The sequence below is a fragment of the Narcine bancroftii genome, chromosome 12, assembly GCF_036971445.1.
Source record: "Narcine bancroftii isolate sNarBan1 chromosome 12, sNarBan1.hap1, whole genome shotgun sequence".
In the NCBI taxonomy this organism is placed as follows: domain Eukaryota; kingdom Metazoa; phylum Chordata; class Chondrichthyes; order Torpediniformes; family Narcinidae; genus Narcine; species Narcine bancroftii.
Genome location: NC_091480.1, coordinates 4645596 through 4889388, shown reverse-complemented (window position 1 = coordinate 4889388; position 243793 = coordinate 4645596). Strand labels below are relative to the sequence as shown.

At 44.1% G+C, this 243793-nt stretch overlaps 6 protein-coding genes across 11 annotated transcripts in view; 3 read left to right on the top strand and 3 right to left on the bottom strand.

Moving 5' to 3' along the window:
- Nucleotides 1-210: 210 nt before the first annotated feature.
- Nucleotides 211-45870, bottom strand: tbc1d24 (TBC1 domain family, member 24). Its single transcript, XM_069906260.1, has 8 exons — nucleotides 45559-45870; nucleotides 27000-27210; nucleotides 23595-24639; nucleotides 15821-15979; nucleotides 14372-14435; nucleotides 11988-12083; nucleotides 3257-3509; nucleotides 211-2387 (listed from the first exon to the last, which is right to left on the bottom strand). Exons 3-8 carry the CDS (start codon nucleotides 24581-24583, stop codon nucleotides 2233-2235), a joined length of 1716 nt encoding a protein of 571 aa, XP_069762361.1. The 5' UTR covers nucleotides 24584-24639; nucleotides 27000-27210; nucleotides 45559-45870; the 3' UTR covers nucleotides 211-2232.
- On the top strand, nucleotides 45622-142759 carry LOC138747225 (vasorin-like). 4 transcript variants are annotated; one of them, XR_011347379.1, is made up of 6 exons: nucleotides 97062-98630; nucleotides 126342-126499; nucleotides 130403-130715; nucleotides 134695-135008; nucleotides 140658-140930; nucleotides 141020-142759. XR_011347379.1 is itself a non-coding variant. In XM_069906258.1 (3 exons), exon 3 carries the CDS (start codon nucleotides 106389-106391, stop codon nucleotides 108291-108293), a length of 1905 nt encoding a protein of 634 aa, XP_069762359.1. In that variant the 5' UTR covers nucleotides 45622-47928; nucleotides 81034-81128; nucleotides 106331-106388; the 3' UTR covers nucleotides 108294-109361. The 4 variants fall into 4 exon arrangements, 3 of the variants coding, with proteins under 3 accessions (XP_069762359.1, XP_069762358.1, XP_069762360.1); XM_069906258.1 differs by lacking the exons at nucleotides 97062-98630; nucleotides 126342-126499; nucleotides 130403-130715; ... (1 more) ...; nucleotides 140658-140930; nucleotides 141020-142759 and adding exons at nucleotides 45622-47928; nucleotides 81034-81128; nucleotides 106331-109361; XM_069906257.1 differs by lacking the exons at nucleotides 126342-126499; nucleotides 130403-130715; nucleotides 134695-135008; nucleotides 140658-140930; nucleotides 141020-142759 and adding an exon at nucleotides 106331-109361 and having other exon boundaries at nucleotides 97085-98630.
- On the bottom strand, nucleotides 56305-153923 carry LOC138747224 (coronin-7-like). The gene is made up of 28 exons (XM_069906256.1): nucleotides 153782-153923; nucleotides 137900-137996; nucleotides 136759-136839; nucleotides 135121-135191; nucleotides 134779-134962; nucleotides 130581-130657; nucleotides 125784-125834; nucleotides 121450-121536; nucleotides 119332-119414; nucleotides 84318-84372; nucleotides 82948-83005; nucleotides 81503-81648; nucleotides 80023-80118; nucleotides 79604-79759; nucleotides 77620-77761; nucleotides 76396-76571; nucleotides 75143-75251; nucleotides 71898-71984; nucleotides 69751-69893; nucleotides 66044-66148; nucleotides 65835-65920; nucleotides 64823-64964; nucleotides 64128-64217; nucleotides 62449-62565; nucleotides 61943-62078; nucleotides 60740-60831; nucleotides 58596-58682; nucleotides 56305-57708 (listed from the first exon to the last, which is right to left on the bottom strand). The coding sequence occupies exons 1-28, from the start codon at nucleotides 153839-153841 to the stop codon at nucleotides 57700-57702; spliced, it is 2823 nt and encodes a 940-aa protein (XP_069762357.1). The 5' UTR covers nucleotides 153842-153923; the 3' UTR covers nucleotides 56305-57699.
- Nucleotides 153924-156516: 2593 nt separating this feature from the next.
- LOC138747351 (dnaJ homolog subfamily A member 3, mitochondrial-like) lies at nucleotides 156517-182842 on the top strand. 2 transcript variants are annotated; one of them, XM_069906466.1, is made up of 12 exons: nucleotides 156517-156769; nucleotides 157526-157656; nucleotides 160099-160182; nucleotides 160970-161167; nucleotides 163449-163601; nucleotides 164799-164946; nucleotides 167470-167534; nucleotides 170102-170230; nucleotides 174925-175040; nucleotides 180459-180556; nucleotides 181475-181602; nucleotides 182556-182842. In XM_069906466.1, exons 1-11 carry the CDS (start codon nucleotides 156586-156588, stop codon nucleotides 181588-181590), a joined length of 1422 nt encoding a protein of 473 aa, XP_069762567.1. In that variant the 5' UTR covers nucleotides 156517-156585; the 3' UTR covers nucleotides 181591-181602; nucleotides 182556-182842. The 2 variants fall into 2 exon arrangements, with proteins under 2 accessions (XP_069762567.1, XP_069762568.1); XM_069906467.1 differs by lacking the exon at nucleotides 181475-181602.
- Nucleotides 182843-183577: 735 nt separating this feature from the next.
- LOC138747352 (heme oxygenase 2-like) lies at nucleotides 183578-191130 on the bottom strand. Of its 2 annotated transcripts, none has more exons than XM_069906468.1 (6): nucleotides 191044-191130; nucleotides 188541-188674; nucleotides 187401-187518; nucleotides 186129-186620; nucleotides 185362-185476; nucleotides 183578-184241 (listed from the first exon to the last, which is right to left on the bottom strand). In XM_069906468.1, the coding sequence occupies exons 2-6, from the start codon at nucleotides 188588-188590 to the stop codon at nucleotides 184129-184131; spliced, it is 888 nt and encodes a 295-aa protein (XP_069762569.1). In that variant the 5' UTR covers nucleotides 188591-188674; nucleotides 191044-191130; the 3' UTR covers nucleotides 183578-184128. The 2 variants fall into 2 exon arrangements, with proteins under 2 accessions (XP_069762569.1, XP_069762570.1); XM_069906469.1 differs by having other exon boundaries at nucleotides 188541-188608; nucleotides 191044-191125.
- A 52223-nt stretch (nucleotides 191131-243353) lies between these two features.
- LOC138747378 (SEC14-like protein 5) overlaps nucleotides 243354-243793 on the top strand; it is a 74021-nt gene continuing 73581 nt past the window's right edge. Inside the window, exon 1 of the mRNA XM_069906530.1 lies at nucleotides 243354-243454. The gene's annotated coding sequence lies outside the window, so the exon portion shown is untranslated. The remainder of the gene's footprint in view (nucleotides 243455-243793) is intronic.

The window sequence follows — 243793 nt, the reverse complement described above, 5'->3', positions numbered from 1 at the left end:
GGGTTTCTGTTCATCGTGAGAAGGACAACACTCTCAAATTGTGGTTATGACCATTTTCCAGTAATGGCCAGTTGTTTTGGGCTTTAGGGTGTTTAAGCCAAGTTGATATGACATTTCAATCCATTTTCCAGTTGGTGGGGCTCTTGGAAAACTTAAATTGATAATGGAAATAAACAATGGTACACTTTCTTACAACCATCTCCTTGATTTAAGTTGATCAAAAGGATACTTCTATATTCTGAAGATTTGTGTGAAAGGAATCTTACCTGCAGCTTACACTTTACTGCTGGGGAGCAGCAAGTTTCTGAACATGATAAGAAAGGACAGACAACACACAGGAGATATTATGTCCATTTCATGTAAACAAACAAGCAGCTCCTTCCAAGAGGTTAGAAATAACACTGAGGATTGCTATTCAAAATTAAAAAGATTATGTTGAATCCTGTGGAAAAAAAAGTTGTGCACATTTCTACAATTCCACTGGATGGTTAACATTTCAAATAATATTTATGATATGCAATGTTAGGTTCCCTGAGTCAGCCACACCAGAGAGCTAGAAGAGCCAGTACTGATGAATTGCTCCCCAGCATGTCAGCAGCTGTAGCTAAAATTGGGCTTCAATGTGCTCCCTCTGTTGATTTATTGAAAGAATGAATCCCCACATCTAAATGGGTGAGCTGAGGGCAGTAACTAATGCAGAGGATGAATGGAATTAGCTTGCAGCATGCAAAGACATCAGGCAGTCTGGCCTCAAGAGTCAACATAAAGTAAAATAGTGCACTAAATGATAAAGATTGTTATCCCAACTGCATTTAAAATGAAAAGTGCAATTTAAAACAATACTGAAATGATAGAGAAAAAAAAACCTTTTGGAGCTATTCATAATGTTGACCAAACTAGATCAAAAAACAAATTCTCCTTGAAGTACTGTGCTAAAATGAACCTGCTTTGTCCAGCAGTCAGCTCCCCACAAGCTGTCTTCACATTGCCACGTAAGACTGGCCAATTTAGCGGGTTTGTAGCAGGAAATCTGGTGGTGTGAAAGAGTGAGGAGTAAAAATCAATCTGGGTCTGACTCTTGGTGGGGGCAAATGTCAGAGCCCAGCCAAGTTAGCTTGTTAATCACTCTGTGGCAATGTGAATAGACTACTCAACTTGCTTGGTACCATTAGTGCATGCATGCTTGCAATTATATTTTGCTGCACTCTGACAGCCCAGCCGACTGCAGAGTTATATTTCACAGTGCATCCAGCTGTGCTCTGTCAGCTTCGGCAGTCGGACTCCCAACAGCCCTGCCAACTGCCAACCATGCTCTGAAATATAATTGTGCAGTTGGTGGGGTTATCAGAGCACTGTATTTAATAGGTCACTCGTGACGTCACCACTGGAGATGGGACTCCCTTGAAATCCCGAGTTCCTGGTGAAGCAGGTAAATCATGGTGCAGTGTGAAATGCTCCCTGCAGCAGGCCTGGTAAGTGTACCCGCTTCCTAGGAGGGTTGGCGGTGTGAAAGGGGCTAGTGACCTTTTACCAAACTCATCATATCCCAGACTGCACTGCTTTATAATCTGGCAGAGGGCATACAGGAACTTCAATCCACATTGCAACTTAATAAACAGATATTGAAATTAGAAGTATTAGAAAGACAGAAGAAAGATTAGAGATTTGTCCCAAGTGCAAGGGTGGTTCTGCTCATTGCACTCCACATCCAAACTTTAGTTTCACTGAAGTCAACATCAGTGGAATTCAATGAGTAAATGTTCCTGCATTGTGCATCAAGTGCATGTGACAGGACAAATATCAAGGAACTAGTGCTGGATGCTCAAGGGTGAAATATTAACTATAGATAGGTTTATGAATCGTGGAAATGATATTGTCAAAAACAGCCAGTTGGTACTAACATAGATTAAATAAAGGAAAGGACTGGAGATGGTCAGCTTCTGTGGAAAGAGGAACTGAATCAATGACCTTTCATTGTTAACATTTTCTCTCTCAGAGAACTGCTGGCCTCATCAGCTCTCAGTTCTGATTCACATATTCAGCACCTGCAATGGACAAGCTTCTTCCTCCTGACCAAAGACTGATTCATTTAGCTACTTCTGACTTGATGGAGTCTGATATAAATATTGCACTAACAAAAGCATCCTGGCAGGAATCCTGCTCAGAGGGCAGCTGCCAGTCCCTGAACAAAAAGGGTTGATGTGTTTGAGGAGGTCCAACGCAAAGATGCCTTCAGTTAGACACATGATCCTGGAAGCCCCACACTTCCAGTGAACTGATCTGGAAAGTTTCCGAGCACAGAGGGAGGTTCTCAAAGGTACTGGAGCATCCGGTTGTGCCATGGTTCAGGTTCCCATCGATGTACAATGCAGGGCAGCCACCACCACCTGGTTGGGAGACGACAACAACACCTTAGTTCTATAGACAAGGTTCTAAAGTTGCCTGACTGCAGAAGGCAAACTGTTCTTGGTGTATGATGGTGTGAAAAAGGAGGAAATACCACTTTACAAACCAAGAATGATCCCTTCTGCTCAGGTATTCCATGTATCGAAGGAAATCCACAGAGGAGGCAGAGGGGCCAGAGGGTTGGTTCTTCATGAAGCAAAAGGCTGTCAACAGTGTTGAACAACATGGCCTTCTTGACTCATAAATTTTCTATGATTCTGTGTGTGTTTATTGCCAAAGGTTTGGCTACAAATGCCTATGGTGGCTTCTGGGGAACGTGATCAGGGAGTGAGGATGGGGAATGGGCCTCCTGCCAGCTCTGGGTGTCGATGGTTTCTGGGGAACGTGATCGGGGAGTGAGGATGGGGAATGGGCCGCCTGCCAGCTCTGGGTGTCGATGGTTTCTGGTGAACGTGACTGGGGAGTGAGGATGGGGAGCAGGCAGCTGGATGTGGGGGTTCGAGATCGAAGCCTGATGGCAGCTACATCAAAGATGATCTTCAACCACTCGTTGTTTTTGAAGGGATTTTCTTTTTCGTTCCTTTCTCTTTTTGCAAATTGGGGCCAAAGCTTGGTGATTCATGCTAGCCTTTCAATTGCATGCAGAAGAAAGATTTCCACTGTATTGGGGCATATATGACATTAAGGAATAAATACAATTAATCAGTACTATACAGGTGCCTTCCAATCATGATCTAACGAGATCTGTGTAGGAATCAGATATCGAAAGGCAGGATCCAATAAGGCTATGTAAATAATGGTCAAAATGTGGAGAATGTAGGGTGAGCTCACATATCCAAAGTTCACTTACCAATGATAATGGCATCTGGACTTCCAGCCATGAACATCGACGTGGCTTTGGCTGTCAAATTGAAGTGTCGAGCAGCGAGGAAGGGTGATAATCTAACTGAGGAAGCAAGTAAACCTGGCTCTTCAGGGGATCCTGTATCCAGAACACCAGGCTGTTCTGGCAGCTCTGCAAGTGAATCGAAGGTGCTTTGTGCAGCTTCCAACTCTGGGTGTTTAATGATAACCCATTCATACTGCACCATTTCAGGCTGTAGCTGGGAGTAACAAAAATTAAAAAGGATATTAAAAAAACAGACAAATAACAATATTAAACATGAAGGGTTTGTCCCAGTCCTGAATGGATGACTGGGCCAAGTTTCTGGTCAAACTGTCCCAACAGTTCTGTGTGTAATTTGACATAAAATTTGTGTTTTTTTTGGCTGGACAGTCTTGGTCTGCATTCATTGGAGTTTATAAGTGAGGGCTGACTTTATTCAAACAGTATGCCTAACAGGATAGTTGTTGAAATGTTTTCACTAATGGGATATTTAAGAACAAGGAGACAAAACTGCAAAAAAAAAGGCTGGTCATTTAAAACAAAATGTTTTCACTCCCTTCTGAGTAAATCTCTGTAATTCTCTGACCCGAGGGTGGTGGTGGCTGGATCATTAAATGGATTAAATAAATACTTAATTGGATATGTCAGAAATTAAATTTATTCATAAAAGAAAAAAGTCCTCCAGATCTGGAGGAGTCAGATTATGCAGCGTGTTGGATCCGAGTGACCAAATTGTTTAAGGTTGCTGTGAAAAAAATGAGGAGGAAGACGTACCTCCCTGGGATCCTTTGAAGTACCTGCCCCCACCGTATGACAGTCAGAGGGGAGGGGAGGATCACCAGGATGCTGGTGATATCCCTCCCGAGGAACACCAGCAGGTGAGAGAGTCCAATGGAGAAGTAGAGGCCTGTGCCTCATTAAGCTGGAGGAGGCAGGACAGAAGAGCTCGGACAAGCAGGAAAAACATGAGATAAAGAGAAACAGACCTGTAAAAGGGTCGGGTCGGAGACCAAGGAATGTCTCCGGGGAGAATTCATGGAACTTGGCAGTCCAGGTCTGTGGTTGAATAAGAGCTCAGGAAGCTCAGTTAAGAGTTCAGGGAACTAGTCCAGTCAGGGACCGTTAGTGCATTTGTGTGTATGTGTGTGGTCGAGGAGCTCAGGTTTTGGGAACCTGAGGTACAATGGGGAATTGTATAGATACAACTAGCTGGAGGTTGAAAATATAATTCGAAAAGTTTCTGAGACATTAAATAAAAGACTAGGGAGAGAAGGCTGGCCATTGGGGGGTACTTGGGATGATGAATTCATTAAAGTGCTCATTGGAAAGTGACACTTGTTAGCACAAGAAAGAAAAGAGATAGGCTTGCAGGTTGCCAAACTAATGCTGTAAAACTGGCAGAAGGGGGGGGGGGGGGAACAGTAAACCTATGGATGTCCTCCAGAAAGAATGTGCACATAGGAAGGATCGGGACAGGAAAAATTAGGAAAGGAAAAAAGCAAAGGGTAGCAGGAGAAGCCTCCTGCACAGGAGGATAAACAGAGACTACATAGTCAAATGGAAGTCATAAGGATGATGGAGGAGGGCGAGACGAGTGACCCCGAGTATTCCTCGGGGACCCCCTAAGGACCACCACTAGCATATCATCTGCCTGTATCTAGACCCCTAGCCAGCAATACCCAAAGTATTTTCGGATACTGTTAGTGCTCGAACCCAGAGCCATGATAAATCATCTGGGCACTGTAACAAAGAAGTTAAGATTTAAAGTCTGTGGAAAATTCTAGAAGCTTTTGTTAAAACACATTTGTCTGCATTTGCAGAGTTTAAAAATTAAGCTGTTCTTAGTGAGGACAGAGAGAACTCAGCATAAAAACATAAGATACCAGCCAGGCAAAATGGCAGGAAGCTCAGAAGAAGAGATGCCAGTTTGTGCAGAATACTACAGAGCAGAGAACAAAGACAGCCAGGAATATTCTTAAAGGGGCCACCACGCAAGAAACCATTTGTTTGCAATTTAAAGTTGAGCACATACCCATGATAAAGATGTGATTTCTTAACTTAATGAGGCAGCAGATAAAGTATCTAAAGGGTTATCAGGATTGGAACCCCAAAGATTTAGTTCAACATGAGTCCTCCTCAACGAGCCTTATACCTTCTATCCAGGAGATTAGACTCCACCAGAGGGACGCCTCTGATAGAGAAATTGAGCGATGGAAATGTTCCGGTTGTTATTATGTTGATGTACTTGAGTTTTGGGTAACCCCAGCAGGCAGGGTGTTACTATTGTGGGAAAGTGGGACATTTCAAACAGGAATGTCCCGAATTAAAGAGGGAAAGGGATGCTCTCCTTCTGATGACTTTTGGGGAAAATTAAAGGGATCAGCGGTTTCTTCCAGGTGGAACCCGACAAAGAGGATGCCTTTTTTCTGGTGGACACAGAGGCCACTAGATCATCATTAAATGTTATACTGGAGGGAGTTAGATTCACTAGTCCACAATTAAAGGCATCAGGAGTAGGGGGGAAGTCATGAAGACCCCTCTGATCAAGGGGGTCTGTGTGAAGTATCAAGACAGGGAGGCAATTGAAAACCCGATTCTGGTTCCTCAAGCTGGGGTGAATCTGATGGGACGAGATCTGCAAATTAGACTAGGAGTCGGTACCGCTCCAGTGGAAGGACGTATAACGGTGAATTTGTACCCGTTGAGGGAAAATGATATCCAGGACTTTGGGGACTGTGACTGGGCTGGAGAGGGAAATGGGAGGACTGCAAATAACCCCACTCAAAATAACCCTAAAGGAGGGGTTCCAGCCAGTACGAGTGAAACAGTATCCTATTTCGGTAGAAGGACGAAGAGGCCTTCAGCTGGTTATTGAAAATTTGCTGCGAGATGGAATGCTAGAAAGTTGCATGTCCCCTTATAACACCCCTGTCCTCGCTGAACCGAAAATGGATGGGACTTTCTGCTTGGTCCAGGATCTACGAGAATTAAATAAGATTGTTCAGACACGACATCCAGTAGTCCCAAACCCCTATAACATATTGAATCGAATTCCCCCGGAACACGAGTGGTTTAGTGTTGTAGATTTGAAAGATGCTTTTTGGAGTTGCCCCTTGGATGAGAATAGTCAGGACTTGTTTGCATTTGAGTGGGAGGACCTCACTCGGGAAGAATACAGCAGTATCGATGGACAATCCTCCCCCAAGGGTTTACAGAATCTCCCAATCTATTTGGACAAGTGTTAGAGCAAGTATTGAGCCCACCTCACTGACAAAAGGCAAAGGAGGAAAAACCCAACACCCAACCCCAACCAACCAATTTTCCCCTGCAACCGCTGCAACCGTGTCTGCCTGTCCCGCATCGGACTTGTCAGCCACAAACGAGCCTGCAGCTGACGTGGACTTTTTACCCCCTCCATAAATCTTCGTCCGCGAAGCCAAGCCAAAGAAAAGAGAGCAAGTATTAGAAGAACCCCCCAAGCACTACAGGAACACAGTTAATACAGTATGTAGACGACCTGTTGATTTCAGGAACAAAGGAAAATGAAGTTCGTAAATCCACCATTGAGTTGCTAAACTTCTTGGGAGAGAAAGGGTTAAGAGTTTCTAAGAACAAACTGCAATTCGTGGAACAGGAAGTAAGGTATTTGGGACACTTGATTAGTCAAGGGAAAAAGAGAATCGGACCTGAACGAATTGCTGGTATCACCGGTCTGCCTATACCTGAAAATCAGAAGGAGATAAGGAAGTTCCTCGGATTAATCGGGTATTGCCGACTGTGGATAGATAGATATGCACAGAAAGTCCGATTCTTATATGAAAAACTGGGAAGCGAAAAAGAAAATGTGGAGTGGAACCTAGAGGAACAGCAGGAATTTAATCACTTGAAGAAAGACTTGATTAATGCTCCAGTCCTGGCTTTGCCTGATATTAATCAGCCTTTCCACTTGTTTGTAAATGTGGAAAAAGGGATAGCTTTGGGAATGGTACCTCAGAAAAGAGGTCAAAGGCAACCTGTGGCATTCCTCTCAAAAATGTTGGACCCAGTATCGCGAAGGTGGCCAGAAGGCATTCAAGCAGTAGCAGCCATGGCAGTATTAGTGGAAGAAAGCCGAAAATTTACCTTTGGATGGAGTCTGGTTGTATTCACTCCCCACACTGTCAGAACCATTTTAACTAAGAAGTCTCGCATATGGTTGACAGACTTGTGAATTTTAAAGTATGAGGCAATCTTAATGGAAAAAGATGACTTATCTATTTGTACAGATAAAAGTCTGAACCCTTCACAGTTCCTGTACTCATCAGAAGATAAAGAACCAGAGGACTCAGGGCACGACTGTAGCAAGGTGGTTGAGCTGCAAATGAAAAGTCAAGATCATTTAGAAGAGAAGCCCCTCTCGGAAGGTCAATGGTGGTTCATAGATGGATTGTCGAGCTGCATGGATGGAAAGAGATACAGTGGATATGCTTATCGTTGATGGAGTTACCGGAACCGAGGTGGAAACTGGGCGTCTGCCCGGCAGCTGGTCTGCTCAGTCCTGGGAGTTGTATGCCCTAATGAGAGCCCTGGAACTGTTGGAAGGGCAGGAAGGTACTATATATACAGATTCAAAATATGCATTTAGAGTGGTACACACATTTGGGAAAATTTGGAAAGAATGGGGGATGATAACAGCAAGAGGAAAATAACTAGCTCATGAGCAACTAATTGAAAATACTTTGGAAGCATTAATCAAACCAGAAAGAATTGCCATAGTACATATACTAGGACATCAGAAGGGGAACTCCCCAGAAGCGCAAGGAAATCGAATGGCTGACGAACTGGCCCGACAAGCGACATAATCAGGAACAGTACACATGATAACTCTGAAATCCTCTCAGAGAAGGGCTGAAGAAGGTGCCTATCTTTTCCCTCCCGGAAGAAGAACACATGGAAAAGATGGGTTCAAAGAAGATGGAAGATGGAAAATGGTGGCTCCCGATGGAAGACAATTGTTAAATAAAGAAAGCACCCGGCAGATACTAGGGGAACTGCACTCACGCTCCCACTTACGCCTGCAGAGATGTCTAGACCCTAGCAAGACAGACAGTGAACCGCTATGTGATCTGTTTAAAGGTTAATAAGAAAGTTATAAAAGCTATGCCTGGAGGAGGACAACCTTTAGCAATCCGGCCGTTTCAGTGGATACAAGTGGATTTCACCGAACTCCCTAAGGTCCAGCGATGGAAATTTCTACTAGTGATAGTGGACCACTTCACGAGATGGGTCGAAGCATTCCCCAATGTCAATGCCACTGCACAAGCAGTGGCAAAAATAATTCTGGAACAAATTGTACCCTGATATGGAATAGCCGAGTCCAGCGATTCAGATCGGGGAATGCACTTCGCTTCTAAAATTCACAGCCTGGTCTGTGAAGCCTTAAGGATAGAATGGAAGCTGCATACACCATGGCATCCACAGAGTTCGGGAAGAGTGGAGCGAATGAATGCCACTTTAAAAAGAGACTAAATTATCCTGGACCAAGTGCTTACTGATAGCTCTTCTCAGAATTCGGTCAGCCCCATGACATGACATTAGAATATCCCATTACGAGATATTTGGACTCCCATATTTGGGGCGAGTAGAAGGAATACCTACAGTTGAAAGTAATGATGAGTTTTTAAGGAACTATTTACTGGCAGTCTCTCATTCTCTTGCAGATTTAAAAGCTAAGGGTCTGCTGGTGCAGAGCCCTCCTCTGGATTTCCCTATCCACTCTGTGAATGCTGGTAACTGGGTCCTTATCAAATCGTGGAAAGAAGAAAAGCTTCAGCCCCAGTGGAACATATCATATCTGGTACTGTTGACCACAGAAACAGCAGTCCGAACGAAGGAAAAGGGGTGGACACATGCTTCAAGAATAAAGGGACCAGTGGACCTACCACCATCCTCAGAGGGAAAGAAAGAGGAGTAAAAAGGGACTGAAAAGAAAACTACAATAATGCACATACATCCCGGATGAATCAGCTAATATCTCGGATTTGGTAGTCCATATTAAAAGGTATAGAGAGAAAATCCGTGAGGCTGGAGACAAATATCAAAAAGGTGTATGGGGTGATTGGACATGGGGAGATTGGAATTTTGAAGGTTGGGGCCATGCTTAATGCACCTTGCAATATATGGTTTAATGATTATAGTTGGTTTATTTATTGGATTGGCCATCCTACGATGTTTTATTACCAGATTAATCTACTCAGCTAGTGGAGCGAAGCAGATGGTATTAAAAAACCCCATGGCAGATGAACAACGACAAATTCAACTCATGTTACGACAATTTGAGGAAACAAAAAGTGAATAATAATAGTTTAATCAAAAATACATAGTAAAGAGAAAAGGGAGGAATTGTGAAATATGGTTGAAGATGATTAAACTCGCACCATTCTGTGAAAAAGGATGGAATACAAAGAATGTAGATGAGAGGTTGAAAACAGACAATATGAGCTAGTGGGCCTCTTCTTATCAGGAGCCCCAAGGATGCAAGGATCTGGTTCAGGCTGGTACAGTGACCTAAGGTAGTCTATAGCTAGTACTGCGCTTGCTTAATAGAGACATGAATATTAACTTAGACGCCCCGAAGGGTGGGAATGAACTAATTAACATAACATGCGATGTATTAAGAGGGAGGAACTGAGTGATACCTGTATTGATGGAAGGGAAAAGGAGAATGTTGTAATGTATTGGGATTCAGATTGGAAGAAGGTAAATGAAGGTGGGGTGATGTTGAACGCGGGACTGTACAAAAAGTGATGATTCTGAACCTCCGGTGTGTCTCCAGAAATAAAGCTGAACCTGTTCTCTAAGACTTTGTCTCCAGAGTAGTGATCGTGAATACTTTATATTTCACAGTTTGGTGAGGCCAAATTTGGAGTATTGTGTCCTAACTATAGGAAAGATAGGGATAGGGTTGTAAAGAGAGATTTTGGCAAATTAGCCTTCATAAATCAAAGTATTGAGTACAGAACAGGGGTGGGCAACCTACCCACTGGATTTGGTTTGCGATCCAAATTTATCTGGCCTGCAACCATAAAAAGTACCATCTGCACTTGGCCCATCGCTACAAGTAATGCAAAAAAAGTCAAATTCACATTGTCTTAAATTTGTATCGCGTCAGAATCAAAATTTGTGTTGCGCCGGAGTCAAATTCACATTGCTTCAAGACATTCTTTTTGGCAGAACATACATGTGTGAGAAACTGTTCTCAAAATTGAAGTACACCAAGAACCACTTGAGAACAAATCTGACTAATGCCCATTTAGATGAGGTCTTGCTATTGGCATCAACAACTATGTCATTCAATATCGAAATGCTTTCAAATAACAAACAAAACCAAGTTTCCCACTGATTGAGCTGCTGTCTGTTTTGGGGTGAGTTATTTTGTTTTCATTGTGACAAAGATTTTTCCTTTTTGACTTTTATGTTTTTTTTGTGTAATTTTAATGACCAACTCATGATTTTTGGTGCATTTCCAAAGATTCCTTTCCTGACCTGAAATGCACCATGGTAATTCTTTGGAAGGAATTCAGTTGATCTCATTGCTTGTTTCTGTGGATTGTTTTTTGATAAGTTATTGTCAGTTATATTCATACATTGTCAAGCAGACAGTCAAAAACTTAAATTACATAATCTCTGTGTGTTTCAGTATTTATTTCATTTATGGTAGTATCAGTGCAGCCCACCGTTCAACCATTGACACCATCTGGCCCATGCATGGTAAAAGGTTGCCCGCCCCTGGTATAGGAGCTGGGATGTTATAGTAAAGTTGTATAAGACATTGGTGGGCCAATTTGAAGTATTTTTTGCAGTTTAGGTCACCTAACGACAGGAAAGATATCAATAAAATAGAATGAGAGCAGAGATTTACTAGGATGTTGCCTGGACTTCAGGAACAGAGTTACAGGGAAAGGTTAAACAGGTTAGGACTTTATTCCCTTGAGCATAGAAGAATGAGGGGAGAGATTTAATCGAGGTATTTAAAATTATGATAGGGATAGACAGTAAATATAGGTCGGCCTTTTCCACAGAGGATATGTGAGATACAAACCAGAGGACATGGGTTAAGGGTGAAAGGGGAAAATTTTAGGGGGAACTTCTTCACACAGGGAGTTGAACGAGCCACTAGCTGAAGTGGTGAATGCAGGCTTGATTTTAAAATTTAAGAAAAATTTGTTCAGGTACATGGATGGGGAGAGGTATGGAGGGCTATGGACTGGGTACAAGTCAGTGGGACTAGGCAACAAAAAAAAGGTTCAGCATGGACTAGAAGGGCCAAAGGGACCTGTTCCTGTGCTGTAATGTTCTACGATTCTATGACTGTTAATACAGAAATAAGCTTTCCTTAAGGAGAATTGCGCTAATTTTGCCCAACAAGGAATTGGAAACTTCACTTCAGCCAACTAACAAAGTTTAGTGTTTGCTAAACCAAAGGATAAATGCATCAAATAAATTATTTTCTACAAGGACAGTCTTCTTTCGGCACAGAACATTTGCAGGCCATATGAATCAGGTAAATTGAACCAGAATTCTGCTTTAGAAGACATGAGCTGTTTGTTGTGGTGCCATTCATGTGCCAAAACCAGATTAGCACAGATTTCTGGCCTTTCAGAAGCAGGGAGCCAAAGAAAATGCAGCAGTCGCCAAAACAAAATACTGAAAATACCTTGAACACAAAGCACTCGCCCGTGCCAAAATAGCTCAACTTGTTGCTTTCTCTCCTTCTTTCTCTCCAGTCTGTTGAAAGGTAGGCTCCGCAGGTCTGTTGAAGCAAGGGTATGATGGCAGTTTCAGGTACACGTCACAGATTTCCAATGAGCCAATATCAAGGTGATGATGACAGCCTGTGTAGCATTGCCCATAATATTGCCCATGATAATGCAATCCAACTACTCCCACTGCTTACCTTATGCCCTTCGCTCTGCAATTTCACATACTTTCCCAGTTCCATTTCAAGAGGTACAATGGAACCTGCTTCCTCTACTTTCCCCCCTGTTCCATTTCAAGAGGTACAATGGAACCTGCTTCCTCTACTTTCCCCAGCTGTGTGAACCAGACCAACCAATCTCTGCATAAAAATATTTCTCATGTTATTTCTGGTTCTCTTCCATGCCCCAAATAAAAAGATAAAATGCTGGGGTCAAGTGCAATGTTTTGGGCCTGGGTCCTTTGTCAAGGTGTGATACTTGATGAAGGACCCAGGCCCAATATATTGGTCACCCTTTACTTCCTATGGATGTTGTGTGGCATGCTGTTTCTCCAGCATATTTGTGTATGGCTTTGGAAACACTCAATCTGAACCAACTATGGAGAGGGAAACAGTTAATGCCTCAGATTGACGATGCTTTGGCAGAACCTTTGGCAGTAGGATAGGGTAGACAAACCTTTTACAAGTGAAATTCTGGAATCATGAAGTTCAACCTGTAATTCTATCAACTCAAAATGCATTCACCAGCATTGCAGTGTGCTCAAATTGAGTTGGTGAAACAGTCTCGGACTATTCTCATGATTTTAGAAGTCATGTTGTGGCACTTGTAATTCTGGATTCCAAACCCTAGGCCTCCAGGTGAGCAAGGCTTATGTCTTCGTAATTTTTTAGTTTTTAAAGAATTCCAACAAGAAAGGGAAACACAAAAGCTGCAAATGCTGGAATCTTGAGCAGAATTGCTGAAGGCACTCATGGATAGAAATGGACAGTCAACGTTTGGGTGTAAACCCTTTATCAACACTGATATAGAATACAAATATAAAATTACATATATAAGGAGAAAACAAAGGTGTGGGAGGTGTCTGGAGATGATAAGAGTACAGGACAGAAGGTGTGGGAGGTGGAGATAATTAGAAACCATTAGGAAGGGGGTAGGGAAAGAAAAGAGAGAAATACAGGAGTAGGTAAAAAAGAGATGCGAACATTAGAAAACTCAAATAACTGGAGAGGTGCCACAGAATGCTGCTGTGCAAAGGGATCTGGGCACCTCCTACTTGAAATACTGAAAGTCTGAGTTTGTAGATGAGAAATAACTAAGCAGTAAATGGATCATAGGCCTTTACTGCAAAGAGGATGGAGGTCAAGTAAGGGGAGAGAGATCTCCATCTTCGGATGCAGACTATCTACTGATGTCTACTAAAATCCAATAGATTCTCATACCTACCTGGATTATAGAGTTTACAAGACTACATTTGGTCTCCTGCTCTTTAGGTTTCCTTCCTCAAAAGGGAAATGCCTGAATAGGTGGCAGGTTAGAGAAGGCTCACTCGATTGATTCCAGCGATGGAGTTGGCATCTTATTAGGAAAGGGTGAGCAGGTGGGGTCTATCTTTTGAGATCTTAGAAGAATAAGATGAATAAAAGATTTGAGGGAGCTTGATAGGGTAAATGCCAGAAGGAGGCTTCACCTCAAGTGATCCATTGAGTGTACTGATACAGAACCAGGAGCTACTCATTTAAGATGGAGATGAAGAGGAGGTTCTTTTCTCAGAGCCTCGAAATTGTTCAGGATTCTCTTTTCAGAGAGCTGTGGAGGCTGTTCATCAAACACATTCAAGGTTGAGGAAAGTACATTTTGGCCACAGAGGAGTTAAGAGTTAAGGAAGCCAAGCAGATAAGTGAAGCCGAGGCCAAAATCAGATCAGGCAAGATCTTATTGAGTGGCAGAGCTAACTCAAGGGGTCAAATGGGGAACTCCTACATATCTCCAGTCTGCTCCTCCAGAATTCCATTTTTCCAGAGTCAGGATTCTTGTATCTATTACTTTTTCTGGTGTAAATTCCACTACCTGTAGCAAAACAAAGGCTTTCTATGACAACATTGGCGCTTCCAGGTTCTCATTAGGATACTCAGATCTACTATCTTGTCCTTCAAATTGTTGAAAATCTCTCAGGGTTTGTTTGTCAAAAACCTGACCTTAAATTGGTTGAGCTGCTGCTTCTGTCCTGCTGTGTAGACCTTTCCTCTTGGTGTTTTTACAACCGACTTGCAATATCATAATCCTCTTGACTTCAAAACACATCATACTTACATCCATTGATAATGTTTATCATGGCACCTACCTCAGCCTCTGTGGTCTTGATGAGAATGATAGTTGGCTCATGCCCCTCACAATGAGCATAAAACCTAAAACCAAAAATTTAGCACATTTAGGCTTCTTAGACAAACTGAACTTTAGATTTGTGATCTTCAGGGTGAGAGAAATGGATAAATATTCAAAGTAGATTTCAGATTTATTTACACATACTCTTCAGGTTTTCATAAGAACCATTCTCTCCATGACTCCCTGGTCCACTCTCCCCTCCCCACCCATCCTTCAACTCCCTTTAGGCACTTCTCATTGTGACCACAAAAATTGCAAAGCTTGTCCCTATGTCTCCTTCCTTACCTCCATTCAGGGCCACAGACAGACCTTCCAAGTGAGACAGAGGTTCACATGCATCTTGGCTAAACACAGATTGGGTGATCGCTTCACAGAGTTCCCGAATTCTGTCTAGAACTCCAGATTGCCAATAAATTTAATTCCCTTAACCATTCCCACACACACATACTGTCCTTAGCCTTATCCGCTGCCAAGGTGTGGCCAAACACAAACCTAAAGAACAACACATCATATTCCTCTGAGCAGCCTTAAACCCAAGAGCATGAATATTGAATTTTCCACATCTATCAGGTCACACTGCTTCCATTTCGACATTGGTGAGAACACACTTGGAATATATGCAAAGCTTTGGTCATCCAGCTCTAGGAAAGATATCATTAAGGTGTGCCAAAGGGTGCAAAAAAGATTCACAAGAATGTTACTGGTATTGTCCAAATTACAAGGACAGGCTGGATAAATTGAGACTTTTCTTCCTGAAGTTGCTGAAGGACAAGGGAGACAGTATTTTGGTTTATAAAGTAATGAGGTGTACAGACAGATAAAATAGATAGTCTCTTTCCCAGAGCAGGAGATTCTAAAAATAGAGGGCACTGATTTAAAATGAGAAGGAAAAGATTTAAAAGGGGCACAAGCGATTTTTCCACACACTGGGTGGTGAATGATCAAGCTGCCAGAGGAAATGGCCAATTAGAAGACATTTGTTCAGGTACATGAGTAGGAAAGATTTAAAGGGATATGGGCCAAACACTAGCAAATGAAACTAACTTGGCTAGCCATGGTTGTCCTCGAGTATTTGACATGTTTCCGTGCTGTAAAACTCAATAACTATGAAAAACAATAGACAACAGTTTGTAATGTGCGTCGAAAGAACCAAAGACTTGTTGATCCAAACCAAGGCTTTTATTAACTAAAAGACTGGAGCACATCACAAGTAGGTCAACCAGTCCAGATTGACCTGGTCTGGGTAGGAGCAATCCTTTAAGTCATGGCAGGAGGTGTAGCTACACTCTCAGCCAATCACAGTCATCCTACACTACCCTCTGTACATGTGTACATATACACATTGGTGATAGAATCAGTTTGGAATTACACTCTATCTTCATTACAAGCAACCCTGGTGACAATTTACCTGTTCAAACTATAACCATGATCCACAGTAGTGAAAATCAACATTGGTTGGCAAAGTGCAAATCGTTCCGGGATCCAGGACCAAATCTCTCTCATCTCTTTTGCACTGACAATATTAGATTTGAAATTTTCACCATTGACAGCAAGGTGAATATTATGTCTGAAAGAAATTCAGAGAAAAGGTCAAGAAAATACACAGGAAAGCAATGGATCAAAACCTTTGATTCATTGATAATGCCTTCGTAGCACAAAGTGAAAAGCAGCCCATCACCACCAGAATCATAATTCAATTTTTAATGGAGAATTAAAGGTCACATGACATGCAAGATAAAGCCAAAGACTGACTTATGCCACCCAATGGACAAGCTTTAGTACATCCATAGCAATACCCAAATCAAAATTCCACTAAAAACTTAAGCTGTTGCAAACATTTGGCACCTGTGCAAAAAAAAGAGAACTGTGCCTTTAAGAGCAAGAACCCTTTAATACTAACTTCTTTTTGATATACTGCTCCTGTGATAATTCTTCAAATGTAAAATTACTGGAAAAAGCAATAAAACTACATTTAAAAAGCCACCAGAAGAGACCATTCAATCTCTACATTTCAATAAATTTTTAACAACCTGCCACCACAGACGTTTGTGCGTAAGATGGCGGTGTCGGTGCTGTGATGGGTTGTGGACTCCAGTGGACCAGTTCAGGGCACCAGAAACAGTAGAACAGCCCCCGTTGAGAAGGAACATGGGAGAAGACCCTACAGGGCTGTGACCATGGCAGCAGACCAGTGAGGGGCTCAGTGGCTAAAGGACCCACACAGGCTGCAGGCGGCTGAGTCACGGGAACCAGGTATTAGAACCAGAATTTGAGAGGGTGCTGAGGGCAAAAAGGGCTCCAGAAGAGCTTCAGATGCTGAATGCTTCCTGATTGTAATGGAGATTTAGATCTGGACCACAGGTTGCCAATAGATTGAACAGGAGTCTGTGAGGCTGCAGAGGTTGTGGCAGTACTGGACACTCAGCCGAATTCATGGATACTCAAGTGTTTCTGAAAGGACTCTCTTTTGCTTCTCTTTGTCTTATTATTGGGTGTACTGGGCAATGCTCATGGCAATTCTTTGTTTGCCTTTATGGCAGGCAAATGTTCAAGTATATCATGTATATTACATTTTTTGAATTATTACATGACAATAAAAGGAACCTTTGAAATTTTAGTCAAGAGTACAAAGTTAGGAGTGATAACCTAAGTGAGGAAAGGGAACAAAAAATATAATATGAAGCCACATGACTTGCAAACCATTTGGGTCAAAGTGGTTCTTACATCTGATTTCAATTGTATTCTGCAGAAGTGCATAGCTGTGTTCCCCTTGAGAAATAAATATAACATATTTCTGCAAATATGGAGACCATTGTGGTGAAACCACTTGTATATGTAAATACCTTGACCTTATATGTTCGATCCTACTCTCGCTGGGCGGCTCGTGACTCCTCCTTTTTATTCCCCATAAAGGCCATCATGCCACAACCCTGCCCCCAGTTCAAGTCCAAGTCAGTGTGAGCCAGCAACTCAAGGGATGCTGTCCATCTCTAGCTAATAAAAGACTTCACTTCCTCTACCTCAGTCTTTTGGTTAATTGATCATGCATCAACCATATTTACAGATCTCAGGTGTAAATCTTTAGTTGAGTTTATTCCAGTCCTCAAGTCCTTGTTAACCTTCTCCAGAGTAGAAGACGAATTGAATAATGAATTGAAATCCATGGAGTGAACAGTGCTTTCCAGCAATCTTTCTTACTTTTCCACTCAATCTTTCCTTCTTTTTCTCTTCTCACACTTTTTTTTGGGTCTTTTGGGTGGGTGGGTGAGTTGGATAGTTTGGGTTACAACCATCATATAGCATAAATTTGTCTACTTATGTATTTTTTTTAAATTTGTATTTGACTACATGTATTGTCTAAAAAAAATTAAATTAAATATTCAAAAAAAAGTTTAAAATGCCATTTCAAAATTCTTACCATTGAGTTTTATAGTTCTCCTATCTCCGCAAGGGAACTTTTACATCACTAACTAATGTTTGTGCCATTTGTGGCTTTGCCAACTGAAAGAAGAGAGATAAAAGGACCCCAAATTGAACTTGTGCATTACTGAGCACAAGGCGTGGATAGAATTGTTCTTTCTTTCTCTGAGCTCAGGACATTCTGATTGTACCTACTTTCACTTTTCTAGTCAATACTCAGAAACTTTCATCCATTTTGCAAATCTCATAACTATAGAGGTGGTAACGATTTATTCCATCACTTTTCCTGCTTTTTCAACTTAAGATCAACTTATAGTCAATAGCTTCCAAAACACAGAGAGATCCAAGATCAACATACAGTACAAAGCACCATTTTACCTGAACAATTTTTGCTTTAAATGATGTACTTGAGAGCACAAATTTCAACCCCATAACATATTCCTTTGCCACAGTTGGACATGTATGTCCTCTCTGGAGGTGGCTAGGGCGATAAGAATGAAGTGGCACAAAGTCTGCATTAAACGTCTGACAAACAAACTTCAGAAACCACAGATCAGAATGTTTTGGCACCTTACCAAGTCATTGATTGTGTGTGGCCTTTCATTAGTTTAGGCATATTGGGAGGTGGAGAGAGATGAATGGAACACATTTATACAACAGGCAAACACACAAAATTGCTGGAGAAACTCAACAGGTCCCACAGCATCTATAAAAGGCAAAGATATAAAACCCCAATGTTTCACCCTGAGCCTTTTGTCATGGTATTAGCAAAAAGCAGGTAGATGCCTCAATAAAAAGGTAGGGGGAGGGCAAAGAAGGGGCAGGAGGAGGAGCACAGGCCAACAGCCAAGAGGCCATAGGTTGACATAGATAAGAGGGCATGAGAGAAAAGGTGAGAACTGATTGGGGGAGGGGGAAAGTTCTGTGAATTCAGAGCTGAACTAAAGGAGACAAAGGGATAAGGAAGAGAGATAAAGAGAGAAACAGAAAGAAGCATGACGAAATTAGTCATTGGGATAGGGTATACAACAGAGACACTTCCACAATTTCTCTTTCAAGTGTGAGAACTGTAACATGTCCTGTGGTAGTTAAAGGTAGGAGAAAAGGAAGAGTTTTCTCCAATACAGTGGCAACTTAAAGGTAGGTTGGAAACAGTGGCCCAATGTTTGGGACAAGGCAATATGAACAGAATATTTTGTATTTTTGTAAGACAAAATACCACAAATCCTCTGGAAACATAAATGTACAGCATTCTGCACCACTATTTTCAATGTAGCCTCCAACCCCTATTGTTTTTACATCATACAGTTAAAATATTTCCCATCTAGTCCCATCACCAAAAACAATATGAAAGAATTTATTTCGTGTGAAAGCCAATGAAGACCAGAATAGGGAGGATCAATTATTTTATTCCTATCTTCCTTCCTCCACAGGGGAATCGAAGCCCAATGTAGTACCATTCCTCCATGCTCATCCACCATCCATTACTGAACTGGATTAGCAACCTGGCACACAACAATTCAGCATAAGGCCTCTCTTCTTTCATGGTAGATCAGGCAGTGGGCTTGGACTTATGTTGTATCAACATTTTAAGAGTTATTTTGTAAAGTACCAAGTGAATTAGTGTGGATAAGGAGAGGCTCTTGGCCTGTACTCGTCGGAATTTAAGAGAATGAGGGGAATCTCACTGAAACATTTTGAATGTTGAAAGGCGTGGACAGAGTAGATGTAATAAGGTTCTTTCCTATGGTGGGAAAGTTGAGGACAAGATGGGACAACTTCAGGATTGAAGGGTGTCCATTTAGAAAAGAGGCGAGGTGGTATTTCTTCAGCCAGTGGGTGGTGAATCTGTGGAATTTGTTGCCACTGGCAATTGTGGAGGTCAGGTATTTAAGGCTGAGATTGATAGGATCTTGATTAGCCAGGTCATTAAAGATTATGGGGAGAAGGCTGGCCAGTGGGGTTGAGTGGGAAAATGGATCAGCTCCTGATTAGATGGTGGGCAGACTCGATGGCTATTTCTGCTCCTAAGTCTTATGGGTGATGGACTACGTACCCAGGTTTGTAGAGAAAATTCTCTTCATTGCCTACCTTTCTCTGCAAGTCGAAGATTGAACACGTAGTTTAGCAGGATGGCATAAGGAGCACAGATGCAATGAAAGAAAGAAAATCTAATTAGTGTAATTAAAAGCAACATGCTTCTACTCTCTAAACAAACAATGCAAGCTAGAACATAGTAAGTATTTATATAAAATCACCATTTAAGTAGATCCAACCCTACTTCTATGAAGAGTCAGAGTAAAGAATCTGTCAAAAACGTTCAAATGGATTTGTTTTTATTGGCATTCTCTTTATTCTATTTTTGTACCGCAAGCTCTGTTAATCTTCCCATTTTCCTATGTGGCTATTTATTCTTCTAAAAATCAGGGTACAGACCTTGTCTTCTTAATCTCTCCTATAAGGACAGCCTCCTCCTCTCCTTTTCACGTCTCAATAACCAAAATGATCAATTCTAGATACACTCCCTATAATGCCAATAATTCCTGATAGAGCTTCATCTGGCTCTATATACATTTCTGCTGGCAGCCCTTGTTCTCAAATTCTCCTTGATCATCGCAATCTCACTGGGGCTTCAGGAGGGCAATAGATTGGAAGATGTACAAGTGAATCACTGCTCCACCTGCAGAGATTGTTATAAAGTCATACTGTTTGGGATTCTGGACGGTGAGACAGGAGGAGATGAAGCATATACTCATGTACAATTTCGATGCAGCTCAGGGGGATGCAATATCTGTCTTTTCTCCTCATCCCCTCCTACCTCCAGAGACCCCAACAGTCTTTTCAGGACTTTAGGCCCTGTCCTTAGAGCTGAATGTTCAGATTTCAGGAAGAGATAGGAAGTAAATTGAAGGACCAACATCCCATTTCCTGGTTCCCCAACACTGGTGCTGTATGGGATTTACATATACTGCCTGCTCTGGTTTCCTCCCAGATCAATCATTAAAGTTGCAGATTAATTGGCTACCATAAATGATCTCTCCTGCAGATGAGTGGTAGGAGATTCAGGGGGACTTATGAAAACAAGAAAGTAGGTTGTATAAAAAAAAAGCAGGGGAGTATGAAGAATGGCATTCCTCAGCTGGAATAGATGTGATGGGCCAAATGGCTTTTCGAGTCAAAACTTAATCCGAGTCAAAAAGTTGAAATTCTGAAAACATATCGCTGTGAAATACAAGGATGTGTGAGCTAACACCACCGCTACTTGTGTTATACAGCCTGTTTCCACCCTACCATAGAGCTTTGTTCCATCTCTTCCATCCCACTGTCACAAAGGTTTCAACCCCATAATATATTCCAAAAAAAAACCTGAACAATTTTTGCTTTAAATGATGTACTTGAGAACACAAATTTCAACCCCATAACATATTCCAAAAAGAATCAGAACAATTGTTGCTTTAAATGATGTACTTGAGAGCACAAATTTCTGCTGAAATTAAGTTTTGAATTTGGTTAACTGTGCAGAGATCAAGGACATCAATGTGCATGGACGGCAGCCCTTGCAAGAGGGGGAAAGCATGCAATCAGTTACCTCAGTGCACTGAACATGACCACCAGGAGGTGCTGAAACACCATCACAAGACACTCAGCAGTCAAACACATCTCCCTCCATGATCAGCTACAAAGTACTTTTTATGTCAGTGTGAACTACCTGATTGAAGCTGGGACAGGAAACTGAACCCTTGGATAAATTAGTCAACAAGTCTGTAGTCTCATCCAAATTTCAAAGAACGTGAAGCAGAAAATAAACTGCTGGAAGAATTCAGGAGGTCAGGCAGTATCTGCGGAGGCAAAGGAATGGTCAATGTCCCAGATTGAGACCCTGCCTTGTGACTGCAGCAGGGTTTTGATCTGAGGCATTTGTCAAGCCCTTTCCCTCCTGAACCTGCCAAGTTTCTTCCAGCAGAAAAATACAAAAATTTCAGATGCTGGAATCTTGAGAAAACCGTGAGAGGAACTCAGTGGGTCAAGTAGCGTCCGTGGAGAGAAAAGGACAGTCAACGTTTTGAGTTGGGACCCTTTATCAAGACTAAAGAAGGGGCGATATCAAGAGGATTTTTAAAAAAAGAGGGGGGAAATAATCTGGGGAGGTGCTGAGATGATAGGATATTGGACAGACAGAAGAAGTGGAGAGACTGGTAGAGAGAGAGATCATAGAGAGGAATATTTATTATTATAGTCTTACTATTATATGTTACTATTTACTGTATCCTACTATTTACTGTAGTTATTATTATAGCTTTTCTATAAGTAGCAGCTAGGCTGCAGCAAGTTAGAATTTCGGGCATATGTACATTGTACAATGTGTATTACAATAAACTTATTATCATTAGAGAGAAAGTGTAAGAACATGAGAAAGTAAAGAAGGGATGGAAACACAGGAACCAAATAGAGATGGGGTTACGTGAAATTTAAAAAATGATGTTCATGCCATTAGGTTTAAGGAGGAATAGATGATGTTCCTCGAGTTTATGTTTGGGCTCACCCTGACCATGAATGAAGCCAAGAACAGACATGTCTGAGTGGGAATGCTGTGGGGAATTGAAATGAAAAAAAAACTGAAAAAACTATGAAGTGGTTGGCTACTGGAAGTTCAAGCTTAGATCCGAAAACCCATAGATGTTCAGCAAAATGGTCATGCGATACAGATGAGGCCATGCTGATATCACAGATATAGAAGCCACACTGAACACATTAGATCAGGTAGGATGATGTGCATGTAAAGCTCAGTTTGTGGTCCTGGAAGGAGGTGAACAGGCTTTGCGATTTCTGCAATTAAGCGGTAGTGTCTAAGGGATGAAAAGAAGGGGGGTGGGGAGGGAAGAATGGACCAGGAAGTCTTGGAGCCATGCAAAAACAGAAAGGAGTGGAGAGGGGAAAATGTGCCTGGTGTGAGATTACACAGAAGTTTGCAGAAAGGTCAAATGTGAGGCTGAAGTGAAAAATAAGGAATAAAGGGATTTTCCACTTGTTCCACCAGGAGGGTGGAGGTACGAGAAATAGAAGAGATACAGGTACAGGCTGCGTCAATGACAGTTGGCTGGGGTGGGGGGGGGGGGGGGGTGGGGGAAAGAAGGAGGGAGGATCCATATTTATTGAAGAAAGAGGACATTTTGGATGTTTGGGAGTAGAAGGCCTCATCCTGGGAACAGATGCAGTGGAGGAGATGGGAAAAAGGGTTTGTGTCAAGAGACAAGGTTGGGAAGAGGTGTAATCCAGATAGCCATGGGAATCCAGATAGTTGTATCCTGAGATGGTCCAGGAAGAGTAGAGAGATGTCAAAAAAACTCAAGGTAAATTTCCAAGTTGGCAGTGAAGGTAATGAAATTGTAAAATTCTGCATGAGTACAAGAGATAGCATCAATGTCGTCATTGGTTGAATTGTGGAGTGGTACCAGAGTAGGACTGGAACAGGAATTGTTACACATATCCACTAAAGGACAGGCATAGTTTCCAACAGTTATATTTTGCTCCACAGCTTTAGACTCATCTTTTCATTCCAAGAATGTGGATTGGATGCTTTGCCAGTCTTTAATTGTTAAGAAAAATAATTTAGAATCAAATTAACTGAAAATTATACCTACAAGAAGTTGGGAAGAAACTATTTATTAGAGATCTTAGTATCACAATCCTGATTTATATGTTTATCTAATACTTTATCAGACTGAAAATATTCTAATGCTAAAATAAATGAGAATCAATACCTCTTTTGATTTACAGTGATGCCTTTTTGCTTTAGGGCTTTCTCATTGGCATCTCTGAGCAATCGAATCTCTTTCCTGGAGAACAGACGGATGGAAAATGCCTTCTCCATCAGCTTCTCAACTGAGACGTGTTCATTAATCCCCTGGATAAAGCTCTGTATATCAGCTCGAATGTTGGCAGATTTCCCAGGTTGCCTAGCTCTGGATTTTTGGAAGAATTTGAGGAGAGCCAGTGCGATCCTGTACAGGACCTTACACCCTTCAACAAAGAAGGTATCCAACACTCGGGCTGCATAGTTAAAGGGGAGGTCTCCAAATATCCATCGCAGCCAATCAGAGTAAACCTCCAGTACATCTTCTGAAGCACTCACAATCAGCTTGTGAGCCGCCTGGCAGTATTTGTTGGCTAGGTCTCCAAAGGTCATGCAGGAGGATTCGTATGCCAGATAGGTCTGGTCTAGGAAGTGTTTTGTGCGGTCATTGCAAGCCAGGAGACGGCACACCTTTTCAAAGCAGTCTGCTTCATCTGCACTATAGTGTAGGAGCAGTGCCACAATTGCAGGAAGCACTGGGCAGAAAGAGATATCTGGAAATTGACTAGAAATGCACACCACAATCTTCCTAACTCCATCAATCCCATCCACGGTCAGGCAGTAGTCTGGGATGGTACTGCCATCCACAAATTCTGGCAGCGAGAGTGTGGAAGTATTCCTTTTCCCAGCAATTTTTTCCACAATGTCTTTGTACACTTCACCATCAGGAGTTACAGTTCTACATGGGACAGCTTTGATGATCTGCTCATAGATTTTGCCTCTTAGAGTATGGCTCTTGGCCCAGTAACCTTGTCTGGCATATTGCTTTAATAAGTTGTTATCTATGAAAGTTGGCACCACAAAACAATCCTTTTCCACATTGGTCATCTTGTCCCAGGCCACAAACTGATTACCCTGTGAGTCAGCCATAGGCAAAGACTTGATTGATTTTTCCATTGAAATACAGGGAGGCTGGAGGGTTCACTCTTCAAGGATGATGTATGTTTTCAATGCTGGCCAAAAAAAAAACACAACTTAGCATTTTACACCCACCTGAAATACTGAGAGAAGCTGATGTACAAGAAATAAGAAATGGGAGCAGGGGTAGGCTAATTGGCCCTTGTGCCTGCTCTGCCATTCAGTAATACCTTGGCTGATCCCTCAACACCATTTTCCCACTCTCTTGCCCCCATCCCCCATGTCCCTCAACTTTATTGTTCTGTTAATCTCTGTTTTAATGGATTATATATCTATACTACAAGATCATCTACATTAACGACTTGGATAACAATATAGCTGCCATGGTTAGTAAATTTGGAGGCAACACCAAAATTGGTAGTTTATACAGAAAGTGATAAAAGTTATCTAAGATTACAGAAATGCCGGAGGAAATCAGTATTTCTGTGATTTAACTACAATCACAGTGTCTGCAGACATTCGTGTTTCATTTTTATCTAAGATTACAACAAGATCGAGACCAACCAAGGAGTGGCCTAAGTAACGATAGGTGGAATTAATCTCAGTACAAGTGCAATGTGTGGTATTTTGGGAGGTTAAACCAAGACAATACTAACACAGTAAAGGACAGGGGCCTAGAGGTTGTTGCAGAACAGAGAGACCAACAGGTACACGTAAAACAGAGACACAAGCAGATAAAGTGGTGGAAAGGGGGCTCAGCACACTTGTCTATAGTTCACGGCATTGAGTACAGAGTTGGATGTCAAGTTACAACTGTTCAAGATGCTGGTGAGACCACATCTGACAGTACTGTGTGCATTTATGGTGACCTAGGTTAAGGTCATTGAGCTGTAAAGGATGCAGAAACTATTTACAAGGACATGATTGAGACGGGAGGGATTGTTTTATAAGGAGAGACTAGATAGGCTGGGGATTTTTTCCACTGAAGGCCAAGGATTGAACTTGAGATTTATAAGGAAACAGTCCGGCTGGCGACCTGATGCTGTGAAGAGGTGTGGTCGTGAGCTCCAACTAATTTGTTTATAGCTCCCTACTTTCTACTCACTTTTAATTAACCAAATTGGTTAAAGTTTATTTTTAAGACCGTCAATTACTACTAGAAGACCTCTCATGCCAAAGAGAGTAACCAAAGTACCTAAATTTAAAACCATGAAAGAAAGAGAGGAGGAAGGAAGAAATGGAGGAAGAAACTGAGTTTGAACAGGACACTCCTCTGATGTTAGGAATGGCTAGAAAAATGATTGGAATGCAGTCAATGGATATTAACAAAGCTTTAAAAATGTGGGCCAAAGAAATTGAAAAGAAACGATACAGTTTTGGACTCACTACCACAAATAGAAAAACCTCTGAATGGAAGCCAATGGCATATCACAGTGAATAATAGGCTGGATAAATTTGAACAACAAAATGAAGCTTTGAGGTGCTGATAACAAAAACTTAAAAGCTCAAGTCTTGACATTAGAAGGACAGAGTTATTGAAATAATCTTTACATGTTAGGTCTGAAGGAGGAAGTTGAAAAGGATAAATCACTGATAAAGTTTTTTTATGGAGTTATTTACTGAATGGTTTGAAGTCAAAGTGGATGGAGATAATTTAGTGCTGGAACGAGCACACCGCTCCTTATCTTTAAAGAATGCTTTGGGATATCCTAGAGCAGTTATATTACACTTTTATCATTATGAAAAAAAGGAGTTAATCTTGAGAACTGCTTATTCAAAAAAAATCTAACTTTTCAAGGCCCACGTATTAGACTTGTGGAAAATTGCTTCCCAGAAGTAGTCACTCGGCGCAAGGTCACAATATTCACTAATTTTAGGTGGGGATTTTAACTGTTGTCTAAATAGAGTGTTCAACCATTCTTTGAATAGGAAGGTTAATCCCTCCAAATAAGTTTTGGCAAGACAATCTTTCTTATCCAATGTGGGAGTGTCTAATATATGGAGATTTTTAAAATCCTCCTAGTCAAGATTATTCTTTTTTTCTTTGAGTGTGCACTGTGCTTATACCAGGATAGACTATTTTTAATTGATAATCGATTAGAATGATTAAATCATGCGAATATCAAGGCATAGTTCCTGGACCTCAGACCTGAGCAGTCATCTTCCACCACCACCCTTCTCTGCCTGGCAGAACTTGTCCTCAACCTGAACAATTTTTCCTTTAACTCATCCCACTACCTCTAGATTAAAGAAGTAGCCATGGGTACCCACATGGGTCCCAGATATGCCCGCCTGTTTGTGGGTTTTGTGGAGCAAAACGTGCTCCGAGCCTACACAGGCAAGACGCCCAACTCTCCCGCTGGTACATTGACGACTACATCGGGGCAGCATCATGCACTCGTGATGAGCTCGCCAATTTCATTGATTTTGCGGCCAATTTCCACCTCAAACTCACCTTGTCCATCTCCGATGACACTCTCCTTTTTCATGATCTCAGGAGACAGACTCTCCACTGACATTTATTACAAACCACACCTTCATGAAGAGCTCAAGCCCGAAACGTTGATGATGTATCTTCACCGGTGCTATATAAAGGCACTGTTTGACTTGCTGAGTTTCTCCAGCATTTGTGTGTTTTTTCACTTAACCACGATGCCAACAGAATCCTGTGTGTTACATCAAGGCATAGTTATATCAGTCCACGCTCAAGTACTTTAAAATTTTTCCAAGTATTTCAAGTACTAAAAAAGTGGTGATTTAATACCATATTACTTCAGAGCAAATTTTTTTGGACTTTTTTTTAGAAAATCAGATACAATTTTTTTATTAATATTAATTCAACCCCAGAGATTTCCAGTTCAATAATCTGGGATGCAATGAAAACCTACTTACATGGTCAAATTATTTCATATTTGGCTAGTATTAACAAAAAGATCAGGATAAAAATAATTAATTTGATTAATCAGATTAAACAGATTGACTTACAATTTGCCCAAAGTAAAGACCTGGAGTTATTTAAGAAGAGAACTGAACTCCAAACCAAATTTGATCTACTTTCTATTAGTCCAATTGAACAACAGATATGGAGAACTAAGAGTCAATTTTATATCAATGGAGAGAAATCTGGCAAATTACTAGCCAATCAATTGAAAGCTATTTCGATTAAAAAACAAATTAATAGGATTTCTCTCCTTGATTGTACAATAACCATTGACCATTCTAAAATAAATGAAGTTTTTAGAGATTTCTATTTTAAACTTTACTATTCTGAATATAGCAATGAAAATAATCTTTTTTTAAATTTTTTTTAATTTTTCACACCATAAACCACATTGACCAAGATACACATTTTCCTTTTCAAATATATAGTGTCGTTTTCTCCCCCCCTCTTCCCATCCCACCCTCCCTACCTCCCCTCCCATTCATTTAAAGTACAGAATCTAAGATACATTAAACCAGTCAAACAATGTTGTCACTCAATAAAAATAAACAAGAAATTCCACTGAGTCAATTCTTTTCATTTCCTTCTCCTTCCGTTATTTTAGGTGGTAGATGTCCCCGGTAGGTTTTCTCCATTGTGTTTCATGTATGGCTCCCATATTTGTTCAAATATTTCAATATTATTTCTTAAATTATATGTTATTTTTTCTAATGGAATACATTTATTCATTTCTATATACCATTGTTGTATTCTCAAGTTATCTTCTAATTTCCAGGCTGACATAATACATTTTTTTGCTACGGCTAGAGCTATCATAACAAATCTTTTTTGTGCACCAACCAAATCAAGTCCAAATTCTTTGTTTTTTATGTTACTTAAGAGGAAGATCTCTGGGTTTTTTGGTATATTGCTTTCTGTAATTTTATTTAATATCTGGTTTAGATCTTCCCAAAATTTTTTCACTTTCTCACATGTCCAGATTGCATGAATTGTTGTTCCCATTTCTTTTTTACAACGAAAACATCTGTCAGATACTGTTGGGTCCCATTTATTTAACTTTTGAGGTGCAATGTATAGCCTGTGTATCCAGTTATATTGTATCATACGTAACCTCGTGTTTATTGTATTTCTCATAGTTCCAGAGCATAACTTCTCCCATGTTTCCTTCTTTATCTTTATGTTTAAATCTTGTTCCCATTTTTGTTTAGTTTTACCATTTGTTTCCTCATTCTCCTTTTCTTGCAGTTTAATATACATATTTGTTATAAATTTTTTGATTATCATTGTATCTGTAATCACATATTCAAAATTACTTCCCTCTGGTAACCTCAGACTGCTTCCCAATTTGTCCTTCAAGTAGGATTTCAGTTGGTAGTATGCCAACACTGTATCTTGAGTTATATTATATGTATCCTTCATTTGTTCAAAGGATAGTAATTTATTTCCTGAAAAACAATTTTATATTCTTTTGATCCTTTTTTCTCCCATTCTCTAAAGGAAAGGTTATCTATTGTAAAAGGGATTAACTGATTTTGTGTCAGTATTAGTTTTGGTAATTGGTAATTTGTTTTATTCCTTTCTACATGAATTTTCTTCCAAATAATGAGCAGATGATGTAATACTGGAGAATTCCTACGTTGTACCAATTTTTCATCCCATTTATATAATATATGTTCAGCTATCTTCTCCCCTATTTTATCTAGTTCTAATCTAGTCCAATCTGGCTTTTCCCTTGTTTGATAAAAATCTGATAGGTATCTTAATTGTGCGGCTCTATAATAATTTTTAAAGTTTGGCAGTTGTAAGCCTCCTTGTTTATACCATTCTGTTAATTTATCTAGTGCTATCCTCGGTTTCCCCACTTTCCATAAAAATTTCCTTATTATTTTCTTTAACTCCTTGAAGAATTTCTCTGAGAAGTGTATTGGCAATGCCTGAAATAAGTATTGTATCCTTGGGAAAATGTTCATTTTAATACAGTTTATCCTTCCTATTAGTGTTAGTGGTAAGTCTTTCCAATGCTCTAAGTCATCCTGTAATTTTTTCATTAGTGGATAATAATTGAGTTTATATAGATGGCCGAGGTTTTTATTTACTTGTATACCTAGGTATCTTATTGCTTGCATTTGCCATCTGAATGATGATTCTTTCTTAAATTTTGAGAAATCCGCATTATTCATTGGCATTGCTCCAGTTTTATTTGCGTTAATCTTGTAACCCGACACTTCTCCATATTCCTTCGATTTCTTATGTAATTCTTTTATTGATAATTCTGGTTCTGTTAAGTATACTATAACGTCATCTGCAAATAAACTGATTTTATATTCCTTGCCTTTTATTTTTATCCCTTTTATTTTATTTTCTGTTCTTATCAATTCTGCTAGAGGTTCTATAGCTAATGCGAACAATAAGGGTGATAGTGGGCATCCCTGCCTTGTTGATCTGCTTAAGTTAAATTGCTTTGATATATATCCATTTACTGTCACTTTCGCCAATGGCCCCTTGTATAATGCTTTAATCCAATTAATATACTTCTCTGGTAAACTGAATTTTTGTAATACTTTGAATAAATAATTCCATTCTACTCTGTCAAAGGCCTTCTCTGCGTCTAAAGCAACTGCTACTGTTGGCGCTTTACTCCCTTCTACTGCATGAATTAAGTTAATAAATTTACAAATATTGTCTGTTGTTCGTCTTTTTTTAATAAATCCAATTTGGTCTAGATTTACCATTTTAGTTACATAGTCGGCTAATCTGTTTGCTAATAGTTTAGCTATTATCTTATATCTGTGTTAAGTAAAGATATTGGTCTATATGACGCTGGTGCGAGTGGATCTTTCCCTTGCTTTGGTATTACTGAAATTATTGCTGTTTTGCATGAATCTGGTAAGCTTTGTGTTTTGTCAATCTGGTTGATTACTTGCAGGAGGGGAGGAATTAATAAATCTTTAAATGTTTTATAGAATTCTATTGGGAATCCATCCTCTCCTGGTGTTTTATTATTTGGTAGTTTTTTTATTATCTCTTGTATTTCTACTATTTCAAATGGTTCTGTTAATTTATTTTGTTTCTCTATTTGTAATTTTGGTAGTTCAATTTTAGTTAAAAATTCATCTATTTTGTCTTCTTTCCCTTCGTTTTCAGTTTGGTATAATTGTTCATCGAATTCTCTAAAGTTTTCATTAATCTCCGTTGGATTATATGTGATTTGTTTGTCTTTTTTCCTTGATGCCAATACCATTCTCTTAGTTTGTTCTGTCTTAAGCTGCCATGCTAGGATTTTGTGCGTTTTTTCTCCTAGTTCATAATATTTCTGTTTTGTCTTCATTATGTTCTTCTCCACCTTATATGTTTGTAGTGTTTCATATTTTATTTTTTTTATCTGCCAATTCTCTTCTTTTAGTTGTGTCTTCCTTAATTGCTAATTCTTTTTCTATATTTACTATTTCCCTTTCCAACTGCTCTGTTTCCTGATTGTAGTCCTTCTTCATCTTGGTTACATAACTTATTATTTGCGTTCTGATGAACGGTTTCATTGCGTCCCATAGTATAAACTTATCTTTCACTGATTCCGTATTTATTTCAAAGTACATTTTAATTTGTCTTTCAATTAATTCTCTAAAATCCTGCCTTTTAAGTAGCATGGAGTTTAATCTCCATCTATACATTCTTGGAGGGATGTCCTCTAACTCTATTGTCAATATCAAGATTGAATGGTCTGATAATATTCTATTTTTCTTACTCTATCTTGCATACGAGCTGATCACAGGAATAGGTCTATTCTTGAGTATGTTTTATGTCTACCCGAATAATATGAATATTCCTTTTCCTTTGGGAAAATATTCCATATATCCAAAAGTTGCATTTCTTGCATTGATTTAATTATAAATTTGGTTACTTTGTTCTTTCTGTTAATTTTTTTCCCAGTTTTATCCATGTTTGAATCCAAATTAAGGTTGAAATCCCCTCCTATTAATATGTTCCCTTGCGTGTCTGCTATCTTTAAAAAAATATCTTGCATAAATTTTTGATCTTCTTCGTTAGGTGAATATACATTGAGTAAATTCCAAAACTCCGAATATATCTGACATTTTATCATTACATATCTCCCTGCTGGATCTATTATTTCCTCTTCTATTTTAATTGGTACATTTTTACTGATTAATATAGCTACTCCTCTAGCTTTTGAATTATATGACACTGCTGTTACATGTCCTACCCAATCTCTCTTTAATTTCTTATGCTCCATTTCAGTTAAATGTGTTTCTTGCACGAATGCCATATCAATTTTTTCTTTTTTCAGTAAATTTAGCAGTTTCTTCCTTTTGATTTTGTTATGTATTCCGTTAATATTTAAAGTCATATAGTTCAACGTAGCCATTTCATACTTTGTTTATCTTCCCTTTCCGTTTCCTCATCATCACCTTTCCTTCTTATCGATTTCTGCTTTCTTGTTTTGAACACTTTATAAGACAACATTTCTAAAACATCAGACATTTCCCTTATTCTCCTATCTAAAATTTCTTTAACCCCATTCTCCCCTCCCCCTCCTGAGTTGCCCTTTATCCCTTGTTGGGCAACCACATCTCCCCTCTCCATTTGGATTTGCGAATTCACTCGCAAGCGTCAACTGATTTTGCAGTGACCGTAACTCCTCTCCACCCAGCCCCCCCCCGGAAAAGATTGCAATTTTCATATATAACAAAGGTCACTCTTTTAATTCTCTCCTTACTTCCTATGTTCCCTTTCATTCCCTTATTAATTCTTATCTATACTCTGTATATTTTCCTCTAAATACGGATACACTCATGTACACACATATATACATACACATCTATATATATACATATATATATATATATATATATATATATATACCCATATACACACATACATATAGTTCATGGTCATTTTTACTCTCGTTACATGTCTTCATCTCTCTTCCTGTTTTGTAGTTGTTCTGCAAATTTTCGTGCTTCCTCCGGATCTGAGAATAGTCTGTTTTGCTGTCCTGGAATAACTATTTTAAGTACTACTGGGTACTTTAACATAAATTTATATCCTTCTTTCCATAGGATCGTTTTTGCTGTATTAAACTCCTTTCTCTTCTTCAGGAGTTCAAAACTTATGTCTGGATAGAAAAACATTTTTTGACCTTTGTATTCCAGTGGCTTTTTGTCTTCTCTTATTTTCTTCATTGCTTTCTCCAATATATTTTCTCTTGTTGTATATCTTAAGAATTTTACTAAAATGGATCTTGGTTTTTTGCTGTGGCTGTGGTTTCGGGGCTAATGTTCTATGCGCCCTTTCTATTTCCATTTCTTCCTGTAATTCTGGTCTTCCTAGGACCCTGGGGATCCAATCTTTTATAAATTCTCTCATATTCTTGCCTTCTTCATCTTCCTTAAGGCCCACTATCTTTATATTATTTCTTCTATTATAGTTTTCCATTATATCTATCTTCTGAGCTAACAGCTCTTGTGCTTCTTTAACTTTTTTATTAGATTCTTCTAATTTCTCTTTTAACTCCTCTACTTCCATTTCTACGATTGTTTCTCATTCTTCCACATTGTCCATTCTTTTTCCTATATCTGACATGACCATCTCTATTTTATTCATTTTTTCTTCTGCACTTTTAATTCTTCTTTTTATTTCATTAAATTCTTGTAATTGCCATTCTTTTACTGATTCCATATATTCTTAAAAAAAAATCCATTGTCTTGCCTTTCCCTTCTTCTTCCATTTCTCTATGTTCTTCTTCTTCTTCCTCTGGGTTGGTCATCTGTTGTTTCCTTGTTTTCTTTTTACTCTCTTCTTTCTTGTTCTCGTTGTTTTCTGTGTTCTCTTCTTGTTGCTGTGTTGCAGCTGTCATCCTCAGCTGTGGAGATCGACTCCTCAGCTGTTCCCCCCTCCCGTCAGTGTGTTTTTTTTCATGCGCGGTTGTGCACTTTTACTCGGCTCCGTGAGCCATTTTTGTAGTCCCAAGCTCGGGACTTCCACTGACCTTAGGGAGCGGGCTTCTCTCTCTGCGGCGGGCCTCCTCAGACAGGTAAGGCCTTCACCTTCTTCTTCCGACGTTCTTTCTTCTTCTCTTCTTCCCGTTGCTTTCGACTTTTCTCTCTTCGCTGCCATTTTCTTCCCACCTTTACTTTTACTTTGTTTTAATTTTTATTCTTGTACCTTTGTGTTTTGTGTATTTTTTTTAAACTTTTCCGGAGAGGGCTGGAGTTCCCTGACTGGCCATTACTCCATCACGTGACTCCCCCAAAATAATCTGATGAATTTTTTTTTTAGATCATTTGGATATACTGATGATAGCCCAGGAAAACTAAAAAAAAGTTTGGAAACTCCAATTTTACAAGAAGAACTACAAAAAGCAATATCCTCTCTTCAATCAGGAAAATCTCCAGGTCCAGATAGATTTCCATGGAGTTTTACAAATTATCCTCTAAACAATTTATTCTGCAACTAAACTTAGTACTGAATGATTCATTTCGAGAAGAGAAATTGCATCCTCCTTTGAGCCAGGCTGTCATTTCTGTGTTTTTTAAAAAAAGGAAAGATCTTGATAATTGTGCGTCTCCAGACTGATTTCTTTATTCAACGTGGACATGAAGACTTTATCAAAAATTGTAACACATCGGAAATATTTTACCGGGAATAATAAATTTAGACCATCTATGTTGCAATGACCAACGTTGCATGTAAAGATACAAGGCGCCACTCATTTGTGTCACTAATCAAAGTAAATGTGCTTTCACTGAATGTTATGTCATGTAGCAACTTTGCAAAGTTGCATCTTAATTATATATGACTATTCCAATTTATGTTTTTTGTTAGTTTATAACCAGCAAAAGAAAAAGAAAATTACCAAAATCACTTTGATAACCATTCTATGTGGGGATATCTTTGGTACTTTGCTGCAAAGATCATTTAGATACATTACTGTAAACTGCAAATTATGATGCAAGATCTTAGTATCATTATATCTAGAAATAATATAAACACAATTTTAGCAAAAAATGTATTATTTGCCAAAACAGTTCATGGAATAGGAATTGAAATTGTAGGAAAATGATAACTGCGAAGCAACAGTTTGACAGCCCACACTGGAGACTGCAGACACTAAAATTAAGCTGCTGGAGGAACTCAGTGGATGGCGTGGACCTACGGGGAGCAAGGGAATGGAGATGCAGCACTCCCGTGGGGTCCAGCCACCCAGTTGACTGCCATCAGCTCTGCACAGGGTTTGAAATCCCATGACTGTGGGTCTGCGCCCAAGATGGCAGCACCTATTAATCGGCTGCAGACTCTGGGAAAGCGGAGGACTGGAGCAAGGCACCAGAGAATGGGAAAATCACCCTGTCTGAGAAGGAGAAGTGGAGGAGATGACTCACAGGATGGTGACCATGGCAGCAGACCAGTGAGGGGCTCTGTGGCTGAGGAGCCAATGCATGTGATGGACTGTTGGCGACTTGAGGTGAGGAACCCGCGGAAGCTGTGAGCCGCTGAAGACGGCTATTGGGAGACTTGCGCCAGGCGCAAACTGCTGAAGACTGGCTTAAACTGGCTGGATGGGTACCAGGTATCGGAACTGGGGTGCGAAGAGGTGCCGAGGGCACTGAAGAGTTCCTGGCTGTGTCAGAGGTTCGGATTCGGAGCGTGGGGAGTGAGTGATTTGGACTGGACTCTGTGTGGCTACAGGAGCACTGGAGGTGAATCTACCGACACTTGGTGATTTTGGGGGGGATTCTCTTTTCTCTCTCTCTCTCTCTCTCTCTCTGACTGTAAGAGGCGCTTAGGCAATTTCTGTCAATGGCAATTCTGTCTGCCTTGCAGCAGGAAAAAAGAAATTTCATGTAATATGACACTGTTTTATTACTATGATACTAAATTGAATCTTGAATTAGGCAGCATCAGTGGGAGAAAAAAGAACTGTCAGCGTTTCAGGTTAGAGCCTTTACTCAAGGCCAAGTTTATGGAACAATTGACCAGCACAAACATCAAGAATTCAACTGCATTTCCTGCCCAAGACAGGAAGAAAAAAAACCCAAAGTAATCCCCATGAGGCAGTCATGTCACTAAATAAGAATTTAGCTAACCAGACTACACCCTTAACACTTTGGTTAAAAGAAATTCCATCATCTCCAATTTAAAATTGGCAATTGACCTGCATTATTTGCAATAATAATGATTGAATGAGCTCTCCCATGCAGTCCAGAAGCCAAGTCGGGGTACGCATAAAGGATCCACAGACATCTGTACAACACAAGATGCAGATGGCAAGGGATCAAGACTATAACTAATCACGTCAATCTTGCAAGTTAAGGACAAATGATGCCTCCCTTCTGGACAGACTGAACATCTTCTATGCACGGTTTGATGAAATATTTGTCGTCAACAGGCTGAAATTGGTTGAGAATATCCCAGGTGGACAATACACAAGAAAGAGTCATCCACCTGAGCCTCAAACCTGCTCCTCCATTCAATATAATGCTAACTGATTGGACCCAGGCCTCATCCATTTTTGTGCCAGTTCCTCGTAGTCCTGAATTCTCAGGTCTTTGAAACATTTATCTACCTTCTGTTTAAATACTTTCAAGAATCTCATTTTCAGATCCTATTTCTCGATAGAAAATTTCTATATATTAAGAAAACTAATGTCTATTTGATCCATTATCATTCTGGCACAGGCATAATAAAGTTGTTAACTAATTATTACAATTAAGATCTGTCAAGTAGCCCACAACAGCCCATGGTATATGTAATAGCACCTTGTTCTGCACCACACTACTGCTGCAAAACAACAAATATCATGACATGTGTTCATGAATCTGATTCTGACATCAGACAAGGAAAACCCTGAAGAGAGATTTCTGAGAACTTCTAATCTAAACCACTTTAACATACTGGTGACTTTTTGGAGCATCTCATCTGTACTAGCCTGCCTTTTACTTTAGGTCACTTTACTCACAGCTTGTGTATGCGATCTGCTTCCCTTCTGTTTAGACCATAAAGTAACCAGTCTGATTTTTCAGTTTTGGAAGTGTCCTCAAACAAAACCAATGTACTGAAAACCTAGCATTTCTGCTTATGGAATAAATCCTTATACCAACATTCACAACTGACTAGCTTTCCAGAATCTATCACAATGCCAATCCCAGCTCGTTGTGTGGTTGAACTACACAATAATATTTTGATGGATTCACTCTAGATCTAATATTGTGATCAGATAGAACATAGGAGGTGTTCCTTTTAACATGATATAAAAAGTTACTGCATCAAGAATTTACACAAGGCTGGTTATTATTTATAAACAATCTACAAATGCAATAATCACTTAGTTTTTGGGTCACTGTGAAAATACCTTCCTGCATCATCCAGAGGTGCTGACCTTGGATAAATTGGTTGTACTACAACCTTGCATGTGACTAATCGAGCTTGGAAGATTCATTACAATGCAAATATTGTGCTGTGAACACACAAAAATCAGCAGGCATAATTCCCTCTGGATAATAGAAAAATAACAAACCACGACATGAACTTGGGGATATAAAAAGCAAAGTTATGCAGATGCCAGAAATTGAAAATAAAGAGACTATTATGGAAAGGTATTTTCTAATACAGTTATAAAATTGCAGCTCAATTCTGAATAGCTGGGCCTGATTAAGTTACTCAGCAAGATCACTGGTTGACTAATTCCTGGCAAGAGTCCAGGGATGAGCACAGAAGAAATCCTGCACACATTGCTGATAAATTGCACACGGCTGCCAAGGAAAATACAATTACATTTCAGGAATGGCAGATGGTTTTGGACATTTTCACTAAACTTGTATCTGGTTATAGGGTACGTTATTTTTATAAATAAGGATATAATAGATAATATATTCATCGCCTGTTTAGTTATCATTCATCTATTTTATCATCCCTTGATTGCACAAATCCTTCCACTACATTAAGGAAATTGAAACAAAGTGGCTCACACAACGATAAACAGCAATGGCACTTAGAGATGCTCTCAGGTGCTGTGTGTTATTTTACATGGATCAGTAATTGGGGTGATTATCAGCATCTTACTTTTTCCTCCACTTCCCCATAGGCAACCCCTATCTCCCCATAGCCCCCACCCAACCCAAGAAGACTGAGAATGACATGGTTGCCTGGATGTAACATTTTCACTATCAAGCGAGTTGATGACGAAGAGTTAGGGACAATATTGTATTTGGTTGTACTCACAGTAGTTATTTGGAATCCTAATCCAAGACAGCCTTGAGGTCTGACAGTGAAGTTGATGCAAAAATTTAAGTTGTATGGGCCAGAGGTAGAGAACATGTTAATGATGAGTATTAACATTGTGCAAGAATGCATGCTTGGTACTGAACTTCAGTTATCTTCAGATATGCTTCCTTTCAAAAATGACACAATAGTTCTTCCTACATCTGTTCCAGCTTTCAGTCTTCTATCAAAGATTCACAGGATAGGTCGAGAAGGCTATTCAGCCCTTCAAGCCAGTACCATCATTTAATGGCTGATCAGGCAATTTCACTCTCCTATCCAATCAATCTGATTTTCAAGAAGCGAAATATCAGCAAATATTTTGACATTTTCAACCTTTCATTGCAACAGTCAGAGGTTCCACCAGCTTCAAAAGGGCATCAATCATCCCGGAACCCAAGAAGAGTAGTGTGGGCTACCTCAATGACAACTGCCCAGTAGCACTAGTTTCTACTGTGATGAAATGCTTTGAGAGGCTGGTCATGGCCAGAATTAACATGTACCTGAGCAAAGATCTGGACCCACTGCAATTTGCTTATTGTCACAATCACTCCACAGCAGATGCAATATTGCTGGCTCTCTACTCAGTTCTGGATCACCTCGAAAACAGCAATTCATACATATGGCTGCTCTCATAGACTACTGCTCAGCCTTTAATACCATTATTTCTCAGTGCTGGTCAAGAAGCTACAAACTCTAGGCTTCTGTACCCACCTCTGCAACTGGACCTTGACTTTCTCATCAGAAGACTATAATCAATATGAATTGGAAACCACATACCTCCTCACTGATCATCAATGCAGGTGCACCCCAAGGATGTGTGCTTAGCCCACTGCTCCACTTGTTATACACCCATGACAGTGCGGTTAGCCACAATTCCAATGCCACGTACAGGTTGTCGATAACACCACAGTTGTCAGCAGTTTCGCAAACAGCAATGAGGAAGAGATAAATCAGCTTGTTGAATAGTGTAATGACAACAATCTTGCGCTCAACATCAGCAAGACTAAGCAGATGATTGTGGACTTCAGGAGGGGGTCAGGGGAACACAACCCAGTCCTCATCGAGGGCTCAGTAGTGGAGAAGGTCGAGAACTTCAAATTACTGAGTGTCAACATCTCTGAGGATCTATCGTGGAGCCTCCATGTTGATGTAATCACAAAAAAGACTCACTAGTGCCATACTTTGTGTGGTGTCTGAGACAGTTTGGTATATCACTGAGGAAGCTTACAGGAGGGAGATAGATCAGCTCTTTGATTGGTGTCACATCAACAACCTTGCACTCAACGTTAGCAAAACCAAGCAGATGATTGTGAACTTCAGGAGGGAGTCGGGAGAACACGACCCAGCCTTTATTGAGGGCTCAGTAATGGAGAGGGTCAAGAACTTCAAATTCCTGTGTGTCAACATCTCTGAGGATCTGTCCTGGAGTTTCCATGTTGAAGGCTCGCTAGCAGCTATACTTTGTGAGGTGTCTGAGAAGATTCAGTTTGTCATCAAAGACTCTTGTAAACTTTTACAGGTGTACCATGAAAAGCATTCTGGCTGGTTGCATCACTGCTTGGTATGGACGCGCCAACTCTCATGACAAGAATAAATTCCAGAGGGTTGTTAATTTGGCCTGCGACATCACAGGCACCACACTTCACTCCATCAAGGACATCTACATGAGGTAATGTCTTAAAAAAAGCAGTCTTTATCCTCAAAGACTCCACCACCCAGGCCATGCCCTCTTCACTCTGTTATCATTGGGGAAAAGGTACAGGAGCCTAAAGAGGAGTACTCAGTGGCACAAGGACAGCTTCTTCCCCACTGCCATAAGATTCCTGAATAATTAATGAACCAAAGACACTGTCTGACTTTTCATGCATTATTATTGTTATCTTTTTTTTATAGTAATGTTGTAAGATGGTTATAATATGTACGTTTGCACGATGAGGCTTCCGCAAAACACCGAATATCATGTCTTGTTCATGACAATAAATTCTGATTCTGAATGAGCTGGATTCTAAGGTGAAGTCACCTGCTCCTCGAGAGCCCTCAGAAGTTACACATTTCTCTTTAACTGCTAACCAACTCATTTTTCAAAAAACCTAACTATTTCAAATCACTACATAACCTTTTTGTTCTGGAGAATACTCAAGTTGCTTAGGAAATAATTTAATTCGTGGAGACTGAATATTCTGCTGGATCGATTAGAGGAGGTTTTTTTCCATCTAAAGGGTTGTAGGGACTGAATCAACTCTCCTAAAGATGACAAAATGAGAAACAGAGTAGGAACAGGCCCTGACCATGATCTTTCAAAGGTGTACAAATCTACTTCAAATAAATGGGGAAGGGGGTGAGGGAGGGAGGGAAAGGAGGGGGGAAAAAGGGGGAGAAAATGACACTGTATATATTCAAGAAGAAAAATGTCTGTATGTATCTTGGTCAATATGGTTTATAGTGTGAAAAATTTAAAAATTAAATTTTAAAAAAAGGTGTACAAATCTTATCTGTATCCTTTCCCATAGTTTCCCTACTACTGATGTGAGGCTTTCCAGCCTATAATTTCTTGGTATTATCCTTGTTTCCTTTCTTGAACAAGGAAACAACATTAGGCCGGAAATGTCAGTTATATTTTAACCTCATATGGTTGGTGGAAGACATGCTGAGTTAGTTCCTCCAGCATTTCTGTGTTTTCACTACAATCTCAGCAATGGCAGACTTTCATGTTTCACCCCTGAAACATTGACCATTCTTTTTCTCCCACTGATGCTGCTCCAGCCGTGTTGGAGTGATCAGAAGAGTACATGGAAAGAACTGGTAGAGGAAATGGATGAGACAGGTACAATGACAAAGATTAAAAGACATTTAGATAGTGACATGGATAAGAAAGAGAAACACAATAGGCTGCAGATGCTGTAATTGTAGTAAAAACACTGAAATGCTGGAGGAACTTAGCTGGTCTATTCAGCATCTGTAGGGTTCAGGCCTGAAATGTCAGCAATATTTCTTTGACTCCTATAGTCGCTGAAAAGAGCAGCTTTTCGGTGTTTTTACTACATGGATAGGAAAGGTTTGAAAGGATAGGAACCAAATGCAGAGAAATGGGACTAGCTCAAGTAGACAACTTAGTCAGCATAAATAAGTTGTGCTGTATAATTTTTTGAAAGGACGATATCAAAATATTATTTGCACAATAATAAAGAGCTTTGCAAAAAGGAACTTGATAAAATGAATACAAGACACAAACTGACATTCTATGGTTCTAATAAGTCAGTCTTGGCTGAATCTAAGTGGGCATGTAATCTCATATATATGTTGCATATACAATGGATACGCTAAAATCAGTAACAGCATTGAAGATGGTCAGTCCATTCACACAACTGTGGAGCAATTCAATCAGATCCAGTCCTTGCTCTTACTAAATGTGCAATTGATTCAAAAATTCAAATTTACATTCAGAAGATGTGATAGATTTAAAGTCTGAGAAAAACAAGAATGGGCAGTGTCAGTGTGACCACATGCTACGGATTTGGGCAGTTGTACCATGGTCCACTCAACCTGCTTCACCTGTCCCTGCAAAACCCAGCTCAGAAAAAGTCACTGTATATGTGTGAAAAAGAAAAGGTGTACATCATGGCTAATATGATTTATGGTGTGAAAAATAAAAAATTTAAAAATAAATAAATAAATAAATAGAAAGATTACTACTGAGATCACGTGCATTTCATTCTGCAACACCTTAGGGAAAGCACATTTCAATAGACCATGCTCATTTTATGTTTGTTAACTGATTGAAGTAGATGATATCAAAGAGCATGAGGCATACGTAGGACATCATGAATCAGTCAAAGTACTGGCAAAAAGAGAGGGCTTTGTGCAATACAGTAATTTGGGCTGTGATCTATAATAATTTTCCAAGGGAGCAAAAAACAGATGTGTTGGTTTAACTGAATGGCATTTCAGCACTGAGCTAGAGTAGTTTAATCATTCTGCTACAATTTAAAAACAACGAACAAAGTAGAATTAGCATGTAAATCATTCACAGACAATTTACTGACGTAAAAAGGCCAGATAAAAATTATGACAGCATACACATGACTTTCAAAAACCACAACCTTCCACCAGCTACCAAGATAATCCACAGAAATTACAACCAAATCATTGTAAGGTAATATTTAAGTATAAATTCACAGCACAAAAACCCATATAAAATATTTGTTTAATGGTCTGGAAAACAGGAAAACTATTTACAATGGTCCCACCTCCTATTAATTGTCAGCATTTACACAGTAATTTGCCACATTGGAAAAATGGTAATTTTTCTAACGAGTCTGAGAAGTAAACTGTTCAGCACAAGAATAGCTGATATCTGGATTGGGCTGTTGAAGGTGATGATTGAAACAGGAACAATAATAACATTTAAGAGGCATCTTGACAGGTATTTGGATGAGCAGGGCACAAAAGAAAATGGAATTTGAACAAGCAAATAGGATTAATATAGACAGGCACAGACGCAGTGGGCTAAAAGGCCTTTTATTATGTAGCACAACTAAGACTCAATAAAACACAATTCTCATGAAATCAAGCTGGAAAGTAGGGAGTCTAAGCAGTTTTGTGCTGTAATCAAGCCAAGGTCAGCACTGATAACTATCCATAGAGATTAGATATACAGTATATGATACAGCATGCCTATTTCCACATCCACACTATTCCTATCTGCTACAACACAACATTATTTGACTACCCATCAATGCACTGCCGATTGTTGGATGTTATGAACCACTAGCCACACATCAGTAATTTCCTCCATTTCCCATGGACCAAGAATTTTAGGGGGGCCCCATAAGATTTACAAGATTTAAATCTGACTTTGAAATATTGATTCCTTGAGCAAAAAAAATGAAGCAGTTGATGCAGTTAAAGGAAATAACCTAGTCAAAAGATGTAATTAAAATCTGAAGCATTTATCTTGACATTGATGAGTGGGAGGTGTGGGAATGGAATACAACCTGGAGACTCATAATTCAGATGACAGCAAGCATGGAGATGTACTAAGAGGGATGTTTGGCAGTTTCTGGATGACAGAGATGCACTTGTTGAAACTAATAATAGTCATTCAGGTTCTGCTCAACTTATGATTAAAAAATAGAATAGCTGTTGTCCTCTGCAAAATTCTGCTGTAACCAGCAATTCTCCATCATGAAAAAAGCAATGGACATAAAATTCTCTGGCAATCATTCAGCAGTCATAAACATTTTGTCACTGAGATATCTTTACTCCTTACCCAACTTGGATTCTACTTTTTATTTAGAATTATTTTAATCTTTTATCAAGGTCTTCCCTGAGGAATTCACTAGTGACCTGTCCAATTCCTTCCCCCTCACCCACAAGTTCTCTGCATGTAAATATGCATTACATTCCATTTCCCACAGTCTCAATCAGTGTTGTGGATAACTTTGACCATCTCCTTGTACTGCTCACCACTCATCCCATTCTCTCCCTTGCACCATTCAACTCTCAGTTGTTTATACTTTGGCCCTTTCTAACCAAGAGATTTCTGCAGCTCCTCATTTGGACATTATTCTTCTTTCCAATTTTCACGTCTTTGTAGACTCAAATTTCCAAAGGGCCCTTCACAACCTCAGAACACAGTTGCAGAACATCTTTTCTGTTATTATTATGTTGAAAATGCCATAGACATCGCTACATACTTTCTTGGAAGGCTAAGGAAATTCAACAAGTCCCTTAACAAGTTTTACAAGTGCACCCCAAGTATCCTTGCTGGATACATCACAGTATGGAACAGAAGTTACTCTGATCAAGATCAGAATAAGCTGCAGAAGGTCACCACCTGCAGCTCAGAGCATCACATAAACCTCCTTCTCACCCATCTACACTTTCCACCATCTGCAAAAGGCAGCCAACATACTGAAGGATCCATCTTACCCTAGCCGCACTTTCTTCTTCCTTCTAGAATATTGGTTTCCCAACCTTTTTCTTCCAACTCACATTCCACTTAAGTATTCCCTATGCCATAGGTGCTTTGTGATTAGTAAGGGATTGCTTAAGGTGGTACGTGGGTGGAAAGAAAAAGCTTGAAAACCACTGTTATAATTGTACCTAATTGACTTGTTATTTGCACAGTTTCATAACTCCAAAGGAAATGGGTCAATGACAATTTTTCTCAAGCAAAATATTTCAGTAACAATTGGCTCTAGAGCAGGGATTCTCAACCTTCCCTTCCCACTCACATCCCACTTTAAGTAATCCCTTACTAATCACAAATCACCTATGGGATAGGGATTACTTAAAATGGGATGTGAGTGGAAAGAAAAGGTTTGAAAACCACTGATCTAAACCTTCCCTACCCCTCACCCATAACCCTCTATTTTTCTTGCAAAGATGTAAACTTGCACACCAACAGGTTTAAAGACAATTTCTTTCCTGCATCCATCAGGCTCCTGAATGAACCTCACAACACTAATCTCACACTGCCCTTTCTATGCACTAACTTATCTTTCATTGTAACATAACTCATTCTAAAATGCTCTTGCTCTTCTACTCAGAGCTGGCACTACCATTAGGCCAAGCAGACAGCTGCTAAGGGAGCAGACCTCAGAGGGGCCCTGTTGAAGAGACATTCCAAAAGCTCCAGCACCTCTCCATCATGATCGTCCTACAAGAGGGAGGAAGTGGTATGTCACACGTCAAACGACACATCAGGTATTGCACTCAACAACTCTCCACCCCTTCCACCCAGGCCAAGGGCACAAAATAGTGTGGCACTGGTCTTTCTTCTACTTTAGATTGCTGAAGGCATTTAGAGTTGATTTACTGGAGTTGAAGCAAACCCTGCTTACTATATATGGTAATAAACTTGAACATGAACAATCTAATAATTTCTCCAATACTTTCGTGTATTAAATAACAAATGAGTAGATCAGGTCATTACATTTGGAGAAAAATAGTGATAGGGCATCAAAGATAAGATCAAAGAACACTGTGAATGAATTTCAAATAAAAGCCCTTGGATTTTTAATGTCAACAAAACATAAAAGGCAGATTCCGAACATCAAAAGGAGGCACTTCTAACAACGCAACACCCATCTGTACTGCACTAGAGTGTCAACTTAGAATTTTATGTTCAAGACTGTGGTGAGATTTCAAGGCGCAAACCTTCTAGTATCACAACAGGAAGAAAAAAAAAACCTTGAACTTTTGCTCAGCACCACTGCATTTAATCCCCACCATAAAGACTACTGGGGCCTTAAATGCTCGATGTGCTAAACTCTTAAATGTTTTCCTTCACCTCTCACTTTGTGTGTAAAATCTAGTTTTGTTTATTGACTTGGACGTGTTTTGCTTGATTTATTTCCTTGGGACATTTAAGTTAAATGGAACCGTAGAACACGAGAGCAGAAAAGCAGGCCCTTCGGCCCTTCTAGTTCCACTGACTGGCATCCCGAGGGATGGTGGAGGGAGACTTTCACTGCATTTTAACGGGAGTTGGAGTGCTGGCAAGTGGGACTGGGTTAGACGGCACGGGCCGAAAGGCTCACTTCCACGCTTTGCGACCGTGACAACTCGGTGTTTAATCGTGACATGGACCATGTTTTGCGACTCGTGTGCCTGCCTGCTCGTTCATTCAGCCCCCGGCCCGGCCCGGCCCAGGCCGGTCATCGGCGCGGGAGGTCGGGACGCTGCCGCCTACTCGTCCTGGGGATCCCCCCACCACGACCTGGGGCTTCCCTCGAGCAGCTGCGAGACTACCGCCGCCCTGTCAGTGCACTTCCCGCCCTCCATCACTCACCGTCCCCGCCAGCTCGAGCGGCTGTCGTCCGCTGCCTCACGGCGCCAGTGCGCAGGCGCGGGCGAGGAGCCAGGGCGCAGGCGCAGGTCGGAGTGGAAAGTGGCGGTTTGAGGTGAGGTCTGAAGTGTGTGGGCACCGTCGTCGAGTGAAAACATGAAGCTGGAAAAAGTCTGCAGGTCAAGCACCAAGGTACAGATGCATCACCAACGTTTCCGGCTTGATCTTCTTTTTGGGAGTCACTCTCTGGGAGGGTCTTTCCTGGCCCCAACACACCAATGTCATCGTGAGGAAAGCACGTCAGCGCTTCGACTTCCTCAGGAGTTTGCGATGATACAGAAACCCTGGCAAATTTCTACAGATGTGTGGTGGAAAGTGTGCTGACCGGCTGCATCACGGTCTAGTATGGGGACACTAATACCCCCGAGTGTAAAGCCCTGCAAAAGGTAGTGGACACGGCCTCGGACATCACAGGCAAAACCCTCCCCACCGTCGAGAACATCTCCAGGGGACACTGCCATCGAAGAGCAGCAGCGATCATCAAGGATCCACACGACTCACCATCCTGTCCATCTGCCGCTGGAAAATAGAGACCCCATTGGTTATACCGAAAGGGACCTCCGGAACTGATAGAGTCAACCGTTAGCCTCAAATGCTGTGTACGGGCAGTCCTTGGAACGGATAGGCAGCTGGTGATAAGCAGCTTTCAGGTTGATGGTCGAATAGACTGGATACTGCACAATATCATTCACCATATCTGAAATGCGAGGGAGGGCATATTTGTCCAGGAGTGTGCATCTTTTAATTGTTTGGCTATAGTCAATCACTAACCTGGACTTGTTTTCCCCCTTTACTACCACCACTTGTGCTCTCCATGGGTCAATCCCCACCTCCAGCAGGCGCTTGGTCTCCAACTTTATGAACTCCCTGTTTGCTGTGCTGTACCTCCTGCTCTTGGTGGCAATGGGCTTACAGTCAGCAGACAGGTTTGGGAACAGAGGTGGGGGGGGTCGATGTTCAGCGAGGAGAGGCTGCAAGTGGGTTCTGGTTTTGAGGGACTTCTGAACTGTTACTGGGGGAAGGGGACCAGAAAACTCCAAGGTCACGCTTTTAAGGTGACACAGGATGTCCAGACCCAACAATACTGGAGCACATAATTCATCTAAAATGTACATGCGAATTTTACAAAATTCCTCCCCCCCCCCCCCTCAAACGACGGATGAACTATACAATGTTTTTGTACATGGGCTGAATGTGACTAGGACGCTAGGAAGATTCAGTAATGAGAGGAGTACATTTTTAAGTTATATTTTTGCACAGTCCATGAGTCTACGAAACCTTCTGTGGAGCCCGTGTCAATCAAGCACTTGTTGAATGTCTGTTTACCTTAACCGTCACCATCGAGTTGCTGATCTATTCTGGTCGAGGATCAGTGACGCCAAGTCACTGGAGACGCCGTGCTTTTCCCTCGAGTGGCCCCCTCTGTCCTGAGTCGTCCTGTGGAGGTAAGATGGTGCCGATCTCATGGTGCAGCAAGATGGCCGCCCTCCTTCCTCCTCTGACAATGATAGCGCTGAATTCAAAATCACGCTGCTACAAGATGGCCGCCGAGCCTTTTCATGCCATTTCTGTTGGCAGTGGGTTGCACAGCAGCCAATCTCGGGCAAGTCCAACACAAACAGCTTGTGGCTGGAATCAGATCCAGGGGCGGTACAGGACGTAGACTTCTCTGGACCTCCCATCATGTGGCAGACCTTCGTCCGATGTCCCTTCTTCCCACAGTTGGAGCATGTCAAGTCTTTGGCCGGGCAGCAGGCATGAGGGTGCTGTCCCTTGCCACAGAAAAAGCGCTCCTGGGCTCGGGAAGCAGCAGCCGTTAGAGCAGGGGCTGCTGTAGCGGGAACAGCAGGTGCTCACCCAAGAGCGCAAGTTCACTGGCCTCCAGATCATCATTCTCGAGACTGGCCTGTTCCAGTGATTTGGCCAGCTCAATGTGGATAGCGAGGTCCTTCCTGACTCGAGCAGTCGCTGCCTCATGTACTTCGAGCAGACCCCTGTGACCAGGGTGTCTCAGATCTGTTCATCTTCCCAGACGCTGCCCAGAGCGGCCTCATACCTGCACTTTTTAGCCAGCGTCCGCAGATCCAGGAGGTATTCATCAATCAACTCTATGCGCTGTTGGCAGCATAGGGTGAGCCAGTGCCTCACTAGGACATTCGGAGCCTTCATGTAGCGGGCTTTCAGCGCCTTGATGACAGCCTCCTCGTACGTTAGGCAGTCTCGGACAACTGTGTACCCCTTCATCCCTACCCTTGAGATGAGCACCAACCTCTGGAGCTCGTTTGTGTGGAAGATGTTCCTGGTCGCATTCAGGTAGGCCTGGAAGCAGTCTAACCAATATTCAAACTCCTCAGCCACATCGGGGTCTGGGGGTCTATCAACAGCATACTGGGCTTGAGCAACGCTTCCATCCTTGTTAGTGAGCTAATAAAATTGTAGTGTAGATAAAAGCTCATACTCAACAGGAGGGAGAACTAACAACTTTTATTAGCTCACAACACAGGTAGGATTCAGGGTTTAGGTGGGAAACCAGGGTTATATACGGGCTCCTGGGGGAGGAGCCAGGAGGCGGGGCCAGTGTCAGTGCAGGACACTTCTAATGAATCCCAGTTCACTACACGGTGCCACAGACTCGCACCACCAGGTTAAGGAACAGCTGCTCCCCCTCCACCATCAGACTCCTCAACAACAAACTCCATCAGGGACTCATTTAAGGACTCTTGCACTTGATTGTTTTTTCCTCTCTGTATTGCAGTCAGTTTGTTTACATTTCTTTATTTGTTTACACTGTGTAGAGTTTTTTTTGCACTACCAAAAAGTGGTAATTCTGCCTTGCCTGCAGGAAAAAGAATCTCAGGGTTATATGTGATGTTGTGCATGTATTCTGACAATAAATCTGAAATCTTCAGTAATTCAGAAGTAAAACATGCAAGTCTGCAGACACAGTGGTTGAAGTAAAAACACACTGCTGGAAAAACTCAGCAGGTCAAACAGAGTACTTTATATAGCAATGATAGAAATACAGAGGCTACACTCCAAGATGCAAACCACTAGTTAGCCACAGAAAGGTTCGCCAGGGCAATATGAACAGATAAGTATCCTCTCTCTTGCCAACATACAATTACACCCACTCATGGTATGTCAGGTCACTTGTCTGAGTGCTACTGGTACCATGTAACCCAGTACTACCTGTTGCATGGTCGGGTGGTCAGCAACTAAACTGGCTCCCCCACTAGGCTTGCCTGGTGCAGAGGACGGCTAGACACACTGCAAAATGAAAAACAAGACCTGTCAAAGGGTGGACAAACCCTCTCATAGGGTCAACGGCCATCTTCAAATATGTGCTGTGAAGCGCGGAAAGGGCATTACTTGCATCAAAGCTTGGTCTGGCCATTCACTGCAACAGAACATCCCCCAGCCATCTTGGACCTCACCACGCCACTGAATCTGGGAGGGGATGTCGAGAGGGTGGATCTGGACCTGTGCAACCCTTACCCACCTAAATCCATTGACGCAGATGCTGTTTCTTTCTCAGGAGTGGGGTATCCTCATATCAAACCCAGAAGTAGAAGCAAAGACACTCACTCAGATTCTGTAGGTGTATTTCCATAGTCAAGTTCAGTTGAGAGAGTAATTTTCTCAAATTACTACAAGAACAAACATTTTGTCTTTAGAAGACAATGGTTTGGCCTCAATTAATATATTTATGGCAGTTTCTGGGTGTCAAATGTTGGAAAAGAGGTAAAGGCTTTAGAGAAGGTGCCAAAGTGATTACAGGGATGATGGATTTTGGTTATGTGATAAAGCAAGTTTTTTTCTCCTTGGAACAGAAGAAGTTGTGAAGGTATTTAAGATTACTGGGGTAATCTAGTTGACACATTGATAAAAATGCAGTATTGTTGGGCAGAGTCCAGAATGAAGATGAATGTCAAACAAACTAAAATTAACAAGAGGATTTTCTTTTCAGCAGTAAGTGGTTAGAGACTAAAGAGGTAGTAGTGAACTGTAGCATACAAAAGAAGTATGAAAATGATCTAAAAGGAACTAATTGGAAGGACAATGAGGAGAGGCAGGTAATTGGGATTCCCTCCAATTAACCTGCAAACCCTGGTAAGTTTCAAATGGTGGGAGGAAATTGGAACCCCCAGAGGAAACCCTCGCAGATACAGGGAGAATGTACAAACTCCTTACAAACAGTGCAAGATTCGCACCCCGGTGTGCTAACTGCGATGCTAACATTTCTGCCCCCTTGTGCTAATGGAAGTCAAAGAAGGCATTATGAGGCTGGAAAACAAGATTAAACCAGTAAGAAACATCGCACAAACCTTAGGGTTACCAAAATCAACTGTTTTGAACGTCATTAGGAAAAAGGAGCATACTGGTGAGCTCAGTCATCGCAAAGGGACTGATAGGCCAAGGAAGATTGTCATTGCTAATGACAGAAGAATTCTCATCAAAATGAAGAAAAATCCCCAAACCCCTGTTGACAAATCAGAAACACTCTTCAGGAGGCACATGTGGATATGTTCATAAACAGAAATAAAGAGGCTACACTGCAAGATGCAAACCGCTAGTAGGCCACAGAAACAGGATGGCCAGATTACAGTTTGCCAAGAACTATTTAAAAGACCCTGCAGAATTCTGGAAAAAGGTCTTGTGGACGGATGAGACCAAGATTAACTTGTATCAGTGATAGCAAGAGCAAAGTGTGGATCTGCAAAGGAACTGCCCAAGATCCAAAGCATGCCACCTCATCTGTGAAACATGGTGGTGGGGGTGTAATGGCCTCAGCAGGTATGGCTGCCACAGGCACTGGCACTTATCCTCATTGATGATGTAACTACTTAAGGCAGTACCAAAATGAATTCTGAGGGGTACAGAAACATCTTATCTGCTCAAGTTTGAGCAAATGCCTCCAAACTCATTGGACGGCACTTCATCCCACAACAAGACAATGATCCTAAACATACTGCTAAAGCAACAAAGGAGTTTTAAAAGCTAAAAACTGGAAAATTCTTAAATGGTCAAGTCAATCATCTGATCTAAATCCAATTGAGCATGCCTTCAATATGCTGAAGAGAAAACATAAAGGGAGAAGCCCATGAAACGAGCAGGAGCTGAAGATGGCTGCAGTAGAGGCCCAGCAGAACATCACTTGAGAAGATACTCAGCACCTGGTGATGTCTATGAATCACATACTTCAAGCAGCCATTGCATGCAATAGATATGAAACAAAGTACTAAATATGACTACTTCAATATACATACTATTGCTATGACCCAAATATTATGGTGCCCTGAAATGAGTGGACTGTGTATAAAAAGTGCAGATTTTTTAAATGGAAAAACCACAAATATCCTTTAATAAAATCTGGAATCACATGTGAATTGTTCAATTAGAAATTTAAAACTGTTACAGAGCCAGCGATTGAATCCTGTGCTGTCTGTAGGGAGTTTGTATGTTCTCCCTGTGTCTATGTGGGTTTTCCCTGTGGGCTCCAGTTTCTCCCCACCAAAACGTATTAGGGGTTGTAGGGTTATTGGGTGTAATTGGGCAGCACGGGCTCGTGGGCTGAAAGGGCCCTGTTACTCTGCTACATGTCTAAATAAATAAATAATTTTCATTTTATTTTAAAATAGAGCGGGCACAGTAACCCAAATACATTAATTAACCATACACTTTTGGAGAACGGGAGGAAATTGGAGCCCCTAGAGCACACATGTCAAACTCTGGCCCGCAAGATCATTTCAAAAATGTATTAGAGGTGGCCCGCCCTGCAGCGAGAGCCGATGCTGTTTTTTGGTAATGTCACCCCCACCATCCTCCCCCTTCATTGCACATCCTTCCACATTGTAACACGAGAAATTGTAACACAAGAAGTCTGTCGATGTCATCAGCCGGCAAGCCAGTTGGAAGGCTCCCCGCACAACCAGTCACTTCTCCCACCTGTCGAGCGGTGCGGCGGATGGGCGAGTGCCTGTGATTTCCTGTCGGCGCGACGGGCATGGCAGGCTGCGCACGGCCCCCGGGCAGCAAGAGCCCCGCGCGACTGGCACCGGACGGCCCTTCCACAGCGCGAGCACACTTCTCCCGGTCACCACGGCCTTCAGCGCTTGCACCCACGCGGACCCCAGAGACGGCTGGTTCGGCCCTGCATGTGAAGAGAGAGATGGTGGCTGTCCGCAAAGGCTGATCGGCAGCGGGCTGGGCCTGAGTGGGTGGGTAAGCAGGGGTGGGCAGAGGGTGTAGGTGAGGAGTAATGGGCAGGGGAAGTTATGGTGGTGCGAGGGGCAGTTAGAGGGAGGGATGAGTAGAAGGAGGGGTGGATAGGGAAGAGGTAAAAGGGGAGGGGCAGGGCGAGTAGGGGAGGGGTGATTAGAGGGTGAGAGACGGGTAGAGGGAGGAACAGGTTGAGGGGAGAGGCGTGTATAGGATGGGGTGGGGAGAGGCAGAGCGAGTGGAGTGAGGGGTGAGTAGAGGTTGGGTAAAGGACTGGTCAGGTAGAGGGATGGTGCGTCGAGGGTGAATAGAGGCCTAGAGCCTGAGGAGTGAGCAGGAAATGCTGAGTCCTGATGCAGGCCTAAATGGACACAGCCTGTGAATGCTGACTACATCTCCACAGGGACCAAATAGGTTTCCCTCAGGTCAAGCAAAGGGTGAACTTGAGCTACCTACTCCTGACCAGTAACATTATCCTCCTAAAGTTATACCTTAAAGTTTAACATTACATATGTTGAAAGAAGAGAAAACATGCAGATGTTGTTGAAAATTTTCAATAAATATTTAGTTCGGCCCTCGACTTAATCCAAGTTTTTAATTTTGGCCCTCGGTGAATTTGAGTTTGACCCCCCTGCCCTGGAGGAAACCCACGCAGACACGGGGAAAACATACAAACTCCTTGTGGACAATGCCAGGTTCAAATGTCCGCTTCTGGCTCTGTAATAGTGTTGCATTAACCGAATCCCCTTGGATCCCTCCTTAAAATTTTAAATCAAGTGCTTTGCTGAAGGAAAATATCCCAACTTGTTTTTCAGCAAAAGGCATTTTTTCAGATAAATTATGCAAGGCTAACTAACTTAATTTACTCATGTGATATTGGGTTTCTCTTTTCTTTGGTAGTCCTTTAAACCACGAGAAGTCAGCTGGAAAATGAATGTTTTAAAACTTTAATCACAACACCATCTATAATGGGCTCTCAGGCCTGAAGGTGATGAAGAAAGACAATGAAAGGACTGCCCTTTCACTTAGATTGGTCCAAATGTACTTGTGAATCTTTGCAATTTACTGTTATAGCACTTAGCACCATGTAGTATGTCTCAAAGATGGCCTGCAGAGATCCTGGTGCAAGACTTTTTTGAGAGGGCCATGCAGACATTTAAAGTACATTAGAAACAGGAGCAGGAGTCCATCAATAAGATCATGGCTGACCTGGTGATGGGCTCAGCTCCACCTCCCCACTGGTTCCACAAAACTGTTAATTCCCCCACTTTTCAAAAATACATCTATCTGTGTCTTAACTACATTTTATGAGAATCCTCTATAGCTTCCTTGGGCAGAGAATTCCACAGATTCACTCCCCTCTAAGAGAAGCAGTTCCTTCTCATCTCTGTCCTAAATCTACCCTCCAATCTTAAGATTATGTACCTTATTTCAATTCTCATTGTCAGTGGAAGCAGCATCTCTGCTTCTATATTTTATATTTCATTTATTTTCTATTCTATAACATTATAAAATCCACCTTCTATCCTTCTAATATTTCCTCTTATGCTAATCTCCTTTGCACAGCCTCCAAAATCAGTTTTCCCTTTCTCAAGTAAGAAGAAAGAATTGTGTTTGCTTGTCAGACAAACCTCAGATTGTCGTAACAGTGAATTCCGTGCCAGCAAATTCAATGGATTTTAGCTGGAAAGAATCTGGATCCCCTTCTGCTGTTGAAAATATACTAGCTTCAGACGAGTTTTGTATTTGCATTTCTTCAATCTGATTTGTTGTTGGTATATTAACCAATATATGTGAGAGGAGACGGAGCTGAATGTACATTTCTGTGGTGATGAATGACATACAAAAACAACAAAAAAGGTTTGATAAATTATAGGACCAGAAATATAAAAGACAGTTATGCAAATAGTAATACAAGAGACTGCAGATGCTGTGATCTAGAGCAAATAACAGCTCAGTGGATCCGGGGGCTATCACTCTTTGAACTTGTTCCCTGGTGCTGCAAACAGGGTTCAAAGTGACACCCCTGGACACGTGCATGAACTTTATTTACAACTGGGAACAAATATGCAACAGGAGACACATGTGACAGACTAATTTCACTCCAATACAAGTTAACTACAAACAGCCGCAACTACAGAGGGTTAAAGGAAACAATACCTGGCACCCCTCTCCTGACAGGCTCAGCACTCCATTTAAAGAAGCTATAGTATTTACAAATTAGATCAGACAACCCACCATGGTTCCCTTTGAGGTGTTTGTGAAAGGGAGCCCAACTCATCTACATACCTCATAGTGGATTCATTCTCCAGCACTGTTTGCAATCCCCAGCCTTCAGCAGCTCAGGGAGTTGCCTCAGCAAGAGGACATAGGAGAGAGCGAGAGAGAGAGGCTGGACCACACGGTCAGGTTTTATACCTGGTACTTGGTGATTGATCCAGGTCTGGCTCATGTGACTCCAGGTAAGGTGGTATCGGCTGTAAGGTAGGCGGGTCTGACATTCAATGACATGGGGGGCAGTGACCTTCAGCCTCTCTTCCTCTCCCACCAATAAGGTGACCCTCCGTGTTACATTTTAATAGCCCTGAAAGTCTTCAGTTAAGTCTTTACCAAATCTGAAAACTCCCTGTATTATACCATGTGGTCAGTAAATAGTTAAAACAGAAATCACTCAGATACATCGACAGATTAGTTGGTGTGTACAGTACAGCACCACTTGACTAAAGTCCTTTGAAAAGTAACTCTCAATAAACAAAGACCAGAACCTCTTAAAGATATCATATCACTCAAATGAATTGGCAGGGCAACAAGGTGAAAGGCCTTATAAACAAAATATTGTTTGATGTTCAGAATTTACTGTGGCAAATCTCCAGTTATATTTTGTCATATCTGGAAGTTAAGGATGGTATCAAATTGAAATTTGCTAAAGTAAACCAGAGGGTTACAGAACTTTTAGAAATGAGTAAAAGATTTCAAGAAAATGTAGAGGGAGAAGGTAATGAGGATAAATTAGCAAATAATATAAAAGTAGAAGAGCTTCTCCAGGTTATTATAAGGAAGAAAATAGCTAAACTAAATGGTGATCCATTGGAGAATTAGGTCATAAGACATAGGAACAGAAATAGGCCATTCAGCCCATCAAATCTACCCCAGCATTTAATCATGAGTTGATCCATTTTCCCACTGAACTTCACTGCCTAGTCTTCTCCCCATAACCTTTGGTGTCCTGGTTAATCAAGAATCTATCAATCTTTGCCTTAAATACACCCAATAACAAGGCCTCTACGACTGCCTGTGGCAACAAATTTCACAGATTTACTACCCTCTGGATGAAGAAATTCCTCCGCATCTCTGTTCCAAGTGAATGTCCTTCAATCCTGAAATTGAGACTAAAGAATTAGTAATGGGAAATGAAGAAACGGCAGATTCCAATTATTTTGGATTAGTCTTCATGGTAGAAGGCATTCAAACATCCTAATAATGATTACTTCTTTGGCAATCTACTCCTGTGAGTTCAGGGGTTGTTGATGATGGCAGTGTGGGAACTGTACTCTTTCAGAGGGATGGCTAATTCATGGAGTGGTGAGCTCTTTCTCTTTGGGTTCTGTGCATCCCTATGCATGGTCCCAAGATTCTCAAATGCTATCCTGAATACTTCTCCACTTTGAGTGGTCACAGGCTAGGAATTCCCAGGAATCAGTGGGGTTTTGTCTTCCTTTCAAGGAGACGTTCTTCAATAAATTTCTCTACCAAAGTAACTTCTCATGATAAAGCTTGTAATAGACACACAGAAATACAAGGAAATAGAAACAACAGCCAAATAATCCATCAAGTCTGTTCCACCATTCAGTAGGTTCAGAGCAAGAAAACGTTGAGTCGCCGTTATCTTGAATCTATGTCCTCTCATTCAAATCTCTCCCAGTGGTGTAACTATCTCAACATCTCCTCACTGACAATGCAGGCAAACCTCAAGCTTAGCCCACTGCTCTACTCACTCTGCACCCATGACTGTGTGGCTAGGCATGATTCAGAATGCCTGTGCCAGGGTCAGAGTGTCCACCAGGGACAAAGTGGCTGTGCCAGGGTCAGAGTACCTATTACAGGGTCAGTGGGTGGCTGTCCATCCAGCCAATAGGTTGGTATGCTGAATGGACAGTTTGCAGTATGAGACTATCATTGCCTCTATTCTTCCTCAGTAGATCATGTCAGAGGGACCCTGACACAGTGGCAGCACATCTCCTGACAGAAAGTCCCTGGCACAGTGCCAACACATCCCAAATCAGAGGGTCCCTGGCAAAATGCCAACTCATTCCCAGTCAGAGGATCCCTGGCACTACCAACAAATCATCAGACAGAGGGTCCCTGTGAGGTCCAAGGATCACCACACAATGGAGGTCAGAGGTTTCTAGTGAGAGTCAACCATTCCTGGCTACATCCCTCAGACAACACAAGGAAAGATCATACCTTCACTTTCAGGCTGGAATATTTTTTAATAAACATGCATTCCTGATTGGTAACAAAATAATTAACAACAATGCAAAAAATGGATCCTGGTAAAAAGTGAGGTGCAGAAGTGTCAGCAAAGGCATCAGGAAGCAGTGAGTGTTGGGGGGGGGGGGGGTGCAGGGCGAGATTCAGAATGAGTAAGGAGTGAGGATGTGGGACAGGGCTGCCTGATGAATGTTGGCGACTAGTGTGTGGGTCCACACTCAAAGCATAGCATTGGGGAGAAGACAAATGTGAGGGAGATGAGTCAGGGGTGAGGGAGGCAAGTGAGTGAGTGGGGGGTGAGGAAAGCGAGTGAGTTGGGGGTGAGGGAAATGAATGAGTAGGGGTGAGGGAGGCGAGTGTGGTGGTGAGGGAGACGAGTGTGGGGGTGAAGGAAGCAAGTGTGGGGGTGAGGGAGACGTGTGGGGGTGAGGGAGATGTATGGGGGTGAGGGAGACGTTTGAGGGGTGAGGGAGATGAGTGTGGGGGTGAGGGAGACAAGTGTGAGGGTGAGGGAGGTGAGTGTGGGGTGAGTGAGGGGTGAGGGAGAAGAGTGTGAGGAGTGAGGGAGATGTGTGAAGGGTGATGGAGTCGAGTGTGAGGGTGAGGGAGATGAGTGTGGGGGTGAGAGAGATGAGTGTGAGGGGTGAGGGAGATGAGTGTGAGGGTGAGGGAAGCGAGTGTGAGGGGTGATGGAGACGAGTGTGGGGTGAGGGAGACGAGTGTGGGGATGATGGAGATGAGTGTGAGGGGTGAGGGAGACGAGGGTGAGGGAGGAGAGTGTGGGGGGTGAGGGAGACGAGTGTGGGGGTGAGGGAGACGAGTGTGGGGATGAGGGAGATGAGTGTGAGGGGTGAGGGAGACGAGGGTGAGGGAGGAGAGTGTGGGGGGTGAGGGAGACGAGTGTGGGGGTGAGGGAGACGAGTGTGGGGATGAGGGAGATGAGTGTGAGGGGTGAGGGATACGAGGGTGAGGGAGGAGAGTGTGGGGGGTGAGGGAGGCAAATGTGGGGGTGAGGGAGGCGAGTGAGGGGTGAGGGAGGCGAGTGAGGTGTGAGGGAGGCAAGTGAGGGGTGAGGGAGGCAAGTGAGGGGTGAGGGAGGCAAGTGAGGGGTGAGGGAGGCAAGTGAGGGGTGAGGGAGGCAAGTGAGGGGTGAGGGAGGCAAGTGAGGGGTGAGGTAGAAGAGTGTGAAGAGTGAGAGAGACGAATGTGAGGAGTGAGGGAGACGAGTGTGAGGGATGATGGAGATGAGTGTGGGGGTGAGGGAGACAGTGTCTTGCCCATCCTGTGAGTACTTGATTGGAGAGGGAGCTGCTCGTCCTTGCACTGCTGGCTCTTTCGGGAGGTGGTGTTGGACGGAGAAGTCATTTGCTGAAACTAGTCATCCTGGAACGGGAGGAGAAGTAGATTAGCCTGGGACATGTGGGTGGTGACACTCATCTCACTCAAGGCCACAACTACCACCTTCCACCTCCATGAATCATGCAGTGTGAGTGGTTCTTTCTTTCCTCTCATATCCCACTTTAACTAATCCCTCTGCCATCGGTGCTCTGTGATTAGTAAGGGATTGCTTAAGGTGGTATGTGGGTGGGAAGAAAAGGTTTGAAAACCACTGTTTTAATCATACCTAAATGGACGGTTTCATAACTCCAAAGGAAATGGGCCAATGACAAGGAGCAGGAGTCACCTATCGTCCCCTCAATCTCTTCATCACACCAAGGCTGCTCTGATTTTAAGCCAGTCCACATTTCTCTCTTATGGTAACATTTCTCCCCAACTCATCAAGTAACAATCAACCTCTGCAATGAAAGACAATTCAATTTTTCTGCTTCCACTCCCCTCGAAGCAATTTAAAGACCCTTCTGAGTTTGAGAGAAAGGAAGAGGCCCCACATAGATTCTACTATGAGAACAGATCCTCCACTCACACTCTGTCAGCCCCTTGAGTACTGCACGTGTCCCAGTGATGTCCCTCTCAGCTTATCTGTCCAACCTTTCCTCAATGCATTCTGGCATTGGTCTCAGAAATGCTTCCAACACATTAACCTCCCTCCTTAAACAAGGAACCAGTACTGCCCAAAGTTCTCCCAATGTGATCTCACCAACATCCGACATAACTCGAGCAATTAACCACTCACTGCTCCTTGTGGCCTACTTGTGTCCCCTTCACAACTTGTTTCCCTATCCACCATTGGCATGTAAGGACCCAGGTACCACATTCAGACTCAATGAGATCTGTCCACACAATCATACTCCTAGCCTGATGGCACTCACCCATTCCTCCTCATCCACACCTTCAAAGGAATCCTGAGGCAGAGGATCATCCAGGTTCCCAAGTTTGGACACCATGGCGTTCAGCAGCTGTGGAGGAAGAAGTCAGCAGGTCACTCCAATGTGAAGCTGCCTATTTCATCTGATCAGTTGTCACAGCATGTTAGGGCGCAAGAGACCATGCTTGCTCTTGATGTTCATTTCCATTCCCACAGCCTCATGCTACATTCTTGTAAATTCATGTCCCTTAGGTGCCAATCCAATTCCTCACATCTCCTCAATCATTTGATCTTAAATCTACACTTCCTGGTTCTTGAACCATCAGCTAAAAGGTCGGGATTCTTTCTCTCTCATGGAAGTAGTTGTGATCTCGTTCACCTCCATCATCTTTTCTCCCAGCTTTTCTCTGGCTAACCTTGCAGCTGAAATCCCTGCAACAGATCCAGTCACCATTTTTAAGTTCTCTGTTGGACTGGCACACCTTTCCAAGTGGGGTGACCAGAATCGATGCCATCCACCAGTTGTTCCCACATCAATAATTTATCTTCTTCTGGCTATCCATCCTGTAGGATGATGATGGTTCCTTTCAGTTTGTAGGGTTTATCCCCCATTCCTGAGAAAGGAGCAGCATGTGTGTGAATGGATTTATGTGAGTGGATCCAGCGGCGTGGTGAGGTCCAAGACGACTGGGGGAAGTTCTGTTGCAGTGAATGGCCAGACTAAGTTTTTATGCAAGGGATGCCCTTTCCGCGCTTCACGACACGTGTTTGCTAGACGGCTGTTGACCCCACGAGAGGGTTCATCTGCCCTTTGACATATCTTGTTTTTCATCCTGCAGGGTGTCTAGCTGCCCTCTGCACCAGGCAAGCCTGGTGGGGGAGTCAGTTTAGTCACTGACCACCCAACCATGCAACAGGTAGCACTGGGTTACATGGCACCAGTAGCACTCAGACAAGTGACCTGACACCAATGATCTATAAAGGTTGAACAAATGATGAACTGGTCATATAAACGCACCATGATTTAACTACAGAATTTATTCAATGATAATATTTATTTATTTTGATATTTGTATATGTATCGTTTGACTGTACGAGTGCTGCGTCTGTACGATGGTTTGCAGTGAGTTGCACAGAGTATCAGAAACACTATTTCTTCAGGCTGTACTTGTACAATCAGATGATAAATAAATTTGAACTTGTATCCTATGCTCCCACTTATAAAGACCTCAATCCTGTATCTCACAACGTGATATGTCACTTTGAGACATCAATACTTCCCTGAAAGAGCAAAATAGAGATCAGCATGCTGTAACTTTTCTAACTGCAGGTCAGACCAGACTCCTGTGTGTCGCTGCAGTCGATGACCAATCTCAGTCATTTCTGAAAGTAACTCAGCATCACCATGCCAACTGTCTCTAGAGTTGAGTGTTGAACACAGAGCAGGAGAAAGGTAAACCCTCTAGTCTCACAAGGGACATGGGTCCGAGTGCAAGTCACTGAGCTCTCAAACCATGTAGAGTGCAGCGGCAGGAGGAGGACACTCTCAACCTCAGGAGGAAATTATAGATCTTCCATGAAGCTGTTTGATCATGGCCAATCTGTATAACATTTAATGAGCTGAGGTCAAATCACGAAAAACTTATACTGTAAATAGAAGGGCATGAAGGAACAGGGAGACCTTGGGGCCCAAGTACTCCCTGAAAGAGGCAAAACAGATAGATATGGTGGTGAAGCCATAAGGCATGCTTGCCTTCATTGGCCAGAGCACAGAATACAGAATTTGGGATGTTAAAATTATAACATCACAAAACAGTGCTCAGACTGTACCCGGGATGTTGTATGCAGTTCTGGTCACTACTCTAGAGGAAGGATGTGGTTGTGCTGGAGAGAGAGTGTAGAGGACATTCACCAGGATAGTTGTGGGCAGGGAATAGGATAGACTCCGCTTGTGGGCAGGGATAGGATAGACTGCGCTTGCCCCTGGAGTGAATGAGGCTGAGATGCACAAGATAAAGAAAGAGAAACAGTTAGACAAAGGGAGTGAGACTGACAGTGGGAAGGAAAAAGGTACAAACTGAGGGGAAGACACACACGCACACAAAGGAGATAGAAAGCGATAAAAGCACATTTTGAAGTAAATATTACCTCTTCCTTTTTCTCCTCATCTGTTTTCTCCTCCAGGTAGAAGGATGAGGGCTGGTACTTTCTAACAGGGACCTCTTTAGGTGCAGCACTCACTTTGGAAGAAATGCATCATCAGTATTGAGCTGTGGCACTCTCAAGTGCAGGCTTTGCAGGGTCTCTGCATACTAGGTACGATACATGATGCACAGTACAGTTGACAACCTGTTCCTCCTTAACCCTGTCAAGTTGCAGGAGGGAGTCAGAGGTACCACTGGTGATACTTGAGTTGTACACTTGGTGAGTATATTGGAGGCCAAAGAGACGTTAGTGAAATAACTTATTTTAAAATAAGGTGTGTCAACTAATAGAATAAAGTGAGGTTGGAGGTGGCTGTGTAGTTGGAGTACCAGGCAAGTACACGATCCTTACAAAGGTTCTGGTAAGTTTGCAGATAAGACAAATGGCAGCTGGTGTTTAATCCAGACAGGGGTGAGGTGTTGCACTTAGTGAGATTGGGGGAGGAGGTTCAAATGTAAGGGAGAGGGTAACATTAAGTGGCAGGGCTTGACGTGCAGAAGGGTCTGGGCTTTAGGTCCATAGATCCTTGAAAGTGGCTGTATGAGTAGATAGGGTGGTGAAGCTTGGCTTCATGGGGCGGGGGCATTGAGGATAAGAGTTAGCAGATCATGTTGCAGCTATAAAACTTGGGCCACACTTGGAATACTGTGTGCAATTCTGGTTGTCCATTACAGAAAGGACGTAGAGGCCTTGGAAAAGGCACAGAATGGTTAGCAAGATGTTGTGTGGATTGGAGGGAATGAGCTATGAGGAGAGGGTGGAGAAATGGGTTGTTTTCTCTGGAGCGTCAGAGCTGAGGGAGCCCTGATATAGGGTATGAAATTATGAGAGGCATTGGTAGGGATGGACAGAATCTTTACCCCAGGATAAATGTCACACTAGAGGTCATGCATACAGGGTGGGAGGAGATTTCTTTACACAGAGTGGTGGGTGCCCAGAATGGGCTGGCAGGGGTAGTGGGGGAAGCAGATACAAAAGTTATAATTAAGAGGCTCCCAACAGACGTGCAAGAGAGAGAGTGTCGGGGGGGGGGGGGGTGGGAGTGGGGTTGGAGAGCATTGGATGAGACAGAGTGTATTATTTGTTGGGCTCTCGTGCAGCTTTACTAACCCGTGAGCCCTGACAGACAGGGACGATGGGAAGTACCTGGAGTCATGTCTTCAGGCTTCAGGCTCATCTTCTGATGCTGCCCATTGGCACCAGATAGCCAGGTAGACGCGGAGAGCGCCGGTCTCCACCACACGATGGTGTCAGGGAAAATATCATCCTGGAAATATTCTTTCTGGTAAGAGAGTAGGATAATGAGAGAACATAACAAAGTGGGAGCCACAGGGAATGGGAGAGATAGAACCAAGTCAACCCCTAACTCACTAGGCCAGGGCTCTCCCCAGATGGGGCTTCACTGGGCCAGTTCTCTCCCCAGATGGGGCTTCAGTGGGCCAGTGCTCTCCCCAGATGGGGCTTCACTGGACCAGCACTCTTCCCAGATTCATTTCCTGCTGATGACCACATTGGGTACATTTTACCTCAAAGCCTTGTTGGAGCTTGGAGGCCAAGGCACTCTGTGTCCCTGGTCCCAAGTGAATCCTGACCTTATCTGAATCTCAATCCTCTGAACCCAGCCCTCCCCACGGTCCCTCTGGGTTTCTCACCTTGACTCGTGGGACTTTGAAAATCACGCATTCTAAGGAGCTGTGCCCCAGGCACAAGGCTCGAGCAATCTCCACCTCCCTCACGTTGCATTCAGTCTTAGGCAGGAAGCAGAGTCCCTGAAAAGGAATAGTAATGATGGAACATAATGTGGAATGTAAACTGCACAAAGCTCACAGGCCACTCATGCCTTGCTCCGATCCTCATTTTATCTGTGCTTTTCTGCAGTCTGACCAGCAGACAGAGGATGGGAGTTAAGTCTACCCCACCATCCCATCATGGCTGATATATCCTTTACAACTCCATTCTTCTGCCTTCTCTCAGTAACCCTTGATTCTCTTCCTAATCATAAACCTACCATATGTGCCATTGTCTTTCCACCTAAAGTATAAATTTTGAGTGATACTCTTTGAATAAGATGACCCTCCAAATCTGCCAGTTTCCGCTGACCGGTGGATGCTGTTAAAAGCAAATCACAATTTTTTAATAACACATTATCATTTAAAAGGTTTAAATTTTACTTGGATATTTTAAAATGAACCAGACAGCTCCTGTACAAGCTGTTTAAAGCCTGTATAGAGCCAACAGCAGTCGGACCTGGCAGATGGACCCCACAAAGAAGTGCTGAGAATTTACAAATAACGAACAGAATACGAGAGATTGTGTCAGAGCTGGCGGGAAGATGGCAGAGGTGTTGAGACCTCATCGTTAAGATAAGAATTTTAGACACGGCATATAGGACGACACCAATTTAAGGTGAAAATTAAGAAGTTTCAAAGATCGTCCTATACAATGGTATATACAGTATCCCCAATGACTTGGCCTCTACAGCCATGCAAGGCAACAAATACTACAGATTCATCATCCACTGGGTAAAGAAATTCCTTCTCATCTCCATTCTAAAGGGACATTTTTGTATTCTGAGGCTGTGCCCCCTGGTCCCAGACTCTCCCACCATAGGAAACATTCTCTCCATGTCCACTCTGTATTCAATGGGTTTCAATGAAATTCCCCCTCCTCCTTGTAAACTATTGAAGTATATCATATAAATCTAGAATGGATAGGTACAGATAGATTTGAAGAATAGGGGTTATGGGCAACAGGCAGCAGGTGGAGCTGAGTCCAATCAGATCAGCCGTGATCTTACTGAAGGATGGAGCAGGCTTGAAGGACTGGATGGCTAGCTTCTGCTCTTGCATCTGATGTTCTTCTCTAAGGCCTTAACTCAACGTGACTCCACTGTTAACACCAGAATATGCAGTGGGCCTGAAGGAACAGTTCCTGACTCCCAGTGCTTCTGCTCTGCGGCAGATTCACCCAGGGTTGTAGCTGGCCACTTCCAGCAGGAGGTGAGGACACAGGAAGTGCACTTGAGTTGTCACTAGTCTGACCATGTGCATGCAGACAGCCAAGCTCCTGAGTCATCGTGTGAATGCAGGCAGTCATCATTCAAACTCTCTAGACAGGCATATGGGTATATGAAAAATATAGGGTTATGGGTGTGAAGGAGGGAGGGAAGGGTTAGATTGCTGTAGAGTAGGTTTACGTGGGTTAGCACACCTGCGGCTGGAAACAGAGCACTGAGTGTCAGGCTGAATCCTCACCACCAACCTGTAAAGTGCTGTAATGTTCCATGCAGCTGTCAGAATAGGACACCAGAGATGTGTAGGATGACACCTACCTTGTGTGGACGAGCAGAATTGAAACTACTGCATTGTAAGAAATAGGGGTCTTCGGACAGGACCTCGTAGATGTGGACCCTGATGTCACCCTGTGGGATCACAGCAGTTTTAGTGTTCATAGAAAAAGCACCACACCGTGCAGCCCAAGTAGCCTGGTACCAGCCAATAACCCAGAGCCCACAGCTGCCCACTCGGTTGGGTGTTCACCATTCAGTCGAGTTATGACCAACAGAGGGAGAGGGCCAGAAAAAGGAGGGGCAAGGAGAGGAAGTTGGCACAACAGATGGGAATCACAGGGCAGTGACAGTGCAGAGGGCGATCAGGTGCCTCCAGATGTGGCATCCCTCTGCCCACCGCTTCCACACTGATCCAGCTCCATGTGTAACGACAACTGAACCCACCCTGGTGATGAACTACAAAGTCCAACCTCACATCACACAGGGAAACTCCTCTTAACCAGACACCCCTCCAGGAACTGGGAAACTTCTCTCAACCAGACACCCCTCCAGGATCTGCCAAACTCCTCTCAATCAGACACCCCTCCAGGATCTGGCAAACTCCACTCAACCAGACATCCCTCCAGGAACTGGGAAACTCCTCTCAACCCTCCAGGAACTTGAAAACTCCTCACAGCCAGATATCCATCCAGGAACTGGAAAACTCCTCACAGCCAGACACTCCTCCAGGAACTGACCTTGCCGGTGAGGTAGAGAACGCTGGTGTCTTCGTCATAGAAGGGAATGAGTATGGACGGGGCTGCATTGATGTTAACTGTTGCTATTGGTCCAGAAGACAAAGAGGCAGCAGTGTAGAGGTAGATCTGTCGTTCACTGAGGCTGGAACACAGAGCACCATGTGTCAGGGTGAATCCTCACTTCCCAGCTCTCTGGTTATATCCAGGAGTCTATGGCATTTCCCTCTCAGTTTTCTTGATCTGGGCAGCTTTGGTGTGCTGACATTTACTGCTCATCACAAGGTGTCACTCACCTTTGACAAGAGGCCTTAACAGTGAGTGTGAAAGGACCAACAAGGTAGAAGGGGCGACTATTGTTCCTACCAGGTCATCTCAATAATTCAGACAGGTCCTCTGTTCAGTATCACACTGCTGTCTGTGGGAACTTACTAGCACCTACATTTTCTGCAGCAAATGATTACACCTCAAAGTTTGCTCTGGGACACCCTGAGGAGGTGAGAGGTGTGGAAATGCAATACTTTGCCTCTAAAGATGGTGAACACAGCACAGGACATCATAGGCAAAAATCCTCCCACTATCGAGAACATTCTACAGGGAATGCTGCCATTGGAGAGTAGCAGCAATCATCAAGGATCCACAACATCCACACGCTCTGCTCGCTGCTGCCATCAGGGAAGAGGTATCGGTGCCACAAGGTTCACACCCCCCCAGGTTCAGGAATACCTGCTCCCCCTCCACCATCAGACTCCTCAACAACAAACTCAGAGACTCATTTAAGGACTCTAACTTTTGCACTTTATTTATTTATTTTTCTCTCTGTATTGCAGTTTGTTTACATCATTATTTGTTTACAAGTCTACACTGTGTAGTTATTTTTTTGCATTACCAATAAGTGGTAATTCTGCCACGCCCGCAGAAAAAGAATCTTAGGGTTGTATAAGATGACAAGTATGTACTCTGAAATCCTCCCAGTCCCCCAATGACACAGCCCCTGCTGCCACTTCCTGCTCACCTGTTGAAGCCAGATACCAGTAGGTAATGGCCGTGATTCACCCACAGAATCCGTGCTCCTCGACCTCCTGCTGGACCTGGTCCTTCCTGTAAAACCCAAGCAGGACAGTGATCAGTACTGGCTCAGATGGGGCCTGGTTCTCTCAGTGTGGGAAGGGAAAGCACAAACTGCTGCAAAAACCTCAGGACAGTATGACAAGCGGTGTTCACCTGAACCGGATGGTCCGCCCGGCGAGGATCATACACTCGGATGCTGCCGTCTCTGCTGACTGTGGCCAGCTGCTGTCCGTCAGGACTCCACGACATGCTGAAGATCTGGGGAAGAGAAAACACAATGAGTGCGTTTTACAGAAAGGGAGTGGGAGATAAGGCAGTAGGCACAAGTGAGCAAGAGAACAAGAGGGTGGGAGAGGGGAGGGGTGAGCGTGTGACAGGGAGAAGGACATGGGAACAGGACGTCTGATCACATTGCACCTCCTAACTCAGGAACATCAATGAGTGGGAGTACTTTCATCAGCCTGATCACAAACCCTTCTCACCGCTCTCTTCGGGCAGAAGGTACAGAAGCCTGAAGACCAGTTTTTAATCCAACAACTCCTTGTACTAGCCTGACCATGAACTACTCCAGACCAAAAAACACCTCTGTGTTTCTTGCACTAATTGTAACTATGAATATTTATTTATCTGTCTTTTATTTAAATTTATTATCCCTTTCTGTATGGGGGTTCACTATCGTTTTTGGTGTACCTTATGAATCTATTTGGTTGCAGCAGATAAGAATTTTGGGCGTATATGCATTGTATGACAATAAACTGAAACTCCAACCTTCACAGATCAAGCCTTGTCACTCTTACCTTCACAGACCTGAAGGATTCAAACCACCCACACTTTCACACCCATCAGAAAGTAAAACCCCGATAATCCAGAAATCACGATGAACACATGACCCCCCCCGTCTGGAATATTGTGGATTATGTGGAGGTCTTGTGACCTCCCTGTCTGAGATTTATTCGGAAGTTGCATCACCTGCCAATCAAGGTTGGACTCCAGCTACCTATTAGTGCACACCTTACTCAGTGTCATCAATGGCCAGACACACAGCTTAGAACAGTATAAAACATCGATGCATGCCACATTTCTCTCTCTGCCTCATGGTCCAAGCCTTGGACATCACTCCATGCCAAGTCACCACTGTGGATGTCGCTGGCAGTATTGCAGGTAAGGTGTGCATTGCATTTAAGTTGAGCCATAGTACTGCTTGCAGAGCTTGCAGAGAGCCACACCCCCATTGCTACAGGGAAGTGGGAATTTGAAAGTCCCTATCTGTGAAGTATGTACACATGCAGGACTGTGTAGAACAGGGGTGTCAAACTCAAATTCACGGAGGGCCAAAATTAAAAACTTGGACTAAGTCGAGGGCCGAATTAAATATTTATTGAAAATTTTCAACAACATCTGCATGTTTTCTCTTCTTTCAACATATGTAATGTTAAACTTTTTCTTATTAAAATAAATGTTTAATAATAGTTTTGGATAAACTCTTTCCAGAAGCATTAACAAATGAGAAATAAAATATTCAATAAATAATATTTCTCTATAGAGGATTTGTCAAATGTTGCTAGTGTGCTGTCGAATAGTAAAATCTGAGGGCTATTGAGAATGTGGGAGAATAACATGATTCCTGAAACAATCAAATGGGTGACTGATTGTGGGCATGAACTCTTGCAGGGTTATTTGCCATGCCCTTTTTCCATTGGTACAGATATCCTTTGATTTACACACTTTTCAAGTTTTATGCCTAATGAGCTTGTATCCAGGTGCAGGACCATTTTTAACCAGGAATATATTTATCACTGTGACATGAAACTATTGGAAGATCGTTTTATCTTGAGATTAAAGTTCATAATCCTTACTCAGGCCTGTGTGCGGGAGGGCGGGGTTTGCGGGCGATCGGGTTGGACAACGACAGTGCGGGGGCATCGGCTCTCGCTGCAGGGCGGCATCTCGGCGGATCAGCGGCCCCGTCACCGTGAGTCGCGGGTCGGCCTGCGGCAGGGTGGGGGAGTGGGCAACGGTCCTGGCGAGGTCAGGCCCCCCCGAGTTTCTGCCGGACCCCCCTTGACCTGCTGAGTTTCTCCTGGACTCCCCTTGACCTGCTGAGTTTCTCCCGGACCCCCCTTGACCTGCTGAGTTTCTCCCGGACCTCCCTTGACCTGCTGAGTTTCTCCCGGACCCCCCTTGACCTGCTGAGTTTCTCCCGGACCCCCCTTGACCTGCTGAGTTTCTCCTGGACCCCCTCCCCTTGACCTTCTGAGTTTCTCACGGACCTCTCCCCCTTGACCTGCTGAGTTTCTCTCGGACCCCCCTTTGACCTGCTGAGTTTCTCCCGGACCCCCCTTTGACCTGCTGAGTTTCTCCCTTCTGGTGTTTTTACGAGAACCACAGACTTACGCTCATACATTGATGAGGGGGATCAAGGGCCAAACATTGTCAGGTATCTCTCTGCTGGATAAAGGATACGGTTTAACCCGCTGAGTTTCTCCAGTGTTGGGTTTTCACGAGGTAGAGTCAAAGGGCCGAAGGGCCTGTTTCTGATCTGTAATGTTCTATGGACCCTGCTCTTCTTTCCGTGCCGGTGTCCCAGGACCTTTCCAGGGCAGTCTCCGCGCTCAGGACCGCACTGGGATCCCGGTCAGTGGTGGAGGAGCAGGTGAGCGCGGCTAATCCCGATCCAGCCCACGCCACTCCCGAGATTGGCGGGGGGGTTCCACCCTACCTGCCCGACCAGCCTCGCTCTCCACGTGTACTCCGGGCACCCGCCGCTGGTCCGGTGGGAAGGCGCAGGGCGGCCGGAAGCCGGCGCCCCCATCACCCAGTGGGGAGCCCCAATCTTCCCTCTCGCGTCCCGACTCCATCTGCAGCTCCAAGAAACGCTGTGCCACTGGGGTTCCGGGTGCTGGGAAGCGGCCTTGGCTTCCCCTGACACCGGCCAGGCCGCGCTGTGGTGGGGGGGGTGGGCGGAGGGACACGACAGCGTGTTTATAAAACCACCCACCACTACTTTTCAAGGACCAGGATTTTTCTCTCTCTCTCTCTCACCCTGGGACACAGTGGTTACTGTGCATCTGCTATACTGGCGCGGCGGCCAGCAGGCCACCTCTAATACATTTTTGATATGATCTTGCGGGCCAAATATAATTATATCGCGGGCCAAATTTGGCCCGCGGGCCAGAGTTTGACATGTGTGGTGTAGAAGATAGGTGGCCACTGATATCAGATTGTAACGCTTGTGTCCAGAATCATCTCTCTGTGAACCCACCGAACCTGATACTGTCCCAAACATAACAGCATGTGACTCACTCATTAGTCTGGAGCATGAGTCTGGAGTCCAGAGGGCATTCGCAGTTTGATACTGCACCTGAATTTGGAGTCTGGAACTCCAGGAAAACCTTCTGGGGGTCCGAAATGTGGTCGACGATCAATGCTTGCAGATTTCCTGCACAGATTCGGTGGGAAATTTATTACACCACAGTGTAACATAAAAACGTGAGATAATTGTATGTTTGGGTAGGTTACGGGAGTAAGTTCTGTAAAAGCGGCTGGTGTGGCTGGATTGTTGGAGATCTACCGTACAGAGTAAAACATAAAAGTCTCTAAACACCATGATTGAAGTTAAAAACACAATGCTGGAGAAACTCAGCTGGTCAGACAGTGTCCTTTATATAGCAAAGGTAAAGATACGTTACGTTTCGGGCTTGAGCCTTTCATCAAGGCACCCAAAGTTCAGGCACCTGCCTACATTTTGCTCATTCCTTGATGAAGGGCTCAAGCTCGAAACGTTACGTATCTTTATCTTTGCTATCTAAAGGACACTGTCTGACCAGCTGAGTTTCTCCAATGTTGTGTATATACTGTACCTGGTCTGTGTGTCCCCGCAATACAATCTCTTCCTTCCCTGAATGGAGGTTCCAGATTCTCACAGTCATGTCGTAGGAGGATGAAGCTAAGATATCGGCTGCCTGGGGATGGAATCTGATGGAATAGATTTTCTCTGAGTGACCTGCAAGAAAAGGAAAACAGTGTGTGGGTACATGGCATCAAGCTCTAAAGCCTCCCCTCCACTCAAACCTGCCACAACGTGACGTATTTCTACGTCAGCTGACAGCTTCCTGACTGAGCTGTTCACTTCACCTCTCTCTGAAACACAGTGGAAGCTGCCTTCTCTTCACTTCCATCTGCTTCTCTGGTAACCACTTTTTTAGCTCCATGACCCTTTAGTTAATAACTCACCACACTTCTCTCTTAAGACACCAATTCAAATATTGGATAGATTCTCCCAATCGACCATCTGTAATATTAGCTTGGTGTTTCTTTCTATACACACACTGTCCAACCTGCTGGGCATTTTCAATAATTTGTGAATGAAAATATAAAAATGCAGATGTAGAAAATCCGAAATAAATACAGAACACTGGAAACACTCAGCAGAACAGGCACAGGCAGCTTCTGAGGAGAGAGGAAAAGAGTCAGTGTTTCTGGTTGAAGATCTATATAGACTTGCAGCACAGTAACAGGTCCTTTCGGCCTAAAAGTTTCTGCAGCCAAATTATGCCCAATTGACCTACACCTCGCAGAATGTTTCAAATAGTGGAAGGAAAGCAGAGCACCCAGATGAAACCCACGCAGACGTGGGGAGAACATACAAACTCACTACAGACAGTGCAGGGTTTAAACCCTGGTCACTGGCGCAGTCCGTAAGGAGTCTGTGTGTTCTTCCCATGTCTGCGTGGGTTTCCTCCCACCATCCATTGTGATTGGAATCCCAGTCACAGGCACTGTTACAGTGTTGCACTAACCACTATGCTAATTGTGCTGCCCCTTGTGGTTTTCCATCCCTCTCTCACCCGCTCAGCCATTTTAGGTTCATTTGCTTCTCCCCCTTTCCTGTTGAGAGATTTTGGACTAAAATTCAAACGGTCTCCCTCTCCGCAGACCAGCTGAGTGCTTCCAGATTTCCTGTTCTTCGATTTTAGATTTGCTTTCCTGCATGGCCAACATCTGCCCAACGAATATCATTCCTTCACTGGACAGACCTGAGCACAAACTCCCATTAAAATCTGCAGATGCTGGAAAACTGCTGTAAAAACTACTGGCAGTACTCTGCAGGTCAGTCAGCATCTGAAACAGGAAGGAGTTAACGTTTCAGGGAAAGAACCATTGACCTGCATGGTTAATCATACTCTCTCCATGGGCATTGCCTCACCAGCTGAGTATTTCCAGGAAATTCTGTTTTTGTTTGTCTTTCCTTTAATATTTTATTAGTTGTCCCTGCTGATTGTTCCCCAATCTACAATAATTAATGCTCTGTCGTTTCCAGGAAACATTGCGGGAATGTTATTTTCAATATCTTTAACAGTCAGAGTTGAGATTCATGACCTGTGGCCTCAGTCAAACCATGTCATAACCTTACACAGACCAGTACAGCACAGGCATAGGCCCTTTGGCCCACATGTCTGTGCTGAACATGATGTCAGAATCAAATTACAACTCTGCTGCCTGCTTGTGACAGAACCCCTCCAGCCCCTGCACATTCAGGTATAAAACACAAAAGTCTGCAAACACTGCGACTGAAGTAAAAACACAAAGCTGGAGAAACTCAGTAGGTCAAACAGCATCCTTTTATATAGCAAAGATAAAGATACATAACCAATGTTTCAAGGTTGAACCCTTCATCAAGGTGTGAACAAAATGTAGGCAGGCGCCTGGTTTCAGCTCAAGCCCAAAACGTTGGTTAAATATCTTTATCCTTGCTATATAAAGTACACTGTCTGACCCGCTGAGTTTCTCCAGCACTGTGCCTCCACGTTCAGGTGTCTGCTGGAAGCCTCTTCAACACTACGACTGTACCTGGTTCTAACTTTGCTCAATCTTTCACGGACATTGCCCGGTGTGCCATTCAACATCAAGATCCTTCACCTTTTCTCTGTGGCAGAGATCATTGTGAAGGCATGTCACGAGGAAACCAGAGGCAGTGAAACGACTACTACCATCAATGCTAACTCACCACGGAGGATTGTCTCAGGATCGGAGAGGATCTCAGTTAGTTCTCCAGTCGGAAGTCTCCAGATCCGAATCTTGGCATCTTCACCAGCTTAAACCAAGCAGACAAACACACTAGCATGTCAGGAACATGCAGGAAAATCCTAGCTTCTACATGACATCACATACAAGCCTGGCAAAACAGGCAAAACAGAATTACCACTTACTGATGATGCAAGAAAAAAACTGTACTCAACGTATACATGTAAAGAAATAAACAGACGTGCATTACAGAGAGGAAAAAAAAATCCAATCAAGTGCACAAGTAAGAGTCCTTAAATGAGTCTCTGATAGAGTTTGCTGTTGAGGAGTCTGAAGGTGGAGGGAGAACAGCTGTTCCTGAACCTGGTGGCACTGATGCCTCTTTCCTGATGGCAGCAGAGAGAACAGAGCGTGTGCTGGGTGGTGTGGATCCCTGATGATTCCTGCTGCTCTCTGACAGCAGTGTTCCCTGTAAATGTTCTTGATAGTGGGAAGGGTTTTGCCTGTGCAGTCCTACTTCAAGCATACAGAATTATAAAGTGGAACACATAATTAAAAATGCATTTTCTGCATTCGCACTTGGACTTCTTCCCTGCTGGTCTTGGTGCAGTCAGTGACGAAGACGGTGAAATGCTTTTACCAGGATATTACAACCATGGAAAAGCAGTATCGGGGCAATTGGAATCTATCAGTGCTGGCCAAACTGAATACAAACGAAAATCAGTGGCAAAACATTTTTAGGTCAGTTGAACTGACACAATGTCAAGAGTCTGAATCAGAATCAGAATTTATTGTCATGAACACGTCATGAAATTTGTTGTTTTGCAGTAGCAGCACATGCAAACATTCATATAAACCACCTTATAACAATAAATAAAACTGATTCACGAAAAGGCAGCTGATGATGCAATATGTCAGCACATTATGTGATTAAACAGACTAAATTCAATAAAAGTTAATTTAATGTTTCTCCAATTTCCTACATGATACAGCAAATCTGAAATTATCTTTGTGTTCAGCTCAAAGTTGCCTATGATAATCCTCATTTTTTTTCAGGAAGCAAACTTTTTGAAAAAAATTTGTTGTCCACTGTAACCCACTGCTCTGGCCTTCAAACATTTTCTCCAATTCTCTGCCTCCACTGTCCTTCAGGATGCACCTTCCACATCACATCAACTCTTTTCACTAATTAAACTTCACATCTTCTTTATTTGTTTGTATCCTCTCATTACTGACCTTTCTACTGATTATATTCACTGGGTTTGCTGAGAGATGACCTTGGCTGACAGGGATGTGAGTGCAGGATGGAAGGGCACTGTGCAGAGTCTGGGGATGGTGGCTGTGCCCAGTGATGAGCCTCAGTCAGTCCCTCACTGTGCACACAATATCAGCTCCTGGTGCACCCGCAACTCATTGGATGAACCAGGAATGATCTCACCTGTGCTCCGACTGTTAAAAAAGGAGTCAGTGATGGGAATAAGGAGCACATTAATTCTGAGCCTCTCCAGGAGCAGCTACCAATGGAAATGATCAGAAAAGTTCCAAATTCATCGGCACCAAATTGTCCAAGTAATCCCTGCACCTGAGGACCACTCTGTTCCAGAGCTCCAGGAGGAAGGAAAGATAAACTGAGAATGGCATCAAAGTTAGCAGTGAGGGGAAGACCTGGGGACTGAGGATGAGACAGGGGTAGTTTGAGAAGAAACAGCAGGCCACTCAGACCCTCCCTGCTACACCATTCAGTAGGTTTGTGGCCAATCCAATCCTGGCCTCAACACCATTTGCCCCTCTCCCCATACCACATACTCTCTGCCAGTCCAAATGTCTATCAATCTCTTCAATGACCCCGCCTCCACTCCCACCCTGAAAATCCTCTCAGCATCTTTTGCGGTTCTTCTACATTGAAGAGAACATTTATTGTCACATGTATGGTGGTAGAGATATAAACTTTGCTTTGCGTGCTGTCCAAGTAAGTCAACCTATCACTGTGTAGATGGGTGATGCCCAATAAAAGTGCAGAACATATTAAAAAGAACAAGTTCGGTTGAAACCAGTGCAAGGCCAGTAACATTTTACCAATGAGAGGTTCATTCAGGAGTCTGATGACAGCACCGAAGGAATTGTCATTGAATATGGACATTTGTGTTTTGAAGCTCCTGGTCCTTCTGTCCAGTGGGACAGGGGGAGACGAGAGTGTGTCCTCTTACATGTTGTCTGCTTTCCAGAGGCATCAGGAGAAGATAGGATGGATGGAGGGAGATTGGTTTCTGTGATGGTCTGAATTAGACATCCTTCCTTTTATAGGCCTCGCAGTAAAGCACATCCTTCTATTAGCCAGAACCACGTGCTGTTACATGGCACGAGCACCTGAGATCCTGTTCCAACTCGACACATGACAGAATCAGGATATATTGTCATGAACAAGTCATGAAATTCGTTGTTTAGCAGCAGCGTCATAGAGCAAACATTCAGATTATAACCGTCTTACCACATTAATATATAACAATCGTGCACAAAATGTACGGCACTTTCTTTGGTTCATTGATTATTCAGGAATCTGATGGCGGAGGGGAAGAAGCTGTCCTTGTGCCGCTGAGTGCTTGTCAGCTCCTGTACTTTTTCCCCAATGGTAGCAGAGTGAAGAGGGCATGGCCTGGGTGGTGGGGGTCTTGAGGACAGAAGTTGCATTTTTAAGGCACCGCCTCATGTAGATGTCCTCGGTGGAGTGAAGTGTGGTGCCTGTGATGTTGCATGCCGAGTTAACAACCCTCTGGAGTTTATTCTTGTCCTGAGAGTTGGCACCTCTGTACCAGACAGTGATGCAACCAGCCAGAATGCTCTCCACAGTCCACGTGTAGAAGTTTACGAGAGCCTTTGGTGACAAACTGAATCTTCTCAGACACCACACAAAGTATAGCCACTGGCAAGCCTTCAACATGGAAACTCCAGGACAGATCCTCGGAGATGTTCACACGCAGGAATTTGAAGTTCTTAACCCTCTCCACTACAGAGTCCTCAATAAGGACTGGATCGTGTTCTCCCGACTCCCTCCTGAAATCCACAATCATCTGCTTGGTTTTGCTAACGTTGAGCACAAGGTTGTTGATGTGACACCAATTAAAGAGCTGATCTATCTCCCTCTTGTAAGCTTCCTCATTGCAACAACAGTGCCTCCCCAGAGTACTCAGGGGCTTGAGCTGGGAAAGCAGTCTCTGATGTATCACTTACCAACTGCGAGACGATGGCAATCAAAGGGGTCCCAGCAGAGGTCAGCCACAGCTGTTCCATTCTGGATGGTGGGCAGGGGGGTGTCCGGTAGCCGGCCAGGCTTTGAGAGCTACAGGGAACAAAAAGGATTAATTAAAGACCCGATACATGGTCCCACACAGAGGATTACATACATGCACCCCCCAGGTGAGTAATGGCTGACAGTGCGGACATTAAAACAAGCCCAACAAATCCAAAACGGAGCTGATTCCCTTCTCTCCCCAGCCACATCTGTCAGCACTCCTCCTCTCCCTCTCCTCCTGAATCTATTTCTTCACTTCTACCACTGCTGAGCTAGCAAATTCCACATTCCCACCACCCTGGATGCACTGTGATCGGTCCTTCTGAACCTGCCACTGGATTTCTTTGAGACTATCTCTAGTTATACTCATCCCCAGAAGTGGGAGATTCTCTCTGGAACCATCCTGGCAAAACATTTTGAATTTTAAAGGCTTTTTCTGGTTCACCCCTCTGCTTTTCTTAAAAGACCCAGCCAGTGCATCCTTTCCTGCATATCTGCCCTCACATTATGGTATGTCCCTGCCCTCTCCTCCTGACATGATACCATTTGCAATTCAACGGCCAGCACTGGAAACAGTCCTTGACGTGTGGTCTAACTAAGTTTCAACATTTTCTACTTGACTTCCCTACATTTCAACTGTATTCCTTGAAAAATGCATCCCAAGGCTTGTGAAGTCACACATCACAACGAGTATATTTACACTCAGAGATCCCATGTTCCTCTAACCCACCTCCACTTACACCTTAACATCACATTTGCTTTGCTCCAACTGCAACTGGGACTATATCCTTTTATATTTATTATGCTTTCTTTTTCTCATGTGGTATTTTGATTTTGGTATTTTTTTTCCCTCAAGGATAAAGTTCCCTCTTCACAGTCCATCGCTCCCAGGACAGGGACAGTACAAGTTAGATCCATGGTAAAGCTCCCTCCTCACTGTCCCATCACTCCCAGGGCAAGAAGAGTAAAGGTTACACCAGGATAAAACTCCCTCCTCACTGTCCCATCACTTCCAGAGCAGGGAGAGTAAAGGTTAGACCAAGCATAAAACTTCCTCTACACTACTTAGAGTCCGTGGACTAGTTATGGTAAGTGCCCTGACCCCGCCCCGAGACTGACAGGGATCTCACTTCCACTGCTGTGTGGTTGAAGCTGCTGCAGTTCGAGTTACAGGTTGCTGCCAAGTGCTCACCTCCAGCACCGCAATCTGCCCTCCTGACACCAACAACGGCAGTGCAGCTCGCTCGCGGTTCACACAGAAGCCATCACATTCCCCTGGTGTGGTCAGATTCAATCCTTTCACATTGGTGATGTGCGTGCCCCGGTGCGACACTATGCCCTGCACATGTCTGAACTTTGAGCCCAAACCTGAGAATAAAGAAAAAGAACAACACATAAGTATGAGAATATGGGAACCAGGAGCAGGAGTCAGCCATCCAGCCTGTCAACCCTGCTCCACCATTCAACACCATCATGGTTGATCTGGCCATGTTCTCAGCTCTACCTACCCCCACTGTTCCCCGTAACCTTAATTCCCTGAAAATGCAAACTGTATCGAACTGTATCTTAAATGAGGCAACCTCTACTGTTTCCTTGGGCAGAGAATTCCACAGATTCTCTGCTCTCTTGGAGAAGAAGTTTTCCTTCATCTCCATCCTAAATCTATTCCCCCCACATTGTGGGCTGAAGGGCAAGGCTTGAGGACAAGGCTAGTATCCTCTGGCTGATACACTCATTGGGGAGAACAACTGGTAGCCTCTCCTCACCAATCTCCTCACAGCCAAGGCATGCAGCAGGAACAGGGAGGGAGTGGGAGAATCATCCATATGACCTCTATCCTGCTGTCTTCTGTCCTATCCCCACACCCACTGTTTATGTTTAATCTCCGCACCTGAATATTCACCCACCTTTGGAGTAAAGAATGTCAAATGTTCATAATGTTGATCTCCCTGCTGTACTGATCTACAGCTGGGATATTTGAGAACTGAAACTATCTCTCATTCTCCCAAACATGTCTGTGTATGACCATCTACTGGAGGTCTCACCTCAGTATCAACCGGATGATTCATTGCTGCATCAGACATTCTTTGCTAGTCTGGCTGATATGGTGTGGCCTCACCGCAATATAGAGTGGCCTCACCGTGACGTGGAGTGGCCTCACCACCGTGACTGGTCTCCCCATGATGGGCTGTGGTCTCACCACAACAGGGCTCACCGCATGGGGCGTGGTCTCATCAAGCCCTGGAAACTGAGCAGGTCCATTACTCTTGCACGCCTACTCCATTGCTTGAATGGACAACCATTTATCCCTTCAGACAACCCTTGGTGATTGCTGAAGCCCCTCACATAAACCCTCTCCACCTTCCATCAGCATTATATTCACATTGACATTCACTAGGTTCTCTACTCAACTCACCTAGGAAACTGTGCATGGACCTCTGGCTCTGAGGGCTGGCAGCCATCTCGCTAGACCTGGTGGTGCTGCTGCTGACGGAGGTGGTGGATGGCGAGGTTAGCGAGCCGTCGGAACTGGATGATGACAGAGATCCACCATGAACCTGAAACTCACAGGCCCAGACAGAGATCAGAACCGCTGGGTCACCAGTTACTGCCTTCCCAACCATGCTTGGCAGGCATCAGTGTTCTCATTGCACTGAACTGGCTCAAGTCTATGTAAACACACAGAAATGCTGGAGGAACGCAGCCAGTCTTGCAGCGACAATAGGAGGTAAAGATACATAATCATAATTTCTGGCCTGAGCCCTTCAAGGTATAAGCAAAAACATACCTGCTTGCTTTTTGCTAATCCCTTGAAGAAGGGCTCAGGCCTGAAATGTCAGTCATATATCTTTACCTCCTATGGATGCTGCCAGACTGGCCGAGATCCTCCAACATTTCTGTGTGTTTTATTACAATCACAGTGTCTGTAGATTTTCATGATTCATTCCTGGCTCAATTCTCTGCCCTTCTCCTGCAGTCTGACAGCCCCATCCCACTCTGGCCTTGTTTCAATCATCCCCCCACCCCCCCCTCCACTGGAAGGCCAGGCCAGCCTCCCCACCCCTCCCCACTGGAAGGCCAGGCCAGCCAGCACCCCCCCCCCCCCCCTTCCCACTGGAAGGCCGAGCCTCCAACAGCCAGGGCTCCAACCTCTGGACTTTCTCTCAAAGACTTTTACCTTAAAACATCTTCCTTCACCACCCGTGGCCACCAATTTCAATGCACATTATCTTAAGATGTAACACAAAGTCCTGCTGCAGAGAAGAATCCCATTCAGCCCAACTTTCCATGCCAACCAAGTTCCTTCCTGAACTGGTCCCACCTGGCCCACATCCCTCTAAGCATAGATAGGGTGCACACTGACAGCCAATGCCTTTTACCCAAGGCAGGATTAGCAAACACCCGAGGACATGAGTACAAAGTGAAGGGAGGGAAGTTTAAGGGAGACATCAAAGGTAAGTTGTTTTTTTGTTTGCTGCAGGTGGGGTGCTCTGCTGGCAGAACATTCCTCCCATCTTCACCAAGAGGGTGCGCGTTGCTTTGGAGAACATGGACAACTTTAAACTTTATTTTTCAATTTATTCTTATTCATTCAAATTTTGATTTATTTCCTTGATTTTTTTTCTTTGCCAGTTGCTTGTGGTTTTCCAGTTGCTTGAATTCCTGATACCAAGGATTTTACTGCATTCTCTTGATGGTAGGCTGCTATCTTAGAAATCCTCAGTTATCCGAAACTCTTTCGGAGCCAAATTGATGTCACGGGTGGAAAAAAAAAGTTTGGAATTTTGGGAAAACCGAGTAGAATTTAGAGTTTTGGATTTAGCTTATTCTTGTTCAGATTGCTTTTTTTGGGTGAGAATTAAATGTTATTTTGTGCTTAAAAAAAAGGGTAAGTTTTTTTTACAGTTGTGGGTGTTGTTTGGAAGTCCTTTGCCAGGGATGGTGGTGGTGGCTAAAACATTAGGGGCATTTATTTTACACAGACACATGGTTGAAAGAAAAATAGGGGGTTACAGAAAGGGAGAGAGGGTTTAGTATTTTTTTTATTGGAATATAAGACTCTTAGAAGGGCCTAGACTGTGCTATAGTGTTCTCCGTTCGAAACTTCTCCCATCCTTGTACCTGTCTAAACATCTTTGAAATGCCTCCCCTTTCTTCCGGCCGTGTGCCCCACACACCCACCAGCCACTGTGTGAAGAAGTTGTCTCTTTGCTCCCACGCAAATCATTCCCCTTTTGCCTGAAATGTGAGCCCTCTAGTTGTAGACCTTACCCTGGAGAAAAGACTGACCATTTCCCTTAACCATGGCCCTCCTGATGTCCCAAAATGCTGCATGGCTTTTTCCTGCTCCATCTTGAAGAATGCTGGGAATTGTTCCTGTTGATTGGAACACTTCTTACCGGGTTATCTGCTTGCCAGGATGTTTGCTCCATTTCCTTCTCTCCCGGGCACGCTGGCTGTCTTGGTGGAGTTGCCGTCTGCAGTGGGGAGGGCAGCACGCAGGAGGTGAAGCGCTGTGGGCTGTGTTTGCCCCATTCCACACAAACTCTCGGTACCTACATGAAGTGATCAGGAGTCATGGTTGGGAACACGTCCGGCAGAGATGGTGAGCTCAGGGACAGTCAATGGGAGGGCATGGAGCCTGGGGGGAATGGCAGAGCAGGAGTGACCCAGTGGCAGACTCAGTGGGAGCGACACAGTGGTAATGACCCGGAGTGGGAGTGACCCAGAGCAGAAGTGACCGAGGTCGGAGGTCACCAAAGTCAGTGGTCAGCGAGAGGACCTATCTGACATGCTGCAGTGTGTACACATTACTGACCTGTTTGTCAGATCCACTGAACCAGTCCAGCGCAGACATTGACGGGATTTTACCCAGAGTATCTGGGAATAAATCAGCATGGAATTCCTGGAGAGACTGATGACAGGTACAAAATAATGAGTTACACTGCCTGGCAGTCCATATACAAAGGAGGTGTTGGTTGACAAGGTGAGTGAGTGTGGGGGTGCCCAAGGTTTTAGTAATGCAATAAGCACTGATTGTGGGGATATACTGGCAGAGCAGGTGATGGGTGAGGGTGGGGGCTGGGGAGCAGTCTGGTTGCTGAGATTTTTTTTGAGGTTTGAGGACATTGAGAGTGATTGGCTCTGTCTGTTTGATGATGGGACAGTTAATCTCAACACTGTCCAGAGTCACTGTGGGTGTGACAGGGAGTAAGTTGGCTGACTTGTACCTGTCAGAGGTCCATGCTTCACTTCAACTTCAACTTAAAAATACCTCAAACCTAAAGTTTACTCACCACATTAAACCTGGTACAGTAAGAGACCAACAGGTTAGCACTAACACTCATACCACTGGGTAAAGAGTACAATTTACAGTTTGTAGGATTCTATAAGAACATTAGAAATAGGAGCAAGAGTTGGCCATCCGGCCCATCAAGCCTGCTCCCCCATTCAATGTGATCATGGCAGATCTGATGATTGGCTCATCTCCACCTACCTGCCTTTTCCCCAATCCATTAATTCCCCTACTATGTAAAAATCTATCCAGCCTTGTCTTAAATGTATTTACTGAGGTCGCCTCCACTGCTTCAATGGGCAGCAAATTCCACAGATTCACCACCCGCTGGGAAAAGCAGTTCCTCCTCATCTCCGTCCTAAATCTACTCCCCTGGATCTTGAGGCTATGTCCCCTAGTTCTGGTCTCCTTCACCAATGGGAAATAACTTACCTACCTCTATCTTATCTACGCTGTTCATAATATTGTACATTTTTATAAGATCCCCTCATTATTCTAAATTCGATTAAGTACAGTCTCAATCTCTCCTCACAGGCCAACATCCTCTGGAATCAACCTGGTGAATCTCCTCTGCAATACCTTCATTGCTGAAGAAAGGAAGAATGAAAAGGAAGATCAATTAGAACCAAGTAAGGGCAGCGTGAGAGCACTGTCGTGGGGTTCATTCAGGAGCCTGGTGGCTCTAGGGAAGAAACTGTTTTTAAGCCTGTTGGTGCGTGCTTTAACACTCTTGAGCCTTCTGTCTGATGAGAGGAGGGAGGAGTGTCTGGGATGTGGTGGGTCCTTCAATGTGCTGGCTGCCTTTCCCAGGCAGTGGGAAATGTCTAGGTGACAGAGTGGAAGAAGCTAAATAAAAATGTTTCAGGGGAAGGGGAGTGAGATGGGATGGGTCATGGATCAAGGCTATGGCACTGGCCAAGCATCCATGATTGAGTTTTTAACAGTCTGGTGTGTGTCCAGCCCCTGCCTGTGGCCACTAGTTTGGTTTGGTACCCTGGCATACCTTGCGCGGCACACTGTAACTGATTGGCACGATGGAACTGTCCGTCAGCTGCAGCAGGCGAATCACTTCACACGACATCACATCCAGTGCTAGTTTGGGCACCGTGGCCGCACCTTTGAATTTCATCTCCGTCAGGCACTGGCTCACTGCAGGGAGTGGAGAAAGACTCAATCGATGTCCCACGCAGAGAGGGAGGCCACTAGCCCGCCATGAACACCACACACAAACTTCAGCTGCCATCAGTCCATCCCAATGAGTCTCGGCCAGGTATGGGAATCCTCGTCATCGTGAGAACTTCTAGCCACTGCACTTGGTCTCCCAAATCTCCAGAAACCTGCCCATCTCTGACCTGAATGAAACCACTAGAGATGCCAAGGGTTCCCCTGCCTCTGAGTGAGGACTCCTCTCTTCAGCCCTCCAAGGTCTACTCCATGAGCAAACAAGGAGAAGCTGATGGAACTCAGTGGGCCAGACAGAGGTTGCAATCCAAGGTGCTGAATGTCCATCACTCTCCATGGATGCTGCCCAACCTGCTGAGCACCTCCAACTTCTCATGGCTTGCTCACAATTCCAGCACCTGTGATGTTTGTGTTTCTGCAATGTCTGGTCCTTAATTTAAAAACAAATTTAGACATACAGCACAGTAACAGGCCCTTCTGGCCCATGATCCTGTGCCGCCCAATTTACACCCAATTAACCTACAGCCCCCGGTAGGTTTTGAAGGGTGGGAGGAAACCGGAACCCCTGGAGGACACCCACACAGACATGGGGAGAACGTACAAACCCCAATCGTTGTGCTAACCGCTAAACTAACTGTGCCGCCCTTCTGAGACTTGGTCCACCGAGTCCAGACTCCCATCCAGGGAGCACTCTCCTTACATCCAGAAACATCTGTACAAAACCCTCGAGAACACAGGTCCAGTCTACCCTTTACTGCATTCCCTCTATGCAAGTGCATCCTTTCTTAGATTAGGAGGCCAAAACTGTACAAGTGCAGGCCCTACATAAATGCAGTGGTTACTTCTTTAATCGTGTAAACAAATCTTCTTGTAACATACTCAACATTTCATTTTCCTTTTTAATCACTCACAATACCTGCATGTACACAAAAACACCAGGCTGCTGAGGACATCAGCACTTCCCAAACACCCCCACATTCCCACTCTGAGACCCATGGATGAGTTCATATTTCCCACTCTGCCCTGCTGCCTGCTCACTCAGCTGCTTCATATACCACAGAATCCTCTCCACAATGCCTCACGCACAAATCCTCTCCACACTGCCTCATGCACAGTATCAGTATCGTTAGCAAACCTGAAATATAACATCTGGTCTCTTCAGACAAAAGGCTTGTGTAAAGGTGTGGAGCTGGGTTCCCGACCCGTGTTATCCCCTGGACCCAGCCAGTATACCCTCCGTGGTGCTGGGCTGACAGCCTGACTCACCTTGTGTTAATGTGGCCTCTGCAGTAGACACTTCGAAACATCGCACAATGTTGTCACCCTGCAGGGAGACAATCGTCAAATTCAGATTGGGTTGACACAGGTTCAGGCACACACATGTGCACATGGAAATACACACGGACATAGTACACATACAGACATGTACACACAGACACATGCACACACATATGCATGCATGCATGCTCACCCCTCAGGCAATACGCACATGTGCAGATACATACACACAGATAAATGCATGCACATATGCACTTACAAACTCACAGGAGTGCACACACACAATGACACATGTACTGGCACACACACACACATTTGACATAGGCACATACATGCACACACAGGTGCGCAGTCACACACACTATTCCTCCCTCTGCTCCACACTGACAGAGGCCCATCTCCCTGAACAGTGGTGTGACTCCCTATCCTGGTCGTGGCTGGGGGACAACAGTGTGACTCCCCATCGCGGTCATGGCCAGAGGACAATGGTGTGACTCCCCATCCCAGACATGGCCAGGGGGACATTGATGTGGCTCCCTATCCTAGTCACGGCCAGAGGTATAGCGATGTGACTCCCTATCCTGGTCACAGCCAGGGGGACAATGGTGTGACTCCCCATCTCATTATGGCCGGGGGTCAACGGTGACGCCCTGCCTGGTCACGGCCAGGGGACGGTGATGTGACTCCCCATCCCGATCATGGCCGGGAGGTCGGTGATGTGATTCCCCATCCTGGTCACGGCCGGGGAGATGTTCTGAGGCAGCCACTGCAGTTTGAGGCTCAGTCTCAGGGGGGGCCCAGAGTCGCGATGAACAAGGGCAACAATGATCCCTTTGAAACACCCACCTCAGCTGGTCTGCTCCCAAGGCTCCGCTCACAGAGCACTAGACTGGTGGAGGGAATGCAGAACTCCCCAAACACCACCCAACAAACGAGACCACAGACACTGAATCCGGGATTGGGAAGACTCAGATACTGATAGATGGAGAAATGTGGAGATGAACCTGCTCCTACATCCACAAACACCTCGCTAATAGTGGGTTAATAATCATTAAATGTTGATTAAGGGTCTAACCCTGGCCCTGGAGTGTGATGAGTCTGACCCTGGCCCTGGGAGAGTGAGGGGGGGTCTGACATTGGCCCAGGGAGTGTGACAGGGACCAGCAGGATTGGGGGGGGGGGGGGGGGTCCCACTGTTCTTCGTGTGCTCTCTCTGTCCTGCACTGGACAGCAGACAGAGGTTTTGTCCTTAGGTCTGCAGAGGAACCTGTATCTAACAGTGGAGTCTGCTCTTGGTGTCTCGCCAACACAGTTATCGGTTTGGACATTCATCTGAGTGGAGATCAGTCACAGCTCACCTTCCCGGCCAGGATCAGCAGCCCAGAGTCAGCATCGTATAGAGGGATGAGGCAGCTGGTGGGAGGAGAGAATACATCAGGGCTGGGTGACACTGAGACAGACACTGAAGGGGACCATCGTTACCCTGTCACGGTTACAGTAGGGGTGTCTGTTTGAAATCCAACCCTTGGTCCACATCATCTCGCTGCACCCCAGTCCCCTTGACCCCTTCTGCTTGTGAACCTAGTAATTCTCCATCCAACCCAGCCCAGCAGTGTACTCCGGATAACAACCCCTCACATTATGTACCCCACATACCAACCCCTCCCTGTACATATCCCACACACTGACCTCTCGCTGTACGTACTCCACAAACCAAACCCCACTGCACATATCCCACACATTGACCTTTCAATGTACATATCCCACCCACCAACCTCTCATTTTAAGTACTCCACACACCGTCCCCTTGCTGTACATATCCTACACACTGACCTCTCACTGTACGTACTCCACATACCGTTTCCTCACTGTACGTTCTCCACACACCGTCACTTTGCTGTACATATTTTACACACCGACCTCTCACTGTACGTACTCGACACACTGTCCACTCACTGGATCCTACTTCCTAATGGAAGGACCACAGTCTGTCCGGGTCGATAGCAGAATGTTGAGCACTGTTACACCTCAGGGCTGTGTGCTCGGCCCGCTCCTGTTCACACTGCTGACACACGACTGCATCACCAAGTTCAGGTCCAACAGTGTCATCAAGTTTGCAGATGACACAACATCAGCAACAATGATTCACACTACAGAGAAGTGGAAAATGTTGCGAAATGGTGTAAGTCTCAACGTGGATCGTGGACCACCCTCCACATTAATAACCTGGTAATGGAGAGCACCAAATTCCTCAGGGTTCACTTAACTACTCACCTATCCTGATCACACAACATTTCACTGATCAGGAAAGTGCAACAGTGAATGAACTTCCTGGGAAGACTGAAGCAGTCAAGGCTACCGGCCACCGTTATGTCATTCTTCTACAAGAGCAAGGCCCGAGCAGAATCCACTGCCATGACAGCACCCACCCACTTGTGTCCCATATGTGGGCGACCCTTCAGGGCCCGGATTGGCCTCACCAGTCACTTCTGGTCCCACAGCCACCAATCTCCCATTTGATTTTGAAGTCATGTTCACCTTCGACTATGAAGGATGAACAACACAGGAGCTCCATCGAGAGCATCCTGGCCGGCTACATCACAGTGGGGTACAGTTGCTGTGGAGCATCATGTCGGAGGAATCAGGAGGATCAGAGCCAGAACCACCAGGCTGAGAAACAGGTTCTTCCCACGGGCACTGAGAATGCTGAACAACTGATTAACAACTCATACAAACCCTCATACTATTTATTTAATAAATAATATTTATTTATTTTAATGTTTGTATATATGTACTGTTCATATGTATCATTTGCCTGTCTGTGTGTTATGTCTGAATGGGTGCTGCCCTGAGACTGGAGAACACTGTGTCATCAGGAAGTATTGGTACAACTAGACTGTACTGGTACGATAATCTTGAACTTGTCAGACCACATTTGGAATATTGTGAGAAATCTAATCTCCAAATCCAAGGAAGGAGGGTTTGGTGTTGGAGAGGATCTGGAGGAGGCTTGTGCGAATGATCCTGGGATGAGAGGGTTAATGAATGAGGAGCATTTGACAACTCTGGGCCTGTATCGCTGGAGTTTAGAAGGCTGAGGTGGCATTTCACTGAAACTTGAAATCTACCAAATATGAAAGGATAAAGTGGAGATGGAGAGGGTTTTCAGTGGAGGGAGAGCCTGGAACCAGGGCACAGCTTCAGCTTCAGAATAAAGGACATCACTTTAGAACAGAGAAGAGAAATTTCTTCAGGGGTGCGGGGGAGGGGGGGGGGGAGGTGAATCTTTGGAAATCGTAGCCACAAGTGGCTGTGGAGGCCACATTACTGGGTATATTTAAAGCAGAGGTTGATAGGTTCTTGATCAGTAAAGTGTCAAAGGTTGTGGGTAGAAGGCTGGAGAATGGGAAGAAAATATATCAGCGATGATTTGAATGTGGAGCAGACAATGGCTGAATGGCCTCATTTTGTTCCAAAGTCTTATGTGCAGACCACAATATCATAAAATTTCCAGTGAACCTAGCAAGTTGCTCAGCAGCACAGGAAGCAGGACACCACAGAGTTTGAGGGAGCGCGGGAAATGGGATGAGTTCAACGGGAGCGTGGGACACAGAGCCCCCAGTGCGTTTCACGGCAGTGGGGGAATTGGGGCTTTGTGAATTTAATGGGAGCATGAGGAACAGCTTCAATAAAGCCAGATACTGGAGCACCAAGATTTCTGGGAAACTGGGCAGTGAATTCCTGCAGTTTTACTGCAGAAACAAATGCAGCTTCTTGGAGAGTGTCCCTGTTACGGTTGAGTAACCTCATCATAGAGGAGGAATGAACTAACCACAGGCACAGCACATCGTTGGTGCAGCGAAGCACGACAAAACTCCTTCCTCCCAGAGGCAGATAGATGATGTCATTGAGTGGTTCTCACAGTAACACACGATATTCTAAATATAGTGCTCACAGACAGGCAGATTCACCCACTCCGCACTGCTTCTCACTACCACTAGGTGGAGGGCTTGGGCTGGCCAGGACAGTAGGAACAGGGAGCTAGCTGGCTGGCTGGTGGGGGGGGGGGGGGGGGGGGGGGGGTGGAAGGGAGAGCAGAGAACGTCAGAGTACAGGACCAAGCCAGGGTCCTCAGAGTATACAGGAAAGGAGGCTTTATAGAGGGGTCAGGAGGTTCATCAGAACGCTGCCTGGATTAGAGTTTTATTATTGATGTTGAAGGTCCTTCCGGCCCATGAAATCATGACACCCATTACACCCAATTAACCTGCAAACCCTGTACGTTTTTTGGAACGTGGGAGGAAACCAGAGAAGCTGAGGGAAACCCACGCAGGTCACTGGGAAATTTATATGAACTCCTTACAGACCTGGGTACAGGTGCTGTAATAATGTTGTGCAAACAGCTATGCCTACTGTGCCACCCAGAGTACAAGGAAAGGTTGGAGAAACTGGGGTGGATTTCTCTGGAGTGTTGGAGTCTGGGGGGAGATCTAATAGCAGTGTGGATTTACCCATCCTAATTCTCAGCTGTGCAGATTCCCCAGAGTTGGGCCCCTCGCTCCTCTCATTGAGAGGCAGCCCCTCCCACACTCCCTCTCCTCTCCACACAAACCAGCAGTTCCCACACAACTTCTTCACATACTGAGGCTGCAGCCTTCCCACACTGGCAGTCACACAAGGACCTGGCAGGGACCCAGGCTCAGGGATCCAGCCGACACACTGCACGGGAAAACAGGCAGCAGAGGGATCAGTGCTGGACCAGGCTCTGGGAAGAGAACCTCTGCTGAGTTTAACACAAACACTCCTGCTGACGTCAGCATCTCCACACAGAAAGGCATGGATTCAACACAGCAAAGTGAGAGAGTGTGGCCAAAGCACCACATAATCTGCTGGGGAAGTCAGAACAAGTAACCACATGGGCAGAAAGGAAACGGTTCATGTTTCAGGCATTTGACACTGAGGGTGCAGAGGGGAGCCAGTGTTCTCTTGATGAAGGGGCAATAGTGGGACTGGCAGAGGAGGTACAGCATCAATGGGCTGACAGCCTCCTGTGCTGGACCCACCATCTCCCCTCTGCCTCCTCTGTCTCATTGAAGGATTCCCATCGGAAGTGTCTGCCATTCTCTTGTTCTCCCACTGCTTTTCGAGCCACTGGTTCTCCCGGCAGGTGGGTGCTGCTCAGATCCCAGCACCTCCTATGTGGCCAGAGGGTCAGGACCATAATCATAGCCACACCTTCCTCCCTAACTCCTGAGGATCGAGCTCCTGAAGCAGGAGCCCCATTCCAGTCTGAAGTGGGGGAGGGTAGATCGGGGAAAGTGCGGAGATATGGGGTAAGACACCAGGATGGGGGCAGTAGGGGCTCCTGGCACCTTCACAGAGGTCAGATCCAACCTACCCAGTGCTCAGTGACGTTCAGGAGGGGTGAGTGGGGGTGGGGGAGAAGTGGGAAAACTAACAGGGCTGGGGGGGTAAGGGTTACCAAGAGGCCACAGCTCAAGAGGTCATTTGGCCCATTGAGTCTGTTCTGCTCTTGGCCAGTCCCACAGCTGTCCTTCACTAGCTCCCATTTCAATGCAGACTGTTGGTCACATTAGACCTGGAACAGTGAGGGGAGTTCTCAGCGAGCAGTCCAGCAGGATATCTCTAATATTCAAAGAGCACTATTTACAGAGGCAGAATATCAATTAGCACCAAGTAAGGGCAGCATGAGAGCAGTGTTTGGGGTTCATGCAAGAGCCTGATGGCTGTGGGGAACATTTCTCAATTTTGAGGCTTCTCCCTGACTGGAGGTTTTGACTCAACAGCTATATCTGGCTTCACTGCAGACCCACCAGTCTGGCCATCAGTACCCCCATCCCCAGCTCTTTACTCCTCCATGATACTCTCTGCCGGTTGGCTGTCCCTTTGGAATTTTTACTCCCTCTGGCAAGTTGTCATGACCTCCTCTGCTCCAAGGAGAGGCACCCCAGTTTCACCAGATTTCTGACAGAACTAAAGTTCTTCTCTTTGGAATAATTCGGGAAAATCTCTCTGCACCCTCTGCCAAACCTTCACTCCTGTTGATATCTGTGCCCAATGCTCTAGTTGTGGCCAAACCAGAGTTTCACCAAAGCTTACCGTGATTTCCCTGTCACTGTCAATAAAGACCAAGATCCCAAAGGCTTTTGAGACAAATTTCTAGCCTTCCCCATCACATCTAATGAACCATGTACATCTACCCCACACCTCCCTGCTCTTGTGCCACCTCGTCAATGGTGAGAGATAATCTCTCATTCCTCCTACTAAAATATAACTTTTCATCCTCAGCCACCCGTTCCCAGCCCCCACCCATTCCCCCATCCCCCCCCCACATCCCCCCATCCATCCCCGATGCCCATTATCATCTCCCTCCACATCTGTACACTCAAGTTCCCACCCTCAGTGCAATCAGAACATGTCCTTCCACACCTCAGGGTCCTGCATTCAGAGATGTCTCTCTGTACTGCCACTGCTCCTTTATCACAGAATACAGCACTGAGACAAGCCATTGGCCCACCTCGTCTCTGCCAACCATGGAATCCATCTTCAGATGGAAGATCCATGAGCTGAAACACAAAACTCCAGATTCCAAGAGTTTTTTTCTGCAGTTATCAGACCTCTCGCTAGTACTTTTCCCTACACCCTGCACTGCTATATTGCACTACCTGCTGGTCTTATGTACAAATCTGTCAGGGAAGCAACCGTTCATTCACGGAGCAGATTAAAGGAGGGGAGAGGGGTTACTGAGAGATCTTGTGGGACACTGATCGGGTGGGAATGACAAGGGGCTGGGTCATAGTTGAGGAGGAAAGCCAGAGAGAGCTCATGGCTCAGCTGGTGGGACCTCCAGGTGGTGGCAGAGAGGGCAAACCCAGAGTCCATCAAATCCAGGAGCCCCTCCCCCTCATCACACCCCAAACCCTGTTTTCCACTTCCCACAAGGAAGGTGTATGAATGGGGTTGGAGTGAGCCTCTACCCAGTGCCTGAGGTGATCCTGCAGAGACGGCTCTGCATTGTCAGCTCGGAGAGACCCTCACCCCAGCAGGGATGGCGTCACCAGTTGGCCAGCTGCCTTTGGCATCAATGGACTTTCCTAGGGGCTGTTATGAATGATCAGTGCCAGAAATCACATAATTAACAATAAAAGGCATTTTGTAGAGTCCTGGGGAATTTTAATTTGCACTTTTAGTTCAAATCATTGCTGTGGGTTGAGAACAGAGGGAATGTCAGATGCTGCTCTCAGATCACTGCTCCAAATGATGGGGTGTGCTCCCTGGTCATAACCCTGTCCCCCACTGTCCCTGAAACTAGGTTCGGCACCAAGGAGCAGCTGGAGAGAACAGTGAGGGTCCATCAGCACTGAGGAAACCATGAGTGTCGGGGGGTCGGGGGGTGCTGGGAGGCATTCGGCCCTTACTCCACCATTCTACATGATCATAACTAATCATATACATTCTTTCCCATGTCCCTGTTGACCCTGGATTCAGCTGCAAGGAAATACTCCTCACTGAGTCGATCGACTGCTTCCTGCAGTGAAGAGTTTCAACAGGCCAGCACTGTCTGGGATGGGACACTTCTCATCTGTGTTACTCCTTCCCCTATAACTGTCAGACTTGGTCCTGACTCCCCATCTCTCAGGAATATCTTATCTGTCCACCACCCTTGGTCTGTGAGATCCCCTCTCAAGCTTCTCGACTCTGGCGAGCAGAGACCCCATGTGAGGGGTGTTTGGACAACAACATAAAGATCAGAAAGATCATGTTCTGCAGCACAGGAAGAGCCCGTCTTGAGTCGGGCTAGCCTGTCACTAGTTAAGGCCCCCTGCTGCAGTGAGCTCAGTGCGTTGAGCTTCAGTGAACAACACTGCATGGCCTGTGTACAACGGCTATGCTGACCCTGCTCGAGTACACAGTGCACACATTCAAAAAGAATTCCTCCCCCGCTCCACCAGCATGGTCTTGAGGCCACAGAATAAGGCTGGCTCCAGCAGGCTGTGGGAGCTCCTCCTCCCTTCCTGACACAGGACAAATTAACCCAGGAGCAGCAGCCAGGGCAGGAGGGACAGCCGAGGCAGAGAGGCAGGAGGAGCAGGCAAGGCAGGAGGGGCAGAAGGAGGAGTTGGGGCTGGAGGGGCAGAGGGAGGTGTTTGGGGAGGAAGGGTAGAGAGAAGATTTGGGACAAGAGGATCAGAAGGAGCACAGTCCCTGAAACTAAGTAATCCGTGGGAGAGTGGGTGCCTTCTCCGGAGCAGCAGTCTGTCTGTACAAGTGGCATTGCCGAGGACTGAGCAGAAATCTCTCGGCTCCCCGATGAGTTACTACCTCTCAGGTGTAGATAATAGGCCCCACTGCTTTGGAGTGAGGAGAGTGACTCTCTCTGGGATTGGCCTGTATTTAACCCACTCACATCTTCACTAAAAGCAATGTCATAAACGTCCGCACAATTAGTGTAGTGGTTAGTGCAACCACTACAACAATCAGAACAGGGGTTTGAATCTTGTGCTGTCTGTAAGGTGGGTTTTCCCTGGGGGCTCTGGTTTCCTCCCATCGATCGAATGTACCTGGGCTGTAGGTCAGTTGGGTGTAGTTGGGCAGCACGGGCTTGTGGGCCGAAAGGATCTGTTACTGACAGTATGTCTAAATTTAAATTAAAAAAAAACATTTAAATGTAAATACTCCTACGGATGCTGCTCCCAACAGAGAGGGCTTAGTCCATGAATGCTGTGGAGGCTTGCAAAGAACTCGGAGTCTTGATTCATTCAATTCCAGGGCAGAAACATCACATCTGCTCCTTGCCTTGACCTCTATCTCCCTCGTGACCTGAATCTCATCACTGGTATGTGTTTTGAGTCTCCAAGTGGGATTCATTGTAGGGCCAGGCATTAGGCAATGGGGTTAGTGACTCCACTGCACCCTCACCAACTCCAAGGAGCTCAACTCACTGCCAGCATGCTCACAGAGGAAGTAGGAAGCACCAAGCAGAATTGGGCATTCAGGCACACTGGTGGTCGAGCCGGAGGGGTTGCTGACTGCACCCACACACTGGTGGAGGAGGGAGAGTGCTTGGCAGCTTCACAATACCCTCACCTTTGGCCTCTACTGATCTGGTAATCCCGATGGCCACAACCCCCCCTCCCCCACCCCGACTCTCACTCTGCCACTGGGTTTAGTGCCCAGCCCTGAACAGAGGGGCAGAATCTCCTGATGAAGAGCCCACCACATTGCAGTGGGTTTGGAATCATATGTAGACCATTCAAAAGATTGGGCTTCCCTCCAAGGGCAGTGGCCGGGGACTCTAAGACAATTGATCATGTTGTGGCTACCAGTACTGGGACCACTTAAAACTTGTTAGCGGAAGTCAAAGTGATGTCCCTTGATCACGAGCCAGGCCTCTGGATACAGACCAAGACCTTTCCCAGGAAGCTCCCTCCCTCCTGCTCATTTGGTGATCAGATACACGTCCTCATGCCTGCATCTAATGAGGGAGCCCTCACAGGTGAGTGAGCACAGGGAATGTGGACAGTGGCTCATTGTTCACAACCTGAGGCATTGCCGTTTCCATGAGGATTACACCCTTTGAAAGAATGACCCAGCGCAGAGCAAGACCCTAGAAGTCCGGCAAGGGGTTCAATGGCTGAAGGACCAACATAGGCTACGGGTGATCTGTGGTTGGAGGTGGGGAGGGGGTCAAGCACAGGCTCATGGAAACTAGGTATTGAAGCCAGGATTCGAGAGGGAGCTGAGGGAAAGAAGGGCTTCTGAAGGGTCTCGGGTGCTGAAGGTTTCCCGAGCGTGTCAGAGGTTGGGATCTGGAGCTCGGGCGGCCGATTATCAAACAGGAGACTATGTGGCTGCAGAGGCTGCGGGAGAACTGGAGGTGATTCCACGGGCACTCAGTGACTCTGAAGGGGCTCTCTTTTGCTTCTCCTTCTCTCGTAATGTAAGGGGCGGCGGCATAATAATGACGACTCATTGTCTGCCTTACAGCAGGCAGACAGCAATTTTGTGTAATATTACATGTTGTGTTCTATTACATGACAATAAAGGAATCTGGAATCTAGAACAGGTATTTTATGTTCAAAGAGCCTGCACTGCCACTTGTTGGCTCCCTAATTAATCAGCACCGCCCACTCCCCACCAGTGACATCACTAGGGTGGGTGTCATCTGATGCGGTAACTCATGGTGTCAACCCCCCCCACCCAAAGACCGATGGCAGGAGTTATTGAGCGTAGAATAAACAGATGTGTATTCCTTGTATGTCCGCGGTGGTGGCACTGAGCTGCTGGGAGGGTGGGGGTCTGACTGGGGGATATTTAGAGGGTCCAAAAAGTAAATAGGGATAGGGAGACTACTTTGGGAGAGTCACCCTGCATCAATCAACATTGACCTCAACTGGCTTTTCATCCTGGTATCCCAGTCAGACCCTCAGCGCAACCTGACTCACTACCATTGCCTTGTAGATATATTGATCATGGAACAAAATGTTTTTGTTGTTCTAACTAACCTCAGGGATATTTTTTTTTAAAAAATACATTCGCCCCGAAATGCTGAACAAAAATTTGATAGGTAGTCATTTTGGTCTCAGCCCCTCTGATGGTACGGTCTGCACCCCCCAGACTCCCTCTAGTGATGCCAGTGCTCCCCATTCTGCTCTGCTCCCCTGCTTGCCCCTCCTCCAGACACCATCCCAGTTTGCTTTGGCCCTCTGAATTCATCAGGGAGACCAGCCACTGTATGGAAGGACTGCTTTCTGATTTCTCTTCATCTACAACACAATTCACTTCATTCCACACAGGCTGGGAATGCATTTTTCCACAGTCCACCACCCTCCCACCCCACAGCATATCCACAGGAACTCATTGGCAAGGTGTTGGCATAGAGCTAAGCCCCTACTGACAGCAGTGTTCCAATATCCAGAGATCTGCTGCCCAGCTTTTGACTAAGGGATGACCAGGGAATGCCTGTCCTTCTCCCAGTCAGTGCTGTGACATTTCTACACCCAAAGGCAGAGCGGTATGGAATCCCGATTCACATTTGGGACACGGCTGCCAGCTAATACTCTAAATTGTCTCAAAACCACCCCTGACAAGAAACAGTTCCCCCTCAGCACTGCACCAACAAGAGTGGGTGATCACTCAGTTCCAGCCCTCCCACTGTGCGGAGCTCCCTCAGTACTGCCCCTCCCACTGTGCGGAGCTCCCTCAGCACTGCACCAACAAGAGTGGGTGATCACTCAATTCCAACCCTCCCACTGTGCGGAATTTCTTGTTTATTTTTATTGAGTGACAACATTGTTTGACGGGTTTAATGTATCTTATATTCTGAACTTTAAATAAATGGGAGGGGAGGTGAGGGAGGGAGGGAGGGGAGGTGAGGGAGGGAGGGAGGGGAGGAGGGAAGGGGGGAGAAAACGACTGTATATATTTAAGAAGAAAAATGTATGTATCTTGATCAATATGGTTTATAGTGTGAAAAATAAAAAAATTTAAAATAAAAAAAAGCACTGCCCCACCCAACATGGGGAGCTCCCTCAGCACTGCACCAACAAGAGTGGGTGATCACTCAGTTCCAACCCTCCCACTGTGAGGAGCTCCCTCAGTACTGCCCCTCCCACTGTGCGGAGTTCCCTCAACCCTGCACCAACAAGAGTGGGTGATCACTCAGTCCCAACCCTGCCACTGTGTGGAGCTCCCTCAGTACTGCCCCTCCCACTGTGCAGAGCTCCCTCAGCACTGCCCCTCCCAACATGTGGAGCTCCCTCAGCACTGCACCAACAAGAGTGGGTGATCAATCAGTTCAGCCCTCCCACTGTGTGGAGCTCCCTCAGTACTGCCCCTCCCACTGTGCGGAGCTCCCTCAGCACTGCACCAACAAGAGTGGGTGATCACTCAATTCCAACCCTCCCACTGTGCGGAGCTCCCTCAGCACTGCACCAACAAGAGTGGGTGATCACTCAGTTCCAGCCCTCCCACTGTGTGGAGCTCCCTCAGTACTGCCCCTCCCACTGTGCGGAGCTCCCTCGGCACTGCACCAACAAGAGTGGGTGATCACTCAGTTCCAACCCTCCCACTGTGTGGAGCTCCCTCAGTACTGCCCCTCCCACTGTGTGGAGCTCCCTCAGCACTGCCCCTCCCAACATGTGGAGCTCCCTCAGCACTGCACCAACAAGAGTGGGTGATCACTCAGTTCCAGCCCTCCCACTGTGCGGAGCTCCCTCAGTACTGCCCCTCCCACTGTGCGGAGCTCCCTCAGCACTGCCCCTCCCACTGTGCGGAGCTCCCTCAGCACTGCCCCTCCCACTGTGCGGAGCTCCCTCAGCACTGCCCCTCCCACTGTGCGGAGCTCCCTCAGCACTGCCCCTCCCACTGTGTGGAGCTCCCTCAGCACTGCCCCTCCCAACATGTGGAGCTCCCTCAGCACTGCACCAACAAGAGTGGGTGATCACTTAGTTCCAACCCTCCCACTGTGCAGAGTTCCCTCAGTACTGCCCCTCCCACTGTGCGGAGCTCCCTCAGCACTGCCCCTCCCACTGTGCGGAGCTCCCTCAGCACTGCCCCTCCCACTGTGCGGAGCTCCCTCCCACTGTGCGGAGCTCCCTCAGCACTGCCCCTCCCACTGTGTGGAGCTCCCTCAGCACTGCCCCTCCCAACATGTGAAGCTCCCTCAGCACTGCACCAACAAGAGTGGGTGATCACTTAGTTCCAACCCTCCCACTGTGCAGAGCTCCCTCAGCACTGCCCCTCCCACTGTGCGGAGCTCCCTCAGCACTACCCCTCCCACTGTGCGGAGCTCCCTCAGCACTGCCCCTCCCACTGTGCGGAGCTTCCTCAGCACTGCCCCTCCCACTGTGCGGAGCTCCCTCAGCACTGCCCCTCCCACTGTGCGGAGCTCCCTCAGCACTGCCCCTCCCACTGTGCGGAGCTCCCTCAGCACTGCCCCTCCCAATGTGCGGAGCTCCCTCAGCACTGCCCCTCCCACTGTGCGGAGCTCCCTCAGCACTGCACTGGGAGGATTTGCAGGGAAGGCAAATCCTTTTATCACAGAACTGAGTGTGTCCTTTCTGCAGTCTCTGAAATGCAGCCCTATGATCGCAGGCAAAGGTGAGGAGCAGGGACCTGTCACCAGTGGGAACAGCTCTGAGGCTGGGACTACTCCTGCCTGCTGGATTTAGAAAGGTGTCTTCCGTTCACCAGCTGCCTGCCCAGTCACTATCACATAATCTCCCTATGTCCACACACACCACTGAGCTGTCTTGGCTCGTGTACCTGTGTGAGTGAGAGGTGTGGGGAGAATCCAAACAAAGGATTGCCTAGTCTTGGCACTGCTCAGTGAGGAAATCAGGCAGACGCCAGGCCTCCGTCTAACATCCCTTGGGGGAGAACAACAAACCCAGACGGAGCAAAAAGTTAAAAGGCTAATAATCTACTCAAGATTAGAAGTAAAACACAAAGGACTGTAGACACTGTGGTTAAAGTAAAAAGACAACGCTGGAGAAACTCAGCCAATCAAACCGTGTCCTTTATAGTGAATGATAAAGATACAGAACCATCGTTTCAGGCTTGAGCTCCTCATCAAGTTGGCTATGTATCTTTATCCTGCTGTGTTTCTCCAGCTTTATGTTTTTACATCTACTTGTGATTACCTTGGAATGAAGTGGGAATTGACCTCCAGTTTTACCACATGAAGGTTCAACAAAATTTTACACTAAATTATACTAAATCGAAACTGGAATGTGGGAAAATAAATCAGCTGCTGAGGAGGGCCAGAAGCATCTGTGGAGGCAAAGGGAGGAGTAAACGGGTCGAGGGGGAACAGTGGAAAAGTGAAGGGCAGGTGGAACAGGGCAAGGAGCTGATGTTCAGAGGGAGTGAGGTAGGGAGGAAAGGTGGGGGAGGCTGGGAGTAATATACCAGGCAGGAGTAGTCCCTGGTAAGCAGGTGGGAACAGGAGAATGAGTGGGTGGAGTGCGTGGGTGACGGGCAGATGGAACTATGTAGGGGGGAAGACTGGAAGCGGGGGGGGGGGGGTGGGTTTGGAACAAAGGTTGTATGTGTGAGGACCTGGGTGGATGAGAGGGAGAGAGAAAGGAACCGGGGGCAGGGAGTGGGTTACCTGTGATTGGAGAGATTGTCAAAGACCACAGTCGGAATACGAGGTGGTCTTCCTCTAGTTTGCATTTGGCTTCCCCTGAGGACAGACAGTTGGTGAGGAAATGGGGAGGGGGATTAAAACAGCTGGCCCATGGGAGCTCCAGGCGGCCACTGAGCACAGGGGCCAGGTGCTCAGAGTGGTCGTTTGATGTGTCGATGAAGTTGGAGGAGATGTATAGGAATCTCTGCCTCACGTGGAAGGGCTGTTTGGGATGGTGATGAGGGAGAAGGTGTGGGGGTGCAGTTCCTCTCCTGTGGTGACAGGGATAGTACCTGGGTGGGGATGGCTGAAGGAACCAGGGAGTCAGAGGACCCTGTGGAAAACAGGAAGCAGAGTGGGGGAAGATTGAATGAATGAAATGCTTGTTTGGAGGGTGGTAGAGTGAGAGGTGAAGACCAAGGGAAGAATCCACTTCCGCTTTGTCAAGGGCTTGTCAGGGGTGAATGCTGGAGATGTGGATGAGATGGTGGGGAACCAGCTTTGCTGAAAAAGGAGGGTTTTTCAGATATCCTGGAGAGAAGAACCTCCTTGAGAACATGTATGACAGAGATGGAGAAACTGAGAGAAAGGAATGGCATCCATCCAAGAGATAGGGTGGGAGGTGGTGTAGGAGTGAGTGGGTTTCCAGTAAATGTCAGTTGACCGTTTGTCTCCTGATATGGAGACAGATCCAAAAAGTGGAGAGGTGTTGGGGACAGGCCAGGTGACTGAGCAGGGTGAAAGTTATCAGCAAAGGTTATAAAATTGTAGCATTTGGCACGGGTACAAGAGGCCACACCAATGCAGCACCCACATGGGATGCAGAGCCAATGCGGCGGACACATGAACAGAGGCCTAATGCAGTGGATGTGCAGGATGCAGCTGTCTTTGAATGCAGGGGCCCAACTGTCCAGGGTGCCAGGTAGTGATGACACAATTTAAGAGTGTGTGGGGTGGGAGAAATAGGCAGTTTTCCCAACCATTCTGGAACCTCATCCAATCCAGTTTTCTGGGGACTTTGTGGACCACATGAATCGAAACAGACTGGTTGAGTGAAGCGTGGCTTCAAACTATTGTTGGTGAACTGAGTTTAAATGCCAGATGTGTTCACATCAACTAAAATTAGAATGTTCAAACGAGGGGAATGAAACAGCCCACAGAATACCTCTTGTTATGTGTTACCCTCTTCACAAAGCAAGCACAGATCAAAACACTCAGTGGGAACTTTGCCAGGCAGCATTCAAAGGGTTAATGCAGCTCCAGTTGGAAGGGAGTGGCGTTTCTAGCCCCTCCCACCTTCCTTCCCTCTCTCTCTCTCCCCCACTCTCCCAGCGCCCAGGCTGCTCTCATTAGTGTTTTACCAGATCCCTTGGAGGTGCAAGAGGACTGTGATGCTGACTGCTCCTTCGTGATCCCAGTGTGAGATCCTCCTGTCCACCCGTGCAGAGACATCCTGCTGGCCTGAGGGGGGGGGGATCTTACACAACATGCCTGCCTTCTCTCGCCCCACACGGACAAGGTAAGGCTGCTGTTAAATATGTTGCTGCCGCTGATCCTGCTCTGGGCTCTGCCTCTGTCTGTCTCTGAGTCCTGGTCAATGAAATGAAACCAAATCTCTTGACTAAATAGCAGGAATGCTGAGCTTTGGCTCCAGCTAAGATAGTAAGTCTCCTCTCTCTGTCTGTCTGCTTGTTTCTAAAGATTGAGCCACTGTCTCAGCGACTGAGCATCATTGATGCTGCCTTTGAGCCCAAGCATCTGATGGTGTTGAACAATTTGCAGAGAGCTCTTGTCCTTGGAAGCATTCTGCAGAGTTTACAAAATACACAAAGAAGATAAAACAAACTTCAAGCTTCAAATGAAGGAGCACAGGCCAGTGCAACAGAGACTCTGGTTCAGAGAGACAGCAACGGACCTCAGTGGCTTCTGGTCATACTGTGAGGCGAGCTTTACAACATCTAAATACTTACGCTTGCTGTCATTCTAAAAATATTTCCCATAAACAATGGCAGCAATATAGAAAATCACCTGCAAAGCTCACGTGATTGGGGTGAGGGTTAGGGTGGGGGGGATTGGGATTTGGTGATCAAAGTCTTGGTGGGCTTCCCAGAGATTCTGTAAAGAAAGGTCAGAAGTGGGAAAGGATTGGAAAAAACAGCTGACGGAGAGGATAGATGATGCACAAGGCATCAGTCAAGGATATATGGGCTGGGGGCTGCAGTGATAGAAAGGGAGGGAGGGCTTCAAAATGGAAGCAATGTCAGATCAGAACCCAGTCTACTCAAGGAGCACTGTGCCATTGGGTAACTCTGTGTGGTGTGTGTGTGTGTGTGTGTGTGTGTGTGTGTGTGTGTCCACTAGTTGCCCTGGAGCCAGTGTGAGTCATCACTTGGTGACCTGGAGCCAGCATGGGTGGGTGACTGAGTGATGTGGTGTTAGTGTGGATGGGTCAGTGGTTGCAGGGTCCTCAGCTGGTGAGGAGATGGAGCTGGTGGACAGGCAGTGATCTGACTGTGGAGAAGGGACAGGGAGGAGCTTGTTCTTGGACGGACCAGAGTCAGTGGCTTCAGTTTTCTCAGTAATGCACAGGGACTAAACGTTCACCAGGTCTGGGGCTGTCCCACAGAGGCTGTGCCTAACCAATGTCAGGCTGAATCACTAGAACAACAGAGGTGGTACCTGTCTGAATGACCAGGTGAAGGTGACCTGGTTTGTGAATGGACTTGTTCTTTATTCCCATGAGAATGTAGTGTTCGAGGAAGTTGAGATAGTAAAGGAACCGGTCAAGCTTGAATTACCACTAGATTTTGCTGTGAGTCATTCTATTAAAAAGGCGCGATTCCACCTGCCCAATGTATATGTGCACTCTGTACTCCAGGTACTAACTTTCTCTCCAAGCAGGGAAAACTTGCAAATCCTTTCATCAATCAAATCCACAATGGAAATGGAGACACGTCGTAACAATTGCTCTCTGAAGAAAGTCATTGATGAGATGTCCCCAAATACAACCTGCCCAAAAGAGTGTGCATGAGAGACCCTCACTCCCCCTCCACACACAGGGCAATGAGGGACCCTCACTACCCCTCCACACACAGGACAATGAGAGACCCTCACTCCCCCTCCATACAGAGCATGAGACCCTCATATCTCCTCCACACATAGGCCTAAGTCCACAAACGAATTAGAGGATCTTTCACAGCCCACAAAGCAGGGCAGTGAGAGAGTCTACCTCACAGGCTCAGGGCAACAAGGAGATTCTGAAGCATACAAACCCAGCAGTGATTGAGGACTCCTGCTTATACTTATTGAAATGCAGAGATTTTTCTTGGCAATGTGATGCATGCACGAGGACTTCATTATAAACAGGGGATATTGTTTCTGTGACTGCTGGACTGGGCGGATTTACAATTAGGCTCTCATTACCATGGGCTGGAATGCAGGGTGGAGCTCACTGCTCAAGCGAGCCAGTAGTGGAGGCCAGTGGTTGGACAAGAGGCCGGAAAAGAGAAAGGTAAACAGGCTTTGAGTAGTGGCATTAATTAAAAAGTGGAGAGCTGGTCAGAAGCTTCTCATTGTCTTGTCTTGAGCCTTGAGGTGGATATGGTCTGTGGCTTTACCCAGCATAATCCTTGCAAATGTCGGGCTGCATTCTGACCTGAGCTGCCCAGAAGAAGAATGTCAGATATGCAGAGTGAAGCCTTGCTGCTGCCTTCTGACTCAGCTCCCCCAGGGCACCAGCTCCTCAACCTCAGCAGAGGCACACGACCAGAGCAAACCACCCAGCAACACCAGCCCAGGTTTACTGCCAAGGTCAGTCCTGCCTTTACTGTTGCAAGGCAAGCCCCTCAACACTGAGTTACTATTTTCCCACCGAAGTCCCACCCCTCAACACCCTGTTACTGTTTCCCCACTGCCATATTACTGTATCCTCACCGATGTCCCCCCTCAACACTGAGTTACTGTATCCCCACCGATTTCCCACTCCTCAACACCGAGTTGCTGTATCCTCACTGATGTCCCACCTCTCAAAGCTGAGTTACTATAACTCCACTAACTTGATATACAGTCCACTTCTATTTTGGCTCATTACCAACCAGTGCTCAGTGTGCCCCATCATTTGATACAGAGCCCACCTCCACTGCAGGATAGCAATATAGGAGCATTCTACATCCTTTGTTTTATTAATCGAGGTTTCAAGTACAAAACACATTCCAAGCCCGTGTAAAACCACTGGTTGGGCCTCAGATGGAGTTCTGGTGTCACCACTTCAGAAGAACATCAGGATGTAATGAGATACTAGATTTGTCCATGGGGTACAGTAAGGCTAAGGTTCTACTCAGCACAGAGAAGGACCAGGAGATCCTAGACAGTGTGGAAGATCTCGAAGGACGTTGTTGGGTAATGGTTGTCAAGATTACAGAGGGTATGGACTGATGATGTGCTGCAAGAGCTGGGAGACTAGGATATTTATTTTTAACTGTAACACTAACATTGGCCAGCATGTTAGTCTGACAAGACCTTTGATCTTAGGTGGACGTCCAGCCAGACATTCCCTCTAGTTTCCTTTAATGCTGAGTTCAGGTCACTGTTCTCTGCATTTCCTTCTATCCCTTCAAAAGGATAAACAGAGGGAGGAAGAAAGGAGGAGGTGTTGAGGAAGTGAAGACATGAATTGGTGGGGCAGGAGAGCTGTGATTCGCTGTGAAGCAGAGTGGGGCCACACTGTACTGAGCTCCTGAATCCCTCCAGTGTCCCCCCATCCCATCACAGTAGAGCCACCAACCGCCTCTAACTGACATCAGGGCAGTGAAAAGCACCATCTCCCATTTCAGCAAACAGCTTGCACTCGCCCCTTGAAAAAATAAGCCCAAGACCCGAGCAGTGTTGTCTTACCCTGATCATGGCGCGCACTCATTATTGTTTTTGGAAGGAGAGTGCAGTGAGGGAGGTTCTGGGCTGCTCCTGCTTCAGAAGCTGAACGAGAGAGAGACAGAGAGAGAGAGAGAAAAGAGAGGGGGGGGAGGAGAGAGAGGGTGAGAGAGAGAGAGAGAGGAGAGAGAGAAGGATGGTCCTTGCCAGCAGGACCTTCCCCTGTGTATTGTATGGATGGTGCGTACCAGGCAGACCTGTCCTTCTGTGTTGGGGAAAGGGGAGCAGAGAGGAGAGGGAGTTCCCCTATTAGCCACCCCAGGGAGTGCACTGCCAACTCTCCCCTCCCCCAGTGAGTGTGCAAAGCAACAATCCACCTTCTTCCCTCCGCAGGGCTGGGCTTGGTCCTGTTGCCACCCTCAAATTCGGGGAAGACCAGACACTACCAGCTCAGCCTTCACACAGATGCCCTGCAGTCCCAAACTCAGAGTACTGGAGCTCAGTAACACCAGGGTACAATGAACCAGGGACTCTTGATCCTCAGGGTTCTGAAGCTTGGTGACACCTGACCATACATACATACTTTAATGAAGTACATCAGTTCTGCCTTGGTCTGGGCACATGTGGTCAAGATGGGGAAGGCTGCCAGGCAATCCTGATCCCTCTCCTTTGATTGGCACTTGGCCAATACTTCTAGTGGGTCACTATCAAATCTTTGCTTGCTTTCGTTCACTAGTACAGGGATTCTGTGACTGTTGGCTACACAGATACAAAAACACAGAGCAATTAGAGGCCCTTTTTCTGGAGTCCCAGTCTCCATATCAGGGGGTTATATCTAGCCAACCTGAGGCAGGTGTAGAATGCTGGTACTGGGCTCAATCCTGGTACAGGGAGTCCTCTTGTTTCTGACAAGGGTTGGGACCATAATTAAGGAGCTTGAAGACACATGTTGGCTGTGGTCGATCGCACGGAAGAAAAGTCCAGACCACTCTCCTGGGCAGACAAGTGACCAAAACCATTTAATGTGGGGAAGTGCCATGTAGAGCCAAAGCAGAAGATTGGAGTGGCAGTGACATTCTGTAGGTACAATCTGTGTGGGGAGAGACAGACCGACAGACAGCCGAGCTTCAGGTGAATGGCCTTTCATCAGAACCTGAAGTAAGTTCTAAGATAAGAGAAAGTTGAGTGAGTAGTTGGATGAGGACGGGGTAGGAGGGGCTTGTGATGGGATAGTCAGATGAGATAGCAAATGGGACAAATGTGGAACAGGTGAGAAGATCAGAGGAAAGGTCCGCTGGAGGAGAGGAGGTGCAAACCAGAAAATTATCCCAAATTACCACAGAAATATGCAGTCCAAGGTAAAACTTTGAAATAAAAATGCAAAGGATGGCTTTACAAATGTATTCAGTTTAGGGTTGAGTGCAGAAGCCTGTTTAGTGCCTAATCAGATGCGATTCTAATCCCCAAGGTCAGAGAGGGATGGAGAAGATGTGAGAGGGACCTCAGGACCGCTCCTGCAGGTACTCAGGAGATGCTCTGTAAAGTGGTCACCAAGTCCACACCATTTCACCAGTGGAGAGGAGACCCCAATCTGAGCACCAGATTACAACTAAGTAACTCAAGCCCTGCTTTACCTGTGATGAACATTTGGGGCCTCCAACAGAGAAGGGATGTACTGGTGGGGACTGAACCGTGGCATCCAGGGGAGAACTGTCTGGAATGGGTGGTCTGGTATTAGAGATTGCCTGGGGAACGATGGATGGGGACTGTTAGGAGAAGGTTGCCAGAGAAAGTGAGGTCAGTGACCATCCAGCCTGATGTTCATGGTCTGGCAGGAGCTAGAAGGAGGGTCTCGAAAATCTAACATCTGACCTCTGTCACAGAGATCGGGAGATCGGTCCTTGACAAAAAGTGTTGGGACAGATATTTGGTGAGCGGATGGCAATGTTCAGGGGTTGTGGCTGTTTGAAAGGTCAGAATGAGTGGAGAATCTGCTCAGTGAACAGATTTGGAGAGGGAACGGACAGTGAAGGCAAGTGAATTGGGAAACGAGGCTGAGCCAAGGGAAGCGTGCCAGAGTCATATGTTGCTTTTTGGCAGGACTAACAGGGTGAGAGAAGGAATGTTTAGGGGAGTGGTGAGTGCCTGGAATGCATTGCTGGGGGTGGTAGTGGAGGCTGGTAAAATAGCAACATTTAAAAGACTCTTAGACAGGCACATGGATGCAAGAAAAAAAACATAAGGCTACTGGTGTGAGGGAGAGAAGAGTCAGATTGATATAGATTAGGTCAGCACAATATTGTGGGCTGAAGGGCCTGTACTGTTCCATGTTTGATGTTCAACAAGGGAGAAGATGCACTACCAACAGGAGAAAATCAAGGGCATACATAAAGCTGGAGAACATGGCTGACAGGGCACAAGCCATTGCAGAGAAGGGCCTGCATTAGGCTGCATGATCCTGGTATGGCAAGATCATGTCTGGAGCACTGAGAACAGTTCTGGTCACATCATGGAAGAACACAAGCAGATGAGGGAGAGTTGGAGTGATAAGGCTCTACACTAGAGTTGTTCTCTTTAATAACAATGAAAAGAGACATTCAAGCTGGAGAAAGTGCAGAGACCTTGGTACTGTGAAAGGGGAGGGGGGACCAACTACTCTCAGAGAGGGCATCCATTCAAGGTCATTGGTAGAAGGATGGGGGGGGTGGGGCTTGAAGGAACATTTTCATCCAATGAGTGTCAAGATTTGAATCCAACTGCCTGAAGGGAGGGGGAGGAAGAAACATGAGAGAGGTCCTGGATGAGGAGTGTAAACCCAGGCTACAAGTTGGGAATGGGAATGGGCCAAAATAGTTACATCAGGTTAGCATCTCATGGTGTGATGGCCTCCTCTGTGGATCTGAATTCCTGTTTCCAAGCCAGTGTAATTAACTGACAATTCCTCACTAATTTCAACACACAGACAGCAGAAGTCTCACACCAAGAGGTAACTTGTTCATCCTCGTATTAAAGCCCAGCAGATGCGATGACATTTTAAATTCCATCATGTTTGATTCTCAAAAAAATTCTACAAATGGAAAAACCTATTCTGTTGGGAGACAAGCTGTAAATCTGACACCGTACATTCCACAGAAAGGGAGAGGGAGGAAGGGAAAGACAGAGAGTGAGAGATAGAGACAGAGAGTGAGAGAGACAGAGAGTGTGTCTGTGTGTGGAGGCAGAAGGTTGATGGTGAAGGGTGTGTGGTAGGGTGACAGAGAGGTTCCCATTCCATATTCAAATGCAGAGTTCTGGGAATTGGTGCTGTTATGAGATGTACTTTTTATTAATTCAATCTGTTACAGAACATTCCTTCCCTACATTCCCTGATGTGGTCTGGATATAGTACAGAATAAATCAAAACTTTCTAAAAATAATCTTTATAAGGAACATTCCCCAAAGCTGACCTCTCCTTCTTCCTGTCAGCAGAGCCTGGGCCCAAGGTAGGGGAATTAGAACACAGCCTCCCCCAGCCTGTCACGGAACATGAGGGAGTTCGAGTGAACAGATATGGAGCAGAGCAGGGCTGCTGACAGAAGCTGCTCAGAACCTCCCCTCCCCATCCACCACCCCCCTCCCTCTACAATGCTCCCCTCCCTGGCCCCAACACCCTCAATAACATTGAGGCATTGCTGCAAGGCTTTGATAGAGCTGGGGCTCTTAGGGTGGGCTGGGGGGTCAGGATGCCATCTTCACTCCTTCTGCCAGAACACAAAGACAGCATTTCTGAGGCACGACCTCACCCCAACCTCAAACTCCACCAATCACAACTTCATCCCACCCCAAAAACAAGCCCAACACCCTTCAAACACACAGCATGCTCCTCATTCAGTACTCAAATTGGTGCATTTCCATGGCACCTTTCACAGCCCCTTTGTGGCTGCCCCAATCTATGTGCCTGGGTTAATGATAAGCTGTTCCCCTTAGGGCACCAACACTGGCAGATCTCCAGTACCTCTCCCTGCCAGGGAAAATGGAGCCCCGTTTCCCATGCCACCCTAAAGGCAGCACTTCTGACAGTGGACTCCTCCCTCGGAACCGGAACCATGGACTATCTGCTCAGATTGGAGGTACAGAAGGAGAGGGAGATAGGTACTCACTGTGCCACAGCCTGCTGCACTTCCCTGTGCTGAGATCACCCTGCATTGTGAGCTCCTTCTCTGTGCCCTGCTTAATGTCCAGTATACTACCCTCTCACCCAACCCTGAGAGCAGGGCACTGCCAGGCCCCTCTCCCTCCTGCAGTAAGTAGTTGTGGTTGGAGTCTGCCATTGAGTCTGTGTAATGTGCCTGGTTGTACTGTGTCCTGTAGGGTGAGAAGCCCCTGGCGGACTCTGTGTGGATTCGCTGCCTTGGTGCTGCTGACGGAGATGTCCTCGGTCCTCTGCTGTCCGGCCAAGTGCACCTGCCAGGGCTTGGGAACACTGTGGTGCATCAAGAGGGGTCTGTTGGCCATCCCCCAGCACATCCCCCCCGACACCTCCAGTATCTATGCCTTTGAGAACTCCATCTCAGCCCTGCGTAGCGAGGACTTCGCGGGGCTGGGGGAACTGAAGCTCCTCCACCTGTCCCACAACAAAATCTCCAGGTTGCCCCACCAAGTCTTCCAGCCCCTCGTGCTACTCTCCAACCTAGACCTGTCATCCAACCAGATAACGGAGATAGCCAACGAAACATTCGCGGGACTGCGAGAACTGAAGCGCCTGTACCTGCAGAAGAACAAGATCACCACCATCCAGGCCGCAGCCTTCCAGAACTTGGACAGTTTGGTGGAACTCAAGGTGCAGGACAACCAACTCCACTGCCTCCCTCCCCTCCAGCTCCCCACTCTGCTGCTCCTTGACCTCAGCAGGAACAACATCCCGGCAGCAGAACTGGGATCCATGCAGGTGCCAGAGTTGGAATCATTGAGGCTGGCTGGCCTGGGATTGCAAACCATCAATGAAGAGATGTTCAAAGGCATGCTGAGCCTTCAGGAGCTGGACCTGTCAGACAATGGGCTGACAAGCCTGTCAGCGTTGTTGCCATACCTCAGAGGGTTAACCTCCCTGAATCTTCAGGGCAACAACCAGATCTCCCAGTTGTGGAAGGAAGACTTCAAGCACCTGGGGACCCTACAGAAACTGGACATTAGCGGTCTGAGTCTCCGGACCATTCCCCAGGGATTCTTGGACCTCTTCCCTAAGCTTCGCAGCTTCACTGCTGCTGAGAATCCCTACAACTGCGTGTGCCACCTGGGCTGGTTTGTGCAGTGGGTGCAAGCAAATGGCATTCTCCTTCAGAGACAGGAGGAAACCCGATGTCACTTCCCACCGGTCAACGCTGGTAAGCCACTGGCTGTGTTGGCGCTTGGAGACATGGGCTGCCCCACCACCAGCACTACAGTCAGTACAGCAACCACCGCTTGCTCTTCACCAACCACAGTTAGAGAGCCAACGCCGGGTAACATGGTCACCGAGCCTCCAGGACAACCATCAGACTTCAATGGCAGGGTCACTCCAGGAGCCGTCATTGAAACCAAGTGGGTGCACAGTGAGAGGGAGCATCCTTGCCTCTCTGTGGAGTGTTTTAATGGTGGCATCTGCCATCTGGACAGGAATGGGCACCAGGTCTGTATGTGCCAAGCTGGTTTCCATGGAGATCTCTGCGAGATGGTAAATGATGTTCTTGATCTTCACAGTTCTCACAAAAGCCTGGTGAATGTTAGTCAAATAACCAGCACCTCTGTTACACTTGACCTTGAAGGTTTCAGGCTCTCTCCAGTTTACTACAAGGGCCTGCGCCTGACATACAAGAACTGGTCCGGTGCTGACCCACGCCCTGTGTCACTCAACATCCCAACCTCGCTGCAGACATACAGTATCCGAGGTCTGAGGCCCAACTCGACCTACCAGATCTGTGTCGGAGCTCTGGGAGAAACCAAGTCTAGAGAGGAGCCCTGTGCTGTGGCACACACGCTACCCATTAGCCAGCCAGCTCCTTTTGTCCACGAGGGGGACACCAGGCTGACCAGTGTGCTCTGGCCGGCCATTGCAGGCATATTCCTGGTTGCAGTACTGGTGGCGACCATCGTTTACTACTGTCGGAGAAAGCACATCAAGAAAAAGTCAGCCTCAGTAGAGGAAACCCATCCTTACGACACAGATGGGATCAAACCATGTCTCCAGGAGGGGCTGGTCCCCTCTGATGAACCAAAGGAAGCCGTATGCCTGGCTATGCAGAGTGAATTGCCATTAATCCAAGAGACCCAAACCAACAGTCCCAACGCCTCGTGACCATTTGTTGGTTGAGATTACTGGCAACGTCCACAGCCTGAATACAAGGCATCAAGCTCCATTTAAAGTCTCTTCCTGTGGATCAGTGCTGTGTGTGGTATCCCCAAGGAAGACTCATTTCAAACATAGCCAGTGAGCCTAATTAACCCAGTCCAGGACTTCCTTGCCCCATCCTGCACAAACGCCTCTACATCAGAGAGACTGGACTCGCTGAGCACCTTGGCTCTGTTCGCTGCAATAGCGTGGATCTCCCAGTGGCCACCCATTTCAATTCCCCGTCCCATTCCCTTGCTGACATGTCTGTCCACATTCTCATGAATTGCAAACTGAAACCATCTGCAAATTGGAGGAAGAACACACTCTAACCGGATAGCATTAACATCGACTTCTCCAGTTTCTGTTAAATGCCCTCTTCTTCCCCCTGTCGCCTTTTCCCCAGCTGTCTGTCTCTCTCTCTCTCTCTCTCTCTCTCTCCCCCCCCCCCCCCCTTTCCCTCTGTCTCCTTTCATGGAACCATAATCAATTCTCACCTTTCCTCTTATCATATCCAATCAACACCATTTGATTGGTCTGGACTTCTCCCCATCCCATTCCTCCCTCTACCGTGAGGAAGGAAGGGCTCAGGCCGGAATCATCAGTAATATCCCTTTACCTCCCATGGACACTGCTAGACCTGCTGAGTCCTCCAGCATATCTGTGTTTTTACTACCAGCACAGCAACTGCAGACTTTCATGTTTCACTCTTCTGCACAAGCTCAGTCCAGGGTCCCATTTGAGCCCAGTCACAAGGGATCTTGCCTTCTATAAATATCACCGAAGCCATCTTTGCTACTCAGACACCTCTCGGTGTGGATTAATACATGGCTTTGTGAGACCATGGATCTCTCAACTGTGGGAGTATAACTGTCCTAGACAAGATGTGAAGCTCCTCCCTGACTGTGCTAACTCACACCAAGAGGGAACTGAGCACGTATGATAATGAGCACGCCCCATCAACTCCTGTTAATTGTCCGACACACATTGTATATGATAATATTTGTAAGCAAATAAATATTTTTTGAGAACAGATATCTGAGCTGCAGCTTCCTTAATGTGGGCAGGTATCGAGTCTGAGCTCAAGGAGGGAGAAAGAAGAGAGCCAGCACTGCAGGAGGGATGATACACAGGCATTGGGTCAACGGCCAAGGGCAGCGTGGGTCGGGCTTAATCAGCAGTCGGACAGACTTGTTAACGCAGGGATTTCAAAGGCATTATATCCCTTTTAACAACAATCAACTCCAGTCTTGGAACACAGCACCTGTTAGAGTGCCAGCGATCTGGACCAGGGTTCGAATCCTGTGCTGTCTGTAAGGAGTTTGTATGCTCTCTCTGTGTCTGTGTGGGTTTTTCCCTGGGGCTCCAGTTTCCTCCCACTGTTCAAAACGTACCGGGGTTGTGAGTCAATTGGGTGTAATTGGGCGTCACAAGTGAAATGGCCTGTTACCTGTATATCTAAATCCTTCACCAAAACATGGGGTGTGAGCTGTAATCTCCCACAGATTCCAAATAGCACATGACTTAGGACCAAGTTCTGGAGCCATGTCCTGGGTCAGAAAGGAGCATGTGACACTGAGGGGGGGGGCAAGGGAGGAGACCAGGAAATGAAAGAGAAGAATGTTTGAAGGAAAGAAGCCCTTGCTTCTTCAACTTCAACTTCAGCACCCCACGACTACTGGAAAATGTTGTGGTTGTAGAGGAAATGCAACAGTCAATCACCATACCAAACTCCCATTAATGACCAATATGCTCATTTGGTGAAGCACCCTCTCTGCCCAAAATATCTGCATCCTCCTTCTACCTCCACTGATGCTGCCTGTCTCACAGGGATTTTCCAGCATTGCTTTGCAGAGAGTAACACAGGTTGATAGATAAATACTTGCGGAAAGTCCCGTGCTTCTCACATGGGTGCCATGTGCCTTTACCCTCTGCAAGAGGGAGATTGTCTCACTTTCACCTACAAACTTGCACTAGCAAGCCAGGAATTTGGATGGAGAGCCAGTTGATAAAGGCCTGTGCGTACCAGCTATACCAAACCACCCTGGCCGTGCCTTGCACCGACCGGGCAAACAAGGGACACACTAGATTCCCAGCTGCATTAAGAAAGTTTCAGAGGTCTGACCTGCAACTTTTCACTTCTTGGCAGGAAGGCAGGTGCCACTGGAATGCAGCTATGCTTTTTTTTTAAATGTTGTCATGGAAACCAGGCCCAAGGCCCAGAAACCTCAAAAGTAATTTCTTTATTGAAACACCTGCACTCTGTGGGAAGGCAACTGGTACAGAATTAGGGCAAAGACAAGGAAAGCTAATAATAGGATTAACAGCGTCCTGCTTTCAGACCTTGGTAATTAGCTCAAACATCTCGGCTGCCCCCATAAGCCTCAGGCCTACAGCAGACAAACTACACAGAAACCATCGGAGGAGACTCCACACATTAAAAATAAGATTTGTTTCTAGGTTAGAAAATGCAGACTGGAAAAATACATATCAAGGTGCTTCAAAAGAATAAAGCACCATCATCCTCTTAGGAACTATCAGAATCAAAGATTTAGCAGGGACCTAAGTTGCAATAAGAGTCTTAAACAGTAGTTAGAATTCTACAGTACAGACCCATGCCTTTCAGCCCATCATATCAATGCTAATCTTTTAATCTCATTTCCCTGTATTAGGACCATATCATGACTGTATGGCCTATTTGTCGAGTTGTTGCTCAAATAAAGTCATTACATTTTATTCCACCACCTCTTCTGGTAATGAGTTTCAGATATCAGCCATTCTTCATGTAAAACACCTATCCCTTATACCCTAGAGCAGCCACCATGGGAAAAGATTCTGACGATGCCTCTCCCCTCAGCCTCCTTTTCCCAAGGCCCTTGGTAAACTCTCTCCATTACTAAAGAACTTCAATCCTGACAACATCTCAGTGAATCTTCTCTGAATACGCCTGGGATTGTCTGATCTCGGAAGCTAACAGGTACAGGCCTGGTCAGTACTTGGGACAGCTTAAGAACACCAGGTGCTGTAGGTTTCTATGAGGGGCGCTGGACAAAGTGTCTGCCTTATGGTCGACAAAAGTTAAAGAATTTCATGTATGTTACATTCTAAATGTAGTAAAATGTGACAATAATGGAACCTTAACTTTTCCTCTACCATATTCTTCCAAGACTGATCATCACACAACACATACACCTCCACAACTTCCCAACTTTCATACCCCATGCTCTGACTTACGAAGGCAAGCATGCCACACACCTTCTTCGCCCCCTATCTACCCGTGCTCCCACTTTCAGTCAAATTTGGAAAATATTTGATATGCATATGTTTTTGATTACTGAAACTAATAGAAATTACCAGTTTAAAAACTACATACATAAATAAATATTACCTACATCTATTTAACATTTACATAAATTTTTTGTAACAAAATATGCACATAATGTGTATGCAAGGTTTTTTTTCATGTATTGCGGCTCTCAAACATCTGAGGCTTATCATATGTGGCTCTTACGTTAAGCAAGTTTGGCCACCCCTAACAGACTTATTGGTATTAAATTCCATTTGCCAACTCTCTTCCCAACTTTCCATCTGATCTACATTCCTTTGCAGCCTTGCACAACTTCTCTCTCTCTCCACAACTCTCCTTCCAGCCTATCATAAAACAATATTGGATGCAATCAGCCAGTTTGCCTCAAAGCCCGTAGTCCGTGACTTTCTGGGTAGGTCCATCACATGGGATTTTGTCAAAGACCTCACTGAAGTCCACCCACACAGCATCTACCATCCTGCCTTCAGCAGGTCAAACAGCGTATTTTATACAGTAAAGATAAAGATACTTGGCTAACGTTTTGGGCCTGAGCAAAACATAGGCAGGCGCCCAAACAAAATGGTTAGGTGGAGGAGCAAAGACCCACAGGTAGGAGGTAATGTGGATAAAGGAGGGAGGGCACATTCGAACTCTGGGGTGTGTGGGGGGGGGGGGGGGGGGGAGGGGTGGCTCTGTGAATGGAGAAGGAAGTGGATGGAGAAGAGAGTGGAAAAATAGGCTGTGGGCTAGCAGAATCCAGAGAAGGCAATGTTACCGCTTCGTACTCATGTCCCAGATTTCCAGGACTGGTTTTATAGCACATCAGGTACAGAACTGTACTTTAATACTGTAAATGTTTACCCATGGATCCAGTTCAGGGTATATATAACAAATGGTTAAAAATGGGAAGATTCCAATAGGTGAATGCCACCTGGTTGGAGAGGGCCCAGCCGGAATATTCAGTGCTGCTCCCCCAATTCACAGATGGGGCAGCCTGGCTGTGGAAGCAAGTGTGGGTGAGTACATGGTTGTAGAGCTTGAGAGCAGTAGTGTGGGTGAGGACATGATGAATCAAGTTAGTGAGGCAGGATATTCTCTTCCCAGATCTGAATGCAGACCAAACCCATCCCTTTTTTTCCCCACTCGCATACCACCTTAAGTCTTTATCTTTGGCTTGGCTTCGCGGACGAAGATTTATGGAGGGGGTAAAAAGTCCACGTCAGCTGCAGGCTCGTTTGTGGCTGACAAGTCCGATGCGGGACAGGCAGACACGATTGCAGCGGTTGCAAGGGAAAATTGGTTGGTTGGGGTTGGGTGTTGGGTTTTTCCTCCTTTGCCTTTTGTCAGTGAGGTGGGCTCTGCGGTCTTCTGTATTCCCTTACTAACCACAGAGCACCGATAGCATCCTATGTCATAGTAAGGGATTACTTAAGGTGTAAGACTGGAAAGGGGTACTGATGGTAGTGATCAGCCATGATCTGTAAAATGGCGGTGCTGGCTCAACGGGCCGAAGGGCCTACTCCAGCTTCTATTGTCTATTGACATACAGCACAGTAACAGGCCCTTTCAGCCCATGATCCCGTGCTGGGTAATTATCCCGAATTGACCAACAACCGCCCCGGTAGATTTTGGAGGGTGGGAGGAATCCGGAGCCCCTGGGGAAAACCCACACGGAAAATACAAAGTCTTTACAGACAGCATGGGATTTGAACCCCAGTCCCGATCGCTGCTGCTGTAAGAACGTTACACTAACCACTACACCAAGCATTCTGCCCCTAACATGAGAGAGGAGGAAAAGGTTGTGAACCACTGCCTTACACTTTCCTCCACTAATTTCCCAGACACATGCCTCATTGGCCTGCAGTTCAAAGATCATAGAAATCTAGTGCACAGAACCCCAAAGCGAAGCAAAAAAATTCCAGAGCAAAGCACAAACGTCCTGGAGAAACTCAGCAGGTCACACACATTTTGGGACAGAGCTGGGGACCAAGTACCCACTCCACTGTACACTCCTGAACACTCGCTCTGCTCTTTGCTTTCTTTCACTCATTCTGCTGACCCGCTTGCAGTCTATATTTTACCTTGAACGGCTGTGGCACTGACTGGTGGTAAAGTGCGAGATTCCTTCCTCACACTGGGTCATTGTCTACATACAGCTGGGAACATTTTACCCGCAGGCTACACACCTGATTTCTATTTCATAATCTGCTGGAGTATTTTTCAAAATTATTACATCTAAGAAGTGTGCAATTGCGCAGCTTCAAGGATTAGTTTAGGAATGTCAATGAATGCTCAAATTGGGTCTGAAAATTATGTCTCCACGTTGATTACAAGGCCTGCTCTGCAAGAATGTCTTGCTAAAATATATTAATGAAACAATACATACCTTAGAACAGTTCTAAAAAAAACTCTGCTCAAAATAAACTTGTTGATTGGTTTCAGATTTTCAGCTGGCATTCATCAAATTAGGCACCTCCTCATCAAACCATACAGCCAAGTTAGGGGTCGTATCTCAATCTGAGTTCAGGGACCATCTCCCAGTCTCAGGTCACACAGAACAACACAGAAACAATGTTTATCCCCCTTCCCCCCCATGACTGCCCAGAACAGGATGCCAAGTTAAATTAAATCTTTTCTGGCTGCACATCCCTCCATTCCCCAATCAAGCAAACACTTGAACACTACTATTGCATCCACTTCCACCACTACTCCTAGCAGCCATTCCAGGCACCCACCTTAAACAAGCTTCTTGATGGGATTTTTCACTTCCCTGAGAGGGACCAGAGTTTCATGTCTCATCAACCATTAATGCCCACCCCCACAAACCCCAGAAGGAAAGCCACTGAAGGAAGGGTCATTTCAGCATTAACAGTGATCTACCTGCACATTTCAGATCAAAATCTCTTCAAACAAATCAGCTGCTGCTTCTTTTTGACCTTTAGAAAAGAAGGTACTGCCACCCAGTGACCCTTTAGAAAAGAAGGTACTGCCACCCAGTAACCCTTTAGAAAAGAAGGTACTGCCACCCAGTAACCCTTTAGAAAAGAAGGTACTGCCACCCAGTAACCCTTTAGAAAAGAAGGTACTGCCACCCAGTAACCCTTTAGAAAAGAAGGTACTGCCACCCAATAACCCTTTAGAAAAGAAGGTACTGCCACCCAGTAACCCTTTAGAAAAGAAGGTACTGCCACCCAGTGACCCTTTTTAAATTCAGAATATTGTTTTCATTTAAGTAATGCACAGACTTGAAATGTTTGGATTATGGTAAACTGTGGAAAATGTAATTATATTCAAATGAGAGCCAGGATTCAGTTCACCAAAAAATTGCCCTGAAGGCTCATTAATTCATTCAAATGCACATTAATTCCATCAACTGAGGTAATAATTTACCAACATAGTGGTTCGAAACAGGATCTCAGGAATACTTTACAACCACACCGACTTGTAATTGCTTTGATAAGGCAACACAGAAACAAAATACCATGTTCAAGGTTCCCACACACACATGAAGTATAGCAGCAGTCAGATTCTCAACAGTCAACATTGTGTGTGTGGGTGTGTGTGCATACGAGTGTGTGTTCAGGTGCATATGTCTGTGTGCATGCACGCTTGTTACGTGTGTGTGTGTGTGTGTGTGTGTGTGTGTGTGTGTGTGTGTGTGTGTGTGTGTGTGCCCCTGTCCTTGTGCCTGTAAACTCACAAAAGAAAGGAAGGAGGAGACAGGAGGGGAAGAGAGAGTAAACATGAGGAAAGGAGAAAAAGGAAGTGGGTAAATTATTCCTGTTCCAGCTTCAACCTTTCACACAGTTGCTAATCAAACTTCTGAAACTGAGGGGAATAGATACTTGCACTTTAAATATTTCTGTCAAGATATAAACAGCCAACATTCTTGGTATAGCTTTGCCAGTTTAGTTAATTGAACATTTGTTCCTCATTCTGAAAGCTTTTAGCAATTTACTACTGATTGCACTGAAATTCCCACAGAAATAAACAAGAACAGTTCATCTTTAACTGGAACCGAGGCGAGGCGGTGTCAGTTGTTTGTGGGGGTGGAAATTATTGATTAGATAGAGGCTTATACAATGGCCCCAGGCATGTGTTGGCTAAGCAATCTCTTGGACTGAATTATCTGTTCAGGCTGCTGAGAGATTTCTGTGGTATCTGGCTCCAGTACATCGAATTTTAGGCTGCTGGACTAGTCTTCACCACAAAACTAAGTTTATTTTAATTTATACCAAGCTTCCAAAAATCCACACCATTAAATGTTTTTATGATGAGTCAGTTACTGGATTCATCCAGAACCTTGGAAAAGTCCTCCTGAGATACAGGCACTCATTCCCAATGGATCCAATTTGTGGTCCTCTTTCCAAGTTCACCCTTCCAGTGAGTTCAGAGCCACACCCTTATCAACATAAAACATGCTCCTTAATTCCCTCTCCTCCAGCCCCACTCCACTGCCACGTGTATTCCCTTCCTTCACAAAATGGAGGAGGCAACTCCTGGAGCACTCGGAGAGATGTCCTTGGCCCTCAATTATGCCACATTTACAGGGATGACCCGGACAAATTTGCCAATGATGTGGATGAAGGCAGGTGTGATACAGACCGACTGAGTGAGTGGGTGAAACCTGGCCCGTGGGCAGGTGTGATACAGACCGACTGAGTGAGTGGGTGAAACCTGGCCCGTGGGCAGGTGTGATACAGGCCGACTGAGTGAGTGGGTGAAACCTGGCCCGTGGGCAGGTGTGATACAGACCGACTGAGTGAGTGGGTGAAACCTGGCCCGTGGACAGGTGTGATACAGGCCGACTGAGTGAGTGGGTGAAACCTGGCCCGTGGGCAGGTGTGATACAGACCGACTGAGTGAGTGGGTGAAACCTGGCCCGTGGGCAGGTGTGATACAGGCCGACTGAGTGAGTGGGTGAAACCTGGCCCGTGGGCAGGTGTGATACAGGCCGACTGAGTGAGTGGGTGAAACCTGGCCCGTGGGCAGGTGTGATACAGGCCGACTGAGTGAGTGGGTGAAACCTGGCCCGTGGGCAGGTGTGATACAGGCCGACTGAGTGAGTGGGTGAAACCTGGCCCGTGGGCAGGTGTGATACAGGCCGACTGAGTGAGTGGGTGAAACCTGGCCCGTGGGCAGGTGTGATACAGGCCGACTGAGTGAGTGGGTGAAACCTGGCCCGTGGGCAGGTGTGATACAGGCCGACTGAGTGAGTGGGTGAAACCTGGCCCGTGGGCAGGTGTGATACAGGCCGACTGAGTGAGTGGGTGAAACCTGGCCCGTGGGCAGGTGTGATACAGGCCGACTGAGTGAGTGGGTGAAACCTGGCCCGTGGGCAGGTGTGATACAGGCCGACTGAGTGAGTGGGTGAAACTTGGCCCGTGGGCAGGTGTGATACAGGCCGACTGAGTGAGTGGGTGAAACCTGGCCCGTGGGCAGGTGTGATACAGACCGACTGAGTGAGTGGGTGAAACCTGGCCCGTGGGCAAGTGTGAGCTCGTGTACTGGGAAAAGGAACCAAAAGGCAGACGATCTAAACGGGGTAGAGTTGAAAGTGGGTGAAGTGCAGAGGGATCTAGGTATTCTGGTGCAGATCCAACACATGGTTAAGAATGCAAACTGCCTTCACTGCAAACGGGGTGGAGTTTACAAACAGGGAGACATTATGATGTAGTTGGACAGGTGTTGGTGGCCCTCATCGGGAATACCGTATATGGTTCGGTGGTGTTGGCCAGGTGTTGGTGGCCCTCACCAGGAATACCGTGTACGGTTCAGTGGTGTTGGTGGTTCTCACCGGGAATACCGTGTTCGGTCCAGTGGTGTTGATGGCCCTCAGAGGTAATACTATATACGGGTCGGTGGTGTTGGCCAGGTGTTGGTGGCCCTCACCGGGAATACCCTGTACGGTTCAGTGGTGTTGGTGGTTCTCACCATGAATACTGTGTTCGGTCCAGTGGTGTTGGTGGCCCTCAGAGGTAATACTATATACGGGTCAGTGGTGTGGCCAGGTGTTGGTGGCCCTCACCGAGAATACCCTGTACGGTTCAGTGGTGTTGGTGGCCCTCACAGGTAATACTATATACGGGTCGGTGGTGTTGGCCAGGTGTTGGTGGCCCTCACCGGGAATATAGGGCATAGTTCGGAGCAGTTGTGCCCTCACGGGTAATACTGCGTACAGTTCGGTGCCCTTACATGAAAAGGGATTGAGTAACATTAGCAGTCCACAGGGGATTCACCAGGCTAATTTCTGGGACAAGAGGGCTGTCTTTCCAAAGAGACCAAATAGTTGGTCCTGAACTCCTTAAGGATTGCAAGGGAGCTTGTCAAGGTAGATAAAAATCAGGAATTCTGGAGTTGTAATCTCAGAATTCATTCCCAGTGTCATGTGCTAGTCAGCCAAGGAAGGAAGATAGTGTATTTGAATACGTGGCCAAGGAGCTGGTGCAGGAGGGAGGACATCAGATAAATGGATCATTGTGCTCTCTTCCAGGGAGATGAGACCATAAGACATAGGAGCAGAAATGGGTTATTCAGTCCATCAAGTCTGCCCTGATCCTTTTCCCATTTAGCCCCATTACCTGGCCTTCTCTCCATAACATTTAATGCTCTGGCTAATCAAGAACCTATCAATCTCTTCCTTATTTCAATCTCTCACAACAGCAAGTGGCAACAAATTCCACAGGTTCACCATCCTCTGGCTGAAGAAATTTCTCTGCATCTTGGCCTAAGCGGACGCCCTTCAATCCTGAAGTTGTGCCCTCTTGTCCTAGATTCTCCCACTGTGGGAAACAACCTTTCTACATCCATTCTGTCCACCCCTTTTAACATACAAAATGTTTCAATTCTCCTAAATCCCAACGAGTCCAGGCCAAGAGCCTTCAAATGCTCCTCGTATGATAACCTGGTCATTCCCAGAATCATCCTTGTGAAGCCCCTCTGAATCTTCTCCAACGTCAGCACATCCTTTCTTAAATGAGGAGCCCAAAACTGCTCACAATCCTCCATGTGAGGCCTCTCCAGAGCCTCATAAAACCTCAACATCACATGTCTGCTCTTGTATTTATTCCTTTTGAAATGAATGCCAGTGTTGCATCTGGTTTCTTCACCACCAACCCAACATGCAAGTTTACCTTCAGACGAACCTGCACGAGGGCATTTTTAATTTTATCCCCATTTAGAAAATAGTCTGCCCATTTATTTTTTTGACCAAAGTGCTTGACCGTAGACTTTCCGACATTGTATTTCATTTGCTGTACAAGAAGGACTTAACCTGGTGGAAAACAAATGTTTTCAGGGAGATTTGCTGGTTCTGCTCAGGAGGGTTTAAACATCAGACGTGGTTACGTATTTGATGGATCTAGGTATGAAGTGATCTGTAGAAATGGCACAGAAGAGGAGAAGAGGCCAGGATAGATTAGCCTTGATCATACTCAATGCCAGGCAAGCCCTCCTTCTGGTTTCTTGTGTTCCTCTTGCCTTATCTTATTCTTTACTGCAGCATCTTAGCAGGATATTCAACTCTAGAGAGCATCAAACAGTCTGATCCTACCTGCATTGTGTATCCAGATGTGTGCATTTGCCTTTGGAGGATGCAAGGGCTGAGATAAGGAACAGGGTGTCACAAAGGTCGATAATCAAAGCACAGCGAGTGAGATCAGGGAGAAGGATTGGTGTTGTGTGAACTCGTACACTCACCCCTGGGCTGTATCGATCACGAAGGTGCTGACGGGAGCAGTGAACTTCCGTATGTCCCACAGCCTGGCTTGTCGCTCACGCACCTGAAGGGACAATGAAGAAGAATGCTATTGGTCATTGTTTGAGGTTCCTCCCTTCCTCTTCTCCTTTGATCATCCGTGATTACTGGGCTGTTTTTAGTGTCTTCTATCAAAAGGACAATCAGTAATAATTACTGAGAACCCCTGCCAAGTGTCATCCTGTGCATTAACTTTGGTCGCTGTCTTCCTCTGTGTGTACTTGTCTGCTCTTAGATTACTGTCGAGTACATATGTGACATCACATACAACCCTGAGATTCTTTTTCCTGTGGGCCAAAAATAAATGGTTTACTCTCATTTATCATCAGCTCCCTGGTCACAGTCACTTCTTGCTGCAACTTTCAGGCAGAATGTATGGAAGCTGGAAGTCCAGCACCTCCAGGTTCAAGAGAAGTTTTGCTTTTGCAACAGCTATCTGGTTCTTAAACCTCCCCATAATACCCTGACCCTAACCATAAACTACTCTGGGATAATGGAAAGATTTGTTCACTACTGAAATGCCACTAACTGCAATTGTGAATATTTCTTTATCTATCTCATTTTCTGTCTTTGCATCTTCTACCTGTGTGAGTACAGTTGGTAAGGATGTTGGTGCATCTGTCCATTGTTCCATGTATGTGACAGAAAACTCTCATCATTTTTGAGTCTACATTTTATAAAAGTCCCAATTTTCTGGCCCCATCAACCTTGACAACATTAAATGGCTCTTCTTTTGACTTGATATAACTGTTATTTCCTGGAGTCAGGGCACTTGTATGAGTGCTACTGGTACCATGTAATCTAGTACTACCTGTCGCATGGTTGGGTGGTCAGCAACTAAACCTGCTCCCCCACCAGGACTGCCTAGTGCAGAGGGTGTCTAGACACCTGCAAGAAGAAAAACAAGACCTGTCAAAGAGTGGACAAACCCTCTCATATGGTCAACGGCCATCTAGCAAATATGTGCCATGATGCGCGGTAAGGGCATCCTTTGCATTGAAGCTTGGTCTGGCCATTCACTGCAACAGAACTTCCCCCAGCCATCTTGGACCTCACCACACCACTGGATCCAGGAGGGGATGTTGAGAGGGTGGGTCTGGATCTATACAACCCTTACTCACCTTAATTCATTCACGCACATGCTGTTCCTTTCTCAGGAGTGGGGTATAAATCCCACAAACTGACTGAAAGGAGCCATCCTCACCCTATTGGGATGAATTGCCAGAAGAAGAAGATGGTTATTTCCTAACTGAGCCACTGACAGAGCCTCTTCAAGCCTTTCATTCGCACAGGATTATCTTTGCTGAGATCTATGAAATATTTCTATAAGTGTCTGCTCCTGCTATTTCTCTGCCTTTTCCTTTAATCTATTTTCCCATTCCACTTTAGCCAAATATCCCCTCACATCACTCAGACTGTTTTTGTTTAAGCTTTGGATGAGAGCTTCAAAGCGACATTTCTCACCCTCAACCCCAGTTTGAGATTCTACCATGGTCTGATCATTCTTTCCTGGTGAGTTCCTTATGAGATCATTGCAAATTTTTTTCTCTGAAAGGATATGTGAAGTCATTGGGTTTTAAACAATCCAATATTTTAGCAGTTACCAACACTGACACCACCCCTACTTTAAAAGATGTCAGATTTATTTAATCACTTGAATTTAAATGTCCTTTTTGCTATGGTGGATTTCACAACTCCTGCCTCTGAGAATCTCAGTTAACAACACAGAAGGTGACCACTCAGCCCATCAACCTCATAATGGCTCTATCGAACAACCATTGCCCCTTCCTTATTTCTCTCTACCCCGGAACTCACTGCCACGTGCCCTTCAACACCCCTTTCATTCTTTTACTACCATCCTGTATGAAGAAGCAATTTACAGCAACTTTAGGATGCGGGAGGAAGCCTGCAAAAACCCACCTAACCGTGCCTGGGAGGCCTCGGGCCTGTGGACTGCTGAGGACTAAGCGAGTGTCTCAGATGACTTGCTGGCATCATCCCAGTAGTTGGGGGTGGGGTGGGTGAGCGTCTGCAGCCCAAACAACAGCGACAAGAGTTACCTGGTTAAACCCAGTCGACAGGACGATATCCAGTGCATTCAGCCAGAGCAGTCGGGAATCTTTGATGGTGTCGTGGCCTTTAACAGACTGCAAAAAGAGAGATCACGTGTGTGAAACAACAGTGAGACTACGTGCAGGTCTGGTTGCCCTGCCATAGCAAGGGTGTCAATAAGGGGTGCAGAGATTTACCAGGATGCTACCAGGACTGGAGGACGAGTTATGAAGAGGTTGGATAGGCTGGGTCTTTATTCCATGGAGAGTAAGAGGTTGAGGGGTAATCTTATGGAGGTTTATAAAATCATGAGGGGCGTTGATAAAGTGATTGGATCCATTTCCTAGGGTACAGGATTCTGGAACTAGGGAGCAGAGATTTAAGGTGAGAGAGGAGGGACCTGAAGGGCAACTTTTATTCACTCAGAGGGTGGTTTGTTTCTGATCAAGCTGTAGATGAAGGTGTGGAATTGGGGACAAATACAGTGTTTAAATGACATGGAGTGATATGTGGACAACAATGACTTAATTGAGATATGAGCCAAATGAGACCAGCCCTGAATGCAATGGCAATAGTTGGGCTGAAGGGCCTGCTGTGTGCTGTGAAACTCATTCAGAATCACTCCCTCAAACCCCCCTCTCCCCCCCCCCCCCCACCTTGCCCTCACTTCCCCATTGCAGCCGGTGGCTACACCCTCCCACCAAGGGAGTAACCAACACAAACAGCAGGCCAGCCCAAGCTGAGTGATCAAAGGCCAAAGAAAAGTGCCCGCTCTGCCCTTGTACAAATGTTTACCGGGACAGTAACAACACAATCAGCTATCGCTCAGTGGCATAACAAGGACAACAAGGCTGGGCTGAGAGTGGGTCCTCTCCCACCCAGGCTGGCCACAGCACATGCCTATGTAACGCCCACCTTCTCTCAGCCCATCAGCTGGCCCCTCTAGGATTCAGCCTTCCGTTCTTTAACCCCTTCTGGGACAGGACATTGACAGAAGGGGCAACATTTCTGCCCATCCTGAATTGCCGGGAAACAAGCTGTTTTAGAGGGCAAGTTCAAATGTATTAGCACATTCTACTGGTACAGCAACAAGAGTTCTTCTGCGACCAGTCTAACATGTCAACTCTAACATACAGCTGTACAACGTAGAGCACAATTACAGATATAATTTATGTTTTTAATTTGTCAAATTACCTAGTACAGTGAGAAGAGTCCATCTGCAAGCTGCCAAACAGGTTAGCTCCAAAGTTTCTACAGCCATACAACTTCAAAGACCACAATTATAGAGCTTAGAGATACAGTGGTGAACAAATCAATTATCGGAGAGAAGGGCCGAGCGAGGGAGCCACGTGATACAGAGGAGGGAGTAGATGCAGGAACCAGAGCTCCAGGGAAAACAAAGTGAAACTAACAAAAAAAGCTCAAAAAAATTAAAAATTGCCAGAAAAAATAATAAACATCAAAGGAATGGGGAGGAAGGATAAGAAACCCACCCCAAAAGAATTCATGATCCCAGCGCCCCGCTACGACCAGGAGCTGCGACCCTGTGGTGGGGAAGATGACAGCCTGTGTGAGGCATTCGCAGACAGAGAAAAAGGGGATGGAGTTGCGACCTGCCCCACAAACAGATAACTTACCTGGATCGGCTAGCCACGATTTTGATGGTACCGGGTCACGCCTGTCGTGGGCCCGGTAACGAGCACAGGCAATGCCATAGGAGAAGTGATGCCTGCATAACAAGGTGAGCCCCACGAGCAGCAGGAGATAAAGGCCAGTAGTGGTGTTGGTGCTGGGAACGTCGGAGGGATGGAGGGAGGTGCGGGTTATGGAAATTGCCCTGACTGCAACGCAGGGTGAGCCCTGAAACAGTGGGAGCGGGACACGGGGAGCACAGGCAATCCTGACCCCATGATGGGGATGTCGAGAAGCAGTATGGAAAGTGGCACAGTTGGCAAAGAGGCCCAATGCCTTGGGCAGAGGAGGAAAATGGAATGAAGAGAAAGAGGGAGCTCGAAGCCCTCCATGAAAGACATTGAAGATGTGATGGAGGCTGTGGTGGGGCCTTGGAGAACAGACAAAATAACATTTTAAAAAGCTTGTCAATAGAAATGGAAAAAAATCAGGAAAGCCATGGAGGAATTGTCTGGGAAGGTGACTGCGGGTGCCCTGGTTTCTTCCCACCCTCCAAAACATACCAGGGATGTAGGTTAATTGGGGGATTTGGGTGGCGTGGGCTTGTGGGGGCTGGAAAAGCCTGTTACTGCGCTGCATCATTTTTTTAATTTTAAAATAGCCGGATCAAGTTTGAAGTCATAACCTTCAAACACTATTCCATCCTTTGGCCAAGGGCTGCGCTGCTCGGCTGAACGCGGTAATGAAGTTCATTGTCAAGGGTGAGGTGGCAGTGGAGAAGGTGTTGGGAGATTCAGCATGTTCCTGGCATGGAGGAGAGAGGTGGAGGGAGAAACCAGGTGACAAGGATCATAAATAAGTTGCTGAAGTGTCAGTTACCAAAGAACATGGGTAAAGGCAAGAGGCTTAAAGGGGAACGTGTGGTATTCAGGCAGGCATGAATCCTCACTGTATAAACACCGAGGGCCAGGTGATGGGAAGGGAGATTAGTACTTGAGGGGAAGAATGGCTACCCGATTCAGACAGTTGGCTCCTGAACAGAGGGAAGGGGTCCATATGATCCAGGACACGCTGTGTTGTCATCTGTATTGCAGGGGCAAGTGGGCAGAGGGCGACAGGTCCTCCCTCACATATTGCATAGGGTTTGGTTGTTTGAATTCGGCACCATGATCTCCAGCAGGCCAGCTCGAAACTCAGATGTCCTCATGGTGACCAATGTCATCCTGCCAGAGCTGCAAACACACAGAGGTTAGCTCTGTGCATCAGTCAGCTTGGAGTAGGTCTCAGTAAAGGGTCCTGCCCTGAAACATTGACTGGCCTCGTCTCTCCATTGACCCCTTGAGTCCCCTCAGCTCCTCATGTTTGCTGGAACAAGCACGAGGCAACAGAGTAATTACTGAAGCAACAGCTCCATGTGCAGCCACAGTCCCGGGAGAGGGCAGTGGGGGTGGGGGGGGGGGGGGGAGGGCCACAAACTCCACAGTGATGGCTGTTTACACAGGAAGAGATTATTAAAGTGGGCTTGAATACCACACGTTCTGCAAGCTGCCAAGCCTGTTCCCTCAGTCCGTTGCCATGACAATGTTTCCGGGTGCAGGAGCCTGTAACGTCTCGACCAGCATCCAACACAGCCCGAGAATTGGGCCTTACACATCTGTCAGTTTCGGGAACAGCTGGGCTCTGTTTGTCCAGAGGCAGGCGCTCGATACAAATGTCCGCAGATCTGGCACAGATTGATCCTGCCTCAGCAAGGAGGGGGTTCAATGGGAGACAGGCCACACGCCAGAGCTCAGCTAACCCTCCACACACACCAACTTGCTCTCAATTCACTGCATCCCCGGAACTGGGGAACCCCCTCACCCATCAATTCAAACAACCAAACCTGCTGCCACAGCACCCATCAGCAGAGATGGGGGGGGGGGGGGGGGGGAGGAGGGAGTAAATAGGACAAATGAGCAGTGAGATGAGGGCTAATAAGGTGGAGGTGGTCACTCATACCCAGATTGATGCTGTGACCAGTTCAGAGACCAAGGCTCCCACCAACCCTTCACATCCTTGCCCACCCTAATATCCCCCACCCTATCATCCACCTAACACCCTAACATTCCAAGATTCACCAAAGGAAAGATGGCCAATAAAATGTGGAAGAGGCAGGGCTTATTGGCAGGACTGACCTTCACCCTGAGGTGCTCTTGTACACGTTCAAGAGGAGGTGACTACTCTCCAAACCTCAATGGAAAGTAAAACAAGAAAGTCCGCAGACCCCATGGTTGGAGTAAAAACACAAAGCTGGAGAAACTCAGCAGGTCGATCAGGGTCCTTTATAGAGTGAAGATAAAGGTACAGAACCAACGTTTCGGGCTTGAGTCCCTCATCAAGGTGTGAGCAAAGTGGAGGCAGGCGCCCAGTTTCGGCTCAAGCCCGAAACGTTGGTTCTGCACCTTTATCTCTACTCTATAAAGGACACTGTTTAATTCCAAACCTCATTGACCAGGAGATGGGGGTGGGGGGGCAGGAGAGAGGCAGAGTGAAACTTTGGGGGGGGGGGGGTGAAAAGGAGAAAGAGAGGGATCAAGCGAGCATGTCTCACAGGGATAACACAGTCCCAGCAAGCCCGTCTCACGGGGGCTCCATGGGATAGGTTTCCAACCCTCAGTCTGTGGGGTGGCAAGGTTTGTACCAGTACTGGGAGAGAATGAGAGGAATTTACCTGCACTGCTGAAGACTTGGTCCTCGGATCAAAAATCCGCAGCATCTTATCCTAAGCAACAAGAATCGGAGAAGTGAAGGGAATTAGTTCACGTGCAGATAAAGTCAATGCTTCCCACACCAAGTTTATAACACGGCAGCACCAATCAACACCCAAACATACAGCACGGTGCAGCAACGAGGGTGGGAGAAAGGGATCAAGGATCTACCAGCAGGGTAAATGAGAGGGTAGGACCAGGCAGACTGGGCTTGGGACCGCAGGAGAAGGTACAACAGTGGGAGGGTTGGCCAGGGTCAGGAGAATCACAAGAGAAATACAAAACGAATCAAGTACAGCACAGTTAGTGCGACATTGTTCCAGCACCAGCGACCCAGGAGTAAGGAGTTTGCAAGTTCTCCCTGTGTCTGCGTAGGTTTCTTCCAGGGGCTCCAGTTTCCTCCCACCTTCAAAATGTACGGGGTTGAAGGTTAAATACGGAGTATTTAGGTGGCACGGGCTCGTGGGCCAGAATGGTTGGTTACCGTGCTGTATTTCTAAATTTATATTTAAAATCTGCAGATGCTCAAAACCTGAGCAAATAACGAGAAGACGGAGGGATTCAGCAGGTCAGGCAGCGTCCATGGAGAGAGGTGGTCAGTTGATGTTTCGGGTCATGCCTGCAAGTACCCTTCTTTCCCAGGATGAGAGCAGCAAACACCAGAGAACATCTGGACAAGGTGAGGGGAGGGAAGTTCAGGGAGACGCCAAGGGTAAGTTTGTTTTTACAGATAGAATGCATTGCTGGAGGAGGGGGTGGAAGCTGGTATATCAGGGGCATCTAACAGACTCTTAGGCTCATGGATGTTAAAAAGAGGGTTACGGGTGTGAGCAAGGGAAGATTTGGCTAGTTGAAAAGGCTGCTATCAGTCGGCACATTCTGGGCTGAAGGACCTATACTATACCATGTTAAAGAGCTGTACCACTACCCATCCATCACCACCCACAGACACCGACTGACCGCCTCGCCCCGCAGACGCTGATTGACTGCCTTGCCCCATGGATGCTGACTGACCATCACTCTCCACTGACTGTCACTACCCACAGACAACTGGTCACCTCACCCCATGTAAACTGACTGACCGCCTCACCCTGCGAACACTGACTGATCGCCTCGCCCCGCAGGACTGACTGACCGCCTCGCTCCTGGACACTGACTGACCGCCTCGCTCCTGGACACTGACTGACCGCCTCGCTCCTGGACACTGACTGACCGCCTCGCTCCTGGACACTGACTGACCGCCTCGCTCCTGGACACTGACTGACCGCCTCGCTCCTGGACACTGACTGACCGCCTCGCTCCTGGACACTGACTGACCGCCTCGCTCCTGGACACTGACTGACCGCCTCGCTCCTGGACACTGACTGACCGCCTCGCTCCTGGACACTGACTGACCGCCTCGCTCCTGGACACTGACTGACCGCCTCGCTCCTGGACACTGACTGACCGCCTCGCTCCTGGACACTGACTGACCGCCTCGCTCCTGGACACTGACTGACCGCCTCGCTCCTGGACACTGACTGACCGCCTCGCTCCTGGACACTGACTGACCGCCTCGCTCCTGGACAATGACTGACCGCCTCGCTCCTGGACACTGACTGACCGCCTCGCTCCTGGACACTGACTGACCGCCTCGCTCCTGGACACTGACTGACCGCCTCGCTCCTGGACACTGACTGACCGCCTCGCTCCTGGACACTGACTGACCGCCTCGCTCCTGGACACTGACTGACCGCCTCGCTCCTGGACACTGACTGACCGCCTCGCTCCTGGACACTGACTGACCGCCTCGCTCCTGGACACTGACTGACCGCCTCGCTCCTGGACACTGACTGACCGCCTCGCTCCTGGACACTGACTGACCGCCTCGCTCCTGGACACTGACTGACCGCCTTGTCCCATGGGTCACTGACTGACCACCTCAGTCCTGGACACTGACTGATCGTGAGTCCCTCCAGCCTCTCATTGGTCACCCATGGTCATCACTGTTGCTGCTACTCAGTAGCTAAGAATTGTCTGCCATCTGATGGCCAGGAGGGGTAGTGTGCAGACACCCCTTGGAGTGACCAATGCTGCCCTCTGCTGGGTATGGCTGGAAGTGGCTTCAGAACCATGTGCAAGATTGGATCCTGATCATTTAATGCAGGACGAACAGCATTAGGGAATACAATGCAGAGTTAGGTTGTGTTGATCCTCTTGGAAACATTTGTTCAACCACTTCTACTTCTACTGCATCAGTATGTCTAGCAACTCTGTAACAGCGCCAGGGACAGGGGTTTGGAATCCAGCATGGACCGTAAAGAGTTGGTGCATTCTCCCCGTGTCTGCGTGGGTTTACTCTGGGTGCTCCAGATTCCTCTCACCCTCTAAAACATACGGAGGATGTAAATGGGTGGCACAGGCTTGTGGGCTGAAAGGGCCTTTTACTATGCTGTATGTCTAAAATTTAAATAGTTATCAGGATCTTGAACCTCCCTGTTCTACCTTCATCCTGACCATAAACTTCTCCAGACCACCAAAACATTTGTCTACACCAGCCATTCTCAACCTTTTCTCAGCTGACCTGCTTAGGACTGCTCAGAGTTTCTGGGCCCCCTTCCCTGTGAAGCCGTCAAGTTTAGTTGTTTTCTTCCACACTTCTCTCTAACTGACGACATGAAAACCATAAAAAAATTTACGATTTCAGTAGCTCCCCCTTAATATGCGATGCCCCCCCATGGGTCTGGACTAATGAAGATCACTTCTTTTCTTGTACTAAATGCATCTGTGACTATTTGTCTATCCTTCCACATTAATTACCTGACATCATCATAAAGGACCCCCATCACCCTGGTTGAGTACACAAAAGTGCTGGAGGGACTCAGCAGGCTCTGCAGCATCCAGGGAAAGCAATGGTTGGCATTTTGGGCCTGAGCACTTCAGGAATTGTTTAACACCCCCCCCCCCAACCCTGGTCTCCACCTCTTCTCACTGATACTTCCAGGCAGAAGGTCCAGAAACCAGACATCCAGCATATCCACATTTAAACAGTCTTTTTCAGGCTTTTGAACCTCCTCCTGCTGCTGTGCTAACTGTAATCTACTCGGACACGGTCTGCATTTTCCAATGTCACTTTGTTTCTCTTACACCATCCGTAACTTTGAACATATTTTATCCATCTTTTATATTTATTATCTGTGCACTGGGGTTATTTAATTGGTATTGGTTTTTTTGCAATAAATTCTAATCTAATCTTACTATATTCTGGGCATCACACAATTGATACACTCGGAAGGAGCAGGGATTGTTCTCCTTAGAAAGTTGAGAGGGGATTTGATGAAGGTTTTTAGGCAAAGGAATGCAGAATATTCCCATTGAGAACCAGGGGTGTCAGATTTAAGATGAGTGGTGAGAGACAAGGAAAAGCTTTCCACTGATTGTGGTCAAGAATTCTCCAGCTGAGGATGGTAGAAGCAGCAGAAACAGCCTTCCTGACCTTGAACCTACTCTGCCCTGAAATGGGCTTGGATCATCTGATCATTTGTCTGAAGTTCTAAGTTCTTGCTCTTCGTTCCCCTGTAGCCCAGAGTAATCAGCTATGAATACTTTAATGACTCAGATGTTAGAGAATTCCAAGGATTCACAAACACCAACAAAAACTCCTCTTCACATCAAACTGAAATGGATAACCTATCATCCGGAGAGTCCCAGTTTCTCCCATGTACACAGCCTCTACCCCTACCTCACACTTCAGTAAGGTCACTCTCATTTAACACAAGCCCACTCTGCACTGCCTTTCTTTGTGAAAAAACTCTCCAACAATCAATCGAGAGAAACACCCACCCTGCTGGAGGAATTCAACATCAGTGGGAGGGAAGTGAGAACTATCAGTATTCGGAGCCAGAACCCTCATCTCCCACAGATGCTGTTTGACCTGCCGAGTTCTTCCAGCAGATCGTTTGTTGCTCCAGGTTCCAGCATCTGCAGTCTCCTGTGTGTCTCCAATTAATCCAGAGAATTCTTCCTCCATGGCCAGTTTCCTTCTTCAGAAGGCCACAGCTGCCCGCAGTTCACTAGAGGCCAGCTGCAGCAAAATCTTGTTACTCTTGTGTTCCATGCTCTTTGCAGTAATGGTCAATGTTCCATTTGCCAGCTACCTCTGTGCTTCCAATAGCAGAATACACACATTTCATCAGGCAGCAGCCATCAGTAACCTTGCCCCATTTAAATATCTGTAAATATCCCCGTCTCCCCGTGTCTGTGTGGGTTTCCTGCCACTATTCGAAATGTACCGGGGGTGTAGGTCAATTGGGTGGCACGGGAAAGTGGGCTGAAAGGGCCTGTTACCGTGCTGGATGCCCAAATAGTTAAAAAATAAATAGGTTTTAAAAAAAATTAATGATACAGTACAGTACAAACTCATGCTGCCCAATTGCACCCAATTAACCTCCCAATCCCAGACACTTTTGAGGGTGGGAGGAAGCCCACAAGGACATGGCAAGAACGTACAAACTCCTTATAGACAGTGCCAAATTTGTATCTGGGTCGCTGCTGCTAAAACACACTAGTACAATATCTGTGTTGTCCTGCTGCTCTCCCACAGTAGATAATCTCAAATCCCTACTTCCCAACCTGACATCTGTCCATGGCAAAGTGAGCACATCATAGAGAACGCAGCGAATGCGTTCAACAGCCAGACTGCGGACTTTTCTGGTTATCCGTGTGCTGACAAATCAACAATGTTATGAATTGCCCGCGTGTCCCCTCCTGTCCACACTCACCTTGCAGGAGGAGCCCAGAAACCTGCCGTCTCCCTTCCAGGTCAGGCTCTGGATTTGGTCCCCATGGTCTTCGAGAGCTATAGGTGGAGACAACATGAATAAGGCACAGGACTCTTCTCCGACCAAACTATGCAGGTAAGGAGAGGTGGAGGGCATGAGAGCACCAGGTGAAGGGGCAGAGGTACTGAACAGTACCAACTGTGGCAGCAGTGGCAGGGGGCTGTGATCACCTCACCCAGAGAACTGGAGAGGTGACGCACAGCTCAATGCTGAATGGGCAGGGCCAAGGAGGAGGGGACAGCCTCAGCAGAGAAGAGGGGGGCACCTGGTCAAGCCAGAAACATTGGTTATGTATCTTTATCTTTACTATATAAAGGACACTGTTGACCTTGGAGTCGGGACAGGGTCCATGGGTCGGGATGGGGTCCGTGGGTTGGGGTGGCGTCCACGGTGCTGGGACAGGGTCCACGGGTTTGGGGCAGAATCCGTGAGTTGGGACAGAGTACCTGGGTTGAGGCAGGTCCTCCTCCTGCAAGGGTTGGGGGTGTCCACGGGGATGAGACGAGGTCCATGTGTTGAGGTGAGGTTCATGGGTTGCAGTGTGGCTTGTGGAATGAGACGGGGTTTGTGGGGGTCACGGCAGGGTCCACGAGGACAGGATGGAGTCTGTGGCGTGGAGAACGTAGGTCAAGATGTAGTCCGTGGGACTGAACGGGGGCTTCAGGGACAGGGCAGGGTCCATGGGTCAGGGTGGGGGTCCCAGTATTGAGATGAGAATATCTTTTAAAGGATTTAATCTCCAAATCAATCCATCCTGAAGCACCTGAATATTCATTATGATGTCTCCACTTAATGATATATTTTATAACACATGATCAAATTCCAGGTTAGGTAATGCCAAGCCCCCATTTCTTTTAGTGTTTTGAAGGAAAACTTTTTCAAACATGGACGCTTATTATAAATGAGGAAACAATCGAGTCTAATGAAACAAAATAAGATTTAGGGGCAAATACTGGGACAGCTTGAAAAACGTACAAAAACCAGCAGGATGTTCATCTTAATAATATTGACCCTCCCTGTAAACGTCATTGAAAGAGATAAGGATTTCTTAACACAATTCAGTAAAGTAAAAAAAATTCCTTAAACAAATTATTGATCTTTCAAGTGATACCTAGATAATTAAATTGATTTTTAACAATTTTAAAAGAGATAGAGGGTCAAAAGAACAGGAAGGATCCAAAGGGAATATTTCACTCTTCTGAAAATTCAATTTGTAGCTGAGGATTGACCAAATAGATGGAGAAGTGATAAGATCTGTGGAATTGAATGGTCAGGATTGGATATATATAGCAGAAGACCATCAGCATAAAAAGATACTTCATGGATGGTTCCAGCTGATTGCCAAAAACCCAGTGCTAGTGGCTCCAAAGCCAAATTAAATAAAAGTGTTCCACAAAATAGTTTAAAAGGTTCAGATTTAATTGAATTAGAAAAAATTGAAAAGGTAGGGGATGAATATATTAATTTAATCCAATTAACAGGATTTTTCCCAGACTGTAAAGAGTTAATAGCTACCGCAATCTCCTGCTGTGAGATAGGCTGCTCCAATTTAACTTTATTGTCTGAGGAAACTGAAGAGGATTTTAAGTTTGTCTAAAAAATTCCATATTGAAGTTCAATCTTGAGCAAGATCAGAACTATATAATTTAGAATAAAACTGAGAAAAAGCATAATTTATTTCAATATGATCGCTAGTGATTTTACCGTAAGATGTTTAGAAATCTGGTTTTTAATTTGGTTCGCTAAGAGTTTACCAATCTTATCCCCGTGGACATAATATTTAGTTTTAGATTTTAATAATTGAGCTTGTACAGGGCAAGTAAGTAAGAGATCATATTGAGTTTAACCCTCTTTTTAAAAACCTTGGGTTCCTGGGCTGTCGCACATTGTTGGTCAATAAATTTTAATTTAGCAGCCAAATCATCTCTCAGAGTTTGCCTTTCTTTGAAGATTAGCTGTAGAGGAAATTATTTGAACTCGGTTAAAACCTTTAAAGGTATCCGAGACTTTTAATTCAGAAACCTCCAAGGAGGTTTTTATCATTAGAAAAAATACGATTTGATCTTTCATAAATTCCAAAAAATCAGTCAGATACTAAGAGAGGATTAAATCGCCATTGTCTAGTGGTCTTAGGTAAGACGGGAGTATTTAAGGATAAAACCACCGGACTTGAAGGACAAATTAGGAAGTAGTCTGAGGTTACCAGAGGGAAGTAACTTTGAATATGTGATTACAGATACAATGACAATCAAAAGATTTATAACAAATATGTATATTAAACTGCAAGAAAAGGAGAATGAGGAAACAAATGGTAAAACTAAACAAAAATGGGAACAAGATTTAAATATAAAGATAAAGAAGGAAACATGGGAGAAGTTATGCTCTGGAACGATGAGAAATACAATAAATACGAGGTTACATATGATACAATATAACTGGATACACAGGCTATACATTACACCTCAAAAGTTAAATAAATGGGACCCAACAATATCTGACAGATGTTTTCGTTGTAAAAAAGAAATGGGAACAACAATTCATGCAATCTGGACATGTGAGAAAGTAGAAAAATTTTGGGAAGATCTAAACCAGATATTAAATAAAATTACAGAAAACAATATACCAAAAAACCCAGAGATCTTCCTCCTAAGTAACATAAAAAACAAAGAATTTGGACTTGATTTGGATGGTGCACAAAAAAGATTTGTTATGATAGCTCTAGCCGTAGCAAAAAAATGTATTATGTCAACCTGGAAATTGGAAGATAATTTGAGAATACAACAATGGTATATAGAAATGAATAAATGTATTCCATTAGAAAAAATAACATATAGTTTAAGAAATAATATTGAAATATTTGAACAAATATGGGAGCCATACATGAAACACAATAGAGAAAACCTACCAGGGACATTTACCACCTAAATTAATGAAAGGAGAAGGAAATGAAAAGAATTGACTCAGTGGAATTTCTTGTTTATTTTTATTGAATGACAACATTGTTTGACTGTTTTAATGTATCTTAGATTTTGTACTTTAAAAGAATGGGGGGGAGGTAGGGAGGGTGGGATGGGAGGGGGGGGGAAAGAAAATGACACTGTATATATTTGAAAAGGAAAATGTATGTATCTTGGTCAATGTGGTTTATGGTGTGAAAAATAAAAAATGTAAAAAAAAACCACCGGGAGTAGTCAGAAATTATTATACTTTCATAATTACAAGGGATTAACTATTTATCCATGAGAAAGTAAGCAATATGTGTATATGTATGATGAACCTTAGGAAAAAAGGAAAACTCTTTATCATTAGGGTTGAAAAATCTCCATGCATCAATAATGCCAGATTGTAACATAAAGGAATTAATAAGAACCGCTGACTTATTTAAACTCGCGGTTCAGCGAGACAAATAGTCAAGAATTGGATCAAACCAACAATTTAAATTGCCGGCTATAACCAACAAGTAAACAAGTAAGTATTTAACTCTGGTAACAAAGGGAAAGGCTTTCAAAAAATTGTGGGTCATCTATATTAGGAGGCTAGATATTAACAAAGACATACAGCCTGTTGTATAACTTACCAGATAAAAAAATAAATTGATCTATTAACTCATGTTTAATAAAGGGTAGTGATTTACCTATTAGAATTGAAACCATTCCACCCCCCCATGCAGTTGGACATAACACTGCATGGAACTGTTGTCTCTTCCAGAAATTTAAAAATTGATTGTTTTGAATATGTTTAGGACAGTGGGGGAATTTCTGGTTTGGGGGTGGAGGGAATCAAATTAATTGGGATTTTGAGGAGTTTTGCTGATTTTTACTATGGAGTTTGTCATCTTTCCAAAGTTATACTATTATAAGCCTTTAGATGGCGAGATTTAAAGCTATGTCACGTAATAAAACAGATGGAATATTTCCTTTAGTCATGGAATTTTTCTGGTTTGGACAATGCAATTAAAAGGAGGAAGGTATTTTCACATAATAAACAGTTTCAACCCTAGATTGTCTTCTTACAAGAAACTCACCTTTACCTATCTGACTCTTTCTCTCTACAGATGCTGCCCAACCTGCTCCTTTGTTTCATCAAGACATCCCCCCCACCCCTGGTCAACAGCCCTTCCTCAGCAGGAACTCCTCACCTGCCAAGGGCTTCTGCTGAGTCAGGTCCCAGACTTTGGCCACCTTGCCTGCTCCACTTGCCAGCACCCCATCAGCCGCAGGGTGAAAGAGCACACATTCAACCCGCACTTCCTCTGGTCCAAGTGCCAGACTGAGTGCCGTCGACATCTGTTTCACATCATCCGGCAGTCGCCACAGCTTCACCTGGTGAATGTTAAACGCAAGACTCTGAGAGCCCCTGGTCTCCAAGGTAATAAGCAAGAGTCTGCCCACCATATCTGTTCCCCCGCCTACCATGTCTGTTCCCCCGCCCACCGCATCGGTTCTCCCACCCCCCACACATGTTGTCCATGGTTTCTCACCGTGGCATCAGCAGAGCTGGTGGCCAGCAACCCATCATCAAAGGGAGAGAAATCAAAGTCAGTCACCAGATCTGCAAACAGAAAGGACACAGTCAGATCGGGCAGGTACACTACCACTGAACAAACTCTCCCAGAAACTGCAGAAGAATCTTCCACTGCCTTGTGTCAGCTAATCACAGGGTGTCACAGGTTAATGGGCCACAGCCACAGACCATTTGCATGTGTTGGTATTGTGAGATACAAGTCTCTCATAACAATAATGGCTATGCTGCCGGAGCTATCTGTCCTTATAGAAGGACAGTGCTGCAACGGACCTATGTAGAATGGGAAGCAGATAGAGTGCTTCTCCACTGGGTTCTGCACTCATACCAACTATCGGAGGCTCTGTATAGATGTGGGGTCTGGGCCCAAAATGGTGACGCCTGTGTTCAGCAGCAGCCACGGGTGGTTACAGAGTGGGAATGCAGAGGACTGGTGCAGGGCACCAGGAAATGGGGAGACTACACCCCCCCCAATTTGAGAAGAAGCAGAGAAGATGATGCATAGGGTAGTGACCTCGGTGGCAGACTAGTGAAGGGCTCTGTAGCAGAAGAACAAACTTGTAGGCAAGGATCCCACGCAGGCTGCGGGTGACTGGCTTGAATGGGTTCCAAGTATCAGAACAGGATGTAAGAGGGGGCTGAGGGCACTTAAGGGTTCCTGATCATGTTTTGGACTGGACTGCAGAGGCTGCGGGAACACTGGAATCTATAGACACTCAATGTCTCAGGTGGGGGGGGGGGGTCCTCTTTTCCTCTCTCTCTCTGATGGAAGAGGTGTCAAACAATTTCTGTTGATGATGACGAATCCGTACCTTACGGTGGACTAAAGGAAATATTCCATCTGTTTTATTACATGACATGAATTTTTGATTTTCCAAAGACTCATGCAAATCCAATAAACAAAATATCACATTCTCTTTCCACATAATATGATTAGAGTCCTTATTTCCCTTTCCTTTCACCCTCCCCTCCCTATCCCTTAAATTATACAAATACCCAAATATAAAAATACACATAAGAAAACCACCTAAATACCGACAAAGCAATGATCCTCCTTGAAGCTAGAGGATCTCAGAAATTAAATAAAAACAGGAAGCGGCTAAAAGAACAAGTCATCTGTGCCACATTCCCCATTTCATAATCTTGATCTTTTACCTGCTGGGACAGATTGTTTCCTTTTTCTTATTTGATGGAGGGGTGTGCCTCAATACGATTGCCACTCTTCAATGAATGTGTCATATTTCTTCCGTAAATTGTTGGTGATTTTCTCCAGTGGAATGCAATCCTGTATTTCTATATTCCATCATTTGATATTTAGCTGGGAGTCGGACTTCCACGTAACCGCTATACACTTCCTGGCTACTGACAAGGCGACCTTCTCAAACTGAATTTGGTGTTTGGAGAGTCTAAACTGTACTTCCCCAATGACAATAAAAGAAACGCGAGTCCCCATTTACCCAAGCCCAGTCTGCACAGACAGGGAGAGCACCAGTGAAGTGAAGACTCAAGGGCCAGCACAGAACTCGTGCCCAGCACCAACAGCCACCCTGTGGAAATACTGCACCCCACACCACCAACAAACTCAGCTCTCTCATACCTGCATGACAAGCAAGCTCCGACACCTGTCGCTTATCCCAGGATCCATTCTCCAGTGACAGAATTCCAAGGGTCCCTCCTCCTGTATGAAACCAGAGGGATTTAGAAACAGCCACCCAGTATTCCTGACTCCCACTGCAGACACTCCATGATAGACCTTCATCTATTTAAAGCTTTTGATCAGCTCACCTCAAATTAATGTAACTGGTAACATTTAAACAACTTCCCCTTTGTTTTATTTCACTGTAATGCTCATGGATCTATCTCTGCCTCCATTCCCCGACCTTCTTTGTGCAGAGACACAGCCTCTTCCCTGCCACGTTTTGGCACTACCCCTTAGTAGGAAAGACCCATAGGTGCCAGCTATAGTAAGGTGCCAGCAGCCCTGTGAGGGCACCACACTGTGTGGCCATAGAACAGGACTGCAATGCAGTGCAGCAGTTTGTGCTGCTGCTTCACAGCTCTAGAAACTGGCAGCCAGTTTCATCCTGCCATCAGATGCTGTCTTTGTGGAGTTTGCACATTCTCCCTGTGTCTGCATGGGTGTTCTGGCTTCCTCCCACATCCCCAGGACATGTTGGTTGGTTAATTACCTCCAGTGGAGGGGGAATAAAAGATTCAAAGGGGTGTTGCACTGATCTGGAGATACAAGTTCAAACCCCAGTGAAGGATTTCACTTAAACCAAAATAATAAGTTGGTTCAATAGCAGCCAGAATAGCTCACAAAAGTAGAATGGTACAGCACAGGAACAGGCCATTCAGTCCACCTCATCTATACTAAACACAATGTCAATTTAAACTGTGAACATAGCCCATATCCTTCCCTCCCCAGCACGTTCCTGTGCATGTTTAAAAGCCTCCAAAATACTACTATCATGTCTGTTTCCACCCCTTCTCCAGCAGTGTGTTTCATTCACCCACCACTCTGTGTAACACATATTGATCAGTCTGCCCTCCACTTTGGATTCTGACTTGGCCAGTGACAAATGCTGGCCTTGCAAGAAAATTAATTAACCATATATATTAAAGAGCCAAGCACCGTCAGAGAAATTATCCCACACAATCTGACCAGTTACAAACTCTGGCAGGAAACAGCTTCTTGCCATCAGAAACACGATGTCTGCTTTAAAGTGGCCATTCACCTGGACTGTTTGCATTGAATGCAATGAAGGCACAGCTCGCTTTAATGTGGTTTCCACAGGAGACAACAGAGGCTGTTCGAATGCCATTGATCCAGTCCTACAGAGGCACAAAGACAGATTTACCACATGGGGCACAGTTAAACGTCCCAGAATCAGCCTTCCAAGAAGTAGCATTATGGTCAAAGCTGAGTGCTCGGTTACAAATCCTCTCACTTTCCTGCAATTCTCTACTGAAGTGGTTTCAGCACCACTCCCTCAATGGCAGTTAGACCTCAGGTCACCAGTCACATGGAATTGCACTCCGTGCTCTCCCCCATCACCCCCCCCCCCCCACCCTCTCTCTCACACACACATAATTTACTCAACAGTTAGTCTCACTTTGTTCACTGCAGGTCAAAAAGTATATTTTATGTAGTAAAAATAGAGATACATACCAACGTTTTGGGCTTGAGTCCTTCATTAAGATAGGAGAAAAATGAAAGTGCCTGTCTACATGGGTTCATGAAGGGAAGATCCTGCCTGACCAACCTAATGGAATTTTTTGAGGAATTCTCAAGTAGGAAGGACAAGGAAGAGGCTGTGGATGTTGTGTATTTGGATTTTCAAAAGGCCTTCAATAAGGTGCCACATGATGAAAGCCCATGAAATTACAGAAAGATATTAGATTGGGTGGAACATTGGCTGATAGACAGAGAGGAAAGAATGGGAATAAAGGGATCCTATTCTGGTTGATTGCCGGTCATTACTGATGTTCCGCAGAGGTCGGTGTTGGGGCTGCTTTTTTTTACAATATATATTGATGATTTAGATTGAAAGGTTTTATGATGAAGTTTGCAGATGACTCCAAGATAGGTGGAGGAGCAGGAAGTGTTGAAGAAACCGAAAGGTTGTAGGGAGACTTGGACAGTTTAGGAGAGGAGCAAAGAAATGGCAGATGAGATACAATGTTGAGAAATGTACGGTTGTACATTTTGGTTGAGGAAATAAACAGGCAGATTATTACTTGGATGGGGAGAAAATTCAAAATTCAGAAGTGCAAAGGGACTTGGGGGGGGTCATTGTTCAGGATATCCTAAAGGTTAACCACCAGGTTGGATCGGCAGTAAAGAAAGCGAATGCTATGTTGGCAATTTGTTTCAAGAGGAATAGTGTATCAGATGTTGATGAGGCTCTATCGGGCACTGGTGAGATCTCATTTGGAGAACTGTGTGCAGTTTGGGGCTCCTTAGAAGGGATGTAATGATGTTGGAGAGAGTTCAGAGAAGATTTACCAGGATGATTCCTGGAATGTAAGGGCTAACATATGAGGAACATTTAGCGACTCTTGGACTCAACTCATTGGATTGTAGAAGAATGAGGGGATCTCATAGAAAAATTTCAAATGTTGAAAGGATTGTACAGAGTTGATTTGAATAAGATGTTTCCCTTGGTGGGTGAATCCAAGGCAACCGGGCACAGTCTTAAAATTAGAAGGTACCCATTTAAAACAGATACAAGGAGAAATTTCTTCAGCCAGAGGGTCATGGATTTGTGGAATTCGTTGCCATGTACAGCTGCGGAGGCCCGATCATTGGGGGAGATTGATAAGCATCCAATTAGTCAGGGTATCAAGGGATATGGAGAAAAGGCTGGAATGTGGAACTAGATGTGAGAACAGTTTAGCTCAGGGTGGATTTGTGGAGCAGACTCGATGGGCTGAATGGCCTACTTCTGTTCCTTTATCTTGTGATCTTGATCATACATTGATGAAGGGTTCAAGCCTGAAAAGTTGGTTCTGTATAAAGGGCACGGTTTGACCTGCTGAGTTTCTCCAGCATCATGTTTTTATCTCAACCATGGTTTCTGCAGACTTTTATGTTTTACTACTCCTTTTGTTCACCGTGTGCACAGACTGCCACATCCCTTGCCTTACAACAGTGACTGCATTGCATTGACTGCATTGAGTAGACACACAAGAAACTGCAATCTGGTGCAAAAAAACAAGCTGCTGGCGGGTTGAGCAGCATTTGTACAGGGAATTGAGGTTTCGGGTCGAGATCCTTCATTAGAGTGAAAAATGAAAGTCTGCAGACACTGTGATTGTAGTAAAAACACACAGTAAATGGATGAGGAACTCACCCGGTCTCACAGCATCCACAGGAGGTTTCAACCTGGAGTTGGGGGTGTAAATAATGAAGGCTGAGTCCCTACCCCAGTAGGGGGAAAGTTCATTGATGCCTGCTGTGGTCAAATTCCTGGCATCCCACTCTCTGTGGCTGTACACAGGAGGGACAGTACGGTTAGCGCAACGCTATTGCGGCGCCAGCGACCCGGGTTTGAATCACACTGCCTGTCAGGAGTTTGTACATTCTCCCCATGTCCTGGATGTTCCAGTTTCATCTCACCCTCCAAAACCGGATGGGGTTTGTAGGTTAATTTGGGTGAAATTGGGTGGCCTGAGTTTGAACTGGAGAATAAAACTGACGTTTTGAGCCTGAATCATTGATTGCCTGTGTTTGTAAAAGGAACAATAGGGATGAAATCTTTTCTGACACAGAAAGTTCCTGGTAACGCACTCTCCTTGAGAGGCCTGTGTTTCCAGTTGCGCAGCACTTCCTCAGTATTGAACTACTTTACACCTGATCTCTCCGAACTCACAAACTGCACAAAGGTGAAGCCACCACTTATCCTCAGTGAAGTGACCATCAGCCAAACTGACCAGATCCACAAATGCACTGAATGAACAACTAGACACAAAGATTGTGTTTTTTTTTTGCAGAACATCTGTTCAGTCTACAAGGGCAGCCCTGAGCTTTCCACTTGCCTGTCTAACTCACCTCAGGGCCGTGTGCTCAGCCCGCTCCTGTTCACACCACTGAGCCACGACTACATTGCCAGGTCCAGCTCCAACAGTGTCATCAAGTTTGCAGATGACACAACAGTAATTGGCCTCATCAGCAACAACGATGAGTCGCACTACAGAGAAGTTGAAATGGTGCGGAGTCTCGACGTGGACACCGAAGGAGATGATCATGGACTTCAGGAAGACCAGGTATGACCACTCTCCATGGCACATTAACAACTCTGTAGTGGAGAGCGCCAAGTTCCCTTAACTAGTGACCACATCTCCTTGCTTTTCAGGAAGGCACACCAATTGCACTTCCTGAGAAGAATGAAGCAGGCAAGGCTACCGGCAAGATTCCTCAGACAGCAAGAGTAATGAGTTTATCGTCAAATACATTGTGCAATTACACAGGCACTGAAATTCTTACATACAGCAGTGGGACAGATACCGTATATTTTGGTGTACAAGTTGAGCAATGTACAAGTCAACCCCTCTTTTTCAGCCTCATTTTAAGGGTTTTATGATATATCCGGCTCATTAGTCGATCCCAATTTTCTGGCGCCTGAGGTGCCCCATTGACTGACATACAAGTTGATTCCCAAAACTCATGATGCCTGAGATGAGCCGTTGACCAGCGTATATATGCCTGTGTAATTGCACAATGTATATATCAACCCCCATAGATCATGCGGATTGAGCTGCTGGGAGTTGGCTGGAGGTGATTGCTATCACAGAGGACCCATCGACACAATGGAGCACGTGAAGTGAATTTAAATTGAAATTGATAGAAATCACCAAGAAAACCAATAATTTTGCTGCTGCAAGAAAATTTGATGAACATGGGAAGGTGGAGAAGATATTGGAGGAAGAAGAAGAAACTTTAAGAAAAATATCAAAAAGGCAAATGTTTATTGAGAAAAGGAATCACTCATTGGTCAGAGCTGGAAAACCATGTTGCAGAATGGGCACGTGAGCAGAGGCATCACTACATAGTCACTTGAAATAAAATAAGAACATTTGCAGTGCAGTGGACCAAGTGGCACCCAGACCTCCGTGATGATTTTGAGGCTACAGTCAGCTGGTGGAATCATTTCATGAACAGGAAAAATCTATTACGCCAAAAAAAACAACAAAAATTGCACAGAAACTATCAAAATATCTTGATTATAAAGTAGTAAGTTTTCACCAGTTTATTATATGGAACCGGCAAATATCAGAAGCATGGTCGAAACCCCCATGAATTTTGACATGATAGGCAAAAGAACAATGGAATGGGAAGGCGTTAAAACTGCAAACCAGAAGGACAGGCCACGAAAGGACCAGGTTTACCATGGCATTACTGTGCACGGCCAACAGGACAAAGTTAAGACCCATGGCAGTCTTCAAATGTAAATGAAAATGAAATTCCCTGCAGATATTTTTGTACATTTTCTGGAAAATGATGAAAATCGTGTAAAACTATGGATAGAAAAACTATGGATGGAACAGGCGGCCAGGTGGTTTATTCAAAGAATGGAGTTTGCTGGTCTGGGATATGTTTTATAGCCACTAAAGGTAGACTACATAACATTTACATGGTGGATATCCCAGGTGGTTTGATGTCTATATTGCAACCTCTCGATGTCTGCTTGAACAAGCCATTCAAAGACCACATGCACAATGAATGGAATATATGGATGTGGAGTGCAGAAAAGTCATTTACAAAAGGCGGGGCAATGTGTCTTGTATCACTTGATGTACTGTGTAACTTCGTGCTCAAGGCATGGGACAAAGTTAAAGCAGAGACTGTGATAAAATTGTTTAAAAAGTGCGGTGCCTCTTGTGCAATTGATGACACGGAAGTGAATTTATTGTGGACACTGATGACGAAGCTGAAACCGCCTCATCAGATACAGACTGTGACCCATATGATGACAGTTTAAACAGTGAGAATATGGATGTTCTTGCCACCATCTTTGCTTCAGATGATGGTAATGAGAGTGATTTTGAAGGGTGCTAATTGTGTTGTTGTTTTTCAATAAAAATCTCAATGAAAATATGTCACAGTCGGGGTCTTTTTTTGGTTTTTCAGGATCAACTTGTATGCCAAATCAATTTTTAAAGGGGTGACTTGTATGCCGGATCAGCGTGGATTGGATTTTGAGCTGAATTAAGGTCTCAAAAGTATATCCAGCGAATAAGTCGACCCCCATTTTTTTTTTTTTTTTTTTTAAATTTTTTATTTTTCACACCATAAATCACAATAGCCATGATATACACTTTTTCTTTTCCACACATTTACAGTGACTTTTTCTCCCTCCCCCCTCCCTCCTCCCAAGCCACCCCCCCACCCCCCCCCTCTCATCCATTTTAGGTATACAATCTAGGTTGCATTAATTCAGTTAGACAATGTTGTCATTCAACAAAAATACACCAGAAATTCTACTGAGTCCATTCTTTTCTTTTCTTCTCCTTCCATCAACTTAGGTAATGTTTGTTCCCGGTAGGTTTTCGCTATTGTATTTAATGTAAGGCTCCCATACTTGTTTGAATATTTCAATATTATTTCTTAAACTATATGTTATTTTTTCTAATGGAATACATTTATTCATTTCTATATACCATTGTTGTATTTTCAAATTATCTTCCATTTTCCAGGTTGACATAATACATTTTTTTGCTACGGCTAGGGCTATCTTGACAAATCTTTTTTGTGCATCTTCCAAGTCATTTCCAAATTCTTTATTTTTTATGTTACTTAGGAGAAAGATCTCTGGATTCTTTGGTATATTGTTTTCTGTTATTTTATTTAATATCTGATTGAGATCATCCCAAAATTTTTCTACTCTCTCACATGTCCAGATTGCATGAATTGTTGTTCCCCTTTCTTTTTTACATCGAAAACATCTATCAGATACTGTTGGGTCCCATTTATTTAACTTTTGCGGTGTAATGTATAGTCTGTGTAACCAATTATATTGTATCATACGCAGCCTCGTATTTATTGTATTTCTCATCGTTCCAGAGCATAACTTCTCCCATGTTTCCTTTTTTATCTTTATATTTAAATCTTGTTCCCATTTTTGTTTAGTTTTACCATTTGTTTCCTCATTCTCCTTTTCTTGCAGTTTAATATACATATTTTTTATAAATCTTTTGATTAACATTGTATCTGTAATCACATATTCAAGGTTACTTCCCTCTGGTAAACTCAAGTTGCTTCCTAATTTATCTTTCAAGTAGGATCTCAGTTGGTAATATGCCAGCGCTGTATCTCCAGTTATATTGTACTTATCTCTCATTTGTTCAAAGGATAAGAATCTACTTCCTGAAAAACAATTTTCTATTCTTTTAATCCCTTTTTTTTCCCATTTTCTAAAGGCAAGGTTGTCTATTGTAAAAGGGAGTAGCTTATTTTGCGTCAATATTAGTTTTGGTATTTGGTAATTTATTTTATTTCTTTCTACATGAATCTTCTTCCATATATTGAGGAGATGGTGTAATACTGGAGAAGTTCTATGTTGTACCAATTTTTCGTCCCATTTATATAATATGTGTTCAGGTATCTTTTCCCCTATTTTATCTAATTCTAGTCTCGTCCAGTCTGGTTTTTCCCTTGTTTGATAAAAATCTGATAGGTACCTTAATTGTGCGGCTCTATAATAATTTTTGAAGTTTGGCAATTGTAAGCCTCCTTGTTTATACCATTCTGTTAATTTATCTAGTGCTATCCTCGGTTTCCCCCCTCTCCATAAAAATCTCCTTATTATTTTCTTTAACTCTTTGAAGAATTTTTCTGTCAGTTGTATTGGCAATGCCTGAAATAAGTATAGTATCCTTGGAAAAATGTTCATTTTAATACAGTTTATCCTTCCTATCAGTGTTAGTGGTAGCTCTTTCCAATGCTCTAAATCGTCCTGTAATTTTTTCATTAGTGGATTGTAATTGAGTTTATATAATTGGCCTAGATTTTTGTTTATTTGCACACCTAGGTATCTTATTGCCTGCGTTTGCCATCTGAATGGGGATTCCTCCATAAATTTTGAGAAATCCGCGTTATTCATAGGCATTGCTTCACTTTTATTTACGTTTATCTTGTATCCTGACACTTCTCCATATTCCTTCAATTTCTTATATAGTTCTTTTATTGATAGTTCTGGTTCTGTTAAGTACACTATCACATCATCCGCAAACAGACTGATTTTATATTCCCTGTCTTTTATTTTTATTCCTTTTATATTATTATCTCTTCTTATCGATTCTGCTAGTGGTTCTATAGCTAGCGCAAACAATAATGGTGATAGTGGGCATCCCTGCCGCGTTGACCTGCTTAAGTTAAATTGCTTTGATACATGTCCATTTACTGTCACTTTCGCTAACGGTCCCTTATATAATGCTTTAATCCAATTAATATACTTCTCCGGTAAACTGAATTTTTGCAATACTTGGAACAAGTAATTCCATTCTACTCTGTCGAAGGCCTTCTCTGCGTCTAAAGCAACTGCTACTGCCGGTGCTTTATTTCCTTCTACTGCATGAATTAAGTTAATAAATTTACAAATATTGTCTGTTGTGCGTCTTTTTTTGATAAATCCAGTTTGGTCTAAATTTACCATTTTCGGTACCTGTTCTGCTAATCTGTTCGCTAATAGTTTAGCTATTATCTTATAATCTGTGTTTAGCAGAGATATTGGTCTATATGACGCTGGTGAGAGTGGATCTTTCCCTTGTTTTAGTATCACTGTAATTATTGCTGTTTTACATGAATCTGGTAAGTTTTGTGTCTCATCAATCTGGTTGATTACATCCAGGAGGGGCTGTATTATTAGGTCTTTAAATGTTTTGTAGAATTCTATTGGGAGTCCATCCTCTCCTGGTGTCTTATTATTTGGTAAATTTTTTATTATCTCTTGTATTTCTACTGTTCCAAATGGTTCTGTTAATTTATTTTGTTCCTCTATTTGTAGTTTTGGTAGTTCAATTTTAGTCAAAAATTCATCTATTTTCCCTTCTTTCCCTTCGTTTTCGGTTCGGTATAATTGTTCATAGAATTCTCTGAAGTTTTCCTTAATTTCTTTTGGATTATATGTAATTTGTTTGTCTTTTTTCCTTGTTGCCAATACCATTTTCTTAGTTTGCTCTGTCTTAAGCTGCCATGCTGAGATTTTGTGTGTTTTTTCACCTAGTTCATAATATTTCTGTTTTGTCTTCATTATATTCTTCTCCACCTTATATGTTTGTAATGTTTCATATTTTATTTTTTTATCCGCCAATTCTCTTCTTTTGGTTGTATCTTCCTTTATTGCTAATTTTTTTTCTATGTTTATTATTTCCCTTTCCAACTGCTCTGTTTCCTGGTTATAGTCCTTCTTCATCTTGGTTGCATAACTTATTATTTGCCCTCTAATGAATGCTTTCATTGCGTCCCATAGTATAAACTTATCTTCCACTGATTCCGTATTTACTTCAAAGTACATTTTTAATTGTTTTTCAATAAATTCTCTAAAATCCTGTCTTTTAAGTAGCATGGGGTTTAATCTGTGCCCCAGTCCGGGCACAGGGAGAGCAGCAGCGGCCCCGGCCCTGGTCCGGGCGAAGGGTAGACGGCGGCGGCCCCGATACGGGCAGGAGCAAGGGGGAGACGGCGGCCCCGGCCTCGGTCGAGTGAGGCAGGCGGCGGCCCCAGTCCGGGCACAGGGAGAGCAGCAGCGGCCCCGGCCCCGGTCCGGGCGAAGGGTAAACGGCGGCGGCCCCGATACGGGCAGGAGCAAGGGGGAGACGGCGGCCCCGGCCTCGGTCGAGTGAGGCAGGCGGCGGCCCCAGTCCGGGCACAGGGAGAGCAGCAGCGGCCCCGGCCCCGGTCCGGGCGAAGGGTAGACGGCGGCGGCCCCGATACGGGCAGGAGCAAGGGGGAGACGGCGGCCCCGGCCTCGGTCGAGTGAGGCAGGCGGCGGCCCCAGTCCGGGCACAGGGAGAGCAGCAGCGGCCCCGGCCCCGGTCCGGGCGAAGGGTAAACGGCGGCGGCCCCGATACGGGCAGGAGCAAGGGGGAGACGGCGGCCCCAGTCCGGGCACAGGGAGAGCAGCAGCGGCCCCGGCCCCGGTCCGGGCGAAGGATAGACGGCGGCGGCCCCGATACGGGCAGGAGCAAGGGGGAGACGGCGGCCCCGGCCTCGGTCGAGTGAGGCAGGCGGAGGCCCCTGTCCGGGCAGGGAGTGGGAGGCGGTGGCCCCAGTCCAGGCACAGGGGGAACTGCGGCGGCCTCGGCCCCGGTCCGGGCAGTATGGACCGACCTAGGAGGGGAGGCAGGCCCCTCCAGCCCGGGTAAGAAACCTGCATAGGAGAAGGCCACTCCGATATAAAACCTACGACCCAAGGACCTCGCTGCCACGTCCCAGCTTGCTTGGCCACGGCACACGAACCATGGGTGTAAAGGGTGGGGCCAGTACTGCGCGCACTGCACTCCACCTAAAAGCTCCTTTGCGCAGGCCCGAGGACAGGTCCACGTCCTCCCCCTCCACGTCCTCCCCCTCCACGTCCTCCCCCTCAAAAGATGCTCACAAACTCAAGCTAGCATGCTGGAACATCAGAACCATGCTAGACAAGACTGACAGCCACCGACCTGAACGTCGGTCTGCCCTCATTGCACATGAACTCCTCAGACTTGACATCGACATAGCCGCTCTCAGTGAAGTCCGCCTGGCAGATGTAGGCAGCCTCCAAGAACGCGGCGCGGGCTACACACTCTACTGGTCTGGCAAGCCTTCGGATGAACGACGCCTATCTGGTGTAGGCTTCATGGTCAAGAGCTTCATTGCCTCCAAACTCGAAAACCTTCCGACAGGCCTCTCGGACCGAATCATGTCCATGCGACTCCCACTTCAAAACAAGCGTCACATCACCCTCATCAGTGTCTATGCTCCAACCCTCCAGGCGGAACCAGCAGAAAAGAACAAGTTCTACACCGACCTGCGCAACCTCATCCAACGTACCCCTACAGCCGACAAGGTTGTCATCCTGGGCGACTTCAACGCTCGTGTCGGCAAAGACTCAGAAACCTGGCCAGGAATCCTGGGCAAGCATGGCGTCGGCAAGTGCAACGACAATGGGCGCCTCCTGTTGGAGCTCTGCGCAGAACAGCGGCTTGTCATTACAAACACCCTTTTTCAGCAGAGGGACAGCCTTAAGACCACCTGGATGCATCCCCGATCCAAACACTGGCACCTCCTGGACTACATCCTGGTGCGAGAAAGTGACAAACAAGATGTGCTCCACACCAGGGTCATGCCTAGCGCGGAATGCCACACTGACCACCGGCTGGTTCGCTGCAAGCTCAACCTTCACTTCAAGCCAAAGCCCAGGAACAATAAAGCCCCCAGAAAGAGGTTCAATGTTGGAAAACTGCAGTCAGACGAAGCGAGAGGAAACTTCCAGGCAAACCTCAAAGCAAAGCTCGACGTTGCAACCCGCCTCCCGGACCCGTCCCCTGAAACCCTCTGGGATCAGTTGAAGACTACCATACTGCAATCCACTGAAGAGGTACTGGGCTTCTCCTCCAGGAAAAACAAGGACTGGTTTGACGAAAACAGCCAGGAAATCCAGGAGCTGCTGGCAAAGAAGCGAGCTGCCCACCAGGCTCACCTTACAAAGCCGTCCTGTCCAGAGAAAAAACAAGCCTTCCGTCGCGCATGCAGCCATCTTCAGCGCAAACTCCGGGAGATCCAAAATGAGTGGTGGACTAGCCTCGCCAAACGAACACAGCTCAGCGCGGACATTGGCGACTTCAGGGGTTTCTACGAGGCTCTAAAGGCTGTGTACGGCCCCTCACCCCAAGTCCAAAGCCCGCTGCGCAGCTCAGACGGCAAAGTCCTCCTCAGCGACAAGATCTCCATCCTCAACCGATGGTCAGAACACTTCCAATCTCTTTTCAGTACCAACCGCTCAGTCCAAGATTCCGCCCTGCTCCAGCTCCCTCAACAGCCCCTAAGGCTAGAGCTGGATGAGGTTCCCACCCTGGATGAGACATATAAGGCAATCGAACAACTGAAAAGTGGCAAAGCAGCAGGTATGGATGGAATCCCCCCAGAAGTCTGGAAGGCTGGCGGCAAAACTCTGCATGCCAAACTGCATGAGTTTTTCAAGCTTTGTTGGGACCAAGGTAAACTGCCTCAGGATCTTCGTGATGCCACCATCATCACCCTGTACAAAAACAAAGGCGAGAAATCAGACTGCTCAAACTACAGGGGAATCACGTTGCTCTCCATTGCAGGCAAAATCTTCGCTAGGATTCTACTAAATAGAATAATACCTACTGTCGCCGAGAATATTCTCCCAGAATCACAGTGCGGCTTTCGCGCAAACAGAGGAACCACTGACATGGTCTTTGCCCTCAGACAGCTCCAAGAAAAGTGCAGAGAACAAAACAAAGGACTCTACATCACCTTTGTTGACCTCACCAAAGCCTTCGACACCGTGAGCAAGAAAGGGCTTTGGCAAATACTAGAGCGCATCGGATGTCCCCCAAAGTTCCTCAACATGATTATCCAACTGCACGAAAACCAACAAGGTCGGGTCAGATACAGCAATGAGCTCTCTGAACCCTTCTCCATTAACAATGGCGTGAAGCAAGGCTGTGTTCTCGCACCAACCCTCTTTTCAATCTTCTTCAGCATGATGCTGAACCAAGCCATGAAAGACCCCAACAATGAAGACGCTGTTTACATCCGGTACCGCACGGATGGCAGTCTCTTCAATCTGAGGCGCCTGCAAGCTCACACCAAGACACAAGAGAAACTTGTCCGTGAACTACTCTTTGCAGATGATGCCGCTTTAGTTGCCCATTCAGAGCCAGCTCTTCAGCGCTTGACGTCCTGCTTTGCGGAAACTGCCAAAATGTTTGACCTGGAAGTCAGCCTGAAGAAAACTGAGGTCCTCCATCAGCCAGCTCCCCACCATGACTACCAGCCCCCCCACATCTCCATCGGGCACACAAAACTCAAAACGGTCAACCAGTTTACCTATCTCGGCTGCACCATTTCATCAGATGCAAGGATCGACAATGAGATAGACAACAGACTCGCCAAGGCAAATAGCGCCTTTGGAAGACTACACAAAAGAGTCTGGAAAAACAACCAACTGAAAAACCTCACAAAGATAAGCGTATACAGAGCCGTTGTCATACCCACACTCCTGTTCGGCTCCGAATCATGGGTCCTCTACCGGCACCACCTACGGCTCCTAGAACGCTTCCACCAGCGTTGTCTCCGCTCCATCCTCAACATCCATTGGAGCGCTCACACCCCTAACGTCGAGGTACTCGAGATGGCAGAGGTCGACAGCATCGAGTCCACGCTGCTGAAGATCCAGCTGCGCTGGATGGGTCACGTCTCCAGAATGGAGGACCATCGCCTTCCCAAGATCGTATTATATGGCGAGCTCTCCACTGGCCACCGTGACAGAGGTGCACCAAAGAAAAGGTACAAGGACTGCCTAAAGAAATCTCTTGGTGCCTGCCACATTGACCACCGCCAGTGGGCTGATAACGCCTCAAACCGTGCATCTTGGCGCCTCACAGTTTGGCGGGCAGCAGCCTCCTTTGAAGAAGACCGCAGAGCCCACCTCACTGACAAAAGGCAAAGGAGGAAAAACCCAACACCCAACCCCAACCAACCAATTTTCCCTTGCAACCGCTGCAATCGTGTCTGCCTGTCCCGCATCGGACTGGTCAGCCACAAACGAGCCTGCAGCTGACGTGGACTTTTTACCCCCTCCATAAATCTTCGTCCGCGAAGCCAAGCCAAAGAAGAAAGAAAGATACATTCTTGGAGGGATGTCCTCTAGCTCCATTGCCAATAACAGGGGTGAGTGGTCCGATAATAGTCTAGCTTTATATTCCGTTTTCCTAACTCTCCCTTGAATGTGGGCTGATAACAGGAATAGGTCTATCCTTGAGTATGTTTTATGTCTAGTCGAGTAGTATGAGTATTCCTTTTCTTTTGGGTTTTGTTTCCTCCATATGTCCACAAGTTTCATTTCTTGCATTGATTTAATTATAAATTTGGTTACTTTGTTCTTCCTGTTAATTTTTTTCCCCGTTTTATCCATATTTGGATCCAAATTCAGATTGAAATCCCCTCCTATTAGTATGTTCCCTTGCGTATTAGCTACCTTCAAAAAGATATCTTGCATAAACTTTTGATCTTCTTCGTTAGGTGAATATATATTAAGTAGATTCCAAAGCTCTGAATATATCTGACATTTTATCATAACATATCTCCCTGCTGGATCTATTATTTCCTCTTCTATTTTAAATGGCACATTTTTGCTAATTAATATAGCCACTCCTCTTGCTTTTGAATTATACGATGCTGCTGTTACATGTCCTACCCAGACCCCCATTTTTTGAGAGAATTTTTAGGGTTTCACAACTCAACCTTGTATGCTGAAATATACGGTAATTCATTAAAAGGACCTAATTGATCCTTTATACTGAGACGATGCCCCTTGGTTCTGGACTCTCCACAAAGAAGGAAAAGTCACAATGTCCGCACCTTGACAAGTTCTCTCCTCACCATTTACAATACCACCTCCGATCACTCTGCCAAACTCCAGAAATACTGCAGCATGTGAACAAGTTTGGGCAGAGTCTCTGGCAGGGAATGTGATCCCACTGATCCAAAACTCAGCAGCTGTGACGCCCACAGTCAAGGAACTGCAGATTTAAGTCCCACACTCCAACACAGTACTGAGGGAGTCCGTGGCACTGTCGGACACAGCAGGATGTCTCACCCAAATCTTTTCCCTCCTATTTCCAACATGTTGCAATGGGACACAAATACAGCAAATTGTCTGCTGTAGTTTCAGATTTATTATCAGAGTACATCATCTACAAATAAGATTCCTTTTTCCCGTGGGCGTGGCAGAATTACCATTAATTGGTCGTGCAAAAATTCACTACACACAGTGTGAACATGTAAACAATCAAAGAACTGCAAACAGACTGTGCAATCCAAGGAGACCAAAGAAAATCAATAAAGTGGACGAGTTTGTGCATTACAATGATCACACTACAAAATTCTTAAAAGGCTGCCAGGAGTAGTGGTGGAAACAGATACAAACATTGTGTTTAAGTGGGATTCATGCAAGGCCTTGGTGCTGAAGGCTCCTGATTGTATCAGAGACTTGGATCTGGAGCTTGGACTGCTGATAGATCAAAAAGGGATCTGTGGAGCTGCAGAGACTGCAGGAGCACTGGAGGCATGGGGGAGTAGGCCAAGGTGAGAATCTTACTGAGATCAATAAATTTTGGGATATTAAAGAAAGCAAAGGATATGGATACTGGGCCGGAAGATGGCATTATCAGAATTCACTGTTATGATCTAGTCACAAAATTTGTTGTTTTGCAGCACCACCACAGTGTAAATATTTCTATAAACCACCTTCCAAAAAAATAAGAGTCGACCAAAAAATCAAAGTAAGGCAGAGTCATTCAGGAATCTGATGGCAGTGAGGAAGAATTGCCAACAACTGTGGTGTCATCGGCTAATTTGTAGATAACTTCATGGAGCCAGTTCATCTCTGCCTCACAGCACTGGTGACCGAGCTTTATTCCTGACTTTATTCCTGCTCTCCATTTCCCCTAGGGGCTCCACTTTTCTCCCATACAGTAGGCTGATTGACCACTGTAAATTGCTCCTTGGGCAGAGGTGAGTGGTTGGGAGGAGTTAACAGAAATTGGGTGAGAATGAGAGTTTCACTGTCTGTGCCATGGTGTATGCTTTTGCTTCCCTTCCCTGACTGTAAGGGGAGCCGGGCAAAGCCAATGGCTGACTAAAGGCAATTCTGTGTAATATTACATTTCTGTTTTATTACATGACAATAAAAATAATCAGATCTGATATCTGATCTATGAAGTGCCATGAATCAAATTAGTAACCATCTTGGAGAAGAGCAGAGCAGGTTCAAAGGGCAAGATGTCTACTCAAGTTTCTATAACAAGACAGAGACAGTATGTGTAAAAAAATACTTACCCCTGTTGTCTCCCCTAAACTTCCCTCCCTTCACTTTGTACACATGTCCTCTGGTGTTTGCTGATCCTGCCCTGGGAAACAGGTGCTGGCTGGCTGCCCTTTCTATGCCTCTCATAATCTTGTAGGCCTCTATTTAATCTCCTCTCATGCTCCTTCAATCCAGATGCAGACATGCAAGATAGTGTAGAAATGCATCTTCCTCCCCCCCCCCCCACCCCATATCTTAGGTCTCCCACTGTCCCACAGGAAAAAGGAATCTCGGGGTTGGATGTGATGTCATGTATGTACTCTGACAATAAATCTGAAATCTGACCCTCCTGTTGTGCTCTGCAGCTCCCTCTCATCTGCCCCACTTTCTGCAAGTCGTCACTTGCATTTTTAATGGTTTGTCCTTCTCCCTCCCTGTGAGGGTTTTGCTTGGGCAAGGCCAGCATCTTCCTTGTGGTGTTGTGGTGTGGGCCGTTTCCTCGGGCTGTGCGCTCCTGCTCGACACCCAGTTCTCTTGTCAGTGAGTCCCATTTTGCTACAAACGGTAACCACTTCCTTCCTCTCGAAGGAGCGCTTCTCTAACCAAGACAGGGAAGAAAATTGCACCATTTTCACTGAGTTGGCTGCGAAGTGGGGGGTGGGGGTCTCTTCCTCTCAAAAGAATCATCAGCATGAAACCCTGTTCCAACTTGCGGCTGGGAGGCACCAAGTGGAGCAGAGCCCAGTTTCCCGGACTGTCAGCAGTCGGAGGTCTGCAGACCCCATGGTTGGAGTAGAAACTCAGAGGGTCCTTGATCAAGGGGCTTGAGCCCCTCATCAAGGCGCCTGGACCATGGGCTCTGGGCTCCACAGACCCGCAGCAGAGAAGCAGCAAACCATCTGGAGTCAGTGCAAGGCAGGACCCCCCCCCCCCCCCCCACTCCCTCCCCCCAAAGGCCGGGGGGCGATGCCGGGACAACCCGCCTCGGAGACATCACTGGGGCCCGGCGCCCCTTCAGCGCAGCCCCAGCCGCGGGCAGGGCATTCGCCGATGATTTAGCGGCCCTCCCCCTGGTCCACTCACCCCTCGGGCTGGCAGCTGCGGCGCCGTGTTCTTGTACTTGGACGCCTTGAAGCGACTCATGGCGCGGCCACCCGCTCCGTCAGCTCGCCGAGCGACAGGACGGCCTTCCAGCTGCACCGCTGCCCGCCGCCTGCAGAGGGAGCACGAAGACAGCCTCCCCTGTCAATCATCGGCGGAGGCGGGGCAGGGATGGCGCGTCAGCATGCATGTGGGAGGGGCTGGTGACCCTCCCCCCTCCCCTCCCCTTCCCTCAATTGACCTTCTCCTATGCCAGACCATCCAGAATCCTTAATAATGTTTTTGTACTAATGTTATTCATAAATCGTAATTTCCGTAGATCACTGAATGTAACGGGAATAGTAGTGAGATAAACAACCAGCAAAATTACAATATCAAACATCCAGTCTTTATGTATTTACATTTACATCGTTTAATGGGGTTAAAGTGAACATTTGGTAAAAATACAATAGAATTTGAAATAAAAACATTTAAGAACTACATGAAAATTATGTTGATTTTAATATTATTATTAGTTACAACATTATTCATAACTGAGCAGAAGCCTCTTTTGTGATTTTTCTCTTTCTTTTCCTTGAATTACTACTTCATTATTGATCTAGTTTCACAAATACTAATTACCACAATATTGTAGCGAAAACACCAAAAAAATTGACAAAAACAGCGACGATGAAAACAACACCACGTGTTTGTAGATGAAGCCATGTGATTCGAAGCATTATTGTGTTAGGTAATAATGACAGGTCTGACTGGAGCACATTAGAAGGTTCCAAAAGTAAATGAGCATTGAGTTTTCATCTTTGTAGGTATATTGATACACGTACAAAAATTTTATAGACAGTCATTTTGGTGTCACCCCTCTGACGGCGTCACCCGGTGTGGTCCGCACCCCCCTTGTAACGCCAGTGATACCAGCTCCTTACAGACAGTGCTGGATTCAAACCCCAATCCCAATTGCTGGTGCTGGAACAGCGTTGAACTAACTGCTATGCTAACTGTGCCATATTTTCTCAGTGATTTAATATTCTGAATTTTTTGGTGTTTTAACTGGTGTTTTTTCCAGAGAACCCCCAAAACCAGCAGCAATAGATACGCACCACAACACAGGGTTACTGAAACACAAGTAGTTTTTAATTAAATTTGAACAAGAAAACAAAATTAAACTTTAACCTATTACTTAACCGACCTACTTAATCCCGCTCTCTAACACTATGCACATGTGTATAATGTATATTTAAGATTAGAAAAGTTCTTTGGATCGCAGTCCAATCTCTCTGGTTGCAGGCAATTCTTATACTGTGCACAGAAGTTAGCATTAACAAAATTCACCAGTCTTTGGTGCTACCACTCAGGAGGGTTCTTGCTGGTTTTCAGAGAGAGAGATTTCCAGGACATCCGCAACTGATTCCTTCTCAATCAGACTTGCTGATGAAACTTACCCCCTTCAGGTTCTCCACATGATCTTCTTTCTTTCAGGTCATCTTTCAAACTGCCAGTCTTCTCTGACCAGGCAGCCTTCCAAAGTTTGTCAGCTTGTTCCTCCGGAACTGATTTCTGTGTCTCTCCTCTCTGTTTCACTCCCTCCCTTCTGAGAGCAAAACTGTTCTCTGCTGCCTGCAAAGATCACACGCTCTCCCAAGCAACTTTGTTGCTTTCTGCAAAAAGCATAGTGCAAAAGTCCTGCAAAGATTCTGTGTTTTAAAATGTTTGTGTGCAACCTGCTCAAACAATTCCTCCCAAGCCACCTCTAAATACTCTGTCACATAACGTTGACTGGGTGCTGCCCTGATTGGATTATTCTTTTTGGAAAAGTTTTCATCTTGTATGTTGGAGATACATTGCATTGCCAATACAATGTTGGACTAACAATCATATCATCCAAAGTCAGTTAATATGAAACCTATTAGTGCTTTTTGACCCCACAAATGAAAGACTTCCACATATTAAACTGGTGAATGGTTATTGATCCGAAACTTGTGTTTTCCTAGGAAAATAATTGACTTGATCACAAAATTTGTTGTTTTGCACCAGCATCACAGTGCAAACATTTATATAAATAAAATAGTGCACGAAAAAGTCACAGTAAGGCCGTGTCTGTCCGTGTCCTTCGCAGAGGTAAAGAAGCTGTGCTTGTGCTGAATCCATCTGCACCCAGGATGAGGACAATTCCATGTCAGATGATCAGAGGTGTCCTCCTTCCTCAAACATCTGCCCTGGCCCCCTCCGCTGCCGTGCGCAGCAAGGACAGGATTCCTCTTATCCTCACCCCCCGCCCCCCCCCACCCCCACCCACCAGCCTCGGCATCCAACACATCCTCCTCTGCCACCTACCACACCATGAGACACCGATTTCCCCCTCCTCCTCCGGCTGGATCCCCTCCCCTCCCCTCCTCTCCTCTTCTCTCCTCTTCTCCCACCAATCAGTCCCTCCCTCCTGCATTTCGGGGCTTTGACGACAACCACAGCGTCTGTTGCTAACGTGTTTCACACAGGCCTGGCACAGCTCCCTTCACAGGCTGCTAGGCGACCAAGGTTGTTGCGCAGGCGCAGTTTGCGCTGACGGGGAAGGTGAGCGGGGTGGGACGGACGGCGCAGGCGCCCAGGGATAGTGAGCGGGGGGACGGACGGCGCAGGCGCACAGGGATAGTGAGCGGGGTGGGGCGGACGGCGCAGGCGCAGCGTGCGCTGACGGGGAAGGTGAGCGGGGTGGGGACGGACTACGCAGACGCAGTGTGCACGAACGGGGATCGGACACGGCGTGAGGCGGGCTGCGCAGGCGCACCAAAATGGCGGCGGTGGTGCTGAGGAGCTGGTTGCGCTTGGTGTCGGTGAGCCGGTGCTCGGATGCCGGGGCCTCGCGGATATGGAGCGTCAGTGGCCGGGGTGCCAACTTGGCGAAGGGGCGCGGACTGCTGTCGGCTGGAGGGCTGGGCCTGAGGCTCGGCTTCGAGCTGCGGCTCAGCGTCGCCGGTGAGGAAGGGCTGAGGGTCAGGACGCTGGCTCTCGTGCAGGCCTGAGCCCCGAGGGTTGGAGGGGGAGGTCAAGAGGAGGGAGTAATGGCAAGTGGGGACCGGGGCAGGCTACTGTGCGGTACACAAACGTGCTGGAGAAACTCAGCAGGTCACGTAACATCCATAGGAATAACAATCACTTAACCCCGCTACTGGCCCCTTGTCAGGGCTGAGATGGGTTCCTGTGATCTCTCTCATCCTGAAGTTACCTAGGAAACCTGTCTAGTGAGAAAGATTTTGGCTCTTGAGAAATGCTGAGAGTATAAATGGCCATTTAACCACTCTCCATCAACCAAGCTGCTCAAGATAAAAAATGAAATGTACAATGTGTGGAACGTCAGCTATCTGCCTAACTTTTTGTGTGTGACTGAACAACTTGAAAAGTTATCTGGCACTTGAATATCAGCTGGTATCCACTGAGATGATATGTGCATCACGGAGAATGAAATTCTCAGACAGGGGACCTGTTTCTGTGCTGTATGATCAACTTTCCTAGTTGTACTGCAGTCAGAGAAATGCCCTTCCAACATTGATTCCCATATTGTGATATTTGGGAGGCTGCAATCCAGCCTCAACATGGTTACAGCTCCATTATTGCTACGAATCGAGTACTGAACCTTCCCTGCACTTTCTCTGGTTAAAAAGTTCAATTTGCCATCATTCCCTTGGAGATAATTGAGTTGTTTTTTCGTTGTTCCTTTTACTCTCCTTCTAGGCTCTGCACCACATCTCCTATGTGCAGCTGGATTTCACACGACTTCTGGTTTGGCCAAGGCTGATTACTACGAAGTGTTAGGGATCCCACGCAACGCTACACAGAGGGAAATTAAGAAGGCTTATTACCAGGTATGTATTGTGAATTTCATTGTGAAGAAAACAAGTCAGCGCCTTTACTTCCTTAGAAGTTTGTAGAGGTTTGGTATGACAAAACCCTGGCAAATTTCTACAGATGTGTGATGGAAAGTGTGCTGACTGGCTGCATTATGGTCTGGTATGGGGACACCAATACCCTTGAGTATAAACCCCAATGAAAGGTAGTGGACATAGCCCAGGACATCACAGGCAAGATTCTTCCCACCATCAAGAACATCTCCAGGTAACACTGCCATTGGAGATCATCAAGGATCCACACCACCCAACACATGGTCTGTTCTCTCTGCTGCCATCAGGAATGAGGTATAGGTGCCACAAGACCCGCACCACCATCATCAGATTCCTCAACAACAAACTCAATCAGATATGTTTTTTTTTTTGCGTGATTTTACAATAAACCAAGATTGAATAAAAGATATTCAACAGTAGAAATAATGGGGGATTAGCCCCCCCCCCCCCCTAATTTCTGTTTTTACTACTGGGCTATAAACATAAGAAATATGTTGCTTTTATTGCATTGTGAAAAGACAGGTGAATATCCTAATTGAATTGAGATGGAGTTGAAGTACCTCCCAATGGGAGGTCATCTTTGCCTATCTCAAAAATTGACAAAACTTAATAATGACACAAAGATTGAAGATTTGGAATCAATTCAGAAATTTTTTTGGACTTGCGGGATTTATAGTTACAAGTCCTATAATATCTAATTATTTATTTCAGCGAGCTAGTTTAGATGCTGGTTTTCAAGAATCAAATTTTTTAGGTATTAATAGTTTTAAATATTTTTTTATACAGAGTTTTGTATCTCTTCAGCAATTGGGGATGATATTTAACCTATCAAATAGACATTATTTCAGATTCTATCAAAATCAGCATTTATCTTTTCCTACTCTTCCTGACCCAAATTTTATTGATGAACTTTTTGAGTTACAATTTACTCACAAAGGCATGATATCTGCTTTATATTATAAAGTATTAAATATGAAAGCAATTTCTCTAAGTGGAATTAAAACTGAATGGGTGAATGATCTGAATATCTCTTTCTCAGAAAAAGAATGAATTTCAATTTTGGGTCTGATATTAGAAATCTCCAATTCCTTACACGAGTTTAGACAGCATTACCAGAAGTGAGGTAATTAAAGAGGCAAGATTTGCAAAGCACCTCATTGATACATGCTATTCATTTGTCCGTTATTCATGGAATGCTTGCAATTATCTTTAGACTACAGATGTTCTGGGAAATTTACTGGGGGGTCTAGGAGGTAAAATATCGGAACAGGAATGGCACTCTCATTCACATTCTGACTTTTTTTTTAACGCAGCATGAATTCCGGGAAAATGGCAATAATTTCCTGGAACACAGCGGCTGTGTTTTTATATATATATATAAAAAATACATAAGAGACTCATTTAAGGTCTCTTACCTTTGCTCTTTATTTTTACCCTCTCTGCATTGCACAGTTGTTTACATTTCTTTTTGCTTACATCTGTACGTTGTGTAGTTTTTCTCCCCACTAATAATAAGTGGTAATCCTGTCTCACCCGCAGGAAAAAGAATCTCAGGGTTGTATGTGATGTCATGTATGTACTCTGACAGTCAATCTGAAGGAGACTGTCACTTTAATCAGATTTTAAATTCTTAGTTCATAGTGCAGTTTTTGATCAGGTGACCTGTCAAATACAGAAGCATCAGCCAGAATCCTTAACATACCATATCCACACAACACATCGTCTGGAGGAGCTGGTTTTCCCAGCACGTGATTTCATAGGCTCATGTATTCCAAGTGTCCACGTGTGATTTATGGGACTAGAGGCTTGGCAGAATCTCAGTGGAAAGGAATGGAAACGGCCATCAATGACCACATCGAAATCACGCAGCGAAGGAGCCTGGGTAGAACTTCACCAATATGCTAATCTGTGAGAGAGCTACTGTATCCTGCATGCTTTCTCTTCCATGTCCCATATTGTAGCTCAGTGTGGTCTGGCAGCTGAACATAGCTCATGGGTTTTACTCCCTCTGATTTTTGTGCTGTGGATGAAACCTTTGCTTAATTTATGGCACAACAAATTGATGAGTTCGTGGCTGAGGGTTTGGTTGTGAATATTAAATTAAATTTGAGATTTTTGGTAAAACTATAATGAGGTTATTGTCATACACATTGTAAATGTGCCTATGCATGGAAATTCTTACTTGCTGCAGCTCAACAGGTTTTTTAAAAAAAAAGATTAAAACTATAGTCTGCGTTCATCGTTGTTGCATCTTGAAAGGACAAGCAAAAATCAAAACGGGAAAGTTGGTGAAATCCACTTCAAAAAACAGTTCTTGACACAATGAAATTTTGCGAGAGTTTGTTAGTCTCTTAACTCCATGTAATGTTTAATCACAGTTTAATGCTTTGTGTTCTCCCCACACAGCTGGCGAAGAAGTACCATCCAGACACAAACAAGGAAGACCCAAAGGCAAAGGAGAAGTTTTCCCAGGTGGCAGAAGCTTATGAGGTATTGGATCTGCTCTCACAATGGCTTGTGGGTGACTGATTGGTAGCGATAAAACTCAACTCTCTGGGGCATTGGGGCAGGGCTGTTTGGATGCTAACATCATTAGGACGGGTCAAGACAGTGGCAGTTTATTTGATTTATTCCAAGGGATGGGTCATGGTTAGGGGGGAGAGAGCTATGTGTATTGGTTGGGGAAGATGCAGGTTTCCTGTGCATGTCAGTACAGTACAAATGGCACAGCTTAAAGCTGCAAAATCCCTGTGCTTCCCCCAAGGGGCAGTAGAGAGAGCTGATTGTCATGTCGACAAGTACAATGAACAGATTTTGCTACAGATATACAAGATGAACTAATAATGTTAGTATGTCTATTATCACAATATGCCAAGGCAGATAAAGAAGTAATATAGAAGAATAGATTAATAAATATTCACAGGTTCCGAAAAAAAAGTAATGCTTCGATCAAGCACACCAATCTTTTGGTTGTCTCCAAATAGTTTATCATTTAAAGTAGTGGGACAGGTTCAAGAGCCTAATAGCTGGGGGAGAGTGGGGTATACAGTTGCTGAACTTCAGGGTTCTGTCCCTTCTGTTTGAAGATAATGGTGAGAAGGGGTTGTGACCTAGGTGATGGGGGCCTTTATGCACCTTACATAGATGTCTTTAATGGGAGGCCAGGGCCTGTGATGGGGTTGAAGTTGTTCATCCTCCCCGTTAGTGGAATTTGAAAGGGGTTTTGCCTGAGATTTTGTTACTTGTCAACCTTGGCTAACACCACTGTTGTTTGCAGGTGCTAAGCGATGAAGCGAAGAGGAAACAGTATGACATGTATGGCACAGCAGGGTTTGATGCGGGAGCATCCAAGGGGCAGCAGTACTGGCAGTCTGGCTCTTCCATCGATCCAGAGGAACTTTTCAGACGCATCTTTGGGGAGTTTTCTGGATCTCGGTTCACAGATTTCAACAGTGTGTTTGACCAACCTCAGGAGGTGAGTGGGCTGGGCACTCCATTATCCACAGAAGAGACATTATTAGGGCAAACAGTTCGTCTCCATAACTTCCACTCTTTTCCACTATTATCACTCTGGTCAAAAACATTTCCCTGCTGAAGGAATTTTTGTGGAACATGCAGAACCTTCCAGGTTCTACTCAGCACTGGCTACTTACACTGCATTGATCTTTTGGTAATGATCTGATAGTTCTCAAAGGGCAGCCAATGAATCTGCACAGCGACTTCTAGGCTGAGGATGCTGGGGGTGCGGAGGGAAAGGACTCAAACTGCTCAGGTTGGGGCCTGTGATGGAGTTGAAGTTAGTCAACTCAAGTTACTCAACCTCCTGTATCATGGGATTTGAAAGGGGTATTGCCTGGGGCTTTGTTACTTGTGGAAATGTGGCCCTGGCTAACAAGCACATCGAAATCACGCAGCGAAGGAGCCTGGGTAGAACTTCACCAATATGCTAATCTGTGAGAGAGCTACTGTATCCTGCATTGCTCTCTCTTCCATGTCCCAGTGTGGCCTGGCAGCTGAACATAGCTCATGGGTTTTACTCCCTTTGATTTTGGTGCATTCCAGAGCTTTTTTAATGTAGACATGCAGCATGTTAACAGGCCCTCTGGTCCATGAGCCCGTGCTGCCCAATTAACCTAGAACCCCTGGTATGTTTCAAAAATGGTGGGAGGAAACCGGAGCCCCCAGGGAAAACCCATGCAGACACAGGGAGAACGTACAAACTCCTTACAGACAGCACGGGATTCGAACCCCTGACCTGATCGCTGGTGCTGCAACAGCGTTATTATGCTAATCACTACACTAACTCTGTCACCCCAGGTTGCTGTGTAGATTCATTGGGCAGATTAGTACAGGTTGAACCTCTAACCAGTGACATTGGGACCCAGCCATTGCTGGACCACAGAAAATGGCAGAAAGCAAAAATTAACCCCTAAGGGAACTCCCTGTGTAAACATATCGAAGGTAGAACAAAGCTTAAAACAGGAAATAATACTGTGGAGTGGTGCGGTTAGCATAGAGGTTAGAACAATGCCATTACAGTGCCAGTGATCAGGACTCGAGTCCCGCTCTGTATGTAAAGAATTTGTGGTAATGCTGGACCACAGAATTCTGGATAAGTGAGGTTTACCCTGCGCCAAAAGATTTCTACAAAATGTCCAAACATTCAGGAATTGTGTAAATTTTTAGCTGACCACATTATAAATTATATTACACTGTTGTGTTTGGAAGAATATCAGATTCAGTGAGTTCACAGAGACGAGTCTGGACACGAGTGTTACAATTACAGGTAGCTTTATTGAATACACAGGGGAGAACGTCAAATGATAACTACTACAAAACAATTACTGTATATAGACATTCACATTGGACCCAAGTTGCACTCCGATATCAGTGGCTGTCTGTCTTCTACATGCTCCCGCATTTGTACACACTCTACAGATGGGGACACATGCTCCTGGTTCCCTTTACCAATGGGGGTGCAGATCTTTGCAAGCACTGATCTATCACAGTACTATGGCTCAGCTTCAGTGTAGTGCACACCTTACCCCCAACTCCTCCAGTGATGTCCACGGTAGTGACCTGGCGTAGAGCGATGTCCAGGACTTGAACCATGAGACAAAGAGAAAGAAATGTGATATGCACTGATGTTTTATACAGTTCTGAGCTGGGCGTCTGACCCTGATGACCCTAAGTCATTTCCATGTGCTGGAGTCCAACTTTGATCGGCGGTGATGCAACTTCTAAATAAGTTTCAGATTGGGAGGGATGGGGGTGACACATGACCCTCTGCAATCACATTGTTCCAGAGGCCACGTGTTCCTTCACAATCCACATAAAATAACCCTCCCCACCCCCCCCCCCCCTTTCCACAGGATCTGAAACCAGTGAAAACGTTGAACTGACTCCTGTTCTTTGGAAATCTTTTAAACCAATTCCTACAGAATTCCAGTACCATCCTCTTTTTGAAATAACATGTAGCTGAACATGTTTATAGATTGCTTTCTCAACCTTTTTAGGTTACTGTGTGGAAGTGGCAATCTAACACGGTTCAAGCTCAGCCAGCCTCTGATTTGTATCTATGATTAAAGGGACAGTCACTAAATAATCCACAAAATTCATTTTCATGGAGCTCATTTGGATCCATGTGAGGATTTCTTGATGTGATTAGATTGCTACTTAGAATTAAAGTGGGAGTTGCTTTTGTGTGCTTTTAATGTTTATCTCATTGTCAGTTATGTAATGTGTGCTCCCCTTAGTACATCATGGAGCTGACTTTCACACAGGCTGCAAAGGGAGTGAACAAGGAGATCACAGTGAATCTGGAGGACACATGCCAACGGTGTGATGGGAAAGGAAATGAGCCCGGAACTAAAGTTCAGAACTGCCATTACTGCAACGGAACTGGCATGGTGTGTACAAATTAAACAGAAGGCCATTTGGCCCACGCATCTATGCTGGTTTAATGTTGAGATTCAGTCCAGTAATATTCCAAAAAACTAGTGCGCATGAAATTGATGTTTAAAGTTTTATTTTGTTGCATTGTATAAGGTACAATGTGATTGTGTATCTGTACCAGAGAGCTGGAGCAAGCACAGGCACGATGGTGTGAATGGCTACCTCTTACTCCTGGTGGTGTTGGCTTTTGCTGGCTCACAGATGCTGACTGCAGATGCTGAAATCTGCTGGAGGAATTTGGCATATCGAGAAAGAGAAAGAAATGATGAAGGGTTCTGGCCTGAAACTCTTTTTCTCCTACTGAGCTTCTCCAGCAGATTGTTAGTCACTCAAGATGTTGGATTTTATCTGGAGTTCATATTTATTGAGTCTAATAGTGGGGGGTATAGTGTAACAGAACAATAGAGTGGGACTTTAAAGGAACTAAATGTTTGTGGGAAAGGGGAGTGAACATGAGGTATTTATCTAACCTCTCCTCAGGGAATGCACAATGGATTGTAAAACCTAGGTTTCTGTCAGAATGATACAGGCTGTGGAGAGTTGTATTGGGGACAGGTTCATGTGATCAAAATGTTAGAATGATTCTGAGAGAGAGAGAGAATGGGGAACCAGAACCCAGTTAGCAAAGTACTTCCCCAACTCTAACATGAAATGAGCTGAGAAATTTCAATTAATTTGATTTAATGAGATGTAGAGTGAAATAATAGATTGGTAATGGTGACCGTGGAACTGTCCTCAAAATCAGACCTGCTGTTTAGAGAGGAGAATCTGATATCTTTACTTGCTGAGCAGCCATTGGCTGTAGACCACAAATATGCAGTTGGCTCTTGCCTGCCTGGGGAAAAGGCTGACTGATTTGCAATGTTTGGTTTGCTGATTGAGCAAGAGCAAAGGGCTTCAGCGCTGATTATTGTCCATTTGGAGGCCCTGCTGCCACCCGTGGCCCATTAAACTCTGCCTGGAGTAAAACATGAAAGGCTGGGGGCCTGTCTACGTTTTGCTCTTACCTTGATGATGCTCAAGCCCGAAATGTTGGTTATGTATCTTTACCTCTGCTACATAAAGTACGCTGTCTGACCTACTGACAGCATTGTGTTTTAATTGTACTCTGCCAGGCTGCTGTGGTGACCACATATACGTTTCTCCTACAGGAAACCCTGAACACTGGACCATTCATGATGCGTTCCACATGTCGTCGATGTGGCGGCCGGGGATCTTTGATGACATCGCCCTGCATTGTGTGCCAAGGGAGCGGACAGAGTAAACAGAAGAAGATGGTTATGGTACCGGTTCCAGCTGGTGAGAATTGCTCTACAACTAGATCCCCACTACAAGGGCAGTGTGCAGAGAGTTCAACAAAGGGCTGGCCTGAGAGGGAATCTTAGGTAGAACATCCAAACAGCCTCCCAATAACACGGGACAATAAATTTTTTCAAAAGGTTTGCTTCCTGAAAAAAAAGAGGATTATCATAGTCAACTTCAAGCTGAACACAGATTTCAGATTTGCTGTATCGTGCAGAAAGTTGGAGAAACACTGAATGAACTTTGATTGCATTTATCTGGTTTAATCACAGTCTGACGTCTGTGGTGGGCAAGTTGATGGAAAGTGTTCTGAGGGATGGTATTTACAAATATTTGGAGGTACAGGGATTGCTAGGGAGTAATCAGCATGGTTTTGTCAGGGGTAGATCATGCTTGACAAACCTGATTGAGTTTCTCGAGGGGGTTACAAAAAAGGTTGATAAAGGGAAAGCTGTGGATGTTGTCTATTTAGACTTTAGTAAAGCTTTTGACAAAGTTCCCCACAGGAGGTTAGGAAGAAAGGTGGAGGCATTAGGTATAAATGAGGAGGTAGTGAAATGGATTCAGCAATAGTTGGATGGAAGGTGTCATAGAGTAGTGGTAGAAAATTGTTTGTCCAATTGGAGGCCGGTGACTAGTGGAGTTCCTCAGGGATCAGTCCTCAGTCCACTATTGTTTGTTATATATATTAACGATCTGGAAGTAGGGGTGGAGAATTGGATAAGCAAGTTTGCGGATGATACAAAAATTGGTGGTGTTGTGGACAGTGAGGGAGATTACCATAGATTAAAAGGTGATTTAGGAAGGCTGGAGGTGTGGGCTGAGAAATGGCTGATGGAATTTAATACAGATAAGTGTGAGGTGTTACATTTTGGAAAGGCAAATCTAAATAGGTCATATGCATTAAATGGTAGGCTATTGAGATGTGCAAAGCAACAAAGGGATTTAGGAGTTGTGGTAAATAGTACCCTCAAGGCTGATACTCAGGTAGATGGTGTGGTGAAGAAGGCATTTGGAATGTTGGCCTTCATAAATCGGAGTATTGAATTCAAGAGTAGGGAGGTTATGATGAAATTGTACAAGGCATTGGTGAGGCCAAATTTGGAGTATTGTGTACAGTTTTGGTCACCAAATTATAGGAAAGATATAAACAAAATAGAGAGAGTGCAGAGAAGGTTCACGAGAATGTTGACAGGATGTCAGGGTTTGAGTTACAGGGAAAGGTTGTGCAGACTAGGGCTTTTTTCTCTGGAGTGTAGAAGATTGAGAGGGGACTTGATAGAGGTGTTTAAGATTTTAAAAGGGACAGACAGAGTAAACGTGGATAGGCTTTTTCAATTAAGAGTGGGAGATTCAAACTAGAGGGCATGGTTTAAAATTGAAGGGGGAAAATTATAAGGGGAACATGAGGGGAAATTTCTTTACGCAAAGGGTAGTGGGGATGTGGAATGAGCTTCCGGCAGATGTGGTCGAGGCGGGATCATTGGTTACATTTAAGGAAAGACTGGATTGTTACATGGAGAGGAGAGGACTGGAGGGGTATGGACCGGGTGCTGGTCAGTGGGATTAGGAGGGTGGGGATTTGTTACGGCATGGACTAGTAGGGCCGAACTGGCCTGTTCTGTGCTGTAAGTGGTTATATGGTTATGGTTATTATATGGTTATATATGGTTTATACATAACGACGCTGACACGTTGCGTTGGTTCAATTGACCTAAAACTGTTTCCCGCTGATTTTTGTTTGTTCTCAGGATCTGATACCTCTCGTGTCAGTGTCCAACATTGATGGATACCAGTTGCCCTGATACCACTTTCCCATTATCACAATGTCCTGGTGAAATCTTTCACCACGTTCGTCAGGAGTCCAAGTACAAAGGCAGAAAATGGACTTTCAATGACATGTTGCATTTTGTGGTTTTGTTTGCTGAAGTAGACTTGAAATATGACAGGAAATCGCAAAAATGGGTTATAGCTAAAAAAACGGTATGTGATGGGAAATTAAGGTAATTTTTGAGATCAGCAGTCCAAAGTTCCCAAAATACACCCAAAGGTGTTCAGGAAGATAAATCTTTGTTGTCCTGTGTTATTAATGCTGGTGCATTAAGGGAGGAATTGATCATCTTGGATTCTCTACCTCACATGGGTGATTTCCAATTAACTGGGGTTTTGGCTGAGGTTCCCTGGTCCCCACTGGCCCGGTGGGTTTCCTTGGGGGGGGGGGGGTGGGGAGGAGGAGTGGAACAAAAGTAGACAAATGGAGTTGAACAGATCATCCACACAAAACTGAGACCTGGTCACCTCCTCCAGATTTATTGCCTCGTGCTGAAGGCCAAGAGCTGGGTGAAATGGTTTCTTTAATGGGCGTCTGTAAGCTGGTGCAGGGGAGGTGACTGATTCCATGCATCAGAGAGCTGAAGCTGGCTCTTCTCACCCGGAGCTTCAACACAATGAATTGATCCAGCAGTCGGCCTGCTGGTTCTGCCTCTGCTGTACCTGATGTAACTTGTGTGCACCTCACAGGTGTGGAAGACGGACAAACTGTACGGATGCCAGTGGGACGCAAGGAAATCTTCATCACTTTTAGGGTAAGTCGCAGTGAGGAGATATGTTATCCTCCCTCCCAGCTGATCTGATCCTTATGACAAGAGAGCACGACTTCAGAATTGAAGGGCTCCTATTTAAAATGAGTAATTTCTTTAGCCAAACAGTGGGGGACCTCTGGAATTTGTTGCCACAGGTGACTGTGGAGGCCACATCTTTGGTTGTATTTAAGGCAGAGATTGATAGGTATCTGAATAGTCAGGGTATCAAAGGTTCTGGGGAGAAGGCAAGGGAGAGGGTTGAGTGGGAGAATGGATCAGTTCATGATGGAATAGGGGTGTGGACTCTGGGCCGAATAGTTTACTTTCCCTCCTATATCTTACTATTACAGAATAGTGCAGCACAGATCAAGCCCTTCAGCTCACCATGTTTGCTACTCATGATGCCCAATTAAATAATTCCATCTGCGCGTATATGCTCTGTACCTATCTTCCCCGTCTGTTCATGTGCCTTGACAAATGCCTCCGTCACAAATGCTATCATATCTGCTTTCACCACCTCTCCTGACAGCTTGCATCTCGTATTAAACAATCTCCCTCTTGCATTAAAGCTGTGCCCTCCAGTATTCTACCCTTTGAGAAAACTGACTGGTTGTCTTAGAAGTTTATACACCTCCATCACGTCTCCCCCTCAAGCTTCTGACACTCTTTAGAAAGCAACCCAAGTATGTTCAATCTCTCTGAAAAGCTCATACTCTCCAATCCAAACCAGAGCCCCCAGGGAAAACCCACTCAGACATGGGGAGAACGTACAAAGTCCTTACTGACAGGACGGGTTTCGACCCCGGTCTGGTCCCTGTCACTGGCACGGTAAATGCGTTGCACTAACCGCTCCTTTCAATAGTATGGCGACCAGAATGGCATACGAAATGTTGCTAAAGAATAGGTTTGTAGAGCTGCAGCATGACCTCCTGGTGTTTATACCCAGCAATCAAGGCAAGCATGCCTTACTCCGCCTTCACCATCCCGTCCACTTTTGTGAAGCTGTGGACGTGCATCCAAAGATCCCCTTTTATTGCTCCTAAAAGGTCCTGATATATTTTCCTTTTCCATTTAACCTCCTCAGATTTGACTGGGTGAAATCTCCCTCTACCATTTCTCTGCTCAAAGTTCCAATGGATCTATAAGCCACTGTATCCTTTGACAACCTTCCTCACTGGCCACAACTACATCAATTATTGTCATCTGCAAACACCGTCAACATTTTCATCCAAACGAGGTTCCAGCACTGATCCTTGCAGATCTCTCTAATCATAGAGTTGTAGAGTGTGGAAACCGCTCCTTTCGCCCTACTGTTCAAAATGTCCCACCTGCCTTCATTTGTCTAATACCCTCTAAACCATTAGATTTCAAACCTCTCCTTTCCTGTCGTACTGTACCATCTTAAGTAATCCTTATGCCAGACATTGTTTAAGGTGGTATGTGAGTGGAAAGAAAAAGTTTTAATCGTACCTCATTGACTCGTTATGTGCACAGTTTCAGAACTCCAAAGGAAATGGTTCAATGACAATTTTTCTCAAGCAAAATATTTCAGTAACAATGAAGTGGTTTTCAACCTTCCCTTCCCACTCACAAACCACTTTAAGTAATCCCTTACTAATCACAGAGCACTGATGGGATAGGGATTACTTAAGATGGAATGTGAGTGGAAAGAAAAAGTTTGAAAACCACTGGTCTACCCATCCTATGCACATATCTCTCCAATTTTATTTAAAAGTTGTAATGACCATGCTTCAACCAACTCCTCCGGTAGTGTCTCCATATATTTGCCAGCCTCTGTATAAATAAAAGTTGCCTCTCATGCCTCAGGTTCCTGATAAATCTCCTTCTTCTCCCCCCACCCACAACAACTCACCTTCTACCTATGTGTGCAGATTACCAATTCCCCTACGGTGGGTAAAAGACCCTCTGCATTTGCACAATCTATTCCTCTCACGATTTTGTTCATCTCTATGAGACCACCCCTTATCCTGTGCTCCAAGGAATAAAGTCCCAGCCTGCTCAACCTCTCCCTGTAGCTTAGGCTCCAGAGATCTGGCAACATCCTTGTAAACCTTCTCCAATTTGATAACATCTTACTGTCTTACTGCACAATGACCAAAACTGACAACTCGCTGTGGATCTCGTGTGATTTAATCTTCTGGACCTTTCTACCATAAGGGACCTTGTCATATGCTTTACACAAGTCCATGTAGACCACGTACACTGTCATACCCTCATTAATCATTTCCTCATATGTGAGACATCCTCCTGTGCACGTATATGTGCATGTCTCCTGTGAGACATATATTTCTGGTAACAATGGTTCAGACTGATTGTCCAAATGTGGAGAGTGTGGCATTTAAACCTCTCCAGCAGGAGATCTACTTCTTGAATTCAGTAGATGTGAACCTACCTGATTACTTTAGGGAATGAAAATGGGTACATTGGGCCTGGTGCATGCTGATAGGCTGGGAATAGGATGTCCTAGGTTTGGTGGAGAGGGGGATTTCTTGACACAGAATCATTAGATCTTGAATTTCGGGGCCTTCAGTTTTGCCTCCGTCACTTAGGTCCACAGGAGCTCGACCTTCCGACGGGATGGAGCAGATATTCACTCAGACCTGTACATATCTATAGCCCAGGCTGTTCTCGGAGGCACTGCTCGAGCCCAGGGACTGCATGAAACTATCAACATCACGGTGAGCATTTACTTACTGTTTTATCTTGTTAATAACACTGATCCCTGAGATCCAACAGCTCGAACCTCCCAACACCTCCAGTGTCTTTCTGATTAAACAAAACTATTTAAAGATGGTGCAGGACATTTAAATGGCCTTTTTTGTGGGGTAAAGGTCCTAAAATCAGGACTGCTCAGGGATCGGGTTGCTCTGGATTCTTGGACAGTACTTTTAAAATTCAAATTTAAGGAGAATAAACAGGTAAATTAGTAAAGGATTGCTTAAGGTGGTATGTGGGTGGGAAGAAAAAGTTTGAAAACCACTGTTTTAATTGTACCGAATTGACTCGTTATGTGCACGGTTTCAGAACTCCAAAGGAAATGGGCCAATGACAATTTCTCTCAAGCAAAATATTTCAGTAACAAATGGGTCTAGAGGAATGATTCACAACTTCATATAAAATACAAAGTACAAATATAAAAAAACAATTTTTAAATTACATTTCCACGACCTCTGCATGGCCGCTTGTTGCCGCTTACACACGCGTGCAACAACCGAGAGTTTTCGAGAAGTCTGGATTCTGGAGTGGTCCAAATTTCTGGACTTTTATTGTGTTTCTTGGACCTGGGGTGTGTTGGAGATTCCAGGCAGTGAGGCACCTTTGGACTGTGGGATGTTTGTATTTGCCCACCTACCCCTACCTTCCCTATTCTTCGAACCCCACCCCCCATGAACCTGCAGTGGCAACGAGAGCGGACTGCTGATTTCCCATCAGAAACAATGAGCACGTGTTGCCAGGCGGTGTGGTGGTCCAACAGATAGTGCTATTTCCTCACACCTTCCGTGACTCGGGTTTGATCTAATCTATGTGGCTGTTTGAGTTTATTCTGGTGCTCTTCCTCCCACATCCCAATGACTTATGGGTAATTAATTAGTTGCTGTAATGACTCAAGTGTAAGGGTAAAGAATCAAAGGGCAGTTGATGGGTGTGTGAGAGAAAAGTTTCAGGATATATGAATATAAGTAGGTAGAAGGTTGGGACTGGGTGGGTCTGCTGGGGACCACGATAATTAAAAGGGATAGAGGGAGTTCGACCTTTGCAGGTTTAATTGCTTCCTTGAATGGAGGAGCTAAAGATTTTTGTGTGATAAGAAATATACCAGTGCCTCTCTTGAGATTGGAAAATTGCCCATTTTGTGGGTGAGGGGGAGCCATGGAGTTGATGCAGATGATGAATCTCACAATAAAGGGTCAGCCATTCAAGAAAAGTGATTGGAATGTGGCGACCTAGAGATCGAGCTGGCACATCGCGTGTGGTAGTGAACAGAAGCATAATACACTGTAACACATCCCTTAACACAATGAACCGATGCCGTTGAAAGCTGGAGCAGTACAAGACTGGCAGCCCTAAAATGGTTCTGGCCAAGCTGCCCAGCTAACAGATCAATAACAGGTTGGGGAAGAAGGGATTCACACTCAAGAATATTCCTGCCTGCTATTGTTATTCATGGAGCTCATTTCAGCCAATCAAACAAATGGTGGGAACTCCAACAAAGGACCCTTTCCAGCCTCAATAAATCTCAGAGTTTAACCTTTGACACTGCAAGTGTGTGTGTCTTTGTAGCAGGAGGCTACAAGAAATTATTTTCAACAGAGGGGCGTGAATGTTACAAATTCACAACCTAAGGGGTCTGGAGGTTCAGTGACTGAATGCATTGAAGACCTCTTGGTAGAATTTTTGGATATATAGTCGTAAGACCCTCGGTACCCGGAATTCAAACAACCAGCAAAAACATCATGGAAAGTAAATCGGTAAAAATGTGGACATTTAAAATTGGCACATCTTGCTGTCAGCTCACCAATCACACAACGTACAATTTCAAGCAACCAGAAAATACACTTATCTGGCATCTACAAATTCCCATAGGTACTAGATACCAGGGGTTTTAATATATTAAGAAAATTAAGGGAAATGTGGCTAGTCTTGGAGAGTGACAATGAGGTAGGAGATTTAGTCAGAACAGAAACATTGGGCTCTTTGTATTAAGTATTTGTCCAGCTCTTATTTTGCTTTTCAATATTTGTGAATGTTTTTAAAAAGTCATGCACCTTAAAATATTGTAAATATTCTGAAAAATTAAATTTAAAAATACATGTAAGGTAAATGAATTAGATGTAAGGTAAATGAATTGGATGGAAGGTAAATGAATTGGATGGAAGGTAAATGAGTTGGATGGAAGGTAAATGAGTTGGAAGGTAAGTGAATTGGATGGAAGGTAAGTGAGTTGGATGGAAGGTAAGTGAGTTGGATGGAAGGTAAGTGAGTTGGATGGAAGGTAAATGAATTGGATGGAAGGTAAATGAATTGGATGGAAGGTAAGTGAGTTGGATGGAAGGTAAGTGAGTTGGATGGAAGGTAAGTGAGTTGGATGGAAGGTAAGTGAGTTGGATGGAAGGTAAATGAGTTGGATGGAAGGTAAATGAGTTGGATGGAAGGTAAATGAGTTGGATGGAAGGTAAATGAGTTGGATGGAAGGTAAATGAGTTGGATGGAAGGTAAATGAGTTGGATGGAAGGTAAATGAGTTGGATGGAAGGTAAATGAGTTGGATGGAAGGTAAATGAGTTGGATGGAAGGTAAATGAGTTGGATGGAAGGTAAATGAATTGGATGGAAAGTAAATGAATTGGATGGAAGGTAAATGAATTGGATGGAAGGTAAATGAGTTGGATGGAAGGTAAATGAGTTGGATGGGAGGTAAATGAGTTGGATGGGAGGTAAATGAGTTGGATGGGAGGTACATGAGTTGGATGGGAGGTACATGAGTTGGATGGGAGGTACATGAGTTGGATGGGAGGTACATGAGTTGGATGGGAGGTACATGAATTGGATGGGAGGTACATGAATTGGATGGGAGGTACATGAGTTGGATGGGAGGTACATGAATTGGATGGGAGGTACATGAATTGGATGGGAGGTACATGAATTGGATGGGAGGTACATGAATTAAACGTGCTGTTATCCCTCTGCAGTGCTGTTCATTGGACTGGGATGGTTCTCTAGGCAGGTTCCTCAGTAGAACTGCTAGAATCTGTGGGAAAACAGTGCCTTGAGCTCCTTGAATAGCCTCTGGAAACTTGCGGCTTAAAACAACCTGCTGGAGGAACTCAGCAGGTCAAGGAACATCAGTGGGAGAAAAAGAATGGTTGATATGTCTGGTTGGATCCCTTAATGAAGATGGTGCAGGGAGCAAATAGCCAATATAATGAGGACGTTCCGATTGGTTGTATCACTATCTGGTATGGAGGTGCCAATGGAAAGGGCTGCAGAGAGTTGTAAACTCGGCCAGTGCCATCCTGGGGATTAGTCACTTCATGAAGGACATTTTTAAGAGGTGTTAGGTCTGCTTTGTTCATGAATGAGTGAGACAAACACCAGGCTGAGTCGAAATCAGGGTTCTTTGTTCTTTATTACCGGATTGTAACACTTGCGACCAACCAGGTTAGTCGGAGAATGCATTCTGCCGTTATCAGCAAAATGGTGATTTTTTATACCCTTGGATATGTGCTTAGAACATCATCATATCATTACTTGTCCAATGACTAAAACTGTTGCTATCCTTTCCCTGCTAGCTTCCTGCCTCTCAATCCATCAATGTCTCTCTTATCTTGTAAGTACAAGGATGCATTCACATCTTGTTACTGCCCCGTACATTCCCATCTCATGATGTTTTACCTAACAGGAGTACAAGGACACCTCCCCTTCTTGTTACAGCCTTGTACAGGGTAACTCCCTACACATTCCCATCTCATGATGTTTTACCTTACAGAGGTCGTGCCCCAAGAAAGCAGCATCTATCAAAAAAGACCCTCACCACTCAGGCCAGGCCCTCTTCTCACTGCTACCATCAGGGAGGAGGTACAGGAACCTGAAGTTGAACACCCAGCAGCACAAAATAGCTTCTTCCCCCTCTGTCATCAAATTTCTCAATGAACAATGAACCACAGACACTACCTCACTTTTTACTCTTTTGCACTTATTTATTTTTAAATATTGTGTTTACATAACTGTAATTTATTTTAGTTCTGCACCTGTAATTCACAAACTGCTGCTACAAAACTTCAAATTTTGAGACCATAAACCTGATTCTGACAGGTGGGAGGGGTTGGTCAGAGGCCCATAGAGGATTGGGGAACAGGGAGGGGTGAATGATGATGGAAAAGTGTGACATTTGGACCATCCTGAAGATGGGTGAATTTGTGCTCCGAATTCCTGTATCTGAAGTCTCCTGCATGTCTCAGGAAGCCTGGAGCTTGGTTTGTCAGCCTGGTCCTGCCACAGTCATATGCGCATCTTTCTCCACGGCTTTCCTGGAGATCTTGCAATCTGAATGGAAGCCTGAGTAACCCTGAATGAGTGATTCGCCTGCTCTAGCAGTCACTGTTGGCCTTTGATGCTATGATGCAAAATGTCCTGCTGAGGGTAGCAGCTGTGTGTTGTAGCTGCCCCGCCGATGCCAGTCTTTCATTGGGCTTCCTCAATTAAATGTTCCTCCTTAAATTGGATATTTATTTCAGTGTTTGGTGAATATGATGTTTCCCTTCACCCCAGAAGGATTGTGCGGTACCTATCCACTTTATTCTGATCTTTGCTGAATGGTGGTGAATCTAAATCCTGTGCTGCCTGTAACTGATCACATTCCGTGTCTTTCTGCAGATCCCAGCTGGGATTCAGGTTGATCAGAGGATTCGACTTGCTGGCAAAGGTATTCCAAAAGTCAATAGTTATGGATACGGAGATCACTACATCCACATCAAGGTGAAAATCCCAAAGTGAGTACAGTATGCCCTCCTGGTGTTTAATGAGGCTGGAGCAGGGGCCATGCATGAATCCATCACCATTAGCTTTGCCTCTGATGGTGAAGTGATTGGTTACAAGAGATTTAGTGTATAGAAGTAACATTTCCTCATGCTGTGGTGAAAGGCGGCTGTTCATCTGAAATGCTAGTTGATTTTGAAATATAATAGTGTTGCGCTTGGGGTGGGTGGAGAGGGAGATGGGGAACAATTTTAAACACAAAGCAGACACATTTTAAAGTCATGCATGCTATTCTCTGTTAAACAAGGAAGTCTGCAGATGCTGGGGTCAAGGGGTGCTTGGGTAACGCAGCATCCATAGGAAGTAAAGGGTAACCAACCAGATAAAGGGCCCAGGCCCGAAACATTGGTCATCCTTCGAATGCTTTGTGACCTGCTAGTTTCCCAGGTTCTGAAGAATCCCATCAGTTTAGTGAAGACATTTGATACAGTGTTAAATCAAAGATTAAAATGGAAAGTGAAGTTCAGAGTGGGGAAGATAACAGCATGGGGAGAAAAGGTGCTGAGCAACAGGAAACAGCAGAAGAGCTGATAAAAGGAAACCTGTAGATGTATTCAGATTTCCAAAAGGAATTTAACCCTTTGAACTCCAGGTCCCGGATTTCAGGGACGACCAACAACTGCATATACTCGGTGTCCCAGTTTCCCGGAACTGGTTTTGTACCCAACCACCAGATGGTTCATTCTGGAGTTGGTACTGTAAAATATCTTTGCAACGGTTGTGGTAAAAACAGTTGCTTCCCCAAGTTCTACAAGAAAAAGTACTGGAAGTAAAGGTAAGAATAGTTGCTTGAATATTTAGGACTATGTAGGGTACGAACAGGTCAGTGACTGGCCAGATATGATGTAGTATCCATGACTGAACAAATCAACCAACTCCAGTTTACCCATGGCCCCAGTCCAGAGTATATACTGTATCATGAAAAGTTAAAAATGGTCGGAGTCTAAAGGGTTAACCAGATATCACATCAAGGCAGAATTTTGGAGGAGGTGTGTTAGCATGGATTGAAAAGTGATTGTCATGTAGAAACTGGGTTGCTGTAATAACATTACACTAACTGTGCCACTTCAGATGGTTACCTCAAAGAGAAACTGAAAGTGAGTGAACTACAGAGGGATCCAGGTGTTCTAGTCATTGAACACATCACAAAAGATTAGCAAATAGCATGTTGTCCTTTATTGCAAAGGGGGCAGTTGAAGAAAAGTTTTGTTAGTCATATGGGAGGTCGCCACACCTGGAATATTCTGTCGTTTTGTTGCTCTTTACCTAAAAAAGGACGTGGTAGCATTTGGATATGGTTCAAAGGAGACTCACCGATCTAAATCCTAGGATGAGATTATCCTATGAAGACAAACTTGAGTCTGTATTCCTCAGGCATGTGAATTTACCACGGATATCCATGTTTTTAAAATCCACCCACATTTTATCAGTGCCCTCCCAGCCTGTTCTGACTCCCTCTGCTTGTTCGATTGCTCTACTGTCTTTGGCTGCCATGTTTCCTGCAGAATAGCATTATAGCAGAAGCAGCACATCCCCATGCAATCCCCCTTGGTTACAAAGCATTTCTGACATGTTGCAATGCCATTTATGCCCATATCTCAAAAACCATGTGTGAAGAAACGATTGGGAAAGACTAATTGCTTTTAAGGTTAGCTGAAAAAAATCCCCGAGTAATAGATGGACATCACTGCAAAGAAGTGGTTATGGATTGGGCGGGGGCTCTGCCTGGGGATTGAGGACAGATTGGGCAGGGGCTCCGCCTGGGGATTGTGGTCAGATTGGGCGGGGGCTCTGCCTGTGGATTGAGGACAGATTGGACAGGGGCTCTGCCTGAGGATTGAGGACAAATTGGGGGGGAGGGCTCTGCCATTGGATTGAGTACAGATTGGGCAGGGGGGCTCTGCCTGGGGATTGAGGACAGATTGGACAGGGGCTCTGCCTGGGGATTGAAGACAGATTGGATAGGGGCTCTGCCTGGGGATTGAGGACAGATTGGGCAGGGGCTCTGCCTGGGGATTGAGGACAGATTGGGCGGGGGCTCTGCCTGGGGATTGAGGATAGATTGGGCGGGGGGGGTGGCTCTGCCTATGGATTGAGGACAGATTGGACAGGGGCTCTGCCTGTGGATTGAGGACAGATTGGGGGGGGGGGAGGGCTCTGCTATTGGATGAGTACAGATTGGGCAGGGGGGCTCTGCCTGTGGATTGAGGACAGATTGGACAGGGGCTCTGACTGGGGATTGAGGACAGATTGGGTAGGGGCTCTGCCTGGGGATTGAGGACAAATTGGGCAGGGGGGTCACTGCCTGGGGATTGAGGACAGATTGGGCAGAGGCTCTGCCTGGGGATTGAGGACAGATTGGGCAGGGGGGCTCTGCCTGGGGATGAGGACAGATTGGACAGGGGCTCTGCCTGTGGATTGAGGACAGATTAGACAGGGGCTCTGCCTGGGGATTGAGGACAGATTGGACAGGGGCTTTGCCTATGGATTGAGTACAGATTGGACAGGGGCTCTGCCTGGGGATTGAGGACAGATTGGACAGGGGCTCTGCCTATGGATTGAGTACAGATTGGACAGGGGCTCTGCCTGGGGATTGAGGACAGATTGGGCAGGGGCTCTGCCTATGGATTGAGTTCAGATTGGACAGGGGCTCTGCCTGGGGACTGAGGACAGATTGGACAGGGGCTCTGCCTGGGGATTGTGGACAGATTGGGCAGGGGGGCTCTGCCTGGGGATGAGGACAGATTGGACAGGGGCTCTGCCTGTGGATTGAGGACAGATTGGACAGGGGCTCTGCCTGGGGATTGAGGACAGATTGGACAGGGGCTCTGCCTGGGGATTGAGGACAGATTGGGCTGGGGCCCTGCCTGGTGATTGAGGACAGATTGGGCAGGGGCTCTGCCTCGGGATTGGTAGCAGGGTAGTAGTTACTACTTGGGGATTGGCTGCAAGTTAGGCAAGGGCACTGCTGGTCATACTTGGTGCTAGTTATGGGCAAGTACTGCTTGGCGTCAGGAGAATCAGACTGGTTTGAGGATAGGTACTGCCTGGTGAGGTGGAAGGTGCTTGGAGTCTGGGTACAAATGGCAGTGACTGTCTGATAGACTGTGCTAACTTTTAAAAAAAATTGATTTTGTTTAAAATTAGTTTTTTCAATGACTTGAAACTGGTAAATTTGTGGGTACATTTTCAAAAACTTTCCAACTGGGGGGCACTGCACCTCCTTGACCCTCCTGCTGTAAACCTCACTCACATGCCTGACTCTTTGGACTTCTGAAGGAGAGGTGACTTTTTATGAATATAAAAGATCCTAAGGGGAGTTGACAGGGTAGATACTGAGATGTTTTCACTGGTGGACAAATCAGGATAGCTGTAAAATGTATAGCTGTTAATTTAAAACAAAGTTGCATAGAAATTTCTCCAAACTGTGGTGAACCTCTGGAATCCTCTCCCCCTGAGGATCATGGAGGTCAGATCATTTAAGGTGGAGATTGATAACTATTAAAAGATGGAGGGTTACGAGGCCAATGTAGATCAGCTCTGGTCATACTGTATGTTGGAGCAGGCCTGAGGGCCATGGCCAGCTGTGAACAAACTGAGAATTTCAAAACTTGTGCCACTGGGAGCTGTTATCCAACAATAAACATGGGTGGCTGAAGAACCATGGTGCATGGTAGGACAGGCACAGCAGAATTCTGCATGAGTTAAAACATAGAGATTTGAGTGCAGAATCCACTCAAAGTTCAAAATTCTTCTAGCACCATTGTCTCCATCTGCTTCTGAAGAATCCAGGCTCCTCCATTGGGCAGCGGCCCGTCGACCCCGCCTGGGCAGCGGCCCGTCGACCCCGCCTGGGCAGCGGCCCGTCGACCCCGCCTGGGCAGCGGCCCGTCGACCCCGCCTGGGCAGCGGCCCGTCGACCCCGCCTGGGCAGCGGCCCGTCGACCCCGCCTGGGCAGCGGCCCGTCGACCCCGCCTGGGCAGCGGCCCGTCGACCCCGCCTGGGCAGCGGCCCGTCGACCCCGCCTGGGCAGCGGCCCGTCGACCCCGCCTGGGCAGCGGCCCGTCGACCCCGCCTGGGCAGTGGCGTGATCCCTTGGGGAAGAGTTTCTACTTGCCTTTTCTTTAAATATCCATCAGAAAACAGGTGTGGGCTGAAGCCAAAATGGCACTCGAGGCTGGTCAGGAAAAACTTCTACTTTCAAGGTCAAAGGTTACAAGAGGATATAAGCTGGATGCAGAGTTGGACAGAAAAGTTGCAGACGGAGTTCAATCCGGATAAGTGTAAGATGGTGCATTTTGAAAGGGGAAGCCAGAAGGCTGAGTACAGAGTTAATGATCAGTTATTTAAGAGTGTGGATGAACAGAAGGAACTTGGGGTTTCAAATCCATACATCGCTCAAGATCGCTGCACAGGTTGATAGGATAGTTAAGAAGGCCTATGGGATGCTGGGCTTCATAAATAGGGGAATTGAGTTCAGGAGAGATCATGTTGCAACTCTACAAATCTCTGGTGAGACCACACTTAGAGTATTGTGTTCACTTCTGGTCACCTTATTATAAGAACGATGTGGAAGCTGTGGAGAGGGTGCAGGGGAGATTTACCAGGATGTTGCCTAAATTGGGAAACAAGTCTTCGGAGGCAAGGTTAGCAGAGCTGGGCCATTTTTCCTTTGGAGGGTTGAAGGATGAGAGGAAACTTCTATCATAAGATTCTGAGAGGCATAGATAGGGTGGAGAGTCAGCATCTGTTTCCAGGGCAGGATCAGCAAACATCAGAGGATGTGGGTACAGAGTGAAGGAAGGGAAATTTAGGGAAGTCGTCAGGGGTAAGTTTTTTTTTGAGTTGTGGGTGCCTAAAATGCCTTGCCTGGGGTGGTGGTGGAGGCTGGAACATTAGAGGCATTTAAGAGAGACATAGACAGGCACATGAATGAAAGAAAAATAAGAAGATTACAGGGTAGGAAGGATTTAGTACTTTTTTTAGGAAGGAATAAATGGGTCGGCACAACATCGAGGGCTGAAGGGTCCGTACTGTGCTGTAGTGTTCTATGCTCATACGTGGGCGGTTTGGAGGATAATTCTCACCATTCCATCCCCAAATAAGACATAATCTGAGAGAAGGATTACTTATGGCTGAAGGAGCCTAATAATAAAACCACCTTCGCAGGTGACTGGGTTGGTACCATGGGGCTGACTGGGTTGGTGGGGCTGGTATCGTGGGGATGATGTCAGCAAGGCTGTTTTTCATTTCTGATTATTGACCTGTAACATGATCACTGGACTCCTTCAGGGGAAGACTACCTCAAAAAAACTTGGGGCACTTTGCTGTCCCATTGCCCTGTTGATCTTTCTGAATTTCTTTTTGACAGGAGGTTGTCTTCAAGACAGAGTTCCCTGATGGCAGCTTATGCTGAGGAGGAGGCTGATGTGGAGGGCACTGTCAATGGAATAGTTAACACAGCTACAGGTAAGGAATGTGTTAGGTCAGCTAAAAGTATTTGTGTAATGGATTAGTGACCCATAGAATCCTCACATGTGAAATAGTAGGACCAGGTTATTTGAGCCCATTAACCTGCTCAGCTGTTTCTGCCCCTTCCCCCATTCTTTGATTTGTTTTGTATCCAGAAATCCATTGACCTGTTTTGAATGCAATCAATGGTGGCTTTGGGTAGAGAATACCGAGGATTCACCACATTTTTATCTAGAATAGCTTGTCCTGTTTTCTGTAATTGTGACTTCCTCCATCCACTCTGTTGAATCCCATACACGTCTCAATGAGGCCAATAGATTAGAGCAGTGGTCCTCAACCTTTTTTCCACTTACATACCACCTTAAAGTAATCTCTTATTAACCTAGAGCACCTATGGCATCCTATGACAATAGAGACCTGCCCTATTGGAGCTCTTCTGTGACAGAAATGACACCCAGGGATCACTCAAGCTCACTTTGTAGCAAGAATGTCCTTTGAGTAAGAGCATAATTGCATAGAACACTCTTGTGTGTTTCACTGAGACCTGACATTGTTGTGCAAAGATGTCATTTCTCTTTTACTCAGATCTTCATACAAAAAGGCATGTACCATTTCCATTGCATTTGTCACATCTCTGCATGTTTTTGGGTACCAATATTTCCCATATTTAGAATATTTAGCTTTTGTTTCTCCCATTTTTCCATGTGGTACTCTGCCTGCCATGGTCCCACTGACTCTCCTGTCCACATCTTGTAAAACTTCCTTTCATTAGCGTTTGACCCAGTAGGTTTAAGAGAAACAAACCAGCTCTCGTTAACTCCATTCCATTCACCCTCCAAACTGCATGAGTGGCTATTACTGATCCCAGTGTCGGTGGCAATTCTGACCCTGGGCTTTCACTGTTTGTACCTATAGGCACTGAAGCCTGGGCAAGGACTGAGATGGGAAAAAGAGAGTCAGAGAAACCAGAGGCAGAGCCAGGGGAAAACAAGGAAGGATTCCTTACCAAATTAAAGCGAATGTTCAGTTGACATGTGTCAGAGGTAGGATATCTTTTTGTTTTCCCTTCACCATTCAGATTGTTCAGTTTGTCCAATGCCTGGAGGCTTTTGGGCAGCTAGACATCATTATAAATGAAGTGTGACTCTACCTCTGGTCCATGTAGAGAGAGAATAACACCGAGGCTGCTCACCCCATCTTGTTCAACACTGAGCCAGTTTGTTGATTGCTGTTAAATAGGAGATACATAGATAAAAGTTGGCGTCCATGTCAATGGACAGTGGGTAAATTGGGCTTTGACAGACAGAATCTTAGTATATCACGATGCCAAACAAGGAGTGCACAGGGAATTGTGATTTTACAAAGATGTGGAGAAGCTGTGAGAACAGTCAGTAAAAGGTCTAGTGAATGGGCAAAAATGTGGTGGGTAAATACATTGTGGGAAATGTGAAGTAAGTAAATTGGGAACAAGAGGTTGGCAGGGAGAGGTTACAAAATGCTTCCAAGAGATCAGGGCACCCTTGTACATGAAACAGATTAAATGTGCAGTGAATAATCGGGCAAATGAAATATTAGCCTTAATTGCAAACCACATGGAGAGCAAAAGCAAGTTCTTGGTAAAACTAAGTGTGATGTTGATAAGGGTACAACTGGAACACTGTAGGTTTGGTGTCTTTGAGGGATACATTTGTATTCGATGAAGGGGTTATCCATGGGGAACAGTTGATGAGGTTGGGGTTATACAGGAATGAGATTCGAGAAGTTTGGCCAGGTGAATGTTTCCCTCTTTGGATCTTGGGAGAGTCCATTTCAAGGGAGCCTACTATCAGAAGAGGTTTCATTTAAAATAGAAATGAGAAGCATGGTCTTTGTGTGGATGTTCTGTGAACAACAGACCCACGTGGTAGTTGACTTCCAAGCAACACTTTCTTACTGAATCCCAACTTTGATAAACCTGTTGGAAAGACTTGTTTCACCAGCTGCTCTTTGATTGCAGGAAAGCGCTCGAGTGGGAACTGACGCAGGCTGGTGGTGCTGTGAAGGATGCATATCACTGTCACCATGTCAGTGGGGCAGGGGATTGCTGGAGGAAATCCTTACCCTTGGAGCCGGACCCTTCAGCTTTCAATAGGAAAGCCATTACATTTTAGTTTAGTTTTTGAGTGACTTTGTACAGTGATGGACGTCAATGACCCTGTAAATAGTGATAGATCCAGTGTTTAATCACAGCTGTTGCACTTCGTGATTGATGTTTTGGACGATAAAACTCTGCTGCTAATTGAACCCGTCTCTTCTCATAAATCCAAGAGTTGGAGGATTTTCCACAGGTTAGTTGCTCACTTAAATTCTGAAATTAAAAACATAATACTGGAGAAATTCAGCAGGTCAAACAGTGGACTTTATATAGCAAAGATAGATACATAACCAATGTTTTGGACTTGACCCCTTCATCAAGGTATGAGTTATATGTAGGCAGGAGCCTGAGGTTCAGCCACCTGCCTATATTTTGCTATATAATGTAGTTTCTCCAGCATTGTGTCTACTTCAACCATGAAGACTTTCATGTTTTACTTATATTCTGAAGTGTCTGACAATGTTATTCTAGGTTGTAGATTCTTGCAGCAATGAGTTAGAACACCAACTCCAGCAGAAGTGTGTGGACAGCTCTACATGTTTGGGTAAAACCCCAATTTCATCGACTTTGTGCTGTTCAAAGTGAGATATTCTAGTTACCCTTAAGCATGCAGCTACCACCAAGTGGCGCCAGCCTTTGCTGTCACAAGAATGACTTGCCCCAACAATTCAGTGTGGGTTAGTGGGCAGCAAGTTCATTTCTGATGGATAATGCCTTGGAGTCTGTCTTTATACTGAACCAATAATCTCCTGCCTTACAGACTACACAGCCTCTTTGTAACTCTTGTACTTCAAGAGATAGTAAATAATTCTACTGAGGGCTCACGTAGAACAATCTTCAGTATTTCTGTGCTTATGAATAGAAAATAGTAACTGGTAGCCAAGAATTGTTAGTATATTTAATATTCATGCATAAACAGGTAAGAATAAATAACAAAATTACAGGTACAGTCACCATTTGCAGGTTGTGGAAATTCAGCATACCATTTTAATTTTCTCCCGACCACTTAATTCAGGGTAATGTCCATGGTTCCAAGTGTAAATGATCTCACTGATGGGTGAGGGTCATGTGTCAGCATGTCTCAGTAAAGGGATTTGTCAATTATAAATGGGCTGTGCTCCTTAAATAAAATAAATGGTACATTCTCAAGAGCAGCTTGGAATGGTGCAGAAACTTTGTCCAATTCAGAAAAAGCCAATCTGGGGTAATTTTGACACTTGTGGAGCCTCGCTGCATTAAGGATAGAATTTACTTGAAAATTAAACAAGAAATAGGCCACATTAATGTCATGATCAGAGAGAGAACTGAAACCAGTGTCCACTCCTCACTTATTGCAAATACTTCTTCTTGGACAAGGTGGGGTAAGTAAAGGGAGAGATGAGTTGGGTGAGTTTTGCATCACTTTTGTTGAACCGTCCATCTACTGCATTTGGCCTCATAGCAGATACCAGCTGGCAACAAGTGCCACAACAACAGTTAGCACCAGCTGGAAAGGAGAGCTCTGTACTATGGCCAACACTGGGTTAAGTGGGCAGTCCACTTCATCACCTGGTGAGAAAAGGAATTAATTAAGCCAATGAATAACTTGAGGATCATACAGCCATTTATCAGTTAATAACATTGAACTGCCATAATCTGGGCTCCAGCACATGAACCACTGGGCCTGCCATTAGAAATCCAGTGAACCCTTGTACTAACTTGGGCTGCGAACAGATATTCAACCCCACACCATGAAAAGGAGGTCAACAATTGGGAAACCATCCTCAGTGGCTCTCATTCTGCTGTCCAGGGAATGAATGCAGGATGGTTACCTGGGCTTTATTGTCCAGGGTCTCCTACTCTGGATGCCCTCTTCCCTGCCATAGTGACAATTATTCCCCTACTCCAGTGGTTCTCTACCTGTTTTCTCTCTTACATACCCCCTTAAGTAATTCCTTACTAACCACAAAGTATCTATGATGTAGGATGCTATAGTATTCTGTGGTATCTAACGTGGTACAGGTGCCTAACCTTTTATCCGGAATTCTGAAAACCAGCAAGCTCCAAAAACTGGCACTTTTTTGGTAAATGACATCAAACGTGACCTGACGCAATCCTCGCTCAAATCCCATGCATCCCATCATGTTCCATTACTTTATAAGCACCTCCAAATCACCTATACTGATGCCCATCCAGTGTACTGGCACTTTCAGTTGGTCCGGCAGCAGCTCAATGGCAGTCATCACTACCCATAATCCCCTCCATGCAGCTGAAACCGCTGCACCAACACAGAGGAACCAAGGGGGGCCGTTCCGTTGCTGGTACAGCATGGGGCGGGAGGAAGAGACGGCAGCGCAACTCAGGCGGGCAAGGAGCAGGGAAGATGGCAGTGGGACTCGGGTGGGTTTAAAGGGATAGAAATAAAAATGATTCCAAAATCTGGAAGATTCCAAACAATGGCAGGTATCTGGTCCTGATGATCCCGGATAAAAGTTAGGCACCTGTACGTGGTGGGGGGGGGGGGGGGAAGGTTGAGAACCACTCCTCTACGCCCTGTAGTTGTAGAACCATCTCTCTCCACACCCATCCCAGGATTCCTCTCATTCACCCAATAGTGGGCTTCTCCTTTCTGAGCAGCCATTGTGTTGGTCCCAGTCCCACTTCTCTCCAGTTGCCAATGACTTCCTACCTTTTGCAGCATAGAACGGGCACTTTCGAGCATCTCCTTTTCCACTGTGAAGTGGGATTCCGTCTTGCTTCATTCCACAAACAGTTTTTCTAATTTTATCCAGTTCCTCAAAAACCTGCAAGATCATTTGATTGATACAAAGATCAGAGGAGAACAGTTATTTGGTCAAGCGGCCATTATATCAGAGCAGTGGACCAGCTTTGTCCCTCAACGTATAGCTGTCGCACTGTAGGAATCAAGAGAATGTGATCTCAAAACAGCTCACGTGTTTGCAGGTATAATCTCATCCAAACCCTGTAAAACTCCACCAAAATCTTTCACGAGATAACCTCACACTGAAAGCCTCATCCAGTGAATCCATCTCTACCAACATTCAACTTTTATAGTTCATAATATTTCTCACCATCTGATATCTTTGACCTTTTACCCCCATGAGTTGTTTTCCCAGCTCAAGAGCAATTTGAATATGGGACAAACAGCTTCAGGACAGGTGATTAGGATGCTGTGAACCCGAGGGTCAACGAGGTGATGGACTTCCACAACATGACCTCCAGCATCAGGGATTAAAATCCAATACCAGAAATGTAGGTGCTAGCCCCACAGGGGTGGAGATGAAGGCGGAATTGCCTGCTCAGTGGACCAGGGCTCCATGCTGTCCCTCTGCCAACACTTACCCCCCCCACAGGTGGGCTGCATGACAATTGACCAGGCACGGTCCACGGTCCAGAAGTGGGAGCTGCAGTGCTCACAGCCACAGTTATACTCACCTCTATATTAAAGCGAAAGGCCCGGTTAGCTTCCTCCACAAGCCTCTCCCTGCTTTGCTCACTGTTCTCTAGGTTGTTGAGTCTTGAGCGGTACAGCTGCTTGAAGAGACTTGGGTTGGAAATGTTGTCAAAGTTATAGAACTGGATGCCCTCTCCTGTGCTGGGGAGAGCCAGGGCCCTCTGGGCCACCTTCTTCAGCACCTGTCCCCCAGACAGGTCACCCATGTAGCGTGTGTAAGCGTGGGCAGCCAGCAACTCAGGCTCATGTTCCCCCACATGATGGATCCGCTCCACATATCTTTTCGTGGCCTCTGAACACTCAATCTGATCCTTCCATCCAGGGCCCCAGAGGAATTCCAGGTCCTTAGCAAGAGCCTCCTTGCGATGTAGCTCAAGAGGAAAGTACAGGGGAGCGAAGGCAGGATGCTCAGCATTCTTGTCTATCTCCTCTTCCAGGGCAGTGTAGGTGAAGTACAGGGCCACCGTGCCAAGCTGCAACACAAGGTGAAGCAATGATGTCACACATACCTGCCCTTTGCTTATCTGCCGGCCACTCCTCACAAACATCTGGGGTTCATTGAATAGAACAAGTCTGCACAGAATGAAGGAAGAAGCTCAGCAGAGCGACCTCGCACCCTGACATCCCAGGGCAGGAGGAGGGCGTTCACTGGGCAGCGAATAGCTGTAAGAAAAATGTTGCCTCCCTCCCCAAGTGCAGCCAAGCCCATCCCCAGGACACATCACAGAGCACAACTCCACCAGCCTCACACTGACATTAAAATAAACAAATTAAATGCAGATGCTGGCATCAAGGTGCTGGAGCAGGTCACTCAGCATCCACAGAAAGCATAAAGCTTCCAGCCTGTTCTTCAGGAATGCCAAAAATCACCCCACTCCTCCCCACCTTATTTGCTTGTCTGCCTTATTTTAGGCATCTTATATACTTGAATAAGAACCACACATTCTTCTAAACTCCGAGGAATACTATCTAGTTTCTTGGTAGAATAAGACTCGCGTCCATGGAATCTGCCTGGTGCACTGCCTTTGTACTGCTTCAATGTTATTGCATCTCTTTAAAGCAAGAGGACCAAAATTTTGCAGCGTTCCACATGTATATCACCTGTGTCAGAACTTCTCAAAAACATGAGGCAATGAGACACGAACAAGGATGGAATTGAGGGGCGCAGACCATCTGCAAGCAGGTGGGATTGGTGTAGGTTCGCAACCCCACCCAACCCAGTCAATGTGAGCAGCAACCAGAATCAGCCCCACCTTGAACAATTCTCGATCGATCTCGCCCCTCAGGAAGTCCTTCACGAACTGAGTATTCTCTGCTCGGTCGTGCGACTCCTTTGTCCCTTCCTTCAGGATTTCTGACAAATCTGTGGGGCTGTGGTAGGGTGGGTGGGGATGGTGGAAGGACAAAGTTACAGCTAGCATCCCTCCATCCACACTGTATTGTATGTTGTCATAAGCCCTGAATTTTATTTTTAATTAAGACAGTATGATTAATAGGCCTTTCCAGACAATGAGTCTGGGATACCCAAATACACGAGCTAACCTACAACCTCCGGTACATTTTGAGGGGTAGGAGGAAACCCATGCTAGACAGGGAGAACGTGCAAACTCCTTGCAACCTGGGCCACTAGTGCTGCAACAATGTGCTAACTGTGCCAAAATGAACAGCTGTTTGAATTAAACATTTCAAAATACAAGTTGTGCCTCAATCTTCCCACGGGCAAAGGGAAGCAATACACTCAGTGTCGTACCCAGAGAAGTGGCATCTCTGCTGCATGCCAGGCAATTGCCATCATCTCCCATTACAGAGTGTTTGAACATCTACCACTCCCCACCCACTCCCCTACTGTCAGGTAGAAGATACACAAGCTTAAAAATACAAACCTCGACATGCAAGGACTGTTCCTTCCCTACTGTTATCAGACTTTTAAACAGACCTATCATAAATATCGGAAACAAAACTATCGTGAATAGGGTACAATGGGATATGGGGAAAAGGCCAGAAATTGGAACTAGAAGTGAGAACAGTTTAGCTCGATGGAACTGTGGATAGGATTTCAATGGCCTGCTTCTATTTCTTTACCTTGTGACCTCTCATTGGTAAATGATGCCCCTGTATTTTAACTATTTTTCTCCATACCCTCCCTTCCTACTGTAACACCACATGCTACGCTTCAGTTTTATTATTACACAACCTGGTGTATTGAGTTATAAAGTGAAGTCTGGATAACATGCAAGACAAAACCTTTCATGTACAGTATCTCGATACACATGACCATAAACAACTCACTTCAAATTGAAATTAACTCAAGGTTAGCATTCACCAAATATGCAAAATATTGAACTATTATTACAGACAATTGTTGAAAAAGCCCTGACTTGAACATCACAAACCTGACAGTGTCTGCATCCATTCCATACTCCTCCATTTCAGTGGGCACCATCGTTCAGACTCTTTACCACTGGTGGTGAGAACCCAGAATGATTAAAGCATGGAATGAGAGGATCCAGGAGGAGGGAGAGAGCCTCTAGGAACATCAGAATGGAAAGGTAGGAAGCCAGATGGGAGTAAAAACATTGGAAACCTGTCCATGTTCTATCTTCCCAAACTCATTCCTCCCCCCACCTCCATCATCACTCCCTAGTCCTCCCTCCCCACCCCTACCCTCCTTCCATACCACCAACCCCCACCCTCCCCCCTCCATCATCACTCCCTCCCCACACCAACCCTCCCTACCACCAACCCCCATCATTCCCCCTCCTCCATCATCACTCCCTCCCCACCCCCTACTCTCCTTCCCTACCACCAACCCCACCCTCCCCCCTCCTCCATCAACACTCCCTCCCCTCCCTACCACCAACCCCCCTTTCCCCCCTCCTCCATCACTCCCTCCCACCCCCTACTCTCCTTCCCTACTACCAACCCCACCCTCCCCCCTCCTCCATCATCACTCCCTCCCCACCCCCCCTCCCTACCACCAGCCCCCTCCTCCATACACTCCCTCCCCACCCCAACCCTCCCTCCCTACCAACCCCCACCTTTCCCGTCCTCCATCATCACTCCCTCCCCACTCCCTACCACCAACCCCCACCTTTCCCCCTCCTCCATCACTCCCTCCCCACCCCCTAACCTCCCTACCACCAACCCCCACCCTGCCCCTCCTCCATAATCACTCCCTCCCCACCCCAACCCTCCCTCCCTACCAACCCCCACCTTTCCCCCTCCTCCATCATCACTCCCTCCCCACCCCCTACTCTCCTTCCCTACAACCAACCCCCACCCTCCATAATCTCTCCCTCACCACCCCAACCCTCCCTACCACCAACCCCTATCCTCCCCACTCCTCCATCATCACTCCCTCCCCACCCCCTACTCTCCTTCCCTACCACCAACCCCACCCTCCCCCCTCCTCCATCAACACTCCCTCCCCACCCCTCCTTCCCTACCACCAACCCCACCCTCCCCCCTCCTCCATCATCACTCCCTCCCCACCCCCACTCCCTACCACCAACCCCCACCTTTCCCCCTCCTCCATCACTCCCTCCCCACCCCTACCCTCCCTACCACCAACCCCCACCCTGCCCCTCCTCCATAATCACTCCCTCCCCACCCCAACCCTCCCTCCCTACCAACCCCCACCTTTCCTCCTCCTCCATCATCACTCCCTCCCCACCCCCTACTCTCCTTCCCTACCACCAACCCTCACCCTCCTCCATTAACACTCCCTCCCCACCACCAACCCCCACCCTCCCCCTCCACCATCAACACTCCCTCCCCACCCCTCCCTCCCTACCGCCAACCTCCACCCTCCTCCATCAACACTCCCTCCCTCCCTACCACCAACCCCCACCTTTCCCCCCTCCTCCATCACTCCCTCCCCACCCCCTACTCTCCTTCCCTACCACCAACCCCACCCTCCCCCCTCCTCCATCAACACTCCCTCCCCACCCCAACCTTCCCTCCCTACCACCAACCCCCACCTTTCCCCCTCCTCCATCACTCCCTCCCCATCCCCTACTCTCCTTCCCTACCACCAACCCCACCCTCCCCCCTCCTCCATCAACACTCCCTCCCCACCCCAACCTTCCCTCCCTACCACCAACCCCCACCTTTCCCCCTCCTCCATCACTCCCTCCCCATCCCCTACTCTCCTTCCCTACCACCAACCCCCACCCTCCTCCATCAACACTCCCTCCCTCCCTACCACCAACCCCCACCTTTCCCCCCTCCTCCATCACTCCCTCCCCACCCCCTACTCTCCTTCCCTACCACCAACCCCACCCTCCCCCCTCCTCCATCAACACTCCCTCCCCACCCCAACCTTCCCTCCCTACCACCAACCCCCTCCTCCATCACTCCCTCCCCATCCCCTATTCTCCTTCCCTACCACCAACCCCCCACCCTCCCCCCTCCTCCATCATCACTCCCTCCCCATCCCTACCCTCCCTCCCTCCCACCAACCCCCACCCAGCCCCCTCCTCCATAAACTCCCTCCCCACCCCAACCCTCCCTCCCAACCCCCACCTTTCCCCTCCTCCATCATCACTCCCTCCCCACTCCTCACTCCCTACCACCAACCCCCACCTTTCCCCCCTCCTCCATCACTCCCTCCCCACCCCCTACTCTCCTTCCCTACCACCAACCCCACCCTCTCCCTCCTCCATCATCACTCCCTCACCAACCCCCATCTTTCCCCCTCCTCCATCATCACTCCCTCCCCACCCCTACTCTCCTTCCCTACCACCAACCCCCACCTTTCCCCCTCCTCCATCATCACTCCTCCCTCCACCCCCACCTCTTCATCATTCCCCAACCCTTCAACCCACTCCCTCCCTCCCACATCCCCCCCCCTCCGGGTCTCCACCATATTCCTCCCCACCCCGTCCCTCCCGGTACCTCTCCTCCGAGACGCTGTCGACACTCGGATTCGGAAGGTCGTTGAACGGACGTGACGTCACGGCCCGGCCCACGTCTGCAGGATGCGTTTCCATGGTGACGAGGCCTGCCTTCCGTGTCCAGGTGTTTCACGCCGTGGACTGGTCTCATTCTCCGCAGGCCAGGACAGTGAGGAGGATTGGCAGAGCAGTGCAGGCCATTCGCCCCACAATGTGGTGCTAACCTTCTCAGCAATCTGAACCTGCCCTCCCTCACACCCAGAACCCTCCAGGAGTGTCCTAAATGCCTTCAGCCCCACCCCGGCCTCCACTCCTCTCTGACCTCTGGGGCTTGCTGCTCCTGCCCTGGGGAACAGGCACTGGCCGCCCACCCAGAATCTTGTCGACCTCTGTAAAGTCTCCAAAGATCGAAGCCCCAGCTCTGCTAACCTTGCCTCGAAAAAAGCGTTCTCCAATCCAAGCAACGTCCTGGTAAGAGTGAAACACGAAAGTGCCCACGCTGCGATTGGAGTTAAAAACACAGCAAATGGGCTTGGTCAAACTTTTATACATTGGATTAGGGCACTATAAAATAATCCTGAAGCAAACGTGGTAACGAATAGACAAAGGTCCAATCCTTTTTCTTTCACAAGACCTAGTAGACAATGCTGTCCATTATTTATTTTAGGAGTGATGTGGAAATAGAGGTTTGAGGTTGGTCAAGAAGAGTAGAAAATAAGTTTATTTGCAGGTGATATTTTGATTTATTTGACTGAACTGAAGACCTTGTTACATAAATTGCATTCAAATTTGGAAGAATATGGGAAGATTTCAGATTATAAGGTTAATTGGGATAAAAGTGAATTTATGCCTTTTAGTCAAGGTGATTATACTCTCTGTTGAATTTAAATGGCCAAAAGAGGTGATTAAATTTTTGGGAATACAGATACATAATAATTTTAATTGTTTGTATAAATGGAATTATTTACCATTGCTTAAAAAAATTGAAAAGGATTTTTCAAATGGGTTACCTTGTGAATAACATTAGTAGGCAGAGTAAATTGCAGTAAGATGAATATTTTTCTGCAGATACAATATCTTTTTCAAACTTTGCCAATATTGTTACCACAACATTTTTTTCAAGAATTAAATAAATACATTAGAAATTTTCTTTGGAAAGGAAAGATTTCAAGGGTATCCATAGAAAAATTGATGTGGAAATGTGAACTGGGACTGCAATTTCCCAATTTCAAGAATTATTACCGGGGCTCAGTTAAGATTTCTTACTTCTCTATTTGAGGGATCGAGAAAACCGGCTTGGGTTAAAATAGAATTGGATAAAAATGGAGAGAACCTAGCAGAAGAATAAATTTATAAATGGAATATCAAAATTAACACCTAGTACAAGGGAAGCACCTTTGCATAAACATTTGATTAATATTTGGAACAATTTGAATAATGAAATTGGATTAAAAGGTATTATTTCACTCAAAATGGCTTTGTTTCAAAATAGTCTTATACTTTTTAACTAAAGACAATCAATTTGTGAATATTTGGTTTCATAATAGAATTAAAACTGTAGAGGATTGTTTTGAACAAAGTCAACTGATGTCATTTCAACAATTAAGAAATAAGTATGGAATTTCATGAAATAAACTTTTTTGATATTTATGGGAAAAGTTAAGTTCTACTGCACTTTTACTGGCTTGTAGAGAGCTGGAGGCTCTCATTAGGAAAGGTTACACTAAGAAATTTATTTCTGTAATGTACCTCTTACTACAAGCAGGCACCATTAAAAAAGGACTTCATTAATCAGGACTGAAATAGGAGGTTGATTTCAATATTGTGATAGATGAGAAAAGATGGGCAGAACATGGCCATGACTGTACAACAAATATTATAAATGTTAGATATAGCTTAGTTCAAAATAATTATTTACATCAACTATACTTAACACCTCAAAAACTACATAACATGATATCGTATTTATCAGATCAACATTTTAGATGTGATGAAAGAGGTACTTTTTTTTACACTCAAGTTTTAAGGTTAGAATTTTTTGGTTGGATCTGGGAAAGTGTTTGGGACAAATTACTGCTATTGCCTTTCCACAAAATCCAGATTTATTTTTGTTGGGGAACATTGAAAGAACTAAACTAAATTTATTAATTCATTGTGGCAGATGGTGTTTGTGCTCTACGCCATCATGTTGAAATAACAAGAACACACCTGAAGTTGTCAGCCAGCGAAGAGAAGAGCATTTATTACAGTGTTATCAGGCTTAATATAGGCTTATCAGGCTTAATATAGGCTGTTGTGTCTAGCTGTCACAAGATAGGAGCTGTTAGTGCTGGTTCTGCCCACTCCCTCCAAGCATACCATTACACAGCTCCCCCCAGAACCAGCGGTAAGTGATCAACTGGCTTAGCAGTTCTGAATTAGTGCAGATGTTCCGCCATAGAACTGAGCAGGGAGAGTGAAACCGACTTACCATTCGTGATGCTGTGCCGGAGCATCGTGTATGAAGGCTGCCTCGGGAGGAAGTGATATGTACTGTACATCCTAACAGGGCACAATCTAGTCGAAAGCTGAATAAATACAGTGGGAATCATGTGAGACACTTTACATATGCTAAAGGTAATCACAGACAGTTGCAAAAATTCAGAGTTGATTACAGATAATTACAGTTAAGGCACATGAGAAATCCAGAACAGTATTAAACATTTGAGATTCATTACCCTAACCCTAACCCCATACTGTGAGCAGGTTGTTGGTAATTGTGAGAGTCTGTCTTGCTAATCTCAAAGCTCACACCAAGACACAGGAGAAACTTGTCCGTGAACTACTCTTTGCAGACGATGCCGCTTTAGTTGCCCATTCAGAGCCAGCTCTTCAGCGCTTGACGTCCTGCTTTGCGGAAACTGCCAAAATGTTTGGCCTGGAAGTCAGCCTGAAGAAAACTGAGGTCCTCCATCAGCCAGCTCCCCACCATGATTACCAGCCCCCCCACATCTCCATCGGGCACACAAAATTCAAAACGGTCAACCAGTTTACCTATCTCGGCTGCACCATTTCATCAGATGCAAGGATCGACAATGAGATAGACAACAGACTCGCCAAGGCAAATAGCGCCTTTGGAAGACTACACAAAAGAGTCTGGAAAAACAACCAACTGAAAAACCTCACAAAGATAAGCGTATACAGAGCCGTTGTCATACCCACACTCCTGTTCGGCTCCGAATCATGGGTCCTCTACCGGCACCACCTACGACTCCTAGAACGCTTCCACCAGCGTTGTCTCCGCTCCATCCTCAACATCCTTTTTCTTTTTTCTTTCTTTGGCTTGGCTTCGCGGACGAAGATTTATGGAGGGGGTAAAAAGTCCACGTCAGCTGCAGGCTCGTTTGTGGCTGACCAGTCCGATGCGGGACAGGCAGACACGATTGCAGCGGTTGCAAGGGAAAATTGGTTGGTTGGGGTTGGGTGTTGGGTTTTTCCTCCTTTGCCTTTTGTCAGTGAGGTGGGCTCTGCGGTCTTCTTCAAAGGAGGCTGCTGCCCGCCAAACTGTGAGGCGCCATTGGAGCGCTTACATCCCTAGCGTCGAAGTACTCGAGATGGCAGAGGTCGACAGCATCGAGTCCACGCTGCTGAAGATCCAGCTGCGATGGATGGGTCACGTCTCCAGAATGGAGGACCATCGCCTTCCCAAGATCGTGTTATATGGCGAGCTCTCCACTGGCCACCGTGACAAAGGTGCACCAAAGAAAAGGTACAAGGACTGCCTAAAGAAATCTCTTGGTGCCTGCCACATTGACCACCGCCAGTGGGCTGATAACGCCTCAAACCGTGCATCTTGGCGCCTCACAGTTTGGCGGGCAGCAACCTCCTTTGAAGAAGACCGCAGAGCCCACCTCACTGACAAAAGGCAAAGGAGGAAAAACCCAACACCCAACCCCAACCAACCAATTTTCCCCTGCAACCGCTGCAATCGTGCCTGTCCCGCATCGGACTTGTCAGCCACAAACGAGCCTGCAGCTGACGTGGACTTTTTACCCCCTACATAAATCTTCGTCCGCGAAGCCAAGCCAAAGAAAAGAAGAAGAGAAAGTCAAGTAGCAGCTAAAGTCTGCAGTGTCATACAGGAGCTGATAGGTGGCGCTCTGTGGAGCGACTGTCTGTTGCTGGTTCATGTCTGTAGTGTCATACAGGAGGTGACAGGTGGCGCTGTACTGAGTGACTCTCCCCTGCTCCTGGAAGTCTGCTGGCTGGCTGCCTGGTAAGATATGCTGTGCTGAGCAGTGCTGGGATGGAAAAACCTGTACCGTCTACCTGGTTGGCAGGAAAAGGTCCCAGCAGCATCAGTGACAGGCAATGTTGTACTGGGTGAGTAACTGAAAACCTATTACAATCTGCCTTGTCAGCAGGAAAAGATCTCAGTGGCATCATCGATAGGCAGCTTTTTTTTTGCTTTAGTTCGCAGGATAATACCTGGGTCACAGAATCTTCCATCGGAGGGTGGCTGGCTACCCCCTGGGTCGCATGATCCTGCCATGGGGAAGTAAGTGATTGTCCCCTGGATCGTGGGCTTCTCCTCTCGAGGAAGAGTTGCTGGTTGTTCCCAGGTCGAGTGGTCATTGAGGGAGGCTGGTGAAACATGGGGGATGTTCCCTCCAGTCACAGCTGCTGAGATGCAAACCTCCCGAAGTTTGAATAGGCAAGTTTTAAATGTCTGTTGTGCTGGCTGCAGACAACTTACTGATAAATGACCACTTCAGCAAAATGGAGTGTGTGGTATGGTAACATTCTGGAGAAACTGAGGCGCTATTGCTAAGCTGTGTCGAGCAAAAACACACAGCCTCTTGATGTCTGCAGACAATTTAAAATGTTGCTGATAAATGTTCCCCTGACCTTATAACTTGTCGGGCAGACTTGTTGCACAGTTCACGAGGCACACTAGACAACAGCTTGGCCTACTCCGAGTCTCCAAAGTGAGTGTAAAACAGTCTTTCAAATGTCCAAACAGTTACCTTCTATGAGGTCCCTTGCTGTTCATTCGGTCGACCGTGAAGGGAAGAGCAACTGGCCTCCTGGTTATTTATTTGCTGACCTGTGATATGACACTGATTGATTTACAGTCATTCGTAACTACAGTCTACTGGAGCAGTGCAAAGTAGGTTCAGCTGGGTCATGTGGTCCATCATTTGAGGGTTACTGCAAGCAAGCTGCTTGTTGCTGCAAATGGTTTGAGCTTGGGTTTGCAGAGTGTCCATTAAGCATGTCCGTTATTTATTGCTGGTTCATTGGCGCATTGCTGTAGCAAATTAATTTGAGCTTGGCCATTGAGTATGTTTTATTGATGGCTGGCTGGTTGGCACGTTGCCGTTGAACGTGTCCGTTGTCGGGTCACCAATGTGGCAGATGGTGTTTGTGCTCTCTGCCATAATGTTGAAATAATGAGACCACACCTGAAGTTGTCAGCCAACGAAGAGAAGAGCATTTATTAATGTTATCAGCCTTAATATAGACAAACAACATGTGACCTGGCGTCATGACTTCTGAAGTGCTAAAGACCTCATGATGTAGCTACGTTGAGTAGGCCACAGCTTTTCTGTAGACCTGTTGGTGCTGCTGAGTCACTATGCCTCGTGGCTGTAGTGGTTAGATGTCTTGCTGTCACAAGACAGGAGCTGTTAGCACTGGTTCTGCCCACTCCCTCCAAGCGTATTGGTACATCAAGTTAAATTTGTTAAAATTGCTTTCGTAGTCGCAAGAAAGTGTATTGCAATGACCTGGAAATCTATTCCCTGAGAGGAAATTACTTATAATTTAAGAAATAAATATTAATTCTTTATGCAGATTTGGAGCTCATATATGCAAAGGTTAGGAATAAATATGTAAAAAATGTACTTCCGGCCTCTTAAGTCCCATATTGGTCTTCTTCATACATTTCTTCTTTGGCTTGGCTTCGCGGACGAAGATTTATGGAGGGGGTAAAAAGTCCACGTCAGCTGCAGGCTCGTTTGTGGCTGACCAGTCCGATGCGGGACAGGCAGACACGATTGCAGCGGTTGCAAGGGAAAATTGGTTGGTTGGGGTTGGGTGTTGGGTTTTTCCTCCTTTGCCTTTTGTCAGTGAGGTGGGCTCTGCGGTCTTCTTCAAAGGAGGCTGCTGCCCGCCAAACTGTGAGGCGCCAAGATGCACGGTTTGAGGCGTTATCAGCCCACTGGCGGTGGTCAATGTGGCAGGCACCAAGAGATTTCTTTAGGCAGTCCTTGTACCTTTTCTTTGGTGCACCTTTGTCACGGTGGCCAGTGGAGAGCTCGCCATATAACACGATCTTGGGAAGGCGATGGTCCTCCATTCTGGAGACGTGACCCATCCAGCGCAGCTGGATCTTCAGCAGCGTGGACTCGATGCTGTCGACCTCTGCCATCTCGAGTACCTCGACGTTAGGGGTGTGAGCGCTCCAATGGATGTTGAGGATGGAGCGGAGACAACGCTGGTGGAAGCGTTCTAGGAGCCGTAGGTGGTGCCGGTAGAGGACCCATGATTCGGAGCCGAACAGGAGTGTGGGTATGACAACGGCTCTGTATACGCTTATCTTTGTGAGGTTTTTCAGTTGGTTGTTTTTCCAGACTCTTTTGTGTAGTCTTCCAAAGGCGCTATTTGCCTTGGCGAGTCTGTTGTCTATCTCATTGTCGATCCTTGCATCTGATGAAATGGTGCAGCCGAGATAGGTAAACTGGTTGACCGTTTTGAGTTTTGTGTGCCCGATGGAGATGTGGGGGGGCTGGTAGTCATGGTGGGGAGCTGGCTGATGGAGGACCTCAGTTTTCTTCAGGCTGACTTCCAGGCCAAACATTTTGGCAGTTTCCGCAAAGCAGGACGTCAAGCGCTGAAGAGCTGGCTCTGAATGGGCATATAAGCATGCGAACCAACACACTGTGTGATCCAGAATAATGTTCTTTTTTTCCATTTTTTGTTTTCCTTTTGTATTTTCTCAGTTTATTATATTTTTACTACATTATATATTTTGTATGGTGGGGGTAGGGGAGGGGTTTAAATACCATGTTATCACTATAGCTTTAGTTTGTTTAAATATTGTTCATATAAATTGTGTAATTCCATGGTTGAAAACTTTAAAATAAAATATTGAAAAAACACAGTAAATGCTGGAGGAATTCTGATGGTCTCATAGAGTCCATAGGAAGGCCTGAGCCCTTCTTGAAAGTATGAGTAAAAAGTGGGTAGGTGTCTGAATTAAAAGGCTGGAGAGAGGCACAGACCAACAGACAAAGAGTGATAGTTGGATATAGATGAAAGATGAGAATTGATTGGGGAAGGAGGTGGAGGAAAGGAGAAAGAGGGAAAAGGAAAAAATGGAGACAGAGCTAGAAGGTGCTTTCACACCTGTGTCCCACTAAATCGGCCATTCAGTGTCCCAGGATAGAAATGGGGGTTTGGCTTTTCACACTTGACCACTCCCATACCTAGGAGACTGAACACTTTCAAGGAGCCATCCCCAGGGTTAGGACTGTTCTAACCTCTACTGGTGAAGTCATGACGCCTTGAACGATGGTGGACCTGCCTAAATCCTGTTTAATGTATTATGATCTTTTAGTTGAACAAAATTAATCATGTCTAAATATAACATAATTAAGTATGAGCCCTTCAGCCCCTGTTGATGATGTTGTGCCGACCTATATAAACCTTTATAAGGGACTGTGCAAAAGTGCTAGCAATAAATAGCAGTGGCAGACAATTTTTAAACAGCATTTGAAAGTTGGTAGCATTATCATGCACAATTTATACAACGTTGTCATGCACAATATAGAAATATCATGGGAAAAAGCAATGGCAGACCTGCCATCCCAGAATGCCATGCAGCAGAGAAAGGGCTGTATGCACGCCTGCATGAATGGAGTACTCATGGAGGGGTCTCTGCTGCATGGCATTCTGGGATGTCAGGTCTGTCATCACTCTTTTCTCCCACGATCTTTATAAATTATGTGCTATAGCGCTACCAACTTTCCCACACTGTTTAAAAATTGTCTGCTATTGCTATTTGTTGCTATTTATTTCGTCGCTCTCTCACTCCCACCGCAACTTTCCCACGGCAAAGTTTATACCTTCATTTTAATCTTTTCTTCCTTCACATTACTGTACTTACACAAAAATTTGGGTCATTTCAATCCCACAATGCAATTGCCAATTCTACACTTTGGATTGCAATGCCAGCATTTGCAGACGCCGGGAATTGTACTAGGGATCGAAGCTGTCAATCCCCGGCATGAGATGACATCATCTGACGCTGGTGTTTTTTTTTTATTTTTTTATTTTTCACACTATAAACCACATTGATCAAGATACATACATTTTTCTTTTCAAATATATACAGTTTCGTTTTCTTTCCCCCCTCCCTCTTCCCATCCCACCCTCCCTACCTCCCCTCCCATTCATTTAAAGTTCAGAATCTAAGATACATTAAACCCGTCAAACAATGTTGTCACTCAATAAAAATAAACAAGAAATTCCACTGAGTCAATTCTTTTCATTTCCTTCTCCTTCTGTGATTTTAGGTGGTAGATGTTCCCGGTAGGTTTTCTCTATTGTGTTTCATGTATGGTTCCCATATTTGTTCAAATATTGTAATATTATTTCTTAAATTATATGTTATTTTTTCTAATGGAATACATTTATTCATTTCTATATACCATTGTTGTATTCTCAAGTTATCTTCTAATTTCTAGGCTGACATAATACATTTTTTTGCTACAGCTAGGGCTATCCTAACAAATCTTTTTTTGTGCACCATCCAAATCAAGTCCAAATTCTTTGTTTTTTATGTTACTTAAGAGGAAGATCTCTGGGTTTTTTGGTATATTGCTTTTTGTGATTTTATTTAATATCTGGTTAAGATCTTCACAAAATTTTTTCACTTTCTCACATGTCCAGATTGCATGAATTGTTGTTCCCATTTCCTTTTTACAGTGAAAACATCTGTCAGATACTGTTGGGTCCCATTTATTTAACTTTTGAGGTGTAATGTATAGCCTGTGTATCCAGTTATATTGTATCATACGTAACCTCGTGTTTATTGTATTTCTCATCGTTCCGGAAGCATAACTTCTCCCATGTTTCCTTTCTTATCTTTATATTTAAATCTTGTTCCCATTTTTGTTTAGTTTTACCATTTGTTTCCTCATTCTCCTTTTCTTGCAGTTTAATATATATATTTGTTATAAATTTTTTGATTATCATTGTGTCTGTAATCACATATTCAAAATTACTTCCCTCTGGTAACCTCAGACTGCTTCCCAATTTGTCCTTCAAGTAGGATTTCAGTTGGTAGTATGCCAACACTTTATCGTGAGTTATATTATATTTATCCTTCATTTGTTCAAAGGATAATAATTTATTCCCTGAAAAGCAATTTTCTATTTTTTTGATCCCTTTTTTCTCCCATTCTCTAAAGGAAAGGTTATCTATTGTGAAAGGGATTAGCTGATTTTGCGTCAGTATTAGTTTTGGTAATTGGTAATTTGTTTTATTCCTTTCTACATGAATCTTCTTCCAAATATTGAGCAGATGATGTAATACTGGAGAATTCCTACGTTGTACCAATTTTTCATCCCATTTATATAATATATGTTCAGGTATCTTCTGCCCTATTTTATCTAGTTCTAATCTAGTCCAATCTGGCCTTTCCCTTGTTTGATAAAAATCTGATAGGTATCTTAATTGTGCGGCTCTATAATAATTTTTAAGGTTTGGCAGTTGTAAGCATCCTTGTTTATACAATTCTGTTAATTTATCTAGTGCTATCCTCGGTTTCCACCCTTTCCATAAAAATTTCCTTATTATTTTTTTTAACTCCTTGAAGAATTTCTCCGTCAAGTGTATTGGCAATGCCTGAAATAGGTATTGTATCCTTGGGAAAATATTCATTTTAATACATTTCATCTTTCCTATTAGTGTTAGTGGTAAGTCTTTCCAATGCTCTAAGTCGTCCTGTAATTTTTTCATTAGTGGATAATAATTGAGTTTATATAGATGGCCGAGGTTTTTATTTATTTGTATACCTAGGTATCTTATTGCTTGCATTTGCCATCTGAATGGTGATTCTTTCTTAAATTTTGAGAAATCCGCATTATTCATTGGCATTGCTTCACTTTTATTTGCATTAGTCTTGTATCCCGACACTTCTCCATATTCCTTCAATTTCTTATGTAATTCTTTTATTGATATTTCTGGTTCTGTTAAGTATATTATAACGTCATCTGCAAATAAACTGATTTTATATTCCTTGTCTTTTATTTTTATCCCTTTTATTTTATTTTCTATTCTTATCAATTCTGCTAGTGGTTCTATGGCTAACGCGAACAATAAGGGCGATAGTGGGCATCCCTGCCTTGCTGATCTGCTTAAGTTAAATTGCTTTGATATATATCCATTTACTGTCACTTTCGCCAATGGCCCCTTAAATAATGCTTTAATCCAATTAATATATTTCTCTGGTAAACTGAATTTTTGCAATACTTTGAATAAATAATTCCATTCTACTCTGTCAAAGGCCTTCTCTGCGTCTAAAGCAGCCGCTACTGTTGGAGCTTTATTTCCTTCTACTGCATGAATTAAGTTAATAAATTCACAAATATTGTCTGTTGTTCGTCTTTTTTTTAATAAATCCAGTTTGGTCTAGATTTACTATTTTTGGTACAAAGTCGGCTAACCTGTTTGCTAATAGTTTAGCTATTATCTTATAATCTGTGTTAAGTAATGATATTGGTCTATATGACGCTGGTGCAAGTGGATCTTTCCCTGTCTTTGGTATTACTGTAATTATTGCTGTTTTGCATGAATCTGGTAAGCTTTGTGTTTTGTCAATCTGGTTGATTACTTCCAGGAAGGGAGGAATTAATAAATCTTTAAATGTTTTATAGAATTCTATTGGGAATCTATCCTCTCCTGGTGTTTTATTATTCAGTAGTTTTTTTATTATCTCTTGTATTTCTACTATTTCAAATGGTTCTGTTAATTTATTTTGTTCCTCTATTTGTAATTTTGGTAGTTCAATTTTAGTTAAAAATTCATCTATTTTGTCTTCTTTCCCTTCGTTTTCAGTTTGGTATAATTGTTTGTAGAATTCTCTGAAGTTTTCATTAATAACCGTTGGATTATTTGTGATTTGTTTGTCTTTTTTCCTTGATGCTAATACCATTCTCTTAGTTTGTTCTGTTAACCTGCCATGCTAGAATTTTGTGCGTTTTTTCTCCTAGTTCATAATATTTCTGTTTTGTCTTCATTATGTTCTTCTCCACCTTATATGTTTGTAGTGTTTCATATTTTATTTTTTTATCTGCCAATTCTCTTCTTTTAGTTGTGTCTTCCTTCATTGCTAATTCTTTTTCTATATTTGCTATTTCCCTTTCCAACTGCTCTATTTCCTGATTGTAGTCCTTCTTCATCTTGGTTACATCACTTATTATTTGCCCTCTGATGAATGCTTTCATTGCATCCCATAGTATAAACTTATCTTTCACTGATTCCGTATTTATTTCAAAGTACATTTTTATTTGTCTTTCAATTAATTCTCTAAAACCCTGCCTTTTAAGAAGCATGGAGTGTAATCTCCATCTATACATTCATGGAGGGATGTCCTCTAACTCTATTGTCAATATCAAGATTGAATGGTCTGATAATATTCTAGCTTTATATTCTGTTTTTCTTACTCTATCTTGCATAGGAGCTGATAACAGGAATAGGTCTATTCTTGAGTATGTTTTATGTCTACCCGAATAATATGAATATTGCTTTTCCTTTGGGTGTTGTTTCCTCCATATATCCAAAAGTTGCATTTCTTGCCTCGATTTAATTATAAATTTGGTTCTTTCTGTTAATTTTTTCCCCAGTTTTATCCATGTTTGAATCCAAACTAAGGTTGAAATCCCCTCCTATTAATATGTTCCCTTGCATGTCTGCTATCTTCAAAAAAATATCTTGCATAAATTTTTGATCTTCTTCGTTAGGTGAATATACATTGAGTAAATTCCAAAACTCTGAATATATCTGACATTTTATCATTACATATCTCCCTGCTGGATCTATTATTTCCTCCTCTATTTTAATTGGTACATTTTTACTGATTCATATAGCTACTCCTCTAGCTTTTGAATTATATGACGCTGCTGTTACATGTCCTATCCAATCTCTCTTTAATTTCTTGTGCTCCACTTCAGTTAAGTGTGTTTCTTGCACGAATGCTATATCAATTTTTTCTTTTTTTAGTAAATTTAGCAGTTTCTTCCTTTTGATTTGGTTATGTATTCCGTTAATATTTAAAGTCATATAGTTCAACGTAGCCATTTCATACTTTGTTTATCTTTCCTTTCCGTTTCCTCATCATCACCTTTCCTTCTTATCCATTTCTGCTTTCTTATTTTGAACACTTTATAAGACAACATTTCTAAAACATCAAACATTTCCCTTATTCTCCTATCTAAAATTTCTTTAACCCCACTATCCCCTCCCCTTCCTGAGTTGCCCTTTATCCCTTGTCGGGCAACCACATCTCCCCTCTCCATTTGGATTCACTCGCAAGCGTCAACTGATTTCGCAGTGACCGTAACTCCTCCCCACCCAGCCCCCCCTCAGAAAAGATTTTAATTTTCATATATAACAAAGGTCACTCTCTTAATTCCCTCATTACTTCCTCTCTTCCCTTTCTTTCCCTTATTAATTCTTATCTATACTCTATATATTTTCCTTTACGGATACACTCATGTACACACATATATACATACACACATTATATATATATATATATATATATACCCATATACACACATACATATAGTTCGTGGTCATTTTTACTCTCGTTACATGTCTTCATCTCTTTGTCTGTTTTGTAGTTGTTCTGCAAATTTTTGTGCTTCCTCCGGATCCGAGAATAGTCTGTTTTGCTGCCCTGGAATAACTATTTTAAGTACCGTTGGAGACTTCAGCATAAATTTATATCCTTTTTTCCATAGGATCGCTTTTGCTGTATTAAACTCCTGAAGGAGTTCAAAACTTATGTATGGATAGAAAAAATTTTCTTGACCTTTGTATTCCAGTGGCTTTTTGTCTTCTCTTATTTTCTTCATTGCTTTCTCCAATATATTTTCTCTTGTTGTATATCTTAAGAATTTTACTAAAATGGATCTTGGTTTTTGTTGTGGCTGTGCTTTCGGGGCTAATGTACTATGTTCCCTTTCTATTTCCATTTCTTCCTGTAATTCTTGTCTTCCTAGGACCCTGGGGATCCAATCTTTTATAAATTCTCTCATATTCTTGCCTTCTTCATCTTCCTTAAGGCCCACTATCTTTATATTATTTCTTCTATTATAATTTTCCATTATATGTATCTTCTGAGCTAACAGCTCTGTGCCTCTTTAACTTTTTTATTAGATTCTTCTAATTTCTTTTTTAAGTCATCTACTTCCATTTCTACGGCTGTTTCTCGTTCTTCCACCTTGTCCACTCTTTTTCCTATATCTGACATGACCATCTCTAATCTATTCATTTTTTCTTCTGTACTTTTAATTCTTTTTATTTCACCAAATTCTTGGGATTGCCATTCTTTTACTGATTCCATATATTCTTTAGAAAAATATATATCCATTGTCTTGCCTTTCCCTTCTTCTTCCATTTTTCTATGTTCTTCTTCGTCTTCCTTTTGGGTTGGTCATCTGTTGTTTCCTTGTTTTCTTTTTACTCTCTTCTTTCTTGTTCTCGTTGTTTTCTATGTTCTCTTCCTGTTGTTGTGTTGTAGCTGTCATTCTCAGCTGTGGAAATCGACTCCTCAGCTGGTCCCTCCTCCCGTCAGTGTTTTTTTTGTCATGCACATGCGCGGTTGCGCACTTTTGCTTAGCTCCGCGAGCCATTTTTGTAGTTCCGAGCTCGGGACTTCGACTGACCTTAGGGAGCGGGCTTCTCACTCCGCGGCGGGCCTCCTCAGACAGGTAAGGCCTTCACCTTCTTTTTCCGACGACCTTTCTTCTTCTGTTCTTCCCGTTGCTTTCGACTTTTCTTTCTTCGCTGTCATTTTCTTCCCACCTTTTACTTTCACTTTATTTTAATTTTTATGTTTGTGCCTTTGTGTTTTCTGTTTTTTTTTAAACTTTTCCGGAGAGGCCTGGAGTTCCCCGACCAGTCACTACTCCATCACGTGACTCCTCCATCTGACGCTGGTGTTGAGACAATTTTCGTTTCACACTAGACCCTTTAAAGGTTGATTGGCCATTCATTTCTGGGACGATTTGCAAGTGTGAAAGGGCCAAGAGAAAAGAAGAAAAAGAGAGGAGGGAAGGCTAGTAGAAACCAGAGAATTTGTGGTTAATGCCATTCATTTGGAGGGTGGCCAGACAGAATATGAGGTGTTATTTCTCTAATTTGCAGGTTGCCTCAGTCTGGTAGTGCATGAGACCATGGACAGACATGATGCATGAGGGCATGGGAATGGGGTGGAAAATTGAAAAGGGTTATGTGACAGATTATGTTTTATTTTATATTGTATATAGATATGTTTTAAAGAAGGTAAATTGTGGAAGGTTTTTTAGTTAGGTCACACACAGATACAAACACTTCAAAACAGATCTCATTTAAAATGCCAGAGCTCTGCTCAAGCCAGACAGTCGAGGCTCTGGGTGCCTTTGTAAAAACTTTGAAGGATGCCTATTGGGGCTTCACAGGTAGGTGTTAATTGGACATGCTGTGGGGTAATGGATTATTGTTTTGGAAAGCAACAGATGAACGAACTCAGAAGATTAGGTCCAGAGCTGCAATCTGTCTGAGTGCAGTTGGCTTTTCTAAGAGGGCCATGTGGTTTTCTCTGAGTGTAAGAGAGAGAATTCAGTTCTACAGTTCAGCAGCAGTAGCTGGGACTGGAACAGGACAAGCTGGAAAGCCTGTGGGAAAACCCCATTTTAAATTCGGGTTGTGAGTTCTTAGTTCAGCCTGGTCAAAGCCCTTGTGGACAATATAAGAGGAGAGGACAGGCTGCTTAATGTTTCACTTGAAATAAGGGAAATAAAAAGGTGACCTGAAAGAAAGAGGTTATCATCTGGAAAACCCTGATGGGGCAAGTTTCTTCAGCAAGTTGCTGAAGTGGCTATTCAGAAGGTATCCGTTGTGGGTGTCCAATGAGCAACAAATCTCTCTCTGAAAATTGACAAGAACCTTCCTGAGCAGTTTACCTTTTACCTTTCAAGCACCAAAGCCTGGTGAAGATTCATAAATGTTAAATTCTGTGCACAGTATAAGAATTGCCTGATATCAGTAAACTTAGAGGTGTGAGAAGTGAGATTGGACTGTGAATCAAAGAACTTTAATGGGGGGGGTGTGGCAAGATGGCGTAAGGAACAGGCGTGCCTTCCAGTCCTCTCCTGACTCTTTTTTATTGATTTGTCTATAAGTGCCCGTTAAAACTTTTTAAAAGCTTAGAAATAGTTAGAGGTGTTGAATCAGTTTCTAATGGTACAACTGCTGAAAAGAAGTAAAAAAAAGGGCAACATATCGTTAAGAAACTGCATTTCGCGAGGTTATCTGAGCCTACCTGTTTACAAGAAGCCAGGACTCAGCGTGGAATGGATCCAGGAAGAGAGGTACAAGATTCGGCAACGGAGCTCCGCTTTTTATCGGCAGGGCTCTTTAAAGATGGCGCCCGGCAGCCCTTGGAACAAAGGGCTAGCCAGGCGCGTGTACGTGAATCAACGCCCGCTGTGAGCGCTGTCAGTTAATTTTTGACAGCTAGAACAACTGGGACGCTGCCAGCTGAAGACCCGACTCTGAAAAGACGCTTACCGATTGATGTAGCGGTGGCGCTACGAAATGCACCACCAGTAATGAAGACTTCAACAGACATCGATGTACTGAAGGCATTTGACATAATATGGGTTAAGGATAACCCTGGCCATCAGCCTCCAGATACTACTGAGGAGGTTGTGGCAGGGGTTTCCACATGCAGTCATACTGTAAGAAAAGCAGTTGAACCAAGGGAAGGAATAGAAGACCCTTTGGCTATACAGAAACAGCAAGATCCTACTGTGCCTGAATCTATTCCAGCAGATATGCTTATTAAGAATCTTGAATCTAAGTTATCCTCTACAATAAAAGAAATAGGTAAGGCTTTAGTTCAAGTTAATACAAAGCTTAATACTTTGGTGGACATTAATACCAAACGGATGGTTGATTATGGAGCTTTTAAGCTTGAAACGAGCGAAAGACTTGATGTTTGTGACCAAGGCATAGTCGAGGTACGAGATCAAATACAAGATGTAAATAAAACAATTGAAATTTTACAAATTCAGAATAAAAATTTAGCGAAAAAGGTTGATTATTTGGAGAATTAATCTAGACGGAATAATATGAAAATTGTTGGTTTGCCAGAAGATATGGAAGGATCAGATCCAAGAAAATTCTTCACTGAATGGATTCCACAAGTGTTAGGACAAGATAAGTTTCCGGAAGGCTTAATTTTGGAACGTGCCCATTGAGCTTTGAGAAGAAAGCCTTTTCCAGGACAAAATCCAAGACCTGTTTTGGTTCATTGTTTAAATTATTATGATAGAAGACAATTTTGCGTGTGGCTATAAGAAACGCACAACAAAGAAGATCTCCCTTGATGGTTCAGAACAATCGTGTTTTTTTTTATCCGGATTTGAGTCAAGAAGTTATTTCTCAACGACGTGAATTTAATCCTGTGAAAGAAGTGTTGTGGAAAAAAGGATATAAAGCAACGTTTAGATACCCTGCAGTATTGAAGATTTTTCAAGATGACTATCAACCAAAATTTTTTGATAATCCTAAGGAAGCTATGGACTTTGCTCAATTATTGCCAATTACGCAATTTCAGGAAAGACGTAGTCCACCACGGTCTCCAAGGAGAGTGGAGACGCAAGATGGAAACCGAATTCCAAGAAGAAATGGAAACAATGGTGGTCGGAGTGCTAAAGTTGATTTAAATTAATTTAAAAAAAAAATTTCTGAGAAGATTTCAGATAATGATGATAGTTTAATGTGAAACGGGAGTTTGGATAGGGAGCTGGGTGGGCATCATTTTCCAGAAGTCATCAGCTACGTGTGAGTTATCTCACACCCAATACCTTGTGGGAGTCACTGCATTGAGCGGTTGAGACAGGAGGAGGTGGTTGCAACCTCCTACCTGCTTTTTTTTCATCAATTTTTGGATTAAGGAGTATAGTTTTTTTTTATTATTATCTTTAAATTTTTTTTTCTCTCTTTTTGTAGTTTTAGGAGGGGATAAGGGAAGGGGGTGTTTTTCTTTTCTTTTTTTTCTCCTCTTTTTCTTTGTGTTATTATAAGTAATGTCTAAACTTAAGTTTGCCTCTCTTAATGTTCAGGGTTTAAATAATCCTATTAAGCGTACTTAAAAAAAATTAAAAGTTGATGTGGCTTTTTTGCAGGAAACTCATTTAACAGATAAGGAACATTTGAAACTTAAATGTGAATGGGTTGGACAAGTTTTCTATTCTTCATTTAATTCAAAGGCGAAAGGAGTGGCAATTCTGGTGCATAAGAATTTACCATTTCAGTTACAGAATGAAGAGAAAAATGGAGGAAGATTATTAAAACTGAATTGTACAATTCTTTTTTTTTAATTTTTTTATTTTTCACACCATAAATCACAATAGCCATGATATACACTTTTTCTTTTCCACACATTTACAGTGACTTTTTCTCCCCCCCCCCCCTCCCTCCTCCCAAGCCACCCCCCCACCCCCCCCTCTCATCCATTTTAGGTATACAATCTAGGTTGCATTAATTCAGTCAGACAATGTTGTCATTCAACAAAAATACACCAGAAATTCTACTGAGTCCATTCTTTTCTTTTCTTCTCCTTCCATCAACTTAGTTAATGTTTGTTCCCGGTAGGTTTTCGCTATTGTATTTAATGTAAGGCTCCCATACTTGTTCGAATATTTCAATATTATTTCTTAAACTATATGTTATTTTTTCTAATGGAATACATTTATTCATTTCTATATACCATTGTTGTATTTTCAAATTATCTTCCAATTTCCAGGTTGACATAATACATTTTTTTGCTACGGCTAGAGCTATCTTAACAAATCTTTTTTGTGCATCCTCCAAATCAATTCCAAATTCTTTGTTTTTTATGTTACTTAGGAGAAAGATCTCTGGATTCTTTGGTATATTGTTTTCTGTTATTTTATTTAATATCTGATTGAGATCTTCCCAAAATTTTTCTACTCTCACATGTCCAGATTGTATGAATTGTTGTTCCCATTTCTTTTTTACATCGAAAACATCTATCAGATACTGTTGGGTCCCATTTATTTAACTTTTGCGGTGTAATGTATAGTCTGTGTAACCAATTATATTGTATCATACGCAGCCTCGTATTTATTGTATTTCTCATCGTTCCAGAACATAACTTCTCCCATGTTTCCTTTTTTATCTTTATATTTAAATCTTGTTCCCATTTTTGTTTAGTTTTACCATTTGTTTCCTCATTCTCCTTTTCTTGCAGTTTGATATACATATTTGTTATAAATCTTTTGATTAACATTGTATCTGTAATCACATATTCAAGGTTACTTCCCTCTGGTAAACTCAAATTGCTTCCTAATTTATCTTTCAAGTAGGATCTCAGTTGGTAATATGCCAGCGCTGTATCTCCAGTTATATTGTACTTATCTCTCATTTGTTCAAAGGATAAGAATCTACTTCCTGAAAAACAATTTTCTATTCTTTTAATCCCTTTTTTTTCCCATTTTCTAAAGGAAAGGTTGTCTATTGTAAAAGGGAGTAGCTTATTTTGCGTCAATATTAGTTTTGGTATTTGATAATTTATTTTATTTCTTTCTACATGAATCTTCTTCCATATATTGAGGAGATGGTGTAATACTGGAGAAGTTCTATGTTGTACCAATTTTTCGTCCCATTTATATAATATGTGTTCAGGTATCTTTTCCCCTATTTTATCTAATTCTAGTCTCGTCCAGTCTGGTTTTACCCTTGTTTGATAAAAATCTGATAGGTACCTTAATTGTGCGGCTCTATAATAATTTTTGAAGTTTGGCAATTGTAAGCCTCCTTGTTTATACCATTCTGTTAATTTATCTAGTGCTATCCTCGGTTTCCCCCCTCTCCATAAAAATCTCCTTATTATTTTCTTAAACTCTTTGAAGAATTTTTCTGTCAGTTGTATTGGCAATGCCTGAAATAATTATAGTATCCTTGGAAAAATGTTCATTTTAATACAGTTTATCCTTCCTATCAGTGTTAGTGGTAGCTCTTTCCAATGCTCTAAATCGTCCTGTAATTTTTTCATTAGTGGATTGTAATTGAGTTTATATAATTGGCCTAGATTTTTGTTTATTTGCACACCTAGGTATCTTATTGCCTGCATTTGCCATCTGAATGGGGATTCCACCTTAAATTTTGAGAAATCCGCGTTATTCATAGGCATTGCTTCACTTTTATTTACGTTTATCTTGTATCCCGACACTTCTCCATATTCATTCAATTTCTTATATAGTTCTTTTATTGATAGTTCTGGTTCTGTTAAGTACACTATCACATCATCCGCAAATAGACTGAGTTTATATTCCCTGTCTTTTATTTTTATTCCTTTTATATTATTATCTATTCTTATCGATTCTGCTAGTGGTTCTATAGCTAGCGCAAACAATAATGGTGATAGTGGGCATCCCTGCCGCGTTGACCTGCTTAAGTTAAATTGCTTTGATACATGTCCATTTACTGTCACTTTCGCTAACGGTCCCTCATATAATGCTTTAATCCAATTAATATACTTCTCCGGTAAACTGAATTTTTGCAATACTTTGAACAAGTAATTCCATTCTACTCTGTCGAAGGCCTTCTCTGCGTCTAAAGCAACTGCTACTGCCGGTGCTTTATTTCCTTCTACTGCATGAATTAAGTTAATAAATTTACAAATATTGTCTGTTGTGCGTCTTTTTTTGATAAATCCAGTTTGGTCTAAATTTACCATTTTCGGTACCTGTTCTGCTAATCTGTTTGCTAATAGTTTAGCTATTATCTTATAATCTGTGTTTAGCAGAGATATTGGTCTATATGACGCTGGTGAGAGTGGATCTTTCCCTTGTTTTAGTATCACTGTAATTATTGCTGTTTTACATGAATCTGGTAAGTTTTGTGTCTCATCAATCTGGTTGATTACATCCAGGAGGGGCGGTATTATTAGATCTTTAAATGTTTTGTAGAATTCTATTGGGAGTCCATCCTCTCATGGTGTCTTATTATTTGGTAAATTTTTTATTATCTCTTGTATTTCTACTGTTCCAAATGGTTCTGTTAATTTATTTTGTTCCTCTATTTGTAGTTTTGGTAGTTCAATTTTAGTCAAAAATTCATCTATTTTCCCTTCTTTCCCTTCGTTTTCAGTTCGGTATAATTGTTCATAGAATTCTCTGAAGTTTTCCTTAATTTCTTTTGGATTATATGTAATTTGTTTGTCTTTTTTCCTTGTTGCCAATACCATTTTCTTAGTTTGCTCTGTCTTAAGCTGCCATGCTAAGATTTTGTGTGTTTTTTCACCTAGTTCATAATATTTCTGTTTTGTCTTCATTATATTCTTCTCCACCTTATATGTTTGTAGTGTTTCATATTTTATTTTTTTATCCGCCAATTCTCTTCTTTTAGTTGTATCTTCCTTTATTGCTAATTTTTTTTCTATGTTTATTATTTCCCTTTCCAACTGCTCTGTTTCCTGATTATAGTCCTTCATCTTGGTTGCATAACTTATTATTTGTCCTCTAATGAATGCTTTCATTGCGTCCCATAGTATAAACTTATCTTCCACTGATTCCGTATTTACTTCAAAATACATTTTTAATTGTTTTTCAATAAATTCTCTAAAATCCTGTCTTTTAAGTAGCATGAGGTTTAATCTCCATCTATACATTCTTGGAGGGATGTCCTCTAGCTTTACTGTCAGTATTAAGGGTGAATGGTCCGATAGCATTCTCGCTTTATATTCTGTTTTTTTTACTCTATCCTGCATACTAGCTGATAACAAAAATAGGTCTATTCTTGAGTATGTTTTATGTCTTGTCGAGTAGTATGAGTATTCCTTTTCTTTTGGGTTTTGTTTCCTCCATATGTCCACAGTTTCATTTCTTGCATTGATTTAATTATAAATTTGGTTACTTTGTTCTTCCTGTTAATTTTTTCCCCTGTTTTATCCATATTTGGATCCAAATTCAGATTGAAATCCCCTCCTATTAGTATGTTCCCTTGCGTATTAGCTACCTTCAAAAAGATATCTTGCATAAACTTTTGATCTTCTTCGTTAGGTGAATATATATTAAGTAGATTCCAAAGCTCCGAATATATCTGACATTTTATCATAACATATCTCCCTGCTGGATCTATTATTTCCTCTTCTATTTTAAATGGCACATTTTTGCTAATTAATATAGCTACTCCTCTTGCTTTTGAATTATACGATGCTGCTGTTACATGTCCTACCCAATCTCTCTTTAATTTCTTGTGCTCCAATTCAGTTAAGTGTGTTTCTTGGACAAATGCTATATCTATTTTTTCCTTTTTCAGTAAATTTAGTAGTTTCTTCCTTTTAATTTGGTTATGTATTCCATTAATATTTAGAGTCATATAGTTCAGCGTAGCCATTTTATATTTTGTTATCTTCTCTTTCCGTTTTTCCATCATTACCTTTCCTCCTTTTCCATTTCTGTTTTCTTATTTTCAACTCTTTACCAGACAACATTCCTACAACATCCAACATTTTCCTTATTCTCCTATTTCTATCTTCTTTATCCCCAATCTCCCATTCCCCTCCTGAGTTGTCCTTTATCCCTTGTCGGACAACCACATCTCCCCTCTCCATTTGGATTTGCGAATCCACTCGCAAGCGTCAACTGATTTTGCAGTGACCGCTCTTTTCCCCCACCCAGCCCCCCCAGAAAAGATTTCACTTTTTATATGTCACAAAGGTCACTCTTTTAATTCCCTCCTTATTCTCTCTATTCCATTACCTTCCCTTATTAATTCTTGTCTATACTATCTATGTTTTCCTCTAATTACAGATACTTTCACGTATGCCCATTGTCTCTATTCACTCTTATACCTCTTTACCCGCATACATATCAATCGTGGTCATTTTTACCCTCATTACCCGTCTTCATCCCTCAGTCTATTTTTGTAATTGTTCTGCAAATTTTCGTGCTTCTTCTGGATCCGAGAACAGTCTGTTTTGTTGTCCTGGAATAAATATTTTCAATACCGCAGGATGCTTCAGTGTAAATTTATATCCTTTCTTCCATAAAATCGCTTTTGCTGTATTGAACTCTTTTCTCTTCTTTAGGAGTTCAAAGCTTATATCTGGATAAATGAAGATTTTTTGCCCTTTATACTCCAGTGGTTTGTTGCCCTCTCTTACTTTTTCCATTGTCTTCTCCAGTACCTTTTCTCTTGTAGTATATCTTAGGAATTTTACTACAATAGATCTTGGTTTTTGTTGTGGTTGTGGTTTAGGGGCCAATGCTCTATGTGCCCTTTCTATTTCCATTTTTTGCTGTAGTTCTGGACATCCTAGGGACTTAGGGATCCATTCTTTTATAAACTCCCTCATATTCTTGCCTTCTTCATCTTCCTTAAGGCCCACTATCTTTATGTTATTTCTTCTGTTATAATTTTCCATTATATCTATTTTTTGGGCTAGTAATTCTTGTGTCTCTTTAGTTTTTTAATTAGGTTTCTCCAATTTCTTTTTTAAGTCTTCTACCTCCATTTCTGCTGCTATTGCCCGTTCTTCCATCTTGTCCATTTTTTTCCCCATTTCTGTTAAGGTCATATCCATTTTATTTATTTTCTTTTCTGTGTTGTTTATTCTTCTTCTTAAATCATTGAATTCCTGTGTTTGCCATTCTTTAAATGACTCCATGTATCCTCTAACAAGAGCAAGTATATCCTTTACCTTGCCTTTCCCTTTATCTATTTCACTGTATTCTTCCTCTTCTTCTTCCTCTGGGTTGGCCATCTGTTGTTTCTTTGATGCCCTTTCCTCCTCTTCTTTCTTGTTTCCATTGTCTTCTGTGGTCTCTTCTTGCTGCAGGTGTTCTGCAGCTGTCGTTGCCAGCTGTGGAGATCGACTCCCCAGCTGGTCCCCTCTCCCGTCGGTGTGTTTTTTTTCATGCGCATCGCGCATGCGTGAGGAGTCGCGCATGCGCGGTTGCGCACTTTTACTCGGCTCTGTGAGCCATTGTTGTAGTTCTTTTTCTACCGACCTGAGGTAGTGTGGTCCTCTCTCCACAGCGGGCCTCTTCGGACAGGTAAGGCCTTCACCTTTTTCCTCCATTGTCTTCTCTTCCTCTCTTCTTTCCGTTGATTTTGATTTTTCTCCTTTTGTCTCCATCTTCTTTCCACCTTTATACTCACTTTTCTTTAACTTGTATTTCTGTGCCTTTGTATTTTCTCTTGTTTTTCCCGACTTTTCTGGAGAGGGCTGGAGTTCACCGTCCGGCCACTGCTCCATCACGTGACTCCCGAATTGTACAATTCTTAATGAGGCTTGGACTCTGCTTGATGTTTATGCTCCAAATGTTGAAGATACAGCTTTTATTGTAGATGTGTCTTTATTACTTGGACAAACAAATTCTAAGATGATGATTGGGGGAGATTTAAATGTGGTATTGGAGCGTTTATTGGACAAGTATCCAAGAGTAATTAACAAATCTAAGATGGCAGTACAAGTGACTAATATGATGAAAGATTTGAATTTAGTTGATGTCTGGCGAAGACTTAATCCGACAGAGAAAGATTTTTCTTTTTATTCTTCAAGTCATAATTCCTTTTCAAGAATTGATTATTTTTTAATTTCAACACATTTTCAGGATAAGGTTATATCTGTGGATTATAAGGCAAAGTTGGTTTCAGATCATTCATTATTATTATTAGAATATCAGAGTTCACAAGATGTTCAGAGAACCCCAAGATGGAGATTTAACACTATGTTATTACAAAAACCAGAATTTATTAGTTTTTTAAAAAAACAAATTGAGGATTTTATTAGTAATAATGTTAACTCTGTTTCTAGTCATTTTGTTTTATAGGACGCAATGAAAGTTTTTTTACGAGGTCAAATTATTAGCTATGCATCTAAAGTAAAGAAAGAGAGAATTGGAGAGATTGAAGATTTAGAGAAAAAGATAACTGTTAGTGAAAAAGAATTTCAAAAAAATGGTACTGAAATGCATTTAAAATTGAATTTAAAATTGAAGTATAATGAATTACAAACATATCGATTTGAATGTTTAATGAATCGAACTAAACATAAGTTTTATACGATTATATCAGTAATTAGAAAAAAATCGGGTATTACTTTTAGACAAAAAGAAATTAATGAGGAATTTTGCAATTTTTATAAAAAATTATATACGTCTGAGTGTAAAGATGCAATAGATTCTTTTTTGAAAAATATTAATTTGCCACAGCTGAATCAAGAGATAAATCTTTTACAGAGAATGAAATTGAAATGGCTATAAGAGATATGCCAAATGGAAAGGCATCCGGTGAAGATGGGTTCTCTATAGAATTTTATAAAACTTTTTATGTTGATATATCTTCTATTTATAAGAATGTAATACAGCAAATTTATAAAACTTTTCAATTACCTGAATCTTGTTCTAATGCAATAATTACGGTTATACCAAAAAAAAAAGATCCTTTACAGGTTTCTTCTTATCGAGCAATATCGTTGTTAAACGTAGATTATAAAATTGTAGCTAAAGTTATGGCTAATAGATTGGCTCAATATTTACCTAAAATAATACATAAAGACCAAACAGGATTTATAAAAAAACAGATATGTGTCTGATAATATTTTGCGACTAATTACTTTGATAAATAAATTTAAATCTCAAATGAATTATCCAATAGTGGTTTCATTAGATGCAGATAGAGTGGAATGAAAGTTTTTATTTAAAGTACTTGAGAAATTTTGTTTTGGTTCTTCATTTATTGGATTGTTAAACGCTTTATATAATAGTCCGAAGGATAGAGTTGCTACTAATGGACAGATCTCAGAATCTTTCGATATAACAAGGTCTACTAGACAAGGATGTCCATTGTCACCTGCTTTATTTGCTATAGTTATTGAACCCTTGGCACAGTTAATACGTCAAAATGAAAATGTTCTTCAAGGAGTTGAAGAAAATAATAAGGAAATTTTTATGGAGAGGGGGGAAACCGAGGATAGCACTAGATAAATTAACAGAATGGTATAAACAAGGAGGCTTACAACTGCCAAACTTAAAAAATTATTATAGAGCCGCACAATTAAGATACCTATCAGATTTTTATCAAACAAGGGAAAAACCAGACTGGACGAGATTAGAATTAGATAAAATAGGGGAAAAGATATCTGAACACATATTATATAAATGGGATGAAAAATTGGTACAATATAGAAGTTCTCCAGTATTACATCATCTCCTCAATATTTGGAAGAAGATTCATGTAGAAAGAAATAAAACAAATTATCAATTACCAAAACTAATATTGACGCAAAACAAGTTACTCCCTTTTACAATAGATAACCTTTCCTTTAGAGAATGGGAAAAAAAAAGGGATTAAAAGAATAGAAAATTGTTTTTCAGGAAATAGATTCTTATCCTTTGAACAAATGAAAGATAAGTACAATATAACTCAAGATACAGCGCTGGCATATTAACAATTGAGATCCTACTTGAAGGATAAATTAGGAAGCAGTTTGAGTTTGCCAGAGGGAAGTAACCTTGAATATGTGATTACAGATACAATGATAATCAAAAGATTTATAACAAATATGTATATTAAACTGCAAGAAAAGGAGAATGAGGAAACAAATGGTAAAACTAAACAAAAATGGAACAAGATTTAAATATAAAGATAAAAAAGGAAACATGGGAGAAATTATGTTCTGGAACGATGAGAAATACAATAAATACGAGGCTACGTATGATACAATATAACTGGATACACAGACTATACATTACACCTCAAAAGTTAAATAAATTGGACCCAATAGTATCTGATAGATGTTTTCAATGTAAAAAAGAAAGGGGAACAACAATTCATGCAATCTGGACATGTGAGAAAGTAGAAAAATTTTGGGAAGATCTCAATCAGATATTAAATAAAATAACAGAAAACAATATACCAAAGAATCCAGAGATCTTTCTCCTAAGTAACATAAAAAACAAAGAATTTGGAATTGATTTGGAGGATGCACAAAAAAGATTTGTTAAGATAGCTCTAGCCGTAGCAAAAAAAAATGTATTATGTCAACCTGGAAATTGGAAGATAATTTGAAAATACAACAATGGTATATAGAAATGAATAAATGTATTGCATTAGAAAAAATAACATATAGTTTAAGAAATAATATTGAAATATTCGAACAAATATGGGAGCCTTACATTAACTACAATAGCGAAAACCTACCGGGGACAATCATTACCTAAGTTGATGGAAGGAGAAGGAAAGAAAAGAATGGACTCAGTAGAATTTCTGGTGTATTTTTGTTGAGTGACAACATTGTCTGACTGGTTTAATGTATCCTAGATTGTATACCTTAAATGGATGGGGGGGGTGGGGGGGGTGGGTTGGGAGGAGGGAGGGGGGGGAGAAAATGTCACTGTATATGTGTGAAAAGGAAAAAGTGTGTATCATGACTAATGTGATTTATGGTGTGAAAAATAAAAAATTTAAAAAAAAATGAAAATGTTAAGGGTATGAGAGTTTTGAATGAGGAATATAAGATTAATTTATTTGCAGATGATGTTTTATTATACCTGGTGGACCCTGATATTTCTTTACCAGCAATTCAAGAATCTTTAGAAAATTATGGTCAATTATCTGGCTATAAGGTAAATTGGGCTAAAAGTGAAATTTTGTCAATTTGTAAAGATGATTATTCGATTTATAAAAATATTACGAAATTGAAGTGGACAAAACAAATTAAATATTTGGGAATTAATGTCAATACAGAATATCAAGATTTATATTCAATTAATTACCTTCCCTTAATAAAAAAGATTAAACTAGACTTGATTAGGTGGAAGGACTTACCTTTAGGTTTATTGGAGAGGATTAATACTATAAAAATGAATATTTTTCCTCGGATGCAATATTTATTTCAATCAATTCCTTATTTTAAAAAAAAAAGTTTTTTTAAGGATTTATACAAAGTAGTTAGAGAATTTTTATGGAAAGGAAAATTTCCGAGGGTAGCAATGAAAAAATTGATGTAGGACTTACAATTTGGAGGTTTGAGATTACCCAATTTTCAATATTATTATGAGGCAGCTCAATTTAAATTTCTTAGTGCATTAATGAATATGGAGGATCCGCCCAGTTGGGCAAAGATAGAACTGGCAGTTATTTTAGAAAAATCTCCACATGAATTTTTGTTTCGATGGAATAAAAATTTGTTACGAACTTATGATGTACCAAAATTGAAACATTTATTTAATATATGGATGAGTAAACTTGATAAAATGGGGCTTAAAAATAAATGGTCTGGGCGATTGCCATTATATAATAATCAACTTGTTCCTTTTACGGTCTCCAATATACTTTGAAACAATGGGAAAGGAAAGGAATAAAAAATTTATGATTGTTTTTTTGAAGGACATTTTTGTTCTTTTGAGGAATTAACAACATAACAATTACAGCACGGAAACAGGCCATTAGGCCCTTCTAGTCCGCACCGAACCAAACACCCCTTTCTAGTCCCACTTCCCTGCACAATGCCCATAACCCTCCATCTTCTTCTCATCCATATACCTGTCCAACCTTTCCTTAAATAATACAATTGACTCCGCCGCCACTATTTCTTTCGGAAGCTCATTCCACACGGCTACCACTCTCTGAGTAAAGAGGTTCCCCCTCATGTTACCTCTAAACCTCTGCCCCTTAATTCTTAACTCATGTCCTCTTGTTTTAATCTTTCCTCCTCTTAACGGAAATAGTCTATCCACATCCACTCTGTCTATCCCTTTCATAATCTTAAATACTTCTATCAAATCCCCTCTCAACCTTCTACGCTCCAAAGAATAAAGACCTAATCTGTCCAATCTCTCCCTATACTCTAGATGCTTAAACCCAGGTAACATTCTGGTAAACCTTCTCTGCACTCTCTCCACTCTGTTTATATCCTTCCTATAATTAGGCGACCAGAACTGCACACAGAACTCCAAATTAGGCCGCACCAATGTCTTATACAATCTCAACATCACCTCCCAACTCCTATATTCCATGCAATGATTGATAAAGGCCAGCATACTAAAAGCCTTCTTCACCACCCTATTCACGTGAGTTTCTACCTTCAGGGAACGATGTACCGTTACTCCTAAATCTTTCTGCTCTTCTGTATTCATCAATGCTCTCCCATTTACCACGTATGTCCTATTCTGATTCTTCTTACCAAAATGAAGCACCTCACACTTATCAGCATTAAATTACAAAGGAAATGTGGTATTAGTGGAAATTCTGTATTTGTGTACTATCAGTTCAGATCATTTGTAAAACAGATATGTGGTCGGCAAATGACTTTATTGCCCGAAACTAGCTTTGAGAAATATGTACTTTCAATACCAGAAAAGGGGTAAATATCTGATTTGTATTGTATTTTACAAGAAAATGAAAGTAAGAAAGATTGGGATAAAGATAAGTTGAAATGGGAAAAAGATTTAGGTTCTACTATAGCTGAAGAAGCTTGGATGGAAATTTGTAAAAACAGTATTCGGAAATTGATTAATGCTAGATTAGCGATGATTAATTATAATTTTATACATCAATTATATTTAACACCAGAAAAATTTAAAAAATTTGGTCTTAGTAAGTCAGATTGTTGTTTTCGTTGTGACCAGACAGCTAGTACTTTTTTACATACTGTCTGGTCCTGTGACCGATTGCAACAGTTTTGGAAAGGTATTAAATCTATATTTAATAGATTATATAATATTTGTGTTGTATTAGATCCTGATATATTTTTATTAGGGAATATGCAATCATTAATTGATTCAGGATTAAATGATTATCAGATTTCTTTTATCTATTTAGCTTTAGCAGTGGCCAAGAAATGTATAGCGTCTACTTGGAAAGATAGAAATATACTAACTTTGGACAGGTGGTATTTAGAGATGAAATCTTGTTTAATTATGGAAAGGATATCTTTTTCAATTCAAGATAAGATGTCTTTTTATAAGTTGAAGTGGACTCCATTTGTTAAGTATATGCAATTAAGTTTGATTTAAGTATGTTCTTAGATGTGATATTTTAGATTTGATAAAAAAAATTATTATTTTTATTTGTCATATTTTTATTTTTCTTTGTGTGTGTTTTTTTAATACATAATATTATTAATTTTACTAATTCTTCACTCTTTGGGAGAGGGGAAGGGTGGTTTTTTTTAAATATATATATAGATTTTTAGTTCTTGAATATGTAGGGGGGTTAGGTTGAATTAAGTTAGGTTATTAATGTTGTATCGTAATTATATTATTTTATTTTATATCTTTTCTTTAAATGTAATTTTTCTGTTTATTCCTGTGATAAAACCTTTAAATAAAGTTTAAAAAAAAAGAACTTTAATGAACTTACACACACATTATATACATGTTTGCTTAGAATTAGAAGGGGGTTAAGTTAAGTTAATAGTTATAAGTTAAAGTTTTCATGTTTAAATATAATTAAAAGCAACTTTTGTTTAAGTAACCATTGTCTTGGTGAATTTCTATTGCTTCTGGGTTTTGGGGTCCTCTGGGCCCGTCACAGTATTTAGGTGGTTTTTGTATGTCTGTATTTTTATAATTTGGTATTTGTATAATTTAAGGGATAGAAAGCGGAGGGTATAAGGAGATGGAAATAAGGACTCTGTAAATCATATTACACGGAAAAAGAATGTAAAATTCAGTTTATTGGATTTGCGTGGTTTTGAAAAATCAAAATTAAAATATTAAAAAAGATAGAATCTATGGAAAAGTACAGTCTACTCAAGAATAGTCAGCATGGTTTTGTGAAGAGAAGGTTGTGCCTCACAAGCTTAATTTAGTTTTTTGAGGAGATAACAAAAAGAAATTGATGAGGGTAGGGCGATAGATGTGGTCTACATGGATTTTAGCAAGGGATTTGACAAGGTCCCCCATGAGAGACTCATCCAGAAAGTCATGAGGCATGGGATCCATGGAACCTTGGCTGTGTGGATAAAAAAAATTGGCTTGCAGGAAGAAAGGAGAGAGTAGTTGTGGAAGGTAAGTATTCTGTGTGGAATATGGTGATTAGTGGAATGCCTCAAAGATCTGTTCTGGGACCCCTACTCATTGTGATTTTTATAATTGACCTGGATGAAGAGGCGGAAGAATGGGTCAGTAAGTTTGTGGATGACACGAGTTGTCGATGGAGCTGAAGTTTGTCGAAGGTTACAAGAGGATATAGACAGGATGCAGAGAAGGGCAGAAAAGTTGCAGATGGAGTTCAATCTGGAAAAGTGAGGTGATGCATTTTGGAAGGACAAATCAGGAGGCTGAATGCAGGGTGAATGGTTGGTTACTCAAGAGTGTGGATGAACAGAGGGAACTTGGGGTCCAAATCTATGCATCCCGCAAGGTTACCGCACAGGTTGGTAGGATAGTTAAGAGGCCTAAGGGATGCTGGGCTTCATTAATAGGGGGATTGAGTTCAGGAGTAGAGAGGTCATGTTGCAACTCAACACTTAGAGTGTTGTGTTCAGTTCTGATCACATCATTATAGGAAGAATGTGGAAACTATGGAGAGGGTGCAGAGGAGATTTTCCAGGATGTTGCCTGCTTTATAAATCAAGGTTAGCAGATATGAGACTTTTCTCTTTGGAGTGTAGAAGGATGAGAGGAGACTTGATAGACGTTGACAAGATTATAAGAGGCATAGATAGGGTGGACAGCCAGCGCCTGTTTCCCAGGGCAGAATCAGCAAACGCCAGAGCACATGAGTACAAAGTGAACAGAGGGAAGTTTAGGGGAGTCATCAGGGGTAATTGTTTTTGCGCAGAGAGTTGTGCGTTCCTATAATCCCTTGCCAGGAATTTAAGAAAGGACATACCTGCTACAGAGCAGGTTTACAAGGTTAGTTCCCGGGATGGCAGGATTGTCATATGCGGATAGGTTAGAAAGACTTGGATTATATGTGATGGAGTTTAGAAGGATGAGGGGAGACATGATTGAGGTATTTAGAATTATCAAAGGGCTTGACATGGTGAAATCAGAGCACATGTTCCCAATGATGGGTGAGACTAGGACTAGAGGGCATAGTTTAAGAATACAGGGAAGGCTATTTAACACAAAATGAGAAATTTTTTTACCCAGAAAAATGTGGATCTGTGGATGCTTTGCCGCAAAGGGTGGTAGGGGCAGATTAGTTGGATAGATTTAAGAGAGAATTGGATAAGGCTCTTGTGGGGAGGGGAGTTAAGGGTTATGGGGATAAGGCTGGGATTGGTTATTGAAAGGAAAAGATCAGCCACGATCTGATAAATGGCAGTGCTGCCTCAAAGAGCCATTTGGCCTAATGTCCATTGTGGTGGAAGCTAAAACATTAGGGGTATTTAAGAGACTCTAGACAGGCACATGGATGAAAGTAAAATAGAGGGTTATGGGATAGGGATGGTTTAGTACTTTTTTTTTTTTTAAATTTTTTTATTTTTCACACCATAAATCACATTAGCCATGATATACACTATTTCTTTTTCACACATATACAGTGACTTTTTCTCCGCCCCCCCCCACCTTTCCTCCCAAACCACCCCCCCACCCCCCCCTCTCATCCATTTTAGGTATACAATCTAGGTTGCATTAAGCCAGTCAGACAATGTTGTCATTCAACAAAATTACACCAGAAATTCTACTGAGTCCATTCTTTTCTTTCCTTCTCCTTCCATCAACTTAGGTAATGTTTGTCCCCGGTAGGTTTTCGCTATTGTATTTAATGTAAGGCTCCTATAATTGTTCGAATATTTCAATATTATTTCTTAACCAATATGTTATTTTTTCTAATGGAATACATTTATTCATTTAAATTTGGTAGTTTCTTCCTTTTAATTTGGTTATGTATTCCATTAATATTTAAAGACATATAGTTCAGCGTAGCCCTTTTATATTTTGTTTATCTTCTCTTTCTGTTTTTCCATCATTACCTTTCCTCCTTTTCCATTTCTGTTTTCTTATTTTCAACTCTTTATAAGACAACATTCCTACAACATCTAACACTTTCCTTATTCTCCTATTTCTATCTTATTTATCCCCAATCTCCCCTTCCCCTCCTGAGTTGTTTTTTATCCCTTGTCGGACAACCACATCTCCCCTCTCCATTTGGATTTGCGAATCCACTCGCAAGCGTCAACTGATTTTGCAGTGACCGCTATTTCCCCCCACCCCGCCTCCCCCAGAAAAGATTTCACTTTTCATATGTCACAAAGGTCACTCTTTTAATTCCCTCCTTATTCTCTCTATTCCATTACCTTCCCTTATTAATTCTTGTCTATACTATCTATATTTTCCTCTAAGTACAGATACATTCATGTATGCTCATTGTCTCTATTCACTCTTATACCTCTTTACCCGCATACATATCAATCGTGATCATTTTTACTCTCATTACCCGTCTTCATCCCTCAGTCTATTTTTGTCTTTACCCACATACATATCAATCGTGATCATTTTAACTCTCATTACCCGTCTTCCTCCCTCAGTCTATTTTTGTAATTGTTCTGCAAATTTTCGTGCTTCTTCTGGATCCGAGAATAGTCTGTTTTGTTGTCCTGGAATAAATATTTTCAATACCGCTGGATGCTTTAGTATAAATTTATACCCTTTCTTCCATAAAATCGCCTTTGCTGTATTGAACTCTTTTCTCTTCTTTAGGAGTTCAAAACTTATATCTGGATAAATGAAGATTTTTTGCCCTTTATACTCCAGTGGTTTGTTGCCCTCTCTTACTTTTTCCATTGTCTTCTCCAGTACCTTTTCTCTTGTAGTATATCTTAGGAATTTTACTACAATAGATCTTGGTTTTTGTTGTGGTTGTGGTTTAGAGGCCAATACTCTATGTGCCCTTTCTATTTCCATTTCATGCTGTAGTTCTGGACATCCTAGGGTCTTAGGGATCCACTCTTTTATAAACTCCCTCATATTCTTGCCTTCTTCATCTTCCTTAAGGCCCACTATCTTTATGTTATTTCTTCTGTTATGGTTTTCCATTGTATCTATTTTTTGAGCTAGTTTCTTGTGTCTCTTTAGTTTTTTTATTAGATTTCTCCAATTTCTTTTTTAAGTCTTCTACCTCCATTTCTGCTGCTACTGCCCGCTCTTCCATCTTGTCCATTTTTTTTCCCATTTCTGTTAAGGTCATCTCCATTTTATTTATTTTCTCTTCTGTGTTGTTTATTCTTCTTCTTAAATCATTGAATTCCTGTGTTTGCCATTCTTTAAATGATTCCATGTATCCTCAAATAAGAGCAAGTATATCCTTTACCTTGCCTATCTTTTCTTCTTCTATTTCACCATACTCTTCCTCTTCTTCTTCCTCTGGGTTGACCATCTGTTGTTTCTTTGTTGCCCTTTCCTCCTCTTCTTTCTTGTTTCTATTGTCTTCTGTGGTCTCTTCTTGCTGCAGGTGTTCTGCAGCTGTCGTTGCCTGCTGTGGAGATCGACTCCCCAGCTGGTCCCCCCTCCCGCCGGTGTGTTTTTTTTCATGCGCATCGCGCATGCGCGGTTGCGCACTTTTACTCGGCTCAGCGAGCCATTTTTGTAGTCCATTATTTACCGACCTGAGGGAGCGGGTTTCTCTCTCCGCAGCGGGCCTCTTCGGGCAGGTAAGGCCTTCACCTTTTTCCTCCTTTGTCTTCTCTTCCTCTCTTCTTGCCGTTGCTTTCGATTTTTCTTTTTTTGTCGCCATCTTCTTTCCACCTTTATACTCACTTTTCTGTAACTTTTATTTCTGTGCCTTTGTGTTTTCTCTTGTTTTTCCCGACTTTTCTGGAGAGGGCTGGAGTTCACCGTCCGGCCACTACTCCATCACGTGACTCCCCTCGTTTAGTACTTTTTTTAAGGAATAAATGTGTTGGCACAATATCAAGGGCCAAAGGACCTGTACTGTGCTGTAGTGTTCTATGTAGCTTGCCTTTCATAATGTGGCTGATCTGTGCTTGCACAGGATTTCCTGGAAGGTCACACATACTTATAGCTGATATAATCCCTGTCAGATAGATAGATTTCTTTCTGCGCTTGTCACGGGTTAACATTGAGCTGCAGTGCACAGCTGTACATTGCATTGATGAGCAGTGAATGGCAGAGCTCAGATACAAGAAGACTGTAAAATAATTGATGCCTGTTGGAGCAAGCTGGTGTGTTGGTTTTGAATGTTGCAGAAGGTCTATGAGGAAAATACTCCAGAAGGTAAATCTTGAGGGGAATGAATGTGAAACAGGTTTCGTTGCTAGGGCAGAACTACACTGACCTCAGAGATTCCGGACAAGGGAGAGGGGAAAGAATGGCCAAATCCCAGCTCCTGATCACAAAACCCAGTGACTGCTGATTGAGTATATTTGGATCTAATTTTGTAACTTGGCTTTGAACTCTGCACGAGCAAGATCGCTGATGATGTCCAAACTCACATGTTGGGAATTAGCCACTTTGGCAAGGTAACTGTACTGACAATAACCACACCAGCAGTGCGAGTATAAGACAGCTTTAATAAACTCATATGTACACTAAGAGGTCTTGTCTCTCTGCAAGACAAACCTGGAAGGCTAGACAGTAGCTCTGGACTGCCCTATAGACAAGGTCACCGGGATGACCCCTGGTGCCCTAGTGGTGGAATTACAGATCACCACAGTAACAAAGAGCTGCCAGAACTGGCAAGACCCAGGGCCATTAGCAGAGCACAGGATTCAGGCAGGACTCAGGAGTGTATATGGACACTAAACAACAGCTCGTCTCAAACCAGCTCTTGCAGGAAAGCAGTACAAATCCTGCAAGGTCAAATGGGAAATACTGTCAATCATTCTTCAAAGTTAATTATAGGGGGGAGTCACGTGATGGAGTAGTGGCCGGACGGTGAACTCCAGCCCTCTCCAGAAAAGTCGGGAAAAACAAGAGAAAATACAAAGGCACAGAAATACAAGTTAAAGAAAAGTGAATATAAAGGTGGAAAGAAGATGGAGACAAAAGGAGAAAAATCAAAATCAACGGAAAGAAGAGAGGAAGAGAAGACAACGGAGGAAAAAGGTGAAGGCCTTACCTGTCCGAAGAGGCCCGCTGTGGAGAGAAGACCCCACTACCTCAGGTCGGTAGAAAGAGAACTACAACAATGGCTCACAGAGCCGAGTAAAAGTGCGCAACCGCGCATGCGCGAGGAGTCGCGCATGCGCGATGCGCATGAAAAAAAACACACCGACGGGAGGGGGGACCAGCTGGGGAGTCGATCTCCACAGCCGGCAACGACAGCTGCAGAACACCTGCAGCAAGAAGAGACCACAGAAGACAATGGAAACAAGAAAGAAGAGGAGGAAAGGGCAGCAAAGAAACAACAGATGGTCAACCTAGAGGAAGAAGAAGAGGAAGAGGAAGAGTACAGGGAAATAGAAGAAGAAAAGAAAGGCAAGGTAAAGGAGGTACTTGCTCTTGTTAGAGGATACATGGAGTCATTTAAAGAATGGCAAACACAGGAATTCAATGATTTAAGAAGAAGAATAAACAACACAGAAAAGAAAATAAATAAAATGGATATGACCTTAACAGAAATGGGGAAAAAAATGGACAAGATGGAAGAACGGGCAATAGCAGCAGAAATGGAGGTAGAAGACTTAAAAAAGAAATTGGAGGAATCTAATAAAAAAACTAAAGAGACACAAGAATTACTAGCCCAAAAAATAGATATAATGGAAAATTATAACAGAAGAAATAACATAAAGATAGTGGGCCTTAAGGAAGATGTAGAAGGCAAGAATATGAGGGAGTTTATAAAAGAATGGATCCCTAAGGCCCTAGGATGTCCAGAACTACAGCAAGAAATGGAAATAGAAAGGGCACATAGAGCATTGGCCCCTAAACCACAACCACAACAAAAACCAAGATCTATTGTAGTAAAATTCCTAAGATATACTACAAGAGAAAAGGTACTGGAGAAGACAATGGAAAAAGTAAGAGAGGGCAACAAACCACTGGAGTATAAAGGGCAAAAAATCTTCATTTATCCAGATATAAGCTTTGAACTCCTAAAGAAGAGAAAAGAGTTCAATGCAGCAAAAGCGATTTTATGGAAGAAAGGATATAAATTTACACTGAAGCATCCTGCGGTATTGAAAATATTTATTCCAGGACAACAAAACAGACTATTCTCGGATCCAGAAGAAGCACGAAAATTTGCAGAACAATTACAAAAATAGACTGAGGGATGAAGACGGGTAATGAGAGTTAAAATTATCACGATTGATATGTATGTGGGTAAAGACAAAAATAGACTGAGGGATGAAGACGGGTAAGGAGGGTAAAAATGACCACGATTGATATGTATGCGGGTAAAGAGGTATAAGAGTGAATAGAGACAATGGGCATATGTGAAAGTATCTGTAATTAGAGGAAAACATAGAGAGTATAGACAAGAATTAATAAGGGAAGGTAATGGAATAGAGAGAATAAGGAGGGAACTAAAAGAGTGACCTTTGTGACATATAAAAAACGAAATCTTTTCTGGGGGGGGCTGGGTGGGGGGAAAAGAGCGGTCACTGCAAAATCAGTTGACGCTTGCGAGTGGATTCGCAAATCCAAATGGAGAGGGGAGATGTGGTTGTCCGACAAGGGATAAAGGGCAACTCAGGAGGGGAAGGGGAGATTGGGAATAAAGAAGATAGAAATAGGAGAATAAGGAAAATGTTGGATGTTGTAGGAATGTTGTCTGGTAAAGAGTTGAAAATAAGAAAACAGAAATGGAAAAGGAGGAAAGGTAATGATGGAAAAACGGAAAGAGAAGATAAACAAAATATAAAATGGCTACGCTGAACTATATGACTCTAAATATTAATGGAATACATAACCAAATTAAAAGGAAGAAACTACTAAATTTACTGAAAAAGGAAAAAATAGATATAGCATTTGTCCAAGAAACACATTTAACTGAATTGGAGCACAAGAAATTAAAGAGAGATTGGGTAGGACATGTAACAGCAGCATCGTATAATTCAAAAGCAAGAGGAGTGGCTATATTAATTAGCAAAAATGTGCCATTTAAAATAGAAGAGGAAATAATAGATCCAGCAGGGAGATATGTTATGATAAAATGTCAGATATATTCAGAGCTTTGGAATCTACTTAATATATATTCACCTAACGAAGAAGATCAAAAGTTTATGCAAGATATCTTTTTGAAGGTAGCTAATACGCAAGGGAACATACTAATAGGAGGGGATTTCAATCTGAATTTGGATCCAAATATGGATAAAACGGGGAAAAAAATTAACAGGAAGAACAAAGTAACCAAATTTATAATTAAATCAATGCAAGAAATGAAACTTGTGGACATATGGAGGAAACAAAACCCAAAAGAAAAGGAATACTCATACTACTCGACTAGACATAAAACATACTCAAGGATAGACCTATTCCTGTTATCAGCCCACATACAAGGGAGAGTTAGGAAAACGGAATATAAAGCGAGAATGCTATCGGACCATTCACCCTTAATACTGACAGTAAAGCTAGAAGACATCCCTCCAAGAATGTATAGATGGAGATTAAACCCCATGCTACTTAAAAGACAGGATTTTAGAGAATTTATTGAAAAACAATTAAAAATGTACTTTGAAGTAAATACGGAATCAGTGGAAGATAAGTTTATACTATGGGACGCAATGAAAGCATTCATTAGAGGGCAAATAATAAGTTATGCAACCAAGATGAAGAAGGACTATAATCAGGAAACAGAGCAGTTGGAAAGGGAAATAATAAACATAGAAAAAAAATTAGCAATAAAGGAAGATACAACCAAAAGAAGAGAATTGGCGGATAAAAAAATAAAATATGAAACATTACAAACATATAAGGTGGAGAAGAATATAATGAAGACAAAACAGAAATATTATGAACTAGGGGAAAAAACACACAAAATCCTAGCATGGCAGCTTAAGACAGAGCAAACTAAGAAAATGGTATTGGCAACAAGGAAAAAAGACAAACAAATTACATATAATCCAAAAGAAATTAAGGAAAACTTCAGAGAATTCTATGAACAATTATACCGAACCGAAAACGAAGGGAAAGAAGGGAAAATAGATGAATTTTTGACTAAAATTGAACTACCAAAACTACAAATAGAGGAACAAAATAAATTAACAGAACCATTTGGAACAGTAGAAATACAAGAGATAATAAAAAATTTACCAAATAATAAGACACCAGGAGAGGATGGACTCCCAATAGAATTCTACAAAACATTTAAAGACCTAATAATACCGCCCCTCCTGGATGTAATCAACCAGATTGATGAGACACAAAACTTACCAGATTCATGTAAAACAGCAATAATTACAGTGATACTAAAACAAGGGAAAGATCCACTCTCACCAGCGTCATATAGACCAATATCTCTGCTAAACACAGATTATAAGATAATAGCTAAACTATTAGCGAACAGATTAGCAGAACAGGTACCGAAAATGGAAAATTTAGACCAAACTGGATTTATCAAAAAAAGACGCACAACAGACAATATTTGTAAATTTATTAACTTAATTCATGCAGTAGAAGGAAATAAAGCACCGGCAGTAGCAGTTGCTTTAGACGCAGAGAAGGCCTTCGACAGAGTAGAATGGAATTACTTGTTCAAAGTATTGCAAAAATTCAGTTTACCGGAGAAGTATATTAATTGGATTAAAGCATTATATAAGGGACCGTTAGCGAAAGTGACAGTAAATGGACATGTATCAAAGCAATTTAACTTAAGCAGGTCAACACGGCAGGGATGCCCACTATCACCGTTATTGTTTGCGCTAGCTATAGAACCACTAGCAGAATCGATAAGAAGAGATAATAATATAAAAGGAATAAAAATAAAAGACAGGGAATATAAAATCAGTCTGTTTGCGGATGATGTGATAGTGTACTTAACAGAACCAGAACTATCAATAAAAGAACTATATAAGAAATTGAAGGAATATGGAGAAGTGTCGGGATACAAGATAAACGTAAATAAAAGTGAAGCAATGCCTATGAATAACGCGGATTTCTCAAAATTTAAGGAGGAATCCCCATTCAGATGGCAAACGCAGGCAATAAGATACCTAGGTGTGCAAATAAACAAAAATCTAGGCCAATTATATAAACTCAATTACAATCCACTAATGAAAAAATTACAGGACGATTTAGAGCATTGGAAAGAGCTACCACTAACACTGATAGGAAGGATAAACTGTATTAAAATGAACATTTTTCCAAGGATACTATACTTATTTCAGGCATTGCCAATACAACTGACAGAAAAATTCTTCAAAGAGTTAAAGAAAATAATAAGGAGATTTTTATGGAGAGGGGGGAAACCGAGGATAGCACTAGACAAATTAACAGAATGGTATAAACAAGGAGGCTTACAATTGCCAAACTTCAAAAATTATTATAGAGCCGCACAATTAAGGTACCTATCAGATTTTTATCAAACAAGGGAAAAACCAGACTGGACGAGACTAGAATTAGATAAAATAGGGGAAAAGATACCTGAACACATATTATATAAATGGGACGGAAAATTGGTACAACATAGAACTTCTCCAGTATTACACCATCTCCTCAATATATGGAAGAAGATTCATGTAGAAAGAAATAAAATAAATTACCAAATACCAAAACTAATATTGACGCAAAATAAGCTACTCCCTTTTACAATAGACAACCTTGCCTTTAGAAAATGGGAAAAAAAAGGGATTAAAAGAATAGAAAATTGTTTTTCAGGAAGTAGATTCTTATCCTTTGAACAAATGAGAGATAAGTACAATATAACGGGAGATACAGCGCTGGCATATTACCAACTGAGATCCTACTTGAAAGATAAATTAGGAAGCAACTTGAGTTTACCAGAGGGAAGTAACCTTGAATATGTGATTACAGATACAATGTTAATCAAAAGATTTATAAAAAATATGTATATTAAACTGCAAGAAAAGGAAAATGAGGAAACAAATGGTAAAACTAAACAAAAATGGGAACAAGATTTAAATATAAAGATAAAAAAGGAAACATGGGAGAAGTTATGCTCTGGAACGATGAGAAATACAATAAATACGAGGCTGCGTATGATACAATATAATTGGTTACACAGACTATACATTACACCGCAAAAGTTAAATAAATGGGACCCAACTGTATCTGATAGATGTTTTCGATGTAAAAAAGAAAGGGGAACAACAATTCATGCAATCTGGACATGTGAGAGAGTAGAAAAATTTTGGGATGATCTCAATCAGATATTAAATAAAATAACAGAAAACAATATACCAAAGAATCCAGAGATCTTTCTCCTAAGTAACATAAAAAATAAAGAATTTGGAATTGACTTGGAGGATGCACAAAAAAGATTTGTCAAGATAGCCCTAGCTGTAGCAAAAAAATGTATTATGTCAACCTGGAAATTGGAAGATAATTTGAAAATACAACAATGGTATATAGAAATGAATAAATGTATTCCATTAGAAAAAATAACATATAGTTTAAGAAATAATATTGAAATATTCGAACAAGTATGGGAGCCTTACATTAAATACAATAGCGAAAACCTACCGGGAACAAACATTACCTAAGTTGATGGAAGGAGAAGAAAAGAAAAGAATGGACTCAGTAGAATTTCTGGTGTATTTTTGTTGAATGACAACATTGTCTAACTGAATTAATGCAACCTAGATTGTATAACTAAAATGGATGAGAGGGGGGGGGATGGGGGGGTGGCTTGGGAGGAGGGAGGGGGGAGGGAGAAAAAGTCACTGTAAATGTGTGGAAAAGAAAAAGTGTATATCATGGCTATTGTGATTTATGGTGTGAAAAATAAAAAATTTTAAAAAAAAAAGTTAATTATAGGAAGGTCACACAGCTGATTTGTATGAAATGTCTTGGAAATGAGGAGTCACGCGATGGAGTAGTGGCCGGACGGTGAACTCCAGCCCTCCCCAGAAAAGTCGGGAAAAACAAGAGAAAACACAAAGGCACAGAAATAAAAGTTACAGAAAAGTGAGTATAAAGGTGGAAAGAAGATGGCGACAAAAAAAGAAAAGTCGAAAGCAACGGTAAGAAGAGAGGAAGAGAAGACAAAGGAGGAAAAAGGTGAAGGCCTTACCTGTCCGAAGAGGCCCGCTGCGGAGAGAGAAACCCGCTCCCTCAGGTCGGTAAATAATGGACTACAAAAATGGCTCGCAGAGCCGAACAAAAGTGCGCAAACGCGCATGCGCGAAGTTTCGCGCATGCGCGATGCGAATGAAAAAAAACACACCGACGGGAGGGGGGACCAGCTGGGGAGTCGATCTCCACAGCCGGCAACGACAGCTGCAGAACACCTGCAGCAAGAAGAGACCACAGAAGACAATAGAAACAAGATAGAAGAGGAGGAAAGGGCAACAAAGAAACAACAGATGGTCAACTCAGAGGAAGAAGAAGAGGAAGAGTATGGTGAAATAGAAGAAGAAAAGAGAGGCAAGGTAAAGGATATACTTGCTCTTATTTGAGGATACATGGAATCATTTAAAGAATGGCAAACACAGGAATTTAAGGATTTAAGAAAAAGAATAAACAACACAGAGGAGAAAATAATTAAAATGGAGATGACCTTAACAGAAATGGGAAAAAAAATGGACAAGATGGAAGAGCGGGCAGTAGCAGCAGAAATGGAGGTAGAAGACTTAAAAAAGAAATTGGAGAAATCTAATAAAAAAACTAAAGAGACACAAGAACTACTAGCTCAAAAAATAGATACAATGGAAAACCATAACAGAAGAAATAACATAAAGATAGTGGGCCTTAAGGAAGATGAAGAAGGCAAGAATATGAGGGAGTTTATAAAAGAGTGGATCCCTAAGACCCTAGGATGTCCAGAACTACAGCATGAAATGGAAATAGAAAGGGCACATAGAGTATTGGCCTCTAAACCACAACCACAACAAAAACCAAGATCTATTGTAGTAAAATTCCTAAGATATACTACAAGAGAAAAGGTACTGGAGAAGACAATGGAAAAAGTAAGAGAGGGCAACAAACCACTGGAGTATAAAGGGCAAAAAATCTTCATTTATCCAGATATAAGTTTTGAACTCCTAAAGAAGAGAAAAGAGTTCAATACAGCAAAGGCGATTTTATGGAAGAAAGGGTATAAATTTATACTAAAGCATCCAGCGGTATTGAAAATATTTATTCCAGGACAGCAAAACAGACTATTCTCGGATCCAGAAGAAGCACGAAAATTTGCAGAACAATTACAAAAATAGACTGAGGGAGGAAGACGGGTAATGAGAGTTAAAATGATCACGACTGATATGTATGTGGGTAAAGACAAAAATAGACTGAGGGAAGAAGACGGGTAATGAGAGTAAAAATGATCACGATTGATATGTATGCAGGTAAAGAGGTATAAGAGTGAATAGAGACAATGAGCATACATGAATGTATCTGTACTTAGAGGAAAATATAGATAGTATAGACAAGAATTAATAAGGGAAGGTAATGGAATAGAGAGAATAAGGAGGGAATTAAAAGAGGGACCTTTGTGACATACGAAAAGTGAAATCTTTTCTGGGGGAGGCGGGGTGGGGGGAAATAGCGGTCACTGCACAATCAGTTGACGCTTGCGAGTGGATTCGCAAATCCAAATGGAGAGGGGAGATGTGGTTGTCCGACAAGGGATAAAGGACAACTCAGGAGGTGAAGGGGAGATTGGGGATAAATAAGATAGAAATAGGAGAATAAGGAAAATGTTAGATGTTGTAGGAATGTTGTCTTATGAAGAGTTGAAAATAAGAAAACAGAAATGGAAAAGGAGGAAAGGTAATGATGGAAAAACGGAAAGAGAAGATAAACAAAATATAAAAGGGCTACGCTGAACTATATGTCTTTAAATATTAATGGAATACATAACCAAATTAAAAGGAAGAAACTACCAAATTTAAATGAATAAATGTATTCCATTAGAAAAAAAAATAACATATTGGTTAAGAAATAATATTGAAATATTCGAACAAGTATAGGAGCCTTACATTAAATACAATAGCGAAAACCTACCGGGGACAAACATTACCTAAGTTGATAGAAGGAGAAGGAAAGAAAAGAATGGACTCAGTAGAATTTCTGGTGTAATTTTGTTGAATGACAACATTGTCTGACTGGATTAATGCAACCTAGATTGTATACCTAAAATGGATGAGAGGGGGGGGTGGGGGGGGTGGTTTGGGAGGAAAGGGGGGGGGGGAGAAAAAGTCACTGTATATGTGTGAAAAGAAATAGTGTATATCATGGCTAATGTGATTTATGGTGTGAAAAATAAAAAAATTAAAAAAAAAAAAAAAAAAAATGTCTTGGAAATGAGTGAACATATCATAGAAGAGCCAATTAGAAATTAGATTTAAACTTTGTTAAAAGAACACCATCAGCCAATAATCCAAGCACATAACTGAGAACATGTGAAGGGTTGGATTGAATTAGTTATAATTTTTTATTTTTCACACTGTGATCCATATCAACCAAAATATATACAAACGTTTCTCATTAAATATACACAGTGGCATTTTCTCCCTTTTTTCCCCCCTACCCTCCTTCCCCCCTCCTCAAAACCAATAAATATTCAACATATACAATACAATAAAACCATAAAACAATGTCTTCACACAATGAAAAACAAACAAGAAAAATGTGTCATCTACTTTTACACACTGGATCAAGTCGTTTTGTCGTCTTATCATTTTAGGGGGTAGAGGTCCGAGGCAAGCCCTCTCTGTTATGTTCCATGTACGGTTCCCAAATTTGTTCAAATAATGTGACTTTATTTTTTTAATTGTTATTTTTTCCAATGGAATATATTTATTCATTCCCATGTACCATTGCTGTATTCTCAGGCTCTCTTCCATTTTCCAAGTTGACATTATACATTTTTTTGCTACTGCAAAGGCTAGCGTAATAAATCTTTTTTGTGCTTTATCCAATTTGAGGCCTAATTCCTTACTTGTGTTACTCAGGAACTTCAAATTCCTGGGAGTCAACATCTCTGGGGATCTGTCCTGGAGCCTCCACGTTGATGCAGTCATGAAGAAGGCTCACCAGCGGCTATACCTTGTGAGGTGTCTGAAGCAATTCGGTACGTCACCGAGGACTCTCGTAAACTTTTACAGGTGTATCCTGTATGAACTTTTCGGCATCAAAGTTGGGGGCATACATGTTTACTAAGGTGCAGGATTCTGAATATCTCTGGCATTGCACCATTATAAACCTTCCTGTCCTGACTGTGATCACATTCTGCTCTCTCACTGGACCACTCTTCCCTATCAGAATTCCCACCCCTTGCATTTGAGCTCAATGAGGAGGCTATTACCTGGCCCACCCAAAAAGGACAGATAAAAGAAAAATATTCAACAAAAGAAAAAGAAAAAAAACAAGAGTAACACAAGATACTACAACAAACCCCATCCCCATACAACACCTGCCATTAAAACTACTTACCACCCCCATACATTCCCCACATCCCTTCACAGATCTAGCCTTCCCTTCCACTGGTGACTGAATCCCCCACATTGTCACGATCCCCCTCTATATTAAAGGTTGTGCCTTTCACACCCATCTCCCTCCCTCTCCTCCCCACCCACCTTCCCCGTGTCTCCAGGACCATTTTCCTTATTACATTTCATTCACTTCTACACCCATTTATTTACATTCTTTACTGTCATTATTTCATGAGCATTATTCCCATTGCTGATTGTTACATATTGCTAGTTGTTTGATGAACTTTTGAGCTTCTTTTGGGTCTGAAAAAAATTTCCTCTCTCCTCCCAGCATTACTATTTTCAAGCTTGCCGAGTATCTGATTACACAGTCATACCCATTTTGCTTTGGCGCCCTTTTCAGTGGTTCCAATTCCTTCCTTTGATGCAGGAGGATCCCACTGATATCAGGATTAAAAAAAGCACTTTATTGCCCTCTAGCTTCAAGGACCCTCCGCTTGCTTTTGCCCCAGCGACCACTGCTCTTATTTTTTCTCAATCTTGGTGATGCAGTAGCTCCACCAGCACCAAGTGTGGCCTTTGTCCAAGGCCTGGGCATAAGAAGAAGGACCGATGGGCCCTTTCGATCGCCACCTATTTCCCTCAAGCTTGCCTTCCCCAAAGTATCTAGAAGTCAGCGTTGAAAGAAGGCAACAGGGTTTCTCCCTTCCATTCCTTCCTTTAATCCCACTATTTTAAGAATGTTCTGCTGCCTATAATTTTCAAGAATATCAATTTTTTGCCATAATCCCCCCCCCACCTTCAACCCCTCACACTGTAGCTTCATTTTACAATTGCCCTATCCTGTTCTCATTGTTCCCTGTTCTTTCTTCCAATTCTGTTCCCTCCCTTGAAAAGCATTTAATACTAAATGGCATTTTTCCAACTTAACATTTAACTGGCTCGTTTTCCTGCCCAAATCCAATGAGAGTGTCTTTTCCATCACCTCCAAACTTGTCCACAGTGAGGGCTCCAAGCCCCTTCTGCTTCCCCTTCTGCTTCCCAAGGCTGCCATCTTGGCTGTCTCATACAGCCTAACACCATCCTCCCTTTCAACAACACCAGCCTCCACATCACTCCCGTCGCTCCCGACTTCCCCAGGTAAGCCTGTTACAATCTCTGTCTTGGGGTCACTGCTTTCCGCATTCCCCCTCTGTCCTCTTCTGCCACCCATTGAAGCTTGTGCCAAGGTCTCCTGCACCTCCCCTTACTCCAAGCCTTCACTTCCTCCTCCTGCCATTCTCCTCCAGGTGGCTGACTCTGTCTCAGCCCCTCCGCCACCTGTCACCTCCCGGAGACCAGTCCCTAACTGCAATGCCGGTTTTCTTATGATCGCCGATTTCTCCCACTGTCACTTTGCTGGGCAAGTGCTGGGGTCTCCACCACGTTGAGCCAGTGCCATGGGGACTCTGAACCCACTCCCTTCAGCGCTTCCCATGCCATTTTGCTATTGTCGAGGCAATCTTCTTCTGGTAGGGGCTGTATTCTTTTGTTTTATTTTTAAAATATCTAAATTCAATTTTTAGGTATTTTTTCTTCACCCTGGTCTAGGAGTTCTCAGGGACATATCCTACATCACGTGACCTCAAGGCAGTGGAATCTTCATCTTGTGACAGTACCCAGAGTGTGAGGACTGAAGAACACTGAGGAAGGGGGAGGTGATGTCAGCAAAATCACAAGCTATCTTTAACCTCATGGAATTAAGGAATTCAGCAACTGTCTGTCAGCCAAGATTTCCCACTGTCTTCCTCCTGAACCAGCACAAAGAAACTGAAATTTACTCCCAGGTAAGGGTATGTCATGTTTTAGTTCTAGAAATGATTTTTACATTCCTAAATTGCATGTCCTGAGAAAAACTGAAAAACCACCATTCTAGAATGCAGATCAAAATAAACAACACAGACATAATGCATTTCCTCGGATGCTCTTGTCTCTACTTCCACCCATTGCTCATGGTGGCAACTGGATGCATTATCCATAAAAAACATTGAGCCCCCACTCCCTCCACCCAGAAGAAGATGAGCAGAGCATCAAAATCAGAATTTACTCTCATGAACAAGTCATGAAATTTGGTGTTTGCGGCAGCGTCATAGAGCAAACATTCAGATTATAAGAATCTTACGACATTACTTTAAAAAAAAGATAACAATAATAATGCATGAAAAGTCAGGCAGGTTCATCGATTATTCAGGAATCTGATGGCAGTGGGGAAGAAGCTGTCCTTGAGCCACTGAGTGCTCCTCTTTAGGCTCCTCTACCTTTTCCCCAATGATAGCAGAGTGAAGAGGGCCAGGCCTGGGTGGTGGGGTCTTTGCGGATAGCGGCTGCTTTTTTAAGACACCGCCTCGTGTAGATGTCCTCGATGCAGTGAAGTCTGGTGCCTGTGATGCGAGGGTTCACCCTCTAGAATGATGTTCTGACGTTGTCCTCAGAGACAGATATCTTCAGGCTTTCCAGGGATTGTAGTAGACTTCTTGTCAAAGCAGGCATGTAAAGTGTTCAGCTCATTGGGTAGTGAAGCATCGCAGCCATCTATAGTGTTCGCCCTCACTTTGTCGGCTGTAATGGCCTGATCTCCCTGCTATAGCAGGCATGTATCTGTCTCTCAGGAATGTTGATCAGGCAATCAACATTCCCTTTCAGCCCACCCACCACTATCCTGAACTGAGGGTGTATGGCCAAAGTCTCAGGATATCCTCCTTAACATCAACTCACTAACTCAAGGATAAGGATCATGAGTTTACTGTCACGTACAGTAATTCTTACTTGCAGGAGCCAAACAGGTACTGTACTTTGTTTAAAAAAACTAGAAAATAACTCTATTTTTATAGTGATGTCACGGCAGTTCCTGATTAATGTTACAAGAGGAGTTTCAAGAGCAGTTGGAAAGAAACTGTCCTTGAACCTCAAGGTGCTGGACTCAGGCTTTTCTATTTTCTGTCTCTACATAGCAGTGAGAAAAGTTTGTGACCAGGGTGATGGGGTCCTTCATGAATAGCCTATCTTCTTGAGCCAACGCTTCACATCACTTCACATCATTGGTTTCAATGGATAGGATGTTGGAGGCTGTGATAGACCTTGCTATGTGTGCTACCTTCTGCATTCCTGCATATTCAGATTCCCAAACTGGCTAGTCTACTTTCCACTCTCCACCTGTAGGAGTTTGATGGAATATTCAAAGACGTGCCAAATCTCTTCAGGCTCCTTAGAAAATAGGGGTGTTGGTCTGAGGTACAGGTGTCTCTGAAATGCCTTCCTTCTTCCTGATCTACCCTTATTAACAAAGCCCTCAACTTCATGTCATCTATTCCTTGTGCCTCTGCTCTCATCCCTCTCCTCCAGGAGTGAACGAGGATGGAGTTCCCCTGCTACTCATCTTCCACCTTATCTGCCTCTGCATATTCCATAATTCTCACCACCTTCAAAGAGATTCCAGACCCAGACCCATTTCACAGGGACTGTTCCTTTGTGACAGCTCCAACAGCTCCATCCAGACCAACCCCCGCCCCCCCATATAGGGGGATCTGCCCTGCAAACACAGGAGATGCAACCTTTTTCCTTTCCCATCCTCTAGGGACTTAGAGTCTCTTTGAATCCCCCTTTCACCATTTACCTCCCTCCCCATTTTAAATCCACACTGGATGACCCCTTTGCCATTTGCTGAAATCCATTTACCACAGTTCAGCTGCTCTGGGGTTTTCTGGTTCTATTTGTTGGTTCTGGTGCAGAGAGCTTTCATTCCACATCCAAATGTATTATGTTACCAACACTTGCTTTGAAATTGAGATGCTCCTAATTGCAGACCCTGTGATGTAATGACTGAATTCGAAACAAGTAAGAAATAAAATCCCGTGCTGAAAGTAAGAGGAAGCACCACTTGACACCAGAACCAGGAACTAACTGTATGAGTAGCCTACCCAAGTCCCTGCTCTCTGCATAGGAGACAGTTCTTGAAGCCTGGGGCAATATCAACTGCTGGCCCAACAGGTGGATCTGTCCCTGGAGAGGATGCCATCCCATTCTCTCAAGACTCAGGACACACCTACCTCTGGGGGATCCATTTTGGTTTCTATTTCATGGATAGAAGCCTATCAACTCAGAGTTCCCGGGACCAAGGTTAAACCAGCACATCTGCAGTGGAGAGTGCAATTAACCCTGTAAGTACCAGCATTTAAAGCAGTATATAATGGAGATTAACCATGTGAGTACTGGAACAGAGAGAAGAATCTCGATTGTTTGCACTCCTCTGACAGCTGTGTATTACTGTATCTAGGCACTCGGGCACAATAAACTAATTTAGCTCCTGATCTCTCTCACAGTTCCTGTATTATCATTGTGCACAACTTTCATGGTGTGGCAGACAGGGTTTTTGTAGTCAAAGTGTACTGACTGAAAATGGAGAACGATTACTTTTCTGAACTTTGAAAAATCCCATGCTCTTGTACCCAGCCTCCTGGTCCCACTGCAGCTCTCCACCTGCTTTAAACCAAGATCATGTCAAGCCTTGCTGCAAGCTTGGTCACTTTACCCGGGACAGTGAGGGTGAAGCAAGAACCTATCTTTCCCCCCTACCAACCTTAGGGAGGATTTCTGCTCCTGATGGCACCAGATCCTGAGATGCTGGGGTCCAGAGAAAGGATCTGCCTCTAGCCGATTTGCACATTCACTTTTGAAGTTTGCTTAAATGATATAAATGCATTTATATTTCTATATTGTTAGTGAGTGTAACTCATAATGTCACACAAACTTCCTTCCCCTCCATCCACATGTCCCACTTCTTAGGAAAGGCAGCATCCCACCCCAGACACTCTCTCTTGTCTCCCTCCTCCCACTGGAGGGAAGGTTCAAGATTAAGAGTGTGAAATCGTGCACCAACAACATCATGCTCTCATTCCGATTTGTACTGACTGCGGTCTTCCAATGAGAAAGTCAAGCATCCAGTTCAGAGTGGGGTACAGAGGCCTAGAACTTGTAGCTTCTTGACCAGCACTGAGGGAATAATTGGCACTGATTGATCCCTTTCTGTCACTGAAATTCTACACTCTGTAATGTCCTTCTTTTTCAGTGTGTGAATGTTAGGGTTGACTGTAAGACTGCACGCAGAAGAACCCCTGTCATTGTACCAATTATATGCAACTTTCACATCTTTGAGATGTTCTGATGCCTTGGTGGTTGATGTAGAATGAATGAAGTGTGTCCACTGCCATGTGAAAACCAGTCAGCTGGCTAACAGCTGGTGCCCCAAATATCAGGCAGACTGGGCAATTTGCCCAGTTAATGGCCCCATTCACAAGGCAGCTTGAAAGGATCCAACCCAGTCAGAGGGCTCTAAAATCAACCGGATCCCTGTCCTACCTCAGATGGAGTCAGGGAACCCAGTTAATCTTAAGCAGGTCTCGTCCACCGGCAGCTTGGAAACTAAAATGGCTGACCCAGTTCTCCTGTGATGTCAGTGCTTGCACGCTAGTGTCACAGGGGAACCCCAGCTGAAGTGTCTGCCATGATCGGGGAAGAGAGGGGTTGCTGCCACTGGGGGGAGGGGTACCCACAATTGGGGGAGTGAGATCGCTGACATGGGGGGAGAGGTCACTGCTGCAGGGGGGATGCCGCGATCGATTGGGGTTGGCTACTACAGGGGGTGAGGGGTCAGCTGCCGCGGGGGGGTGGGCGGGAAGAGGATAGAGGTTGCTGCCAGGAGAGGAGAGGAGTCGGGGGTGCGACTGGTGAGGGTGGGAGACTTACTGATAGTTCCTGAGTGCATGCCAAGTCATTGCCAGGTTAGCGATTTAAAAGGTTAATCCCCCGCTCAGTTTAAAAGGTGCTGGAAGCACCCTTGCCCCACTAATCACACCTGGGTTCCAGGAGGGCTACCCGGGTGCTGTATCTTAAAAACACCTATTGACTTTTTAATGAGACGTTGGTGCGGCCTAATTTGGAGTTCTGTGTGCAGTTCTGGTCGCCTAATTATAGGAAGGATATAAACAGAGTGGAGAGAGTGCAGAGAAGGTTTACCAGAATGTTGCCTGGGTTTAAGCATCTGGAGTATGGGGAGAGATTGGACAGATTGGGTCTTTATTCTTTGGAGCGTAGAAGGTTGAGAGGGGATTTGATAGAAGTATTTAAGATTATGAAAGGGATAGACAGAATGGATGTGGATAGACTATTTCCGTTAAGAGGAGGAAAGTTTAAAACAAGAGGACATGAGTTAAGAATTAAGGGGCAGAGGTTTAGAGGTAACATGAGGGGGAACTTCTTTACTCAGAGAGTGGTAGCTGTGTGGAATTATCTTCCGGGAGAAATAGTGGCGGCGGAGTCAATTGTATTATTTAAGAAAAGGTTGGACAGGTATATGGATGAGAAGAAGATGGAGGGTTATGGGCATTGTGCAGGGAGGTGGGACTAGAAAGGGGTGTTTGGTTCGGTGCGGACTAGAAGGGCCTAATGGCCTGTTTCCGTGCTGTAATTGTTATGTTATAAAATAAGCACAGAAAACGCTGCAATCACTCTGCAGGCCAGGCCACTTCTGTGTGGAAGAGAAACAGTCAACTTTTTGGGACAAGACCTATCCTCAGAACCAAGAAACACCTTTTTTAACTATCTTTGAATTTTGCCCCGGGGACTGGGAATGGAACCCAGTGATGATCAGCCTGAAGACCCTCTTCCCTTGAGGCAGGGAGCCTGGACTGGTTTGGCCAGAGTGCATGGCATTTTCCGGTTTGGGAGGAAGAGACGGTTTGTGTGTGTGTGAGGGTGGGGATGTGTATGTTTGTTCTGGACGACAGGGGAAGGGGGGATGCAGGAAGAGGAGGCCCTGGATCAGTACTTGTATTGATTAAAGACTAAATCATTGAGACGGGGGAGGGAATGGAAACTAACCAACCACCTGTGAATATATTTTGTTTTACTCTCTTTTAGATTTATTATTTTACCTTCTCATATTAATGATACAAATTGTATGCAGTGTATTTTATGTACCTGGGAAACTGCAGCAAGGCAATAAGGTTCACATTCCAGGTCCTGCAGCGTTGGCGGAGGGAGGAACTGAGTTGCTGCCCGTTTCCAGCGCTGCAGGTCGGGGATTTGGGGAAAGGATTTATTTGGAAAGGGACTATGTCCCGTTCTCGCCTGTGGGTCTTTTCAAGTTTACCTGAGGTCGAGTTTGTTGTCTTACAACACATTACAATGTGACATTCTTCCCGTCTCCAGTGGTGTAAATGAAATGGCACAGGTAGAGGGGAAAATACATAGAAACGGATATACTCTGGCCGGGGTTGGAGGAATCTTTCCCCAACTGTCGGGGCTGCGGCTCCCGGGGACCGGTCAGGGCTGCCTGGGGCTGCGGTTGTCGGGGGCGGGGACCGGGTGGGGTCGCTCAGCCAATCCCACTTTCGTTGCGGCGCCAGGTTGGCTCAGCTGCCCCGGTCCGATCACTTTGCTCCGCACGTGACCAGACTGGGGGCCGGCGCTCAAGCCCCAACCCCAGTACGGTTCCCGGTTAAACTTCACTCGTTGTGTCCTCCTGCCATCCGGGGTTCCTCGTTGCCTTGGCGGCTTCTCGAATACCTTCTGCCCCGGGGTTGTCAGTCCCCTCCTCTCACCCGCTTAACTCCAGGTACCGTCAGTGGGCGGTCTCTGACCGGGGAAGTGGGGGGGGGGGGGAGGTTCGAGTGAGGAAGGAAAAGGGGCTCCATCGTTAGAGGGAGGAAGGGTAGAGGGATTGTAGTGTTTGGGAAGGGTGCGAGGGGGAGCTTGCGGTGTAGGGGGTTCTGGTTTGAGGGAGGGGGAGAGAGTGGTTTCATTGTTTGGAGGGTGTTGGGGTGTTGAATGCAACAGTCGTTCGTCGGAGATTTGGCTGCATGGTCTCAGGGAGGCAGGCCTGGCCTCGTGGGCGCAGGCACGAGAGGACTGCCAGAGTGCGCACGAAAGCAAGCCTGCAGAGAGGTAGGGGGAT

Excerpts from the sequence above, each read along its gene's own strand:
- tbc1d24 (XM_069906260.1), bottom strand. The coding sequence starts at position 24,583 with ATGGAAAAATCAATCAAGTCTTTGCCTATGGCTGACTCACAGGGTAAT. Across the intron at positions 14,436-15,820 it reads CATGGTTATAGTTTGAACAG|GTTTTATGCTCATTGTGAGG; the intron begins GTAAATTGTCAC and ends TTTTGGTTTTAG. Across the intron at positions 12,084-14,371 it reads TCAAGACCACAGAGGCTGAG|ACCTGCGGAGCCTACCTTTC; the intron begins GTAGGTGCCATG and ends TTGCTTCAACAG.
- LOC138747225 (XM_069906257.1), top strand. The coding sequence starts at position 98,599 with ATGCCTGCCTTCTCTCGCCCCACACGGACAAG. Across the intron at positions 98,631-106,330 it reads TCTCGCCCCACACGGACAAG|GGTGAGAAGCCCCTGGCGGA; the intron begins GTAAGGCTGCTG and ends TGTGTCCTGTAG.
- LOC138747224 (XM_069906256.1), bottom strand. The coding sequence starts at position 153,841 with ATGAGTCGCTTCAAGGCGTCCAAGTACAAGAACACGGCGCCGCAGCTG. Across the intron at positions 136,840-137,899 it reads ATTCAATGCAAACAGTCCAG|GAGGAGGGACCCTTGGAATT; the intron begins GTGAATGGCCAC and ends GGTTTCATACAG. Across the intron at positions 130,658-134,778 it reads TCAGCAGAAGCCCTTGGCAG|CTCTCGAAGACCATGGGGAC; the intron begins GTGAGGAGTTCC and ends CTCCACCTATAG.
- LOC138747351 (XM_069906466.1), top strand. The coding sequence starts at position 156,586 with ATGGCGGCGGTGGTGCTGAGGAGCTGGTTGCGCTTGGTGTCGGTGAGC. Across the intron at positions 161,168-163,448 it reads TGTTTGACCAACCTCAGGAG|TACATCATGGAGCTGACTTT; the intron begins GTGAGTGGGCTG and ends TGCTCCCCTTAG. Across the intron at positions 163,602-164,798 it reads ACTGCAACGGAACTGGCATG|GAAACCCTGAACACTGGACC; the intron begins GTGTGTACAAAT and ends TTTCTCCTACAG.
- LOC138747352 (XM_069906468.1), bottom strand. The coding sequence starts at position 188,590 with ATGGTGCCCACTGAAATGGAGGAGTATGGAATGGATGCAGACACTGTC. Across the intron at positions 185,477-186,128 it reads CCTTTCGCTTTAATATAGAG|GTTTTTGAGGAACTGGATAA; the intron begins GTGAGTATAACT and ends ATGATCTTGCAG. Across the intron at positions 184,242-185,361 it reads CCCGTTCTATGCTGCAAAAG|GTGATGAAGTGGACTGCCCA; the intron begins GTAGGAAGTCAT and ends TTTTCTCACCAG.